The sequence below is a fragment of the Misgurnus anguillicaudatus genome, chromosome 4, assembly GCF_027580225.2.
Source record: "Misgurnus anguillicaudatus chromosome 4, ASM2758022v2, whole genome shotgun sequence".
Classification (NCBI taxonomy): Eukaryota; Metazoa; Chordata; class Actinopteri; order Cypriniformes; family Cobitidae; genus Misgurnus; species Misgurnus anguillicaudatus.
This window is the reverse complement of record NC_073340.2, coordinates 3,003,689-3,239,611: the sequence shown is the minus strand read 5'-3', so window position 1 is coordinate 3,239,611 and position 235,923 is coordinate 3,003,689. Positions and strand designations below refer to the sequence as shown.

General features: G+C 39.1%; 5 protein-coding genes and 1 long non-coding RNA gene across 7 annotated transcripts; 3 read left to right on the top strand and 3 right to left on the bottom strand.

Annotated features, from left to right (window-relative positions):
• The first annotated feature begins 21,304 nt into the window (after positions 1-21,304).
• Positions 21,305-37,544, top strand: LOC129421093 (chymotrypsin-like protease CTRL-1). The gene is made up of 5 exons (XM_073866545.1): positions 21,305-22,056; positions 27,615-27,777; positions 28,227-28,507; positions 34,430-34,581; positions 36,542-37,544. Exons 1-5 carry the CDS (start codon positions 22,002-22,004, stop codon positions 36,887-36,889), a joined length of 999 nt encoding a protein of 332 aa, XP_073722646.1. The 5' UTR covers positions 21,305-22,001; the 3' UTR covers positions 36,890-37,544.
• aldoab (aldolase a, fructose-bisphosphate, b) lies at positions 37,541-43,736 on the bottom strand. Its single transcript, XM_055176390.2, has 7 exons — positions 43,581-43,736; positions 41,918-42,034; positions 40,850-41,116; positions 40,578-40,738; positions 40,231-40,489; positions 38,624-38,823; positions 37,541-38,018 (listed from the first exon to the last, which is right to left on the bottom strand). The coding sequence occupies exons 2-7, from the start codon at positions 42,027-42,029 to the stop codon at positions 37,923-37,925; spliced, it is 1,095 nt and encodes a 364-aa protein (XP_055032365.1). The 5' UTR covers positions 42,030-42,034; positions 43,581-43,736; the 3' UTR covers positions 37,541-37,922.
• A 41,244-nt stretch (positions 43,737-84,980) lies between these two features.
• Positions 84,981-91,299, bottom strand: LOC129421508 (uncharacterized). Its single transcript, XR_012369178.1, has 5 exons — positions 89,197-91,299; positions 88,937-89,109; positions 88,479-88,846; positions 88,342-88,382; positions 84,981-87,633 (listed from the first exon to the last, which is right to left on the bottom strand). It is a non-coding gene; the product is annotated as an uncharacterized lncRNA (long non-coding RNA).
• Positions 91,300-116,225: 24,926 nt separating this feature from the next.
• LOC129421507 (integrin alpha-X) lies at positions 116,226-198,075 on the top strand. Its single transcript, XM_073866544.1, has 30 exons — positions 116,226-116,368; positions 120,982-121,096; positions 135,759-135,868; positions 135,967-136,037; positions 136,860-136,986; positions 137,115-137,242; positions 137,343-137,494; positions 137,988-138,138; positions 147,984-148,131; positions 148,268-148,341; positions 148,445-148,553; positions 155,044-155,180; positions 156,342-156,482; positions 156,590-156,793; positions 157,610-157,734; positions 157,851-157,996; positions 158,177-158,328; positions 173,122-173,259; positions 174,500-174,573; positions 174,697-174,838; positions 187,627-187,725; positions 187,907-187,986; positions 188,355-188,441; positions 188,528-188,606; positions 188,730-188,830; positions 189,015-189,099; positions 189,204-189,314; positions 189,440-189,553; positions 196,575-196,685; positions 197,195-198,075. Exons 1-30 carry the CDS (start codon positions 116,329-116,331, stop codon positions 197,270-197,272), a joined length of 3,429 nt encoding a protein of 1,142 aa, XP_073722645.1. The 5' UTR covers positions 116,226-116,328; the 3' UTR covers positions 197,273-198,075.
• Positions 198,076-201,620: 3,545 nt separating this feature from the next.
• On the top strand, positions 201,621-218,416 carry mapk7 (mitogen-activated protein kinase 7). Of its 2 annotated transcripts, XM_055175724.2 has the most exons (8): positions 201,621-201,766; positions 202,042-202,328; positions 205,948-206,113; positions 206,224-207,617; positions 212,329-213,548; positions 216,763-216,896; positions 217,167-217,345; positions 217,398-218,416. In XM_055175724.2, the coding sequence occupies exons 2-7, from the start codon at positions 202,043-202,045 to the stop codon at positions 217,318-217,320; spliced, it is 3,354 nt and encodes a 1,117-aa protein (XP_055031699.1). In that variant the 5' UTR covers positions 201,621-201,766; position 202,042; the 3' UTR covers positions 217,321-217,345; positions 217,398-218,416. The 2 variants fall into 2 exon arrangements, with proteins under 2 accessions (XP_055031699.1, XP_055031698.1); XM_055175723.2 differs by having other exon boundaries at positions 217,167-218,416.
• A 104-nt stretch (positions 218,417-218,520) lies between these two features.
• LOC129420706 (serine protease 33) lies at positions 218,521-224,221 on the bottom strand. Its single transcript, XM_055175726.2, has 7 exons — positions 223,982-224,221; positions 223,821-223,844; positions 223,590-223,675; positions 223,292-223,371; positions 221,389-221,660; positions 219,491-219,651; positions 218,521-219,310 (listed from the first exon to the last, which is right to left on the bottom strand). Exons 1-7 carry the CDS (start codon positions 224,025-224,027, stop codon positions 219,053-219,055), a joined length of 927 nt encoding a protein of 308 aa, XP_055031701.2. The 5' UTR covers positions 224,028-224,221; the 3' UTR covers positions 218,521-219,052.
• Between the last annotated feature and the right edge of the window lie 11,702 nt (positions 224,222-235,923).

Genomic DNA, 235,923 nt, shown 5'->3' with positions numbered 1-235,923 from the left:
AAATATGAGGTCAGCAGCTAGGAAATACAATTACTATATAGTTAGGTTATAATTTATGTACGTTACACTGCAAAAAATGACTTTCTCACTTAGTATTTTTGTCTTGTTTTCAGTAGAAATATCTAAAAATTCTTAAATTAAGATGCTTTTTCTTGATGAGCAAAATGACCTAAGTAAATAAGTCTAGTTTTAAGACAAATAATATACAATTTAAGTGAAATTGTCCTTAAAACAAGCAAAATTATCTGCCAATGGGGTGAGAAAAAAAATTGTGAAATAAGATTTATTTTTACTTAAACACTTAATTCAAGTAAAATTTTCTCACCCTATTGGCAGTAGTTTTTGCTCGTTTTAAGCACAAATTCACTTAAATTGTATATTTTTGTCTAAAAACTAGACTTATTTACTAAGGTCATTTTGCTCATCAAGAAAATACATCTTGATTTGAGAATTTTTGGATATTTCTACTGAAAACAGGACAAAAATGCTAAGTGAGAAAGTCATTTTTTGCAGTGTATATAGCCTTTATCACCTTGTATTTTTTACTCAGTAACGGATAGGATTTAAGTTGTAACTAAGAACAATATTTCAAACAAAACATACTTAAGTAAAAGTAAAAAATATTTTAAAAACTAATAAAATGTAGAAGTAGGGGAGAGCAGGGGCGAAAGTACAATTTTTCAGGAAAACCTAATCTTAAAGGTAATGTTGTTGTAACGGGGTGTCCCTTTGTTTATTTGTACTGGTGTTTTGGGTTTTACTCATATGTCTCTGTGTATCTTGTGTTTGACTTGTGTTCATGTATACCCTTGTTTCTAGTTGTATCTCCCTGTGTTGATTAGTGTCTCCGCCCCCTTGTTTGTTACCATGTTTACTCATTGTTCTCATGCTCTTCAATCCGAAACCGCCTCCACAGTGACACCTAGCGGTCGTTTGCAGGTCTTTACATAAAGCAGCCTTGACAAGATTTTAGACGAGCGCTGACAAATTGTATCCCACATGTTGTTTGATTGACACACAAGTGATAGAATGGGATAGTGTATAGTGCTCTCGACTGTCATGCGTAGATCTTAGGATCGAACCCGGGAAATGCATGCGCTATGTCATCATAATAAAATGCTTGTTGTTGTTGTTGTTTTAACATCTGTTTGATGCGGTGGCCTGGGGGTGCAAAAATAAATTACAATAATAAATTACTTATTTACAAGATTAAAAACAAATGTACAATTTTTTTAAACAAATTTACAATTTTTTTAAACAAATTTACAATTTTTTTAAACAAATTTACAATTTTTTTAAACAAATTTACATTTTTTTTAAACAAATTTACAAGTATTTTAACAAATTTACAATAAGTGAATAAATGTACAAGTTTTCTTAACCAATTTAGAATGAGTGAACAAATTTACAAGTTTTTTAAACAAAGTTTACATGTTTTTTAACAAATTTACAATGACTGAACAAACTTACAAGTTTTTAAACAAATTTACAATGAGTGAACAAATTTACAAGTTTTTAAACAAATTTACAATGAGCGAACAAAATTACAAGTTTTAAAACAAATTTACGTTTATTACGGAAAGGGTATATGCTGACGTCACGCATCCGAGCCTCCGGTGAGAAACCCTGAAGTATCGCCGTGAATCACATGAGAGTTGTGAATGCGATGTTGTGTATTAGGCTGTGCATAATATTAACGGAAAGAGAGTGATAATATATAACCTTTCATCGCTTCCGAAGTGACTAAAAGGGATATTGGACCTTATTTTCAGGTAAGTGAAATAGTTTTAGTTTGCTAATGCTAGCTTTCCAAGTTGCACACGTTTTGGATGGCAGTTATCAAAATAATTCACTGACTTTCTCATTAGATTACAGACAACACGAGAGGGTGCTTCAAACTTTTTAATCAGGACTGCATTGATCGTTCGCTCCCGGGGTTACATAGACTGAAACGAGGAAGTATGACGAGTTTGTTTACATGGTGCTGTAAACTCCAACCCAGGAGGACACTTCAGAGGAATCAAGGGTGCGTTAACTTGTTCGATGATATAATCTGAATAATCTTTAAAAGATTAGGATTTTATGTAATGAGACGATTTGTTAAAATTACCTAAATTTATACTATAAATTATATTTTCATTTAATCCTCTCTGAGTGTGACAGTACTGTAATGTTTTATCATAATGTTGCCTAAGCAAACTGACATTTATGTCAGATAGATAGATAGATTTCTGGTTCTGGGGCATTGTAAGACTATGATTACCTGGAAACATCTCCTATTATGGAAGATTATCGCAACATTTGTGTCTTGGATCAGTTTTTCTTGTTTCTCTGCCGTATGAGGCAGGGGCTTCTTTCCGCAGATTTAGCTGTAAGGTTTAAAGGTCCCGTTTATCCTGATCCCATATTTTAAACTTTAGTTGGTGTGTAATGTTGCTGTTAGAGCATTAATAATATCTGTAAAATTATAAAGCTCAAAATTCTATACCAAGCGATATATTTTCTTTAAAAGAATTTCCCTTTCAAAGCCTATAGCAAACGGCCAGTTTGGACTACAGCCCTCTACTTCCCGATTGAATGACATCCAAAGAAGAGGTTTTTTTTTCTTACCTCCGCCCACTGGAATACGTCAGTCACCAGCTAAGCTCAAGTGGCTCTACTAAGCTAAGCTGCTGTTGAATCACTGCACACTAAACAAACTACACAATCAGAACTCTATAGGTATTTCTGAAGGAGGGACTTTATAGAACAAGGAAGACATCAGCTCGTTTTTAGGAAAGTGAAAACAATGCTATAGAGAGAAATTATGTGAAAAATATTGTCTTTTTTTACATACAAAACATTAACACACGCTATATTGCACACCATAAACACAATCATAGTTTGTGTTAAATACTCTCATTCTCACGGCACCCATTCACTGCAGAGGATCCCATTGTACGCAATGTAATGCTTAATTTCTCCAAATCTGTTCCAATGAAAAAACAAACCATCTATATCTTGGGTGAAAAATTCCTTTAATCCCAAAAACGAAAGTTTTTCATTTAAATGTTTTTACTTTGCTTTATTGTTACAATTTGTACAGTAGAGAGAAAATATACATTGGAACAAATTTATATACAGTGGTGTGAAAAAGTGTTAGCCCCCATCCAGATTTCCCATGTTATTATTGCATATTTGTCACACTTTAATGTTTTAGATCATCAAACAAATTAAAATATTGGTCAAAGAAAAAAACCCAAGTGAACAGAACATGCAGTTTTTAAATGAAGGTTTTTATTATTAAGGGGAAAAAAATCAAAACTACATGGCCCTGTGTAAAAAAGTGTGTTAGTACCCACTGGCTTTTAATGTAAATATGATTGGTTCTAAAAATGTACATATATATTTTTTCATACTTGAGACAATATACATTGAAGTTCATTTATAAATAAAACTATATTTTGAACAATGAGTGAAATTAAGTTTCTTTAATGTATAAATGAGTTGTTCTAAAACTGTACAGTTATTTACTTAACACGTATCTAATGTGTGGATTGCATGTCTGTTAGAAGTGTGTGTGTGTGTGCTATTCCTGGGTTTATAAGCATGTGTTAGGCAGCCAGTAGTTAAAAAGAACGAGTCCAACTTAATTTTTACTGACTTCCATTTCTCTAAATATACTATTTGGAGGGTTTAGCCTCCGCCCACATTTCCATCAAAGTAAATGCGTTCCAGGTGGATTCGGAAGTCAGTTCTGGTTTTGACAAAAAAAAAATCACACCATGTTATCCCTGTGATTCCTCTGAAGTGTCCTCCTGGGTTGGAGTTTACAGCACCATGTAAACAAACTCGTCACGCTTCCCCGTTTCAGTCTGTGTAACCCCGAACGATGCAGTCCTGATTAAAAAGTTTGAAGCACCCTCTCGTGTTGTCTGTAATCTAATGAGAAAGTCAGTGAATTATTTTGATAACTGCCATCCAGAACGTGTGCGGCTTGGTTTTAGTTTGCTAACGCTGGCTTTCCATTTCACTTACCTGAAAATAAGGTCCAATATCCCTTTTAGTCACTTCGGAAGCGATGAAAGGTTATATATTATCACTCTCTTTCCGTTAATATTATGCACAGCCTAATACACAACATCGCATTCACAACTCTCATGTGATTCACGGCGATACTTCCGGGTTTCTCACCGGAGGCTCGGATGCGTGACGTCAGCGTATTGTACCTACCCTTTCCGTAATAAACGTAAATTTGTTTTAAAACTTGTACTTTTGTTCGCTCATTGTAAATTTGTTTAAACACTTGTAAATTTGTTTAAGAACTTGTAGATTTGTTCATTCATTGTAAGTTTGTTAAAAACTTGTACTTTTGTTCGCTCATTGTAAATTTGTTTAAACACTTGTAAATTTGTTAAAAAAATGTACATTTATTCACTCATTGTGAATGTATTCACTCATTGTAAATTTGTTAAAAAACTTGTAAATTTGTTTAAAAACTTGTAAAGTTGTTAAAAAAACGTGTAAATTTGTTAAAAAACTTGTAAATTTGTTTTTAATATTGTAAATAAGTAATTTACCATTGTAATTTATTTTTGCACCCCCAGGCCACGGTTGACAACTACATGAGCTTTTAGGCTCACAATTGTCGATAACTATAGGCTATTCGGGTCTATTTAATAAAAAAAATGGAATAGAGATATATCAAATAAATAATAAGAGATTTATAAAATATATCAAGCCATAATATGTCACATTGTTTACATATAAAGATCTTTATTCAAATATATAAATTGTTCTGTGTTGATAAACTCAACCAGCTTCTTTTTTACATATAATTTCTCCAGCCTTTGAAAACATTCTCACACAAGGGACACTTGTTGCTGACATGCATTTTTTGTAAGTAGCCTAATACCTAGGAAAAATTACTTCTTTTCAGTAATTTATAGTATTTGATCTTGCCAAAAACGCATCTATGAGGTATTGTCAGATTTGTTTCCTACCCTGTCAGTTTAAGATTCGACGCAGATTCGACAGGTATGCCACCTTTCGAAACACTTGTGAAATGCACCGCTTGGTGTTTGAATCACTTAATCACTTGACATGGGTGTTTCGAATCACATTTCGGAGCAGTGTTTCGAAACATTTACGCTTTGGGATCTCGACACAGTGTCGAAATGTCAGTTTCGCGGGAGCCATCCCTAGTGTTCCCTAGTTCATGTTTTTACATTTTTACTTTGGAATAAACTGCACTTGGATCCGCCTCTTGCTTCATCGTGTCTTACCTGGTTTTACCCGTGACAGTTGTAGACAGAGATATAGTTTTGCTAAAGAAAAATAAGAATAAGAAAAAAAATGACCGCTTTAGGAATTTTCAAAACAGCTTTGCGGACCTAGACGAGCAAAACGGTGAGGAGATAATGTGATATTTTGACAGCTCGGTTAAGGGTTGCATGCTAAAGATGCTGTCATAGTTTGGGATGCAAATGTAGTCAGAGCTCTGAGAAAATCACTTTGTTACTTTCGTCCCGCTTTACTTTCGCCCGGTTCTCCCCTACACAAAAAAACGACTCAATTACAGTAACACGAGTAAATGTAATTCCTTACTTTCCACCTCAATGCGTCTTCATCACACACTTTAAAAATTACACAGCATTTTTCTCAAATCACCATAGAGTTGCAAGAAAAAAGTAAACTGTAAAAAATAATATGCCCCATCTACATAATAAAATTGTGGCAACAGATTACAAGCAATATCATTAATTACATTCAACAAATCAAAATTGATTTAGATTTACTCTAAACTCTTTAATATTAACATATTCAAAAAGACAAACTGCAATTTGCGATTAAAAAATGTATTAAAATTTAAACAAAAATATTGGGTATACTAGACAAAGATCTAGCACTATAGTAAAAATATTATGCCATATCTACTCAATAAAAGTGTGGCAACAGATTACAAGCAATATCATTAATTAAATTCAACAAATAAAAATTGAGTTAGAATCACTCCATAAACTCCTTAATAGTAACCCATTCAAAAAGGTTAACTGCAATTTGCAATTAGAAATTAATTTAAATTTAAACAAAATATTGGGTATACAGGACAAAGACCTAGCACTATACAATAAATACTATTCAATTATACTATTTTAATTTAACATCATCCATTAATATTATTATTAGTAATGAGTATTATATCTGATTTCAGAATGACAGACAAAGATGAATCAATTCTTAATTTATTGCAGTCAAAAGAGCAGGAAAGCATCTCATTTTAATGGTGTATTTGTAACAGTGTAAACTTTAAAAAGTGTTTTACAGTCTTTAAAGAAAACCGTCCACATTCCTGACGAAAGGTTCCATGTTTGTGTTCTGTTACATTGATTCACACCCAGAAAATCAGACAGCAGTTTAGACTTACTGTACTGTAATCAGTTTATAAGTTTTGAAGAATCCTGCTCCAAGAAAAGTTTCTGAAACACCTGAAAAGATGCCTGGGATACTGGAGATTCAATGCATAGATCCAATCCAATCCAGTGAGGATAAAGCCTGCCCTGTGAACACCTTTAAGGCCTCGATAACAATTCCAGCATCCCTTGGGCTGCCACACCTAGAAGATCCATTCTTTACAATTACAGCCATCACAAGCTGCTCAAGTCCCGCCTCTTCATCATTATCCTGCAACATTAAACAGCAATTATGTCTTAAAAACTTTATACATTTTTACAGCTTGAATATTGAAATAATCCACACATTAAACTTCGAAAACTGATAATAAATTCTCATTGGAAATAATATAAAAAAATGTTTGAAAAGATATATTATCTATATTTATAATTAGGGCAAATCTTTTCCCTACATTTTTTCTGTCACGCGATAGGATACAGTCAAGTTACTCACATGTGTATATACAAACACATACACTATATACACAATATAATATGTACAATATATTTATTTAATAATATTCCTCCTCACCTTTTGTTGTGAATAAAGTTCTCCCTCAGCAATGTTTCACGTTGCCTGCAGGAAACTGCAGTACAGGCCTTCATTAACACACAATTTAAATAATAGGTCGCTAAATTAATAATAATAATAATAAATGTTCAATTTACATTATGTAGAAAGCTTAAACATTTTAAAAAGATAACGTATACATTTAATATCTTCCTCACCTTTTGTGGAATTAAATGAATAATGTTATATTTCCCCTCAGTAATGATTTAAGTTTCGGTGGGCAAACAAACTCTTTGTCAAACAGTTCAGTCAGCAATTGGTTCATGTTTCCATGGGAAAATTCAATACAGGGCGTCGCAATTGAGCACACAATTAATTTACAACCGAGAATAGTTTTACATTACCAATTTATTCGAATACTTTGTGGATATAATTAACACAAAACTAAATAAACCAAAAAAGACTGCAGTAAAGTCACACTGTTGCCAGTAGGCTACTGTAAATAAGATTTACAGTTCTAAACTGTATTTCCATTTTACAGTATTTAAATGCTACTGTAAATATATGTAATACAGTGTGCTACCGTAAAAAACCCAGGTTTACAGTATACTACTGTATACTATACTACTATTCTTTTTATTTTTTTATACATTCATTTTTATTATATTTAAATTAGCTATAATTTTTAGATAAAATTTATTTTTACATTTTAACCTACAGATACTGCTAACATTTAATTCAAAGAGACAATTTCAAATATTGAAGCCTTTATTTAAAACAATACAAATACTTTAAGAAGTTGCGTGAAATTACATTTAAAACATACAAATTTCAAATAATTTGCAGTAATACATTTAAAATAACACAAATTATAAACATACATACGTATAACACTGATTACAGGTTTAGTTAATCCAAAAATTATAATTTTAAAATTTAAACAATGATTTTCTTTGGTTTTCCAGTTACAATGGGAGTAGTTTGTGACCGCATTATAAAATGGCTCCACATTATACGCGCTATATATTTCAAGTGTCTCAAAGACATACAAAAAGGGGTGATGAAAATATAATCCATATAATCAATTTTGACCCGTCATTTCTCTAAATGAGTAATGCAAGTAAACAGCTATACCTGATGGATAGGATGCTCACAGTCAAGTTTACTGTCAGGTCTGCAACAACCAGGATATACAGTATTGTTCAAAATAATAGCAGTACAATGTGACTAACCAGAAAAATCAAGGTTTTTAGTATATTTTTTTATTGCTACGTGGCAAACAAGTTACCAGTAGGTTCAGTAGATTCTCAGAAAACAAATGAGACCCAGCATTCATGATATGCACGCTCTTAAGGCTGTGCAATTGGGCAATTAGTTGAATTAGTTGAAAGGGGTGTGTTCAAAAAACTAGCAGTGTGGCATTCAATCACTGAGGTCATCAATTTTGTGAAGAAACAGGTGTGAATCAGGTGGCCCCTATTTAAGGATGAAGCCAACACTTCTTGAACATGCATTTGAAAGCTGAGGAAAATGGGTTGTTCAAGACATTGTTCAGAAGAACAGCGTACTTTGATTAAAAAGTTGATTGGAGAGGGGAAAACCTATAAAGAGGTGCAAAAAATGATAGGCTGTTCAGCTAAAATGATCTCCAATGCCTTAAAATGGAGAGCAAAACCAGAGAGACGTGGAAGAAAACGAAAGACAACCATCAAAATGGATAGAAGAATAACCAGAATGGCAAAGGCTCAGCCAATGATCACCTCCAGGATGATCAAAGACAGTCTGGAGTTACCTGTAAGTACTGTGACAGTTAGAAGACGTCTGTGTGAAGCTAATCTATTTTCAAGAATCCCCCGCAAAGTCCCTCTGTTAAAAAAAAGGCATGTGCAGAAGAGGTTAAAATTTGCCAAAGAACACATCAACTGGCCTAAAGAGAAATGGAGGAACATTTTGTGGACTGATGAGAGTAAAATTGTTCTTTTTGGGTCCAAGGGCCACAGGCAGTTTGTGAGACGACCCCCAAACTCTGAATTCAAGCCACAGTACACAGTGAAGACAGTGAAGCATGGAGGTGCAAGCATCATGATATGGGCATGTTTCTCCTACTATGGTGTTGGGCCTATTTATCACATACCAGGGATCATGGATCAGTTTGCATATGTTAAAATACTTGAAGAGGTCATGTTGCCCTATGCTGAAGAGGACATGCCCTTGAAATGGTTGTTTCAACAAGACAATGACCCAAAACACACTAGTAAACGGGCAAAGTCTTGGTTCCAAACCAACAAAATTAATGTTATAGAGTGGCCAGCCCAATCTCCAGACCTTAATCCAATTGAAAACTTGTGGGGTGATATCAAAAATGCTGTTTCTGAAGCAAAACCAAGAAATGTGAATGAATTGTGGAATGTTGTTAAAGAATCATGGAGTGGAATAACAGCTGAGAGGTGCCACAAGGTGGTTGACTCCATGCCACACAGATGTCAAGCAGTTTTAAAAAACTGTGGTCATACAACTAAATATTAGTTTAGTGATTCACAGGATTGCTAAATCCCAGAAAAAAAATGTTTGTACAAAATAGTTTTGAGTTTGTACAGTCAAAGATAGACACTGCTATTTTTTTGAACACACCCCTTTCAACTAATTGCCCAATTGCACAGCCTTAATAGCGTGCATATCATGAATGCTGGGTCTCATTTGTTTTCTGAGAATCTACTGAACCTACTGGTAACTTGTTTGCCACGTAGCAATAAAAAATATACTAAAAACCTTGATTATTCTGGTTAATCACATTGTACTGCTATTATTTCGAACAATACTGTACCAACAAAAACACATCAGGAAGAATGTGTAGATGCAGTATTTGGAGAGTCTTTGGCATAGGACTTCACACGCAATCATGTCTGCCGTTAGACGACTTTAAATTATGTCAAGTCACATGGAGTTATGCTATAATGATTTGGTGTTATACATTTTGCATCCTACTTTTGAAGCTAGAGAGGTGATCATGATCCACTACCACTGTTACCAGAAAACCCATAACACCACTAAATCAGCATCATAATAGCAAAATTCAAATTTTTGTGACCCATTTTTTTAGTCTAGTTAAGATCTCTTAAAATAGAACTGGTTTAAAATGAAACAGGCAAATAACAAACATGTGCAATGCAAAGTATAATTTTTTTATCAGCATGTGCATTCCCTTGTTGGAACCCATGGCGTTTTATGATGCTAACCCAATGCTCAACCACAGAGAAAGGTTCTAAGAACGTTCCTTGAAAGTTCCCAATAACGTTATGAATGTTTTTGCTTGTAATGATAAAAAAACATTACATTCTATTATTTACAAACTGTTGTAATACATTATTTCTTAATGTTCTGTTAAAATATTGCATAAACATTCATAAAATATACTAAACATTAGTTTTAAACATTGTGAGTACATTTAAACATGACATTGTCTGAATTTTTTTTTTAACATTCCTCTAACATTTGCACAATCAAGAAACATTCCTAAAAAATATGGGTAACTATAGGACAGAACACATTTCTGGGTTAAAATAACCCAGCAGTTGGGATAAAACAACTCATTATTTGGGTCACTTTAACCCAGAAATGTGTTCTGTCCTATAGTTTACCCAACCCAGGGTTAAAAACAACCCAATATTTTTTAGAGTGTAAACAATTTAAAAACTGGACAATTTTATGTTGGCTTAACATTATTGGGACCTTTGGGAACGTTGTTAGAACTTAGAACTAGAACTTAGAACTAGAGGAGATATACTCTTTAGCCTTTACTTACAGTAAATACAGTAAATGTACTTACCAACTTACAGTTCTGAATGCACATCAAAATGAATTGTCATAAGAAATAATACAGTAGCTTAAAAAAAATACCAAACTTCTGGTATAAAATAATCAGTCTTGTTATAAAATAATCCTGTGGGTCCTGTAAGCAAAAGAAAGATGGTCATAATTATTTTGAACTACAGTTTTGTACAGTACTGTTTGTTACAGCTGTTAGTTAATTAGGGAGACCTAACTAACCCATACATGCAGCATACTGTATCTTATTGAGAAGTGTCTCACCTAATACAAGTTGTTTCACTCAAACTCTGTGAGGTGGTGAAGAAAGGATGGATATTCTGTTGTCCTCTTCATCCTCACTTGTCTCTCATTCCAGTTCTTGCAGTGTATTTTGTTACATCCTCATTAATTTATCCTCCCAAAGAATTTTAGACCGCAAAATAAATGCAGGGAAAAAAGGACATATTTAACACATTTAATACATGATGCTAAACACTCATATTTTTCAGTAAATACTGTTTTAAAAAAGAGATAACCAGAGTAGATGTACTCTACTCGAATCACTGCACCATGGCCACAGGTCTGTGTGTTATGACAGTGTGACGTGGTTTTCTGATCGAGGCTGAATATTTACTGTACAGCTACATTGGCCTCAAAAGCAATTGAATACAAAACAAAAATAAATTTTAAAACTTTATTTTATGCAAATTAGGTTTCAGTCTTTATGTTTAAACATATTCACATTTAAAATGTTTTTCCGATTGGCCACAACACACACATAACATACGCTCATACATGGAAGTCGTTTGTAAAACTAAATGTTAAGCAAACTCTTATTATGTTCACATGGGACTTTCTAAAATGCTTAACGTAGTTTAACGAATTTGAAAGATACAATTTAGTTATACACCTTATTAATAACGCATAATTTATGTAACAGGTAAAGCCAAGCGGATGAGAATATAAGCACAACGTGGTTACTTACACATTAAGGGGCGGTTTCCCGGGCCAGGATTAGCTTAATCCAGGACTAAGCCTTAGTTAAATTAGGAAATATAACTAGTTTTAACAAACATGCCTTACTAAAAACATTACCTGTGTGCATTTTGAGGTAAAACAAAGGGTACTGATGTATTTTAAGATATGTCAGTGCAAGTTGTTTTCAGTTTGGAGAGCTCTTAAAAGTGTTTAAGTCTAGGACTAGTCTAATCCCTGTCCGGGAAACCGCCCCTTATAAGAGTTTTCCTCCCAGCAAAATGTAATTTAGGGTACTTTTTTAAATATGCTTTTATATTAATAAATTATTCTCATAGGTAACGTTATATACTAAATCTGATCTTTTCATATCATTGACATATACATTAGGCTACGTTAAGCATTTCTTCATAATAGTTTTATAAAAGGAAAACACTAGCGTGTAATTTAACGCACCGCGCGTGCTCGTAGGCTTGCATACACATAGTTTGATTTATTAATTAGGTTTATACTGACTTTGGTAAACTAATATTACCGTTATACGTTAAGCAACGCGTCCAGTTAACGGTTTTAAAATGTCCCGTTCGGGTAAACAACAACCGCGGGTCTGATAATAAATAACTTATATAGATAACTTTTTCATTCTCTCCTGTATACTGAAAAGCGCCACTGTCCCAGTAAAAATCTTGTTTGAAAACTCTTCAGTTTATGTGCACACCTGAAATCGATCCTCTGAACACCTGTGCTGCTACATGGTTCCTTAGCTAAAATAAGTCAATGCCTGTGTGTATACAATTGTCAAAAATAATGATTTTGAGAAAAATAAAATAAGGATTTGTGTGAATAAGGAAAATACCGCCAAAAGACTTAGAAAATATACAGTAGCATACAGCAATTTTCAAAAATACAGTAAATTACTGTATATGATGTATGATGGCACAGAAAATTCCCAAAATGCAACGCGAATTACAGTTATGTACTGTATAAATAGTTTACAGTATAATACTGGGTGATATACAGTAAATAACTGTAAAAATTACAGAAATGTCTAACAGTTCACGTTTATCTTTAAAACACGAACCAGAGTGAGCGAGCGGAATTTGTCATGATAGATATATACATATCTATGAAAGTTAGTGATAAGAGAACCCACCCATTCAGAGGAACAGTATGATTGATCAGTTTTTCTGTCACTCAAAATGAGTTACAGCTGGACCACCAATCGCAGGCCGTTTCTGAATCCGAAGGGTGCAGACTGCGCCTGTGGAGGTCACATGCAGACTGCATACGCCATTAAGCCAGGTTTCTTTAGGTTAACTAAGTATTACATTCGCAAGTCCTACGCATATTACAACAATTTACGATTAACTAAGAATAAAAGTCAACTTGTTAATATTCTGAAATAAGACAGTCTTGATGACGAATGCATAGATATGCGACCTCCTAAAGCTGAAGTTACGTCCAAACCCAGTTCATATTAATCCTTATTTTAATTAATATTTACAAATTACAAACAAATTATACAAAGAAACACTGCTTATAGACTTATAAGACCACCACACACACACACACATAACATACGCTCATACGTTGAAGTCGTTTGTAAAACTAAATGTAAAGCAAACTCTTATTATGTTCACATGGGACTTTCTAAAATGCTTAACGTAGTTTAACGAATTTGAAAGATACAATTTAGTTATACACCTTATTAATAACGCATCATTTATGTAACAGGTAAAGCCAAGCGGATGAGAATATAAGCACAACGTGGTAACTTACACATTAAGAGTTTTCATCCCAGCAAAATTTCCTCCCAACAACAATTTACGATTAACTAAGAATAAAAGTCAACTTGTTAATATTCTGAAATAAGACAGTCTTGATGACGAATGCATAGATATGCGACCTCCTAAAGCTGAAGTTACGTCCAAACCCAGTTCGTATTAATCCTTATTTTAATTAATATTTACAAATTACAAACAAATTATACAAAGAAACACTGCTTATAGACTTATAAGACCTGTATTTACCAAAGATTGCCCGTTAAATTTACCCGAAATGAATTTTATCCACAGTTTAAACACTACATTGACGTCACAGCCAGCGGTGATTTTCAGCAAGACTGGCCGAGGTGAGGCGCTGTTGTCCGGTATAAATGAGCGGTGAGCGCCCGCTGATTATCTGGAGCTCCCATCGCCAAAAACTCGAAGGAAATGTTAAAATAGGCGATATCTTTATGAACCTACTGCAAATTCTTGATATAAAAAAAATACATTCTCGACTGAAATGCTTTCAAAACTTTGAATTTTGGCACAATAACAGAAATATTTCCTAAATCCGTCTGCTCAGCGCTCAAGACCTGCATATTAACCTGAAATGTTTTTTTAATTTAAAACAGCTGATTTGTATGACGTTGGATTTATTCAGTATTCGCTCCTTTGCAGATACACAATAAGAAAAGCTAAATCCTTCACAAAAACAATAAGTTGTTTTTATTCCAGTCATTTTTAAAGAATTTTAACACAAAAAAATTACCAAACTACATGAAATTAATTTTATTAAATACATTTACATATTCAATTTCATCAAATCTACAAGCCTGCAGAATGACTTTTTACAGTGTATGTAAACCTTTTGGAATTTCCTAGTTTTCGGAATAGATTTGTAATAAAATGTGAGCTAATCTTCGTTCTAAGTGTAAGATATTGACAAACATAATGTGTCTAAAAATAATTACACAAAACATTCGGACCTTTCATGTCTTTATTGAACACACTCATTGAACATTCAAAATGGCAGTGAATAAAGTAAGTGAACCCTTAGAATGAATAACTGTTGAACTCCCATTGGCAGCAATAACCTCAAGCAGGCACTTCATAGCTGTGGATCAGACCTGCACATCGTTGAGGAGGAATTTTATCCCATTATTCCTGGCAGAACTGCTTTAGCTCGGTCATATTGTTTGGACGTCTCATGTGTATGGACCTCTTCAAGTCAATCCATTGCATCTCTACTGGGTTAAGGTCTGGGCTCTGACTTGGCCACTCCAAAAGGTAGATTTTGTTTTTCTCACATTACCCTGAAGAATTGTCTTTTATATTTGGGAATTCATCTTCCCCTCAATGATTGCATTGGCCCTGATGCAGCAAAGCAGGCCCAAATCATGATGTTTCCTCCACCATACTTTACAGTTGGGATGATGTTTTCATGATGATATGCCGTGCCCTTTCTATACCAGATGTAGCTCTGTGTGTTTTTCCAAGTAGTTCAATCTTAGTTGAGTCCACAATCTTAGTTGAGTTAGTTAGTTCAGTCCACAAAACATTTAGCCAATACCACTGTGGAGTGTCAATGTGCTCTTCTGCAAGCTTCAGGTGTGCAGCAATGTTATTTTTAGTAAACAGTGGCTTCCTTCATGGTTTCCTGCCGTGGATACCCTGCTTGTTCAGTGTGTCATGTATTGTAGACTCATGAACAGAGATAATAGCAAGTTCCAATTATGACTTCAAATCTTTGGCTGTCATTCGGGGTTGCTTCTTTACCTCATTGATGAGTCTTCGTTGTGCTCTTGGTGTCATTTTGATGGGGCGCCCACTTCTTGGTAGAGTAGCCATTTGTAGATTGTTTGCTGTAGACTGGAGAATTTCTTAAGTCTTTGAAATAACTTTGCAACATTTCCAGCTTTATGTAAAGCAATAATTCTTGATCGTAGTTCCTCTACAAACTCTTTTGGCGAGCCATGGCTCACATAAGCGTGTTCTTCCTGTGCAGAATAAACACCAAGGGGTGGTTTCCCATACAGAATTAGCTTAAACCGGGAATAGGCCTTTGTTTAATTAGGAAATATAACTAGTTTTAACAAACATGCCTTACTATAAACATTACCTGTGTGCATTTTGAGGCATAACAAAGGGCACTGGTGTAATTTAAGATATGTCAGTGCAAGTTGTTTTCAGTTTGGGCAGCTCTTACATTTATTTTAGTCTAGGACTAGTCTAATCTCTGTCCGGGAAACTGCTCCCAAAAGTTTGAGGGTTTTTTATCAGTCGAAGCAGTGGCGGATGGTGACTGCTCTTCCAAGGGGGGCAAATTCAAAATATGTGTTTGGAGTTTCATGTGTGTTGCTCGTGTTTTCAAAATATGTGTTTGTTGCGTCATGTATAGCATATGCATCATGTGTTTTGTCAAAGTAAGTGCCTGCTGCATATGCGTCAAAACCATTTATGATAAAAGAGAGTGACGCTCACGTTCACAAAATACACGCAAGACACTTCCTTAACAGTAAACTCTGATTATGCATGATATTAAGCGAGTCTCTGGCAAATGCGAGCCAGATACATAAACCCTTTAGATGCGCCTGCAGCAGGCACTTATTTTGACAAGACACGTGACGCAAATAGCTGAACGCATATTTTGAAATGACGAACCACAACGACAGGCTACATACATACATGTTGTGACGAACTTCACATTGTGCGCCCTTGAAAAAAGAACAAAACGCCGCCGCAAGAGTGCCTACTCTATCTAAAAAGTATGACCACATAAGTCCAATTTTGGCATCTTTACACTGGCTGCCAGTTACATTTAGCATACAATTTAAAATATCACCTACAAAGCCTTAAATGGCCTAGCACCCTCGTATATTAAAGAACTACTATAAGAATACAATCCACCACGTAAACTGCGATCACAAAATTCTGGTCACTTAATTATCCCTAGAATATCAAAAGTGTCTAAAGGTGGTAGATCCTTTTCCTACTTGGCAAAAGAGCGCTCACGCTTCAATATTTGATTGACAAGACAGCTGACTCGGTGGTTGCCTAGCAATAGAAAGCTGCGTCGAGAGAGGCTTCTGATACTGTTGTCTTATTCTAGTTTGTTTCACTAAACTGCATCTCCGCTATTTTAAGCATTACTTGACATGTACTTAATGACTTTTTTAACGCCTCAAAAAGAATGGAGTAGCCTAATGGGGACAGCCTTAAATTCAATGTAGAGATAGGCAGTATACTGTAGTCCTAATACGCTTTTAAATTGTCATTAAAAAATGTAACTGTGTTTTTTAGCAGGTAGACCTTGTCGGCTTTATCATTTTAAAAGTAGATCACCACACAAAAAAGTCTGGACACTAGGGCTGTCAAAATTGCTCAAAAATGACGTTCGAATATTCTCCCTAAAAAACCCACGAATATTCGAACTATTCGAATATCTGGTGGTTGCCCATTTTTTCAACGACGTTAACAACGTTTAATAACGCATTACGTCAATAACAGGACAAATTAATATAAAGAGACATAACTACTTCTATAGGTAGTCTATTTAAGTTTAAACATATTTGACAACGTATATTACATACACAAAACAAGTAAATCAAGAGACATCAAAGTGATATGGTACCTCGGTTACTGTACATGGCTTGACAAAACTCCCTGAAGCCTGCTCCATCCACGACACTGATCGGTCTCATGTCCTTACAAATGAACGAAATTAATTTCTCCGTTATGACCTCTTGTCGTGTTGCAGACAAATAGCTTGTGGGGGCGATGCAAAGTAGGTGTTAAGACGTGACTGTTTAGCTGGAGTTCCACACATTGTGGTTTCGTACACACTGCAAACTTTCAGGAGTGACAACCGCATTTAAATGTGAAAATGTGATGATTGACACGGAGATAACCATAGCAACGGCCTGCCGTCTCACGTGCTTATCACTCACAGCTTTGATGGAAATAATTTAACAGCATTATGTTTTGCAATAAACCTCTGTCGTGTCGTTGTGTCCCAGATAGCAATGAGTCGGCGGACCACCGGCGGAGGCAGTAAGCGTCATAAGGTGGCATCTCGCAACAAATGGGAGTGACGTATTCGGCGGCAAAAGTTTCATCCCCGCCAGCGGGATGCACCTATAGCCGACTGCTTGGGGATGGTGGGATAAAGATATTTTTTGCTATCTGGGGTATTGTACGCATTTGTGAGGCTGCGCGCGCTCTTGGAGTGTTGCCAGGTCCTCGTCTTTTTTGTACTCGCATACCATTTAAGCGCTTAACCATTTATGGCTTTTGGTGTCACGATCGGTTTTAACCGAAAAGTGGAAAACAAAAGGAGAACCCAAACGCAAGAGATGTAAGAAAATATAACTATGAATTTATTTACAAAAATAACTGAAACACCCACGTAGGGGTAAAACAGAAGATAAACTTAAACACTGTGATGAAACACAAACTAAACACGGGAAAACAGGAACAGATCTCAAAACACACGAAGCACATGAACACTGAGATCTTCACAAAACTAAACTACGACAACGCACGCACACCACACAGAGAACACGAGGGCATTAAATAGACAGCACATCAATGGGGAACAGGTGAACATAATTAATCACTTAAGACACGAGTACATAAGGGAGTAGGGTTAAAGTGACGAGACACTGGGAACACGTGTCACACATACATGATGTGAAAACACACGTGTTCCCACATAAACACAATGCTGCCACGATCTTGCCCTCTTACATCCAACCTGGAACTACCCAAGGTCAGGCAAGACCATGACAGCCACAAAACACTGGAAACATGTGGAAGCCACACACTATATGCCTCCCCATGCTCCCACACAGAACAGAGTACTGTCATGGTCTTGCCAGATACACTCAAACCTGAGTCTAGTGCAAAACTATCTGGCAAGCCCATGACAGTACCCCCATCTTCAAAGACGGATACAAGACGTCACAACAAAAACAAACAAAAACATTAAACACGAGGAACGAAAGACTGCACAACAGAAGACAACCACGACAACATTACCACAAACAACAAAGGTAAACAGACATACGTAACAAACGGATTGGGGTGATTTAACAAAAACAATATATGATGAAGGGGAGGTGGGGCAAAAACAGGGGGAACAAAACGTCCATGGTGACCATGAGTCTTAAAGTCCCGCGGCTGAAAAGCCGACTGGTGACGTGTCTCCGGCTGTGCCGGCGGGTGACGGGTCCCCGGCTGCGCCGGCGGGTGACGTGTCCCCGGCTGCGTCGGCGGGTGACGTGTCCCCGGCTGCGTCGGCGGGTGACGTGTCTCCGGCTGCGTCGGTGGGTGACGTGTCTCCGGGTCTACCGGCGGCTGACGTGTCTCCGGCTGTGCCGGTGGGTAACGAGTCTCCGGCTGCGCCGGTTCTGAGGCCCTCTTCGTCCTTCTCCTCCTCCCTCTCGACGCAGGGAGCGCAGGTCCGAGACTGGCCCCGGGAGTAGTCTCCAGCACCGGGGAGACGGGATTCGACCTCCCCATCCTGATGGCCCCGGTCATAATCCCCCTTACGCTGGACTGAGTCTGGCGGGGTCCAGCAAGCCCAGTTGGTTGCCGCCTGGCATTCACCTCGGGTCCGCATACGAGTGGGGCATAAAACTCGAAACCCGACTCGTATGCAGGACGGGATCCTCTTCCCCGTATCGCCAGGCGGCTGCCAGCAAACATCCTCGCTGGGTTTAGTTTTGGTGCGTGCGTTCTGTCACGATCGGTTTTAACCGAAAAGTGGAAAACAAAAGGAGAACCCAAACGCAAGAGATGTAAGAAAATATAACTATGAATTTATTTACAAAAATAACAGAAACACCCACGTAGGGGTAAAACAGAAGATAAACTTAAACACTGTGATGAAACACAAACTAAACACGGGAAAACAGGAACAGATCTCAAAACACACGAAGCACATGAACACTGAGATCTTCACAACACTAAACTACGACAACGCACGCACACCACACAGAGAACACGAGGGCATTAAATAGACAGCACATCAATGGGGAACAGGTGAACATAATTAATCACTTAAGGCACGAGTACATAAGGGAGTAGGGTAAAAGTGACGAGACACTGGGAACACGTGTCACACATAGATGATGTGAAAACACACGTGTTCCCACATAAACACAATGCTGCCACGATCCTGCCCTCTTACATCCAACCTGGAACTACCCAAGGTCAGGCAAGACCATGACAGCCACAAAACACTGGGAACATGTGGAAGCCACACACTATATGCCTCCCCATGCTCCCACACAGAACATAGTACTGTCATGGTCTTGCCAGATACACTCAAACCTGAGTCTAGTGCAAAACTATCTGGCAAGCCCATGACATTTGGCTCATGAAGCGATCAAGTTTTTGGTGTTGTTAAAATGTGAAGGTGCCAGTCCCAATATTTTGATCTTTGAGGTAAAGCGTTTGGATTTATTTCGGTTTATTATTGGATTTTTCTTGTTCGCTGTTTTTTTAGTGCAAGATCTGGCAACACTGAGCAGCAAACGCTTGTGCCTGTGTCATTCTCTGTACCGCACATACAGAAGACTTTTCCCCCTTGTAATAATATATTTCTTCAGAAGAGAGACCTGTCATGTCCATGATGCACGTTTAAACACTTTATTAACTACTAGTTGTTCAGTTCGGTTATGTAGGCTACACACTATGCAAAGTTTCTGTAAACGCGGTTGTCACTGCAGTTTGCGGGAGTTAATGCGGTTGTAGAATGCGATTGTCAGTCCCGTAAATTACTGAAGTGTGTGTGTATAGAACAGGATTAAGCATTAAAAGTTGAAGTGACAAACAAATTAATATGCAGTGTGTACAAGATGCCATGCTCATTTGGATGCACATTTTCGAGATGTGACATATGTTGCTACTAGTAGTCGAATGGTATGCTAACAACTTTATCTCGCGGCTCAACAATTTTACATCCTACCGACCAAAATCCAAAGTACTTCCAGACATAGCTTTTTAGATTTTTGGGGGTTAAAATCGCTTTTTCTGCTGCGGTCGACTTTCTGCCATCTTCCATGCAAGACGCCAACTTTTAACAGTGACAGACAGTGTGACTACTGTGACCTGTCCCTGAACCAGGCACACTAGTGCGCCCATTCACAAAGCAGACAGCCACGCCTCTACTACCGCGGGCTTTAAAAAAAATAAATAATTTATTCGAATATTAATTTTCATATTCGAAATTCGTTTTTTTAACTATTCGAATATATATTCGAATTTAGACTATTCGTTGACAGCCCTAGTGGACACCCCTGCGTTACATTATTAATACGCTCGCTTGTACGGTTTAACCTTAGCCGCTATATTCTACTTCTTATATTATCTATTGATTTTCTGTGTTCTCCTCTACATCAACTCATGTAAAGCTGCTTTGCAACAATTAACAATTGTGAAAAGCGCTATATAAATAAAATTGAATTGAATTGAACATGAGGTTTTTGGTTGTTCTCTATAAAGACATGAATGATCTGAATGTTTTGTGTAATTATTTTTAGACACATTATGTTTGTCAATACCCTTGACTTAGATGAAGATTAGATAACATTTTATGACAAACTATTCAGAAAACTATGAAGTTCCAAAAGGTTCACATACTTTTTCTTGCCACTGTATATTTTTGCGTTATTTTAACTTAAAAAATGAAGTGGTGAGAGTTTTAAATTTTAGTTGTTGTGTTAGTTAAGTTTTTATGTACAGTTATTAATTTTACTGACTCAACCTAAATCTTAAACCTCAGTTTATGCCAAATGCAAAAATTTTCTTTCATTTAGTTTATCAAATAATATTTAGAGCTATATTTTATTTAATTTCAGTTAAGAAAAATATTACATTATAATAACCCTGCTAAGGTAAAGAAGTGAATGAAAATAAACAAAGCAGCCGGGCAAATCAAAACAGACAGTTTCAGGCTTATAATGCCCAATGTTTGCTTTTGTGCCCTTCAGAGGTTACGCATGATGAAAATCTATCAGTACACACACTAGACAAGTTCAGTGGAGACCATAGACATTAATGGTGTTGAACAATATAATGCAAAACTGTGCAAACATGATCATGTGTACAGAAAGGAAAAATGACATAATAATACTGCAGTTAAAGTCCAGTCAAAGCAGTTATTGTCTGGATAGACAAAGAATATATTGATGCACAAGGATGCACACAATCGATGTGTGATAAAAAACCTGTCTGTCTGTAGTACCTGCAAGAATGTAGTGCTGTGAAAAGACTGCATGAGGAATCCCTTACGATTCTTACTGCCCTTTTCCTGAAGTGCAATGTGTACACATGTACTGTAGTCTACTTTTATTTGGGTAAACGAAAGACAAACATATGTTCAGTTGTTTATTTGTGTAACCAGAAAGACGAGTCAATCAAGTATGCCAAGTCAAGGTTTCCATGGTGATTTAATAAAATGGAAATGTTTGACGCACTTTCATTTAAAGTGTGTATCTCAGTTGAGCCATGAGGTTGTATGTGATCTTGCTCTGCTTTATTGTCAGGATGCACTGCACGCAAGGTAAGTTTGCTCATGAATGGGAATATGTTTACCAATACAAAATCAAATGTACATTTCAAACAGTTTTATTTTTTATATTTGCTCTTTCAATTTTTCTCGATTAGTTTAACAGCTGAATACTTGAAAAGTGTGAAGTCACAGTGAGATTTTGTAATGCAGTGATACGCAAACAGGTGTACATGACCCTGACGGTCCTTCAGCAGGTTCTAGGAAGTACTCATAATGACTGTTAAACCTAGAAAACAGAAAGTTAATGATGATTAATAATGATTTATTTTAGGTAAGTCTATTTGTGGGCAGTAGATGTGCAAACCTGATTTGGTTGGATGACAATTAGGGCAAGAATATTGTACTGAATGGGTCTGTTAACACCCACAGTGGAGTGACCGCTAGTAAAACAATTGTCTAACTTTATAGCAATGCGCCAGTAAGAAATGTACCTATTCTCAATCATGGATCTTCTGGACCAGTGGTTATACTGTTATTAACTTTATTTAAAGTCACTGTAAACATTTATTATTGCACTTAAATGTTTAAGTTTAAATTAACAAGTCATTTCAACCGTTTTGTCTGTGAGGAGTTGGTATGAATTATTATTAATAAAAATAAGTTAAATGGGCTTAAGTTACGTATTTACAAATTACATTTTTATAATTTATAGTAACTACTGCTAACTAGTCAAAAAAGTTGAGATGACTTATTAATTCAAGTTGTTTAAGTGCAACAAGACATGTTTACACTGTAGGGTTTCACATACTCTTTTTTTAAAACTCTTGTAAATATTTAAATGATATATTAATTTCAAATATAATAATGTGCGTTATTCATCATACCAGATTGTGATTGTTGATTAATGTAACTTAAATCAACATCAATACAGATTTCAAGATAAATGTTACACTACAATGCAGTCATTTCAAAGGGATTACCACTTTACTGTAAAACAAAAGATTTTAAAACATAGACACTCCTACCTAAGGCTCTAAATTCTTCTTCTTCCTTTATTTCTTTACGTCATTCCAGCATGTACGGCTACTGTATATTCATGGCGAGAACCAGTTAATCCATAGGCTAGGGGAGGGACAATTTGGAGGCTCTAAATGATTAAAGGGAAAAAGTTCATACAAAGAACTGTTAAAATAGCTTCTAAGTTTGAGTTGCACTTTATTTTACAGTATGTACTGCTTACATATTTTTTACTCATAAAAAACTGGTTAATCCATGAACTTAATGTGGGTTAGGGTTAGTTTCAGGGCTGGAACTAAGTAATTACATAGTTACACAACAAGTACGTAGTATACATGTGGAACTAGGCCTGTATTAACAAAATATCTTAAGGCTAAGATTCTAGCTTACTGTTTAGGAGAAATTCTTAATGGGTGTGTCAGGCCTGGGACTTAGGAATTTTTGCTCTAAGAGTGTTTTTTACAAAGTGTTTTAGCGCTAACACTAGCTCCTAAATCTGTGAAAAGCTAGGGATAGTCAAGAGTCACTTAAAGGGATAGTTCGGCCAAAAACGATATTAAACCCATGATTTACTCACCCCCAAGCTGTCCGAGTTGCATATGTCCATCGTTTTTCAGACAAACACATTTTCGGATATTTTAGAAAATATTTTAGATATTTCTGTTCATTAAATGTAATGTTGCGGGGTCCAGCAATAGTCCACGACCTTCAAGTCCAAAAAAGTGCGTCCATCCTTCACAAATTAAATCCAAACCTTCCGGTAGCGCCGCCATCTTAGACTCAGGAGAGAGGATTAGCGTAGTGTACGCACTTTTCTTAGTGACGTATGACAAATTCGGAGGGCGGGGGCACAGAGCAGCAGCAGAGAAACTCTGTACGCTGCGTAAGCTCTCATCCTGAATGCGCATCACTCCAAAATGGCGGCGCTACCGGAAGGTAGTTTATAATGTTAATAACATTTTAAATATGGATATTTCTACAACAACACCGCACGGATTACCCACAGAAGACCTTTGTTTATCATCCTGGAGCCGTTTGGATTTAATTTGTGAAGGATGGATGCACTTTTTTGGACTTGAAGGTCGTGGACTATTGCTGGACCCCGCAACATTACATTTAATGAACAGAAAGATCTAAAATATTTTCTAAAATATCCGAAAATGTGTTTGTCTGAAAAACGATGGACATATGCAACTCGGACAGCTTGGGGGTGAGTAAATCATGGGTTTAATGTCGTTTTTGGCCGAACTATCCCTTTAAGGGGAGGTTTCCCAGACAGGGATTAGCTTAAGCCAGGACTAGGCCTTAGTTTAATTAAAGGGGCAGTGAATCTGTAGATTTTATTGTTTTATACTGTTGTCTGAGGTCTACTTATGATGTTGGCGTGGTTTTTACATAACGGAATAAGTAATAGGCTATTTTGTAACATGGATAAGTGGAGAAATGGTTCGTTTGAAGGGGCGGGCCGTATTGAAGACCTGGACGTAAACGCCCACTGCTATGATTGGACAGCTTCATTCCCCATCATTACATGTGGGGAAATGTTTTAAAAACATTAATATGTAAAAAAAGCAGCCGAACACATATATGTTTGAGCCACAAAAGATTCTGGGTGCTAAAGATGATACACATAAATGACAATACGTATAGTAAAGTAGAAACAAATCTTTAAACTCGACGTGACTAAATTACCATAAACAACACAGTAAGCGTGCATACGAATCTAAACTGCGGCTGATGAGTCCTTATCAATAACTTTGTATATTTCTATTGTGCTTGTGAGGTTGCTCTTAAGTACACGTAGTTATATGATTAAAAAGGTTTGTTGAGTGTTTGACCTTTCAAACGCAACTTGCTTAAATGACCTTATACAACACAGTAAGCGGGCATCAGAATCTACATTACGGCTGGTAAGTCCTTCCTTATCACTAACTTTGTATATTTCTACTGTTATATTACAGTCGTATTAAGTGTTGCACCTTTATTATTCGTTTAATGTTTTTAGTAAATTAAAAAAGTCAAACACACGTGTTTAGACATGGATCTTACAACAGGACAGCTCTTACAAAGCAATAGTGAAACGCAGTAACGTTATCTTAAATAAAGTCAACCAGACCAGATATTGAAAGCCTCTACCCCGGCGGCGCACATCTAGAAGAGACTTAACAGTATAAGCCAGGGTACCATCGATAAGCTGAGGGGCGGGAGGGACGGGAGCAGAAGGAATCGGATTAAGGGGAGAGAAAATACCGTTTTTAACTTAGAAACAAGGAAAAACGTATCGACCAGACCGAGAGTACGTGGCAATCTGAGCTTAACTGTCAAAGGATTGATTAACTAAATAATACTAAATGGCCCAAGGAAACGGGGTGGGGTGCCAGCTTACGAGAAGGCTCCCGGAGAGGCAGATCCTTGGAAGAAAGCCATACTTTCTGCCCACAAACAAAGCGAGGGGCGGGTCTGCGGTGACGGTCAGCCGCGGCCTTGTTTCATCTGGATGCTTGGAGAAGGAAATTTCAAGCCCTCCTCCAGGTGCGTTTGCAACGTTGGACGAAGGCTAGCGCAGACGGAACCGCCGCATCGAATTCTTGAGACGGGAAAGAGGAGGCTGGAACCCCATGGACGCCTCGAAAAGGGACATATTAAGGGAAGCCGTCGTGAGGGAGTTGTGTGCGTAGTCTACCCAGGGTAACTGTTGGCACCAGGAATTCGGATATTGGGATGTCAGACAGCGGAGCGCTTTACCTAGATCCTGATTAGCCCGTTCACACTGCCCATTAGTCTGAGGGTGATAACCTGAAGACAAGCTGGCCGTGCAACCGATCTGTCTACATAACTCCTGCCAGAATCGAGAAATAAACTGGGGACCTCTATCTGAAACAACGTCTGTAGGCAGACCATGTAAGCCAACGTTCTCCTAATTCCCGGATGGCAAACTAACTTGGACTCATGACACCACTGGATAACCTCAGAGCGTAACGCATCCGGAACCCACAATCGGACCCGTTGGACACTCAACTGGCAGTTCACTCTCTCGGCCGGCCCGCTTAACTCTTTGTTTGATGTCCCAACGCAGGGAAACCCACCACCCGCCCCTCCGGGAGGATGGTTTCGTCTCTGGTGAGCTGAGGACCTTCGAACACACGGGAAAGGGCATCGGGCTTGGTATTCTTAGAGCCAGGCTGGTACGAGAGAGTGAAGTTAAACCGATAAGTCCATCCACAAAGCGCGCCCGGAGGGCCTCCTCATTCCACCAGCAGGTGGCAGCAAGAGTCTTGAATTCAATAGCGTAGTCTGTCACAGACAACCCAGATTGGGTGAAACGGGTCAGGTGGGCGGCAGCAGCATTGCCGTGGACAGAACGGTCAAATAATTTCTCCATCTCACCTCGGAATTCATTGAAAGAACGGCAACAGGGGTCATGGGAAAGCCCGGCAAGCGGCTGGATCTCCGTCGTAAGGTGGAGGATCTGTTACATGGGGCTCCCTTTCGGATGGAGATGAAGATGGAGAATGCTCGCGTCGAACCTGATCTAGACAGGCGGTGAGGTCGGCGACTCGGGCAGCGAGATCGTGTATCTCTCTATTGGTGGAGGATAACTGGGCTGTGTGCTTGCCCCACCAAGAGCCCTGCTGAGCGATCGCCGTTCTCATCGAATCGACCTCTGCGGGATCCATAAATGGCGAGTCCATTCTGTAAGGAACGACAGAGTCTGGATCCCAATTTTCCATATATTCTTACCCCCTAATTACCCCAAACTTAAAATATTGTTCCCTTATACCTACAAGTACATACTGTAGAGGTACGCTGTAAATTCGGTTTAATTACGAAGCCGCCGAAGCTTCCGTGTCATCATCGTACAGTCTATGTGCCTGTTGTACCAGAGTTTAAACGATCCATGTCGCACAGTGTGATACGGTAATCTTCTTATAGAAGTGCAAAAATCCTGCAGTGTATTCCGGGTCTTAAAACATAAAGGTGCTACACAATGCCATAAAATGAACACTTTTTGGCTGTATGGTTTCATAAAGAACCTTTAACATCTGAAGAAACTTTCTGTTTCACAAAAGGTTATTTAAAAAAAAACACATTATTTTTTTTAGTATAACAAGGTAATAAATTTTTTTTTCTTTTAAGAACCTTTGACTGAATAGTTCTTTGGGGAACCAAAAATGAGTTTAAGAGTTTAATATTCATTAATTGTTTATGAAATGCAGACAAGGCTGTAAATTAGATCAACATCTATGTGTGCAATTATTAATACTTAGCATACATTTTACAATCTTTTTTTATAAATGATAACATCAAGATCAACCCTGCCCTTCTCTTAGCTTAGGATTTCTACCCATTCCTTATTAAAAGTTGGTCTGAGCAGCTTTGTGAATAGGTTTTGAGAGGAAAGCTCTTGGGGGTTAAATGTTTTGTGAATACGAGCCCTGGACTGTAAAATTAAAGCGCTACCATTCTTTTTACTGCACTGCTCTTTCTCAGCAGACTTGAATGCACACATAGATTACATAATAAGAGCAGCAGTCACACTAATAGACTCCTACTGAAGTGTGGTCTTTAATTTGTTTTATATCATTTATCAGATTGTGGAATAGCTCCTCTAAACACACGTGTTGTGGGAGGCACAAATGCCTTACCTGGCAGCTGGCCCTGGCAAGTCAGCATACATTTCAATGGCAGACCAACCTGTGGCGGTACTCTGATTCACAGCCAATGGGTGATGACAGCTGCTCACTGCATTGCTTCGTAAGAGACCTCTATTATTTTACTCAAAGGGATTTTAAATGATATTGTACAACAGTGACAAGTGTATTGTTATTATTTGGAATTCAGAATATGCTGTTTCATGAGAATGGCGTCATTCATTTTATTTAAAGGCACCTTTCAAAACACTTAAGGACACTGTACAGTAAAAATAAAGGTCATAAAACAAATCAAGACAATACAACAAAGCAACAGCTACTGTATATAATCAAAAAACAAATTCAGATTAGTATAATCAGTATTAGTGTTAGTATAATCAGATTTACTGTACAATCCAAGCACACAAACATTGAGTACTTTATCTTGAACAAATGCAGGTTATGTCATAGATACCGAAATGCTGTTGGATATGTGACTACACCTCTGCATGCCTTACTGTTTGTAGAAACAAAAAGTAAGTTCTTATTTCCTTTACCTTCCCATTTCACCAGCACTGACATCAACCAATGGACTCTGTACCTAGGAAGAGAAACACAGATCACATCTACTGCCAACCCAAATGCCAATGAAGTGAGTGTTGGTGTTCAATCCATCACTGTCCATCCAAAATACAACAACACACTTTACGATTATGACATCTGCCTGATGAAACTGAATGAACCTGTGATCTTCACTAACTACATCCGTCCAGTCTGTCTGGCATCCAATGCAAGTGTTTTTCACAATGCCACGACCTGCTGGGCTACAGGTTGGGGAAAGATTGGAAAAGATGGTGAGTGTCCCAAAACCAGCAATTCGTAGCTTTAAATGTGCATTTGTGCAAATTATGTCAAATTAACACCACTAATACATTCTGCTGTACAAAGCCAAAGCGCAGTAACTATGCAATTGGTCAAAATTGAGTTAAGGGTTGAAATGGGCTTTGTGAGATCTGTTGTGTCTTGTGATAAAGTCTCCTGGTTCAATTTTGTCCCATTTCAGAGAAACATGTGTGCCAAAATTGCAGTAACATGTTTGACTGCCTGGTGTAAAAACTTTAAGGGCATTTTTCTCGGTTTCAGTGTTTGCGCAGTGTTCAGCCTTTGGAGGGCAGCATTGTCTAAGGACCTTTTAGACTTGCCATTTACTGTAGGGCTTGCTATATGGATTGCAAAAAAAAATTAGGCAAATGTAACAAAATCTTCTTCCAATCGTATGCAAACATCAAAATGTGCTTTTGCTGCCGGGTCTTGAATGCAAAAATCACATATTTTATACAAAACTTACATGACCAAATCAAATGGAAAACAATCGTAACTGAATTTTTGTGGTAGAGAAGCAAGGAACAGTCAAGAGATGCAAATCCAAGTGCAGTTAAGATTTATTGAAATAATCCACAATGAGAGAGAGAGAGAGAGAGAGAGAGAGAGAGAGAGAGAGAGAGAGAGAGAGAGAGAGAGAGAGAGAGAGAGAGAGATGCAACAACAGAAGTTGAAAATACTTGAGCGTCATGTAGAGTATGTAGAGTTCAGAAGTTCAAGTTCATGAGCTATTGGAATACATTAATTTAAAGGACAGCGATTTCTTTTCATACTTAAAAGTCAAGATTTACAATATTTATATATTTTATATTTATGTATTTGTATGTAGTTACAAAGTAAATCAACTATTATAGTAAGATAAATTCAGTCAGCTGCTGGTACTGTACATGCCTTGTTAACATATTTTACACTGTATCCAGCAACTAATACATTTTTTACTTTAATATTGTGTGGTAACCATTTAATAAAAGCAATAAGGTACTTGAGGCATGTGCTGTGTATTGTGAATATGTACTTATTCACGATACAGCACAGCTTCTCGTACCTTATTGCTTGCTTATAATGTATAGACTGTGTGCTATCTCATGTAAATACAATACAAAGAACAAGACTCATAAGGCACTTCATGTATTGTAAATTGTAATAAGACTCTCAGTGTACATAGTGTACTTTTTGTTTCGTTTTCCTTTTGTTGTTATAGTTGTCTGTTGGAATGACAATATGCCTTTCAATTTTTTTCATCTCTGAAATGATATGGATTGTACTAATACAACTTATTAAAGGTAATCACCTCAAGATGATTTAATACATACCTATCTTTTTTCAATTTGTGCGCTTTTGGTCTTTGTGCAGTGCTTCGTGAGTGTGTTGGCATTTGGCCTGGCCCCATTCATTCCTTAGGATCCAAACAAAAGTTTTATTTTGTACCACCATACTTACTTGTGTAACTACACTCTTAGAACGGATGTGTTAAAAACAACACATTAGTGTTGATACTGGGACAACACACTAAATGCATTGTAGCAGAATCCAGAATCCACTCATCTCTGTGTTATTATTGAAACAACATATTTTGTGTTACTTTTAACACAACTTGTGTTTTATTTTAACACAAAATCAACAGAAAATGACACATTATGTGTTAAAATACACATAATGTGTTAAAAGCTTAACACTAAAAAATGTGTAAAAAATGTACACATCCTTTCTAAGTCTTTAAATGAATAGGAATGAGTGGGGCTAGGCTAGATGCCGGCACATTCACGGGGCGCTGTACAAAGATTAAAAGTGCACGCATTTAAAAAAGATAGGTATGTATTCATTCGTCTAAGTCGAGATAAGAACATAGTAAAATATTGAGAATATTGTGTTTACTATCATTTCTCAAAATATCTTATTTTGTGTTCATCAGAAAAAAAGAAAATCATACAGGTTTAGAACAACACGAGGATGAGTAAATGTTGACAGATTTTTTTTATTTTAAAGTGAACTATCCCTTTAACTGAAAATACAGACTGATTAAATTTAGATTTTTGAGAAGGATAATACAGTCCCTTCTTTCCCCAACCCTTGTAGATTGGTGAGCAGTTGTTCTAATATTAACAAACTGTTTTAATGGTGAGGTAAGACTACACAACAGACAAATATGTACGTACATAATTAATCAAATTATCCCAACTTAGCAAATTGAACAGTGATGATACTGAAATTATTTCTTTTCAAGAATTTTTAGTGATTGTTTATACAAAGATTCCAGTGGTTTCTAGTAGTTAAGCTAGCTTGTGACCAGGTCGTTAAACAATACGTAATATAAGAAATAGTCATGGAATTGCACATACATTAAAGAGGATTCAGATGACATATAATCACGAATAAATCGAATATTTAATAGATTAAATCTGACGCCGGTTACAGACCTTTTTGACCTGAGCAATAAATGACAGTTTGGAATTGATCAAGACATTGAGATACTTATATTCAGATACAACTTGTAATCTTTCCCCTGATACAAAAACATCTGGCACCACATTTAAACTATTGGTTTTGGTAAAGAACATACTTACTGTTTTAGAGATGTTTAACTGTAAACAGCATTTTATAGCCAAGTTGTGACATTAAAGGAATAGTCTACTCATTTTCAATATTAAAATATGTTATTACCTTAACTAAGAACTGTTGAATCATCCCTCTATCACCTGTGTTTGTGCACGTAAGCGCTGGAGCGCGCTGCGACGCTACGATAGCATTTAGCTTAGCCCCATTCATTCAATGGTACCATTTAGAGATAAAGTTAGAAGTGACCAAACACATCAACATTTTTCCTATTTAAGACGAGTAGTTATACGAGCAAGTTTGGTGGTACAAAATAAAACATAGCGCTTTTCTAAGCGGATTTAAAAGAGTAACTATATTTTATGGCGTAATAGCACTTTTGGGAGTACTTCGACTCGCCTGAAAAGTCCGCTCCCCTTCTCACTCTCATAATGGGAGAGGAAGGGTGTTACTGCGCCGAGTCGAAGCACTCCCAAAAGTGCTACCACGCCACAAAATATAGTTACTCTTTTAAATCCGCTTAGAAAAGCGCTATGTTTTATTTTGTACCACCAAACTTGCTCGTATAACTACTCGTCTTAAATAGGAAAAACGTTGATGTGTTTGGTCACTTCTAACTTTATCTCTAAATGGCACCATTGAATGAATGGGGCCAAGCCAAACGCCACCGCAGCGTCGCAGCGCGCCCCAGCGCCCACGCGCACACACACAGACGACAGAGGGATGACTCAACAGTTCTTAGTTAAGGTAATAACATATTTTAATATTGAAAATGAGTAGACTATTCCTTTAACCAGGAAATCTGTAAGTTCATTTGCACTACTTCCGTGTATATAAATAACAGTGTCATCTGCATACATTTGAATGTTAGTGTTAGGACAGATCGATGGAAGTTCATTAATATAAAACGTAAAAAGTAGAGGACCCAAAATAGATCCTTGTGGAACACCAGTCTCTATACCTAGAGCGGCTGACTTATGTTGATAATGTTTTAAAATATTGATAATGTTTGTGATAGGATTACCTAAGGACAATCTAAGCTCTATAAGCATTAACACATCCATTCCAAATATATTCTTTGCTCTAAATTGTTTAAGAGATGCAATTGTTCTTCTAACTTCTGATTCAAAGACTGCCCTTAAAATAAGGGCTTGTTCCATTGTATTAGCTAGATAAACTTCTGTATACTTAGGAGAGAACCATTGTGCAATTGTGATTACAGAGTCCACAAATTGATAATTAAGTGCTTCATCTACTTCAGCTTGATTGTTAGTCAGCTTCCCATTTACCATTAATTCAATTGATGACCTATCTTTCATTTTGTCTCATTTTAAGTAGTTTAACTGATTCCAGATTGTTTTAGAATCACCTCTTGCTTCTTCAATTTTTCTTAAAAAAAGAATATGTTAATTTTTTATACATTGTTTTGTGTCATTTTATTTTATTTAACACACAATGACATTATTATGGACAACACTTTTAACTAGGAACAAATGTGTTGTTTTAACACAAGCGTTTTAAGAGTTTAATAATCAACAGAATCACGGTGCCTAAAACACTTCACCCGTATGTTTTGCAAATGCACTATGCATCTCCATCGTGTTTAATATTCTTTAATTACACAACAGTGGATGAATCTGCATTAGCAGAATGAAATTTACAATTAAAAGGCTGCTTATGGTTGAGTGTTGGTTATTCATTCAATTTCAATCCAATCCGTTTTCTGACAGCATCCCCAAAACCTACTAATTTAATGAGACAAAAATCCACTACAAAGCATTGATGCATAAAGTGATTTGATTCACAAAGTGATAATATACAACCTTATTCTTTAAACATTAAAAAATATATTTAAAAGTTCATTACAATTGTATGTTCGGCTTCAGCATATGGGGCTGACAGTAACTTCTGAGAACTTTTGAGTCTTCGTCATTACTGTCAAAACATATAGTTGACATGACTCTCTCTTTCAATGGCTCTAATCCAGGGCACAGATCTAGGCACACATTACAATTTCAATGACTGACAAAAAAGATACAAGCAGGACTATAAATTATGAATGTCTGTGACAACAAACAAGGAAACATAACAACTGGAAAAATATCTAAATATTCTGTGCTTTGAAGTCTGTCGATAATATGATTTAAAGGCTCTTCCATCTTACAAAAACCTAAAATGTACCCTAACCCACAAGGAAATTGTAAAGTTTGAGGGCTTAACATAAACTCGAAAACAGATGCAAAACACCAAGTATTTAGAAAAAACTGAGAAACAATGGAAAACAATGACCTACACAAACTACAAAAGTTCAAAGCACACAGTGGAGACACAGACAGAGCTCATAACCATATTATTATGTTTTATATCATTTTGAAAGTCCACTGAAAACATGCATTTTTACTTTTTTGGCAAAGACAACGCATTTAAAATGCAACATATTGAGCAAACTAATTTCTAAGGATTTTTTATGTCTCTTGTGCAGGCACTGCCACCTATGTGATAAAGAGTGTAGTACTTATATATCTGTCTAAAGAAGTCACCACTCACCGATGTGCATACAGTACATTAAAAACATTCAGAGTGTAAAATGTGCCAGTATATTTACATTGTTTGCACTCCTAATGTCTAATTTAGCACATTAAAAAATAAAACATGTAAGTGCTTATTGTCTCATGCCATTAACTGTGAGAAAATGATTATATTCAGTACAGTATACAGGGTTTTGACTCAGTACCTTAGCAGTGGGGAACATGCTTTTCTGCTAAGTATTTGTACAGTACAGTTAAAAAGCAAATGAACTGCTGCTAAAATATGTGTAGTGATGTTGACAAGCAGTCTCTTCTGTAATCAGAGCCATGCTGTATACTGGTCAGCACTACTTTTATTATTTATCTTTATGCGTATTGTCGTACAGGGGTCTCTAACATTTTTGTGAGCAAGGCCAATGGAAAACAATCTGCTCTATCAAGTCTACTCAAAACTTTTTTTCTTTTACTTGTTGATTTTATTTTGACCATGCTGTAGTGTATTGTATTGTTGTTGCACTGTCTTCTATCTTTTGCACTCTTTTGTCTTTCACTGTTTGTGCTGGGTTGCACGCATGTGCTTTATATGGCTAGGCTAAAACTTCCTTTTTTAGTCATAAGTCCATCTAACAGTTGACTTGTGTGCATGTGTGCAGGCGGAGTAAGTCTTGCGCATGTGGTTACATGTTTCCTGATATGGCAAAACTCAGCAGTTGCACACATATTGGCAAATTTATTTTTATTCCCCTTTACTTCCTTCCAAAATATACCCAAGTCTGTACGTGCACACACAAACACTGTTTATCTTTGTGACAGAGGTTTTGCCGGCTCCCAAAACTCTTCAGGAAGTAGAAGTCCCAATCGTGAGCAACAGGCAATGTGCCTGCCAGTACAAGCCAACAGATGGTGATATAATCACATCACAGATGATCTGTGCAGGGAGAGCGGGCAAAGGAGTTTGTCAGGGAGTGCAATGAAAAAAATTTCAAATAACATACGTATGTCCATTTCTTAAAAATTAAACACCTCATCTTATTTTAATCAGAGGTTCTCAAATGGTTTTGGATCAGGACTTGAATGTGAACAACATGAACAGAAGTTACATTAAAGTGTTAAAGTCAGTGGCAGGATGTGTATTTTACACCTTCAGTAGTGTCCTACCTGATTTAATCCTCCATAAATAAGACAACAAATCTATAGAAACCATCGTTATACAGTATAACAGCTTGTTACGAGAAAGATATATATATACACACACTGTTATAGATGGCTTCAGCTGCAACATTTGATACTTTTCGCTATGTTTTAGTGTTAATTAGGTTAACTTTAGCAGTACCCTTTTTGACCATCCAATCAAAAGACGTGAAAATATCAACTACTATAGATGGCCCTGAAGTCGCCAACTTGAAATCTGATTGGTTAAAGGTTTCATTGTCATTCATTTTAAGCTTACAGGGGCCAGCACTACTCATTCTGAAGGTCTCAAAGCAGAGTTTCTCATCCCTGCCTGGCAACGCATGATGGCTAAAATATAATTGGATAAAAGCTCCACCATAAAAATACCCTACTGGAAGCAGCGCAACCTTGAGAAAATGTATGAAATTAAGAGAATATTGGGAATACAATGCACATTTATGGAAAATATATTATGTCAGTGATTCTGATAGTATTTAGGCCAGAAAAGAAGGCCTTGCATGTCCTGACCGTCCACCAATGGTTAAAATGTATTTACAACAAGTTACCATTTCAAGTGGATCAAAGCCTTTCATAAAAGTCGTCTAAAATTGTACTTTTTTGATCAACTTCAAATGTTGACGACTAGTATAGCATGAACAAAAATAGTAACACTTGTAACCATGTAAACTGAACAGGAACAATATCATAATACTTTTTTGACTCATATTTGGATTACTCAACTATCATAAAAACAATAATTTACTCACCCCCATGTCATCCAAGATGTTTATGCCTTTCCTTCTCCAGTTGAAAAGAAATTGAGGCATAAAGGTCTTATCTAGCAGGACAATCATAGTTTTCACCAGAAAAAAAGTAATATAAGTACATTTTAACCACAACTAGACGACGACGCATCTAGTGCAAACGAGAAGTTGTGATTAAAAAGTACTTATTTTAATTTTTGGGCGAAAATGGTGATCGTTTCACTAGATAAGACCCTTATGCCTTGGTTGAGATCGTTTACAGTCCTTTAAAGCTGAATTGAAACTGTAAACTGTTGAGGTCCACTAAAGTCCACTATATGGAGGAAAATCCTGAAATGTTTTCCTCAAAAAACTTAAAAAGCACCTATTTAATTGCTGAAAAACAACGTTATTTTGTGTATTTAATATAATACAATGTGCTTTCACTCTCTCCCTAAAACGCACAGATTCCAGTCAGCTGGAAATGTGACGCTTATTACCATGTTTGAAAGATTCTGTTGCTAACAGGAATTAACTTACAGGCTGTGAGGCTGAAGCGGGAGGAATTATGATAATGTCGGTCTTGTCTACATCACCAATCCCAGGAAGTTAACTGTTGCCTACAATCCGTGTGTTTGTTGTAGTCCAAGAAAAGAGATTTACGTTGGAGATGATAACTCTCCAACTTTAACTCATTGTTTACTTTGGGGTTTATACCTTTTGCATATCGTTAACATGACGATGAATCGTTAACAAGGACGATAGGTGCTCTTTAATCTTTTCTCGACTGAACAAAGAGAAAATTATCAGAATTTGCTTTTTATGAAAGTGTGGAATATTCCTTTAATCATTGTTCATTTTCTTTAACACACACTGATATATCTAATGTTTACCATATCTACAAAATAAATAAATGTATTCACATTTAAAATAAAGGCCGGTTACTCTTAACCTGTCTTGCTATCGCTATTTAAACACCCGCCTGTTTCTCTGTCTGTTTTTTCTGCAGGGAGATTCTGGGGGTCCATTGCAATGCAAACAGGGTTCTGTATGGGTTCAGGCTGGGATCACGAGTTTTGGCGTACCCTGTGCCACAGAGGGCTTCCCAGAGGTCTATTCGCGTGTTTCTGAGTTCCAATCTTGGGTCAGTGAGAATGTAAATGAAACTGACATTGGCTTTGTGACTTATTTGTCCAGAGGAACAGACAGAAGCAGTAACTTTAATTGTACCACAGCTGTCTCAAATGGGGCCATTTCGCTTAAGTTCACATGCAGTTCTAATTTTATCATTATCTTTACCACACTTACCACACTTAACTTCCTTATTGCTCATACACACATTGAACTGACTCACTGAGCTCTCTGCATATTGTAATGGAAACTATGAGGAACTATTACAGTGAAAACTTAAATTGTAAGACAGGACAGAAAAAGTAAATTATTTAAAGGGGACATATCATGGAAATCTGTTTTTTATGTTTAAGTGCTATAATTGGGTCCCCAGTGCTTCTATTAACCTAGAAAATGTGAAAAAGATCAACCCAGTAACTTAGTTTTGGTAAAAAAAATCTTTGCTGCCTTACATTTTTTTAGCGGAATCAACTCATATTTACAAGTCATTTTAACTTACTATTATTATTATACTGACTAGAGATAATAATAATAATAAGTTGACATGACTTGTAAATCTGAGTTGATTCAACTATAAAACGTTTTTACACTGCATTCTCTTCAAGCATTGAAATTTGGCTCCCCTTGTGATGTCAGAAAGGGGATAATACAGCCCTTTAATCTGCACTATCCAACCACGGCACCTACACATTTTAAAGTGTTATAATAACTGATCTGTCATAATGTTTATTTAAACACAAATTAACCTGCTGTTGGAAAGCAACCCTGTGATGTATGAGACTTTATTTCTATTTTACCGTAACTGTGGCCATGCAAACATTGTATCTCGTGTATGTACACATAAACCACACCTGAGATCAAATAAATAAACTGGAAATCTTTTTTTATACTGTTTATTTCATCCAAACTTCATGTTGCACTGAAGCAAGGACATACATTTACTTCCGTTCTACGCTTGTTGATGTACTTGTTCCCTATCCCATTGCATTACCTTTTTAACCAGACATATACTGTATGCGGTAAGAAATTAAAGTCTCAATGAAAATGGTTGAATACCTGTGAAGTCCACTTTACAAGGCAGTATTAGGTGATTTAAATGTACTGTTAGTTTCATGTAAATAATTATATTGTAAATATTGTAGATTCACATCGTGATTCATGAAATTCTGCTTTAAGGCAAACAAATGCTGTGTATTGTCACGTTGGTATTATCAGTGTTTCTGGTGGAGGTCTATAGGCACACTTAATGTGTTGTTTATTTAATAAGCATGATTGGCCACAAACAGAGACTCTCCGACCGCAGCTCCTGCATCTCCGGAAGAGACATATTTACCAACGCATGCTGCGCTGTTGTTCTGCAGAGGAAAACAATAAAACAGCATGAATAGGATGTTAAAACAATTGTAAAGATCTAGTAGAGGAAATAAAAACATATAATTTATCTTCGTCATACAAAACCTTCTGATGGTATCTGTGTTCATACCTGACATAGCAGTTGGAAGGCCTACAAGTGTTGATTATTAACATGCTTTTATTAATATCAGGGCTGCCAGGGTTAAGATGTTAACTGTATTGGGCGTTTCCCGGACAGGGCTTATCCGAGTTCCAGACTAAAATGCGTGTTTGAGCTGCCTTCATTTTATTTTATTTTTTTTAATTCATTTAATATATCAGTGTCACTGTTTTGTCTCAAGACTCACACAAGTATCGATTTTTGTAGGTATGTTTGTAAAAACTACTTAAATGTCCTTATATACAGTAAGTAAGGCCTAAACCGTTCCAAATGTTTAATGCCTTTGAATGGCATAGAAAAGAATTTGAATTGAATTGAATGACTTCGAGACCAACAAAAGGGTTTGTATGCAGAAAGTGGTTAGGACACAGTGGTTTTAGAAACTAAACAAAAGGTCTGAATTCCTTTGAAGCTTTAAACTCAAAGGTGTTGAATAGTGTTACATACTATGGCTCTTTTAACAAATTCCTCCTGGCAGGCTTTGCCATTCTCCTTCTTGCCTCCCCAGGCTTTCAGTGCCGAAGCTTGTAGGGCGCGACCATATGAGAATGTAAGAGCCCAGGGCTTTTGTAGAGGACATTGGTTGATGGCGTTCAGGTTGATTGTGGCCTCTGCCTCACTTTGACCACCAGACAGGAAAGTGACACCTTTGAGAGAGAAGATGGTAGGGGTTGGAGTTGTGTATTCTATTTTGCAACATTAAATATCATTTTTATTTCTAAATTAGAATACAGAATTCAAATCACATGGCATAACATTCATATCCAATTGGTGTAGAAATTATTTTATGAAAAATGTATTCTGCTTATCCAATAAAAGTCTTCATGGTTTTTGGCTATAATATAAATGAAAGATTACATCTTATCTATTAAAGGATAAACAATTAATGTGTCCTTGCCAAATGACCGATAGGAAACAACAGGAATCACATAAACAAAAAGTATAAGATGTACACATTTGGCATGTAGGCTACTTTAATCCACAGCAACAGTCCATTAAAACTATACATTTAATGAGTAGGCCTACATCCAAAGTCCAGATAAACTTCTTCTCTTTACACACAAAAAATGCCGGGTTATTTTTTATCCATGGTTGGATCAACAAGAGACAAACTTAACCGTTGGGTTAAATGAACCTAGAAAATGTCCATATCTGACTCGACCATAGGTTGAAACAACCCAGTATTTTGGGCTTAAACAACCCAGCACAAGTTTATTTCATCCCAGTCTCACGAAATTTCGTTATATAGTCACGTATTTTTTATTATTTTTTCGTGATATTATCATGAATTTCCGCGTTTTTCGTGATCGTGTAACGAAATCCTGTCCTCGAGTGACCATCACGTATTGGTTACTCAACTGCTCTGTCCCACTTTCTTACCAGTGTCGCTACGGTTTAGGGTTAGATTTACAAAAAATGACATCCCTACCCAAAACCAACTCTTAACCCTAACTGTGGGTTTACACCAAACGCGAAGCGTGCAATCACATCGCGTTGCTCGCTCTAGATTACTCGCGGGATTTAAGTTAGTGTCCTGCAAATTTTTCGCTCGAGTTAAATATTTTCAACTTGGGCGAATACGCATTTGAGGCGAATAGCGCGTGTTTTCACGCCAAACACCCCGCCCATATCACGTCATTCGCATCGCCCCACGCGAGGTCGCATTTGATTGCGTCTTTGTATTAACTTTGTATGTAATCTACTCGGGCAAATCGTTGAACTCGCATGTGGTGTAAACCCACAGTAACGCCATGCGACATATTAAAAAAATAAATAGTGTAAACCAATGTATAAAGTGAAATTATAATGAAAGCACTAAATCTAACCCTAAACCGAATCGACAATGGTTTAAAAATTGGAAAAAGCAGTTGAGCAACCAACACCTAATAATCACACGAAAACAGGAATTCATTATACGATCACGAAAAAATCATTTATAACTCAAATATTGGATTTGTCCTATTTGACCCAACTATGGGTTTGAAAACAACCCAGTCTAATAAACGCCAACAAACATTAGCCTTAAGGTTTCGGATTAAGTGGATTCCATTTACCAGGAACAGCGGGGGGAACAGTGCGGCGCAGAGCAGTGACAGTTGCCATTGCAATTTCCTGAGGGGAGTACTTGTGGGAGCAAGAGTGACCTGCAGTCACCATATTGGGTTTTAGAAGGGTTCCCTCCAGGTATACATGGTGATCTGAAAGAGCCTTGTACACAGCTGCCAAAACCTTCTCAGTCACATACTGGCATCTCTTCAGGTCATGGTCACCATCAGGCAGGATCTCAGGCTCCACAATGGGCACAATACCATGCTGTCAGAGAACACAGCAATGAAGATCTACGTCTTACTGAGGTGAAACGAAAACGGCATGTGCAAGATCAACATATAGATAATCTCACCATCTGGCAGATGCTGGCATAGCGAGCGAGCACATTGGCATTCTCAATAATTGCAAGATGAGACGGGGTTGTGGGGGTGATCTTCAACACACAGCGCCACTTGGCAAAGTCAGCGCCATCTTTTTTATACTGGGCACAGCGCTCATATAGCCCATCAAGACCTGAGACAAAAAGAGAGATATTATTAATGTGCCAACAGGTGAGGTATATGAATACAGAATTAAATCAGGGGATAGAGAGTCAGATGGGTCATTCCTAATCCCAGCACATACCCTGTGTAGTTGTCTCTCCGTTGGTGCCTGCCAGTGGTACTACACCCTTATCCACCTTGATTCCTACCACCATGCCTCTATCCTTAATCAGCTGAGAGAAAAGCTTGCCATCATCACTTTTCTGATAGAGGGTTTCATGGAAAAGGATTACGCCACCGATGCATGGCTTGATGCTGTCATCGGCAGTAAAAAGTAACTGGCGGTACAGCCTTCTGTTCTCCTCTGTGTTTTCAGCATTGATGCTTTGGAAGCGCTTTGCCACACTCCCTAAACAGACCAGAGGAATTAAATCTGGAAATTTTTGGATTTATGTTTTCTTTCTTTCTTTCTTTCGTTTGTTCGTTCATCTTGTAATATGTAAAGCACTGAACATTTTATAAATTATCTTCTCACAGCTCTTTAATAGCTGCAATTGCACTGCCAAGCCAAAAGCGCTAATCAGTGGACTTCAACATGGTGCCCGCCACCAAAGCACATTCTATTAAAGGCGGAGTCCACGATGTTTGAAAAACGCTTTGGCTTTTGTAGCCAATCAGCAGTAAGGAGCCTGTCTACTAACCGACATCCTTGCCGGGTTGCGTATGTGTGGGGCGGGTCTATCAACAGAAGGTCCAGATTCTATTGGGGTAGGGGCGTGTTTGTTTAGGTGATTTCAAATATCAACATTGGCTTTCGAACATCATGGACTCCGCCTTTAATAGCCTCAATTTAAATATTTATGTATTACATATTTTTAATATTAGCTTGGCTTCTTTTATGTATTTTAACATTTTAGACAGTGATTAAACATATCAACAAGTAAAATCAAATAAAATCAAGTAAAAGAATAGAGTTTTGAGTAGGCTATATCAAAACAGTAGCCATCCAGATGCATGCCAGGGACAGAAAACCGGGCACTATTTAATCCATTGCTAATCTATGAAGACCCAGGATATTATTTAATATAACTCTGACTGTGACAGGTTAAGAATGGCATGACATAATTATTCTTGTTGATAAAGTATTGTTTTAACTTTGGAAGGTAATTGAGAATGAATGTGTTATTTCTGTTCATGTATGCGTTTATACCTGTCGACTCATCAGCTGCAAGAATTCCCTTGCCAGGAGCAACAATTTTCTGAGCAATATCACTCAGCTCCTTCTTCTGCTCCGGGGTCAGGAATGGATATGCATGAGGCATTGTGACTGAAAGCGGGAAGGATATGTTAAAGAAAAATTGGCACTTTGTGCCAGTTTAATTCTTCATAAGTGTCTGGGTGGACATTCAGTCTTTTTATGTAAAAGACATGATCTTCTTTATGAACTACACAACATCTGGTTTTAAAACAATTTTTTTATTACTGACAGACATTTATTCTTGCATAATACATGTTTAACATGCAATAGACAATAATTTAATTTAATGAGATGTTTTGCTCACTTCTTTTTTTTGGAAGACTTTTACCAAAAAAGGATAATAGACAATATTTCATCTTGTCTGCTCCCTTTAGGTCATTGCTAGGTTTTTTTCTAGCTCAAATGATAGAGCATTACGTTAGAGGCACAGAGGTCATAGGTTAAATGTAATGTTAATGCTAGAGAAGATCTTGCTAATTATTGTCCTTTAGCTAGAAATTTAAACCCAATGTCTTAACACATGTCCTAAACAGACACATCACAATAATGTGACAACAATAAAAGGTATCTTTTCGATGCTCTATAACTGGTTGTGACTCAAAGTGAGGTTGTGAAAAAAAAAACTTTCTGAACACAGGAAGGGCTTTTTTTGTTTCCACAAGATTCTCTTGCAAAATATATCTGTGATCAGACTTCCTTGTCTAAAAAGCCAATATCTTTATTCGTACAAAGAACTTCTGCTTTCTTTTGGTGTATAAAAAACTATTACTATTACATGCACGTCTGTATCTCCCCATAATGAGTTAACATGCTCTCTCCTTTGCAATTGAAATGCTTGTGTGGTTTTTTGAGTATTCTATATTATTGACCTTTATCTAAAGTATGTGGGTCATGCTCTTTTCCTCCCCCCAACGCTCAGTCTACATCTCTCTTTTTTTGACAACTGCCTCTCAGTTCAGTCTATATATAATCTAACAACCTTCGGTATTGACTTGTGGCTCCTGCACAAGAATAATTACATTAGATACAAGGATGCCTACAAATATAACAATCTGTCTTTTCTTCTTTATGAATTATAGTTAGCTTAAAGATTTCCTGGCTAAAATGGGTTAATGTCGCATTGTCTACAAATGTAGCAATTCAGATCTGCTTTTACTAAAAATGTTTGGTTACTTTTAAAGAGTGTTGTTACCTGTTTCCTCTTTCTTTTTGCAAAGCTATATATAATTTGCATTAATAGGCTGCCAAAAGGCTTACTGCTGGGTTATTGCATTTGTTCTTATATTGTTCATACTGCTTCCTAAACTACCTTATGGGCTTTTTTAACACTCACATGTTAATTTACCTCCTTCCAATAGGTGTGAACTGTCATAATTTATGCTTGAAATATGCCTACAGTTTCATATTTTCAAAGAATGTTCTTTGCTTAGGATTTTATTTGGTAAAAAGTAAATTGTTAGAAAATGACTTTAGCTGGGGTATACAGACTGGATCATACGTTCATGAAAACATAAGCTTTAAAATAAAGTTAAGGATCTTCTGACCACTAGGAAACAATTGCAAGTTAAAATAGCATGTCAGATAAATTATACTGTTTAAATTTTGATTTTCTTACCTCTTTTGCTGAAAGAAAGAACAAAGAGGAACCCTTGAAGCGACAGAAGAAGGACACAGACCGTGACAACTGCCTGAACTGGTCACTGTATCCACTTTATCTATCATTATGACCCCTCGCATTCAGCTGTCCTGCTAAAATTAGCCTTATCCTGACACAGGAGAAGAGTGGCCCATCCGTGATAAACAGACCAGAGAGAATAATTTACTAATTTAAGTGGTTTAAAGTCTGTAATATGGTTTCTGATATGTTGACATAGTAATCAAATTTGAATACTATAAGTGCTTTTGAGACTTTTTAATGTACTTAAACACATGAAAGTTGCCAGCCATTAGCAAAAGTTAAACATGGGTGTCAAGGCCGGGCTCTGTAGCACCCTCTTTTGACTTTTTGAGTGTTGGGGTTAGTTTTACAGTACCTACTGTATAATCACTACACTTATCCTGCTACGTTACATATATTGTTCTTACTAAATTGGACAATGTTTAAAAATAAGATTTATTCATTCTGCCCAGTCGGAAAGAATGACATTGACGTGGCTATTGTGGGGAACAGTTAGTGTCAAGGGTTAAGTGTTAACAACTGGCAGGAAATGTGTTACAGCATACTTTAAAATAGTCCACTGGTATTTACTCACTTAAAGCATATGTCACCATGCACACAGTCTTTTCTAAGAGCCACCAGCTATGGAACCAAGTGCTTGAGCCCATCATCACTTATGCAGCTACATTTCTGATCAAAAATATTGCTTTTTGTATTATCCTCTGCTGTTGAGTCCCTTTGTACAGGAACATATGAAGAGTTGGGTTCCAAAACGCAATAAATCCATTTTGACAAATTTCGGTAAAAAACATGTTTTCTATACCAAGAAAGTGACAAGATGAAAACCACTATTTTCTGTTACAAACTTTCACATAGCATCTTTAGGTTATAAAAACATAAAAAATTCAAATCCATAACTTGATTTTCAAAGATTTATTATAAAAACGAATTTTTTCCACAAAATGCAATAAATCCATGACAGTTTTTGTTTCAAAATGCTAGAAATCTATTAATTCAATGTACAAATGTGCATTCATCTTTGCCATTTTATTTTCATTTAGTTGAACAGTTGTACACACTGACTAAAAAAAAATAAACATTAATGTCATTAATCAAACCACTTACTTTGTCATTTTGTTATACTTGACGTAGTTGCTTAGCATTTTTCACAGCGATCAGCTGTATAATGTTTTGGTCCTGCTCGATTTTCGTTGACTTTGAGTAAAATAATGTAAAGTTTTTTCATAAGATCCCCTGGGGAGAAACTTGATGCTGTCGGGAGATAAGCACCAGTCTCCCGAGTGCTTCGCGTAAATTATTAGATGTTGATGGCGTTTCTTTCCCGTCACAGAAAACCATCACAGGTTTATCAATGCAATTAAAGTATTATTTTGTTTTGTTTGTTGATCAAGAAGTACAAAGTAGACGAGGAAAACTAGGACTCCGTGTACTCAACGCGCCACGCCATTGTTTGTTTACGTTGCATGGATGGTGGGCTGTAATTTCTGGAATGGATTTATTGCGTTCTGTAAAAAAGGAGGAGTGGCGTTTATTGCATTTTGGGAAAAAAGGGAGAAAAGATGACAGAATAACACTGCGGATATTGGATTTTGTGTAAAATTAAGAATTTACTTTTAAAAACTAACCTGATATAATACTGATTTTGGCAGTAACTTGTTTTTTTCAAAAATGGCGTTTATCGCGTTTTGGAACCAAACTCTTCAGATATTAATAGTATCTTACTTGATTGTATTACTTATGCAACATGAAAAATATTATAGCAATATACTAATGTACACTCTAAAATACCCAATGTTGGGTATAAAAGGGATGATTGGCCGAGTTCATCCCTATTTGGACCAACACTGTATTGAAAAAAAAACAGCATTTTAAAGTGTAACTCAGTAAGGTAAATTTTACATTTTATTATTTTATATGAGAATCAGTTTAAATTACCTTTGTGTATGAAATCCAGTATAAGTAAACTTGCCTTGCCGTCACTTTAAAAAAGACATTAGTCCCTTTCACACATACAGTCTTTACTGGTAATTTACTGGTAAATTGCCGTTAACATGTCATGTGTGAACAGAACCTTTCCGGTAAATCAGTGCTCCCAATTTACCAGTAAGACAGGTTGTAAGATTATCAGTAATTTACCGGTAAGCGCTGTGTGTGAACGAAAATTATAGGATTACCGGCATTTAGAATGGACGATGTCAGACCGTGCTGACAGCTTCGGGCCAATCATAGTGTTTTAATACAGATGACGCGTTTACCCCCGCACTGTTTACTGACGTTTCCACACACATGCTGCTTGAAAGTTGAGCACACCTGAAGTTTACGTCCACATTTCTTAACCAAAGTTGTTTAAAACAGCTTACCGCCGAATTGCCGACGTCCTCAGCACGCCCTCTGTGAAGCCTAAAGTGCAAACAGTACTGTTGTTAAAAACGCATTTTCGGTTTGACGTCGTCTCATTCAATGTTGTTTGGTCATGAGCAACTTCGCGACTGTTTACCACAGACGTGAAAACAACAAAATACGGACCGTGGTTATGAACGACGTGGATTGTTTACAAATACAACACTGAGCTCGCCGCGTGCTACAGGTACTTCCGCTTTCTCAATGAATTTACCAGTATTTTGATACTGATGTGTGAATGATGTCTTACTGGTAAAATAACGGAACGCCACTGCGTGTGTGAACAGCACATTTTTGTATTTACTGGTAAATTCATTCTGGTAAATTCATGGTAATTTACCAGAATTACTGTGTGAAAGAGGCTAATATTATGAGTTATTTTCATTTTTTTGAGTGTTATTTTGCCCTTCGTGACACCTGTGAGGGGGTACATTTTTTTTAAAACTGAACTGCTTAAATTATATTAAGCGTTAAAATTCTGCATATAAGGGCATGGCCACTTGAGTGACGGGTGAACTGCCACTGCTGTCACTAAAGTCGAGCTAGGCAATCGTTTTAGCAACCAGCCACTCCAGTCCCACCTCTTTACGCATTTTCGGTTATCCATGAGTGATGCGCGTTGACCTGGTGCCAAGAGTGGCACAGACACTACGTCCATATTTTATATTTATTATATAATAGCTCTGATGGTTTCTTAAAATCTTGTGGGGTCAGTTCAGATGACTTAGGATGTTTTCACATATACACTGTTTAGGTTGGCCCAAATGACGTTTCGCTCCGAGTACGGTTCGTTTAGGTCAGTGTGAACACAACAGCCGCACTCGAGTGCGCACTAAACAGGTGGTCTCAGAGCAGCTGTTGCCGAACTCTGGTGTGTCCCACCTGTGGTGTGAACACTGCTGGACCTCGGGCCGAACCAAATACAGGAAGTTCTCTACATGTTTGAGCCACTGGGCTTCCGTTGTGACGTGAGCCGGGTTTTATATTGTGGGTTAACAACAAACAAGCCAATCCTGGTCCGTTGCAGAGATTCGCTGTCTCCTTTACGTTTGAGCCGATGATTTTATGAATGCATAGCTATCCTACACACACAAATAGTGACATTACTGGCTTTAGAAAGGCTTTAATAGAACAGCTACGCAATTTCGCATTAAAGCAAAGAAACTTCGCAAAGACGTGCATCGTTTATCTCCACATCTTGATAGCTTCGCTCTCCCTGTCAGGTTGGTTGTCGTGGAAACGTGGGGGTGGTCATGAGACGGTAAGAGCTGTCAGAGACCAATGACAGCGCTGACCGTTGTCACGCGGGGTACGGTGCGGCATTTCGAGTACAGTAAAAAAATGTGAACACGGATCGCACTAACTGAAAAATGATACAATGTATTTTGGTGCGCTCCGAGGCCGCATCACGGTGCGCACTAACATATGTCAAAATGTGCATTTTTAAAGGATTTTTACCCGTTATGCTTGAAGACAGAGTGCTGGATCTCCTGCAGATGAAGTCTGGTGATTAACATTACACCTAAAAGACATTGATTAATTAATTTTTTGCTCAAAAATGTTTAGGTTGCTTATTATGTTCATATTCAAGAATTCCAGAAAAGCAGCCTTTCAAGCTAAATCTGACACTAACATCAACTGATTAGGGGCACGTTTTAGAAAAGAAGGTTAAGCGAAAACGGAGTATCTTTACCCTGAAATTAGGGAAATTCTGAGTTTTCCGTTTTAAAATGTGAGGTATGTTAAAAGCGGGGTAAGTCAGGCCTGTTTCAGAAGGAGAGGTAACTTATTTTGAACTAATAGCCGTGTTTCTCGTTAGCTCATTTATTCATTAATTGTGCACATTTGTATTACGTATACTGTAATACATTTTTAGCTGTCTTTAAGTTGTAATCAAATTGCCAGTAGAAGTCATTTTAACTTACTACTTAACAGTAAAATGAATTTACTTTTAAAGCTAATTTGATAAACTTAGAGACTGTCTAAGGGACTAGTATGGTAGCCTTTCTATGTTAATGCTTTCATGTTCCTTTTGTCCATGGGATTGCATCATGAAAATAAATACTGTTCAATAATGTACAGCATTGACTCAAGTAGCAATTTCCCACAAGTATTTTCTTTAAAATACATGCTCGTACTTGCAAGTCAACTCAGAGTTCAAGTTTAAACGAAGAGTTGGTTAAACCTTCTTAATGAAAAGGGCCCCTGGTCAGAAGCTGGTTTTATTCTGCAAACTCAGAATTTCTTTAGGTCTCCACCCCTCTTTTAAAGTGGAAGCGGTATTTCTCACATTAGCCAAAATCATTGCCCACATTTCCGTCACACTGAGACAATACAAGTTACTAAATCGCTTTGTGCAAGCGCTACATGCAATTTTCTAACAAAGTTTGTGTCTGGAGCAGAAAAGACAGAAAAAGCGCATGCCTGCATGATCATATCGCTGTATTATTTACTGCCGAATTAAATCAATCATCTGCACCACCACCACCACAATAAAAAATAATAAACATAAATCACAACAATTTATTTGGTCTTAATTTTCTACAAATTCAAAAGCAACCATTAGATATCAATGTTCTATCAATACTTCCTACAATTCACCCATCACCATACACTCACCTCTAGCTTGTGTTTTATGATTTCAATTTCCAGATCTGATTTTATGATCTGACGATCATAATAAAAACAAACACCATATGAAGACACCATTAGACCCATGTAAAGCATGGTGCAGCACTGATAGACACTGGATACTAAATATTAAACATGTCAAATGTTTATAAAGTAAGAAAGCCTAACCCATAATATGATCAAGCCTTACCTGATTGAATTATGTTTCAATATTTCATTTTCAGCTGATGCCACATTCTTTTAATGCCTGCAGGATTGCACCTACAGGCAAATGGTCATTAGATTCAATAAATACGTTTTTCAGTTTCACTTCTGATATTACCACAAATCAGTGACTTTCAACAGTGCAATTAGAAAATACGCTTTTAAAGTTACTTTCTAAATGTTACATTCTTTTAAAAACACAACTGCATAAATTAATCTTAAACAATATGTAATATGATTTGCGTTACACCCTTTCTCAACTGTGTTTTGTTCCCCAAGTCTTGCAACTTAAAAAACAAAGGGTTCTGTAGAAATGACATCTGTAAAGATGACACAGGGGAGCATTGTGAACTTTTGCTCAGAAAAGTGTGAATAGTGAGGGGTTCATTTGCTGTTCACACCAAACTTTCATTTTGAGTATCTGTCAGAAAAAAAACAGGGTGGTGTCTTAACACTGAGCATTTGCCTGATGCAAGGATGTAGTATAGTTTCAATTCAATTCAATTTTATTTTATTTATATAGCGCTTTTCACAATTGTTTATTGTTCTAAAGCAGCTTTACATAAAATAGAAACAAAGAAAATACAGAAAAGCAAAGAACAACAAAAGCATGGCAGCTTTTTAAATGAAGTTTAGGATGGAGTATTTGAAGGTTTTTTAACATGTATTTACATGTAGTTATTCAAATGCATTTCTACCAGAAAGACTAAATAGGCAATGTAACGTTTTGATAAATTTATTTAGCAATTTGTAATTAAAAGATGCAGCTATGTTATAGTTCTTTGGCATAGACCCCGTCCATAGACCGTTTCATCGGACGCTTTACTCCTGGTTTCAGTTTTTTAATTGTCTGACTAGTTGCTAAACTGAACTCTTGAACAAATACCTTGTCAAAAATAACAAATGTTCTGGCCTTCTAGGTAATCTACGTGTTGTTTATTTTGCTTGTTATATAAATAAAGTACTTTAAAAGGACTTTGTTGTTATTTCTGTTATTTTACCAGATGTTACGTGTTGACCACGAAAGCCGTTTTTTTATGTTGTTACTGCTGAAACCGTCTATAGCTCAAAGCCAGACGAAGGCAACCCCCAAAAAGATGAAGAAAGAAAAATAAACCCACCAATTAAAGTGTTTCTTGAAAGATTCTAAGACATTCAGCCAAGACAAGAATATTTAATAAAGGCATTTTAATCACTGACAGATAATGAAGCCTTGATTTAGTCTGTCAGTCTTATAATGCAAGTGGATGGTAACAAAAACCGAACAGGGTTCCTACACATTTTTCACTCCAAAATTCCATACTTTTCCAGACTCAAGCAGTGGTTTTAAAAATCAAACCGTTCACATGTATATACTAATATTTTGCCAGATAATCAGTGGATTATTATAGCTATTCCTTCTTCAAATGAATTAACATCAAACCAAGACATGTTCAATGCACATATTATTGGAATTTTATTGGAATGTAATTCTATTGGTGGTGTAATGGATGGATCGAAGTTTATCCAAGATCCGTATGGGTCATGACCAATGGTTCATCTCGCATGTGATTTGTGCGTTAATATGCAAATTTTAAAAGGGAAAATTTATCATTTGCATCTGTTTCCAGTCCAGCTACAATCAGACAATCAGCTGGTAATCTGGCAAACGCCTAGTGGGCCGACACACTTGGGGGCCGGTCGATATAATATGATTTTTTTATTAGCCAACGACCGGCCCAGTGGCGGAGTGGCAATCGGGAGAGTCGGGACTTTTCCCGGTGGGCCGGTAGTGTTTTAGGGCCGGTCTGATAATAGCCGTGCTTTCAGTCTTTAGTCATGCACTCCGGCCACACTTAAACCTATTTATCATATATTTAATATGCTTCAGCGCTCAAAATGTATCTGGCCGCACCGCTCTCTCTATCAAGCCCGTCTCCCCTGGAGTTCCATCAGCCAATCAAAAAATAAAGAAAGAGGCTACACAATGGCCAATCAGAAAATAGGACTGTTGTATCTGGGTAAGATTTAACGCAACAACCAATAAAAAAAGTATAGCCTCGCACACCCACAGAGGAATGGAGCTCCGAGCTTCACTTTGAGCAGCACAGAGTAAGTCTGATCTCCTGTTTTAATGTTACAACAAATGCACAACTTTGACACAAACAATGATAACTTGACTGCTGTTAGAGAATGTTTCCCAGATAATCAGCATCAGTTTTTCACGAGTGTTTGTAACTTAGCCAACAGTTTACAGCCTGTTCACTGACAACATCTGCTCAGAACACGTAAGTTAGTTTAAGCCTCGTTATATTTTCGTTATCACACAATGACTGACATTTTGTCACATAAAATATCTCTCTCCAAACAGGCTTAATAATTTTATAAGCAACCAAAGTAAGCTAGCTTACCTAAAACTAGGGAACTGTTGACTTTAAGATCTTTTAAATAAAATGATTACACTTGGTATTTCATGTTGTTTTGCAGTCATTTTATTGTAATTTTAGAGTTCAGCATTTGCTTATTTACAGCGAACCATTTTCTTTTTTCTTTTATTTTTGACCACAGAGGGCTGGTGGTCTATGAAATTTCCCGGTAGATTTTTGGTTTCCCGGTAGATTTTTGGGTCCCACTCCGCCCCTGGACCGGCCCATAAAGCACGGACAGCGGCCCATTGGTTCATTTTCCATAGACCTTTTGCAAGTAGATGTCACAGTTATGTCACTGCAAGCTGCGCGCACAGTGTGGTGGCAGAAAAACAATGGAAATGAATTATATACGAGTAAAATGATCAAGATAACTCACTAGAAAATGTCTTGTTGTGCTGTTGAGTTTCAGAATAGGAATGCCAAAAAAGACGGCCTTCAGTTTTATAGAATACCGTCGTCAAACACACAATTTGAAGATAAACGTAGGTGTTTATGGTTGCAATAAGCCCTTAAACGGACAGACTGGAGTGCTGAAATAATCTGGACATCTATTAATAATTAGAATAGAAAATAATTAGAGAAGATGTCCGGTCTTCTGTCGAAGTCTGTTCCCTATGTGTTTTTTTTCTTTTGTTTTCATCACGTTACATTCATAATTTATTTAGAAAGATTACAGATTTGAATGGGTTATACTAAAAAAGCAATAATATCACTGTTTATGAAATATTTCATAATTTTTCTGTTTTCTATTATTTCTTATTACCTTATAGCTTAGCCTATGTCTTATGTCCTATTTGTTCTAAAAATTATTATATTCACACACACACACACACACACACACACACACACACACACACAGGTTTCCATGTTTTGTGGGGACATTCCATAGACGTAATGCATTTTATACCGTACAAACTGTATATTCTATTCCCCTTACCTACCCCATTCCCTAACCCCAACCATCACAGAAACCCTTCTCCTACTTCACATTTTCAAGAAACATCATTTTGTTTGATTTATAAGCTTGTTCCCTCATGGGGACATCAAAATGTCCCCACAAGGTCACAAAAACACTGGTATTCCTACACTGGTATGTGATAATTACCAAGTACAGGTACACACACACACACACACGATGTAAAGGGTTATTAATATATAAACAGGCTTATGCATATTTGTATGTAAACAGTTTTGAACAAACAAGTAGGCTATAAATATAAGTAAGAAATAATAGAAAACAGGAAAATTATGAAATATTTAATAAATATTTTAAATGGTATTATATAGAATACATGATATGCAATTGTGACTGCGGTGAAGGCCACTGAGTGGCAAAAGACAGAGCGTCAGCATTTGTGTACAGTGTGAAATCAACCAAAATACGGGTCGTAATTGGAAAATGCTGTGTGCGAAAGTTGTGCGATAGACAACAGAAGATGTGCGATAGACTGTACTAACAGATTAACAAGAATTCTGAGCTATCGATTTACAGACTGCCAAGAAACACCAAAAGGAGAAGTAAATGGATTGTCCATGTCAACGTCCACAGACCACAGGTGGGTTGACAAGTTGCTAGAGTTACTATCAAGTGCAACTAAATTACATTTTTGCTGATAATTGTCAGTTATACTGACATTTTTGTAGCCACCGTTGTGGCCACCGCTATAACAGCCAGCCACTTTGTTGAATGTTTTGCCACTTAAAGGAGAAGTAAATCAGTAGCAATCCTATACAAATACATGAAATACTTAAGCAATATCGCTCGAGTAGGAGTGTGATATAGCTCTATATCATCACAACTGTGATTAGGCCAGAGGCACGAGGCCGTAGGCCTAATCACAGCCTCTGGCCTAATCACAGCCGTGATGATATAGAGCTATATCACACGACTCCGAGAGCGATATTGCTTTTATACAACAGTTCGACGGCACACGTTTGAAAAACGAAAACTAGAAAACAACAACGTTATTTTAAAAGCCTCTTTGTTTGAGAACTTGTTTGAGAAGACATTTTTGCCAATCTTATGTAAATCTTGCTTACCTATAGAGTAGCATTTCATCATTCATATGTCCAAAGAGTCTTTTGTGTTGTCAGATTTATAAAAGAAAGAACAGCCTTTCAGATTTTTGGCGGAAAAGGTAGAACACTTAAAAGCGTGCGGTGGCCGGAGCTGAAAAGTTATGAGTACGCACAGCTTTGGATACTTCTTTTGGATTCACAGCCAACATAGATGGAAATCAAACTTTAAAACTTTAAATAACCAGCCTTACATTATACGTATGATCCAGAAACGGATACTGAGTCAGTAATGGACGAACAGGAACAACAGCGGCAACGATTACAGCAGGACGTCTATCTGGTATTTAATCCTTGTTTGTTTATCCACTATTTTAATAAAAAAGCAATGTAATCCAGTTTTTTACTGCATTTGCCCGTGTTAAAAGGTGTAAATGTTGTAAATGCAGTAAAATGCCAACTGAGGCGAACTCCACCGCCAATTTCAGAGTGTGCTTGTAGCAGCTAGGAGGCTGCTCAGGTTGCAGCAACAGTACAATTTGTCCAATTAAAAGTTGTTCTATCACTGAAATAATTTAGAGACATTATTTAAAGGTAAAAAAAACTACATAGTGTTGCTTTAAGACAGAGAAAGCTTAATAAGATTTTCTTCTACTCACATCGAAAAACACAATTCTTTTGTTGAACTATCTTGCTAAAACAAAGTTGTCGCGTGCTATGCATTGATAGCCTACCGGTGACTTCTACTCGACGGAGCAATGCTAATGCACTTGACGTGCAGGGCAGGTGTGCTTTTCTGGGGCTAAAGGCCCATAAAAGGAATACGGGGTCAATCAGTCGTAACGGATACCCCCATTCGAAAAAAACTTTCCAAAACTTGTAGGAAAAAGGAGGCGTGAGTTTGGCTCAGAAATACTCTGTCACACACTTTGCTTATGTTTAGCATGAGTGTTATGACTCTTAAACTGTGTTATTAAGTCAGAATGCATGAAATAGCATTAAACCACCCCTTTAACAGGTTCCACCTCTCCCCATCTGGGGGAGTATCATAAACACTATTTATGTGATATATCACACAGATTTTTGGGTCAAAGAATTAGTTTCAACCAAGGGGCAACTTTCCGATCTCTCTGATGAAGCCAATAGACCCCTTCACAGTTCACTTCACAGGCGGTTCCCACTGCGCATGTCATGGTCTGTAGTCATTACAGTAGATTGAGTTGCGTATTATTCGGTATCGTCAAAAATGCCTACTTGCGTCGTGGGCTTTGAAAATCGCACCAGGTCTGCCGTTAAGTTTTTTGGGGATTCCTGCAGAATCTCAAAAACAAAAAATACAACATCTGTGGCTGCAAGCAATTAAACGTGCAGACTGGGACAATGCAAAGATCAAAGAGGATTGTGTTTGTAGTGCTCACTTCATTTCAGGCAAGGCTGGTGATGGAATTAAGGGACTCCACCGACAGGAAAATGGCTGATGCAAATGCCAGAGTTGAGACTGGAAGGAAATGGAGGGTGAAGGAGGAGGTGCAGAAGGTGATTGGAAGATTGCAACATCAACAAATTGTGGGCATGGTCCAGACAGGGCGGGCAGGCCTTGGATGGAGCTAGCAACCAATTCTATGGTCCAAGGCAAGTAGGAAGAAGAGGAAGGACCTAGTGGTAGCAGAGGTCACCAGCATTGAGCAGGAGGAGCTCTGAGTAAGGTCTGTGACACAGGGGCAGCAGGGGCGGTGGACAACATGGGAGGGCGTCAAGAGCCGAGCAATCAGCTGGGCAGAGTTCTGGAAACTGCCACAGGCTCGCCTCAGTTTCCTCATCAGGGTAACATATGACACCCTCCTGTGCCCAAAAAACCTCCACCAATGGCTTGGAACAGAACAATCCTGTGATCTCTGTGGGACCATCAACGCCTCACTCTAGCATGTTCTATCAGGCTGCAAAACAGCACTGATACAAGGTCGGCTTAGATGGCGGCATGACCAAGTGCTCAGGAAGTTGTCAGAGGTCCTGGAGAAATGTCGGCAGGAGGCAAACCAGCAAAGTCCAACACAGAGCCGATTCAGGATCCACTTCCTCGGGCAGGGAGAATCCGCAAGGAAGTAGATCTGAGAAGGCAACTCCATTTCCCACAGGAGATATGAAGCACCACATTAAGACCAGATGTGGTGCTGTGGTCTGTAGCCGTAAAGTCAGTGATACTGATCGAGCTGACAGTGCCATGGGAGGAGGGACTGGAAGCTGCATATGAGAGAAAAAGGCGAAGTACACAGACTTGGTCGCGAAGTGTAAAGAAAGCGGATGGAGTGTGAGGTTTTACCCGGTGGAAGTGGGAGCCAGAGGCTTTGGGGGCAGATCAATAACATGCCTGTTCAGGGATCTGGGACAACGGGGAGCCATACTGAGTAGATCCACCAAAGAGCTCTCTGAGGAAGCAGAGAAAGCAAGCCACTGGCTCTGGCTGAAACGACGAGACAAGGCTTGGGAAGTTAATTAGGCTTTGCTGCAGGGGGTGTCAGGGAGACGTCCCTGGTCACCGCCCTGCCACCAGGAGACGTACTGGGTCAAGGGGCGAAACGTTAATGAGTGGTGGTCCCCAGCTGAAGACCCTGCAGCAAAGCCATGTGGTATGCGGCCAGGTTTAGGCCTGCCTCAGGGAAGAGGACTCCCCTGCCATGCATAGTCCTCCAGGCACCATAGGAGGTGCGACAGGCCTAAGGCCCAGCAGAAAGACCATCTCGCTGTAATGAATAAGGTAAGTCATCATTTTTCAGCCCTGTTAGATTAAACTAGAAAGTCTAAATGGTATGAACAGATTGACCCCATGCTGCCTACGCACCCGATAGTCAATTAATGTTTACAAACCTTGAAGGGGTCTATATGGAAGTGACTTAAACTGCAGTTGATCACCTGGCCGCTAGAGCCTGGCACTAAAAGGGAGTCAATTCCAATAGACATCCATGTTAAAATGCCCAACTTTACAGAAGAAAATAATTTGTTTACAGCCTGGTACAAAAAGTGTTTTTGGTCTGTATAGCTTAGGTTGCCCTTCATGACAGCTGTGAGGGCGTGAATTTTTTAGAAAATTCTTTTTAAATGATATTAAGCCTTAAAGTTCTGCTTAATTAAGGACGTGGCCACTTGAGTGACGGTTGAAAAGCTACTGCTGTCCCTAGAGTTGAGCTAGGCAGGCGTGGTTTCAGCAACGAGTCACCTCAGCTTCACCCATGTCCCGCCTTTTTACCCTTTTCGGATATCCGTGAGTGATGCGCGTGATGCGCGGCCAAGATAGCGGCGGCAGGCACCGCCTACTTTAAGCTTAAAAACAATCTTCAGAAACCTATGGGTGACGTCACTGACACTACGTCCATCTTTTTTTACAGTCGTGTAGTACAGTGTGAACTCCTCCCTTCCGTTGGCTGATTGGTCTGATTGCTCTTTCACAAGGACTTCTGGGTTGGTAAAGTGCGCAAAGCCTGCATCAAGGGTTTAAAGGGGGCGCTGATGAGCAACACAAAGGGGACACCCTACGGACTCTAGACTAAGTGAGAACATGCAATTTAAGGCCACGAGACGAAAAGTCCACATGAAGTGAGCCATTTGGGACAGGGCCTATGGTTTCAACCCGTGTGTTACTTTAAAATGTGGTGTCTTGCAATATCCACTTCTCGCAGCATGGTTGTAGTATTTTTTTACCAAATACTACAATAAATACACGAAGAAGAACCACTGGAAGCGTTTGATATTTTATGCTGAGGTGTTTATATTTTTACTGTTTGAAAATTTGTGTGAAAATTTAAATGAAGATTAATGAATTACGGTGAAATGCCGCCACATCCAAAAGCCAGGGGGTGCTCTCGTGCAGAAACACCCTTTGTGCCACAGTAGAAGTAGCATTACAAACACTATTCCAGGAAATGTCTACAGGAATATTTATATCGCTGTTCTTCAAATTGTTTTAGGTATTTTTATGATAATAAAGAATATTTTGAAAGATTTTATTTAACGAGTGTTGCTTTTTTAAATGCACGTTATAAACGAGTCCGACTCATAATGATTTTAGATTGATAAAGACTTCCTACTGACCAAATACACACACAAGCTGTGCATGAAACAAAGAATCGCAGCCTTGCGATTCAGAATCGATTTCAGACAGGCATTTTTAGTCACGTTTGTGGTGTAAGATTATTGAACGTCCTGTCAGAACATCAGAACTGCAGGCATCGTTCTAAAAACCATGGGTCTGAGTCTGAATATGACAAACTAATTCCAACTAAATGTCCCATTCCACAAAATTCTACTGTCTGTTAAATTTTCATGCAAATATTTGATGAAATGAGAAAGTTACAAGCAAAAAAGCAGCATTTTCAGTCACACACCTTCCATTAACATCCACATCTAACCTTTTCCTCTGATTTCTAATATTAAAAAAATCATAACATTCTCAATCCTCAACGGAGGTTACAATCCAGGTATCTTTGTAAATGGGAATGTCTGCTCTCTCTAGTCGTGATAAATGTTGAGCCTTAGGGTTTTTGAAAATGTTGTCATTATACCTACATCAAACTTTTAATCACAGTTTTTATCAAACATATTTAACTAATTCCAAACCAAATTAATCAGTAACTACCATCAATTTTGTAAATAAAGCATTTATATTCTGATTCTGATTATAAGTAATACGTTATTTTTAATGATTGCTGGCTGGAGAAAAAAAACACCTTATATTCAGGTGTGCAGAATTATTAGGCAAATTCTTTTTACATTTAAAATGGACCAAAAAAGGTCTCAGTGTTATCATAAGGTGGTAAGAATGGTTAGTTTAAACATTGTGCACACTCACTGGCTAAGACAATTAGCAGATTTTTAAAACCTGCAAAGCCTTTTACAGCGCTTACATTTTTGTAATGTCACATGTCAGCTCTTTTTCTACTTTTCTACTTAATCATTATAAGGAGTTGGTAGTCAAGATTGCACAAAGATTTGTGATCCTATGTAGTGGGTAGGGATGGGACGATTACCGGTTGTACAATTAACCATGATAAAATGTCCTGACGATTAGAGTTATCGTTTAAAATTTAATTATCATTACAACCGCGTTTGATTACCATGATTTTGAAAACTTGCGGTAAATCATGTCCAGCCAGAATTGGAGCATTTAAGGGATAATCTATTCTAATCATTCACAGTAAACTTATTAGACATATTTATTTATTTATTTTACTTAAGAAATAATTTCAGGGACATGAAATATTAAATTGTGGATTGTAGTAAAATTAAAAAAAATGTTTTCAGTGTGTGTATCAGTTCTTTTTGAACATTTCCATCTTATTTAAAAAAAAAACATGATAATATTGATAACCGTGATAACTTTGGTCACTATAATCATGATATGAAATTTTCATACCATCCCATCCCTAGTAGTGGGCCGGTTTGGCCCAAAATGCCAGGGCCCATTTTTTTCCCAGTCCAGCCCTTATCAGACTTGATTGTCCCTGTGCCCTTCAAAGATCAGAACTCTTGATGTGTAAACTTGAGAGAGAGTTGCGCTACTGTGTCTCATACTGTAGTCCATTAAAATACATTTGACGAATAAAGCACTGAAAACCAATGTAATTTTCACTTTATGTGGAGCGACTGTTTATGCTGCATCTTCTTAAAGCTCACGTAACACACGCTGTTTCTGCATTTCTGATGTTAATCTGGAGTACCTATAGAGTAGTATGACATCCTTTATATCTCTGAAGAGTCTTTAGTTTAATCAGATTTATAAAAGAAAGATTAGCTTTACCGAATCTTTCCGATAACGTACGAAAAAATGAAGAAGGAGGGGTTACTACCGCAGGAGGAGCGAGTACGAGTCATGCAACACTATACAACACTGTTTTAACTTATGATTTACTACATGTTCGTGTCATTTATATAATATACACACGCCTATTTCCAACATAAGACAGAAGTCTTACTTACCACGTGTAACTCGTCATGACCCGGTTTTGAAAATCCACAGCATCAAACACACACGCAAAACTCCGCTGCTAATCCGGATAATAAACTATATCCATTGTTTCCATAAGGCTGGATGTCTTCTCCTTACATCCAAAAACACACTTCTTGTTGTGCCATTGTTGACTTTTGAAATTAAACAAAGCTTAGTGGCGTGATAAGCTGTTAGCAAGCTCTAGCGTCTCCCGCTGACTGACGGCTGGGCGGGGTTTTCCGGGGGAAGTTTGCCGGCGGAAGCCCATATAAAGAAGTGATACGTATCGAAAACCCCTGAAACGTCAGTTAGAACCGTAATCGAAAAAAACTAGCCGAAACTTGTACGAACCCTGGCGAAGTGCATTTGGCACAGAAATACTCTGAAACACGCCCAACTGCTGTTTTGACACTTTGCCTACGTTTAGCATGAGGAAACAACTCTATAACTGTGTTAATAAGTCAGAATGTTTGAAATACCATTAAACCCCCCCTTTAAAGGTATTGCGGATGATTTTCTTTTTCCGGGTGGATCATCAAGACTATTGGTCCTCCAAGTTGTCAATCAGGAGTGTTGCGCAATTGCATTTTTTAAAATAGTGGAGAAGGCAGTTCTTTTCTAAAATTCGAGAAAATCCTCCGCTACACCTTTAAAAAAGCACCGTTTAGAATTCGCCCTCCATCTGTGTGTGTGCGTGCATGTGTACCACATTATTCTTTTTCTAATAAAAACATTTGTTTATGTCTTGTGTGTATAAATTAGAGGCAGAAACCAGTCTGTGCTTTCTTGGTCTTAAAGAGACAGTAACCTCAATTAACCTACTTATGTCTGTGTCATTAATGTTATTCAAAAAACCCAAGACAAAGAGAAAATCACTTTTGTAGCTCTAAAAAATAATTATTATTTTTAATTTATATTATAAATGTCATGATCTCGGGTGGGATTGTTTACCTTTTTGCTGTCATCCCTCACATGTGCACATCCTTGTCTCCTCCTTCCTCGTTATCCTTTATTGTTTTCCACGGCTGTCTTGTCTGCTTTTCTCTATTTAACGCTCCTGTGTGAATGTTTCCGGGTGATCGCTGCCATGTTCTGTCTGGCTCCTGTCATGATTATTATCTACTTTTGTTTGTTTGTTTTATGTTTTTCACTGTGGTTTCTCTCAGGATTCAGCCCGGCTTCATGTCAAAGTTCAAGTTCATTTCCGGTCTCCAGTCTATTGTGGATTTTTTATTTTTGGGACTCCTCTCGCTGTGGATATATTCATCTTCAGACTGTTTGCCTTCTGTGGACTTCATCTATGGTTTCCCTCGTATTTAGGGAGTACACCAGCGTGTATGTAAGCTGTGGGTTTCGGATTTGTCAGTGTAATCTTTTCTAAGACATTTCTCTCTCTCATCTCCAGTTCTCTCCTCGGTGTTGCTTGTCATTAGGCTGGAACCATTGAACTATCTGTGCATTCTGGAAATCACTGTGAAGTGTGGCTTTTCCTGTCCTCCATCCTGTGTTTAAGTTCGCCTGGAATTCTGCTGTGAAGTGTGGACTTTCTCTCCTGTCTGTGATTTAATAAATCTTTTACTTGCATCAGATTTCAGCCTCTGTGTTATTATTCAGTGTTATTATTCATTTAGTTAAATTTCTGTACCTAATGCTACTTTTAGACCTTAATTTATGTGCAACTTTGTTCTTTTTTGTAAATATTTGTAATTTTCCTTATTTTGTTCTTATTAGATTTTCCCACAGCTATTTGCAGATCAAAAAATGATTCAAAAACCACAATGTGACCCATCACACCCCTACCCAAAACGCACTACAAAAAGGGTTTTAATAGAAACAGCTAATGGTTCATAATGAACAGAAATTATTAGAATTTTTGTGATGGCTTCTACAGTTCTGTTCAAAATTATTCAACCCCCAATGCTGTAAATGTCACGGTAGGAAATCCATTGTTTCCTCCGTGTCATGTTTTGTGTTTGTACTCACGTAGTCTCCATGTGCTCGTTTGGTTGATTGTTGTCACCTGTGTGTTGATTGTCTCGCTCCAGCTGATCCTCATCTCCACACAGCTACAAATACTCACTCATCTCTCTGTCTGTTGTCAGATCCTTATTCATGTTCGCAGCTCCACAAGTTGGATTACCGTCGTTCGTGGTCTTGATCAGTGTTCCGGTCTGTTCCTGGTTTCATCCATTGACCATTTTCACATTCACCACCGACTTCACCATCCAGCACTCCTCACGCCACCTTCTATCACCATTTCCAACATACTGGACTCTGTTATTTCATTCATTGTTGTGTTTTCCCATCATCTTCAAATAAACATCTCTGATTGCCTGCATTTGCTTCCTCCTCTTTACGAGTCGTTACAGTAAAGGGTTTTAGGGAATTTAGTGTACATTTGTATATGTTGTAATTGTAATTCTTAAAGAACCATATGCAACTAAAATGACATCAATTGGTTTTGTAATATAGTAGTAAATGTTTCTTTTGTGAATTCTTCATTTACACAATTATTCAACCCCTTAAAGAACTACCACTCTGAAGAACAGAGATTCATTGAAGTGTTTTCAATCAGGTATTGAAAATGTCAGGGAGCAGCAATAAAGCCTAATAAGCACCAATTAGGCAGCTTTAAAATGACTGTGATACTCAGCTCCTTCTAAACATTTACTGGTGTGGTTACAAACATGGTGAAGCCAAGAGAATGGTCCAGGAAGATAAGAGAAGAGGTGATTACTCTTCACAGGAAGGGCAATGGCTATAAGAAGATTGCAAAGATGATAAACATACCAAGAGACACCACAGGAAGCATCATTCACAAATTCAAGGCAAAGGGCACTGTTGAAAATGCTACCTGGTCGTGGCAGAAATAAGATGCTGACTTTGACTGCTGTGTGCTACCTGAAGCGTAGAGTGGAGAAAAGTCCCGTGTGACTGCTGAGGAACTGAGAAAAGATTTGTCAGATGTGGGTACTGAAGTTTCTGCTCAGACAATACCTGCACCCTGCGTACTGAAGGCCTTCATGCCAGAACTACCAGGCGCACACCCTTGCTGTCTCCAAAGAATAAGAAGAGTCGACTGCAGTATGCCAAAAGTCATGTGGACAAACCACAGAAGTTTTGGGATAGTGTTCTGTGGACTGATGAAACAAAATTAGAACTGTTTGGGCCCAGGGATCAACGCTATGTTTGGAGGAGGAAGAACAAGGCCTATGAAGAAAAGAACACCTTGCCTACTGTGAAGCATGGCGGGGGGTCAATCATGCTTTGGGGCTGTTTTGCTTCTGCAGGTACAGGGAAACTTCAGCGTGTGCAAGGTACCATGAATTCTCTTCAGTACCAGGAGATATTGGATGACAATGTGATGCAGTCTGTCACAAACCTGAGGCTTGGGAGACGTTGGACCTTTCAACAGGACAATGATCCCAAGCATACCTCCAAGTCCACTAGAGCAGTGATTCCCAAACTTTTTCAGCGTGCGGCCCCCCCTTGTGTATGGTGCATTCCTTCGCGACCCCCCAAAGAAAATTTTTGACAAAAAACTGTTCTAAAACACAACATTTTTATAAAAAAAAACATTAAATTATACAAAAAAGTAGCTCTTTTTTGCTTAGTAGCCTTATTTTTTTAGGTTTAATTACACAAAATTCATGATAAATTAATGTATTTCATAAAATGTCATAAAACTGGGGCCCCCCTGGCACCATCTCGCGGCCCCCAGTTTGAAAACCACTGCACTAGAGCCTGGTTGCAGATTAAAGGCTGGAACATTTTGAAGTGGCCACCGCAGTCACCAGACTTAAAGGAATAGTCTTGCCATATTAAACTATGCTATTACCTCAACTTAGACGAATTAATACATATCTATCTTTTTTCAATGCGTGCACCGTACAGCGCGTTGTGAATGTGTTAGCATTTAGCCTAGCCCCATTCATTCCTATGGTACCAAACAGGGAAGCCACCAAACACTTCCGTGTTTTCCCTATTTAAAGACTGTTACATGAGGAGTTATACCAGTAAGTATGGTGCCACAAAATAAAACTTTTTTTTGGTACCATAGGAATAAATGGGGCTAGGCTAAATGCTAACACATTTACAACGCGGTGTACAGTGCACGCATTGAAAAAAGATAGGTATGTATTAATTCGTCTAGGTTGAGGTAATAACATAGTTTAATATGGCAAAAGGGTAGACTATTCCTTTAAATCCGATTGAGAACCTCTGGTGGGACTTAAAGAAAGCACTTGCAGTGCACAAGCCTAAGAATGTGACTGAACTGGAGGCTTTTGCCCATGATGAATGGGCGAAGATACCCATAGATCGCTGCAAGACACTTTTGTCAAGTTATACTTCAAGTTTAAAAGCTGTTTTATCTGTAAAAGGATGTTGTACTAAGTACTAAGATTGAATGTCACTTGGGGGTTGAATAAAACTGATAATGATGTGAGCACAGAAAAGACATTTGTGGTTATTTCATTATAAATGTTATGTTATATTTGTCTGACCTACACGTGCCTCTTTGATTTAATTGTAAGCAGGATGACTGAATGATCAAAATCAATGTCAAACCGGCCAAAACAATCAATTTCAGTTGGGGTTGAATAATTTTGAACACAACTGTATTTCCATTTTGTCAAGGCGGTACAGAAATACAAATTTGCTTCTTTAAATTTTTGAAACACACAGAAAGTGTTTAAGAAGTGTGTGTGTGTGTGTACCTGGTAATTATCACTTTGTGGGGACCAATTGTATTAGAAATACCAGTATGTGTGTGTGTGTGTGTGTGTGTGTGTGTGTGTGTGTGTGTGTGTGTGTGTGTGTGTGTGTGTGTGTGTGTGACCATTCGCTCTGGTGGCAGCTTTTTCCAGTCAGAGATGAACGCATGTCTCAAGTGTTTAAAGAAGTAAATTGTACTAATTATAAAATGACCAGTAGGTGGCGGAATGATACAAAAGGTGAAGTGGTTACTGTGATGATATTAGTAGAATATCACATGGCTGAAAAGGGCTCTTAGCCAATCAGATTCAAGAAGCAGAAAGAGCTATTGTATATTATGGTATAGTCTCACAGAATCTTGTCTGACTGTAATAAAAGCGTGTTTCTTTTTAAGGTGCACTTTCCATGGGCGTGACGTCTGAGGCTGAGACTAACTGTGGGTTTACACCAGATGCGAGTTCAACGATTTGCGCGAGTAGATTACATACAAAGTCAATGCAAAGATGCGATCAAACGCGTCCTCGCGTGGGGCGATGAGCAATGACGCGATATGGGCGGTGCTTTTGCTGTAAAAACATGCGCTATTCGCCTCAAACGCGTCTTCGTCCAAGTTGAAAATATTCAACTCGAGTGAAAAATTTGCATGACACAAAGTTAAATCCCGCAATTAATCTAGAGCGAGCAACGCGATGCGATTGCACGCTTCACGTTTGGTGTAAACCCACATAAAGGGCAGTTCACATTATAAAGATAACGTAAACTATACCGATAACTATATTAGCGTCCACATCACGGCACGATAACGATACATATATAGTCATTCACTCACGCGCACGAATCTCGTGAAAATCACTTGCCTTTAATGACATTAACTAATATTGCATTTTCTTGTAATATAAACTTTTGTAATTGTTTACATGTCACTGAATGTGTAAATATGCTGTTCTTGATGCATTTACACAGCAGGTAACCAGCAGATGTGCTCAACACACTGCGTTTTGCATAACTCTAAACAGTGAATCTAGTTTGTGGGTAACACTTTATTTCGATAGTCCATTTTAGACATTTTACCAACTTTGCAACTACTTATCAACTACCAATCTTTAGAGATTTAGTAAACTGTCTGCTTAATATCTACTTACACATTATTGGGTTGATATCTCAACAGACATTCAACTGTCTATAAGTATCATTGCAGGTGCATGTCAACTTATTCCACTAACCCAAACATTTTCCCTAACCCTAACCCTTACAGTCTACTAATACTCTAATGACAGTTAGTTGACGTATAGTTGCAAATGATTGAAAGTTAGTTGACATGTAGTTGCAAAGTTATTTATAGTTAGTAGAATGTCTAAAGTGGACCATCGAAATAAAGTGTAACCAGTTTGTGTAATTTAACATCTTTTGGCGTAGTCAATATAGTAGGGAAAAAGCATTAGGTAGTAAATTTTACAGCAAATTGATCAGCGCGGGACAATAGTATCCAACTGCAGCCCCGCAGCGCCCACAATTCAGACCCTTCATCTCAGGCCATAAATAAGGGGCGGCGTGCAGCAGACGCTGTATGAGACATGCAGAAATGCGTGAAATTACAAAACATAACTGACAACACGATGAGTTGCTTAGAATTTTTCTCAGCTCATTCTTCAGCTGGATATCTCACGCTGTTTACCAGAGGTGATTTTATGTTATAGACCTCAGCAATAAGCTTCTCTACTGTCATTTGCACTTGAAGTTCAAAAGATTTGATTGGCTGTCAATGGTTTATTATTCATCAGGTGGGAAAGAATTGCTCAGAAAGTAATACCAACAAAATTGTTTGTTGTATCTTTGTTTTATGGTGTATATAAAACGATTTTTAAAACTATATTTTTATAGTTATCATTATAATCTAACTATAAAACGTACCTTAAGAGCAGGGTTACCCTGGCAACCAGAACATGTACTTAACTGAAGAGGACAGCAACTTCTTTGTCTGACAAAACCTTGCACGCCTGCACAATTCAGAAATTATATCCTCGTTTAAGATAAGGAGAAGCCAATTAAATGTTTATTTTTACATATGTTCATTTAAATGCTTGGTAACAAAAAGTTTTAAACACATGTATAGTGAAATAAAATATTCCAACTTTGAGTCTGTCATTCTTATGTTATTAAAAATCGTTAAAATATGGTAAATAAGGACACGTTACAAGATGGCCGCCATGACTGCACCTGTTCACAAGATGGCTGCCGCCATGTCTGAGCCACTTCACAAAATGGCTGCCACTCCCGAGCCACTTCACAAGATGGTAGCCTCAACTACCTCTCCAGTTCATGCCAGGACCCAGCAGTTAATGTCTAGTCCAGTTGTTTCAAGTTCTGTGGTCTCTATGGCATTTGAGGTATGTCCTTTGACTTCTGTGTTCTCTGTATTTGCCATGGCTCTGTGGTATGTGTGGTCTGCTTTCTGTTCATCTGTTCCACAAGAGGTCTCTCAAGTCAATGAATCTGAATCATCTGAGCCCTCTGAGCCATCAGAGTCAAGTGAATCGCCAGAGTCCTCTGTACTTCTTGTTTTGGCTGAAAGGTTGGAATTCTAGTCCCCTGCTTCGTGTCTCGACCAAGTTTGCTGAGCCTGAGTTTCCTGAATTGCCTGTCCTGACCATAAGGCCTGTTTCCGGGTCCTCTGAGTTTCCTTTAAAGGCCGAGATGGTTAATCCTGAGTTTCCTGTGTGCTGTAGGTCGGCCAACATGGTCGCTCCCAAGCTTCATAGACTCTCTACCCTTGGATTTCGTTTATGATTGTTTGCTGCCTGCCTTTGACCCTTGCCTGGATTATTTGACACTGTACTCGGACTACCCTTGATGTACATGTTCAGAGCCGGATTAACCCAAAGGCAAACTAGGCACGTGCCTAGGGCCCGATTGGTGGGATGGGGCCCAGACAGAGGGGGAATTTTTTTATTTTTTTTTTACAAATGTCCCATCTACAATTTCGCCGCTGTCGGGCGGGATCCCCGTATCTCCAAAACCATTATTTTTCAGGAAATTAAAAAAACGCCATATTTTTTAAGTTATTAAACATTATTTCAATTAAAGACGAGCTTTATGGCTCGGGAGCAGAGAGATACGAACTTATGCTCTCATTGATAAAATGGTACGGACACAGACGTCGCCGCTGCCAGCAGTGTTCAACAAATACTGCGGTCACATTGAGCCTTAAAGACGATGCTTCAATAGTTAACCAAAGCTGATTGTAGTATACATCTTACTAAACTCGATTTTAAAGGTTTAGGATCTTTAAGTGATGCAATACAAAACACGATGAGCGGACTGCTGTCTAATAAGTGGAAATGAATCTGCTCGCAAACTTACCTTCGTGGCTCACGGGCTTCCTTCTGCACAGAAGCATTACAGCTATCGAGTTTTAATAAATGTACTTAAACCTGACTATTTTCACTTGTTAGTGCCTAACAAACAGAAGTATTATATTAATTAAACAGCCATTTTATCTCCAATAAATAAAACATTTACTTGTGTTTAACATTCACAAAATAATTTAATGGTGGTATGCAAAACATTCAATTTATTCAAAATTGAATTCAATAAAAACATTGCTACTTGTGTTTTACATGCACAAAATAATTTAATGGTGGTATCCAAAACATTCAATTTAATTACAGTATTATATTAGATACATTTTAAAACTTCAATGCATGTATGATAAGCCTAGTAATACGTAAATATTTAAAATACATCAATAACTGATATCATAGGTTAACACAGATAAAATCATAGTTAAGTCTTTCTTTATTAAGCGCATTACTGAGTGTATTTGTGTTTGTGAGTTTATGACTGTTGTTGTCTGAGGTGGTGATTCGGATGGGGACGACAGTCATCAGAATGGTTGATTTTCAAGTTCATAGTTCAAATCTGTACCTGACAGAGTTCCTTTAAGGACAGACATGGTTGCTGCAAAAAATAAATAAATAAAGGACAAACGATCATTTCCCTACGTTATATAAGGCATGTTTACGAGGCAAAAAAAAAAAAAACAGTTCCTTGCATAATAATTCATGACTGCAATGCAGGCGCGGAGCTATGGGCGGGCCTGGCCCGCCCAATCAGAAATGTAAAAAATACTACTCTGTATAGTTAGACATGTATATATACTACTTTATGTGGTGTAATTTATCTATTGCATGTTATGTTAAAAACAGTAAAATTATAAGTAAGCCTGATAACTATTTAAAAACTATTAAAGCAGTTGAATGTTGCGTTATAATGAAATATTCCCGAGCAGCTTTCAGCCATGATCACTTTGAGAACTTTTTTTGCAAGCAAGTAGAAAACGTATTTTGAATAACAACACGTTATTAATATGTGCTGCGCGCTTTCCTCTCAATAACATAAACACACAACAAATATGACAGCCGGGTAAAAAATAGAAAGAAAACATCTGATCATAGTGATGTTGTTTGATATAGCAGCACTATAAGTCACGCCACGTTTATTGCTACACTTTATACAATATAGCCTACTGCTTTTAAGCAACAAATAGCCTATCATAACAACCTATAAGCCTACTGTGTAATTGAGACATTAATTTAAGAAATGCATTAAAGCAGAAAGACGTAGGCTGCGGAAATATAGTGGGTTCACTTCAATCCACACCACAGACGTTCTTGGTTTGCTTCTTATTTATTAAATCGAGGCAATTGTTTGATCAAACATTGATTAATATTAAGATACAATTTATACAAAACGACATTCACTTTAAAGAAAGTCTTTCTACAAAACAAACCTCGCAAAATCGCTTGCCCGACGTCCATTACGGGCTATGGAGAAAAAAAATGATGCGCCTTGGCCGTCGGGGGGAGGAAAAAATATTGTAATGTGTTTGCATTCTCTCAGATTTAGTTAGGTAATTATGTTGTATGTAATTCGGCGTCATCTTGTTAGCCATTACTATCCTCACTAACAAGTGAAACTGTCAGGAAATGAAGTGAAAGCATTAAATCCATTATTCCTTTCGTTCACGTCTGATATGCGCACTCCTCGGCTCCGCTCTTCACGAGTAGGCTTGCTCTTGTGCTCATCAAAAAGTATATTAAATGTTTATTTATTTGTCATTTCGTTTAACCCCAGAGTCTAACATTATTCTAGCAATTCCCTTTTTCTTTCTTTATTTAGTAAGTTAACTTAAATATGTGAGAACGAAAATATATTTTTAGTGATTTGCATGAAGAGAATATGATGTTAGAAGCTTCATTTTAAGCATTTAGTAGCCGTATTTATTTAAACACTTTAATAGGTTATTTAAAAAAGTATAAGGTTTTTTGGGGTTCATTTATATTTCCTGTCACTGTGTGCAGGTTCTTTTTTGTAGGCTATGAGAGCCCAATAATTTTTTTACCAAAAATGCTTAATAAATGTCACGTTGCATTACAATTCAAAGTATCAATAGTGTCAAAAATGTGACGTGCAGTTCGGGTGTGTGTGTATGCTGTTCAAATTAGTGTTCTGAAGTTTTGACGAATTTTATAGACTTGTTATAGTTTCTTATTCAAAAGTGACACCCATAGATTCAGGCCCACCCGGACTTAATCCATGCCCACCCATATGTCACGTTCTGCATCCGCCACTGCTGCAATGGCAGAACTAGCGGGGTCAAGATTTTTTTTCTTTAAGCCCCACAAAAATCACGTTAGATACCAAACATGATAACAAAACCAATGGATAGTGGCTAACTAAGTCAAATGCAAGCAATTTGTGCTTTATATTCACTTCACAAACGTGAATAGCGTAAAGAAAAATCTAGCAGCCTCAGAAACGATACATTAGAGTTTAGCACTACCATTACTTTGAGATAAAAACATAATATAAAAACTGTTATTATATAATTCATATAACTGAAACATAAATAACCAGTGTTTTGAGGACATTTACCTCAGTGGACGTGTTCCTCGACGAGGATTTCGTTGCGATTCTCAATCTTGAAGAGAAATATGCAGCGAAGCTCTCCCGCGGATTACTGACACCTATTGGTTATTTACTTGTACTACTGCCTTAACAACGACACTCCCAATGGATAAGGTGAGGATAATTTAATATCATTTAATAGAGCCGTGTAATGACGTATAAATAATACATTTAGCAAAAAATTTTCTGATAGACTGGTTAATATACAACACATGACTTAATTTGGTATACAAACAACCAATTTGTAAGCAAAGACTAGGCTATGTAAAATGTGAATTCACTTTTATTAGTAACTTTGGTAAGTTTCAGATTTCAATTCATAAATAACCTCGATGGGGGGGGCCCAAAAAATGCAGCCTGCCTAGTGTAGTCCATTTATTTAATCCGGCTCTGTACATGTTTACCTGGTGTGTGACCCTTGCCTGTTTTTGGATGTCCCTTAATAAAGCTGCATTTGGATCTGAACAGCTTCTCACGTATATGACAGGTAACATGTTAAAGTAGCTTTCCTCTCTGGCCAACTTTAACTCACTCTCCGCCAGGCATTTTTTGAAAAGTTGCCCACCAGCATTCTTTGTGATTTTCAAAAACGTTTCACAAAATGCATTAAAGAAAAATTTTCTTCTAAAAATATATAAACATACAAATATATCAAATGAAAGAACAGACCCTCTGCTTTCAAACAAACAATAAACAAACAAACAAAACGGGAAAAATGTTTAATCCTATCTTTATTTTTTCTCTGCTTATAATCTCCTAAGTATGGGTATTTTTCCTCAAATATTTTTAGTAAAAAGCTTTTTTGTGAAGAAATTTTGTTAAAGATCAGATTCAGAACGATTATCAAAACATACACAGAGTTTAAAATGAGTAAATAATTATTTTGCTTCAGTTTTTTTATAAATTTGGGCAAGTGCGCCATCTAATGGATAATCGCGGTATTACAGATTAACATAAAACCTCATCAGGAACACATTTATTTTAATGCAATTTTTTTCTTAATTGAAGAGTTCGTCAATGGTGGGGAAAGAGTTAAGGTGGCAGCGCCCCCTATTGACCAGCCGCCACTGGTCCAGATGCATAACCGCGACAATGAGCATGTGTCCGATAATACCGTTTATATACACCTTATTTTTCACGACAACAGGGCGGTGCCATTGCGCTTATTTTGTCAACGTACTTCCGGTGGGAGTCAGATTTCCATACAACACCTGCTGCATAGATGATGAGCAGCTGAGGCAGTGAAGCTGAAGGCGTTAAAGAGCTCACTCAAGCGCCTTTATGTTTGTTTTTTACAAATTTTAATGGACGGGGAGCCGACTGAGGAACACCCTTATCCCGAGTAATAGTTCAGCTACCATGTTTTGGTAACTTGAAACCACGCCGGGTGTTGAAAAGGTGGTCCGTTTCAGGTAAGCTAACTTAGCTAAATGTGCTTGTTTGCCTAACGTTAGATTTGTGAAGTCCGTTCTACGAATGCACTTAAGATCAGTAAAGTTAGTTAATAAAATGCAACTATTTTGAATGATTTTCATTGCCCACCTATATTTTTATATTTACAATAGTACAACGAGATATTAAAGTACATTACATTCTTACAGTAGCTCACGTGATTCCTACAAGTTACCGAGATTTCAGATGCTAGGAGGTCAGTTCATTTCTCATTCAGATATTGATAATGACCTATAAATGACGTATTATTTAACAGACACTGAAGTTAGAGGTTGTGTGTATAACGTTACTGTCTCTTTTTAATGCATCTCTCTCACACACTGTTCTGTTTAAGTATGAGTGCCATGTATATATTAAAGGTTCTCTAAGCGAATAATGTGCGACGTCACTTCCTGTTGATGTTTGAACTGTTTTCAAACAAACAGAGCGTAGCTAACGCCTCCCCCTCCCGTCCATGCTTTCATGAATGTGTCACAGGTGACGTTTATTTGAACGACGGGCGGAACCCGGCTTCCACATTTTATTGGGACGACGGGCGGAATCCGGCTTCCACACTTCATTTCCGGGGTTTCCCCAAAGGCAAAATTAAGCCTGATTACGCTCAGGTGGGGCAAATTAATACAGCGGTTGCCAATAGGCTAACGAGGAGAAGAGTCAGGGTATAAAGACACCTTTGCAGACATTAAACAGGGTGTCGTTGGCATACGTTGTGTACGTTGTGTTGCTGCTTTGCAGACGGATCACGCTGGTCGGATCGCTCTCCTGGGGAAGAGAGTGAGAGGCAGTCAGCGACCGTAGGGGTATTGTGGAGTTTATGTAAGGAGGAGTGGACACAGAGCCGTCGAGAGCACCGTGAACAGAGGTTATTGGCAACCAAGCGTGAGTAGCCGCTGTGATACTTCTCTGCAAATGTCTTGTTTGAAAGATTACCCTGGTGTGTGTTCTTGTGTTTCGTGAGGTCCCTGGCCCCACTGGAGAGGAGAGCGTGGGTGAGCCGTGGTTGACCAGAAGCGTGGACGAAACACCGGCCGCCAGTAAACCAGTGGCCCTGTGGGAAAGAGGAAGTGCAGGTGAGCCAGGGAAGTGAGAACCGACACGCCGGGCTGGTGAATACCATACATCTCTCCCTCCCTTGGGATCCAGTTGTTGCCCAACCGATCTCTCGAGGTCGTCGTGGTCAGGTGGCAAGGACGATTTAAAGAATTCACGTGACGTGGTATAAGAGTGCTGTGGGTGAGTTTCACTGATTGATGGTGTTTACGCTTGACTTGCTGTGCGTATGCTGTGCGTATGCTGTGCTTATAGCAACAACCTACCTGAACCAGTGGAGCTCCGTGTGGGAACGAGGATCCCCCGGCACTGTGAGTAACGCAGCCTGTGCAATAATCAGTTCTGTGCTTATAGCAACAACCTACCTGAACCAGTGGAGCTCCGTGTGGGAACGAGGATCCCCCGGCACTGTGAGTAACACAACCTGTGGAATAATCTGTTCTGTGCTTATAGCAACAACCTACCTGAACCAGTGGAGCTCCGTGTGGGAACGAGGATCCCCCGGCACTGTGAGTAACGCAGCCTGTGCAATAATCCGTTCTGTGCTTATAGCAACAACCTACCTGAACCAGTGGAGTTCCGTGTGGGAACGAGGATCCCCCGGCACTGTGAGTAACGCAGCCTGTGCAATAATCCGTTCTGTGCTTATAGCAACAACCTACCTGAACCAGTGGAGCTCCGTGTGGGAACGAGGATCCCCCGGCACTGTGAGTAACACAACCTGTGGACTAATCTGTTCTGTGCTTATAGCAACAACCTACCTGAACCAGTGGAGCTCCGTGTGGGAACGAGGATCCCCCGGCACTGTGAGTAACGCAGCCTGTGTAATAACCTGTTCTGTGCTTATATCAACTACCTACCTGAACCAGTGGAGTTCCGTGTGGGAACGAGGATCCCCCGGCACTGTGAGTAACGCAACCTGTGGACTAATCTGTTCTATGCTTGCAGCAACTACCTACCTGAACCAGTGAGGCCCTGTGTGGGAACGAGGATCCCCCAGGGCTGCGGACATCAGTGGAGTGTGTGCCCTGGTCTGGCTGTGTTCGATTCTGCCTCCAGGAGAAGCGGAGCGCGCCACGGGTTGTTGAGTCAGAGCCCCGGCCCCCAGTCTTTTCCCCAAGTGGCCCTGGAGGCAAAGAAGAGCCATTAGTTTTAAAGTTCCCTTTTTCCCTTCCCCCCTTTCCCCTTTTAAATATTTAATAAAGTTTGTTTTAATTATAGTATACTCGTCTGTCTGGTCATTGGGGTGGTCTTGGGAAACTCCTCGAGGTGGAAGAGTTAAGAGGGGTGTGGCCCAGTAGCATATTCGGGTCCGCCCCCGGGGTGTGACAGATTTGGCGTAGTCAGCAGGATTTCCACCTCGAGTTGAGCGACCAAGGTCCTCCAATGGCCGACGACGAGTTGCCCGAAGCCCCGCCCCGTGTTGTGCCCGAAAGGCCAGAAACCCCACCCCGTGTTGTGCCGGAAAGGCCGGAAACACCACCCCGTGTCATGCCCGTATTCCTGGGAAACCCCTGGGTGCAGAAGTATACTGGGGTCGAGTCCGAGGTTCATTTGACGGAGTGGAGAGCCCAAATCGAGTATCTGGCCGGCCTTCAAGGGCTGAGCGCCAGCCAACAACAGCAGTTTGTATTAAACTCACTAGGAGGAGAGGCCCGGCGAGAAGTACAGGCCGCCCCCGAAGCCGTTCGAGTCACCGCCCAGACCATCTTCCACTTCCTCACTGAGCAGTATGGTGACACCACCCCTGTGGCCGTCCTGAGGGCGCAGTTCTTTAATTGTAAGCAGGGCCCCCACCAGTCCATTCGAGCCTTCGCCCTGAAGCTGCGTGAGCAGTATACACGCCTACAGCGACGACGAGATCATGGGATTGGAGATGAGGAGACCCTGTTAAGGGACCAGTTCCTGTTAGGGCTACGAGAGGGCCCCCTACGACAAAATCTCCGAGTGCAGTTTAGACGAGACCCTGAGCTCACGTTTGAGGACCTGAAAAAGGAGGCCGTGGCCTTGGAAGGCGACCAAGCGGAAGCCAAGGAGGCCCCCGTATGTGCAGCAGTGAGTGGCCTGGCGGCAGCCTCGGAGGTATCAGACTGGAAACAAACGTTGAAGATGGAGCTCTTAAAAGACGTGCGAGATCAGATGGCCGAGCTAACCAAGGCCCTGGTAGGGGAACTGCGCCTAGGGCCGGGAAGGAGAGAAGAAGGGCCCGCCCCCCGAGAACGGACGTACTCTGAGCGAGGTCGGGATGGGATGAGGCGGCCCTGGCAGGCGAGTCGCCCTAGGTTTGAGTGGGACGAGCAAGGGAGGCCCATTTGTAATCGGTGTGGGACCGCCGGGCATGTGAGTAGGCAGTGCGGACCACGAAGAGCCTCCGAGGGGGGTTTTTAAGACGACCGGCCACAGTGGGTCATGTGGTCGGCGCCCCCCAAAGTGACCCCCATAGAAGAATGGAACCCAAGGACGGGATGGTTGGGCTTAGCCCAATAGTAGAGGCCCAGGTATGTGGCACCACGGTGCGCTGTCTCGTCGACACTGGTTCTCAAGTGACTTTGTTTTCAGAAAGCTTGTCCCATGAATTATTTGGAGCCCACCCCGCACACAAGGTTGAAGCGCCCTGGCTTACCCTGAAGGGGGCGAACGGCTTAGAGATCCCCTACATCGGCTATCGACTTACCGACTTTGAACTGTATGGAGTACGAGTCCCGCAGAAGGGGGTCATCATTGTACAGGACCATTGCCTTGGCCGGCATCGAGCCCTCTTGGGTATGAATGTCCTCTCGGAGTGTTGGGAGGAGCTATTTCGGGCTAGGCCCGTTCAGACAATACCGAGGGCCGAGCGGCCAGGCTGGGAACGAGTAGTGGCCGACTGCAGGCGAGTGCAGCTGGCTAAGAACCAAGATGGCCGAGAAGAGGTTGGTCGAGTAGCATGTCGATTCGCATTGTCGGTGCCAGCAGAAAGTGAAGCCATAGTGTGGGCCAGGGTGCCACAACAGCGTCGAGGCTCTGAGAGCTGGGTGTTGGTGGAACCTCATGAAGACTGCACACAGGTGAGGGTGGCCCGAGGACTGACGGTAGTACGACGAGGCCGAGTGCCAGTGAAGGTCTGCAATGAAAATCCCTACCCAATACACTTGCACAAGCACCAGCGGCTGGTGACGGTGACGTCGGTCGAGGGACATCAGGTGCGGGACAAGGAAGATGTGAGTTTCCGGCAAGTGCACCCTGCAGTAGTTGAGGTAGCACTAACGCAAACCGTAGGAGCATCTAGGACGAGGGAGAACAAGGTACCGGCCCACTTGACAGGGGACTCCTTACGAGGAGAGGACCTGGAGCAGGAACAAGTGGAAGAGCTACAGAAGCTACTGAAGAAATGGCAACACGTGTTTGCCACCCACGATGAAGACTATGGTTGCACGACGGTAATACGACATAGTATCCCTACGGGAGAAGCTGCACCAAGTCGGGAGCGGTACCGACCAATACCCCCCACCCTATATACTGAAGTGAGGACCCTTTTACAAGGTATGTTGGAGCAGGGGATCGTGAGAGAGAGTAGTAGCCCATGGGCGGCACCGATAGTGCTTGTCCAGAAGAAGACCGGGGCCTGGAGGTTCTGTGTGGACTATAGGAAGTTGAACAGCTTGACCAAGAAAGACGCAGTTCCCTTACCTCGTATTGAGGACTCCCTGACAAGTTTGACCAAGTCGGCCTGGTATTCCACCTTGGATTTGGCCAGCGGGTACTGGCAGGTACCGGTTGAGGAACGGGACCGAGAGAAGACCGCCTTTACTACGCCATTTGGTCTTTTTGAGTGGGACCGGATGCCCTTCGGTCTTTGCAACGCCCCCGCCACCTTCCAGAGACTGATGCAACGATGTTTGGGAGGTCAGTTATTAGAATCTGTGCTGGTATACCTTGATGACGTGATTGTGTATTCCCCAGACTTCGAGACTCACTTGCAGCACCTGGAAAAGGTATTCCGAGAGATGGAGAGGTATGGGTTAAAGTTGCAACCGGAGAAGTGCCACCTGCTGCGCCGTAAGGTGCAGTTCCTGGGACACGTGGTGAGCGCAGCTGGTGTGGCCGTTGATCCCGGGAAGGTATCGGCAGTTCGGGACTGGGAGGTCCCCAGGACTGTAAGGCAAGTGAGATCATTCTTAGGCTTTGTCGGCTACTACCGACGATTTATTAAAGGGTTCTCTAAGATCGCCAAACCCTTGAACCAGCTACTGGTCGGGACGGGACGACCAAGGGGACGAGGATCCCCCACGGTGGGATGGACCCCAGAATGTGAGACGGCCTTTAGGGTCCTGAAACAAGAACTTTTACAAGCCCCGATTTTGGCGTATGCTGACTTCTCTCAACCCTTCCTTCTCTATACAGATGCCAGTAATCTGGGCCTGGGAGCGGTGCTTGCACAGAAACAAGATGGAGTGGAACGGGTGATCGCCTATGCCAGCCGGAGCCTCCATCCCGCTGAACGAAACGATGCAAATTACAGTTCTTTCAAGCTCGAACTGCTGGCGCTGAAGTGGGCCTTGAGCGAGAAATTCAAGGATTACCTCTGGGGAGCCAAGGTAACCGTGGTCACCGATAACAACCCTCTGGTACATTTGCAGACAGCCCGGTTGGGAGCAGTAGAGCAGCGATGGGTGGCCCCGCTAGCCAATTACAACTACCAGCTGCAGTACCGCCCGGGGCGGGAGCACACCAACGCCGACGCCCTCTCCCGGTTGCCAGCTGGGGCCGATTCGAGGGGCCCGGCCCCATTTGAGGGAGAACGAGGAGAGGAAGGACTGATGGTCGGCGTAGTGGAGGCACCTGGGAGCCAACGGGAGGCAGCACCTGTAAGTTGGGGATGGGACCCCCAGCGTTGGAAGGCTAGACAGCAGGAGGATCGTGAGCTGCGGAATCTGGGCGAGTGGCTTCGGCAGGCCCGGCGACCGACCCCCGCCGAGAGACAAGCCCAGACAGAGGTGGGTCGAAAAATACTGGGACAATGGGAGAAATTGACGGTGCGTGAAGGTGTCTTGTGGAGGGCCATACGGGACCCGGGGACCGACGAGGAGGTTAGCCAGATTGTGGGACCGGCCAGCCAAGTTCGGGCACTGTTAGAGGCCTACCATGACCAGATGGGACACCAGGGGCAGGAACGCACCATGTCGTTGCTACGCCGACACTTCTATTGGCCAGGAATGGAGATTTCCGTGAGTACGTTCATTCAAGCATGTCCCCGATGTACTCTGTTTAAACCCCGGCAGGAACCCCGAGCACCGATGGTTCCAATCCTCGCAAAGGCCCCCCTCCATATTGTGGCGATGGACTATCTGACCCTGAGTCGTCCCAAGGACCGGTACCAGAACATCTTAGTGGTGACGGACTTGTTCACCAAATACGCCTGGGCTATTCCCACCCTCGACCAGACAGCAAGTACCACCGCCACAGCATTATGGAGGGCAGTGTTCCAGCCATTTGGGTGCCCTGAGATCCTGCACTCAGATCAGGGCCCGAACTTCGAGTCCCGCATCATCCGAGAGCTATGCCAACTGTACGGTTGTGTAAAGACCCATACGACCTCGTACCATCCCCAAGGAAACGGAGGATGTGAGCGCTTCAATCAGACCCTGTTGAGTCTGCTGGGCACTCTGGACCAGAGACGCCAGGATGATTGGGTGAGTGCTTTGCCGAATCTATTACAAGCCTATAATAACAGCGTGCACAGTACAACGGGGTATGCCCCCACGTACTTAATGTTTGGAAGACACATCCGCTTGCCCACAGATCTCCTATTGGGAGCAGCGGGAGGTGAGAAAGAAGGGAACGTGACCGAGTGGGTGGGACGGCACCACCATCGTCTCCACTTTGCCTACGAGCAGGTCAATAAGAAGATCCAGGCAGCCGGGGAGAAGAACAAGAGGTTGTATGATAGAACGGCGCGGGATGCTCCCCTGCTCCCTGGAGAAAGGGTACTAGTCCGGGACAATCGGCGACTAGGTGGAGGCAAGCTGAGTGATCGGTGGGAGGCGAGGCCGTACATTGTGCAACGGCAGCAGAGACCGGGACAGCCGGTCTACACGATCCGGCCCGAAGGGAAGCCTGGGCCGGATCGGGTGGTCCATCGGAATATGATCCGCCCTTGTCCAAATTATCCCCCACTAGCTACAGAGGTGGCTCCTAAGGAGCCGGAGGCTGTTACCCCCTGGTATGGAGGGTGGGTCATCTTTCCAAGAGGCCCGGCGGAGGGGCTGGCCCAAGTGGCCCCAAGGGAGCCTGAGAACTTACCTGTCGTAGTGGGTCCAGTGAACGATGTAGCCCCAGAGGCTCCAGGAGAGCCGGATAACTTACCTGCTGAAGGAGCCCCAGAGGCTCCAGGAGAGCTGGATGACTTACCTGCCGAAGAAGCCCCAGAGCCCCCACCACAGCGCCCCCAGCGTGAGACCCGGGGGCGGCCGCCCATCCGGTATGGAGAGTGGGTTACAGGAAGCGGTTCTAGGGACTAGAACCATTTCGGCGGGGGAGGATGTCACAGGTGACGTTTATTTGAACGACGGGCGGAACCCGGCTTCCACATTTTATTGGGACGACGGGCGGAATCCGGCTTCCACACTTCATTTCCGGGGTTTCCCCAAAGGCAAAATTAAGCCTGATTACGCTCAGGTGGGGCAAATTAATACAGCGGTTGCCAATAGGCTAACGAGGAGAAGAGTCAGGGTATAAAGACACCTTTGCAGACATTAAACAGGGTGTCGTTGGCATACGTTGTGTACGTTGTGTTGCTGCTTTGCAGACGGATCACGCTGGTCGGATCGCTCTCCTGGGGAAGAGAGTGAGAGGCAGTCAGCGAACGTAGGGGTATTGTGGAGTTTATGTAAGGAGGAGTGGACACAGAGCCGTCGAGAGCACCGTGAACAGAGGTTATTGGCAACCAAGCGTGAGTAGCCGCTGTGATACTTCTCTGCAAATGTCTCGTTTGAAAGATTACCCTGGTGTGTGTTCTTGTGTTTCGTGAGGTCCCTGGCCCCACTGGAGAGGAAAGCGTGGGTGAGCCGTGGTTGACCAGAAGCGTGGACGAAACACCGGCCGCCAGTAAACCAGTGGCCCTGTGGGAAAGAGGAAGTGCAGGTGAGCCAGGGAAGTGAGAACCGACACGCCGGGCTGGTGAATACCATACATCTCTCCCTCCCTTGGGATCCAGTTGTTGCCCAACCGATCTCTCGAGGTCGTCGTGGTCAGGTGGCAAGGACGATTTAAAGAATTCACGTGACGTGGTATAAGAGTGCTGTGGGTGAGTTTCACTGATTGATGGTGTTTACGCTTGACTTGCTGTGCGTATGCTGTGCGTATGCTGTGCTTATAGCAACAACCTACCTGAACCAGTGGAGCTCCGTGTGGGAACGAGGATCCCCCGGCACTGTGAGTAACGCAGCCTGTGCAATAATCCGTTCTGTGCTTATAGCAACAACCTACCTGAACCAGTGGAGCTCCGTGTGGGAACGAGGATCCCCCGGCACTGTGAGTAACACAACCTGTGGAATAATCTGTTCTGTGCTTATAGCAACAACCTACCTGAACCAGTGGAGCTCCGTGTGGGAACGAGGATCCCCCGGCACTGTGAGTAACGCAGCCTGTGCAATAATCCGTTCTGTGCTTATAGCAACAACCTACCTGAACCAGTGGAGCTCCGTGTGGGAACGAGGATCCCCCGGCACTGTGAGTAACGCAGCCTGTGCAATAATCCGTTCTGTGCTTATAGCAACAACCTACCTGAACCAGTGGAGCTCCGTGTGGGAACGAGGATCCCCCGGCACTGTGAGTAACACAACCTGTGGAATAATCTGTTCTGTGCTTATAGCAACAACCTACCTGAACCAGTGGAGCTCCGTGTGGGAACGAGGATCCCCCGGCACTGTGAGTAACGCAGCCTGTGTAATAACCTGTTCTGTGCTTATAGCAACAACCTACCTGAACCAGTGGAGTTCCGTGTGGGAACGAGGATCCCCCGGCACTGTGAGTAACGCAACCTGTGGACTAATCTGTTCTATGCTTGCAGCAACTACCTACCTGAACCAGTGAGGCCCTGTGTGGGAACGAGGATCCCCCAGGGCTGCGGACATCAGTGGAGGGTGTGCCCTGGTCTGTCTGTGTTCGATTCTGCCTCCAGGAGAAGCGGAGCGCGCCACGGGTTGTTGAGTCAGAGCCCCGGCCCCCAGTCTTTTCCCCAAGTGGCCCTGGAGGCAAAGAAGAGCCATTAGTTTTAAAGTTCCCCTTTTCCCTTCCCCCCTTTCCCCTTTTAAATATTTAATAAAGTTTGTTTTAATTATAGTATACTCGTCTGTCTGGTCATTGGGGTGGTCTTGGGAAACTCCTCGAGGTGGAAGAGTTAAGAGGGGCGTGGCCCAGTAGCATATTCGGGTCCGCCCCCGGTGTGACAAATGCGCCCAACCCCCACCCCCAAATCCTTCTTGTCGTTTATTGGCTGGAACACTTTGTTATGTTTTGTTGTGCTAGGTTTGGCAACTATGTTGATATTGCCGTTTGTCGAGCCTGAGCTGTCTACAGAGATCACGTTTTTTACAGTTTGATCAGCGGACAGGCAGCAAGCAGATAGTGAGGAGATGTTTGCTGTATGTAACAAAAAATGTTTTATGGTCTAAAATGCGTGAATTCGCTTAGAGCGCCTTTAAATCTCATGATGCAAGTTTATTTTATGCTAACATAAATGTTTATGGTTATATTATTTTCACAGATGCATTGAAGTTTAGTGATGCAGTGGACAACTGTGAGGATGATACAATCAACTAGGATGGCCATTCGTGCCAGTTCCGCCGGACACGTCCCGAACATGTTTTCGGGTTCGTTCTCCGGAAGTCGCGTTGCCCGGCCGCATACGTCATTGAGGTTCTCACATTTCAGTTAAAATACATTAAAAAATTAAGATTTATTTCTTTTAAGACATACAATCATTGTAGTTTCATTCTTACCTTGAAATGTAACGGTTGCTTTTTTAAAATTAAACCCGAAATATTAAACCTTTATGACGTCATAAATTAAACCTTTATGACGACTTCCGGAGAACGAACTCGAAAAAAAATGTTCGGGACGTGTCCGGCGGAACTGGCACGAATGGCCCCCCTACAATCAACATGTTCCTATACTGTGATGCAGAAACACAATGGGAGGATCCATCCATCTCTGACCACAACTACACTTTAAAATCACAACTCAACCTGAAGCAACCTACATCTGATATGGGAAAACAATGGTGCGGTTTCCCAGACAGGGCTTATCCTGGTCCAGGGCTAAAATATAGGCGCTCACAGGCTCTTTCCTGTTGCTGCTGCATTTTGCTATCTGAGGAATTTTAACGTGTAAGAAACGCTCACAACATTTCCAAACCCCAGTACGGTAATGTGCAGTAAAAATATTTAAGCTACAATAATTTAAAAACACCTTGTACTGACATACCTCAACACAGGGCCATTGTTTTGTCACAAGATAGTAGGGTTTGTTTATAAAAACTAAAATGTCCTAATATAATTAAGGCCTAGTCCTGTAAACCCTGTCCGAGAAACTGCTCCAATGTGTTAAGCTAGCACAAATGTACATATATCTGCTGAGAAACAACCATCAGCTTTACACAGGGTTGATATTGCACCCATTACACAGTCGCCAAGCACTTTACCAGTAAATACACCAACAGCTTCCACTCTGATAAGGCTGCATCTTAATTTATTGCAGGGTGGTCTTGCTGAAAAGTTAGCTGTTTCTTAGTCCATAGTTATTTTTATAAACCTTTACAATGTGACCTGATGTAAAGTTACATTAAACCTTCATATGTGATCAGATGTTATCTGTCATGCATTTATATTAAACCTTTACAGTGTGATCAGATGTTGTGCAGTTATATTAAACCTTTACAATAAGAACAGATGTTATCTGTCAGGAATTTCTTAAAGCATATGTGAGCTTTGTAGATTCCACTTAAAAGGATTTACGTCTCCTGATTTGAAGGAATAAGTGTTGCCAAGTTTGCAAATAATTTAAATCTTGGTACATTACAAATGAAAATGAATGTGTGAGTTATTGGACTGGCTGGGGTGCACATTTGCTTTAAAAAAGACGAAATCACTGTGTAACAGTACACGACACACTGTGTAAATATTGGTAGGCATAAGTACTTTAATAATTTTTAATGCAGCTCCATAGTTAATCGGTTACCTGCTGCGGCCACAGCCACTTCATATCCTCTACCTACGTAACGACTGAAGAGACATTATGAGACTATCCAAGCGTTGTATGTACGTTTTCTCCGTTCTCCCAACTTAAATTACAGCATTAGTGTTATTTGTAATTTTGCTAAAGTTAGAGTGAACTACAAACAATCTTCTAACCACCAAACTAGCTATCGAATGCGCTGTGCTTTGTTAGCGGAAGTCGGTTGACAAAATGCGGAAGAGCGAAGAATTAAAAATGGGCGTGGCGGAATAAGATGAATAGGTACGCGAGTGTTGTGGCTGTCAGTTTGGTTCCCCTCGATGCAACTTCGGATTTCCTCAGGTGACGTGCAGAGTGAAAACATTCTTGAAATTGTAATAGACATTTAGTTTAATTGCTAAACTACAAGTAAACGAAATTTAAATTAATTTGAACGACGCGCACGGGGAGTTTTTATCATCTGCAAAATGAAAAACAATGGGACAAAATAAAGTGATGACTTTCGAGTTTCAAATGGCCAGTATTTTGTTATTCTTGAACCCATTGACATTTTTCTGTATTTTTTATATATTGTACTTTTTAAATATAACACAGATCTTAACTTTTAAAAGACAATATGTAGGTTACTAAGTAACCTATATAATAAATATTTAGCATATGAATGATTTTAATACATTTACCTTTAAACGTAACTTAAATTAAAAAAAATTATTTGGGGGCAACTTGAGTGGACAAAAAAGTAACAGGTGAAAATAAAACAAAAATATATTGTTCATAAGAAGTGTATTTGATTTAAGCATAATCATATGCTAGAAGTGTCTAATCTCATAATGTTAGCTGCCAAAGATGTTGAGTGGCAGTGAGGAGAGCTTTACTTCTGCTGATGAACTGTTCTTGAAAGAAAAAAATGGGGTCACTGAGAGCATGGTGGGTGGACAGCATCTGCATTTCTGAATTTACAGTAGTACAAGAAATGATTGTGTAAAATGATATATGTTACACATATTCTTGACCAATCATTATTACTCAAAACATTTTTGATGGCAAATAACGTGTGCGTTATAGAGCCACAAGTCTATCATGTTAAACCCTGGCTGGGAGTATGAGAGATTTTAAACCACTAGTTTATTATGACACTGTTAAAAAATTAGCTGTAGTTATGCAGCTGTTTGCCAGAAACTTATGTAGATTTAAATGAATGTTATTTACTGGCAACAGTTTTTTAAAGTTAAATGAACATTAAACATTAACAAGTATTGTATTTTTATTTACAGAATAAAACTATAAAATAACAGCCTCATGCAAAGCATTTTGGGAACCAGAAATCCTGATCAACCTTTTTCTGTTGTTTCCTTCATATTTTGGTTTCCAGAATGCTTTGCATGAGGCTGTTATTTTATAGTTTTATTCTGTAAATAAATAGACATGTTAATGTTTAATGTTCATTTAACTTTGAACAAACTGTTGCCAGTAAATAACATACATTTAAATCTATAGTAAGTTACTTGCAAACAGCTGACAGTAATACTGTTATTCATTTCTACAGATTTTTTTAACAGTGTGTTAAATAAACAGAGTTTCATGAATGGTTCAGGGTGAGGATCAGTTGAAGAGAAGCCTGAGGTATAAGCACATTTACTTGTGTGGTGAAAAATTATTGTCTGCAGAACACTAACAATCGTCTCTGCCTGGGATCACAGGCAAAAAAGAGTTGTAACTCATTACAACAAAATGCCAAGAGCATACCATAACATAATTATATTGTGTTCCTTCAGACATGCAGACACTATAAATATTTTTTTTTAAATTTCAAGAAAATGTAATGTGCATTTTTAAGAACACCAGTCATAAAAAATTCAATGACTGTACTTGAGATATATATATATATATATATATTTCATCAACACATTGCAATTATATGGATTTAGATACATCTTAAATTTACATTACTAATAGTCAAAACTAAACTTCAAGTTTATATTTTTACAGAATGTTCTTTACAAAACCTTGCCTAGGGCACTGTTTGTATCACCATAGACCCTAAATGTATGTAAATGCATGAAATGGGATTCTTAAAAACAATACACCATTTTGTGTCCCCCTCAACTCAAACTAAAGTTACACCCTTAACGTTACGTAACATTCACGTATTGTTGGCTGGGAATATGCCTTACTGTCAGTGTTGAGCAGCATTGCATGTCGTACTTAGATTTGCGGAGATCGACTTCGAGCATTCCCATATCTTTTTGTTAAGTCTGCAATTACGGACAGGTATGTAAAATATTTTATATTTTCCTTTGATCAGAACAAATATGATATGAGTAGCTAAAACAATGCGGGAATGTTGCATAGCAGGCTGGGATCAGACATTTTCAGGAAAACTGTTACGTTAAACAACTGAACCATGGTTCTTAGGTAAACACAGAAAGGGACAGACAAAACTCTTTTGTCGTTTACTCCGTTACTTTATACATTTGTTTCCAATGTAAACACGCACAGACGAATAGACAATTGCGTTCGCGTCTTTGCAGCATCTCACGCGTAATAAACGTCGTGCTTTTGAGACGCGATCAACTTTCACAAACAATGACGCGGTTTAAAAATGTGTCAGTATCTGCACGAGCTGTTACTAAAAAATCGTTTCAGTATCTGCACGAGACGCTCGCGTACTACCAATTGTAAGTGGTCCAAATATGCGGGGAGAGATAGCCAACGTGTAGTTTGGGAGTCGGCCAACTTATGTGCAGGCAATCAATCATTATCAGTGACACCTGCGGGCATTCAGATTGTTGCTACAGTCAATTACTTTACATTTAGCAGAATTACTTTAATAATAATTATATGGAGTGGTTTCCCAAACAGGGTTTATCCTAGTCCCAGACTAAAATGCATGGTTGAGTTGCCTTAATTTAAAAACACTTTGTACTGACATATCTTAACACATCAGTGTTTTTGTTTTGTGTCAAGATGCACACCCGGGGCCTATTGCACAAAACTAGGATAAGGGATTAAGCCGGGATATCTTGGTGATCCTGGCTCAATTGATCCGTGATCCGGTTGCACTAAAGCTGGATAGGGGGCAGGAGGATATGTTATAGTACAATTTACCATGGAGATCTATTCTGTGGAGCTAGCCTGCTCCAGACCAGGCTAAATTCCAGGATCTATTTAATTTCATCCCTTATGTCAGTCAGCAGTCACCACAAACGGAAACCAATAGTTATATCACTGCCCAATATACATTGTTATCACATATAACTAGACCCACTGTCATTTTTAAATGTTTGTGATCATTAATTTCAATAATTTTGAATAAATTATGATTTTTAGATGATGTTGCTATCATTAGAAAATTTACAGTTTCCAATAGGCTATATATCTATATAAAATGATAGAACATTAGGGCCAAAGAGGAAAAAAACAGACAGAGAATGAAGTCGTAATATTGTAACTTATAAAACGGTTAGTTCCAATCCTTGATTCTGATTGGTCAATAGGTGTGCTTTATTCACGATAAAACACTGCTATGACCACTTCACCCAACGGTTCTATTTAATATCACTGCGCCCTTAGCAACACCCTTAGCAACACATAAACATATAATGAGACAAAGTCTGAGAACAGTTTGTTGTTTTTATTTGAGCTTTCATGTTGTTGTTTGCAGTCAGGGACTATTTTTTCTAGCGGAAGGAATGCTTTTCTGATTTAACTTCATGAAAGTTGCACTAATATTTTTTTTACTTTCATATTGTGTGGTAACCGTTTTATAAAAGCAATAAGGTACTCGAGGCAAGTGCTGTATCGTGAATAAGGAACGGCTGAAGGGGTTGCAGGCACTCCGCTTCGCGTCTGTTTCCTGACCTGGGCCCTGGATAGTCAGACAATATCAAAAGTAAGACTATTGGTCAGATTTCTAGAGAGTATAGCACTTCCTTCCGGAGACGGATGGAGGCCATCTCTCTTTAGCAGGTCAGGTCTTCCCCGGAAATGCTTCCAATTGTCTATAAACCCTACGTTATGCTGAGGGCACCACTTTGACATCCAGCCATGAAGAGATACTAATCTACTTTAAGTTTCATCCCCCCGGTAGGCGGGGAGGGGACCAGAGCAAATTACATTGTCTGACATTGTTTTTGCAATTTCACACACCTCTTTAATAGTATCTTTGGTGATCTCCGACTGGCGGAGTCTGATGTCATTCGTGCCGGCGTGAATAACAATCTTAGAAAACTTACATTTAGCATTAGCCAGCACTTTAAGTTTGGATCTAATGTCAGATGCTCTGGCTCCCGGTATACAATCGACTATGGTGGCTGGTGCCTCAATGCCAACGTCCCTGAGTATAGAATCTCCAATAACCAGGGCACCTTTAACAGACGTCTCAGCCGGTGTATTGCTGAGTGGAGAAAATCTGTTTGATATTAAAACAGGAACGTGATTTGGGTGCCGAATGTGACTATGCCGCCTGACAGTCACCCAGTTAGTCAGCCGCCTTGACTCTGAAGTCGGAACCGAGCCATGTGTATTACGCTTAACACTAGGCGCACCCGAAACAGTGTTTGTAACATTAACATTAGCGGTCTTACTGTCCTCAACTAGCGTTCGGATGCGCGCTTCTAGTTCTGCAACCTTCTCCGTCAGCCTTACTACTTCAATACACTTAGCACATGTAAACCCCTCTATGCTGACGGAAGAAGCTAAAACTGTACATGTGGCAAGTAGTGCAGGTTACAATGACAAGTGGAGTCTTACCGTTTTCATCGTGGGCGATGGCGTCTCCGTTCGCCCGAAACGCGGTCCGTGAAGCTGCATCAAGATGGGTACTCGCTCGTTGCATGCCTTGGTCGTCTCCGGGTGTCTGGAGCCAGGGTGATGTGAGGCACGCTGTACCACCTGGTGCGAATGCCGGGCCACAACTCCTCCACAGCTTCCCGCTCTGATGAGGAAAGGTCTGAAAAACATACATCGGATGAGTCCGCCATTAGATCGAAAAGGAAGGCAGATTTACAGTAAACAGACAGTGAGCAAGTGCTAACTTCAGCCGGCACGTTTGTTGATGCTAGCGGGCTATATGTTAACCCTAGGTGTTTACTAGTGATGGATCGTTTTACTTATTAATACTGTTCAATAATCGTCACGGTAAAGTATTCCTAAGATAAACTAGTACGTTATATTATATAGATAGGAACGAGATAGTAAGAAAATAGGATTTAGATGATGAACTCGACGGAGCTTCAATGCACGGAGCAGCGTTGCCCCGTTTGTTGATGCTAGCGGGCTATATGCTAATACTGGGTGTTTACCAGTGATAAATCATTTCAGTTATTGATACTGTTGAATAATCGTCACGGTAAAGTATTCCTAAGATGAACTAGTAAGTTATATTATATAGATAGGAACAAGATAGTAAGAAAATAGGATTTAGATGATGAACTCGACGGAGCTCCAATAACAGTGTTGCCACTCTCTTGCGTCTCTCTCTTGCGTCTCTCTCATTGCGTTCTTTCATTTCGTATATTGTATGTTTATATATTTAAAGAAGAACATTTTCTGGAAGGCATTAAACTTTGGTGAAAATCATGAAAAACGCTGGCGCTGGCTGGCAACTTTTTTTTAAAACACTGGTGGTGAAAGAGTTAATAGGGGTTGTGTGTCTCACCTTGTGATAGGCGCTGATAGATTTCAGAGGTCCAAAGGATTCTGGAGTGTTCAATGGAAAAGATCAAAAAGTTATGTTCACCTGAACATTAATGCTGTAAAAAGATTTCATATTTACAAAATCTGCCTCATGGGCACCTGGGGGGCTTTTATCCTTATGTGTGTGCAGTCCAGTACACCAATGACACTGGGTCCTGTAAAAGAAATGAGATTTTGTGATGGCTCCAAATGATGATTCCTCACCATTGTAGACTGAATAGTACTTTCACAAGTTTGACATGATACCTTATGCCTTTTGGTTCCAGAAAGATGGTCTCCTCATCATCATTGCCGTTATGTGCTGATGAAATGGGCCCTTCACCCTATCACATTTAATCGGATTCATATTGAAGCTAGTAGACAAGACATGCCAGGCCTACAGTATACCTTTGATGGAGTACTCACTGGATCAGCATCGTCTGGTGCTCGTGCTTGTGGCTCTAACAGTAACACACTGCTGCCAGACACTGCAAGGCAATAGGCAAACCAAAGTCAGACAGTCCAAATAGATTCAATATGAATGTGATTGTGTCCCATGTAGAGATGGAAGAACATACCTTGTATGAAGCGGGTGGCATCTTGGGATGGACCTATGCTTGTCTCTTTTCTTCCAGGGATCCCCTCCAACAGGCCTGCCTTTATTTAACTCCAAAGCTGGCCTCTGCTGGGGTGAGGTCAGCTTTTGGTGACCCACCACCCGTGCCTTGTCTCTGGGTATTCTTTTTCACTGCTAAGACAGTACAGACAATGTGTAAGCAGGCACCTTCTGGGTACAATCTATGCTTGTGCATTATTAAGTATTAGTCAGGGCCCTTACCATTCTGCAGAATGTTCTTGTATTTTTTTTTTGACCTGCTGCCATATCCGTTTTGGCCCGGTCATATTTAATCTACATCACACACACACAAAAAGAGAGACTTTCTTTATCACACAAGAACATTCAATGGAGTCACACTGCAAAAATGACTTACTTTGTATTTTTGTCTTATTTTCAGTAAAAATATAAAAAAATTCTTGAATTAAGATGCTGTTTCTTGATGGGCAAAATGACCTAGGAAAATAAGCAAAAAAAATCAGCCAATGGAATATGAAAATTTGTTTTAAATTAAGTGTTTATGAAAAAGTATTTTAAGAAAACTTTTAATACATCTTAATTGAAGAATTTTTTGATATTTTTACTGACAGCAAGACAAACACACGAAGAAAATCATTTTGTTGCAGTGCAATGAGCAAGTGACCTTGGGTCCTTTGAAATGCGCTTTATAAATTAAAATGATTATTATTAATAGATCATCTATTTATTCAATTCAATTTTATTTATAAAGCGCTTTTCACAATTGTTTCATTGTTTCAAAGCAGCTTTACATTAATAAAAGCAGAAAAAAAGTCAACGGTGGACAACATAAGAAGCAGAGTACATAATGAGGGTAGTAATAATGTAAGGCTTTCATTATAATTTATTGAAGCCTTATCCAGTCATCCAGCGTGATGGAGTTACTTTACACAATTTCACTCATATTTGCAGTCCATTTCAATAAAAAATTAACTGTTTTATAATCAGAGTACAATTGCGGTTTTGGAGATGTGAATTAAATATTTTAATTGATATAGTGATGTTTCAGCGGAGTGGGAGTGTGTAATTGTGCACTACTTACGCATTCAGGCGGTCTGCAATACTTTGCCACGCTTTTTCTCTTTGCTTTATCACTGTGGTTGTGTTGCCTTTCTTCTTAATTATGTATTTACCTCCTCGTATGGATTTGCGCCTCTGACGGGAAAAAGAACGCCGCTAGTTGCCATGGTGAATCGGTGAATCTGTGATCGTTGGCGGGGTCTATTTGACTGATCCGTGAGCGCGCACCTATCCAGGATTGGTTTCACCTGGCTTAATGAATCCGTGTCTGATCATCCTGGCTTGGTCTTTGTGCAACCAATTAAGCCTGGACGCACTTGTTTTGGCTTCATTGAGCTCAGGTCAGTCATTTATCCTGGCTGTCTTAATTCTACTTTTGTGCAACAGGCCCCAGGGGCCTATACCATGAAGGTAGCTGAACAAACTCGGGGTTACAGGATTGGTTTTGAGTTGACAAAACCAATCCGATGCAATCAGGCTTTATTGGTCCCATATGAAGCGGCTTATCAACTTTCTCTGTCAACTCAGGCTTTGATCTTTAGGTTATGATTACTCCACCCGCGCGTGCACATAAAAGAGTGACGTCGGCACGAACAACCAATCGGAATAGAAAACGGAGAGAGCACATACAAGCAGTGTATTTTTTTTTAGCGGAGGAGCATAAGCTAATTATACAAAAGTATGAAGATTATAAAAATGTATTTCAAGAGCGAAATACTGCCTCTGTTATTTTTAATAAATATAACATGTACATGAACATACTTCATTGTATGATATATTTAGGTAGGCTACCCAAAGTGAAATATGCTTTTATTGAGTTAATGTAGTGGAGACCGGGGTTGGTTGTCACAATTTTTAATCATGCATGAATTGCTCATCTTCAAAAAATCTTTCAGCAGTAATTCCTACATGAAATGAAACTTTGGAGTCTTGGCTTTAAATGCGTATACTTTTTACTTTTCGAATGTATTGTAACAGGAAGTAATTAACCATCAAAGACACTCTGACACAATGTGACAACCAACCCCATCACGGGGTTGGTTGTCACAGGGTATGGGGTTGGTTGTCCCTATAGTGGTTCAATAGGATTTCAGTGATAAATTGGGATCTGAAAAGATAATGTGTAATTTTTTAGTTTTTTAAGCTAGAAACTGCAAATAAGTTTTAATATGAATTCACCCCTATGATAGTTGTTATTAATGCCCCTTATGTTTAAACAATGGGATTAAAGTGGGTGATCAGTAACTTGAATAGGCTTTATGCCCAGCTGCACTATGAACTTTAGCCAGCTCCTTGTTTCCTGTCTGCCATTATTGGACAAACTGATTAATCCAGGTGTGTCTGATTATTGTTGTTGTGACTACTGAGGTCAGGCACACCTGGATTAATCAGTTTGTCCAATAATGGCAGACAGGAAATAAGAAGCTGGCTGAAGTTCAGGAAGTAGTGCAGCTGGGCATAAAGCCTATTGTCTACTGTGTTGAGAAACAAAATGAAATAATTTTTAGTGTTAAAACTTCTTTATTTAATGCTTTATTTATTTTATTTTAACAGCAAACAAAAACAAACAAACAGACAAACAGTCTTAAAAGGTCTACATGTCCAATATTCTTATGTGACAACCATTCCCAACTGACTTCTTGACATACATGCTAAGCTAGCTGCCACACGGCTTTAACTTGATCGCTAAAAGATGACTCAAAATAAAGCTACTACTTTTAGCTTTTTAATGAGTGTTTTGTTTTTGAATGACTAATATCCTACAAGATCTGAACACAAAAACAACACCAACATAAAAATTTACTCTGACCCATAAAAATAAAAAATTGTCTCCTAACCTCATTGTTTTGTGTCTGCTCGGCAAAATTTCAAGTGTAAATGAGTAAGCTATTAAAGGCTAACAAATTGATATCAAAATTGTACCACAGTGCCATGTAGTATGTCTGGAATAAGCAGTGGGACAACCAACCCGTGAGACAACCAGCCCCGGTCTCCCCTACACTGTTAAATTTGTTAATGATCTTACAGGGAATTTAAAAAAGCCCTCTTTTAAAAGACATGGTCGGGAAATGTCCGGGAAACACTATGAAGCTGTTAATGTAGCCTACGGACAAACCGTGTTTCCCTCACCGACCGCATACAAGTATGTACCACTTGCAAAAAAGCGCAACGCAATACACATCATTTGCGGTACAGTAAGGGTATGGATTCAACGTGATACATTTCTTATGTGAGGCTAGACGTTTGCAAAGATAAGATTCCTTCTGTGGAAAATCTAGATATTTCATAAATAAGTGGGCAAGAGAAAACTTAAAACTCTCTCTACGAAGTGCTCTAGTGTGTTGTCCTTAATTTAACACATCTCTGTGTTATTTTTAGAACAACACACTTTGTGTTGTTTTAACACATCTTGTGTTGTCCCTTTTATTTATATGAACTCTAAATCAACACGAAATGACACATAATGTGTTAAAATGAACACATAATGTGTTAAAAAGTTTAACACAAAGCAATGTGTTAAAATTAACACACCCTGGATGTGTTAATTTTAACACATTGCTTTGTGTTAAACTATTTAACACATTATGTGTTGTTTTTGACACATTAGGTGTCATTTAAGTTCATAAAAAATAAAAGGGACAACACAAGATGTGTTAAAACAAAAGTGTGTTTTTCCAAAAATAACACAGAGATGTGTTAAATTAAGGACAACACACTAGATGTGTTGTCCTTAACTAGACACAATATGTGTTAATTTAACACATTCATTTTAAGAGTGTACCTAAAACCCAGGGTTGGCGCAAACTAATCTTAAACTGACCTGGCTATCCACTTAAACCGGCTTCATGGTATAGGCCCCAGCAGAGGTGTCTTGCCAATTCAAACTGAGGGGAGCATGTGCCCCCTTTTTTTTTTTTTTTTTGCCAAATGGATTTGGCATGCAACCTCAAAATCAAATAGCACAATATTATCAATTCTGTTCTGCATTCTTTTCACTTTCTGAGATTTTCGCCGTTTTGATCGTGTTACATTACTTTATTATGGCGGCAGACAGCGCAGTCGGAGACGTCATTAGCGTCTGAGCGCGCTCACAGGCTCTTTCCTGTTGCTGCTGCATTTTGCTATCTGAGGAATTTAAACGTGTAAGAAACGCTCACAACATTTCTAAACTCTAGTACGCTAATGTGCAGTTAACCTCCTCTGTGTAGAAAATGTATGGTTTTAAATGTGACCCTCTCAGTTATATTAGTAGATTTCTAGATTCATCTTCTTGGTACAACGCCAAAGTTCGCCAGAGTTCACGGGGCGCGGAATCACACATGCTGCACATATGAGGTAAAATTTGATGCAATAATGCGTTCCTCTAAGGGACGTGCACAGGAAATTTTGAGGGGCAGTTGCTCTGACCTAAAAAAAGGGCAACCCCCAAAATAAAAACGCATGGCCTATATGAAGGACTACGAATAACAGAATGTCACATTTTATTAATCTTTGTTTATGTTTCAACACATACATGCTTTACCAACAAAGAACAACAGCATTAAATGCTGACTTATGTGTTGTACCCAAATGCACACAAGTGAATCAAACTGATCCTACACATTTTATGCTTTTATGTGTGAACAATTAATGCATCAGGACACAGCTCATCACATCAACACTTCTGAGCCAATGGTCTCAATATGCCCACATTAGACAGGAGTAAAATACAAATGTGTTGTTCATTTGAGGTGGAATATTGTCTATGTTACAACAGGTAAAACATAAATGTGACAGATTCTGTACTTTTGTATCATGTTAATCTTTTAATGTTTAGATATTTCTTGACTCCTCTGCAAACAGTGGAATTTTGCCTCTATTTTCCCAATACTTATGAAGGGCAATTATACAGTATGTATGTGTACAACTGCAACATACACAAACAGTACAGAAAAAAAATAATACAAACACAGAATAGACATGCATTACAAATAAACTCTAGTCTCAATGTTGATGTAGCTTTTAGCTGAAATATCAGACAAGTAAACTGACAAGAGAGTTTTGCATGCACTAAGTTAGAGAATCTCTTAAGATGGTCTGAGGACATCGACAGTTTACAGTATACATAATACAAACTGATTTTAGACAAAACTTTTTTCCTGTGAATCTCATGTCACGTGTGTTTTCTGAGAAGCACTTACATCATACAGTACAGTATACAGCGAATCAGATGTCAATCATATTAGGTGTCCCTAATAACATACTAAAAGTTCACCAAAGTTTGACCACTAGAAAGGTGTTATTTTCAAGATGGTGTCCAAGACAGGCAGGAAGTCCTTAAAATATCCTAATTCCTTCATTATTTGACCTAGCAAAGTAATCTTGATGTCTAACCCCATGATTTATGGGTATATGAATCCATTAGACTTGTCTAAAATGCACTGACAAGATTACATACTTATGGAATACATGATTTTGTGAGTTTACTGTAAGGTTTTGCCTTTTTGGGGTGAACCAGAGATGTAAACGATAGCCTATGCCATGTAGCTCCTACTCAATATGTGTTTTAGACACATACCCTTTTCTTGCTAAAACACTGACTTGACATTCAATGTAAAATGTTTTGCACCAAAAAAATAACTTAAATTGGAGTTGTGTAACTTTGATCATAACCAACTCTGAATTAGCCTGAACAGAGGCCTGTGTGAGCCCTCTAAAATGGATATTCATTTTAATTTGAATAAGGTATTACATATGTAATGCATCCTCTATAGATGTTTTTGAGTATAAAAGTGGCATTATACTAAACCTAACAAAACTAAATTCACAATTGTTAGCAATTAAGACGATGGTGGAAGAGAATACTGACATTTGATATTGCTTGTCTCATTGAAATGTTGTTGGCAGTAGTGTTGTAGTTCTCGAGACCGGTCTTGGTCTCAAGACCACTTTTTAAAGGTCTTGGTCTCGTCTTTGAATCAACCGCATTTTTACTCTGTCTCGTCTCGGGCTCAGACAAAGAGGACTCTGAATTTTATTTAAGACCGGTCAAGACCACAACTGATGGCACATCACACATTTATTTTTTAAGCTGGCAGAACCATGACAATTATAATACAGCAATTCTACAAATGGTGCAAACTCTGCTAGATTATAGATAAAAGATTCCACTGCCATTCTGTGATCGGCACTGATCGGCACTGATCGGCAGATCATGATCTTGGTGATCGGTAATCGGTGATCGACCCCAAAAATGCTGATCGGAGCATCTCTATGACATCTGCTATCATGACGACCGTAACATGAGGCGTTAACCGCTTGCATTGTGATAAGTAAACCCCGACTTCCAAATTAATGTTGTTTCCCATCATATTTATATCTTTATATTAATATCCCTTTATGTCATTTAAATGCTCCTTAACGAGAGGTGGTCCTTTTGTGTCCAAAATAGCCTATATCAAAAACATCCTGTGACAAGGTTTTCAAACGGACAACTCCCATTGTAAAACCGCAAGCAATCATTTCTTTGTCCAGATTCAATGTGGTAACTAAGGGGGAAGGGGGGGGGGTGAAGGTTAGCGATAGGTCAGTTGATTTGTTCTTCAACCGGTGGAAAATCTCTTTGTGTTGTTCAGGGAGTAGGTGGGACAGCTAGTGTCTTACTCTCCATCAGATAATCTTGTACATCTGTGTATTTACAGGTTATGCAGGATAGCTGTTTTCATGTTAGCCACAGTTGTGGATTCTTTCTCGTCCAGGGTCATGCTCTGCTCGATCATGGATTTAAAAGGCGCAGTGAGTGACAGGGTGGCATTCTTTTCATCAGACAGGACAGTGGTGGCTTGTTTTAATGGTTTAAGAAGTTTTACTATTTCTTCAGCATCACTGATGTCGACGCTGTCGAGAGTATCAAATTGATGGGCATTTTTGTGCACTTCTGTGCTCAGGAGAGCTGCTGTTATAGCTGCTTGTTGCTCAAGATAACGTTCCAGTACATTTGATGGCAGCACAGTCAATCAACTACATAGGCCTATTAGTGTTGGGCGATATGCCCCATTTTGAGATCGTCCTATCGTCAGCCTGTGAGATCGCCGATACACGATAGTATCGGGGAGCAGGGCAGTAGTTTACTATATTTTTTTTCTTTTTTACTTATTATGACAAGTCACTTGATTGGTGGACAAAAAAGAACAAGAGCAACACCATCATGACCGCAACCTTCTTAAAACTGATGCTATATCCGAGCGTGTCATCAGGCGCTTAAAATGTCCTGCGTGCCAGGGAACGAGACTCGCTGGTTTTAACCCTCTGCGTGCTAACAGCCTCTCTGGTGCAAGGAAATGTCAAAGCTAGGGTTGCTCAATTATGGAAAAAATCATAATCCTGATTATTTAACATGATTACTTAATGACTGTAAAAACATGCACCTGCGCACACAGACGCGCACACACATACAAACAATTCAATGCATTTGTTTAGTGCTGTTGCAGAAGGCTACATATGTCAAGCAGTGGTGCTTTCAGAGGTGCCTTTTTAAACACATCAGTCCAGCGAAACGCGATCATGTTTTAAACACAATCATATTTTAAACACGAGGGATGTATTGCTTCAACTCCTTGGAATGCATATCATACTACATACTAGTGATCTGACTTTAAACAGAGCGCAGCTCTCTGCACGTCCGGGAGAGTGAGAGAGGTGCCAATATGCAGCCGGTCATATATTTGAAACAAAAGGGTTAGTTTGCCTCAGCTCGCATGAAACGCATTAAACTGAATAAATACATAAGGATTACTACTTTAGTTTACGTTTATTTTTCGGACAGATGCGAGAGCTCGTGCACGTGAGACAGAGCGAAGCGCAGCTGCTTATCACGTGCTAGAAGGAGTCCAAGACGCGCGCATTAAGTGCAGGTACGTGCAAGAAGGAATTCTCTCTTTACAAGCTCTCCGCGTAAAGTGAAGCCCACAAACCCTCACGTGAGAAAAAGCATGCAATGTGCATGTTAATGTAAAACTATGATGATAATAATAATAACCATGCGCCAACTATCGTCTTGACTATCGCCATGACAGCCTGCCGTTGGCGATATGTCTGAAGATCATCGATACACGATACTATCGTCTATCGGCACAACCCTACTACATATATGTGATGAAATATAGTGTTGGAGCATAATGTTGTTTTAGGGGGGAGTTCCACTTTAATGTGAAATAGTGGTGTTACGTACTACATGTGTTTTTGAATTAATCTTTCAAGTGAACAACTTCGCGTTTTTAATATCCCTCATTGGAGCTTTAATGATTTGAATAAACTAATACTACCATTCATAGGCCAGTGTTCCCTGTCTGTATGTTGGGCATGTAGGGTAAATGTAGGGTAAATTCAGGCACTGAGATGAATTTTAGAAGTGTCCCAATCAACCTAAATACAACCTACTGGACTCTTATTACTAGACTTTTTTGAAATATTAAGGTTATAACTTGTTTTTTGGGGATATTTAGAATATTTATATCCCAACAGATACATATTTTAAACCCATTTTATTTTAGTTGACGAAATCTACATTACATTTACTAAATCTCATGGCATTTAGTCAACAAAAACTAGACTAAAATTAAAAACAATTCAAATGACTAAATATGACTAAAACTAAATGGCATTTTAGTCAAAAGACTATGACTAAGACTAATTCAAAATCTGATGTGAAAATTAACACTGCGTCCATCCAGTGACAGGAAAACCAAAATGCCACCAGAGGTGGGACTTAAAAGACGACAGGGCATCCTCTATTTTAATTTCTGTTTCTTCTGAAGTCATGTTGCTGATCTTTAGATCAAGCTGCAAGTGATTCAAGCGATGTCTGTGTGACTGCAATGAAGCACACGTGACTCCGGCGCAGAGTAGGTCATGCATGGATTAAAGGAATAGTCTACTCATTTTCAATATTAAACTATGTTATTACCTTAAAGGTATAGCGGAAAATTTCCGTTTTCCGGGTGGATCATCAAGACTATTGGTCATCCCAGATGTCAATCATTCTGATTATATGTTGACGTTTAACCATCGTACGTGCTCGCCTCTAGGTTCGCTTGCTGCACATGCGCACTTTCACGTGTATGTGTGTTGTACTACGGTTTCAACCATTCATTGAAGCTCGCGTTCTCGCTGTGTTTTTTTTCAAAATGTCTGAGGGTCGCAAGAGAAAAAGTGTCTACGAATTGTATGACAAGAAGAGAAAGGACTATAAAGAAAGAAACAAGACCAGAATGTTTATGGGAGACTATTTCACACGCTGGCGTGAGCTAAAAGGACAGGTTGGGCTTCCCACGCGAAGTTTCTACTGGAAAGGTACATTTTGTCATGCTATTTGGAGAATTTATTTAAAATCACTGCAAGTAAAAATTGATGTAAGCTATGATTAGCGATGCTAGCCCTGGCACAAGTCACATACCGCACAGACACGGTAAACATGCCGACAAAAACTTGTAAACAGAGCGAAGAGAAGAACTGAGCTCCTGCATGCTCTCTCTCTGTCTCTGTCTCGTGCACGCATTTAACAGGCGTTCCCTCTGGGAGAGTGTTGCGTGTGCATTTTTAAAAAAATATTGAGGGGCGGTTCTTTTAAATAATTCATGAAAATCTTCCGCTATACCTTTAACTAAGAATTGTTGATACATCCCTCTATCATCTGTGTGCGTGCACGTAAGCGCTGGAGCGCGCTGCGACGCTTCGATAGCATTTAGCTTAGCCCCATTCATTCAATGGTACCAATCAGAGATAAAGTTAGAAGTGACCAAACACATCAACGTTTTTCCTATTTAAGACGAGTAGTTATACGAGCAAGTTTGGTGGTACAAAATAAAACATAGCGCTTTTCTAAGCGGATTTAAAAGAGGAACTATATTGTATGGCGTAATAGCACTTATGGGAGTACTTCGACTCGGCGCAGTAACACCCTCCCTCTCCAATTATAAGAGGGAGAAGGGGAGCTGATTTTTCAGGCGAGTCGAAGTACTCCCAAAAGTGCTATTACGCCATAAAGCTAAATGCTATCGAAGTGTCGCAGCGCGCTCCAGCGCTTACGTGCACGCACACAGATGATAGAGGGATGTATCAACAATTCTTAGTTAAGGTAATAACATAGTTTAATATTGAAAATGAGTAGACTATTCCTTTAAAGTTCTCAGTTCTCAGAATTTCCGTTAATTGCAGCAAGTCTATGACGGATTTCCGTTAATTGCAAAATTCTTAAATTCACTTTTCATAAAGTTGTGTATTCACCTTGCTAAGTGGGATGTGATCAAGCCCTGGAGTGAAGCCAGGGGCGGCGCCAGACGATTTTGCCAGGGTTCAATTTCTGTCCTCTCTCATTTCCATACTCACCTGTGTTGGCTTCCTCCGATTTCCCCGGGAGGTGTAAGGTGGTGCCAAACCCTGATAAAAGATATTTGTAAGACCAAAACCAAATGGTTGAATCCACAGGGAACTGTTTTCTAATTACTGTTGAATTAACATCTGAAAACGCTCTCAAAGAATTCACATCTACCCCCTAGAAAACCACTCCATGGTGTGAGGTCACACCCTATTTTACTTCCTCTCCATCTCCCCCTCTTCTCATTCTCTCAGGACAAACTGTATATGGAAAGTACATACACAAAGTATCTGAAAATGGTCTTGTTTGGTGTCATATAAAGTGTTTCAATGTAAGCGGTACAATTTGGTTTATTAATATAACAACATAATTAAATGTACATAAAGCAAACTTCACTCAGTGTTGATAGACACCTCCCCTCTTAGGCATAAACCAGTCACCCACTGTATGCAAATTAAGGACAGCTCTGTGTTCACAGCAACCAATCAGTACCAAATTCCTTTATGCTTTGTTCTCTCTGGATATTTAAGGAAAAGTTTTTAAATGGTTCGGAAGGATTTTATATATTCAGTAAGGAACACCTACGATGCTGTCCTGGTGCAGCATCATGTACTTTCACTTTGTTTTGAGGAATCTGTAACCAGATCTTCATCCTTACCAGGTATGCAATTGTTTTTCGTTTGATTTGTTTCGTTTTTTAATTGGATTTGTAAATTAGCTTCTGAATTATGTTTTTCTTATCTGGTTAATAAATTGTTATGTTTGCATTCATTCTAACTTGCTCTGTATTATTGACTCTTCTAAGTTACTATAAGGTATTACGATATCCTTTGTCACCATAAATCAACGACCGTGGTATAAATTAATGCTAATTGTCTATACCACTGAACTAAGATGTCCAGCAATTACATTACTATAAGTGGGCTATTAGATGATAAGTCAGGACCTCTGATCATTATCTCTACGATAATTATGGTATCATAATATAGTCTTATGATTTACTATATCAGGTTGGACGGTGCCAACTTGGACCTCTGGTTATAGTTTGAGTTCTGTATCAAGTTGTATATAGGTAGTTGGCTGGGGTTGCATAAGTATTTTTAATAAGGGCATGCCCGCATGGGGCAGTTGCTTCAACCATTTCCTTGTGGTTACACGGATAAACTAATTATTTAACCCTAACTAAGTCGTATGTAATCGTGATTACTATACGTGGGCTATAAGGTGGTAAGCCAGGGCCTCTGGTCATTGTCCCTAATTTAATCAAGTTGTTGTATAGTATATGATTTGCTATACCAAACTAGACTGCGCTAGTATGGACCTCTTATCATCGTATGGGCTTTGCATTAAGTTGTGTATAGATGGTTACTGTGGCCGGTGTTGCCAGACCGCCAGTGTGGGCCGATATGACATTGGTAATCGAATGAATGAGTTCAATGTAAACATGAGTAAATAGAATCATTAAACGTTTATCCAAATTCCAATATCCAAATTTATTGTATCTATTTGATTCATCATTATGAACAACGAGATTTTATCTTTTGGAGCCTAAAATAAGTAACGTTAAATCGTCATCTGCAAGCGCTGGAAAAGACTGAACGCGTGACGACCCTTCTGCCATGACGCTTGCCAAATGGATGGATATATAATTAATATTTTCCCCTTACAGAGGCGGTGGCATCAGAGGAAATGCAGCAAGCGAGGTGGCACTGCTGTTCGGCTGAAATTTCTTGCACCGATTTTGCCTATTTCGTCTATTTGTCCCATGCCAGCCTACAAACGCACCATCTAGTGTCCTGCAGAGGCATCTCATTGGTGGCTTCAACCTGTTGTTCCATCCTTTTTGTTGGTGCCGTATTGTAATTTTTTCCCCTACGTTCAACGTCGTGGAGTGAATCTTTTCAACCTCTGGTCCCTTAACCGGTCTACACAGCACAGTCAGTGTTTAATAGGACATTTTTATTAAAGGATTTCTTTACATCACACGCACTGGAAATTTTATTCATTACTTAAACTTGGATTAAACTTGGTGAGTTAAGTCCTTTTACTGAACTGGTTCCACAGGACTGTATTTTTTATTCACAGAGGCTATCAGACCTCGGTGGGGGACTAGCAGCGGTGTTTACAAACTCATATTCCTGTGGCTGTTTATCATCTAGCCCTCGTTGCACCTTTGAAGTGCTGTCACTTCAGCCCGTAGTAAATGTTCCTGTGTTATTTGTTTTGATTTATCGCCCCCCTCAACCAAACAAGGATTTTTTTAATGAATTTGCTGAGTTTGTGGGGGATCTTGTTACCAGATATGACAGAATTTTAATCTTGGGTGATTTTAATATCCACATGTGCTGTGACTCTAAGCCCTTCTCTAAGAAGTTTCGAAGTCTCATTGACTCGTTTGATCTTGATCAGTGGGTGTATGCCCCAACTAATATTCAGAGTCATACTTTGGACCTAATTCTATCTCGTGGTTTACCTGTATTGGACACAGGCTTGTCGGATCACTTGACAGTCTCGTTTTCTCTACCTTTCCCTGGAACTACACCTATACAACAACCCCCTCCACGATTGACTTGTGTCTTTATTTACAGCTTCATATCTGAACTATGTGCCATTCAGGACACGGATTCATGTTTAAGTTATCTGGGTGTTGATGATCATTTAAACTTTTTTATTCTACCTGCACTACAATTTTAAATGTTATTGCTCCTCTTAAATAAAAATAAAAAAACATTAACATAACTATAAGCCTTGGTTAAATGACACTACTCGTTTACCCAGACAGACCTGTAGAATGGCTGAATGCAAGTGGAATAAGGATAGATTACAACCCACACAGCAGGAGACTCCTATGCGGATCCACGTTCAAGTCGCCAAACCCGCGTGACTGTCACATTCTTTTTGGAGCCGCGCAGAGGATCAGCTCCGCCTCCGGCAGCGCGGTAAATTCTACTGTCAAACAGCGGATCCTGAACGGACCCATGTCGGATCCTCGGACGCGCCTTTACTGAACGGTTAACCTGTCAACCTAAAATGCACACCTGTCAATCAAGACTTTCTTGCTGGGACACGGTTCAGCTGAACCCTCTGTTGAGTAAGTATTGATTTATTGATATAATTGTGCCAGTAAACATTGTTTTTTAATCATCCTGTATATTAATGATTGGAATGATGTTGATATTAGGAAAACTTTAGCATGTTCACTCGTGGATAATGGTTTAGCCCTAGCTGTGCATTATTAAGTTTACATGTTGGCAATTTTGGTGTAGTGTATCTGCCATCTTCTTTATAATGAAAATTAATCTTTGGTAATTTACTCAGACTCACGGTCACACTGCAAGATGCCATGTGACCTAAACAGTGACTAATTAGGTCAATAAATGAATGCAGGTGTCAGTCAGAGCGACTGTGTGGTTGGTAAAGACAATCTTCTCGTCTGTTATTTTGAGCGTCTGTTAACAGGGTGATTTAACCAGAGGTGTGTAACGAATTCCATTTACAGTTTTGGGTAACTAGTACTTTTAAATTGATTTTTAAGGATACATTTACTCAAGTACATTTCTAGTGAAAAAACTGTAGGCTACTTCATTCGGTGAATCGGTGGCGTTACTATGATAAGCATACTTGCTACATACCATAAACATCTGTCGGTTTGATTACAGGTGCTGTGTTCAACCTGGCAACAGATCGGGCAACGAGGAGACGTGTAATGGGAGAAATTATTAAATAATAAAAAAAAAACATTTTTGTTGAACAACTTGTCTTTCTCCAGTTATTCATTGTCAGATGTTTTAGCTGTGCATAGTGCAGCATTTCATTGAAGTTGTAGCCTAATAGATCAAGTATTTTATGTTTGCATTGACCTGGGCCTATAAAGCACTAAATTAGGTTTTGACCACTAAAAGAATATTTTTTAACAAAAACAGAATATGCTATAACTGTCCATAAATGTAAATGGCAATTTTATATTTCCATTGAGTAGTAATTACTTTTGTACATTAAATTGATATCTTTTAGTGAAACTTTTCTGTTAGGCCTATTTACAGTACAATATTGTTAGGTTAAAAATACAAGGCAATGCAGATTTAAGGTTCTATATTGCTGCAGTGGCCAGGCCTAGTGATAGTTTTGGTTTTATCCTTTAGTTTAGTTTATCCTATTTTATCCTACAGTAAGAACAGAAGGAATTTTGAATTTGAAAGTCAGATAAACGGGTCCAAAATGGACCCGGTCATGATAGCAATAAGCTCCGGGCGGATCCGTAACGGAACCGATCCGAACCCTCAATTTCCACTGACTGCGGAACGGCTGCGGATCCGTTGCGGAACGGCGGCGGAGTCAGTCGGTTTCCATTCAAGTCAATGTGTGTATTTCCACTGACTGCATTCCGAATCCGTCACAGCTCCAGCCATACGCAGAGCTTCTATTTTTGACGGATGCCGGACAGCTCCGCAGGGCGGAGCCATGACTTTATCGCGTGAGCATACCTGAATTCGGGAGATCTCGTGTTGGGATCTGGGCTGGTTTGTAATAACGTCATAATTCAACGCCATAATGGGCGGAGACAGAACTAGATATCGCGCGATCTTCATGTGAATTTGCAAGAACTCACGGGTCCAAATACGGATCCGGTGGGTATTGGCGGACGGCGGAGTGCGGAGCCGTAACGCAGCGGAGCCGATCTGCAGCCGCTCCGCAGTCGGTGGAAATTGAGGGGAAGTCAGTAGCTCCGGTCTGCATCCGTTGCGGATTCGTCCCGGAGTCCTTTTGCTGTGTGGGAAGTTTCTTATGAAACCTTAAATGATGCTCTATCTGCATTTCAACAAGCTGCTAAAGCTGCTAAGCGTACTTATTTCTCAGAACTAATTTCGTGTAAAACTGGTTGGCCTGAAGCCCTTTTTACAATAATTTATTCTGTTCTCAATCCCACTGTTAATCATTTTCCTGTAACATCTGTTTCTCTTTGTGCGGACTGTTTTAATGACAAAATCTATCAGATAAAATCTCTATTACCTTTGTCAGCCTTGTTCCTCTCTGTTATTCTACATGGTCTGTCTTTGAGCCTATTACCTTGGATTTTCTCGAAGAGATTGTTGCTGGATTAAAATCTACTAGCTGTCCTCAGTACAGTGGCGGAGTGGCAATCGGGAGAGTCGGGACTTTTCCCGGTAGTGTTTTAAGGCTGCAAGGGCTGGTCTGATAATAGCCGTGCTTTCAGTCTTTAGTCATGCACTCAGTGCTTTAAGTGGGCCGGAACACGCCGGTACTCAGTACCGCCACTTCTAAAAATAGCTCTTGAGCGTACCACCACCTCTCCGTGCGCCCAGAACGTGCTTTTAGCGTACCGGAACGCTCATTTGCACATCTGTTTAAAAATCAGAGGTTTAATTTAATCCTTTGGCTGCGCTGCTGCTTTTCAGAGCGCCCTTAATGTACGCTTCCTAATTCGTCCCACCGAGAGCAGAGACTACATTACCCATACACCCTTGCGTTTACAAGTTAAAAGCGCATGCGTCCGTCAGTCAGTGTCAACGTGCTCCAATAGCATCCAGCTGCAGCCCCGCAGACTCACCTCCGGCTAGACACCAGTGGCCATAGATATGTATAAAGGCTAGATGGCTCAAGGCGGAGTCCCTAACGGCATCACCTGGCGGCCATCTTATGACAGGGCGCTCGCTCACTCGTAGCATTGAGTTTAATGGTGCAGGTACTTTTAAATGACCATAACTTGCTCAATTTTCTACCGATTTTCAAACGGTTTGGGTTTTTACAAACGTTATTAACGTGGCTATAATTCTGGATGCTTTAACATGTTTCATGAATTTATTTGTTATTTTTAGTATAGGTATGCAGTGTCATAGGTACATCTTTGAAGTTTATAACAAACCAAACCGTTTGAAAATCGGCAAACAATTAAGCAAGTTATGGTCATCCAAAAGCACCCGCATCACTAAAACTCAATGCTACGAGCGAGCGAGCGCCCCGTCCCAAGATGGCCGCCAAAATGCGGACGCTGCACTCAATTGGCCAGCAGCGCGGACGAGCCATCTAGCCTTGATATACATATCTATGCCAGTGGCTGGACACCAGTGGATAGACAGCCTACGTCATTTCCGTTTCACCGCTAATTTTTGTTTTCACCGCTGGATGAACAGCAATTTTATTTAATATTTTCACCTCTGGATAGACAGCATATTTATTTAATATTTTCACCTCTGGATAGACAGCATATTTATTTTATATTTTCACCTCTGGATAGACAGCATATTTATTTTATATTTTCACCTATGGATAGACAGCATATTTATTTTCGGTTTTCACCAGTGGAAAGACATTCTTTGCAGGCTTAATTGCACACGTCTTTTCCGTATTGTCATTTTACTTTAATGACTTAAAATATATAATATAAAATCTGTGTGCAAATTTAAATATGATCTTTATCATATCTCTTTGCATAAAACAATTCTCAATAATATGCTTAATATTATAACATCAATAATTAATGCAAACTGCATTCACAAGAACCACCTTGAAAATATATATTGTTCAGATCATTTCACTATTTTTTTGTGACTTAAATTCAGCCTAGATCAATGGACTATAACGTTTTGTCATTACAACAGACTTGCACATGTTAATTGACCACAGTTGTTTTTTTTGTAAATGTAACCACGTCTGTTTTTAAAATATACGTAGATTCACATGATCAGACAATTTACCAAACAATCCAGATCAAATTAACACTTCGTGGTTTTGCAATATTTATTGGAAATTACAAACATCTTAGTAAAATTAGACAAATCTGACCATCAGAATGAAGATGCAACAGTCAGGCCCGTGTGGGGGAAGTCCCGATTTCAAGAGAAAATAAAAACAGTTCCAAATAAACTATATGGCACACTGTGCACACCACACATCATTCCTGCCCCCTTAAACTGGCTAGCTAGTTTGTGCATTTGAATTCTGACATGACCTATAAATCATCGACAGTTTATTATTTTTTTCTTACCGCTGACATGTGCATGGCGCGTCAAATTTGAAAAGTGAATGACGATACGGAAATGACGTCAGCTGTCCATCCACTGGTGTCCAGCCACTGGTGTCTAGCAAGAGGTGAGTCTGCGGGGCTGCAGCTGGATGCCTCTCACGTGCTCTGGAGAGGTGTGTGTTTGTGTGTGAAACGCGCAACCATAGCTGCTCGGTTAAAATGAAAATACAATGAACACGTAATATGCCCTCCTTTTTTTAGACTCTGAGTAGTAAAAGAACACCTTCAGAATTAGAGGACTCGCTGACATCCCACCAAGCCAGAATGATAGCTGCAGGTCAGACGCAAGCCTTGTAGGTAGGCTACGTGATAATCTCCGCTGTCGCGGCTGTCAGTTTGGTTCCCCTCGACGCAACTTCGGATTTCCTCAGGCGATGTGCAGAAAACATTCTTGAAATTATAATATACATTTAGTTTAATTGCTAAACTACAAGTAAACGAAATTTCAATGAATTTGAACGACGTGCACAGTAGTTTTACCATCCGCAAAATGTAAAACAATGGGACAAAATAAATTACTTTAGAGTTTCAAATGGCCAGTATTTTGTTATTATTGACCCCATAGACATGGTTTTGGTGTCATTTTAAAGTTTTTTTTTTCAAGCTCTTTCTATCTGAACAACTAGTTTTAGCATTTAACCATGCTGAATTTTACTCACATATCTACCTTTTGCACATTTTATTTATGTTCAAAAGCTCTTTCTACAGTAGCTCTTTCTAATGGTATTTTTTCAAAATCCTTTTGCACATTTTATTTATGTTCAGTAGCTATTTCTAGCTCAAGCAAATACACAAATTTAAAAAAGGATTTATTATTTTTTACATGGTCGTCTGTTGACTGCTGAATATAAAACCCCTTCAATATAGGAGTCGAGTCAGCAAAAAAACAAAAAAATTAGAGTACCGGCACCTCTTTTGGGCCACTTAAAGCACTGCATGCACTCCAGCCACACTAAAACCTATTTATCATATATTTAATATGCTTCAGCGCTCAAAATGTATCTGGCCGCACCGCTTTCTCTATCAAGCCTGTCTCCCCTGGAGTTCTATCAGCCAATCAAAAAATAAAGAAAGAGGCTACACAATAGCCTATCAGAAAATAGGACTGTTGTATCTGGTTAAGATTTAACGCAACAACCAATAAAAAAGCATAGCCTCGCATACCCACAGAGGAATGGAGCTCCGAGCATCACTTTGAGCAGCACAGAGTAAGACTGATCTCCTGTTTTAATGTTACAACAAATGCAAAACTTTGACACAAACAATGACAACTTAACTGCTGTTAGAAAATGTTTCCCAGATAATCAGCATCAGTTTTTCACGAGTGTCTGTAGCTTAGCCAACAGTTTACAGCCTGTTCACTGACAACACCTGCTCAGAACACGCAAGTTAGTTTAAGCCTCGTCATATTTTCGTTATCACACGATGACTGACATTTTGTCACATAAAATATCTCTCCAAACAGGCTTAAAAATTTTATAAGCAACTGCTTTGCAACCAAAGTAAGCTTTAGCTTACCTAAAACTAGGGAAATGTTGACTTTAAGATCTTTTAAATAATAATTATTACACTTGGTATTTCATGTTGTTTTGCAGTCATTTTATTGTAATTTTCGATTTCAGCATTTTGATTATTTACAGCGAACCATTTTCTTTTTTCTTTTTTTTTACCACAGAGGGCTGGTGGTCTATGAAATTTCCTGGTAGATTTTTGGGTCCCACTCCGCCCCTGCCTCAGTATGTGATTCCCACATTTTCTTAAACTAGTTATTAAGGCTAATGCCCTGGATTTGTTGTCTGTCATTAATAAATGTCTTTCCACTGAAACCATACCTAACTGTCTTAATATGCCACTGTTTTTCATCTTCTTAAAAAACTAATTTGAATCCTACACTTTTGAGTAATTTTTATCCAATTTCTAATTTACCTTTCATTTAAATTTTTTTATAAAAAGTGGTTTTGAGCCAACATTTGCCTTTTTTGAACGATAACAATATACACAAGAAATTTCAATCTGGTTTTAAATCCCACCTCAGCACAGAATTGACCCTCTTAAGAGTAGTCTGCAGTTAGACTGCAGTTACCTTAGCTCCGCATTAGACCTGGTCGATCACAACATTCTATTATCACGTCTTGAAGCATGCGTGGGTTTTCGGGGTGGTACTCCACAAATAGGAGTTACTCTGTCTGCCTTGGGCACCATTCTTCCTCTAATAAAAAGTTAAGTTCTGTGTCCCTCAGGGATCTATCCTTGGCCTAGTACTGTTCAGAATATTTATATCGCCATTCTTCAGATTGTTTCAGCTATTTTCATGATAATGTCACAAGCCAGGGGCTGGCTGCTAATTTTTAAGCCACGCCCCTTCTCAACTTCCACCTCGAGGAGGTCCCCAAAACCAACCCAATGACCAGACAACAACGAGGACAGGTAAGTATAAAAATATTCTTTATTTATTTAAATATTTAAAATGTACTGGGACTTGGGGAAAGGGAAATTAAAACTAATGTCAGGCTCTGCCCTCTAGGGGGGCCACGGCCGTGTGAGTGACAGTGGGTGGGGGGGGGTCACGTCGAGGAACAGGCTCCCGCCTCTGGTTCCTTCTACCTGTGGCGCACTCCTCTTCCTTCCTGGAGGCAGAACAAATTACAATCAATGTTGGTATTGGCTTTTTCCTGTCCGTGTACCTGTATGTTGCTCACGGCACTTCACCGCTTATCTCACACAGCTCCTTGTTGTCGACTCACTCTCCTTTCTTCACCTCTCTCTCTCCACAGACCGCAGCTGGGACACAAGGACACAGTGGATCGATCTCAACGGGTTCTCTCACCTCTTCGCCGACTACAGCTTCTTGGTAAGTATGGGTTTCCTTCACAGCTCGTTTCCTTAGCGCTCACGCTTGTTCTCTCTCTTCCTCCACAGACGACAGCTGGGACATAAAGACACAGTGAATCGATTTCCAATGGTTCTCTCACCTCTTCGCTGACTACAGCTTCTTGGTAAGTATGGCTTTCCTTCACAGCTCGTTTCCTAAGCGCTCACGCTTGTTCTCTCTCTTCCTCCACAGACGACATCTGGGACACAAAAACACAGTGAATCGATTTCAAATGGTTCTCTCACCTCTTCGCTGACTACAGCTTCTTGGTAAGTGTGGTTCTCTTCACAGCTCGTTTCCTTAGCGCTCACGCTTGTTCTCTCTCTTCCTCCACAGACGACAGCTGGGACATAAAGACACAGTGAATCGATTTCCAATGGTTCTCTCACCTCTTCGCTGACTACAGCTTCTTGGTAAGTATGGCTTTCCTTCACAGCTCGTTTCCTTACCGCTCATGCTTGTTCTCTCTATTCCTCCACAGACGACAGCTGGGATACAAAGACACAGTGAATCGATCTCAAATGGTTCTCTCACCTCTTCGCTGGCTACAGCTTCTTGGTAAGTGTGATTCTCTTCACAGCTCGGTATCTTAGCGCTCACGTTGGCTCTCTCTCTCTTCACGGACGGCAACTGGGCCACAAGTATACTTTGGATCGCTCTCAAATGGTGCTCTCACCTCTTCGCCGGCTGCGGCTCTTGTTAAGTGTGGTTTTCCCTTCACAGCTTGATTTACACAACACACTCCTCGTCTCTGTTGATCGGCAGACTTAGCAGGTTATTATGCACTTTACAGGGTGGCGGGCTTACGATAGCTGGCTTACGCAGTGTGTCAACTGGACAGTGGTTTCTATATGACGCCGGGGACCAAACCCTCTCTGCGAGCTCGTTGGTCTGCAGAGGGGCGAGAACGTCACGCCGTTGCACCGGGTCGAGCGCTGCCCTTTCCTCGGTACCCGTTGGGCGATCGAAACTGGACCGGGGCGCCCCTTCGTAGAGACCTCGGGGCGGCGGATCTCCTTCGCCTCTAGCTCTGCGACGAGGAAATTACACAGGTAAGGTAGCAATATTATTTGTAATACTCACACACCGCCGATTGCACAGTTCTTCACCGCCACTCCCAAACACAAGTCCGCCAAGCGTTCGGCTGCGAAAACACTCCAGGATGCCACTCCGTTATTCAAGACTGAAACACACTCACAGCATAATCAAGTACAAGTTGGCTCTAGAACCGCTTTCCTCTTCGTCGTCCCGGGACGAGTGAACGGAGGCGGGGGTATGTCTGACAAGACACAGCAATCTCACTGCAATACACGGCATTAAACAGCACCACTTCAAAGTGAAAATTTCTACATCCAAAGACTCACCCACCACGCTCAGTGCACACAACAGATGCCCGTCTTCCTTCACTTCGCTCTGGGCGAGAATACGGTGATGATAACACGGCTTAGTGCTTGTTTTCGTCACTGTAGCTGTTTCATACAAGGATCCTTCGGCTCACCCACCACACTGACTCAGGGGAAGGGAACTTAAAAATATGGGCCTCTTCTGGCCTGGACAAACGTTGCAACAAGGGAAGGGAAGGGGGGCTTAAAATAAGGGCCTCTTTTGGCCTGGACAGGCGTTGCAGCAAGGGAAGGGAAGGGGGACTAACAAAATAAGGGCCTCTTCTGGCCTAGACGGACGCTACAGCAAGGGAAGGGGGACTCTTAGGGTCTCTTCCTTGATCCCGTGGCGCCCTCCGCTTTCCGGGAGGCAGACTTTCGAAGGGAGTCACCTGCCACTGTAGTTGGTGCTCCTCGATGGCCTTTTCTCTTCTACAACACAGTATAGTTACTCTTTGAATGACCAAGATGTCTCTTACTTGCAGGTGGTGGCAGCAGTGGGTCTAGCGAGTACTTTTTGCAGGTGACTGGTTCGAATTTCCTCCTTCAGGGGCTCAGAGCTGTAACATAGGATCACACTTCACCTTTTTACAATTCCACACTTCACCTTTAACTGCAGTCACTTCCTCTTTCCTTCAGGTTTCTGGTTCGTGGTTTTCTCCTCCTTTAGAGGTTCGGGGCTATAACACAGAATCAACGCTTTCACAACTCACTGTGGATTCCTCTCTCTTTCTTACAGGTGGACTGGCTTCAGCAGATACGGTAGGTATTCCTCTGGTATTGGACTCGTGTTCTCCTTCTCTAGAAGGTTCGTGGCTGCAACACAGAATCAACACTTTTACAACTCACAGTAGGTTTCTCTCTTTCTTACAGGTGGACTGGCATTAGCAGATACGGTAGGTATTTCTCTGATATGGGATTCGTGCTCTCCTTCTTTAGAAGGTTCGTGGCTGCAACACAGAATCAACACTTTCACAACTCACAATAGATTTCTCTCTTTCTCACAGGTGGACTGGCATCAGCAGATACGGTAGGTATTTCTCTGATATGGGATTCGTGTTAGCATAGACTTTTCGATATCCTACGGGGTGTGCAGTGGATGGGTGTAACTCACAGACCTTTCGCGATGAGATGGTTAATTGTGATCTTTGCTCCCTGGGCCTCTTCACCGCCCTGGGGATGGAGTACTGTCACCGCCAAGCCGAACGCTGCCCTCTCCTCTCCGTATGTGTAGCTCCAGAGATCTGGACAGGGGCGCACCTTTGAAGAGGCTCCGTGACAGACAGGTTACTACGCGCTAGACTTCCATAACACACTGTGCCTTTGTTTACAGGTACATCAGCATTAAATCTCTACTCACACCTAGGTCTGGATCTTCTGTACAACCCACCACCGACTTCACCGTCTACACAACAGGGGCTCTGGACACCACACCCGTCTCCCTTCGGTTTCCACTTCACAGCGTATGATTTTATAAGCGCTCCACCCACCGCACGGCGTCTTCTCTTACGGCCGACTCACTGTAATGGCTCCTGACAACAGATACACAGCACGACACTGCACGACATCAAGTGTACACACTCAAAAAAAGTCAAGACTCACCCACGACACACTTCTAGTGACAATTATTAAGGTCAGGCCAAGATCTTCCCGCTCACCTACCACTCTGCTCCGTGACAGGGCCGCTATCTTCATTCACCTGGGGCTTACACACACATGAAACAATGCACTTCCAAATAATACATCCAGCTGTAAATTCCTTGTACTCACAATACGTTGTCACTCTCTCGTTCAAGCCTCCGTGATATCCACACGGGCTAGTTTCGTTCTTGGTGTGCGTGTTCAGATCACATTCATCCGACTACTATATCGCAGACATGCATTTCAAACTTCTCACAGCATCAATAAACTTCCAATGTACTCAGCCACCGATTTCCTCTTCTTCTGTTTCCAACTCGTTTTCTCTGTTAATCCTCCATTTACACACCACCACAACACGGCATCTGCTTCACTACCGTGAACCAGGAACCCAGTCAACACCACGAACCCGATGGGCAAAAAGAACACCAACCTTTAGTTTTCTCCTCCTCTTTATACTCCTTCGTTTCCTTACATCCTCCAATCCCTGATCGCTGCGTTTGTTTTTCGCACCTGTGTCTCATTCGCTTGATTTTCGCTGCGGCATTTTCCTGGAAGTATGGTGTTTCCGCATATGCCGCCGGGTGGAACTCAAATCTTCCAGAATTTTGGTTCCGCCCATGCATTCGTCACCGTGTGACAGGTGCTGTGATTAAGTCTTGTTTCTATCGCCTTATAGCAAAGGTTAAGTTTTTAAGGTTCATTTTTGTCTGCTAAGAATCTAGAAACTATCATGCATGTGTAGCATAGCGGTGCTACAGAAAGAAACACAAGAATAATTGCACAGAATAATTTCATCCCGTGGAAATCTGTTCACCTTCACCTCAAGCTGGTGGATATTCTTGGGCGGAAAACTGACACCACTGCAACCAGTGAGATCAATATCTGGGTGCAGTTCGCTGGGTGTGAGCATGACTCCTGTGCTCTCCAGTTTGCATTCAGCCTCCTTGTTTATGGTACACGCCATGGACCAGCTATAGTAGTGCGTGTAGAACTACCAGGGCCTCGACAATGACAACATCAGTGTAAAACAAGGAGTCAGCTCTTCCTAGCTTCATTAAATTTTGATATATAATGTCTTTATCAGGGATTGCCTTGTAACTTTCGATGACATCAGAAGATCACTTTTGTCGCTGAGGGTTTTACTTCTCACGCTCACATCGTGACCTCCCCGATGCAAGCAAGCTAGTTTTCCTGCAACATTCGTTTGGAAAGGAGAATAGAAAACATTCGGACATTCTCTTTGCTGATATCCTTTTCTTATGCAGATAGGGCACTGTTTTTCTCACATGCAGTGTGAACGAGTGGAGTGCGTAGCATCTCTGCAGACACGACAAAGACCGATTAAGGGCTCCATATGTTTGAAAAGGCCCCATGGAGTTTAGTGTTGCCAGACTGGTCCGTTCCAGCACTCTCTCTAACATGCTAAGGAAACGCTCTAATGCATTAGAATTGGCCGAAGTTTAGGGGGGGTAATGCTATTTCATGCATTCTGACTTATTAACAAAGTTTAAGAGTTGTAACCTTCAGTTTCATTCTCCAAACGGTACGCTGGCTGGCTGCTGCACTCGCGTAGTTTTTTTTTTTTGTGCATCTTAGTTTGCCCAGTTAAGTTTTTTTATCCACTGATAAATAAAAAGGAACAACCGATTTTTCAAAATGTAGTAGAGTAAAAAGTAAAATATTGGACTTTAAAACGTAGTAAAGTAAAAGTAAAAGTCTTCCACAATAAAAGTACTTGAGTAAAGTACAGATACGCGAAAAAACGACTTAAGTACAGTAACGAATTACATTTACTTTGTTACTGTCCACCACTGTTTCTACATTGCATTGCAATTTTAAGTACTACCAGTTTAAGATAAATATAAAATACTGAAATCATAATTGTATTACATTACATTGTTTTAAACCCCAAATCATTTTATTAAAACATTTTTCATTAAAATTATATATTTGTAATTTAGCGTCATTGTAAAAAATCTAAGTAGTTTAAAATTAGCTAGCTTTGTTTTATAGTAACTTGAAGTGTAGCTAACTACTTTTGCAGATGCATATGGCTGTAGTAAGTTTGTAGCTTATTTAACTACAGTTTCAAAGTAGCTTTCCCAACACTGTGGAAAAGTATGCAACAATCGACATAACTGATTGCATTGTTTTCAAAGCAGATGCATAAGTCACACCTCAGACGAGTAACAATCGCTTTTGTGACACGTTTGGTTTGCACTAAACATCGAGCGAGTGAACTTCAGCGTCAGTATGTGCACATGCAAAAGAGGTTTGAGTAGGCGACTTATATACTTCAAGAGTCAAGTAATGATTAGCTAGATCAAAATGTAATGAATGAAGTAGCATTTAGTCTTACTGGTAGAACTTGAAAAAAAATGAAAGTTATAGCCTACATTTAAATCCACTTTAAAATACATTGAACAAAATTATAAATGCAACATTTTTGTTTTTGCCAACATTTTCATGAGCTGAACTAAAATATCTAAGGTTATGTACACAAAAGGCCTATTTCACTCAAATAATGTTCACAAATCTGTCTAAATCTGTGTTAGTGAGCACTTCTCCTTTGCCGAGATAATCCATCCACCTCACAGGTGTGGCATATTAGGATGCTGATTAGAGATCATGATTATTGCATAGGTGTGCCTTAGACTGGCCACAAAAAAGGCCACTCTAAGGCCCCTTTTACACGTACATGGTTATTTTGAAAAACTGAGACATTTCCCTTCATTTGCGCCCTTTGTTTACACGCAAACGAAAAAATTGCCTCTGAAACTGGTTCTTTCTAAAAACTCAGAGTGGAGATTTTGAACGTTTGTATGTAAACTGAGACAAACGTTGTTTAGGCAGCCAACCTCACAGTATGCGCCAGAGCTCGCACCTATATCAAAAGTGCGACCTTGTTCGAAAGAGGAAGAAGTTCGTTGCTGTTGTTGCTATTTTCGGTATTCTGATTGCCTTACGTGGGCTTGAGCTTCTCGTTACACCACCACCTAGTGGTTTGGCATGCTCTTGATGGCATATACACTTATGGCAAATTAACACTTTTCTGGAAACAGACATGTGTGCACGATGTAAACATAGCCTAAAATAATGCAGTTTTACTGTAATGGGGTGGATCAGCAAACCATTCAGGATCAGTAGGCGGTCTTTTGTGGCAGCGCGAACACATTTAAATGCATTCAAATTACCTCTGAATGTTCTCAATGAGCTCAAAACGTTTTACACCTGTTTACACCTCTATTTATCATCATCCAGTTGGGATCTGATTGACCAAAACACATTTTGATACCAGATGTAAACAGGATCTATCTCCCTGTACTAGTGTCACCCAAATAACTGTGCAAAATGACCAAAGCATGCATAAAAGAGATGCCGTTTACATAAGAGGAAGTTATGTCAAGTGTAATTTCAACTTGAGACAGTAAGCACAAACTTAGCACTTAGGAATGCCTACAAGCACTTACCACAATTACTAATACATACAGACAGAATAAAAGTGTGATTTATACTGAATGATGTTTCTACATATTATAAAAACAACTAGTATTGGTTTGTCTAGTACAGTTAAAGTAACAACAGCATTTGTGTATCTGTGTACTTATCAATTTATCTTTTATTAGCACAGTATACACAATATGGTCTATTTTGTAAGGCTTTCATTAACAAATGAAACTTAAGGGCCAAACAATACTACACAACCTGAATACTTTTTCTGGAGAACCATAATCTATTTACTGTTCAAAGAGTTCATTATACAAACAAATGTGTAGGTTTAACATAATAAATAAATAAATACAATACATTTTCTATGTTTCATTATTTTGAGCAAAAATTTTGTTGCACTTAATTCCTGTTTAATGTGTGTTCATTTCCTCTTTATGACATGTTGTTCCTCTTTACATAAATAATCCCACCCCATTTCTACACACATGAACTACATGCAAGACTCATCTTCACTTCACCGATTGTCTGACTGTCTTTCTCATGCATCATCCTTATCTATGTTTTTCAAGTTATGGAACAGAACATCTTTATCACCTTGTGTATCTTCTGTGGTAAGAATTTTTTAAATTCCTTTTTTACCAATTCTCTCTTTAAGATTTGTGTAATAATAAATGAATAAAGTGTGAGCAAGTCGTGACACAATGTAAAAGTTTTTAGCTTTAAAAAGCTTCCTTTTTCTCAATCTAAATGTTACATTTTAAAGCTTGTGAAATGTATTGCAACTGACAGGTGTTAAATGGTGTGAATTAATAAAATTAAAATTAAAATGAAAAAGTATGGCATTATAGCAATTACATTGAAGACTCTGTGGCAGTTTCCAAAAAAGAGATTATCCTAGTCCCAGATTAAAATGCATGTTTAAGATGCCTTAATTTAAAAACATCTTGAACTGACACATCTTATTGGTTCCATTGTGTCAAGATGCACACCAGTATCGTTTTATTTTTGTTGTAAGGTTTGTTTGTAAGAACTATTTAAATGTCCTAAATAACTAGGCCTAGTCCTACATTTAATCTAAAACCTGTCTAGAAAACCTCCACTTATAGTTTTAATATATAAAACATTATGCAGCACAGCTCATATACAAGTTAGAGGTTACCAAAACTGAAATTAAAGTCATAAACTACTTTATAGTCTCCAATAAGAGCAAACTTCCTTTAAAAAAATGGTGCTCTCGCTCTTTATCTCTCATGTCAGTGCATGAGATCTGTTAGATGTTACTTCGTGGTTATTTTACACTTCTGTGGCTGGTGATAAAGTGCAAAAATAAAAACAACTGACTTATCTACAACAATAAGCCGTACTATAGCACCACTTGTGGTTCTACATATAGCACTTAAAGTGATTCCCTTACAATTACGAGACAGTGAACCACTTTTAGTATTAACCATTATTTTTTACATTTTTTACCGCTTTTACATTTTTTTTACACAACTTTAAAGCAGCTTTACAACAAAGACGAAGAAAAAAACGCAGATTATTATATATATGGTGTATATTATAGAAAATATAGTATTATTTCAAATTGTATTGTCCTTTTAAATAGATTATAATCAGGGTTTGAAACAGTGTCGGTGCCACGAGCGGGCCCTAGGGGGCATGGCCCGGCCACTTAAGTCACTGTGCCCCTTACTTCTCAAAATAATAATGAACTTGATCATTTAAAAAAGTGTGTGGCAAATTAATTTGGTTATACAATGAATACTCGTTAAAAGTAAGTATATATTAAGTATAATTAAAAATTAAAGACTAACCCATAATGCAATGCTAACATAGTCAACTACATACACGCAGCCAGCCACTACTTGAACAACACAAAGTTCTTAAAGCTATTCTCAGTGTTTTGTCAGCACTGAAAGTTGCTGTCACGTTCGGGTCTTCCATCACCATGCATGAGAACTCATTATCTGTCTAAATAATGTACACTTGTAAGTCTTGGAATTTGGGCAAGACGAAGAAATTTCGCGACAAATAAAAGGACCTTCTTAAAAAGTTTTAAAAAGTCCTCTTGTCGCCTGCAGCTCTTCTGAAGGTAAAACGCATAGCTCATTCTGGTGTTAGATATGTCAGTAACATTGTTTTCTTTTGCTGTTATTTGGTTATGTACTGGTCTTTATGATTTGCGTGAGTTATCCAGTCTTGCACTTTAACGTCATTATAAGTTATGGTTTTACTCTAGTGAGGGATTTATTTGCGACAACAACTTGGCTGGCTGTAACAATCCCGCTAATTTCACGGCTAGTTGCTATATGAGTAAATATATAGACATAACATTTTGATTTGATGTCTTTTATTAGCTTATTTTAAGAAATACAAACCTTCTGGGAAAACGTTTCCAGATGCGTTAAAACAAGTTAAAAGTCAAAAGACGAACATTTGGTTTAATCATTGTAAATACAATCTCATATACGTTATTAATTATGCATATTTATTCTGTATTAATTCGTAGGTATTCAACTGTCCCTGTTAACGTGACTCGCTCGCAGTACCCGGGTGAGGCTGTGTTTCAGGGGGTTGCTCAAGGAATAAAATACCTTTGAATGTTGCAACTGGCCAATCAGTACCAAGCATTTTACAGTGCCATGTAGTAATAATAATAAAAAATAATAAGATGAACCAGGTGCCCCCCCAGTAAAACAGGAGGCCCCCTCATTCTGTATTCTCTGGCGCCGACACTGGTTTGAAATTAACTTTTTTCCACTCACCAGCCAATTTGGCTACTACATTTTTAAGTTATCGGACATTCAGAAAGAAAATAACCAGATTTACTATCTTACTATCGTTACTACTATTACATCACATTTGAGCCTGAGGGGCCAGACTGGTCTATCATATTATCTACACAGGAACATCTGCTATGATTTTTCGACCACAAACTAGAAACATTTTTATAGCCTGAATGTTAGATAAAAACATGATAATGAATTTCTTTTTTTAACTGTAACACAGTTAAAAGTAAAGAATGAGGACAATTATTTGTATGTTTTTATTAATAATATTAATACTTTAATAAGTGAATTTACTCCCACTGTATTTAAAAATTCAGTTTTTATTATAAACGGTGATAAAATATTGAAGCATCCTAAATGATGATTTGGAGTTTATTAAAGTTAAGAATATCGGCTTACCCACTATATACATATAGTACTCTCCCAAACCTTTCCCAAATGAAACATGTAGCAGATAACCATAAAGATTTAGATGCTGTAATAGAAACCTTGAACAACATTAGTTTTAGCACGTTGGAAGCTGTTGTTCCCATTAGATCAAAAAGAATCAAAGAAAAAATGGCAGCACCATGGTATGACCATCATACCGCAGCTCTTAAAGAAAAATGGAGCGTAATTAGAAGAGCGCAAATTAAGAGTGCTTAATGGAAAGAGAATGTTCAACACTAAAGACTTGCTATAAAAACGCTTTTCAGATTGATGAGTTTTTAACAAAATCAGTGTGTTTCAGGAAGAGAGTGCTCCCTGTTGTTTCCTATTGCTCCCTGTTGTTCCTGGTCCTTGTGTACCCCCTCCAGTGTTGGGGTAGTTACTCAAAAAATGTAATTAGTTACTAGTTACTAGTTACTTCTTTAAATTGTAATGAGATTACTTTACTAGTTACTGCATTTGAAAAGTAACTTCACTACTTATTACTTTACTTTCCTTTTTCTTAATTTACCACATAGATACATGGATATGGTTTAGGCGGGGTCGGCTGATGATGAGTGACTCCTTTAAATCAGGGGTCCCCACCCTTTTTGTCACAACGGACCGGTTTCAGCTGTACGTTTTAAATGGAAGTAAAGATAACAACCATGCATTAGGAAAATTAATAATTGCTTTATTTAGGCTATAGTATATTTTCTATAGACGTGTAAAACCATATTTTGGCGGATTGTTTTTTACTTTCATTGTTTTTACTAGTTTGCCTGCCCATTTAGTCTTAATAATTAATAATAATTTAGAAGTACTGTATGCTCAAACTCTAATGACAGCAATGTGATCGCTGATGTGCTGGTAGAGAGAGAGAGAGGTGGAGAAAAAGAGAGAGAGCGCGGCTTTGTACAAAAGTGGAAATGATCGATGTTATTTGAAGTCTGCTTTTAAAGTACAAAATACCCGATTAAGCTATTACGTGACTATTATACACATTTTTTTTCGGGACGTTCTTGCGACCCGGTGGTTGGGGACCTCTGCTTTAAATGACCGGTAAGCAGGATCTTTCGCCACAAGTGTTGTATTGCCATGCTGGGCTTACAAATGCTCAGACAGGTTGCTCATCGCGTTGTCAGCAGTTGAAAGACACTTGTCGTGTGGGCATAGTGTGCATTTCACACGAAATATTTTTGTCCTTTCGAGCAATAAGCTGAAAGTAATGTGAATATCGCCCCAGTGGCCGAAACCCTCCGTCTTCATTTCCCGCTCCCCTTTGCACCAGCAGCTACGTCAAAATCAATCTCTATGGCAACGGCACACGTATGCACGCACCACTTAAACAGACAGAACTTTACACCCAGGCAAACACTGCTTGGGTAACGCAGGAAAGCGCGTTCCTATAGTCTAGTAAAGTAGTGTAGATACCAATATTATTAGTGTAATGCGTTACTTTACTTCATTACCCAAAAAAGTAATATAGTTACTGTAATCCGTTACTTTGTAACTCGTTACCCCCAACACTGACCCCCTCCCATAAAGTTTTAGACGCCTTTTTATTTGAAACATCTGATTGAACTCATGAGCCTCCTTCCAAAATGGCTAACTAACAAGACATCTAACACATTCTAGGAGGGGATATGCGAGGACCAGGATTGGGAAACACTGCCTCATAAAAATCCATGTGACCTTTTCTAAAGTTCTCCATCCGAAAATGCACGAGTCAACTCAACAGACATAATAGCCATTTCTTAAAATTAGATTTAAATTAGTTAAAGATTAGTTTACGAGAGAATATAGATGTATAATCTTTAATTCTGCAGTCTATTAGTAAAGATAATGCCTATTTAAAAATTTGCTCCAATGTTTGAGTTCCAGGTGATCAAAGGACTGTCAGCACTCATGTGTCCCTCCAAGCACAGCCTTATCTTGGTCACTATGGAGCTATGAAACTGATTAAGACACACATATGTCTCCAGATGTGTTTTCAGCTAATAATTTCTAATTTCTGAACTCTTTAGTTTTTCAGTCAGTGATGGCTTTCAACATTGATCCTATTACGTGGAGAGATTTCCCTGATCCCTCAAAGAGCCAAAATTTTGCTTTTGGCTACAAGATAATACAAAGCGAATCAAGGTAAGAGCAATAAACTAAAGAAAACTCTAATGTTTGTTTTGAACCTTTCAAACAATGAGTCCTGTATTTAAACTCATGAAAATATGAAATAAAAAATACAACTTTGGGAATTATGTTTCAACAAGTTTCTTGAGGTTTCACCATATATATTCTGGTTGGTTTTTCTTTATTATTTTGTCCAATACATCAATTTCAAAAACATTTTAAACAGAATTACTTTATTAATATCTTGGCACAGTTTTTCTCAGCATAACTCATTTCAGACATTTACATATAAGCTCCAGTTATTTATCTTGATGGATAGACCTGAAAAAGTATTCATTGTCACAAGAAATTGTGAGACCTCATGCTTGTCAAGCAGTTAACTTTAATAACTTTAATATCCCCTCCTAGAATATATATATTAAGAATTTCGTTGCAAAACGAGATAAATCCGTTTTTAAAATTTTTGTCAAAAAATGTTTATTATTATGTTATCATGTAATATTTTGTTTTATGCTGCTACTTAAGTTATGAAGGTTTAAATCAAAAGAAACCAACTGCAGTTGAATTGATATTAATTGGAATGCACAACCAAAAAACAAGATTTCTGAAAAATAAAAAAACTGAGTTATCTCGTTTTGCAACGAAACTCTTCATATGTACCTAGGTACTAGTATGCGCCTTTAAGGTACAAAAGTGTATTTTTTTAAAAGGTACCGCCACATTGACAACTTTTGTACCTTCATGTACCTTTTTTCTGAGTGTGAATTTAGTACTGAATTGTATTAAACCGTTTTTCCACATTTCTGTGTTTAAGATTATTTAGGCGGGGCTAAAACTGTGGCTTGATAGCGCACTGGAGCCACCGAGCATGGCCCTTCCACTAACACACTCACAAGCATCCAATTGCTGATAGTTTGATGTTTGTGAATTTAGGGACCATCATGTTTAATAATGTACACGTTTTTTTCTTCAATAGTATTTAAAGGCACACCGCGGAAGTTTTTGGCCACTAGGGGGGCGCTAAGCATGTATTTTTCACGTCTTGCGCGCCTAAAGGCCACAAGTGCCACAGCACTGTCGCAAAGGAAAAGAAGACAACTCTTTAGGTCACAAAGTCCATGGTGTGCCTTCCAGCATGTCATATGAATATAATTTCATGGGTTTTATTTTTTCAAACACCAAAAGATTGCGTAGCTCATGTTTACAAGCCAGTAGTAACGGTGGTCGCTTGGTTAAATTTTATATAAAAAAATGTTGCCTTAAAGGGGAATTAAACCCAGGTTGCGCGTCTCGTAGGTCATTGTCACTACCACAGCACCACAGAGAAATGTGACAGAAGTCATTTTCTACACTACCCAAGTATCCTCCAGCACAATTCTATTGAGTACATGTAAGCGTTAATCACATCACAAGAATACAACTTTTGTTATCTCGAGGTAACGAGAATTTAAGAAAACAAGCAAGCAAAAATAAATATAGTACACAACCTCTACCGGCTTCTGTAGAAACCAGTACGGCATTAGAAACAATACACTGCCACCATCTGGACAGTAATTACATTTAATCACTCCGTTTGACTCCGTTGGCCGATCTGGTCCAAGCTTCTTAATCCTTTATTTATTTTTTAACTAAATGCCTTGTAAAGTGTGATTTTGAAAGGATAAAATAATATTTTCCTTCATTTCAAGTAGGGATGTGCATGTATGTTTTTTTTGTGGGATGTGCATGTATGTAATTTTTTCATTTCGATTAATCCATAGATCTGAAAAACGAATACTCGATTAACTGGGGCGGGGAAATCAAAGGGTATATGAGTATGAACAATACTTAAATCTTTGTTCATACACAATGCGTCCACGGCAAAAATGACTTAAACACGGAGTGGGTGGTCTTGTGCGTTGAGTGTGCGAGACCGCATTTTGCCTAAAGGTGTGCACGGCTACGCATCAGAAAATGACCAAACTGGAGGCGATTCTGTCCGAGCAGGCAAGCCTGTGACGTATCTCCTTGATAAATCCATACAAAACAATGCATATACTATTTATCTGACACTCAAGTAAAGTATGGCAACTTTGCAGCTTAAAACATGAATTATTTAACATATGATTTTGAATTTTTGGCTTGTATATGTATTGAATGATAAATGAATAAAATACAAACCTTAAGATGTCTGTACTGTGTGTTTAGTAAAACCGTTAATGAAATGATGATGTTTAATAAAGACATATTTATGGGGTCAGATTTGTTTCGTATTTCTGAATAAATATACTATGATCCACAAATAAATATAGAGAGTTTCGTAAATATTTTTTAAATCCACAAATGCACAATAAGCAAACCATAAATATATGTTAGACGTTTCATAAAAAGTAAGGAAATTCAAAAATAAATAAAATGGGATTTGCAAATGAAAAAATATTTATAAACATATATTTTTATTTTATTTATATGTGAATGGCTTCCCGCGCATTGGTGGATCGCTTTCTGTGCATTTGTGAATCGCTTTCTGTGCATTTGTGAATTGCTGCACACATTTGTGGATCTGAAACATTTCTAACGTCTCAGAGGCTGTTTACACTTGGCATTAACATGTGTTTTCGTCGATCGGATCACAAGTGGACGACGTTAATGCCAGGTGTAAACGGTGTTCAAAACATTTTGAGCTCATCCACTTTCGACCACTTTCAACCACATCCAGAGGTGGTTGAAACCACTTTCGATCGGATCGCTTTGGAGTTGCGGAACGCACATGTGGTTGAATGCGTACGAACAGCCACACGCGACCGCCTTCTCTCCGCCTATTTGTCTAATCTGAGGTATTAAACACAAGTTTTATGTCTTTTTTGACTTCTGGCGTGAACACTCGGTGAACAGCGCTATTTTTAGCCTTTCATTGATAAAACTAAGCGGCTGATCTCCGTAGTTTCGTTTTGAAAGCGTGTGAAAGTTGCGAGATCCTATTTCATCAATTGCGCTGAAAATTCAAAGAAAGCTCTTACATACTCATGTACAAAACACTGTGCAGCATGTTTACTTGCTAAACAAGCAGTGCACTCCGACATAATATTAGTTTGCGTCCATATAAACTCATAATTACTCCCGCTCGGGTTTGAATGACAGCAGAGAGACTCGCCCACACCGTCTCACCAACCCATCCTCACCCCATGTCGTCAATATTTGACGACACTTGACCATTCGTCAATATTTGACGGGGAAGGGTATACCTTTCGCGTCATTTTTTGACGAACTGGGGACTTCAATACTATTACGTCCGTTGCATTCTCTTTCCTATTTTCTTACCATTTTCGCTTCGGTTTAGGGTTAGATTTACATAATGACATCCCTACCCAAACCTAACTCTAACCCCAACGCCAGGTGACAACTGTCGTACCTAACTGTAACCCCAACGCCAGGTGACAACTGTTTAATTTCGCGTACACTGTTTAATTTTGCGTAATCTAACCCTAAACCGACGCGAAAATGGTAAGAAAATAGGAAAGAGAATGCAACGGACGTAATAGTATTGAAGTCCCCAGTTCGTCAAAAAATGACGAATCACATATTGACGAATGGTCAAGTGTCGTCAAATATTGACGACATGGGGTGAGGATGTGTTGGTCTCACAGACCACCCCCTCATAGTATTCAGCACAGAAGCGGTCGAAAGTGGACAAAAGAGACGGATTTAAATACCAGGTGTAAACGTAATGTGTCTCTCTCGTCCACTTGTGATATGATCAATAAAAACACATCTTAATACCAAGTGTAAACAGCCCCAAAACGTGCACAAGAATCCACAAACAGGTGGACTCCGCCCACTGCTACTCCAGCCAATCAGACAACAAGCACACTGTGCTGACCAATCGTGGCAAGATTTCCCTCCAACCAATCACATTTTGTTTTACTGTTAGGTCGGGAACACAGTTGAATTTCATCAGGCAATCTTTTGTAGGCTGCATACATCATCAAGACTGTCTTATTTTAGAAAATTAACTATTATAAAGTTGACTAATATTCTTAGTTAGTCGTTAATTGTTGTAAAATGCTTATGATTTGCGGATGTAATGCTCAGTTAACTTAAATTAAAACTGAATATTGGTAGTAGTCTTTTAATGAAGCTCTGCACAGGATGAGGGTATGCCCCTTTAAGAGAGATAGGCCAGAGCTGTATTTATGAGCTTGGTTGCATGGCATGTGAATGGAGATGCATGAGTGCCTGGCTATATTTGAGAGCTTAGCCAGATCATAGGCAGGTGTAGATGTGGTTTCCTGCAACGGATTACAACAGGATTCCCAAAGTAACACTAATGCAAATAAACATACATAACATTGACAAATTAGCTACAGCTTCTACCCCCATACGTTATCAAAATAACATAAACAGACGTGTCTCAAATGACACATTTTACACCATTAGCAGTGTTTACACAACGTATGTAATATAACTGACATTATTACAGGATAAACACATTGATGAACAGCAAAAGAAAGTGATTTATATTAGTGATAGACCGATATATCGGCCGGCCGATATATCGGGCCGATATTTGCGAGTTTTATGTGTATCGGCATCGGCCGATACATGGCTGCCGTGTTTGCCGATTTTTCTGGCATAATTTACAGACAGAGTGCTGGAACCCGCAAGCGATTGCAGGTCATGTGACTAAAAACAACCAACCTTTTCACGACAACATTGAAAGCTCGGCTTAACAGCTGATCATAGCTGAACAAAGTGGTGTTTTTTTCATCTCTATGGGTCGGTTTCCTGGACAGGGATTAGACTAGTCCTAGACTACAATAAATGTAAGAACTGTGCAAACTAATAACATCTCTTTTTAACAACATGCCATTTTTTATATAATTTTTATGATGTAAATTGAGTGAGCAAAACCAGTATCGGCTCCAAATATCGGCTCAAGAAAATCGATTTCACGAGTCACCATGGAAACGTAAGAGAACTTAAAAGTTTTTAAATGAGAAATAACATTATAAACCAATACTTTCTGTCAAAATCAACGTTTTATAACGTTATATAAGTGCGTGATTACAAAACAGATAAAATTTATTAATTAATACGAACCTATTTTACCCCATTTAAGTCCAATATTATATGTGTCTCAATGAAAATACACATAATATTATTTAAATATTACTTAAAAGCCTGTAAAAATAATCATAGATTTTATATATGATTTTAAATATATTAATTATATCTAATTACATATAATTTGACATAATTAAGATTATCTTTTCTCTTACAAAAATTAACAATGGTTTTACTACAGTTAAAACAAAAAAACATGGTTACAGTAAAACCATGGTAACCACAAAATAACCATGGTTTTGACAACCATGGTTTTCAAAAACCATAGTTAAACCATGGTAAGTGTAGTAAAACGTCTCGGTTACGGATGTAACCCTCGTTCCCTGAAGGAGGGAACGGAGACGTCACGTCCCAATTCGTCGGTCACGACGTGACGTCGTAGTGACCGACTGAAAGGGAACCATAGTTTTGCTGAATCAATGCACAAAAAACATGGTTACCACAACTTTACACCAATAAAACCATGGTTAATTTTCGTAAGGGCTGTGGACATAAAGTACATAAATCTGTCATAAGGCTTATTTACAGGGTTTTTTTTTAAGATATGATTGTATTGTGTATGCATAAAATGCACTATGATTATATTCACTACTTGTACTTATTTCAATGACCCTGTTTAGTTTTTGGACTTTCCATTGTATGACACTGTATCGCCATCTTTTTTAACATTTACTTATCTGATAAATGCACCCTCTTTTAATTGTAAAGCTTCCTTACAGTCCTTACAGATTTTCAATATTTTTGTGTAATGCTTTTCAGTACACTACACTAAAAGTTATCATTCATTTGCATTGGACGATTAGGATCTGCTGTGACAGAAGTGGAGAATAGAAATGTTACATTAGTGTCAATAGTAACATGTTGTAATATGTCCTGTATCATCTAATATAACCAAATATCTCAATTTCCCTTTGGCTCAAAAATGATAGCTCAGGAAAGCACAAAAAGCCAATTTTAAAGAAAAAAATGTGATTTAGAAAAATAGTGCATGTTTAAGAAATAAATATGATACTATGGAATATATATTTATAATTTTATTTCATTGTGTACATGATCTAACTGATAATAGAAAATCTCTGACCACTATGCCATATCTGTGATTAAATGGTGTTTCACCAAATGAAGGCTGTGCTTCACATGTGGGTCAGTGTTAAATCATGCCTGTGCTTCATGGGTGTCATTCTGTGGGTCAGTGTCTGTGCTTCATGGGTGTCATTCTGTGGGCCAGGTTAGATGCACATGCCTACCAGAAACTGCAGGCAGGGGTAACTTCTGTCCCTCAGTAATTATTATTTTGATAGGCATCATGTGTTTCTATTTGTTATACCCATTTACTGTAGCATTGGCACATTGTCACTTAAGTAAAATATGTTAAGATTTCTGGATCAATATTGACAATGTATTTGCACACACAATTTATTAGAACTTTACATTCATCTCAAATTATCCAGTAAGTGAAAGATGAGGTTATTTATGAATTGACCAAATTTAAATAGAAATGTACTTGTTAACATTACTTAACTGATGGAAATGTGTTTCATACATCCACTGATATTTGGAGATATATTAATGATGAACATAATTAAATGTATAGTATTTAGTCCGAACACAAATATGAATAATTTTGTATTAATGGACATAATTAAATGTACAGTAATTAGTCCAATTACAAATATCAATCCATGTTATTAAAAAAATTGTTTCTTTAAAGAAAATATCATAAATGTTTTAAGACAGCAAAAAATATTTGCGACTGTAAATGTAATAAAATAAATGCTTTAATATTGTAATATTATGCAAAATATATGCTTCCACGCACGCTGCACGCTCATTATAAGTACACGCATGCGCAGACATCCTCCGGAGCCTCGTTTTATTAACTAAAATGAACTTACCCTGCAACATAACCTGCTCCGGAGTAGGTTATCTTCAGAGAGTCAGTTGCTATGGTTACTTACATAACCCGAAAGTTACCTACGTTTTTGGAACCGAAAGCAGAGGTTATCCACTTACTTACTCCTAAACATACCCGGGTAAGTCACATAACTAGCTTTCTGGAATACACCCCTGGTGCTATTGTCTCCACAACAACACGATTCATGCCTCACACAGCGAGACACTTGTACAAAACTAGCGCTCTTCCGCCATTGCTTTGAGTGAGCGATACTCGCTGTCATAATAAAAGTCCTCCTCCGTCTGGGTCTTTTGCACAATAGGCGTTTCTCAATATGCGTTCTTGTCTGTACTTGCGTTCTTGTGGACTTGTGAAACGTCATCAGTCGCGGCCCAAGTACTGTTCCAATTCAAAGTTCGCATCAAGCCCAAGTTCACATAAAATCCCCGGATGTGTTCTTGATCCGCCCATTTTATCGAGGATGCATCAGAGGAGACTTGTGTGGACTTATGACAGCGAAGTTTCCCAGAATGCATTTCGCGTCAGGAGTTCGTTCTTCCGAGTCTGAACTTGCAAGTTCGAACTACGAAGGACACAAGTCCGAGTTTGGTGTACTTGGTATTGAGAAATGGCTAATGTTTCTAGAAAAGACTCTGTGATTGGTTGAAGGGAGATCGTGCCACGATTGGTCAGCACAGTGTGCTTGTTGTCTGATTGGCAGGAGTAGACGGTGGGCAGAGTCCACCTATTTGTGAATTCTTGTGCACGTCTTGACGTTAGAAATGTTTCAAATCCACAAATGCACAGAACGCGATCCACAAATGAGTGCAGCAATTCACAAATGCACAGAAAGCGATCCACAAATGTGTGCAGCGATTCACAAATGCACAGAAAGCGATTCACAAATGCACAGAAAGCAATCCACAAATGCGCAGGAAGCCATTCACATATAAATAAAAAAAAAATATATTTATAAATATTTTTTCATTTGCAAATCCCATTTTATTTATTTGTGAATTTCCTTCCTTTTAATGAAATGTCTAACATATATTTATGGTTCGCTTATTGTGCATTTGTGGATTTAAAAAATATTTACGAAACTCTCTATATTTATTTGTGGATCGTTGTATATTTATTCAGAAATACGAAACAAATCTGACCCCATACATATTTAAGGGATTGTTGTTTTATTCATGTTCTCATATTTATATATCAAGCTCTGATGTTACAAGCACCAGGGTTGTTCCAGTGGATGGCAACTTCTATCCTCTTCTTTGTGTTAGTTTTTGACTCGTTTGCTCGCGTCGCCCCCTGACGGTTCAAAGAATATGTAACGACACAATAAAGTGGAGGAAGCAAGCGCAGGCGATCAACACAGATATATTGTAAATGATGGTAAGAACAGAGAAACAACAGAACATGTGACAGAGTCCAGGATGTTGGCGATGATGATCGAAGGTCTACGGTGGCTGAAGAGTGATGAAATGTGAAGTCGGTGATGAGTGTGATAATGGCCAATGGACGAAACCAGGAACGGACCCAACACTCACACGGAGACGACAAACACGAACACTGATCCAATGCACACGAAGACGAGAGACGATCATCCAAGTGGTACTGCTGGAACATGAAATGAGGATCTGACAACAGGAAGAGAACTGAGTGAGTATATGTAGCAGATGGGTAATGAGGACCAGCTGGAGCGAGGCAATCATACACAGGTGACAACACTTAATAAAACGAGCACATGGCAGAGGTGAGTGAACAAACAAACACACACACACATGACACGGAGGAAACAGAGGATTTCCTACCGTGACAGTACCCCTCCCCTAGGAACGCCCCTTGGCGTTCCCAGCCTGCTTTACCTGAAGATTGTAATCATCAATAAGGCGGTGATCCAGTATGTCCCGAGCAGGAACCCACCTTCTCTCCTCCGGACCGTAACCTTCCCAATCCACCAAGTACTGAAAACCGCGTCCCCTCCGTCTAGAGTCCAGAATACGATTAACCGAATATGTGGTCTCCCCATTAACGATACGAGGCGGTGGGGGAACCGGGGCAGGCGGATTAAGACGGGAAAAAATCACCGGTTTAATTTTGGACACATGAAAGACGGGATAAACCCTCCTGTACGCCGGTGGAAGGCTAAGACGCACTGTTACCGGATTAATGATTTTGGTAACAGAAAACGGGCCAATAAATTTGGGAGCAAGCTTATTCGAAACGGAACGCATCGGAATGTTCTGGGTTGAAAGCCACACTCTTTGACCAACGACGTATCGGGGAGGCTTCGACCGGTGGCGATCGGCCTTAGCCTTGGTGCGCGACCTTGCCTAGAGCAGAGCTCTACGAGCTCTGGTCCAGGTGTGGTGACACCTCTGGACTAGTGCGTTTGCGGAGGGGACCGACACCTCGGATTCAGTACTGACAAAATTAGGTGGTTGGTACCCTAAACTACACTTAAATGGAGACATGCCCGTAGATGACACCGGCAGAGAATTGTGTGCGTACTCCACAATTGAGAGTTGTTGACACCAGGACGAAGGATTGTTGGAAACCAAACACCGCAATGCCCTTTCGACATCCTGATTGGCTCGCTCGGTTTGACCATTGCTCTGGGGATGGACCCGGATGAAAGACTAACAGTCGCCCCTAACGATTTACAAAATTCTCGCCAAAATTTGGACACAAATTGGGGACCCCTGTCAGAAACCACGTCTGTCGGAAGGCCATGTATACGGAAGACGTGGTCAATGACAGTTACCGCTGTTTCCTTGGCTGATGGCAATTTGGGCAAGGGAATGAAATGAGCCGCCTTCGAGAACCGGTCCACTACGGTTAAAATCACCGTATTACCCTTAGAGGGTGGGAGTGCGGTAATGAAATCTAGCGAGATGTGGGACCAGGGTCTCGAAGGGACAGACAGCGGTAAGAGTAACCCATCTGGAGGTCGATTGGAAGTCTTACCAACAGCACAAACCGAGCAAGCCAAGACGAAATCGTGGACATCACGAGCCATACCAGGCCACCAAAATCGGTGCTTGACTAGAAATTTAGTTCTACTAACCCCTGGGTGACAAGCAACACTGGAACAATGACCCCACTGGAGAACGTCTGACCGTAACCCCTCCGGCACAAATAAACGGTTCAGTGGGCAACGAGCCGGGGGCGTTACCCCTTCTAAGGCAGTCAAAACCTTCGATTCGACCTCCCATCTGAGCGCGGAGATAATGATGGTCTCCGGTAAAATGGGCTCGGGAGTAGCAGTACGATCGGAACGCTCAAAAAGACGGGATAAAGCATTGGGTTTGATGTTTTTGGAACCCGGCCGGTAAGAAAGTGTAAAATCGAAACGACCGAAAAACAATGCCCACCGAGCCTGCCTGGAGTTAAGTCTTTTAGCAGTTCTAATGTATTCGAGATTCTTATGGTCCGTCCATACAATGAAAGGTACACCCGACCCTTCAAGCCAGTGACGCCACTCTTCCAGTGCCAATTTGACGGCCAACAACTCCCGATTGCCAATGTCATAGTTAACCTCCGCAGGGGATAAACGATGAGAATAATATGCGCAAGGATGAACCTTTCCGTCTGAGGATGTGCGCTGGGATAACACTGCTCCTACCCCCACCTCTGACGCGTCGACCTCCACTATGAATTGACGTGAGCGATCAGGGGTGACAAGAATTGGAGCTGAAACAAAGCAGCTTTTCAGTTTGGCAAACGCAGCCTCAGCTGCGTCTGACCACCTGAACGTCAAACTAGGGGAGGTCAAAGCGGTCAGAGGTGCGGCTAGCTGGCTGAAATTGCGAATGAAACGCCGATAAAAATTGGCGAACCCCAGAAATCTCTGCAGGGCCTTGCGAGACTCTGGGGATGGCCAATCTACCACAGCCTTAACCTTCTCAGGATCCATGCGAACACCCTCAGTCGAAATGATGTGTCCTAGAAAAGAAACAGACTGTGCATGAAAAACGCATTTCTCCGCCTTGACAAACAATCCATTCTCTAGCAACCGCAGAAGCACTCGTCGTACGTGTTGCACGTGTTCCTGGAGAGACAAAGAAAAAATCAATATGTCATCCAGGTAAACATATATGAACTGATCGACCATGTCTCGCAACACGTCATTAACGAGTGCTTGGAAGACTGCCGGCGAGTTAGATAGCCCGAAAGGCATCACGCAGTACTCAAAATGGCCACGAGGGGTGTTAAACGCAGTCTTCCATTCGTCCCCCTCCCTGATGCGGACCAAATGATAAGCGTTACGTAAGTCCAATTTAGTGAAAACGGCCGCTCCCTGCAACCTCTCAAAAGCTGAAGACATAAGCGGCAAAGGATAAGTATTCTTTACCGTTATGTTGTTCAGCCCTCGGTAATCAATACAAGGTCGCAAGGATCCGTCCTTCTTTCCCACAAAAAAGAACCCCGCCCCTGCTGGAGAAGAGGAAGGGCGAATGAACCCCGTTGCTAGAGAACTGGATATATATTTCTCCATGGCCGCCGTCTCTGGAATAGACAAGGAATATAACTTGCCCTTAGGCGGAGAGGTACCTGGCAATAACTCTATCGCACAGTCATAGGGACGATGAGGAGGAAGAGAATCAGCCCGCGACTTACTGAACACCTCCTTCAGGTCGTGGTACTCCGCGGGCACGTTAGTCATATCCACTGCTTCCCCCTGAAACACAGACTCAGAAACATTAACACCAGCAGACAAAAGACAAGACAAATGACACTCCTCGCTCCAGCTAACCACAGATCCGAGACGCCAATCAATCCTGGGGTTGTGTTGATGGAGCCAAGTGTGACCGAGAACAATGGGACTCTGAGGTGAGTCTGTGATGAGGAATGAAATGTTCTCCGTATGATTACCAGATGTGATGAGTGAAACAGGAACGGTGGTCTGAGTGATGACTGGAAGCTTGTGTCCATCAAGTGCAAAAGGTGCAATGGGGTGTTTGAGGGAGGTGAGAGGAATGTTGATCTTACGTGCGAAGTTGAAATCCATGAAACTCCCCTCGGCCCCAGAATCCACCAAAGCATGCTGATCCAGTGTATGTGTGGACCACCGTAGTCTCACCGGAAGGAGTGTTGATGTTGATGGGTCTTCCTGGCAGAGATCCCACCCGATAGTAGCCTCAGATTTACGATCGGGCTTGATCTTTTACTGGGCAGCGCTGGATGTGATGTTGCGAGCTGCCACAGTATAAACACAGTCCAAGGGATCTCCGCCTGATCCTCTCCTCCCGGGAGAGCCGAGCTCGCCCCACCTGCATGGGTTCCAGATCTCCAGGTGGGCTGACCGCAACCTCTGGCCGCCGATGCTGAACCTCTGGACTGGTGGTGCGAGTGGTCCTCCCCCTCCGTCTGGCTGCTTGATCTAGCCGGTTGTCAATCCGGATAGTGAGATCTATTAAACCGTTGAGTGAGGAGGGAAGTTCCACGGCTCGAATCTCCTGTTGGATGCGGTCAGCCAACCCATGCAGGAAATGATCCCACTGCGCCTCTTCGTTCCACTTACACTCCGCCACCAGGGTGCGGAACTCGATGGAATAATCTGATACGGACCTATCCTCCTGCCGTAGGTCCGCTAGAAGTCTGGCCGCCTCTCTCCCGGCGACGGAGCGGTCGAAGACCCGTCTCATCTCCTCCGAAAGGGTGTGGAATGAAGCACAGCAGCGATCTTGGTTCTCCCACACCGCCGTCCCCCAGAGGGCAGCCCTCCCCGTGAGAAGGGAGAGAACGAACGCCACCTTCATCTCCTCGGTGGTGAACGTACGGGGCTGCAAGGCGAAGTGCAGAGAACAATGAGAAAGAAATGATCGACAAAATTTAGGCTCACCCGCATACTTCTCAGGAATGGGGAGGCGTGGCTCAGACTGGGGAGAACCCCCAGTGGTGATCGGCGGTGTGGGTGGCGTGGGGGGCGCAGTGGGCGGCGATGGATGATGTTGTTGAGCCTGGAGAGCGAGCTCGGAAACCTTCGTCACCATCGCTTGGAAAGCTCGACCCATCTCATCTATCGCTTTCTCTTGACGATCCATACGACCCACAGTGCGTTGTAAAAATTCCTCCAGATGAGATGGGGAGCGATCGCCTGCTGCTTCCATGATGGTCAGATCCTACTGTAACGACACAATAAAGTGGAGGAAGCAAGCGCAGGCGATCAACACAGATTTATTGTAAATGATGGTAAGAACAGAGAAACAACAGAACATGTGACAGAGTCCAGGATGTTGGCGATGGTGATCGAAGGTCTACGGTGGCTGAAGAGTGATGAAACGTGAAGTCGGTGATGAGTGTGATAATGGCCAATGGACGAAACCAGGAACGGACCCAACACTCACACGGAGACGACAAACACGAACACTGATCCAATGCACACGAAGACGAGAGACGATAATCCAAGTGGTACTGCTGGAACATGAAATGAGGATCTGACAACAGGAAGAGAACTGAGTGAGTATATGTAGCAGATGGGTAATGAGGACCAGCTGGAGCGAGGCAATCATACACAGGTGTATGAACAAACAAACACACACACACATGACACGAAGGATTTCCTACCGTGACAGAATAGTTCCACAGCCGTTTGTTGAGGCGCGGAGGCTTGCGTTGCGGACCAAAGCACGAGTATAAACAAAGCTTAAGCTTTTGAATCATGCATGGTACTGACATAGGCCAGTCTGCACAGCTTACTTTGACATCAATCACACCCTTGTAATGATAACCAGATAACTACACAAAAAAAATAAACCCACACGGTCATTGTTTTCGTGATAAATCATCAATGCAACGTTCGAGTACTCGATCAATCGATTACTAGTGCCCATCCCTAATCTCAAGATATTTCACTTGCTTCCACTGATCAGTACTATAACTATCAGTTAAACAAAATCATCTGCGTCGTGGTTATGAGACCCTTGAGAATGATTTAATCACATGAGGTCAAAACATAAAAAACAATATTGATTTGCTTATAACATAGGGCGAAGGACTGTGCACCCAATCCCTCACACTAAGGCGGATCAGAAACCAGTCAATTAGAGCTCAGCCTCAAGTAACATGTTTTTACCCCATTTACTGACCTATATAGACACTTGTTTGGGGTGCAACCCAGACACACAAACATGACACACATACACAGCAAACTCAGTTTTTTTTAAATAAATGATAACATGACTAACAGTGAAATAGTACAGTTAAATGATTTTATTTTGTATTAATTTGCACTAAATATTTATCTTTTTGGTAACATTTTAAAGTAGCTTTCCTCTCTGGCCAACTTTAAGGGGGCGGTACTGACCAGCCGCCACTGGTCCCAAATGACATACTATGCACTTAAACTATGCACTATGTACTGAACTGTCTAGTGTATTAATTTTTAAAGAGTAGTATCATACCAAATAACACTTGGGAACTTAAAGTGCACTTCTTTTTTTGGACTTTTCTGTGTAAATGCACTACTCGCACTATTTATACTATAAAAAACATTGAATAGCGCATAAGTGCACAGTTAGGGACGCACCTTGAGAACACATTTAATATCGGACTTTAAGAGTATGATTAATAGCAGATATGATGCACTTCACATTGTTATAAATGGAGGCATTGCAATTGTGAATTATCCTTCATATGTTTGTTCTAACACATAATTTTCCTTGTATTTCATAGTGTTATTGTGAGTGATCCATTAATTCAAATCACACCAAATGAAAGAGGGCGGATTTACAGCTGTTCGGTCATACAAGACTCGCAGTCCTGCTCATCACTTAACATTATTGGTATTTAGGTTTTATTTGCTTTTCAGTTACATGTGAAAACTTATTTAAATATTAAAATATTATTGTTTTATTAACAAACTGTTCATGTGTTAACATAGTTCCCTCTGAAGCAGTCAACATGTCTCTTGGACTTACAATGACTAAAGATCCATCCTCTTCAAAATTGGCAGTAAGTTTGGGCACAACATCACAAAGGATGTGTTTAATATTGACATTTTATTGTTTAATTCATTAGGATAACAAGAAAAATATTATTTGTGGGAAAATATAGGCCTAGTCCATGCTGTTTTTATTATAAACACAAAATTGATTTGATTAAGATGTGGAAAACAGTGGAACAATGTGTAGTAGAAAGCACTATACAAATATAACCCATTAGTTAGTCATTATTAGTCTTTTTTATCTGTGAACACACTGGGCTTAAAATGAACATTCTGTCATCATTTACTCACCTTGATGACGTTTCAAATTTGTTTTGCGCTGTACAGTAAGTCGCTTTGGATAATAGCATCTGCCAAATGTCTAAATGTAAGAATCTTACATTTGTGAAACTTAAAGATATGAATTTTCAAATGTTAATGTTGGTGAGTGTCATGTCATTCTGAAATTCTCCTTCCACTTATCATCTGCCATTGTGCAGGAAAGTGTTATCCCACCACACTTAGCTTCAGACTCTTGTCCACAGATGCCTTGTTATTGGCTCAGGAAGGGGCATTTTTACTGCTTGATAAATAAAATCAGCAGGGCATCCAAAGTGATAAATATTAAATGTGCCTTTAAAACATAGAAAAGAAGGAATGGTATGAAGACTGCTATATGCACATTTTGAAACATCGGCCACTCTGTACATTCATGCAATGCACTTCATTTTGTTTGGTTTTATCTGTCAAAATGGATTCATTCAGATTGAAACAAAACATGTAAATGTAGCATTTGTTGAGGCAACTATTTGATGAATAATTTTTTTTTTTACATTTTCTGTCCTTCTCAGATTTGTGGTCCAACCATTCCAAAAAAATGTAAAAGTGTTACCACCTACAATGGCATGTGCTTTATTCTTAAAAACATAATGACCACCTTACCAAGCATTGAACAGACCATACCAAGTTCTTTGAGAGGTAAATGTGCTGACTGCCAAAGGGATATGTTGTTTTTATATGTTTATTGTTTTCTGTTCTGTTAAGTAAAAGATGTTTGGTTTATTATATGCATAACACTTTTGCTTCTCTCTATCTCTATTTTACAGACTGTGCTGGTCCGATTGATATAGCCTTTTTACTGGATGGCTCTGGGAGTGTAGGCTCTGAAAATTTTAAAAAAATGAAACGTTTTGTGGCAAACATGATTATGCGTTTTATTGAGCGGGATGTACAGGTCAGAAACGTCTTTATTGTCTGTTCAATTTTTATTCTGTTTGACTTTTCATGTGAAAATGTCTGTGTTACACAACACAACATGAATCTTTGTTTTGCAGTTTGCCATTGCACAGTACTCCAGTTATTGTAAGAGTCACTTCAACTTTAATGAACTCACAACTCAAGACAGTACGTGGGAAAGTAAGGTGTTAAATATATATTACCAATATGGAAGTTCTACTTATACTGCAACGGCTATCGAAAAAGTTGTGTAAGTATATATACTTGTGGCAACTGTATAAGAACAAAATGACACAAAATATTTAAATCTTGTTTTATATGTTGTTATATTGTGTTTATTCTTATTATTTATATTATTAATATGAATATTTCTTTCACTTTTTCTTCAAAAAATACTGTTCTAAACTCATATTCTTTTTCGCTGTGGTTTCCCAGACAGGGATTATCTAGGAGTAGGCCTTAGTTTAATTATGAAATATAACTAGTTTAGTTACATGCCTTACAAAAAAAAAAAAAAATTACTTGTGTGCTTTTTGAGGCAAAACAAATGGCACTGATGTATTTTAAAATATGTCAGTGCAAGTTGTTTTCAGTTTGGACAGCTCTTACTTTTATTTTAGTCTAGGACTAGTCTAATCCCTGTCCGGGAAACCTCCCCCAGATGTTTAAATCTTCATATTATAATATAAACTTATTATCCTTTTCTTTAACTATCTTTTACTGTCCATTCTTCAAATGTACAGGAGAGAGATGTTTACAGAAAGTGCAGGGGCAAGACCATCAGCAAAAAAAATCTTAGTAGTTATTACTGATGGAGAGTCACATGACAGACAAAGACTGCCATATGTAACTTCACAGGCACAGAAAAAGAACATCATACGGATTGCGATTGGGGTAGGAATTTTTTTACTGTACCATGTCATTCATATATTTCTTACATATTTCACTTCAGTGCTTTAAATATTTTGGAATTTCCAGTGTAATTTATCCAATAAGCCAGTGTGAGAAATGCACACTGTTAACTACTTCCCTGTATTTTTAAGTTACTGGCAGCACGGCTGCAAGCAAGTTACTGTATTTTGATGGTACTGTGATGCATTTACAGTAAACACAGCAGTACTGTACAACTGAAAATAGTATTGTATTGTGCTTTTACATTTTTGTGCACTGTATTATTTATATTTTATACATTTAATTTACATTACAAATTATATATTATAACTTTATTAAAATGTATTGATATTGTATTTCAATAATATTATACATAAATCACATATTATCATATATTAAAAATGTATAGGTAACAGCTGTGAGGTGTGTGTGGAAAAGGAACAGGCAGTAGACTCTGAGATAAATCAAAATAATAAATGATAAACTTATATTATAATTATAACCAAAATTAACAGGCAAAATGTAAAAAAAACCACACAAACATTGTAGAATGGACCACTAAATGGTAAACGGGGAACTTAAATGAAGTGTAGATGACGAGGATGATGGCTGGCAGGTGAGGATAATGACAAACACAAAATAGGTGGTGAGGGAACAAGGAGGATGATGGGATATGTGAGGGAGAGTCTGGAGGGAGATGAACGAAGAAATGGGGAAACAGGCAGGATAGCAGACTGGAAGTGCAACAGTACTCCCCCTCCAAACAAACAAACTTAAATTCAAACTTTTATTGTAGTAATGCAGTAATTTATCAGGTAATAAATATCATAATATAGGTTTATTATCAGTAATGAACTAATCAAGGTAATCATTCACACAAACACACACAGACCAGAGGTTGCGTTAGGTTTTTTTACTTGTAAAAATTCTGCCATCAATTATTATCCATTTTTTCATGTTTTAATGATAATAATTGTTTTCGTTCACATGTTCATTTCTATATGAACTTATACAAAACGAGAACACAAGTTAAAAAATGTTCGTGAAGAGAACAGATGAACAGAGACTGTGCATCATTTTAGATGTTTAACAACACATGAAGCAGATAAATGAATGATCTGGCAGTGAAAGACAGCTGAGGTGATAAAATACAACAGACGCGTAAAAATCTGAATTTAATTAAACTCATGAAACTGTATTTGAAGCCATCTTGTGTAATAAACGCATGTAGACTAATGCAGAGTCGTACCATTAGATTACCTCAGATAGACGATGTCTTGTTACAGTTTTTGTTCTGGAGATTGATCTCACGCTCTTCCATTACGCTTCAGTTAACCCAATCTGTCACACGTGCACGCAAGCACACACACACACACACACACACACACACACACACACACACACACACACACACACACACACACACACACACACACACACACACACACACACACACACACACACACACACACACACACACAGAGTAAAGTTGCCTAATCACAGACCAGTACTTTGCAACAAAGTTGACAAAGCCATGGAAAATACCGGATTATCTAAGCATCATGTCCATGCAAAGGCATCTCAAATGCGCTCTATCACGCAAACTTTGAAACAGCATAGGCCTACAGGGAAAACAATAAATATCATGAAGTCTTACATACTGTAGCATCGTGCTAACATTAGCCAACTCCGTTTGCTGTAAGTCCTGGAAAAGCACACAGTGTAAACTCGACCATGATCGTTTTCCTGCTAATCAGTCTGGTCCAAGCTCCTTAATCCTTTATTTATTTTTCAACTGAATGCCTTGTAAAGGGTGATTTTGTAAGCATAAAATCATATTTTCTTTATCTCAGGATATTTCACTTGTTTTACTGATCAGGGCTGCGTTCTCCGAAACTACCTTAACGCTACGTCGTTCTTAAGTTGTACCGTAAGCTGTACCTTATCGCTAATACGTGTTTTCCGAAACGTTCTTAGTTACGTATCACTTCTGTAAGTTGTTCGTTCGGAAGGTTAGTCTGGAGCACTCTTAGCTATACCTTATCCCACATGACTCCACTAGGGGCCATCACTTTCATAAAAGCTTACATTGCAGTCTATATAACTAAACATTTGTAAAAAAAGCAATACACTCCGTGTTTAATTAGGCAAATATTTTTATATTTAAAGAATAAAACATTTACATAATTAGACATCATTACATTGATGGTTGTTAGATTTTTAATTATGTTTTCCAAAGGGACATCAACTGCGAACTATTAAATGCTACAGGATTAAGAAACTATTTAAAAAATATATTTTGGGTGATGGAGTTGGTGAAACTGGCCGCTATACAGCGAATCCTACTATTTCATTTGTGCATTTCATATCCGTTAAATCTTAGTCTACCGGCTAGTATTTTAGCTGCATAAATAAATCGGGTAAAATTACAAAAAATAATTATGATTATTAATGTTAATTCGACTTTGCATCGAAGTTTTTTAATGTTTTATAACTTTGAGGCAACTGCATATCATATTCTTTATAAACATTCAAAATAAACTGTGCACTTGATTACTGCTTGTATAGTCTCCTAAGGTCAACAAAATTTCCACATTAAAACTAATCAAAGCTAAAATCTAAAGCAATCATACTATATATTTATAGGCTATTATATAATATTTGATATGTTATATAGACTGACAGGCTCCAGAAATGCGTCCATTAAGCTTTATCCGCATTGTTAACGCGCTGCTTGTGCATAGGGTTGGTGCATACAGTGTCCAAGCACAATAAACGCGTGAACTAATGAACAACAGCAGTTTGTTTTTATATACTTTAAGTGTAATGCACAGCCAAGTACTTGCACAACCCACTTTATTTCCCTGTGCAACGCACTTATTGGGAAACCCTAATATAAATGATCCTTTCAAGGCATAGCGGATGAATTGGAGCAGTTTAATGATACGTTTGGAAATAAAGTTGCGGGTTTTGCACGGGTTTGATATAAAATATAGAAGGTTGAATTTAGTTGTTTGCAAGTTGAAATATTTTTTACCAGATATTCCTAATAAATTGAATTTGAACTACTCTAAAATGTTTATTTAATAAAGAACACCGCTATCTCATAACGCAGCGAAACCTATTACATGAAGTGAATAATTGATTGTCGAGCAATCGATATCAACCTATTCAGCACCTCCACCATGGACAGCACCCGCTAAGGTTAAACTTAAGAAGGTTTACATTAAGCAACATCCTAAGGTATAGTTCGGAGAACACACGTAGGAAAGGTATACCTGTAGTTAAGGTTTAACTTAATAGTCTTCCTAGCGTGCTAAGAGACAACGTTATCGGAGAACGCACCCCAGTACTATATAAAGCAGTTACATGGCATCCTGAAACGTGGTTATGATATTCTGAGAACCATCCAATCACATAAGGTCAGACATAATAAACTATACTGATTTGCTTACAACATATGTGGGAGGGTTTGGGGTGCACAGTCCTGCGCCCCAAGGCAGATCCGAAACCAGCCAATTAGAGCTCAGCCTCAGGACACATGTTTTTACCCTTTTTACTGACCTACATACTCGTTTGGGGTGTGCCCCAGACACACAAACATGACGCACAAGGGGCAGTTCTAGGGTCAGTGGATATCCGGGGCTTAGTCCAAAGACATCCACGCATGTGTCAAATAACATTTTTAATAAAACATGATAAACATTTTCTATGTGGTATTTTTTGCCAGAATATATTTTTAATCATGCTTATTAAAATAACAATGTTCCACTAAGTTAAACTAAGAACACTTTACACTGATATCAAAGAAGTTGTTCATCCCAAAATGAAAATTCTGTCATCTGTTACTCACCTTCTTGTTTTTTTAAACCTGTATGACTTCTGCAGAACATAAAAAATATATTTTGAAAAATATTGTTAAGCCTAACATTACTTCCACATGACTTTGATTAATGCAAGTCAAAGGGGGCCAACAAGTTTTTTTTAAACATATTGGCTCTACTTTTACTCTCCACTTAATTCATTGTTCCTTTATTTTATACACAACTGTTCTATCTTTAATATAAATCTTTATTTTTCTTGTTGGACTTCTTTTTAATGTCATATTTCTCCCCCTTTCACACTCATCTCTTAATTTATCCAGGATAAATAAACATTTCATCCAGAATATGTTCCTGGATCTCAAACTCAAACCGGCTTGGGACCATTTTTAAGATTGACATCTCATTGGAGGGCCGCAAAGCTATTTTACCATAAAATACACAATATTTCAATACTTCAATATTCACAAATATACATATATTTTTCAATGATTTATCACAGAAAGCACTGTTTATATTTTTATAAGTATATATTAAAAGTATAAATATTTTCTTAACCTTATGCTAAATACTATTTTCTTAAATAACTTTATATTAAAACATGGCCCTAAACTAACAAATTTAATTCCCGAAAATGTATTTATTAATGATTATACATTTTCTGCAATCAGGTTGTGTTACTGTTTTGATTTATTTTGGTTACAAACTTGACTTGGTTATGTTCAATCTCTGTAAAAATGAATATAAGGCTACTGCTATATAATGATATATACTTATACAATTCTTATATTGAGATTAGTGAGCTCCATAGCATACAGTCTTTTATTTTTTGCACGTTTCTCGTGCCACCTCTCACATGCTTTGGAAGGAAAAAGAAAGCTCTTAACAAGCATTTTTAGACGCGACATGTGAACGGCCCCTTAAACGTTTACATCAATAATCAAACGAATATGAAACTACGTAAATACTGAATTATGTTATATTTTTAAGAGCAGACATGGTTGGTTTTCAGTTGGTTTACACGAGTAATTTCTGGAATCTTCAGTGGGCGCTTCTTGTCAGACGTGAAGTTGACACTTGTTGACGAGATTTACGGTTCGGCTGTATAAAATATTTCAACGCGCATTTAAATTAGTGACGCGTGTATCAGGTATACTTTTATAACAATCAGGGCTTTACTAAATAGGTCAGGGGCTGAAGCCCTGCTAGCCCACCTCTAGTGCCGCCCATGACACACACAACAAACTCAGTTTTGATTTTTTTAAATAAATGATAACATGACTAACAGTTAAATAGTTCAACTAAATGATTTTATTTTGTATGAATTTGCACTATTTATTTAACTTTTTGGTAACATGTTAAAGTAGCTTTTTTCTCTGGCCAACTTTGGGGGCGGCGCCCCAGTGCCCCCATTGACCAGCCACCACTGAGTGTGCATCTCGCAGAGATCAAGAGAGGGAGTGTACACCCCGCAAAATTCAGGAAGGACAGCAAGTCCGAGGATGAGTTGGGAAAAGAGAGGTGGTTCATGGCTGAGTTTGGGAAGAGGACATGCTTGTGGCTGAGTTTGGGAAGGAGAGTGAGCTTGTGGCTATGTTGGCAGCTGAACGGAAGATGATTGGATTCAGGAGCGGACTTTATGATGAACTCTGGAGCATACTCTGTGGCGAACTCAAGAGCCTACTCTGTGGCGAACTCTGGAATGATACTAGGAATGAGTTCTGTGGTTAGGATGGCATTGGTGGACTGGTGACTGGGGATTGAAGTGTGAGATGGAGTCTGCGTTATCATTAGCCTCGAACACTGTGAGGGGTGAGCCACACAACTCAAACTGAGGGTCCAGATGTTTTTGCAAGGGAACATGTGGTAGCACTTGTCATCCAGTCCACTGCAGAAAATTGTGGAATTTATCAAATTGCACTTATACGTAGAAATGTGTGTAAATTTACGCACACCTCGGAGCACGCGTACGCAGAGCATCTAGTGTTAGAATAGCGATACTACACAGGACCGTCCATCACCAATGTTAAAAGAACACTTTGTGGATTTACTATCCCAGGTGTTAAAAATTATTACTGTTAATAAAGTAACAGCAAATCAGTGTTGAATTTGGATGAACGAATTTGGTGTCTGACCCTATAAAAAAAAGCTGCGACAAATGCTTGACACATTGCAATGGCTTATCTTGCATTTTTGGAAGACTTTGCAAACCGTGGCTCAGCAATGTGCTTGGCGAGAGAACAGAGTGGCTTCTAAGCATGTACCGCTTTCTCAGAAATGTACTGCTTGATTTGTGTTGTGATTTAGGACCAATGTTGGGGTGAGAAACAAAACGCATGAAAGCTATTCCTGTGCACATCCAACTCATATCCACCCTTGGATTTTTATCAACCGGCACATTTAAGCATGAGGTTGGAGACATATCCGTCATTTCCCAGCTATCATTGAGTCAAATAATGCTGGCGGTGTTCGATGCGATTATTTTGTTGGCCCCAAATTGCATCCAGTTCCCTTACAGAAATCCACATCAAGCCGAAGTGAAATGGGCTTTTCATGCCATCGCCCGCTTTCCAAACATAATTGGAGCCATAGATTGCACCCACAGTGCCATAAAAGTACCATCCACCAACGAGTTTAGTTACGTCAACAGAAAGGGGTTTCATTCCGTTAACATGCAAATTATTTGTGATGCAAACCTCTCATTGTTAAATGTTGTTGCGTGCTGGCCTGGGGGAATACACAACTCCTTTATTATGCAGAACAGCTCTGTGGGTCTGCATCTCTAAGAAGGCGCAATTGAGGATGGCTGGCTAATTGGTGAGTTTACACTACAACATTTAAATTGCTACTACTGGGCTATGTACAATCGTTTAAAAAAATTACCCTATTAGTTGATCAAGGTTACCCGCTGAAGCCGTGGTTAATGACCCCCCTAACCAACCGACGACCCAGCAGGAACAGAATTACAACCATGCCCATGTGCGCTCAAAGGGCACAGTTGAGCGTGCAATAGGTTTATTAAAAAGGCAATGGCTGTGTCTGTCAAGCACGGGGGGACACTGCAGTCAGCCTCAGTCAGCACTCATGGCGGACGGCGCATCATGGAAGGGGCAATGGACGGTCCCGGCTCTTCCAGCTCCTCCGGAACTGTGGGTCTTACTAATAAGGACACATGTTCATAATTATTTAAATGCATTCATAAAAATTGTATTACACTTAAAATAAAATATTTACAAACACAGCCTATTGGTTTGTCTTACCTTGAGTTTGGGTGTTAGATGGACTGTCTTGTTCTGCTGCAAAAGCATCAGTGTTCCAATTGCGAATAATCCCAGACAGAGGTGTGTCGCCAATGATGCTGGCTACGTGGCTGTCCAAGGGAGAAATTTCAGTTGAGGTCTGTCCTCCTCAAGTTGCACTGATTTCACTTTAGTGTGCTGTGACGCATTTTTTGGCTGATAATTTAATCTCAAACCACTTCTTTTTTATTTCTGGAACTGTCCTGTCCTCAGACCCCACGGAATTAACTGCACTGTTCCCATGCTGAATGATTTCTTTTGTTTGTAATTGCTCCCGCACTAAGTGAACCAAACAGTATCTGTTTATTGGATTCAACCTCATCCATCATTACTTCCATTTCTGTGTCTGTAAAGTTTCTTTTTTAACTCTCTTTGCCATTATTTTTGTTGAGGAAACCGCACAACCACTTGACTTATGAAAGGGAGGTGTTGTCACCGTATATGGTTAATTGGAGGCGTTTCGGAATGCAAATGACCATGAGCGTGAACAAGCTTGGTGCTTAAGAACACATGGGATTTATCAACAATGATTACTTACTGATGTGCGTACGAACCACGTGCGCACATTTAATAAATCCCAATTTCTTTGTACTTATGCACATACAAAATTTCATTTGTGGGTCAAAATTTCATTTCATTTAAATGAGGCCCCAGGAAAGTGAACGTGCCGCTCACAGGGTTCAGAAGAGCGAGCTTGCCACTGACAGTGTTCAGAAGAGCGAGCGTGCCACTCGCTACGATTAGGAGAACCAGCTTGTACCTCGCGGGAGTCAGGAGAACGAGTATGCACCTGTCAGAGAATAGGAGAACAAGTGTGCACCTTGCAAAGATCAGGAAGGAGAGCAAGTCCGAGGCTGAGTTTGGCAGAGAAAGTGATCTCCTGACAGAGTTTGGGCAGGAGAGCAGGCTCGTTGCTGTGCCCGGGGAGATGACCGGATTCAAGAGTGGACTCTGTGGTGAACTCTGGAGTGGACTCTGTGATTAACTCTAGGGGAAGACTCTGTGATGACCTGTGGAGCGAACTTTATGATAAAGTCTGTAGCACACTCAGTGATAAACTCTGGAGCGGACTCTTTGATGAACTGTGGAGCGGACTCTGTGATGAACTCTGGAGTGGACTCAGTGATGAACTCTGGAGCGGACTCTAAACAGAGGATAAACAGAGAATACATTGTAAAACAGGGCAGGAAGACAGACAGTGAGTGTAACACTGTAAATACCCACTCTACTTGTACCTAAGAGAAGGAATTTTCTTTCAATGCCTTATTCTACAGCAGATAATTTTTTTTAATTGAAGAATGATACTGTGTCTTATTTCCCAAATTATTACACAATTGGACACAATTATTATTATTATTATTATTATTATTTTTAACATTTTTTTCTTTTATTTATTAATGATTCAAATTACATAAGATCAAGGCAGACAAACAAAATAACACAACAATACAATGAACAGTAAACATATATAAAGCCAGGGGGAGGTAAATAAGGAATTACACAAAAATATTAAAAGATTCACATATTGCATATGTTTTAATTGCTTTCTTATTTCTTTTTATATACATTTCAATTTATTTTTCAAGAACTAAAAATAAAGGTTTATCTTTACAGTATTTGCATTTATGAATATAAAACTTTGAATAAATTAAAATAAAGTTAATGATAAAATATTCTATCCTTTATTGGAGGGAATCTTCGTAATACCAAATAAAACATTTTCTAAGTATAGAGAAAAGGTGGGGTCGATATGTTTAATTATAAATCTAATTGGACACATTTATTATCCACTGCTTGGCCAAAAGGCATAAAACAATACATTTAAAAGTGAATTTGGGGTACAATAGCATGACCTACAGTATGCTAAATGTTTCATTTTTGCTAGATTCACCATAATCAAAAGTGTTGGTGAGAGATGAGGCTGTAATGGCTCAAAAAAGCTGGGAGTGACATTCATAGCAATGTTTTGTTTTAGTTGTGATTCACAGGGCCCTTAAATATGAACACAGCCGAAGCCCTGCATTTACAGTAGTACAACTTGCCAACTGATAAGCACTTCATCAGTTCCTGGTTAAAGCCTTTATTTAGGCTGTAGTATATGATTATTTCTGCTTTCTTTGGTTACTATTACTAATATACCAAATTCATGTATAGTAATTAATTTTTAATATACACTGCAAAAATGAATTCTTAGTATTTTTGTCTTGTTTTCAGTACAAATATCTAAACTCAAGATGCATTTTCTTGATGAAAATAACTAGACGTTCCTAGACAAAACTAATCAAATTTAAGTGAATTTGTGCTTAAAACAAGCAAAATCGCCAATGCAAATCTTTCTTGAATTTGTCTTGAATTAAGTGTTTAAGAAAAAAAACATGATTTTTTTACACCATTTGCATATTAATTTGCCTATTTTAAACACAAATTCAATTACATTTTATGTTTTTTTGTCTGAAAAACATAAAATACTAAGTAAGAGAGATTTCTTTGCTGTGTATCTATATCAATCTTTTTACTTGGAGCTGATTTTAAAATAATAACCATCAAACCATTTGTGGCTGATATCAGTGCATCCATTCCCTATCTGTTTTTTACTCTGCTCTGAAGGCTGACTTGTTACCACCAGGAGAAGTGACTGTCATTCATAAAATATGTTCTGATTGATGTGAATCTCTGCATTTATAATTGAATACAATGCTTTAAAACTTTTTGTCTTGTTGTATGCTAGGTTGGCAGTGCTTTCAACAGTCATAGTGCAAAAAATGAGTTGAAGACAATTGCTACTGATCCAGATACTGGTGTGTTTAAAGTGGACGACTTTAATGCATTAAATGGCATTCTTAAAAGCCTGGAAGAGAATATTATTGCCATTGAAGGTACGTCAGCACCTCAGGAGACAGAAATAAAGAAAATACCTGTGAAAGTATCAGTTTATATATAGGCCTATTTCGTAAAACTTTGAATTTGCAGTTATTTGTTTCAAGTTTAGTAACTCATATTCCTCTACTGCAGGAACCCAAACATCTGGTGATTCCTCCAGAATGGAGTTTGCACAGGATGGATTCAGCACAGCTTTCACATCATATGTAAATATTATTATTACATGATAAATACATGAATACAAAAAAGAAATGTAATGTTACATTTAGTCTACAGTATTTCATCTAAATTCAGTTTGTTTTTGTTTAGCAAAGTGTTTTATTAAGTGCTGTAGGAGCTTATCAGTGGAAAGGTGGCTATGAACAATATAATCCAAATACTGGCTTTCAAGTAGGCAGTGAGCATGAAAGCTATCTAGGTGAGGCTAATCCAGACACACACATATACGCACAGTCATAACAATTATACTATATTATACCACAGGGCTGTTGAATGCTGTATTCTGATTGGTTGAGAAATGTTCCATGGGTGTTGATTATTTTTTAATAAATGCACACTTAAACTGTCAAATTTCTTAAAAATAGCCATCAGAGCATTGTTTGTGGTAACCATGGTATAAGCAAATAATTGTCCTTTGAATTATTTGAAAATAATGCACATCCGCTTTGCGTCGTGCCGCATTACCACCTTGGGTGTGCTTGTCGTCACTTATTCCTTACTTAACCTACAATTACTGTACTAATAGTATCACTGTGTAGCACCCATACTGATCATTATTTTTTGTAGATAGACTACTAAGTTTATGGTGACTTACTCATTCTTCATTATTTTTTTTTTACATTTGAGAATAAAAGTACACAGAATTTTGCAACTTCTAGGCAAACCTTTGTGTTATTCCAGGTGTAGTGATATTACGCACTACCCGAAAATAGTAGCCTGGTGCAACCAGACTCTCGTACATTAATTTCATTTGTACAGAGTCTGGCCACGCTCCATTGCAAAGCTTTACTTCCGTTAAGGAGGGTCCTCTGTTGAAGTTTAAAACTATTGGATCTGCCCAGAGTCACTCTGAATCTGCCATAACCAATCGCCAACGAATCAAACTTTTCCCGAATCCCATGGGAAGGAGGGCCATAACATGTCTGGAGCATGACCTCAACGTTATCGTTCTTAGCCACCCCCATCTGTTCGCTGATTGGACCTGCAGATTTTTGCAGGAGAAAACAAAACTCTACACAGCAGTCCCAGACGTAGTACTGAAGCGAAATGAAAATTAAGCGGAAGCACGTTGGAGGGCGGAGCCAGGCTAAGAAAATAGTCCCCTGCCATTTAAAGTTACTAAAGGCTCTGTGTTATATCATTGTGCCTCCTGCAGCCATGTTACAGCAGCAAAGTCCTTGATTATTATGCCAGAATGAGAGCCATATCTGCCTAGAAAATTACAATTTGGTTATTTTTAGCGCGATGCTAAATGGTCTAATCAGATTCAATGGATTATGCTAAGCTATGCTAAAAGTTGTAGCTTTACCCGGAGATCAGCTAAATGGTGAAAATCGAATGTTTAACTCTAGGGGAGCTGGAAAATGAGCATATTTTCAAAAAAGTGGAGTGTCTCTTTAAGCCTTAAAATCCTGCATAATTAAGGGCATGGCCACATGAGTGAAGGGTGAACTGCCACTGCTGTCACTAGAATCAAGCTATGTGGGTGTGGTTTCAGCAACCAGCCACCTCAGCTTAACCCATGTCCCACCTCTTTATCCATTTTCGGTTATCCGTGAGTAATGCGCAGCCAAGATGGCGACAGCAGGCAAGGCCTACTTTAAGCTTTAAAAAAGCTCTTCACAAACCTATGGATGACGTCATGGACACTACATCCATAATTTTTACAGTCTAAAGTCAAAAGTAACACAACAGAACAAGATAGATTTTTGTGTTACACTTGTTTTTAGTAAATATACATGACTATGACCTTGTTAATATGTAACTACATATTTTGTCATTTATCTTTACAAAAAATTATTAAATGACATTTTCATTTTAAAATTCTGTTTTATCAAATGTTTTAAAAGCAACCCGACAGTACAAATTTGAGAATAAAACATTATTATTAATATTCAACAGTTTGAACACTATGAAAATTTAATTAAATCAAATAAAAAATAATATAAATGTTCAACATAATGCAACAGTATTAGCAGCAGGACAAAAGTAACAAGTATTACTTTCGTCCCAATAGTAACTCCTGACATTTAAACCTGTCTCACTCGTTGTGGATGCGCTGGCACACAGCCGGCCGCGGGGTCTCCGCAAATATGCTTTTCCCCCAGTGAGCCTTCTCGTGCAGAGTCAGGGAGGATGAGGAGAACATTTTACTGGTTGCTCCTTATTGGCCCACCAGGAACTGGTTCCCCGAACTCATGCTCCTCGTGACAGCTCCCCCCTGGCAGATTCCCCTGAGGAAGGACCTTCTTTCTCAAGTAGGGGGCACATTATGGCACCCGCGCCCGGCCTGTGGAATCTCCATGTTTGGTCTCTGAATGGAGCACCAAGGTTCTGAGAGATTTACCGCAAGCGGTATCTAACACTATTGCTGCAGCGAGAGTACTGTCTACGAGACACATTTACGCTCTAAAATGGAATGTGTTCGTCGTATGGCGTTCTTCTCAATGAGAGAACCCCCGAGAATGCCCCATCAGCGTCGTGCTTTCATACCTTCAGCATCGGTTGGACGGTAGGCCTCCGCCATTAAAATATACGCTCATCATACCCCAATAAACGGTAGATCAGTGGGTCAGCACGACCTGATTATTAGGTTTTGAAGAGGTGCCCGAAGGCTGAATCCTTTGCGCCCTCCCTCTATTCTTCCTTGGGACCTGTCCATGGTGCTGAAAGTCCTGCAGGCTGCCCCTTTTGAGCCTCTGCAGTCTGTGAGTCTGAAGTTTCTCACAATGAAAACTCTGACCCTGCTCGCATTGGCCTCCGTTAAGAGGGTAGGGAACTTCCATGCATTTCTGGTCGATGATTCGTGCCTTCAGTTTGGAGCTGCAGTCTCCAGTGTAACGCTGAGACCCAGGCCAGGCTACATGCCCAAAGTTCTCACCACTCCTTTCAGAGACCAGGTGGTGAACTTGCAAGGCCTGCCTTTGGAGGAGGCAGACCCAACCATGTCTTTGTTATGTCCCATACACGCATTGCGCCTCTACGTTGACAGAACGCAACGTTTTAGAACCTCAGACTAGCTCTTTGTCTGTTATGGTGGTCAGCAGAGAGGGAAAGCTGTCACCAAGCAGAGGATGTCTCACTGGATTGTGGACACTATTGCCCTAGCTTATAAATTGCAGGGCACGAGAAGTGTTGCTTTATTTTGGGCACTCGCTCGTGTTTCCTCGCTAACAGACATCTGCAGAGCTGCTAGTTTGGCGACACCAAACATGTTCACTAGATTCTATAGTGTTTGTGTCGAGCCGGCCTCCTCTCGTGTTCTCTCCTCATCTGGGGGAACACTGAGCAACGCCTTGCATGTCGACTTGCAGCCCCTTATTGGCGCTACACCATAGTACCAGTATGGAAGGCTGTTTGGTCAAAAAGGCGTGAATATTCTTTTTGACCTTTCTCCACTGCCTTGACAGCTGATGTTGCGAAGCATCGGCTGTCGGCCTCTGACTAGCTGCATCCTTCGTGGGTTAAGGAACAAGTAGTGACCGGCCTTCTGCTTTAAATCCTATTCTCCGTCTCCTTAGTGTATTCGGAGGGTTTTACTGAGGCACTGGAAGGGTCGGCTTCAGTTGAGCTTTGGTAGGGATTCCTTATTCGTGGGTCACGACGTGACGTCGTAGTGACCGACTGAAAGGGAACATCTCGGTTACGTATGTAACCCTCGTTTCCTGAAGGAAGGGAACGGAGATGTCACGTCCCGTTGCCACAGTTTGCTGTTCTACTGCTGATTACCGGCCGGGCACTGATGCTCGACTTTCTCAGCAAAAATAGCTAATTTGGTATCATGCACCTGCTGCTTATACACGCACCTGGCGGGGCGGCACCAGCATTATGCAAATACCTGCATGCCAAGTTCATTGGCATTTTAGCATTTCTCAAATTAAATTGGTCTCTCTAGCGAGTTCCCAATTCGTCGGTCATGAGGTGACGTCTCCGTTCCCTTCCTTGAGGGATTGAGTGTTAAATACGTAACCGAGACGTTTCATGTTCAGGTTCTTTATTTTGAAATCTTATCTTGCCTTGTCTCCCTATTCGCTGATGTGTCATGTTCTCATTGATTCCTTGTCTGTATATATTGCCCTCATGTTCCCATTGTCTTTGTCAAGCTTTGTTAATCTGTATGTCTTTCTAGTTAGTTCTGGTTAGTTCATGCCATGCCATTGTTTTGTTCATGTTCTAGTCAAGTCTAGTTTTATGTTTATATGTCCGATTTAAATAAATACTGCACTTGGGTTCTACAACCCTCGCCTCTCAGTGGACTTGATTACATAAAGGGTTTTATTAGCACAATAAGAAGCACCCTTAACTCTTTCACCGCCAGCGTTTTTTAAAAAAGTTGCCAGCCAGCGCCAGCGTTTTTCATGATTTTCACAAAAGTTTAATGCCTTCCAGAAAATGTTCTTCTTCAAATATATAAACATACAATATACCAAATGAAAGAACAGACCCTCTGCTTTCAAACAAAAAAAAACTGTTTCATCCTACCTTCAGCAGTTCTTTTGTAATCAGCTTTTGAATATGTGACCCGTCACGGAAACCAGGGACACAAGTCGGCAGCACAAGTTTCGAGAAAATGAGAAACAAAGTTTTTTTTTTCAAAATTTGTGATTTTCGTTTTATTGCAGAATCTGTTAGTTGAGATCACAAAGAAGCCTCTCCATGTTTGAGATAGCAGTTTATGTATATTTAAAAGCGTACATTTTGCGGTTAAAATATGCTTGTTTTCCGGAGATTCTAGCGTGCAGCGGGGGGCGTCATTGTCTGTGTGTATATTTACATACTGGATAAGCTTGTGTTTTCGCCTCTGCCCCCAAAGGGAACAGCGTGACTACTGAATAAGGATAGTTCGCCCAAAACTGAAAATAATGTCATTAATGACTTACCCTTATGTCGTTCTAAACTCGGAAGACCTCCGTTCATCTTCGGAACACAGTTTAAGATGTTTTAACATTAGATTTCGTCCGAGAGCTTTCTGTCTCCTCCATTGAAAATCTATGTACGGTTTCCATGTCCAGAAAGGTAATAAAAACATTATCAAAGTAGTCCATGTGACATCAGTGGGTCAGTAAAATTGTGTTGATGCATCGAAAATACAGTTTGGTCCAAAAATAGCAAGAATTACGACTTTATTCAGCATTGTCTTCTCTTCCGGCTCGAGCGTGAAGTCACGTGACTGTAGTGACGTGGCTGCTCTGTCCCTTAGACATGTTTGCTGAGTTTTATTTTTTTTTTTTCAAACTTATAGCGTGCGTCTCCCCAGACTGTAAATGAAGCTCGAGCGCACAAAACAAAAGAAATATAAAAGAAGCTGGGGCGGACCAAATAACAGTCAACCGCATATACGTCAGCCGCGTCACTGACTTTATGGGGCGCCGCAGTCGGATGACGTCAAAGTACCGCGAGAGCTCTTTAAGAAATCTTACGGAGTAGTTTAATTTCGACTCGCTCTCGCGGTACTCTGACGTCATCCGACTGCGGCGCCCCATAAAGTCAGTGATGCGGCTGACTGTTATTTATCCAAACACACAGAAGTTACACAGAGATCGTTGTATTCTTTATATAATTGGCTACATGCTTTGTCTATCAATATTTACCATGAAGTCATTGGCTGATGGAGGAACGAGCGAGCGATTGGTAACATCTCTTAAGGACTTCATGTTTTCGACGGTGCTGTTTTTGGATTATCTATTATTTTAAATACAAACTTTGAAGGCGGGTTCATGTGTTTAACGGAACATAAATACCGGAGTGTAATCTGATATACCCTTACATGTTACGATGTAAATAGTCCTCCGATTGTATATTATATTGTATTACCAGAAGTTCATGCGAAATAGACTATATATCTATATTTCACGGATTATACGCATTTGTGGACAAAAATCATTGGATGATTCACACATCTGAAACAGACTGGATTCGACTTGTGATCCCCGCAAAGGTAACGTTAAAAGTCCTGTTTATTTTTGCATTCTGTCATTCGGACTTCTGTAATAAAATACTACATATGATGGTAGAACCTCTGTATCTCAAAACGGCTTTACAGGGGGTATGGCTTAGCTAAATGAGATGTAAATGAGCCCTATTGTCTCTCCAGCCAGGGAAAAGGGAAAGTGTTAACTTTTTTCTTTCTCAAATTTCTCAGCATTCTCTTTCTTGAATGTGTTACATTCAAATGGCCACAACTTCTCCAAATCTTATCAGATTTCCATGTGTTACACATCGTTGGAAAGCTTAGAATCTGCACTTTCAGAATCTATGAATAACTCAAAATGCCCCAGATCCGACTTGTGTCCCTACTTTCCGTGACTGGTCACATATGGGTAGGTTTCTGCAAAAACACCACATTTTGAGCAAAAAGCAGAGATAATTCCATTTTTGTGATGGACTTTTCATAGAGATCCCATTCAGAGCGATCTTTAAAACAGACACGGACATACAGCAGCTTGCCATAGGGCAATACTTCCGGTTTTAAAAAGTTGTGGAAGGGCGCCACCTTGTGGATAATAGCGGTATTGCGGAAAGACGCAAATACTCGTCATTGGCGGGGAAGCGTTTTCTCTTAATTGACGAGACATCTCGTCAATGGCGGGGAAAGAGTTAAATGTATTCATAAGCCCCTTGTACCTTATTGCTCAAATAACAGATATTTCTAGAAAAAAGCTGACTTTATTTTCACATTTGTCTTAAAGGTTATTCAATGGCTGTAGCAACAGTGTTCAGAACCAACTACGCAATTCTGGGAGCCCCAAGACACCAGCATAAAGGACAAGTTGTTGTTTTAAACGTAAAAAGCATTCAAGATAAACTGACGCTGGATTCTCCCAAGGTTGTTCATCATACAGTATATTTCAGACACACAATAGATGTCAAAATCATACATACCTTAAAACACAATCATTTTTGTACTAAAGAGAGATAATTGTTAAAATTAATTATAATTAAAATAGGATTGTCTCTCTATAGCACAAAAATACACTTCAGACTGCAGTGGTTCTCAATCCTGGTCTTGAAGCCCCACTGCTCTGCTTTGGGAAAAAAATCACTATCACGTTCCTTCTTTGGATCTGTCCCACATCTGTGGAATAATCTGCCTGTTGTGACAACATCTGCAGGTTTTTGCATTCTTCTTTAAGCCATATTTATGAGTCTGCCAACACCTGGCTCACTAATACAGAGTTCAATATCAATAATCTTCTTTTCTGTTCTTAAATAAATAAATAAAACTTAGCTCCATATACTGTGTTAGGCTTGATGAGACTAGTTTTATTGCCCTTATGTATTGCTGTTCTTGTGTTGTCCTAATGACTTCTAATGTTTACCTCATTTGTAAGTCGCTTTGGATAAAAGCATCTGCTAAATGACTAAATGCAGTGGTTTATCATAGGTATATGGAGTATACCCACTTCTTTATTAGATGGCATGGGGTATACTATCCACTTCTACTTAATAAATTAAGAGTTTATCCAGGCACCACTACACCACTGACTAAATATAAATGTATGTCTCTCCTACTTAACACAACTAATAAAAAAATGAACCTTTGAAATGATTGAATTTTTATAGTAAGAATGAGCAATCCTCCTATTGAAAACTGAATTGTTGGCATAAATACATAGCATAAATGTATGCATATGTTGTGTTTGTATGCTGCACTCAAATATGGGATGCTGGTGTTCTCACCAGACGTCCCAGCTTAGGAATGTCTTTAATTTTATGTGGATCCACAAAATTATTTCAAATCCAGAAAGAGGCAGCATATGTAAACTTTGTTGGGAGATGTTTTAGTGTACACATATTTGCATAAATCACTGTTGCAATCCTTTTGGCAAAGTGTGTGGGGTGGCAGGTTATGCAATTATGTAAATATTTATGGCTTACAAAAACCTACCTATAGTATTCTAATTCAATAAAAACAACTAAACAAACAAAAAACTCACATACAATAGATAAAATATACTAACACCAGTCAAAATGTCCCTGTGCTTAGCCTCAGATTGGGTCATATTTTGGAGCTGAAGTGTGTGTGGTGGATCTGGACAGAAATACAGTTCTTCTGTTGGTATCAGCACCAACATACACAGAGGGTGACAGAGAAGGCAACGTGTTTGTATACTTTTATACACGTTTGGTAAGGCAAAATATAAACAACAGTATTGATTTTTCTGTAAATATTATCTTTATATTTTAAGTTTTAAAAATTATTACATTTATGCTACTCTCTCACTGTTTTTGAAGCCACTCTTTACTCCTTTGGATACGGTGCTTGTGGGCATGGCAGGGCAGAGGGGGAGATTTGGAGCGTCCCTGGCCAGTCCAGCAGATTTGAATGGTGATGGCCTTCGTGATGTAGTGATTGGAGCTCCTTTAGAAGATGATGGACAAGGCAGCATCTACATCTTTAATGGAAAGCCAGGAGGAATCATTTCAACATACTCACAGGTGAGAGAATGAGAGAAATGGGCTGCTGATGTGACAGTGGTGGTTGTTTTTTGTATCTCTCTGTTTTTTCACTCTACTGGGAATAAAATAAGATAAAAAAATTAATAGATAAAATACAAATTAACAGTAGTTAACTTTAAATAAGACTGTAATACGTGTCAAGATACATGTCAAATGATGTTTTGCTTTATATAGTGATATCTACAGCTCTGTGTAAGGGTTGGGCATCCCAGACTCTACAGTAATGTTCAACTTCAGGTGCACAAAAATGTAGTATATGCAGTGCATAAGGGTGCCAAGTCGTGGTATGTTTGTAAGTAGGAGTTTGAAATTCAGGAAAGTTATAAATTGGTAACCAAGCCTCCCACCATCAACACTCTAAAAATGTCTGGGTTCTTTTTGACCCATAATGGGTAAATATTGGATAGAACACACTGCTAGGTTAAAATTGACAGAATGCTGGGTTGTTTTAACCCAACAACTGGGTTATTATACCCCATGGTATCATAAAAATAACCCAACATTGGGTAATTTTTAACCCAGCATGTGTTCCGTCCAATATTTACCCACCATGGGTCAATAACAACCCAGACATTTTTAGAATGAAGTACCAACATATTGAGTTCTTTAACCTCATTCATCCTCTGACAAGACAAGCAGCATGCATCAGAAAGCATTGATGTGAGGGATGTGAACAAATACAAACTTTGTGTAAAGTGTTATGATCTCCTTTAGATATCGTTTAATGAGTCATAAGTCATGATTCTTCATTGCTTTTATTTTTCCCCTCTTCTTCCCTCCATTGTGTAATGACAGAGGATTAGTGGATCATCAGGTCGGAAGTTATTTGGGATTTCACTAAGCCAGTCCTCTCTAGACCAAAGTAAAGATGACCTAGTTGACATTGCTGTTGGATCAATGGGAGCAGTGCAGCTTCTCAGGTCTGTTTTTGCTCTTAGACAGAATATCACTAATAAGATGTCAAAGCAAAAGCACACAAACACATTCAGCCAACACATATGTGTATGTTTATCTGTGGTGTATATGAACGATTCAGGTCCAGACCCATCATGATCTTGAAACCCAAAGTAACTTACAATCCATCCAAAATCCCAACCAGTGACACTGCAGATTGCACGAAGCCATTGACAAATACGCTGACATTGTGCCTCACCATGAGTGGATATATACATCAAATAAAAGGTATATTAAAAACTGATAACATATATTACAATAGTGTTCTGTAAGTTATTTTGCTTTCAAAGAAAGGCACACCTTTTTTTAAGCTTTTTTGTCTGATATTAAAATGTGGTATGTCTAATATTTGTTTTAATTTATTCCTTATGTTTTTTCCTTTTTCGGATGAAAATCTTTTTTTTTTAGATTTTTCTGCAACTATTAAATACACAATAACGTTGGATGCCAAACGACTTAAATATCGAGCATCCTTCTCAAGCAAAAACCGTACCCTTGTAGATGAGCAGACCATTAAATCCGATGTAGAAAGTTGCAAGAAGTATTCTTTCCTTATAGAGGTAAGCTTCATGTCATAAAAACAATTGTAATATTTCTTGACTATGTGATTAGATGTTCAGTGAAGTTAGTGAGTGAATATACTGTAAGTACCTCGTGGTTCTGATTGATTCCAAACTCTGTAACCGGGAAATTAGGTTAAGTATCTTCTACATATAATGGAGACTTTAAAGAGCCCCTTTCATGGATTTCAACTTTTTAACTCTAGTTACAGTATAATGTAGCAGTTTTGAGCATAAAAGGGATGTGCAGAGTTATAAAGCTCAAATCCAATTTAAAGGAAGATATTCCCTTTAACTGAAGGCATTTTTAATGTACTACAGTAAACGCCTGAGATGTAGTTCTACAGTTATTTCCGTGACCTGATGACGTAGACGTGTGCATTTGAATAATGCCCGCCCACTAGCTGCTTATACCCGCCCACTTGCTGTTGTCAGAGAGAACTGATTTGTTAACTAGCCCAAGTCTGTTTGCTAACGGTATTGCAGAGTTATTGATTTCAGTATGTCTAGAAGACGCTGTTTTTTTATGTGAGGGTAAATAATGTTGTACAGTATGAAGAGTAAGTGAAATAGTGGTTACAGTTTATGCAATAAACAGTTGCAATGCAATTCATTCGCACTGTAACCAGAAACTATATTTCTACTCTCGTCATTTTTGTGATCACTGCTTCCTTAAACATGTAGAGGTCAAGGCTGGATTTGTGCAACATTTGCCCCTAAAGGATTAATCTGTTCCTAATTTGTAGTGCTTTAGGATCACATTCACAACCAGTATACATTATTATGTGTATATTTAATAGTTGTGTACGATCGCAGTGCTGTGAAAAATATAACAGAAATAATTAAATAAACTGACATCCTATATGTGAATTTTTCACGCGTATTTGCGCCATGTTGTGTGGATAATTCAGTAAATCATACAAAACGATACAATGTTACAATGTAATCGTTTTAAATCATGCAGTGTAGTGTTACATTTTAAACTTGTAACTTCAGAGGACTGTAAAATAGATCGTCTCTTGTGCGTGCACGTTAATTTAAGCATTTTAACGTACTGTAGCCTGCTGTATGTCTAAACTCAACCGCTGTTTAAACCTGTATAGCTCTAAATCGACAAGCAAATGCATAAACAATTCGTTTTATTCGGTCTATAAAACGAATGAAGCAGTTCTCGCTTATACAAACTCATTTGACAAGAGCCGCGTGCCGCGGTAAAAGTGTGAGTAGTAAGTAAGAGAGACGGAGCTTCTATAAACCTCATAACCAACACAGTCTCACACTGCCATAACACCTGATACATTTATACTCAGTGCTGTGTTTCTCAATAACGTTGTTTTTAATTAAACATAGCATGCTATGAAGACTTTAAAACGTTTATTACTTACGATGTTAGCGGCTGCTGTCCATGGGAATGGTGCTGAATTGGTAGACAGCGATCTTTCTGGATCCATATGTCAAACAGGCATGTTTATACATATATTCATACTTATTTATAGATATACTGTCTATTTAAAGAGAGTAAAAAATATTTTGTATTCACTGCGCCTTTTTTGCAAGAAACTTTCATAATAAACTTGAGGTTGTACAACAACAGTAGGCGCAAAACTATCTGCATGTTGTGTTAAATCCCATGCGCAACACTCAGATAAATGTAGTGTGTTTAGACGAGAGAGTTTGTTCTGCACTGCGGAGAACGCGTGTATGATATTTTATTTTAGCTGTTTAGATGTTTGGTGTCTGGACATCGACTGTGTTTATTATTATAAAGCAATTCTGCACCAAGGTTTGCCGTCATGCTTTTACACAGTGAACGAAAGTAACAGGTTATTATGTGACAGACAACTAGTCCAGTTCTCTTCAATACACATCAGAGCTTCACCAAAAATGACAAGAAGTGGCCACGATCAGACTGCTGCACCTGTGCTGTGCTCTCATTCTGTCTAAAAAGCCCCGCTGTGACATAAAGCGGTTTTACATTACAGACACTAAATATCTATGCAGACACTTAAATGAAGAATTGTAATACACTGATCATTTATTCAGGGGGTTTACCTTTATTTCTGAATATGGAAAAATTACAGAGGTCTGAATTTTCGTGACCCTGTTGTTGCAGCCACAATACATCCGAAGTGTAAAGTGGTTACAAATTTAGCATTGTGAAGCATCTTGCTCGATTCGTCCTTGGGAAGGAGTTTCTGTTAGATTTGTTTCTTTCTGCAAACATTTTTTAAATCTGATTCAGGCTCAAACTGCAAGGCAATACCGATGCAATAGCCTACCAGAGGCAGTTTACAGAGAAAATTGTGTTTGATTATCTGTACACGCATGAGAAGCCTAAACCCGATATGGTGAGACATTTCGAACACTACAAGGATTGACCAATCACAATCGTTTAGAATCCCTGACCAATCAGAGTATACTTGGCGTTTGTGGGGGTGGGGCTTTGAAGAGACGCCCTGCAATCAAGCGTTTTAGAGAGAGATGTTGCAAATATCTATATTATGAGAAAAATAATGCGTTTTTTGAACTTTAATTCAAACAACAGTATTGTGGTAGACCACAACAATAAATATATAAACTTTTTTGTGGTCATTTTAGTGGCTCTTTAAGTCAGGTCAGATTGATTTTCTCTTATATTATGACTTGCAGACACATATTGTGCTGTTAACACACAGCAGTCTTTGTGTTTTCCTAACAGAAGAACAGTTTATCATTGTTTGATAAGCTTTCAAATGTCTTGTTTTTGCAGTTTATTTTTTGGTAGAAGATTGTTTGTATATCTGTGGACTTTGTGCATTCTATTAGAAAGTGCATCTCTGTTTCAATTTGGTTTTGGTCACAATGTGGACACAACCTCTCTTCCTGTGGCAGCCATGTTTTTCTGTGTCTGCCCGTCTCTAGAGTGAGCGGTATACAGATAAGTAAATTGCGTGAAAAATACTGCGTTTTTTACATGTCAAACATGAACACATGTTGCGCACTGTAAACACAAAGCTTCAAAAACACAGAAAGAATGGGACCTTTAAGCCAAATTCTAACAGGGATCTCTATTGGACATGAATAGTTTATGACATAAAAGTCCCTGCATGCTTTATCTCTTAGTTCATTCACTGCAGGGTTAAAGTTTCCTGTAGATGTGATTTTTAAGCCCAGGTAATTGTAGTGTAATGTGTGAGTTATGTGGTTAGAGCCTAATGTAAATAAGTGTTGAGTTCCTTGGGATCTGGATCTCTTCTGGAAGGTGATAATTTTAGTTTATAAAGGTTGACTGTCAGGGCCCAGGTCTGACAGTATTGTTCAAGCAGGTTCAGATTATGCTGTGTTACATTTTCCCCCTTTTAGTCTAGGGGTCAGGAGGGGAAAATGACAAAAAAAAAGGTTTTTGTAAAGGAAATCAGAAAAAAATTGACACACTTCCAATCACTGTCCCAGAGTGAAAACCACTACCTCACATAGGCCTAAGCAGAAAGCAAAGTTTATTTAAGAGTTTCTTTCAAATGAGCTTTTCTGCTAATTAGCATTCAAAAGAGAGGGAGAAAGACCTAAAAACAACAAACAAAAGGAATACAGGCTAAAGTTTAGGGGAACCTAAACTTACCTGGGGCCCGTTTCAATAAGGAGGTTCAACCAACTCTGAGTTTAAACTTGAACTCTGAGTTGACTTACTCTGAGATAGTAAACTCTTGAGTTTTCGGTTACAGAACAGCTCATTTGAGTTAGTTCAATCGACTCTGAGTAGGTTGACTCTGAGTTAAGCGTGTGCACAGCCACAATGAAAAGCCATCATCAATGGAGCTCAGATATTACGATTTATCATGGCAACAGCATGTGACAAAGAGGTCTTAATCATTTTTACTACTAAAATTGAAGGTGTTACTGCAGTGTAATGCAACTATGAACATATATTTTAAAGAAAAGAGTTGTTTTTGTAAATTGCTACTCTAGTAAATGCGTACATTTAATTTTTCATCACAGTTAAAATATCAGAAGTAAATAAACTGAGGACTGTACGTTATTATATTAATTTACATGCAGATGCAATCCCATGGACAAAAAGATGACAACAACTCAGCTAAAAATGAAATTAAGCATAATACTTTGTCATATAAGGCTACGAACTTTACAAATGTTTGTCATGAATAAAACAAAAATTCGCCCAGCCGGGATTCGAACTCCGATCGCCGACGGTACGTCCGGCCCAACTACTACGCACAGCAATACCCACTAGACCAGCGATAATGACGAGTGGACACGTAAGAAATGTCAAGGCAACTGTATAAATGTAAGAGCACCACAAAGACTGATATTAGTCATATAATGATATTTATATATCTAAAATGACTGCAAAAAATAATAATTTCGCTCACATAAATGTAAGCGGATATGATAAAAAACCACTCGGGGTCTCAAAATCCACGAGCGACATACATTTAACTTCCTACAAAAGAAAGCAACATCATCATCCACAGCATACTCTATAAAATAACAAGACATTTTAGACACTAAAACGAACTATCCACCAAAGTATCATCAAAGCTTTACAACTCATTTCAAATTACTGTTTTAATTATTTTTAGTTGAAAGTTTAGTGTAATAAATAAAAATATAAAGTCTTAAGTTAAAATGGTTTGCACTGGCAATTTAATTATAACTTTAAGACAGCTAAAAATTATTTTACAGTGAACATGATAAAAATGTTCACAATGAATGAATGTACTAATGCAACTAACAAGATTAAACACCGGTACTCCTTTAAAAATGGGGAGGAGACCACAAGAAACTCAGAGTTAACAGGATAAAACCTGCTCCCGACCAGGTTAGGTTTAGAGAGCATGTTATTCCGGAAACAGACTCTGAGTATAAGTTACCTCTCATTCTGAAACAGGCTTGACTTACCCCGCTGTCTCAGGTTTAACCTACCTCCCTTTTTGAAACGGAAAACTCAGAGTTTCCCTTATTTCAGGGTTAATAAATTCAGAGTTTTCACTTAACTTTCTGAAACGGGCCCCAGGACACACAATATATGTTAAAAGATGTGTTACAATTAACAAAATAAAAATTACTTAACCTGGGCCGTAACACCCCCACCATCAAGTTTGCAACATCCGGTTTGCAAAATAAACAACTAACTACATCAGTAGTTCAATTAGGTAGAATAACACAAATCAGCTATTCTTCGGTCTCAGTAGCCCTAGAGAGTGCATCAGCGATTACGTTGTCTCTACCACGAATGTGTTGGATGTTAATATTATACTCTTGGGCAATCAGAGCCCAGCGCATCAAACGCTGGTTGGAATTAGCCATGCGAGAGAGAAAGACCAGAGGGTTATGGTCAGTAAAAACATCAATTGGCATAACACTACTTCCCAAATAGACTTCAAAATGTTGGAGTGCTAAAAACAATGCAAGGGTTTCTTTTTCGATCGTGCTGTAGCGTTGTTGGCACTTTGAGAACTTTTTTGAAAAATAGCAAATGGGGTGGTCAATACCATGACAGTCTTCTTGTAACAAGACTGCCTCAGCTCCGGTAGCACTGGCATCAACCTGTAACTTAAACGGCAGGTCAAAATTAGGGGCAGACAGTACTGGTGCATGACAAAGCAGATCTTTGGCGGCCCTAAATGCATGCTCACATGCTGAGGTCCACTTAAAGCTCTTGGAGGTACTTAAAGTGGAATTCCACCCTAAAACAACATTATGCTCCAACACTATATTTCATCACATATATGTAGTTGATTGTGCTGCCATCAAATGTAATAACTCCATATCAAAAATTAAAGCTTTTAACTGCTACAGTAACGGTGATTTGACGCGTCGACAAATCACCGCAACCAAAATGCACGACTACATAATTCTGAACGTTCTGAATGTGGGCGGGTCTTGAGGCCAGATGATTGACAGTAGATGATAACATTCTTTGATTGACAGCTGCACAGGATGAGCTAACTTTGCTCGTGTTCATAATAACAACAACATGATAATATCTTTCTACGTAGTATTTTAACCGTAGTTACACAAAACAACTAAGCCAAATGATGTTTTGGATATTTTTACCATTTTACATTACCTGAGTCCGCAGAAAAACGGTGCTGAAAACAGTACTCGAAATCTTCCTGACGAAAGTGCTGGCTGCATATTCAAATTTTCCAGTAATCTGTTAGTTCTGTGTCAGCTGAGGGTCGCGTTGATGTAAAAACTCTCGGTGGCCTGAATTTGTTGTCCTTACATCCACATACTGCACAGATTCTAGTCCTCTTTTATCGAGGGTTTTTGTGATTTCTTGTTTGGTTGGGTTCTTCTGCCGGCTAACTTCAAGTTGACTTGAGTTGATTTGAGAGCAGGTTGAGCGGTTAAAGAAGTTATTAGGCTTGTTCAACTTCATGCGGCGCCGCAAGAATAGACAGCCGGATGACATCAAAGTAACGCGAGAGTGATTCGCGAAATCATACGGAGGAGTTTGCTTTTAAATCGCTCTCGCGGAACCTTGATGTCATCCGGCTGTCGGTTCTTGCGATGCTGCATGAAGTCAAACAAACCTAAAGGCTGCATCGGTCATTAGTGGGTGGAGCTAATGACTCAGTTTCGCGCAGTGCATTCTGGTTAATTGAGTCCATCAAAGACCGTTACGAAAATTCCGCTTCAACACACTATCAATCTAATAATCTAAAACGTGAAAATTTCTTTGTTTTTTCGCATGTAAAATGCAAAATGGAAATAAATTACTTGTGATAACAAGCTAAAATGTCTAAAGTTGAATTCCACTTTAAGAGGTCAGTAAGTGGTGATACAACAGTTGAAAAATTACAGCAAAACCCACGATAATATCCACTCATGCCTAAAAATCGGCACAACTCACGTTTGTTTCGTGGTGTGGGGAACTCAAGTATAGCAAAATTTTAGCCTCCACTGGCTTGACACAACCCTGGCCAACTTGTTTCCCTAAATATGTCACCACCACTTTGCCAATCTCACATTTGGCAAGGTTCACAGTTAAGGAGGCATTAGCTAGGCGACTAAACACTGCTTCCAGAGTTTTTACATGGTCTTCCCAGGTTTTTGAGTAGATGACAATATCATCGATGTAAGCATCACAATTTGGTACCCCTGACAAGACGAGCTGCATGAGACGTTGGAAGGTAGTGGGGGCATTTCTCATGCCGAAGGCTAAAACCTCATATTGCATAAAATGTTCAGGAGTGACAAATGCTGAGATTTTTACAAGCACGTGGGGTAGGGGGCACCTGCCAATATCCCTTTAGGAGATCTATTTTGGTCACATACTTGGCAGAGCCTACTCTATCGACACAGTCCTCTAAACGAGGCAGTGGAAAGGAGTCAGGTTTTGTTAAAGAGTTAACTTTACGATAGTCTGTGCAAAAGCAATATGAGCCATCAGATTTGGGCACTAATACACAGGGTGAGCTCCAAGGGCTCTGGGTGGGCACTGCTATTCCATGCTGCAACATGTATTCAACTTCAACTCTGTCACGTTTCCTGGGATTTATCCTATAAGGATGTTGCTTGACTGGAGAAGAATCACCAATATCAATATCATGTTTCAGCACTGTTGTTCTGCCAGGTACATCAGAAAAAAGTGAGGGGTAGTCATGTATCAAGCTAATAATCTGCTCACTCTGTTCTTTCAACAAGTGTGCAAGAAAGCCCTGTAGATCACTTAATATGGCAGAATTCTGTAACCGTTTAGCAGAGAGTTGTGCATTCTTTTCAACTAGCATAGCACTAGCAGCACACACAATAGGTGGAGCAGATGAAACAGAGGAGAGAGCAGGTTCATAAACTGCTTAATAAACTGCTTAAGCATATTAACGTGGCAAATGCGGGTCTTGCGGCGCCGATCAGGGGTGTGAATGACATAATCAGTGTCACTGAGCTTTTCCTTGACTGCATATGGCCCCGAAAACTTAGCTCTGAGGACAGAACCAGGGTCAGGCAGAAAAACAAGAACCGAATCACCAGGTTGAAAGCTTCGTTCTACACATTTCTTATCATAGTGGGACTTCATTTTTGACTGAGCCACAACCAAATGCTCCCTAGCAAGTTCTCTGGCTTTATGCAGGCGTTCACGGACCAAGCTGACATAGTCAAGAACGGTAACGGGTGAAGAATCCTTAGCTAACAACTGCTCACTCAGTAACTTTAGGGGTCCACGCACAGTGTGGCCAAAAACAAGGTCGGCTGGACTACATCCGAGACTCTCCTGTTCCGCCTCTCGAACAGCAAACATAAGGAATGATAGACCTTCTGCCCAGTCTCTTCCACTAGCAACACAGTAGGACCGCAACATTGATTTAAGGGTCTGGTGAAATCTTTCAAGTGCACCCTGCGACTCAGGATGGTATGCACTAGAAAGTTGGTGTTTAACTCCTAGCTCTGCAAGAGTTTGTTTGAAAACCTTGGACGTAAAGTTTGAGCCTTGGTCAGTTTGTATGACACGGGGCAAACCAAAGGTTGTACAGAACTTTATCAGCTCCCTAATTATCACCTGGGCTTTAATGGAACACAAGGGAATCGCTTCAGGGAAACAGGTTGCTGTACACATGATAGTAAGGATATATTCATACCCTGACATGGACTTGGGTACCGGACCTACACAATCAACAAGAATACGTTCAAAGGGTTCCTTCATGACTAGTATGGGCTTGAGAGGGGCAACGGGTATCTTTTTGTTGGGTTTCCCTGCTAGTTGACAAACAGGGCATGACCTACAGAAGTTAGACACATCAGACTTCAGGCCAGCCCAATAAAAGTAACGGGAGACTCTCCGAAAGGTCTTTGTTACACTCAAATGTCCAGAGAGCACATGCTCATGGGCGAGTTTTAACACTTGGTCCCTGTACCCAATTGGCATTACAATTTGAAGTAATCCCTGCGACTCTACAGGAGCTTTACCTTTCCACTTACGCATGAGTACAGCATTTTCTCAAAAATAGGCTACTTTGCACGGTGTATTTCATTAAGAGGTATAACTGCTTCAATACATCTGGCCAGGGAAGGGTCAGATTTCTGGGCAGTACCTAATTGTTCCCTCCCAACTTTTAAAGGAATCTCCTCAACAGCTAAGGTCTGGTTGTCAGGACAATTCTCCAGTATAACTGATACTTCAGTTTCCTCCCCAGACTTATCACGTGACAAAAAAGATTCAGAGAGGTCCACAACATCTCTGAACTTAGACGACTGTGCACGCGTCACTGCACATGCGGGAAAAGGTATAGAATGACTTGCAAGGTTAGGCTGTTCACTATCAATAGGGTTCTGCACCACAATTGGTCGAGGAAAGACATTACCTCCTGCAAGGTCGTTTCCGAGAATAATTCCCACCCCCTCGACAGGTAATTGAGACCGTACACCGAGTTTTACAGCGCCAGTTACAAGGTCCGATTTCAGGTAGACATTATGAAGGGGGACATTTATACACTGCATTCCAATTCCACGTACAAGTACATCTGTACCTGAATAGGTTTTGGTAGTTAGGGGCAACAATTCCTCCAAAATAAATGACTGCGCTGACCCAGTGTCCCTCAAAATTGTAACAGGTACGTACTTGGAGCTAGCTGAAAGAGATACTAAGCCAGTCAGAAGAAAAGGCTTATACGACAAAACTGCGGTACATCTGGCACGCTTTATCAGGGATTATACTGAAGTAAGACGACAATAAAATGCCATCGAGTCATTTCTTAAGGCATTTCCATTCAGAAGCACATTTATATTACAGCTCTGTGTCTATAACACAGACCGGCTAAAAAAATATTTGGACCAAAAAACAGCCGGTTGTATCCCTTACAAAAGTTAAAAAACGATTTTTACTACACTTTAAAAAAACATTGTCTGTTACAGAAACCATGGTTAAAGCAATATGGCAATCAATACGCCATGAAACTAACGTTATACTACTAAAAGAAGAAATGATTCATTTTCGTGAGGGATCATGCTGTTGGTGCTGTTTAGTATTAAAATAAATTGCGATGTCTCTCTACGTTTATGATGGCTTAAAAACGCGTTTTGACATCGGTAAGTTAATCAATGGAGCAGGTGTAACGGACAAAAACTAGACAACAGCGTTTTTGTACACTTATTTAAACGTGACTGATAGTTTACTGTGTGTTAGAGCTTAAAGACACTTTTTAGCAAAATAAAACATTACACAGAGATATATATTTTAAAACGTACCTCTCGTGTCTGTCCGCACTCAGCAGTGGCACCGGTCAACTTCATTGGAAATTCAAAATGCGTGACGTGAGCCCGATTTTAACCCAACTCTCTGGGTTGTTATGGAAATAACCCAATACAAGCTAGGAATAACCCAACAGAACAACCCAATATGTTTAACCCACCTATTGGGTAAAACAAATAACCCAACTGTTTTTGGAGTGTACCATTGTCGCTTCGGTTTAGGGTTAGATTTACATAAAATGACATCCTTACCTAAACAAACTCTAACCCCTACGTCAGGTGACAATTGGTTAAAGTTTAGAAAATATAAAAGAATAAGTCTTGTATCTTTTTTTTATAAACCAATACTTAAAGTGACAAATACTTAAAGGATAATTCCGGTATTTAACACTTTAAATCTCATTTCTGGTTTGTTTTGGATGAACTACAGTGATGGACACAGAAATTCTGACAATGGGTCGTGTCTTGACTTTTTGACTCGTTTAGAAGCGTCTCTTGACTGCTTCAGAATGGAAGTCAATGGCCATGCACAAAACGTCATTAAAACGACACTTAACGTTCATTTTCAAAACTGTACTACACACCAAGTGATTTGTGGTGTTCGTTGATGATTAAAAACAAATATATTGGCGCAATATATGATTTCAATCCGTGTTATTTGCTATAGTGGAACTATTTTTTCAGATACCTCACAACCGCGTATATACTTCCGCTCTATATTTGAGTCTGAAGCATGAATGAACGTAGTCCAACAAACTGTAATAAAACGGTAGCATACTTTCAAAATCAAGTTTATTTATTACACTTACACCATCCAATATGTTTTTTTCATCGGTAGAACAATAAGGAAGATATTTTGCAGAAACCCCAGTGCTCCGTCATGCAAGTCAACAGATCCGCACACTTTAAGAGCTAAAGCATAAACAGATCCGCACACTTTAAGAGCTAAAGCATATATATCCAATACAACAGTAATCCCCCATAACTCCGTGTGACATATTGACGTCTTGTGAAGCAAATCAATCAGTTTTTGCAAGAAACTGAACGTTATTTACAACATTATTAGCGTGAATGCCAAAGCAGGAAGCGCGTTTTCCGTTTGAGGCGATCTCTTCTACTGGGGCCGTTTGGTGGCTGTTGGCTGTGGATGTTGGTCTCTCTGCGCCACCTATAGAGCGGGAGCGTGAAGCGCACTTCCTGCTTGGCAAAAGCCCTGCATTAACGCTGTAAAATATTTATATATATATATTCAAATCTCAAAACTTAAAAAATCGAATGTCAACCCACGGAACGAATATTCGAATATTCTGGTCCAGCCCTACAAATATGGGAAAAATTTATTATGAGAGATACCAAGAGAAAAAACAACAACCACATGTAAACAACAGTCCCTTTTCTGTTTCCCGGCGGCGGAGTGATATATCAGCGAGCAATAAGTCTTCCAGAGAAGTCAACGGAATTTTACAAAATGCCAAATAAAACACGACAGAAACTGTATTTCGCTACACAACTTGTTTTTAATCATCAACGAACACCACGAACCACTCGGTGAGTAACACAGTTTTGAAAATGAACGTTAAGTGTTGTTTTAATGACATGTTTGTGCATGCCCATTGACTTCCATTCTGAAGCAGTCAAGAGATGCTTCTAAACGAGTCAAAAACTCAAGACACGACCCATTGTCAAAATTTCTGTGTCCATCACTGTAGTTCATCCAAAACAAACCAGAAATGAGACTCAAAGTGTTAAATACCGGAATTATCCTTTAAAGTGACATATAACACAAGCACCAAATCTAACCCTAAACCGAAGCAACAATGGTTTGAAAATAGGACAAAAAAGTTGAGTAACCAATACGTGACAGTGACAGAAAAGCGTGACATGCTCACGCTCAAACGTGGCAAAGCGTGACATTTTCACGCTGGTCCATATGTGCAATAGTCACGTAATTTCGTGATACTGGGTTGCTCTATGAGTTGTTTTTCTGTGTTTTAGTTTATCTTGTTGTCTGCTCTTCTCAGACTGGATATCTGGGGGGTAGTCAAAGGTGAGCTCCCTCTCCCATTGCTGATGTTGACATAATGGTGCAGTTTGCAGGTCTTTCGTTTTCAAAGTAATGGGTCAGCTAATCGAATGCCAACTGTCCTCTGTTACTGTTATTTTGATTGCTGAAAACCTCTTAGGACTTAAAAATGCTGAAAGAGCTTTTGTCCATGTTACTATAGTTTATGAACGTTTTTTCCCGTTGATAGGAGCTCTTACTGGCTTATCTCAAACAAACAGAAAATTGAAGTCCTTCAAATCTTGTGGTCCTCTCTGTTTGTTTGTAAAGTTCTTTAGGTAAATCTAGTTTTGTTTTTAAGTTATTCCTTATTTCCCAGTTTTTGTTGTTTTATTTTCTCTGATGTCCTGTGGTAGGGTCCAATCCAGTGTGTAAGGTTTCCTTTGTGTACTTGTCCACCAAGTTTTCTTGTTTTCTCAGGTAGTTTGCCTAATTTCTGTTCAAATTTGTATCTATTTCGAGTGTACAGTCTGATTTATTTAAGTTTTAAGCTAGGTTTATGTTTAAATGTGCCGTTTTGAGTGTGTGGTCAACAGGGCCGCATTAACCATAGGGCTAGGCGGGGCTAAAGCCCCGGGGCCCGAACAAGTAGGGGGCCCGTGATTGGCTGTGAAGCAGATTGACTGCTACTAGACATCTGATTGCCAAAGCCTTACCACGCCCCCTACAAAGTAGGTTTTTGCCGCCAGCCGCAGCACGCGCTTTTGAAGAAGCGCTGAGAGCGGAGAAGCGCCCGACGTCATTCGCGTCGGGCGCATTGTCCAATCGAATGAGGGGAGAGGCGGGCCTTACGTTGTGGAAAGGGAAGTTTACAAGGGCTTTGAAGAACCGGACTCCACTCGCTCACTTTCTCCTGCGTCTTTGTGCACCTCTCACCCTCAAACAAGGTCAGAGCAAGCGTCCTATTGTTAAAGTTTCTGCTAATATGACAGTTAACAGTAAAAGAGCGCTCACGCGTCAATATTTGATTGACAAGACAGCTTACTCGGTGGTTGCTTAGCAATATAAAAAGCCGCGCCGCACTGTATAGACTGTATAGTCGCAAAACGTAGAACAACATTTGGTCAGACATCACTTTAAAATGGCATAAAATGGTGGAATGCTTTACCATCAGAAATTAAAACACTGAAAGGACTCAAGGTTTTTAATACACATTTAAAGCAATGGCTAAAACTGAAACAACTTTGTGAACGCTGATTATACAGGCTACAACTTAATGTATACATTTGTTTAGATTCTGTGTTATAGTGACTACTACATCTATTTAAGCCCACATCTTATTTGATGTATTTGATGTATTTATTGTATATATTTTAATAGCTATAAATTTGTGCTTCAATACTCTGTAATCTCTGTTTTAACCTTACAAGCCTAACCAGGGATAGGGGTTGCAAATTAGTCTTGGCTATAAACCTGTATGCATGGAATCTACTTTGTATTTTTTATAAAGCAATGTTTTATCCATTTGTCCCTGTCAAATAAACATTAAATAAATATAAATAAATAAATAAATAAATAAATAAATCAAACATCAGAAATAAAGTAATTTACTGCCATTGACTGAATCACTTTTGTAAAATAAATAAGAATGAATGTTGAATTTATAGTGAAAGATAGGTACTGTATATTTGATTACTTTACACAATATAATATTATTCAGTGCTTTAAGTTTTTCAAATAGGTCGATTTCTTGTGTGCCTTTGTTCTTTTGTTATTAATTGTAACTCTTGTCATCAGTAAGCTTGAGATTGTTTTCTTAAGTGACTATTATTTTTTTGTGATATGGAAATTGGTCAAAAGAATTCTGAAATGTTAGTGGCATTAAATTTCCATATGATAAAATTCTTATTAAAAGTAATATAACTTGACTGTGAAGTATATCATTATTGTTAGATAAAATGACTCGTATAATTATAAAACATTTAGCTCATCGCCCACCCCTATATTCGCTATTAGCAAGTCATGTTTACAGGTTAGTGTTAATCTAACAGCTTTTTTCGTGCAACTGTTATTCTGAATTATTCTAGATTATATTTATGTAAAACAACTTCAGCAGTGTTTTAGAAAAATGTATTCTCTCTGTAGTTGGTGACCTAAAGTGGTGTTGGAGGGGGGGGGGGGGGGCTGCAGTAATTCATAGCCCCGGGGCCCAGTGAGCTCTTAATGCGGCCCTGGTGGTCAATAAATAATTGAATTAATAGATTTTCTCCCATTTGTCACGCCCCACTTGTAATGTTCCTATTCCCCACCAGTGGGGCCCGCCCCACACTTTGAGAAACACTGAACTAAATTAAACTAAACTTTTTACACACTTGAAAGTCACTTCAGGAAGGGAACACTGCATAAACAGTTGTTTCAGATAAAGAGAAAATCACACTGAGAAACAATTGCACAAATCCCTTCAGAGTTTACAAATCAAAGGCTTTGATCTTCGATGGGAATAGGGCATAGGATATGATCACTTCCGATTGGAATTCGCTAATGTAAATAATCATATTCTTAATGAATAACATTCCTTATTACTTCTTGTTTTAACACAGCGTTGTTCAGAAGATGCTCTGAACCCACTGTCCAATCAGTTAATTTTCACATTTGAGGGGCTTCCATCTACCAGTGGTGCTACAAAAGACTTGAGACCAGTTCTTCAGCCTGACACAAAGAACACCATAGATTCCAATGTAAGAGTTAAGATGTTTTTTATTTCATGTTAAACAACTGTTATTAATGGTAGTTATATTCTGCATTTGATTAGTTACATTACAGTATTTTCATTACAGTATGAATTATGGGTGACCTGTACTGTAAGCCCTCAACATACAGCAAAACTTTTTCCTGCGGCCGGTGTATGTTTTTAATTGTTTGCAATAGAAGTGCTATTTTCCGATTCACGATTTTATATTTTCCTTTGGTGCGTATTAGTACGTGTAAACGATATGCAAAAGGTACAAATCCCAAAGTGAATGTCACTTGGGTGACGTCAGAGGTATTTAGGCCAATCACAACACACTGGTAAGCTGGCCAGCCGGAGGACGCTGCGCTTTTCAGAACAATGAGCTTTGTACAAAATCAAAGCGGTTCAGGGAGGCAGGGAATAGAGGAGCATAATGTACGATATAGGGAAAATAGTTTTTTTAAAACATAAACCACGCAAACACAGTGTATTACACTACACACACAAAATAATGTTGTTTTTAGCAATGTAATAGGTGCTCTTTAAAAAAAACGCCAACAGCTATTTTTTGTCTGCACTGAGCACTGACGCTTGCCATTTTTTTGTGCCCTCAGCGCTGAGCGCCTAAAGTTGAAAAATGTTAAACTTTGAGTGAAAGGCTAAGCTCGTAAATGTCACTTTTCACTCAGCATCCAATCACAGTGAAAGAGGGGCGGGAGAAATACCACACCAACCAATCAGCGCATCGTCCATTGACCGATAATATATATATAAAAAAAAAACGAAATAGCAACTAAAGGGCTCACCCAAAGAAAAGCTGCCACACTCACAGACTTCACACTTTCAGCAGAGTTTAAATGCTTTGGTGTACACAGGGGCTTACAACTAATTTTTTAACATCTGTAACTATTTTTATTAAAGTTGTTTTTATGTTATCAATTATTTTGTAGCAGAAAGATATGGGAATATTATATCAAAGTAGTTTGGAAATTCTGTTTTTTATATTTCCAAACTGTCAAAAAATAATAACAATTTCAGTAACACTTGCCAGAAAGCCTATATTTTGAATGCATTATAAGTGTATTCTTTACACATTATAATGCAATGTCAAGAAGTGTAACTTATAATACATTATAACTTGTACCTTAACAATTATTTTTTATAATTAAGATTATAATTATTATTCTTATCGCACATTATAATGCTTTAAGAATGCCCTTATAATGCATTATTTCTCATTATTACAGCTAGACTTTGAAATAGACTGTGGAAAAGATAACACGTGTACTGATGACCTCAGAATGGATTTTAATTTCACTGGGTGAGTTTATAAATGTTTTATGACAAAAGATACCTTATTGTATTTTATTAAGATATGAATTATTCCAAACCAACACTGAAGATAATTTATTCTAAGTCTGTGTTTTATGTTTATGTGAACCAGATCCACAAACATTGAGGTTGGTATAATGCAGGAGATTAATGTGACAGTGTCCGTAGAGAACAAAGAGGAGAATTCATATAACACGGACTTTTTCCTTAAGTACCCTTATGGACTTTCTTACAGGAAAATCACCTCTAAACAGGTAAGACCACATGTTGAAACATAAACTTGGGGGAAAAGAATGATGAAATCAACTTCATAAAATAATGTCTAATAGCATACCTTTAATTCAATTCAATTCAATTTTATTTATATAGTGCTTTTCACAATAGTTAATTGTTTCAATGCAGCTTTACATTAATAGATGTATGATAAGCATAGAAAAACGAGCATAGTAATAATGTAATGTATACAGTAAAGTAGTAAGTTAAGCCAAAGGTGGGGGACTCTAGCCTGGGTGCCAGCCGATCTTAGCCCCGCCCACAAGAATGTGAAAACGGGAAGATCGGTCTGGCGTTTCTCCGTTGAGGAGCTACTATGCTCAGACAAATGCTGGTCGAACCAATCAAATTGTCAGGGCGGGCTTTATACGATGATGGACAGATAATCAACAGTAACGTAATGAACCACGTCACCAAAGAGCGCGTGTGTTGAATGGCTGCCGCTGTAGAGTTCAGATGTGTGGATTCTGACATTGAGTCTGTTCTAAAAGATATCGACAGAGCATTAATTTTAAAAGAGGAACAGAGAAACGCGAGCAGGGCATTTGTTGATGTTTTTGCCGTCCTTCCTATTCGGCAAAAGTTGGTCGCAACTGAAATGGCTAACGTTATCACGGCAATGCAACTCAGCGTGCACGACGAGATGGATATAATTAGCGGTCGTTGCCAGCTTCTTTTCGGAAGCCCGGAATCGTGGTTGCTGAATAAGTGGAGGGACATGCTAGGCTCCAATATTTTCAAGCCAACGTAATGGGTATTGTCGTGGATGAAGTTCACCTAACGTACAAATGGTAAGAGATAGTCTTACTCTATGACTTAGTAAATACTTCATGTTGTGATAAACGAAATGTTGTAAACATAATAGGTGTTGATGTACATTCGCTAACTCAGTATAATCACAATGTTAGTGTCATTGTAGCGAAATAACTAGCAGTTCGGTCAGGCTGTAAAAGACGTAACGTACGTCACACACTCCGTTGCTCTGATTGGTCATAGGTCTATCCAATTGAGTGCAGAGGCATTTTTCGGTTGAGACACGCCTCATAATTATAGCTCAATGGAGCGGTATCAGACTCAAATTCTGACTAGAATTGAGTATGACAACGTCAGGCTAGGGGGACTCTCCAGGGGATGAAAAAACCCCTAGGAGAAAAACCCTCCTGGCTAGTCCAGGGGGAAAACTCCTAGGTGGGAAAAAACACTTGAGAGAGATACACACACACACACATATATATATATATATATATATATATATATATATATATATATATATATATATATATATATATATATATATATATATATATATATATAAATACTATCGGGGTATGTGAACAGGTAAGCAAATTAAACTGGTTCCACCGGTGGTCGCTGGTCAGGCATCAGCTGGGCATCTCGTAGAAGGACGGTCAGTAGATCAACGGTGTGATGACTATGGGGGTAATATGATGCCAACACTATTGAAAATGGACAGACCAAAAGTCACAAATAGACACCACAACCTGCAAACACAAAACGCAATCCACAAATAGACCAAAAATCCACACACACGTCCCCCGCGATCCACAAATGCAAAACAAGATCCACGAATCGTCTTTGTGATCCACAAATATGAAGCATGATTTACAAAAAGAAATCAGTGACTTGTACTTGAAAACCAGAATTTGAATGAATGTAAAGTGACTTCTTTGCAGATTAATATCATTTTCTATTTGTAGATTGTGTCACATTTGTTTTCAGAATTCTGACACTATTGTTTCGCTTTTGTGACAAAACAATGCCACAATCATTGAAAATGAAGAGACCACAACTTGCAAACACGAAACAAATCTGCAAATAGGTTCTAAATCTGCAAACAAACTCCTCATGATCTGCAAATGTAAATGAGATCTACAAATATATAAAAATCCACGAACAGACTCTTCATGACATGCAAGTATGGAGTGCGATTTGCAAATGGATTTGAAATCCGCGGGCCAACTCTTTGTGGTTCACAGGTGGAAATCATTGACTTGTACTTGACGACCAGAATTTAAATGAATGCAAAGTGATTTGTCTGCGCATGAGGGTCATTATTTGTTTGTGGATTGTGTTGCGTTTGTTTTCAGAATTTTGGCACAACTGTTTCGCTGTTTTCCATTAAAAAAATCTATTTTTTTTTAGTGCACATCGGCTGACGATCATTAGCCTAAACAAGCTTCTGCTACAATTACGAGTCATTCAATAAGTGACATTTCAGCACTTGACGAACGGATAGCGACTCGTTAGTAGCACTTAAAACCCAGCTGCGAGCGATCGTTTTAAGTAGCTCGTAGAATGCGCTCTTAAGACCTAAGTTCAATCGTTTTCGGGAAACGCAGCCCAGGACCATTTCCGACAATAAAATGCGCTGCAAAGTTAACTAAAACAACTACAAAATTTACCTGTAGCCTACAACGGACTCGAAAGCTACAGAGAGTAATAGCTTTGAGCTGTTAAAAGCAGAACAGACCTGAAAGGAAGGATTGTAAATGGTGGATATAATATTAACATGTCATTTGCAGTCAGGATTAGGGTGGAATGGCACAGGCAGACTGGCGGTCTAAAAACCGAGACCGTTTTGACTTCATTCCATACACGCTAAGGCAGCTGCTTTTATAAACGGTCTTGTGCTTGTTTGTGTCCATGCTCAGTCTGGAACAGTTATGTTTCTAATAACAGCGCGATTTGTGAGTGCATTCCGGTCACGGTCTGTATATCAAATGCATATGGTCAAATAGTTCAATTTGTGCTGCTGTCAAATAAGGCTCATGTTTTTGTTAATTACTGCAAGTTACATCCAATATTAACGGTGCACACGCTTGCTTTATTTTAGCTGCGTCACCTTAGCAGCTCCACTCCATCCAGCTCGCTGACGCTCGGCAAATGTTCGTTGAAGAGACACAGATGTTTTAAGTATAAAACCGTGTCATGCAGTGTTTTTAACGATTTAATGGCCAGGTCCGTATGTTTTGGACATGACCTCGGTGTTAATTCGTCTCCCAGTAGAAACCTCCTGAACTAAAAACACTGAGCACCAACCGGAGGTAACGCTTAGTTGTAAACACACACTACATTAGCTGCACGCCACTTGCTAGCTATGTTATTATTTCCAACACGGATTTGTTTTTCACAAAAGCAATTTCATGAAAAAATAATAGACTTGCATACAGTCAACCAGCTGAATTGTCAGGCACTGATAATAACTTAAACGAGGGGTTGTTCTAGTTTACGTTACTGCTACATATTTGCCATGCTATACATAAATGCTTTAATATCATTAATATAATATCAATAACCCGGTCTGGCCGCCTTTCAGCGGTAAATGGCAGTGAGCCCAGCGTTTATTTTGAAAAGAACTTATTGAGGTGGCGTGGCATCACTTTGAAGCAATACTCCTGATTGGCTGACTACACGCGTGGATCGTAGTGACAAACTCTGCTGAAAGATAGTGCCAAAAAGATCTGTAGACGTGTGCAAAAGGATCCGTGAATGCCTTGTGATCTGCAAACACAGATTCAACACTTGCATGCTGAACTTTGCACAGAATGTGTAAGAATGTCTTTTTACAATGGTTGGAAAATACAAGTTAGACTGTGTTTGTTTGCAAATTGTGAGGAGGGCATTTGTATAATTTTTTGATGGAGAACAGCGAGGCAGTTGTGCCAAAATTCTGAAAACAAATACAACACAATCTACAAACAAATAATGACCCTCATGCGCAGACAGATCACTTTGCTTTCGTTTGGGTTCTGGTTGTCGGGTGCAGGTCGATGGTTTCTGTTTGTGAGTCATGGAGAGTTGGTTTGCGGATTTTAAATCTGATTTTACATCTGTTCGTGGATTTTTATATATTTGTTGATCTCGTTTTGCATTTGCGGATCGTGGGGAGTTTGTTTGCAGATTTGGAGCCTATTTGCAGATTTGTTTCGTGTTTGCAGATTGTGGTCTCTTCATTTTCGGCGATTGTGGCATTGTTTTGTCACAAACGCGAAACAATAGTGTCAGAATTCTGAAAACAAATGTGACACAATCTACAAATAGAAAATGATATTCATCTGCAAAGAAGTCACTTTACATTCATTCAAATTCTGGTTTTCAAGTACAAGTCACTGATTTCTTTTTGTAAATCATGCTTTATATTTGTGGTTCACAAAGACGATTCATAGATCTTGTTTTGCAGTTGCGGATCGCGAGGACTGTGTTTGTGGATTTTTGATCTGTTTGTGGATTGCGTTTTGTGTTTGCGGGTTGTGATATCTATTTGTGGCTCTTGGTCTGTCCATTTTCAGTGGTATTGGCATCATATTACCCCCACAGAGTACCTTCACGGTTGCAGGAACTGGGTCTGTTTGTCTCATTGTCCTCGGGGTCGAGGACGAGACTGGGAGAGAGAAACAGAATCCTATTAGCGTAGGGGCCATTCACATGTAATGCAAGTGTCATACAGTATAGTGGTTTAAGTCAGCTCGGTTCCAGACAGGCTAACTATTGCGGCATAAGTATATTACCCAATATGAGGTATGTGAGTGCTTTGTTCTAGACAAACTAACTATTGCGGGATAAGTATATTTACTGGACATTTTATGTGAATGCTTTGTTAAAGAAGAATGTCTTAAGTTTAGTTTTAAATTGATCGACTGTGTCTGATACTCGAACATTATTTGGTAAATCATTCTAGAGCTTAGGGGCTAAGTAGGAGAAGGATCTACCACCTTTAGACACTTTTGATATTCTAGGGATAATTAAGTGGCCAGAATTTTGTGATCGCAGTGTACGTGATGGATTGTATTCTGACAGTAATTGTATTCTTTAATATACTAGGGTGCTAGGCCATTTAAGGCTTTGTAGGTGATTAGTAATATTTTAAATTGTATGCGATATGTAACTGGCAGTCAGTGTAAAGATGTCAGAATTGGACTTATGTGGTCATACTTTTTTGATCGAGTAAGCACTCTTGCGGCGCCGTTTTGAACCAGCTGTAACTTGTTTACCTGATTTGCGTGACATCCCCCGAGTAACGAATTACAATAGTCTATTCAGACATTGGAGATATGGCTATCGAAAGATAGATTGCTGTCGAACATTACGCCTAAGTTCTTAACAGTGGAAGATGGCACCATCTTGCAGCCATCTATGGGCAACTTGTAATCTGACATATTATGTTTGGAGCGATTTGGTTCAATAATAAGTATCTCTGTCTTATTGGAGTTTAGCATAAGAAAGTTATGTGCCATCCAGTCCCTAATATCACTAATGCAGTCTGTTAGCTTAGAAAACTGGTGGGTTTCGCTAGGATGTGACGAGATGTAAAGCTGGGTATCATCCACATAGAGGTGAAAACTTATGTTATGTTTCCTGATAATGTCTTCAAGAGGTAACATCTATAAAGAGACTAGTATAGGGGCTAAAACTGATCCATGTGGTACGCCGTATTTAACCGGGAAGCAATATGACTCTTCCTCATTTACATAAACAAAGTGATATCGATTGGTTAGATACGATGATCTAAACCAAGCTAATGCCTGACCACTGATGCCAACATAGTTTTCTAGTCTATTAAGTAAGATTCTGTGATCTATTGTGTCAAATGCTGCACTAAGGTCTAGTAATATAAGATTTCACCACGATCGGATGTTAAAAGGAGGTCATTTGTAACTCTAAGCAGCGCTGTCTCTGTGCTATGGTGGGGCCTGAATCCTGATTGGAACTTTTCATATGTACTATTATTCACTATGAATGTGCGTAGCTGGCTTGCCACTACTTTTTCTTTGGTCAAGGTTTGTTTTTTTTAATGAGCGGTCTAATAACTCAGTGATTCTTGGGAATTTGGATAAAACAGGTTTAACAGGTTTTGAAAAAAAAGTTAGTTAAATTACAAAATCTGAAGTTATATCATTATAGACCAAGGTCTTGTTCAGCAATTTACTGGTGCAACCTCCTCTGTTCGTGTTTTTTTTTTTTCATAAAATAGGTGTTTTTCCAGTTATTACTCATACAAAATTTACTTTAAGCCTAAATAAAAAAAGTAATGATTTTTATTTAATAAACATATTTTTGTATTAATAGAGACTATTCATTTAATAACTCAACAGCACTGAAGAAACATATTGTAAGCATATTCATTTAAAACAAGTAAAACTACGTCTGACGGTGGTGACATTGGCCTCATTATTCCAAAATGTATACCACTCAAGTCAATGGCTTCTCGCTTTAACTTTATGTAAATATTTGGCCCAAAAAATAACAATCCTGAGCACTTTGATGAACAAATATCAAATCATAACTTCCTAAAATACAGAAAACCTGACAGAAAAGACAGAAAACCTGACGATGGTGACATCTGATGGTGGTGACAAAAACCTAATATAGACGGTTTCATCGGACGCACGTGATACACGTCTGGATCAGAAACTTACTTCCGGTTTCGTTTTTTTAATGGTCTGACTAATTGCTAAACTGAAACTGTCGAAAATAACAAATGTTTTGGTTTCCTATGTAATCTATGTGTTGTTTTTTTTGCTTTTTATATAAATAAACTACGTTTCAAGAACTTTGTTGTTATTTTTTCTTAGCAGAGTTTACCGGAAGTTACGTGTGGACCGCGACAGCTGCTTGTTTATGTTGTTACTGCTGAAACGGTCTATAGATAAAAAAATAGATGAGTTGTTCACACATTAGCCATTTTGTTTCCCCTCTGTTGCTAGCTACTTCAGACCTCTTCTTAAAAATGATACATTTATTTCATAATCTAATCTAATATTTTTTTACAAAGATGACGATGTTGACACGTTATGGTTGTCACAGTAGCAGTGTCCAAAAATCTGAACAAGTTTAAGAGAAAATAGCAAACATACAGGAGCTTGATTGATCTTGAAGCATGCAGTAGAGCTGAAGGTTTGAAAATGGGGTCCTCAGGAATGCAGTTGACCCTGTAGTTACCTGATTTTATTGCTTTCTATAAATATCTGACGGTGGTGACGAATATGTGGGACACATTTTGAGCAATCAAAAAATAATAGTAAATATTGTTCAAAACTCACTGTTTGTAGTTTTTAATACATATTACAATGTACTCTTTCATGCGGTAAATATATTATTCAATTCAATTATTACAATTATTACAGAGGCAATGAGCCAGCATATAATCATTAAATTAATAAAAAATAAACCTATAAAAGAACCTTACATATGTGCAAAGGACCCCCTGATTATAACATTGATTCTTTTTCTTCATGAAAATGTTATTAATTTCCAACAGAATTAGCACTTTTCTTCGTGGGACATGTTTTTGCCAAAGTTTCAAGAATCAGTGAACTGCTAGTTTGAAAGCTGTTGGAACGCATCCTAATTCTAGCCATGAGTTAAAGATATTTAGTACTGGGTCTGACACTACAGGAAATACCTCTTTAAGTAATTTTGTGTGAATGGGGTCTAATATACAGGATGATGATTTAGATGATGTTACTAATTTAGAGAGCTCTTCTATTGTAGTAGGTTTAAATGAGTCAAGATGTTTATATGGTTGGTTATCTAGTGTTAAATGTACTATTGGGTAGAGTGGTGGCTGCTTGTGTAGCTTCTATGTTTTCCCTAATAACCGTAATTTTGTTAGTAAAGAAGTTCATGAAGTCATTACTATTGTGTTGGAGTTTACTGTTGGTTTCTGTTTGTTCTTTGTTTCTAGTCAGTTTCGCAACTGTGCTATAGAGGAAACGAGGGTTGTTATGATTTTCTTTAATAAGCGTACTGAGATAGGTAGATCTGGCGATTTTTAAAGCCTTTCTGTAGTGTTGAACGCTCTCTTTCCATGCTGCACGCCATACCTCTACCTTTGTGCTTCGGTAGTTTTGTTTCATTTTTCTAGCTACTTTTTTGAGGGCTGCAGTATGATGGTCATACCATGGGGCTGGCTTTTTTTCTTTAATTCTCTTTTTTCGAATGGGAGCAACGGCATCCAGCGTGCAAGTTTTCTACAACCCGAATTCTGGAAAAGTTGGGACGTTTTTTAATGAATGGAATGAAGACTGGGGGAATTTCAGATCACATGAGCCAATGTTTTGTTCACTGTGGAACATGGATAGCGTAGCAAGTTTTTAAACTGAGAAACGTTACACTTTTATCCACTTAATTAGCTCATTTAGAATTTTGTGCTTGCTACAGGTCTCAAAAAAGTTGGCACGGGGGCAACAAATGGCTAAAAAAGCAAGCAGTTTTGAAAAGATTCAGCTGGGAGAACATCAAGTTAATTGATATTAAGTCTGTAACATGATTAGCAGTAGCGGAGTGGCCATCGGGAGAGTCGGGACATTTCCCGGTGGGCCGGTAGTGTTTTGAGGCTGCGAGGGCCGGTCTGATAATAGTTACACATTGCAAGTTATATAGCAACCCCGTCTGGCGGCCTGATGTGCGGCCGCTTCCCTCTGGTCAAACGGTGCAGCCTCTTTGCTCAACACAGTAGGCTATATAAAAGTGCTTAACCTGTTCGGCAGGTCCAACCATGTTTTTAAAAAATATAGGGGGATTATTGAACGGCTCCTCTCCAAATTGCATAGCCTGTCGGCCTTTGATGTGAAAAGCCGCGTTGCCGAATGCTTGTTTTTTTCAGTACATATTCGGTCGGATTGATCCATCAAGCGGAGACTATTTGATAGAAAGTGTGGATTAAGGATGTTTAAATATCTAGCCTGGTGGTCAGTACTTGAATGGATAAAATCAGCACATTTGCAAAGGTTTATCTCCATACGGCTATATATAATAAATAAAATTTAGAAGGGTAACTTTGCAGTATCACATTTCATATTTCCTACTATTAGATTTCTGTAAGATTTCCATATTAGTAGACGAGAGTATTCAACTGAAATATATAAATATCCTCACAACATTATTATTTCTCCAAACTTTGACAAAAATAATTTTCAAATGAACTGTATTCTTACAGTTATTCAAAGATGCACACATTATTCCGGATATGATTTGAAAATTAGACGAGATAATATAACGGCAATGAACGTCTCATATGCCATTAAATATCCACATATAAATTAACATTACAGCATAATGAAATTAATAAAAAGACAAGGAAGCAGGATTGGCATGTAAATTGTATTATTATTAGCGGGAAAAAAGCAATATTACTGAAATAAACTCTGAGGTAATGCGCCAAACACGTTAAAATAAGCAATAACCGTGGAAAAAACATTATTATCTCTCAAAACTTTATATGACAAAAATTATATTTAAAGGAAATATTCTTACAGTTATTCAAAGATGCACAAATTATTCCATATTACTCCCGTTTATGAGCACATTAATCTCTGGTCAGTGGTCTCGCTCTGTTATGTAATAGCTGATTGAGGTGCACATCTCCGTCTTTCAGCAGGTATCATTTTGTATAGTTACTCATTTAGGAAATTTAGCCATGATTTAATGATTTCATTAATATTATGAAAATGTTTTTTTTGGGGGGCAAATTGATTACGATTTGTATTACCCTAGTTTTACTACAAATAGGCTACGAGACATTTTTTTTACCACGGAGGGCCGGTGGTATACGAAATTTCCCGATAGATTTTTTGGTCCCACTCCACCCCTGATGATTAGCTATAAAAGGTATGTCTTAGAGAAGCAGAATCTCTCAGAAGTAAAGATGGGCAGAGGCTCTCCAATCTGTGAAAGACTGCGTAAAAAGATTGTGGAATACTTTAAAAACAATGTTCCTCAACGTCAAATTGCAAAGTCTTTACAAATCTCATCATCTACAGTGCATAACATCATCAAAAGATTCAGAGAAACTGGAGAAATCTCTGTGCGTAAGGGACAAGGCCGGAGACCTTTATTGGATGCCCGTGGTCTTCGGGCCCTCAGACGACACTGCATCACTCATCTGCATGATTGTATCAATGACATTACTAAATGGGCCCTGGAATACTTCCAGAAACCACTGTCGATAAACACAATCCGCCGTGCCATCAGCAGATGCCAACTAAAGCTCTATCATGCAAAAAGGAAGCCATATGTGAACATGGTTCCTAAGGGCCTTCGTGTCCTGTGGGCCAAGGCTCATTTAAAATTGACTATTTCAAAGTGGAATAGTGTTCTATGGTCAGACGAGTCCAAATTTGACATTCTTGTTGGAAATCACGGACGCCGTGTCCTCCGGGCTAAAGAGAAGGGAGACCTTCCAGTATGTTATCAGCGTACAGTTCAAAAGCCAGCATCTCTGATGGTATAGGGGTGCATAAGTGCATACAGTATGGGCAGCTTGCATGTTTTGGAAGGCTGTGTGAATGCTGAAAGGTATATAAAGGTTTTAGAGCAACATATGCTGCCCTCCAAATGATGTCTATTTCAGGGAAGGCCTTGTATATTTCAGCAGGACAATGCAAAACCACATACTGCAGCTATTACAACAGCATGGCTTCGTCGTAGAAGAGTCCGGGTGCTGAACTGGCCTGCCTGCTTCCCCCCATAGAGAACATTTGGCGCATCATTAAACGAAAAATACGTCAAAGACGACCACAAACTCTTCAGCAGCTGGAAATCTAAATAAGGCAAGAATGGGACCAAATTCCAACACCAAAACTCCAGCAACTCATAGCCTCAATGCCCAGGTGTCTTCAAACTGTTTTGAAAAGAAAAGGAGATGCTACACCATGGTAAACATGCCCTTTCACAACTACACTCTAAAAACAAACGATGCTATATAGCACCAAAAGTGGTTCTTTGCTCGTAATCATAGAAGAACCGTTTTTAGTGCCGTATAGCACCGGTGAAGCACCAGTGAAGCACCTGTGTAGAACCATATAGTGCTATGTAGAACCATATTTGGTGCTAAAGTGGTTCTATATGGCCCCTACATGGTTCTACACAGGTGCTTCACTGGTGCTTCACCGGTGCTATATGGCATTAAAAACGGTTCTTCTATGATTACGATCCAAAGCAACAGTTTTGGTTCTATATAGCACCGTTTGTTTTTTTAGAGTGTATTTTGAGACCTGTAGCAGAAATAAAATTTGAAATTAGCTTGTAAAATGTCTCAGTTTAAACATTTGCTATGTTTTCTATGTTCTATTGTGAATAAAATATTGGCTCATGTGATTTGAAAGTCCTTTAGTTATCATTTTTATTAAAGTTTAAAAAACGTACCAACTTTTCTGGAATTCGGGTTGTATTAATATCCAGATCTTTACGGTTATCTGCTACATGTTTCATTTGAGACAGGTCAGGAAGTGTGCTAATAAAGCTATATTTAGTGGTGGAAATTATTGTTCTAGCTAATCTGTAGCATGTTGTAGACTGAGCGGTCCTATCTAGAAGTATTGTGTATGACACAAGGAAATGGTCTGAAACTGCATCGCTCTGGGGTGATATTTCGATGTCATTAATATTGAATCCGAGTGACAGAATTAAGTCTAATGTGTGCTTACGAGTATGCGTGGGCCCTGACACGTTTTGTCTAATAATAGTAATTAGGGAAAGGTTACTATACAACATATCCTACAAGTTATTAATAGGTCATTTATCAATTTCCTGTAATACAAACCATAAGAGTTTTTATTAAATTAGCGCCTCTACCGGAAGCAGGCGATGCCACGGAAACTTTAGCTTTAATGCTTTGTGAGGGTTCATCTGCATGATAACCCGGAAAATCCCGTAGCTTAGTTGGTAGATCATTGCGTTAGCAGCATAAAGATCAAGTGTTGAATCCCATAACACTCAAGTATACATGCAGTCTCATGCTGCATTATTTTATAGCTCACATTAATTTAACTAATGTCCATTTGTAGGTGCAAACCCTAGTCACAGTGTCAAATATGCTGCTGTGATTATGGTAATGATTATAATAATGATACTGGGATAGGCAAAAAATACCATGTCTGGTAGAGATATCAAATTGCCCATCTCCCAACATGTATATAGATCAATTTTTGTGGATTAACTTGTCTGTGGATTAACTGTTTCTCGGCATGAACTTAGCCATAGATGCTGGGATGGCGTTAAGAATAATAAAAAAAAATGCAACACTCAGTATGCCCGCTTTTGTGACAGAAGTTCCGCATTCTAGTAAAAAGAACCAATCAACAATCAATAAAAGTCACCATGAGGCGCCTGCCTATATATTTATTTGCATATTAGTGTGCACCCTAACTAATTTCAGAAGCATCCTCAGGGGTTTGGTTTTGGAACTGGGCCTACATTTAGGATTTCCTGCTACATCAGCACGTCCTGCTGCATGTCACTTTATAAGTGTAATCTCTGCTGTACAACTGAGCTAAATTAATGTTATTTCTTTAAAAATACAAAATGACTGTGGGCGAAGACTTGTGTAAAACCGACTACTGGCACAATCCTACTAACCAAATATTTCACATTACTAGGATAAATATATTTATTTATTTTATATTTTTAAAATTAACTCAAGCTTGACAAACATTAAAAAATGACACTTTGTTGTTTATAGTTCAACAAGGAAAAAACAAGGCCCTCAACTAGCCCTAATTTGAACTGAAACAATAAGAATACTGAATAGTAAAAATTAAAGGTAGTTCGATAATTAAAAAAATTGATACGTTTAGTTTTACTTCCTACAAAAAGTCTGGGAACCATGGCTGCTTTGAATGGCCAAAGTGGGAATGTGCAAAGTAAGTGACATCACTGTCTGTATAGTTGTTGCTGATTGAAGTGAATCAGCTGACTCTGCTCTCTAATATTAGTAGGTTTATTAATATAAAACTTTCTGTATGAATAGGGAAGAGTGGAGTGTGCTTCTCTTGATGGTGAGCAAGGACTTACTCAGGGAGAAACAATCTGCCACATCAGTCAACCCATCTTTAAGGGCAATGCTCAGGTGAATAAACACACAGACATTATTGTATGTACGCATTTGTATTTACATGCTTATGTACTTGTTTACATTGTAATTTTAGGAAGTTGAATTTAAAGTGACAAAGGAGCATTAAAGTGTTTGTGACTGTCATGGTTAACATGTGGCTTGATTTGTGTACTTTTTTTAATTTTCCAAATTCTAGGCAGTGTTTGAGATTACATACGGTATTAATAAAGAAAGCACATTTGGCCACGAAGTGAAGTTTAGTGCTGAGGTCAAAAGGTAAGTGTGTAAACCTATCCCCCATATTTTGCTACAGTTTTTAGTAGTTAAGTGCACTTAAAGCTACAATCCATAACATTTTGGTTAAAAATAAAAAAATCTGATATTGTGCAAGTATATAAAAATCTATGTTAAGCTTATGATGAATGAGCTGTTGGATGCCATTTTGCAGGGAACATTTTGATGCCATTTAAAGTAAATGTAAAGATAAGCACGTAAATTAACCTGTAATGTAATGTTCCAAACAAAGATAGGAAAAGTTTAAAAGTTTACCACATTTACCATGAGCTCTGAATAGTTACTTATATACATACATTCAACTGATATTTGTCACTTTACCACTAACCAAAAGCCTCCATCACTCACAGTGGGAATGTCAAACATTCTTCAAGCAGCATATTATCGCAAAATAAAACCATTGGTGTTAAATATGCAATATTTATTGGGTTGATAAGGTAAGTGCTCTGCTCATTTATTATGTTTTCATACTAAATATAAAAAAATTATGTATGCTGAAATTCCCATTTTTTTAACTTTTAAGGCATGAAAATTCCAGCATCTACATTAATTTTACTGCAGGAAAAAATGATCTCAAGAAACCTATAAAGCATATATTAAAGGTACTGCTTTTATGTTGTTGTCTTATCTGAAGAGAACAATTTGATGTTAATATTACCGTAGCTAAGTTAGTAAAGTGTTTGCCAAATGCATAACTGTAAATATACATATATTTTCTCTTTCAGGTTGAAAATGACATGAGGGAATTAAATTTTACAGTTTCCATAATGGTACCAGTAAAACTGGGTGATTCGGACATCTGGACTGATTCAGACCTACAAATATCAAATTTACTAATAATTGACGAAATAACCCGCATAGTGATATAACTCATCAATGGTGGAGTTAGTTTGCTTTACATTGTGTAACTTGCTAACCTACTTCTTTTCAACAGCATTTAATTATACATTTGCTACACATGTGTTAAATAAAAATGCAATAACAGCTAATGGAATTTTCTTACAGATATCTGGCTGCGAGAAGAACCTGACGGAGAGGAAGCCCATCTTTAGCAAACAAGACATGATCGAAGTTATAAAAAAGCATCGTATGCTGGTACGCTTTTTTAATGCAGTACAGAACATTTCATTTTTATAATTTATTAACAGTATGCGCTAAACATACAGTATTAAACTCTATGTGTCACTTTTCTGTGTCAGAACTGCTCTGTTGCTGTTTGTGTAGAGTTCACATGTCATGTGAATCTGATAAGAAATGAAAAGATACTCTATAATATATCAAGCAATGTGAGCTCTGGATGGATTGAGCAGGTAACAAAAAAGCTTGTTTTTCACTCTTAAAGTAAATGTGCTATACAATGCTATAGAAGAAGATTCACAGTAATTTGTTACTGTTATAGTAATAACCTCATAATCTCACGATCTCTTCCTCTTAGACTGGTCTCAAAGCTGCTATTTTTCAGTTGGTCAGTACAGCATCTCTGAAGTATGATAAGAGTAAATATGTTTTCTTTTCCACCGAGTCCGGAGGCTCAACACCAACTGCCCAGGTACTGTAGCTTGACATGTGCATTAATATGCATAATAAATGTTGCTGATAAATTTACCTTTCTCTAACTTGCTACAGGCAGCCATAAGGGTAAGGCCATTTGCAGACGTCTTGTTAGGCTTATGAAGTATAAATGTAGTGTTTTAAATGTAAAGTGGGCACTGTTACATACAGTACTAAAATAGATTAGTTTCAGTATCACATTTGTAGACAGCTATAAAATATTCATAGACTGACTTCCCAAAGCAGTAGCTTTGCTAAATGTTTCAAAAGAAATCATGTAATCGTATTATATGACCCCCTTTAACATAAACTAATTGTGCTTGAGGGGGTCTGTGGTTGGAAGACAAGATGTCCTGTGTCTGATTATTTTCCAATGTCGTGATCAGCACTGCTGCTGTTGCTATTTGTTTGACTTTATGCGGTGCCGCAAGAACCGACACATGGATGACATTAAAGTACCACGAGAGTATTTTATTAGCAGTCTCCTCTCTTTGATTTCTGAAATCGCTCTTGCGTGATTTTAATGTAATCTCCCTCTCGGTTCTTGTGGCGCAACATGAAGTCAAACAAGTCAAAATATGGGACTGGGGACATTGGAGGTCCCATATTGCATTCTAAAGGTGGGTCAAAAGAAGCTACATGTTACTTCTCAATACTCAAATTGATGCTTCCTCATTTCCTCACTCCTCAGTCCCCCAGCCTGTGACCCTTAAACCTTTTGAACTCAGCCATCTTGTCTCAGTTCTCTAAATTCAAATCTTTGGGATGTCCAATTCTTCACTTCCTGTTTTCTGAGATACCTTTATTTTATTACATTTTTTTCGGATTATTCACACATAGCCCAATGCAGAGCACACATGATGAACTCACATACATGGTCCAGTGTTTTACTTACGTTAAATGACAAACACGTTGTTATGGATGTATTTCATTATCCAGTGCCGTGATGAAGATATAAATATGACAGTGCCTTTAAAGGGCGTTCACATTAAAACGATATAAAAATATAGTTTTAAAAATCGTTTTATATTAAAGATAATAGCAGAGTTCACACAACAACTATAACGATAGCGATTTTGGCACATGATGAACGATAAACCATTGACAGCCAATCAAATCTATTTTAACTTGAAGTGCAAGCGCACTTAAATGCAGTAAAGCTCATTCATTGCTGAGGTCTATAACACAAAATTACCTCAGGTAGCCAGTGCTGATGAAGTTGCTGTGAAATTCACTACTTAAAGGTGACATAGAATGGTTGAACGGAGTATTTATCCTTGTTCTGTGATGTGACATGTAGACAAAAAAGTTTTTGTTTGGGTCTGTAATGCCTTAGAAGCTTCCTAAAAACCTCTCTCAGATAGCTCTATTAGGGTGGGGGATTTCAAACAAGTGGTTTTGCACCTATTTGGCTCCCCCTACTGGCTTAACTTGCAATCTCAGTACTGATTGGCTGACTTTATGATGTGGTCACTAATATATTTATCGTTATAATTATTGTCCCTTGTATATGTATAATATATATAATTTATAAAACGGTTAGTTCCAATCCTTGATTCTGATTGGTCAATAGGTGTGCTTTATTCACAATAAAACACTGCTATGACCGCTTCACCCACTGGTTCTATTTAATATCACTGCCCCCTTAGCAACACCCTTAGCAACACATGAACATATAATGAGACAAAGTCTGAGAACAGTTTGTTGTTTTTATTTGAGCTTCCATGTTGTTGTTCGCAGTCAGGGACTATTTTTTCTAGCGGAAGGAATGCTTTTATTGATTTAACTTCATGAAAGTTGCACTAATATTTTTTTACTTTAATATTGTGTGGTAAACGTTTTATAAAAGCAATAAGGTACTCGAGGCAAGTGCTGTATCGTGAATAAGTAACGGCTGAAGGGGTTGCAGGCACTCCGCTTCGCGTCGTGCCTAACAACGCCCTTCAGCCGTTACTTATTCACGATACAGCACAGCCTCTCATACCTTATTGCTTAAATATGTCCCTTAATGGTTTAATACACTGATGTCGTGTTATTTGAGCTATTTCTGAATGAAGACAGACTGCTGACAGCGAGTCGTGTTGGCAGAGTTCACGTAAAACTTCCTAATGTCAAGTTTAAAATGAATTTGTGCTTAAGGTGCGTGACTAACACACGTGCACTTCAGTTAGTGCGGTATAAATGCGATTAAAGCGTTTACATGGACGCATACTGCGATTATAAATGGCGTACGCCACCTATTTTAATGCGATTATACTAACTGCGATTATGAGCTTAATCGCATTATTTTTATCTAATTATTGCGTTTACATGAGGTAAAGTATAATCGCAGTATTGACAAAATCCCATTATAATCGCATTATTGGTGTGCATGTAAACAAACTCATTGTCAGCTTTCAGACATCTTGTATAAAACCATAAGAAACATACTATAAGAAAAAAGAAAATGTGGCGATACACATGCCAAAGGGCGAGTGTATAATTCGTACGGAATTATTCTAGAGCAACGACTACGCCACCTGGGATTTATTCCCTCCCAGGAAGGACCCAAAAGGCCCACAGGTTCACTCTCTCTAAAATAGGACTCAGAGACGTGGATAATTAGTACAAAATGATTCAAAGCTTTATAAAAGGTAATATTAAAAAGATCTTGCCTAAAAGGGCACTCATAAAAATCACGGACTAACATGAAGTAATAAAGAATAATAATCAAAAAGAAAATGAACAACCCTGAAACTGGGGTATAACAACCAGGAGGCAGACTGGAAACAGAGCTTTAATAGTAACTGTAATACACACGTGCACAAAATCACCCCTTTGCCCTAAACAGATTCACTGCAAACCAAACAGTCACTGCAAATTCACACCACGTTAGGGGAGGCTATTTCTGCTCAGTCATAGCCAGTCTGCCTTCCTCAGGACCCCAATTTACAGACAAAATAAACAAACACTTCAAAAGAAAAACAAACTCAACATTTACCCAAATCAAAAGAATTAACCAAAAGAAGACAAATAATAAATTGCAATGAATGAGCAAAAGACAAATAATAAATTGCAATGAATAAGCAAAAGAAGACAAATAATAAATTGCAATGAATAAGCAAAAGAAGACAAATAAATTGCAATGAATAAGCAAAAAACGACAAAAGTTATTAAATATCACACAAAAAAGAACAAAAATAAGCCAAGACACAATTTACTAACCTTAACGAAATAAACTACACAAAAAATCCAAAATAAACAAACCAAAGCAAAACAGCAGTGTTAGGACCTTAAGCCATGATGCCGGGTAACTCAAACACCTGAAACACAAACAACATTAGCACCACAGTAACATGCCTTAAGGAAGGCTGAATGGACAGGAGTGAGTTAAACATACCAGCCTGTATGGGTCACCGCATATACTCCGCAGCCGAATCCATAGCCCCCCTCAATCACTTGTGACAGAAGCCGCAGATTAAAAGCACATGACTCAATTAAACAGCGATTCCCTAATATAGAATGCCTCAACTAAGAACCAATCGTTCATAATACTCGGATGCAGAGCACGCCACGGTAACAAATGCCAGCCTCAGAGAGCTACAATGGGCAGAGAGCATAACTATTAAAAGCAAAACCAGACAACAGAAAGTATGACAAACGCCAGTACATACCTTTTATGTGGGAACACGATATCGGAAATGCAGAACAGCTGAGCCTGCAATCTCCCGATGCAAGGAATGCCATGTAAATTTACAGTGACTAATAATTCGCAATCCTCTAATAGAGAATGCTGCGGCAACAAATGCCATCTTCACAAGAGGGTTATACTAAACAGAAAACAAAAATGATTAAAACCCAATAATAGGACTGAGCATAACGACCGCCAGTACATACCTCTCGTGTGACAGCAATGCAATACTGAAAAATGCAAACAGCTGAGCATAACATCCGGTTGCCTTACCTCCAACCTTTATATTTATGTTCATCCTAACCAGAACGCAAGTGAAAGTGATTACCTAAGGTGGCGTGGTCAGGCCGGCACCCATAACTGCCTTCCACCACATAAATATACACTTCCCCTTTAAAGTCCAGACTTCTGCAAAATAAAAATCATGTTGCCACATTTTCAGTTTCAGTTAGATGATGAGGTATTTATAGATAATATATGTTATGAAAGAAGGGTTCATGAACAGTACTGTGCAAAAGTCTTAGGCCACCATGCCAGAATTAGATTTGTTGATTTGCAATGTTATAGTGATCATATATAATTGTTTCTCAGTTTCTTTAATAGAATACATCCAGAAAATACAGGAAATGTGTATATAGTATTAAAAACTATATTAAAATGTAAACTGATGTGTCAAGTATTTAGGGTAAACTCCCCCTCCCCTTGAGCAATAGCAGGAAACGTCTCGGTTATGTATGTAACCCACGTTCCCTGAAGGAAGGAAACGGAGACGTCACGTCGTGACCGACGAATTGGGAACTCGCTTAGAGAGACCAATCTGCTTCGTATACTACTAAAACGCCAATGAACTTGGCATTAAGATATTTGCATAATGCTGGCGCTGCCCCGCCAGGTGTGTATATAAGCAGCAGGTGCAAATATGGAAATTTGCTTCATTTCGCTGAGAAAGCCGGAAAGTGTGACCGGCCGATAAACAGCAGGGAGCAGCCCTGTGGCGACGTGACGTGACGTCTCCGTTCCCTTCCTTCAGGGAAGGTGGGTTACATACGTAACCGATGCGCGCGATGGAGTCTAGTTCCACACCGAGAAAAAAGGTCCTCTGCATGGGGCAAAGTTTGCTCTTTTCCCAGTTGACCTGAAGACTTTTAAAAATGAGCGGGATGCCGAAGCATTAAGTCTCTGTGTTCGCGCAGCGTCTGCCGAGAATGAGCTATTATAACCCGACGTAAATATAAGCAGACTGCAAACACCGCTCTCTCTCGGGGGCTTTAATGCCGTCTCTAACACTTTCATGGAGACGCGGGGAGAGAGAGAGACAGCTCAAAAGGTGGTACTTTGTATTGATATGCCCTCCCCACGAACGCAGAGCGAAGAAACGGCCTGTGGCGAGGGGAAATGGACACATGAAGTACACGTCTATAGGTCTAAGGCTGCAAACCGATCTGAACATTGAAATACGTGCTTTGGCATTATCCTCCTGAAGGATCTCATTTGGAGAGCCAGTGCGTAAATCAAATCATTTGTAATCCGCTGCGTATTTTGGGTACTATGATATAAAGGCTAGAAAAACCCTATCATCATCACGGTAAGAGGGACCGGCTCGATACGTCCTTCGCCAGCAGTCCTTCTCTTCCACCAGGGCAGGACCTAGGAGATCGCCTCAGTTGCGCGCGCAGGAGCTGAATAACGCCCCGGACTCGCCGAAGAGGCCGGTCTGTGAGACAGGAGCATTCAGGAAGTTGTTCTTGTCTGCATCCGTCGTGTCAGCCAGACACAGCCAAGGTGGCGTTCTTGGACCACTGTGGTGGACATGGCACCACAGAGGGTCGCGGTCTCCCTCGTGCAGATCTCTAAAGCCTTAGCTTGGACCTGCAATGGAGCCATGGCAGCAAGGGAGGTGAGGGGTGAAGGCTAAATTCAATGTTTGAGTCAGCTCTTCGTGCCGTCGGGAAAGAAAGGCACAGGAGATGAGGACCGAGAGGCCCGAGCAGCTCCGATATACCAATCATGCAGACGGGCTGGTTCGGGAGGAGGGGGGTTTAACCCCTCCAACCCTACTGGTTCCGCCGCTCAAGCGGGCACAGCCGCCATCTCCGGGTCAAAGTCCGCCTCGGAGGGAAAAGGGGGGCACCCCTCTGATGCTGCTGAAGTGGCGGGACCAGAAGGAGGTCCAATGGATTCAACACGACTCTGCGGTCTCCACCGGAGCCTCAACCGGCTGAGAACGAGAAGGCTGGGACCTACTCAGCATAGTGATGCGCAAAGCGTCCTGCGAGCGCTTGGCAGCCGCACCATGGCGGCGTTCAGCACTGCAAAGCCGCGGACATCGTTCCCGTAGAAACGACAGTCGTCTCCGCAATCCAAGAGGGTTATGCTCTCACAGAGAGAACAAAAACTCTCCACGAACGCAGCCTCGGAGTGCTCGATGCCCAAGCACAAAGACAGCGTTCGTGACCATCTCTGGAGCCCTTATATTTCTCGCATCCACGATCGCACAGACGAAAAGGTATCCTGAAAAGGACACTGATCTCCGAATATACAAGAGAGTGGCTGTCTTTAACAAGACACAGAGCTCTCACGTATCACTCTTTTAGGGAAATCACTCTTTAGGTGCTCAGCTGATGATGCGCACAGGGAGAGGCAACGCACACACTAAACTAAAACAAAAAAGATGCAGAGCAGTGGAATACTTCGAGCGTCCGCTGTGTTAGTACTGCTTGTCAATCAACTTCAGCAACCGTTCCCAGAAGAGCAAGTAGCTTCTCAGTAGCAGATAATGCCAGATTTCGAAGCAAAAAAGCTAATTTCCATATTTGCACCTGCTGCTTATACACGCACCTGGCGGGACGGCGCCAGCATTATGCAAATATCTCAGTGCCAAGTTCATTGGCGTTTTAGTAGTATACGAAGCAGATTGGTCTCTCTAAGCGAGATCCCAATTCGTCGGTCACAACGTGACGTCGTAGTGACCGACTGAAAGGGAACTGGAGGATCTCTTAAACCTAAATAAAATTAAATCCTAATAAATCCTTACTTCATTCTGCTAAAAAAAAACCTTAAAATGTGTTTACTGCCAAGAGAGGTCACACTAAACACAGACGATGCCTAACGGAGACATTTAGTCCTGGAGTTTTTTTTTTGACATGTTGCCTGTATTTTCTGTTTGTATCTTAATAAAATAGATTGACAAATAAATATGGATGGACATTAAAACTTCTAAAACAACAAGTCTGGTGGTGGTGGCCTAAGACTTTTGCACAGTACAGTATGTTGATTATAATGATTTAGGTTACTACCTTTTTAATTATTTATAGTGGTTGAGGACTCATCAAGTCTTTTACTTGTTTAGATTATTACCCAAGTGGAGGTGTATGAGGTGGCCAACCTCACTAAAGAGATCATCGGAGGGGTCATAGGAGGACTGCTGCTACTGGCTCTCATCACAGCGGCTCTCTATAAAGTGTGTATATCACCGTCAATTAAATTAATACTTTTTTTTAAGAAATAGTTCACCCAAAAATAAAAATGATTTTATTTATTTACCCTTATGTCATCCATCCCAGACTTTTATCAGCTGGACATAAACATATTGTCGCTTTGTATTCCTACAAGGGACTGAGTCAAATATAACCGCACGTCAAAAACGTGAACTTACATTAATTCTATGACAATTTGTCATATAATATTTAGTCACATACATTTCGTCATTGATTATTTTTATGATGGGTTAGGGTTAGACATAGAGAGACAGCATTTTTTAAATACTATATGGTTGTTTGGATTCAGCTGAAGGTAATATACATTTGGGGTTGGCATAATGGTAAGAAAATGATTTTAAATTTTTATATTAACCATTTCTTTGTGTTCAGTGTTTAATATTTACATCATTTGTACATAATCTATGTACATTGTGTCTAAAGTGTACATCATGTGTATATTCTCATCTGATATTTGTTCTCCCTGTGCAAGGCTGGGTTCTTCAAAAGCCAATACAAGCAGATGCTGGAGGAAGCCCAGGGGGATGCAGGAGGCGAGGCGGCAAATTAATTTGCATTTGATCTCTTACAAATATATGTAGTTTGAGTTATCAATTATATGATGAGGTATATCCCTACATACATTTTGTAAACAGTATGCTAGAATGCATAGTATTGCTTGTTTTGTGTGTGTGAAATACAAACTAATATCTAACCACTAAGTGTAACAATATAGTTTGGCTGTGCAAGAATTTGTAAAATTCACTAATACAAATATTGTGCTTTTTAACATAACAGTTTTGCATAAACTACTGTTGAGATGACTTTCTTTTATATCCAAATATATCCATTATTAGTATAAAAAGTCCACTGATTGTTTTTAATTACATCATAATTGTCCTATATTCTATTGTGTAGTCAGCATGTGTGCAGCTCAATTTCTTTTTAATTGCTGTAATGTATACAATCATCTGCATGCTGTGACTGAAATTTTGATAATGGGTATGTGTGTGTTGTTTCTTCTTCTTAAAAAAAATCTTAATGTTTATTACTGATACTATATGTATGAAAAAATACTGTACGATTTTAATCAGAATTTTATAATCATGGCTCTATTAAGTATGTGTTTTAAAATTTTTGTACATTTTATATAATTGATGCAGCAGTTACTGTTCAAATAATTGTCCCATAATATGATCATATAAGGAATGCTAAACGGACATATCGATGCATGCCAAGTGTCAAGTATTTAAGACAATGTTTGGAAGATACTGTAATTGTAAGACATTTAGGAAACCTTCAAGTGTCTATAAGATTCTAGTTGGACAGTTTTATATAAAAAAATATTAATAAAGTATACAACTTCAAAGTTAATGTCAGCAGTCTGTCTTATAGTGAACAAGCCAAGGATTACAGTTGCAAGGAATCAAAGTCTTGGTTATGTAATCTGGTTACCTGAACTACTAGGGAAAGAGACACCGAGTATTGTTTTAGAGGCTCTGGGGAGTGTCTTGGGTGTGTGTGGGGGGGGGGCGTGTAAGCATGTGAGGGTGTAACGGTTCTGCTCACAGTCAGCTACCAGAGGCCGATGTCGTTTTTATCTGTTTGTACATGCATGATTTCAATAGTTATATGCGACTTATAGATTTCACATTTGAAAGAGAGGCATACGCAAATTTTCCTGTGCGCCTAACATGATTTTTTTCTATGAATCACATGTACGCACTTTGAGAAATACTTGTATGAAAAAGTGTTGGTCCCCTTCGTGATTTTTTATTTTGTGCGTGCATGTCACACTTTAATGTTTCAAATAATGAAACAAATTTAAATATTAATCAAAGATAACACAAATAAACACAACATGCAGTTTTTAAGTGTGGGTTTGGATTTTGTTTTCCCTTCATAATAAAAACCTTCACTTAAGGATGGCATGTTCTGTTGGCTTGTGTTGTCTTTGATTAATGTTTGAATTTGTTTCATGATCTTAAACATTAAAGTGTGTAAAGCCCAGTTGTAACCCAAATGTCATCAGTTCAATTCCCATGGACAGCAGGAAGTGACTGAGGTGCATGGGAAAACGCTTTACTCCAAATTAGCAAACGCTCTCTGAGCATCATCTTGCTGATGAAACTTTGTATATTGGGTCAACGTAACTCAGAAGTATGTGTGCTGTATGGGACAGTAGTGGCAAAGTTATTTTTGTCACTAAATAAACATCTGAACTTTCCCTATCAGAAGTAGCCTACATGCATTATTATTTCACAGACATAAACATGTGTGGCTGGGGTGGCTTGGTGTGAGGGGCCCCTTAGCCAGAGGAGCAGTGGCTCTAGTGACTGGCCACCCCCTGTCCACGGATCTGCCTGGAGGACCTGAGACCCCAGAGTCAGGTACATGTCCATCACTGTAAAAAAAACTAATACATTTGTACAGAGATGGTTAGTTTGCTGCAGCACAGACAGATGCAACTGCAGACAGTGCTATAGAAGTAATTGTACCCAGATGCACTAAGGTCAGTTGACATGTACCAGTTGACTTCCATAGTAGGATAAACAAATACTTTGGAAGTCAATGGGTACAGTCAACTTTGTGCTTACCATCGTCATCTATCAAAATACCTTGTTCTGTATTTAACAGAATAGAGAAAATTACAGGTTTAGTATAACATGACAATGAGAAAATTATGACAGAATCTTGACAAAATTTTGGGTAAACTATCCCTTCCTTTAAGTCATAGAACCAAACCAAAATTCTTCCTCGGTTTACTCCATCTGCCATTTTTATTATTCTATGAAAATTCTTTTTACTTTATAAAATGCTGGGACTTTCTATTGTGTATCAACATAGACATCTGTGTCATTCTATGAAAATGGTGGCTTTCCTGTCCCGGCCCCAACAACCAGGAAAAACACTTAAATTTGTCAGATAATGACACAAAATATGTTTTTTGTTTTAATTGAAGTGTTTTTTATTAATAAAACATATGTAAGACAGTTATATTGCAAACCATTTTTTATATATATTGTAGAACACGGTCAGTACCATGAAATTGGCTTGTCCCTCGGGTCGGGAGTTGTGGTTTAGTGACATACTGTATTTTGAGTTAAAAATATATTATTCTCCCCCTTTAAATGTCATAATACAAAGAGAAGTAGTACAGTTATTTAGTGGACTACTTAAAAAACTAAAATATCAACTAAATTTTATAAATAATTTACAGGGAATAGCTGTCCCTCAATTTCATGTCACTGGTGTTACAATTTATAAAAAACACCACTTTGAAAAAAATCAACATCCTTGCCAACTTCTTCCTGGGTCAAACATTCATTGTAGGCATGGCTGTTTTGAAAAGCACATAGTGAGTGTGCACTCTTTCCTCATCTTTTAGCAATTTGATAAATAATTTGATAATTTCATGCGAGGACTTAAGATGTGTCACTGGTGTTCTACAGTTTATAGTAAAGGCAAAGGAAGTCTTATTAATATAATTTTTTTAATTGCATGATTAAGTGATTTATTTACAATTTAAGAAGTGTGGTTTGAGCTACTGTGGCCGCAATCTTATAGATATGCCATTGTGTCTGCAGATTTGTCACTGGTGTTATCGTCACTGGTGTTACTGTTGCTGCTTTCATAAGTAAGCATTTTAAGGATATCATCATTCAATTTTGATCACTCAACCTCAATTATTTCTAATGTTACAACAAAAAAACACAATGGTTGAAATAGAAAAAGGTCACACAATAGAAATTTACGCATGCCTGTTTAAAGTAAATTATTACTAATCAAGACAATTTCTTATTACATTAGCTTTTTCTGTCTTTGATTATGTATGCAAATTAAATAGTCAAAATACAGTCTGGGAAGCCTGAATTGTCATCAAAAAAATATAGGTAACTCCAGTGACAAAAAGCAGCATTTTTTAATGTAATGTAGTAAAAATATAAAAATACATTTAGCTGTCATTTAAGTTGATTTATAATGTTAAGAGGTTAACTATTATCTGACTATAAGTTTTGGTATAAAAAAGAATTACATTTTTAAAAAGTTGTCTGTTCAAAAAGCCACCATTTTCATAGAATGACCCATCTAATAAAAAAACAACAACATTTTAATGTTCTTTTACATTTTAATACACAATGAATATTTACACTAATTTACTAATTGCCCATGATGACTTTTCAGGTTTGTAACTAAAAAAAACTTTTGTAGAGTTATGTTAGAGAGGGAGACCAGCAAACATAGCAATTTTTATTTTTAATTTGCACATAAAGAAATAATTTAAATTATTTGTTTTAATATAATATTTTGAATTTAAAAATAATTGAATAAAGTCTCAACACGGGCAAGCAGGATTTTATTTCAGTTTTTATAGTAAATTATTTGGTGAACTCAACAGTTTTAAGACTGAATCTCCTATAAATATTAAGACCTTAAAGTTAATCATTATCCCTTGAAAGTTTTAGCCTAGTTTTTACTTTATATAATCATTTTACTTGCCCTATATAATATAAATAAATAAAAAATAGAATAAGACAATTCTAGTCCAAAAGTTAAAGTAATGCCTAAAAAGGCGCTCCTAGCTTCTTTGTGCTGATTTAAAAATATGTTATCACTAAATGCAAGCACAAAAACATGAAATGTTTAGAAAGGTAAAAAAGGATCTAACTGTTAATGATTGAAACATGTAAGCGGTTTGGGTGATTCATTCCACGCGTTTGTTAAAACTTACAATACCGAATGTAGTTTTTTTATGAATGGTTATGTGTAGTCCGTAATATTATATGATTTAGTGTAGCAAGTGCGCGTTATTTGTATTTACACGCGTTTGGTGTCGACGACAACACCCTAAAAAAAACCTACACCCAGGGGCCTGCCTCTCTATGACGTTTTCGAATCCAATTGGTTATTCCACATTCAAACAAACAAACGATTGGTCGCTTTTGCCGCTATTCAAACACAATAAGGAAGAGCACAAGGAAGTAAAACACTGGATGCTATATGGAAGAATAGACATGTTTGAAGGGAACCGCTAAGAATTTATACTGCTTTTGTTCATTACCAGGTAGTGTATACCATTAAGTAGCATTAAATGACATTTATTATTTAACGAAAACGGAGACAAAAGTAAAGCTGTTTAAGCTGCTTTGTGCAAGCTGGCTCTATACGGCGTTTAAAGCGAATTGTTGTGACATGTAAGGCAGCTGGTACCCGGACCTGTCCCATTGTTAGCATCGCTAATAACGTCAGATCATCAGAATCACATCATTATTTGTTTCAGTTATTAACGGTTTCATTTAATGGCCTATGTGTGAAAGTAAATATGATGTTTTGTTTTAGGATGTCATCCAGTGAGAGGGACGAGACCAATGATACCCAAGCAGTGCCTTCCCAAACAGCAGCTGAGCCTAACAGCAGGACAGAGTGCAACAATGACAAGTACCAGAACAAAGGCATCACAGAAGATCCACCTCAGCCTAGTGATGACACCAGAGCTAAAAACCTGGCTCTGCTCAAGGCCTACTCCATGGATGTGAAGTTTGAGGTTGGGGAAGAGTATGATATTATCGAGACCATCGGCACAGGTGCTTATGGGGTGGTCTCATCTGCACGGAGACGAGACAATGGTGAGAGCCCCAAGATGAATGTAAGAGGGAAGGTGTTACAATTATTCTACCGACCCTGCATTCAGCATACACTGTGACAGTATCTGCATTAGATAAGGCTGGATTTACACTGCAGATATTGGTGCCAAATTTTGATTTGTTGACTATTTGGACAACCTCACTCGTATCCGATATCAGTATTTACACTAAACACTTGGTGAAAACAATTCATGGTAGGCATACTGACCCGGAACAGCTTAAACCACAGAGGAAGTAAAACGTTGCAATATGCAAGGGCCACAGACAAATTGATTATACAAGATTAAAGAGCTTTATTTCTACAAGACCCAAAACTTCAACAGTATTCCACTAAGTGGAGCCATCATGCCAATGAAAAGTCATATAATGACGGGCGGTATCCTGAGTTGAAGTAATGTGTCAGCGTCGCGTTTTCAATGACGCACAACATGTCTTGACTTGGTAATATTCAATCTGTCCACTTCCATTGCAGGCGTGAATGCATGTATCCGATTCATATCCGATTTATTTTCACACATGAATGAGGCCTGAAACCGATTGGAGAATCTCAAAATGCATGCACAAAATGTTTTTCCTGCTTACACGTCCGTGGGTCATATCCGAATTGTGCCACCTGAGGGGAAAAAATCTGAATTGAGTCACTTCTAAACAGGCAGTGTAAATGTAGCATAGTGACTGGCTGAATCCCAAACCGCCTACTTCCATACTATATAGTACGCAAAGTAGCGCTTTTTACATACTATATGGAAGTAGGCGGTTTGGGATTCAGCCACTGTGTTTTCTAATAGTATAATAAAAGTATGAATGGGAGCATCATACATACATTGCAGACAATGCAGGCATGTTTTATTATGATGTGATCCATATGTTGATAGACCTATTATGTAGGGGAGACCGGGGCTGGTTGTCTCACGGGTTGGTTGTCACACTGCTTATTACAGACACACTATATGGCGCTGTGGTACAATTTTGATATCAATCTGTTAGCCTTTAATAGCTTACTCATTTGCACTTGTAATTTTGATGAGCAGACACAAAACATTGAGTTTAGGAGACAATTTTTTATTTTCACATGTCAGAGTAAATTTTCATGTTGGTGATGTTTTTGTGTTGAGATCTTGTAGGATATTAGTCATTCAAAAACAAAACACTCATAAAAAAGCTAAAAGTAGTAGCTTTATTTTGAGTCATCTTTTAGCGATCAAGTTAAAGCCGTGTTGCAGCTAGCTTAGCATGTTTGTCAAGAAGTCGGTTAGGGATGTTTGTCACATAGCTTGCGGGGTTGGTTGTCACATAAGAATATTGGACATGAAGACCTTTTAAGACTGTTTGTCTGTTTGTTTGTTTTTGTTTGCTGGTAAAATAAAATAAAGCATTAAATAAAGAGGTTTTAACACACAAAAAAAATTCATTTTATTTCTCAACACAGTAGACAATAGGCTTTATGCCCAGCTGCACTACTTCCTGAACTTCAGCCAGCTTCTTGTTTCCTGTCAGCCATTATTGGACAAACTGATTAATCCAGGTGTGCCTGACCTCAGTAGTCACACCAACAATAATCAGACACACCTGGATTAATCAGTTTGTCCAATAATGGCAGACAGGAAACAATGAGCTGGCTGAAGTTCGTAGTGCAGCTGGGCATAAAACCTATTCAAGTAACTGATCACCCACTTTAATCCTATTGTTTAAACATAAGGGGCATTAATAACAACTATCATAGGGGTGGATTCATATTAAAACTTATTTGGAGTTTCTAGCTTAAAAAACTAAAAAGTTACACATTATCTTTTCAGATCCCAATTTATCACTGAAATCCTATTGAACCACTATAGGGACAACCAACCCCATACCCTGTGACAACCAACCCCGTGATGGGGTTGGTTGTCACATTGTGTCAGAGTGTCTTTGATGGTTAATTACTTCCTGTTACAATACATTCTAAAAATAAAAAGTATATACATTTAAAGCCAAGACTCCAAAGTTTCATTTCATGTAGGAATTACTGCTGAAAGATTTTTTGAAGATGAGCAATTCATGCATGAGTAAAAATTGTGACAACCAACCCCGGTCTCCCCTACTAGCAACAGCATACTACTACTTATTTTATTTTATTTTGCAGCAGGGAAAATCTTTGATAAGAAAACTTTTAGTTAGATGTGATGGGTTGTACTTGTGCTCCACCTTGTTGCTTGAATAGGATTAATAACTAAAGCAGTGTTTTTCACAATTTTAAAAGACAGTGACCTTGGATGACGCAACATGCTATTAGCATATTTGTCACGTGATACCGGCTTCGTCCGAAAGCTTTAAAATGCTGCCTTTGGAGGCACATCTAAATCCTGTTTGGTTTACTTCCTGTCTGCTGAGATACCTTCGCATGAGAAATGTGTTTGGTCAAACCTGGTTGAGTTTGAAAAAATAAAATGGAGGCCAAGAAAGTGACAAATTTAGTGTAAATAAAGTTATATTTTCACTTTTTTTAAGCGAAAAATTAGATTTGTAGTTTTCAAATATGGTATAAGTTATCAAAAAAGTGCTCTCAGAATTCCGTTATACTGCATATGAAGGCTATCCAAATGCTATTCCCGGAGCTCCGTTTATGCCTCCAAAGTCATTGCTTTTTGAGGTATCAAGGCGAAAAAAGTCAGCTGCCTAAGCTTTCGGACACAGCCACCGTTGGCACTTTATATCTGATTAACTTTCAATCACTGAACTGTCACGTACTGCATTTTAATGCAGTAAAATGCAAAGTAGCATTTTAAAATGTACACCGTTTTACACACATTACTATATTTGTTGTGAAATCACGAAACAAGGATGAAATACTGACTAAACTCCTCTCATTAATAATGCATGTTAACCAGCAGTCACTTAAACTTAAGGTCCTGTTTTATAACTGTGACATTGTGTCATAAAATAATCTGGCTATATTACTTGCTTCATTCTTTGTACAGTACTCAGCTTCCTTCTGGGTAAAAACTATTTTCATATTTACAGATGAACTATGTTAATAATCAAAATTTAATGCAAATGAAGAACAAACGATATAGAGAGCAATCCATTGCAGGACAGTCATACTGCGTGCACACAGGGCAGTCCTGGTGACATTTTTCTACTAAATGAAAGCTAGGTTTATCAAAACATTTGCTACAATAGAGACAAAGAGGCAAAACATAGCCATTTCACAGGTAAAAGGCACTCATTGTTTGTGATAGTGTTGTTTGCTGTGTGATTTTAGCAATCATTAACTTTAGGCGAATTCCAATGGGTAGTGATTATCACTGTGCCCTGTGTCCTTCAAAGATCAGATCTCTTGATGTGTAAGCTCTAGAGAAAGTTGCACAATTGTGTCTCATCGAAAACAATGTAGTTTTATCTTTTTGCCCTTTGTAGTAGTAATGATCAAATGGATCAAAATTATACAATTATACAAAATTATATCTTTTTTTTTATAAAGATGGTAATATATTATTGGGCCACCATACAGCAGGCATGAGAAAAAAAGAGCTTATCAATATTTCAGTAATAAAGTGACATAGTCATAAAAAACAAGTTTACCATCTTATAAACCAAACTGATTCTCTATTCTTGCATTCAGGCCAGCAGGTTGCAATAAAGAAGATCCCCAATGCCTTCGAGGTTGTGACGAATGCCAAACGTACACTCCGAGAGCTGAAGATACTGAAGCACTTCAAACATGACAACATCATCGCCATTAAAGATATTCTTCAGCCTGCGATTCCCCACTCTGCTTTCAAATCAGTGTAAGAGTTTAAGTAGAACAGATATATAGATTAATACGGTGTGTCACGTAATCTCTTTCTCTTTAGTCTAACACATCTGAAGTGACCCTTGTGTCTTTTTCTCTCTTTAGTTATGTGGTTCTGGATCTTATGGAGAGTGACCTGCATCAAATTATTCACTCCCGCCAACCCTTGACCCCTGAACACACACGCTATTTCCTATATCAGTTGTTAAGGGGCCTGAAATACATTCATTCAGCCAATGTTATTCACCGCGATCTTAAGCCATCCAATCTTCTGGTCAATGAAAACTGCGAGCTGAAGATTGGAGACTTTGGCATGGCTCGTGGATTAAGCGCATCCCACCCGGAAGAGTCACGTTCGTTTATGACCGAGTACGTGGCCACACGCTGGTATCGTGCTCCTGAACTCATGCTGTCTCTTCACCACTACAGTTCGGCCATCGACCTCTGGTCTGTAGGCTGCATTTTTGGCGAGATGCTTGGCAGGAGACACATGTTTCCAGGTAAAAACTATGTGCATCAACTGCAGTTGATTCTTTCTGTTTTGGGAACGCCTCCGGAGAGTATAATAGGGACGATAGGATCTGACCGGGTACGGTCATATGTGCGCAGCCTCCCTTCAAAAACACCAGAATCCTTTGCTGTACTGTACCCACAGGCCGAGCCTTCTGCATTGGACTTGGTGTGTGCCATGCTTCGCTTTGACCCTCGTGAGAGGATCAGCGCATGTCAGGCCCTAGAACACCCCTACCTCGCCAAGTACCATGACTCGGATGATGAACCTGTGTGTGTGCCTGCTTTTGACTTTGAGTTTGACCGGCAGACTATGAGCAGAGAACAAATTAAAGAGGCTATACTGGCAGAAATCCAAGACTATCATAAGAAAAAACAGGGAGTCAGAAAGAAGATTCAATTCAAGCCATTGCATAATTCCGTTCCAGCAGTGGGTGGCATCTCCAATAACATTCAACAGTCGCAGCATTTGGCAGATACAGCACAGACTCAACCCAAGTCAAATCTCAACTTCAAGTCTACAGCAGTTCCTTCATTTTGTAATCGAGTAAGATCCCAAGCCCCACACCATCTCGCTCAGATGTTGCCATCCTTAACCCAGTCAATAAACTGTTTGGATGTGGACATGCTCAGTGCAAACTCTGACGGACAACCGGAAACTATTGATCTGACAACACCCACCTCCAATCAGGGCACACCTTTTACCGAACCAGTGACAGGCTGCTCGGAGAAAGAGCTTGTCTCTTCAAACCATACTTCTCCAAAACAAATACCTCAGTCCCAACTCATCTCTACATCTCAGTCTGGTCCTTCGCTTTCACTAACACCTTCCCAGGCTCAGTCACTCTCTCAAACTCTCTCTCGTGCCCTTGAGAAAGGAGAAAAAGCAACAACTGAAGTTACAAAAAAGGAGGGAGCAATTTCTGAAGACACAAAGGCAGCTCTCAAGGCCGTCTTGCTCAAATCGGCTCTTAGGCAAAAGGCACGAGGTAAGTTGTTTCTATACATGTATTTAAAATGTAAATATATGGTAAAGATTTGAGCCATTAACATTTTCACTTGTTACCTTTGTTCTAAATTTTCTCTTAACCAATGCGTTTAGAGATCATATAAACACAATGCTTATTTACAGTGGTTAAATTGGGATTTGTTATGTGGGGGGGCTCTACAGGGAGGGTACTTTAAGGGGTAACATGTTTAATACTGATGACAGCAAAGCCACTGGTGTGTTTTAATGACATTCTGGACCTCTGATAGGATTTGATAAGTTTCAACTTTAAATCTGTGCCAGAGATTGACCACAAATATTTAATAAAGAGTGTCTGAATTTTAAATTATGCAAATCTATGAGTTTGACACCCTATATCCATTTGTTGCACATGTCATTATGCACAATTGATCAAACTTTAAATGAAGTAAAAGGAATCAACCTCCTTGAATAATTCTATAAGATAGTCTACCCAAAAAGATTAAATTAACAAGAAAAGGTACAACACACAGTACTGTATCATCAACATGTCTAATAAATTAGCAATAGAGATTCCCTATGCTGGTCAGCAGCTAAAACAATCGTAAGGTTTGATTTGTGTAATCAAAATACATAAATGTATTCACTCTCTCACGCTCTCTCTCTCTCTCTTGTCTCTACAATGTCAAATGATCCTGTGTGAAAGCACGTTCTTGAAGTTCCTGAGTTTTTTCGCTCGAGTTGCATAACTTGCGCGAAGACGCGTTTAAAAGGAAAAGCACGTGTGGCAATTGCGCCGCCCAATTCGCGTCATTTGCATCGCCCCGTGCAAGGACGCGTCTGATTGCGTCTTTGCATTGACTTTGTATGTTATCTACTCACTCAAATCGTTGAACTTGCGTTGGTGAGTATGCCCCATAATGGAAACACATTATTCCCTTCGCGTCAGTGCCCACGCACCAGCGCAGCGAGTACACACGCACAAGCGCAGCGGGTACACTGGCACGAGCAGAGCGAGACCTTCAGCCTATGTGCCGGAGCTTAGCCCCGGACGGCCCCGGCCCAATTTAAACCCTGCTTGTTTATGTCTTCAAATAGGCCACATACACACTTGTCTAAATTTGTTATTCACTCTTCTGAGTGTTTAAAGGATTACTTCACCCCCTTAATGAAATTTGACTGATTATTTACTCACCCTCGTTATTTGAGATGCTTATGTCTTTCTTTAGCTAAACAGAATCAGAGTTCTGTCTCTTCCTTGCTTTATAATGGCATATAATATATTCGTTACAAAATTAAAAATGGTCATATTTTGAACTTTTAGCAATACTTACAACACATAGGGGCTGTTTACACTTGGTATTAAGATGTGTTTTCATCGATCGGATCACAAGTGGACGAGAGAGACACATGACGTTTACACCTGGTATTTAAATCCGTCTCTTTTGTCCACTTTCGACCGCTTCTGTGCTGAATACTATGAGGGGGTGGTCTGTGAGACGGTGGGTGAGTCTCTCTGCTGTCATTCAAACCCGAGCGGGAGTAATTATGAGTTTATATGGACGCAAATTAATATTATGTCGGAGTGCACTGCTTGTTTAGCAAGTAAACATGCTGCACAGTGTTTTGTACATGAGTATGTAAGAGCTTTCTTTGAATTTTCAGCGCAATTGATGAAATAGGATCGCGCGGCTTTCGCACGCTTTCGAAACGAGGCTGCGGAGATCAGCCGCTCAGTTTTATCAATGGAGGGCTGGAAGTGGCGCTGTTCGCCGAGTGTTCACGCCAGAAGTCAAAAAAGACGTAAAACTTGTGTTTAATACCTCAGATTAGAGAAGAGAAGGCGAGAAGGCGGTCGCGTGTGGCTGTTCGAACGCATTCAACCACATGTGCGTTCCGCAGCTCCAAAGCGATCCGATCGAAAGTGGTTTCGACCACCTCCGGATGTGGTTGAAAGTGGTCGAAAGTGGACGAGCTCAAAACTTTTTGAACACTGTTTACACCTGGCATTAACGTCGTCCACTTGTGATCCGATCGACGAAAACACATGTTAATGCCAAGTGTAAACAGCCTCATACAGTGCCTTAATAAATATTGGTACAACAAAGACAAAATTGCCCTGTTTGCTGTGGAGACAGATTTTAACAATAAGCTTGTTATAGTGTATAAGAAAATATTGATACACGTGTGTCTCAAAAACGCAGATTCATGGTAGTTGTTTCGTTTTCAGTTTACATCCCGACCGTTAGATAGCAGTTGTCTTAACTCTAAACTTCAAGAGTGACAGGAAATAAGGCTCTCGACATCATTTGCCTGGTTCTTGCAGTGCTGCATGAAGTCGAACACGTGTAAAATTGCTGACCTCCAAGCACTCGTCTCTGCTCCTCGACATAATGGAGACATAATGTATTTGCAAATACAAACACACAAAACGAGTTTGCACAACATAAATTTTATCATGGAAGCGTTCAGAGTAGCAGTCACATTTAAACTTGGGTCGCACTTTTGACGTAGGTGCGAGCTCTGGCGCATACTGTGACGTTGGCCGCCTAAACATCCGTTTGTCTCAGTTTACATGCAAGCGTCCAAAAGAAGGTTTTCAAAATATCCACTTTGGCCAGAGTTTTTAGAAAGAATCGGTTTCAGAGGCAAAATCTACGTTTAGTGTAAACGAGGGGTGCAAATAAAGGTAAATGTCTCTGTTTTTCAAAATAACCATGTAGATGTAAACGTAGATGTAAGGTCTTCACGGAGGACCTGTTTTAAATGGTCAGCTCCTAGTTTAATTACTTCGGGTCCCGGGTCTGATTAACACACTGTGTAAAACCCGAGTCAGTCGGAGAACACCTGGTTTGTGATCAGAGTCAGTTAGCGCTAACACCAGGGAGCTACACTGCGACCAAAATGGTCGCATATGCGACATTTTGAACTGCCGTTGCGACCCTAATTTTTAATGGGTCGCAAATGTGCTACCTAATGTTTTAGACAATATGCTATGATTACTATGAGCATTTTTTTAAACAGAAATGTGGATTTTAAGAATACGTTTTTTATAACGTGCTCTGAGCCATCAACACGTTGGCTTCATTTTGGGTGAAAGCACGTCGTGTCTCTCCCTATCAGTGTGCGTTTGCGTGCTCAGCTGTTTCTCAATGAATAAGGTGCGACGCGACGCAAGCGCAGTGTCTTCCATGTTTCTGAACTTGAGCAAAGGTCTTTCTTCACTGAGGACGCGGGACCCGTATGGTTCCAAGTTTATATTTTAAATGGTCTGTCGGGTCCGGTTAGGTCCTAGTTTAATTACTTTGGGTCCCAAGTCTGATTAATGTTGTGTTTATAACCCGAGTCGATCGGAAAACGGCCATGAGCGCTACCGCGCTAAAGCTCGAGTGAAGTTTCAGCGGGTCTTCGGTTTCTATGGCGATGGTTCTTGTTACGACCACGCGCTGCATTTGCTTTCTCACATTTTTTTAATAATCTTATTATTAATAAACCATATCTTTTCTTAAACCATATCCATATTAAGTTTGGACAGAGATTGTAGCAAAGAGCAATGCTAATGTCAAGCCAATTGCACTGAACGAGCAAAGCAATGTAAAGTCTGTCACCGGGACAGCACGTAGACTTTTAAATCTGAAAAAATGAGTGGATTAAGCTTTTTAAATCGGCAAGAGAGAAATAGAAAGATAGAGCAGAAGCAGTAAAAGTGCCTATCTAATAGTAATTATTACCATTATAACATCAGTCATAACATCAGTCACATTTATAATCTATAGACCTGCAATATCTATTAATATACTATACATCGCATTGTACTATATTGAGTTTGATAAAAGGGGTCTAATTGCTTCATATATCAGTGCAAAAACAGTAAGTGTTTTCGTGGTGCTTTGACAAACAGTGTCAGCTTTGTTAATGGCAAAGAAAGTTTGGGGTGGTTAGATGAATGAAATATAATGTGAAATTAATATTAATTTTCAATAAATCAAAGTATTGTGTTGTGTCACACATTATTAGTTCTACGTCACATGTATTGTAGACCATTATTTGTCAGTGGGTAATAATTGCCCTTTTCACCGGCTACCACCACCAAGTAAATTTCAGATCTGTGGGAAACACGACTGCAACGTTTAAGAAAACAAGAAGGCATGTGGTTTAAAAGATGGCAAGTAATATAAAAAGCATATCTGTATGCAATACAGTTTCATTAGTGTTGATTATTATGCAGAGCGCCTTAATATAACTTGAAAAAAATATGTGCGACCAAATCATATTTTGCGCCAGTAACTGAAAAAGTTGGTAGCGCAAGTGCCACCAGTGGAAAAGGTTAGTGTAGTTCCCTGGCTAACACACTATAGGGCTGTGCAATTCATCATTTTTCAATTTAGATTTTACATTTCAATTGCAAAAACAAGATAATCGAGGTAATTCGATTAGTGTGCCGCATTTCATTTTGTGTTATAAATCCATCGGGTCATAAGCAGCTTCACTGTTGCACCTCACTCTCTAATCCTTATGTAAGTCACCGAGCATCACTGTGCAAATTACTTTAGTATGGCTACGTTTGTACTAGACATGTAATGATTACCATTTTAATGTATAACATTCTTTTGTGTTCAGCTAAAGAAAGCATGTCATATACATCTTGGATTTCATATGATGAAATTTTCATTTTCTATTTATTGAAGTTGTTTAGAGTGAATAAATGTGTATGGTATTACTTTTGTCCCCAGATGGAGTGTCTGCAGTGGTTGGTGTAGATCTAGTTAGAGGAGCTGTTGGAGGTTCATCTTCCTCCTTTCCTTCCACCTGCAACTCTTGTCCAGAGCAGAAAAAGCCAATCACTGCCCAGGAGAGACAAAGAGAGCGGGAAGAAAAGCGAAGGAGGAGACAGGAGCGTGCAATGGAGAAAAAGAGGAAGCTGAAAGAGAAGGAGAAAAAAGAGGGAAAACAGGGCGAATCTTTGGGTGGGGTTGTACTCAGTGACAATGACAAAAAGTTATTAGAGCGCTGGGGACGAATGATGGACCACCGAGTAGAAAAATCACAAATCTCTGAAACCAGTAGTGCCAACATCAGTCAGAATAAGACCGCCTCCTGCGAAATCCAGCCAGCGACGGGGAAAAACCTCCCAACAGTAAACTCAGACGGGGGAGAATCGGTACCTCGGATACAACCGAATAAAGAGCAGATTTTCAAGCAACCCCAAATACTGCCTCAGATGGGACAGTGTGTGAAAGCTGGAGTGTTCCAACAACCTGCTATCAATAATGCGGTCTCTTTAGGCCCAGATCACAGTAGTGACTTAAGAATTGCTGCTGGTGTGGTTGGGGTTGGAGTAAATGTTGTTAGTGGAGGGGGCTTAGGTGTGGTAACCACTCCCTGTGCCTTTCCCAAAAATGACATGCTAAAAACTCACACGCAGTTTCTGAGTGTTGGAACAATGTTTGCTGGACTGAACTGGACAGGAACCCAGCCAAGTATGGGCACATCTCAGAACCTGCAACAAATACCACATCAATCCCAGGAAACTCACCAACCTCCTCTAGAACTCAATAACATCACTCGCACAAGCTTTGCACCGCAAACACAGACACATTCTCAAACACAGTCTCAACCCGCCACACATATCCAATCACAGTCGAGCCCTCACCTCCAGTTGTTCCAGATGGAATCCTTCCTTGCTAAACATTTAAACTCTAACGGTGCTGCTGGCATTGGGGTCTCAGACACCAGCAAATCTCTCCCCAATCCAGACACTATCTGTAGAACTCAAGCCCTTGACAAACTTTGCAGTATAGGGGAACAGCAAAATGGCACTCATTTACAGGGCCCTTTGAAGCTCCCTCCAGGAGCTGCAGCTCAACCCTGCCTTAGCCTCACTGACACTGGACAGCCAACAAACAGTATCCCTGACATCCATACTGTTACACAGCAGCTCTCAAAATCACAGGTAAAGCGTTTCAGAGAAGTGTGGCAAGAAAATGTGCATATAAAAATAGATTTAAAAAACAAGTTGGCATGAAAGCTTCCCCAGTACCTGCTAAGGTATACTGAGTGTTTGCCAGGTCATTACTACAAGGTTGCTTACAGGCCCAGTCAAAAGAACCCATCTCCAATTATTTGTGATGTTCGGGGCCCTAGTTCGGTTCATTTTCACCTCTGAAGGAGGAGGGTGTGAATTAGTTGTTAAAATTCATCTACAATACTATAACAGTCAACTGATGACTGGTTCTCTAATCTGCTAATAAAGCCAGATTTACCATGAAGGATGGGTTAGTGCTTAGTCTATTTGGACCAGATTGCTTCTCTGGGTCACAGCCTATAAGTACATTTGAAGTTGTTGTTTTTAGGTTCTGTAGACCATGCTAAATATTTAGTTTTGTACGTTGTGTTGTGTGCACTCAAGCTATTGTAATAGGCTAGCTCACGTTTATAGTTCTGCTAATCTGCAATCGGCTGTCTACAGAACCTAAAAACAGCAATTTTGAATGTACTTGCAGGTTGTGATTCAGAGATTCAGCTTTTGTCTACAAATAATAATATAATATAGAAGTAATATAAGAGTATATAATAATAATAATATAGAATATCTGGCATTCTAATTACTTGAAGTCACAATCGTTTATATGTGACCAATATGTTGGTTTACAAACGGCAGTGCTTTATCACTACTATGTGTCTGTTCAGTTAACGCATATAACGTTATTGTTTGGGTGTTTACTACCAAGCTGTGGGTCTGGTTCACCAACGTAAGTGTTAAATAACTTTTTTTCTTTTGAGGCTTTAATTATATAACAGTGTGGAACAGTATCATTATTATAAAGAATGAGAAAGATGCCAGCATCATACAACGTAGACCAGTGGCAGCCGGTGACTTCTTTTTCGAGGGCACTCGATGCGAAGCTTGTCACAACATGTGGCTCATCATTTTAAAATATGTGTTCAGCACGTCATGTGAACCATGTGCATCATGCATCTTGTCAAAATGAGTGCCTGCTGCAGATGCAACTAAAGGGTTTATGATAAGAGACGCTCGCGTTTGCCTTTTTTTTTTTGATGGAGGAATTAAAAGAGGAGTCACTAGAAGTGTGTTTTAAAACAACTTGTAAACCTTCATTTTTTCCTTCAGTTCTTTTCAGTGTTCTATGGCTTCATTAGCTGGGATTTCACACCTCAAATGTTCCCCTGCGATGTCCATGGTGCTGACCTTGTAGATCACCAGCACCTCATCAGCTCTGTTTATTTGCGACCCTGAACTAATTTGCGCTGCTCTAGGTAGATTGCGTGGTCATTATGGAAATCAGCTGTTGCACCTGTGTTATATAATTTGCACCTTTTTAGTAAATAACCCGCAGGGACGAAAGTAATACACAGGTGGGTCAAAAGTAACACAACAGAACAAGATAGTCATGTTTACAAAGTAACACAAAAATCTATGACATTGTTAATATGTAACTGCAAACATATTTTGGCATTTATCTTTGCAAAAAAATAAGGAAATTACATTTTCATTTTAAATTTCAGTTTTATCAAATGTTTTAAAAGCAACCCGACAGTACAAACTTGAATTGTTGAGATTAAAACATTTTTTTAACAGTTTGAACACTATAGAATTAAATTAAATCAAATTATAATAATATACATTTTCAACAGTGTTAGCAGCGGGACAAAAGTAACAAGTGTTACTTTCGTCCCGACAGGATCTCCTCACATTTAAACCCAATTTACTTTTATTCTGAAAAACTCTGAGAAGCTAAACTTCAGGATGTATAAGATTACTAAATAGAGTGTATGCAACAACCTCACCACGCGGGAGCTCGCCCTATTGAGTGGCAAAACATTCAACAAAATGGCTGTTTTGTTATAACGGCTGCTGCGAAAACGCTAGTAAAACTGACTATTATCAGCTTAAATTGAATTTAGTTGGCCTTAACAGTGACCCTAACAACTTGCCAAACAACCAATAGTCTATGGACACTGGCATATGGCCAACATTGCTTTTCCTGAAATATATGTTTGTCCTGACTAACACTATTAAACCATCCCACCTTTGTAGAACACAAGGCTCATCATAATGGATGTTTTTTAATGAAGGCTCACTGAAAAACTTGGCAATTATTACACCGAATAGGAGTATTCATTGGTGTGTTTTTATAGGATTTTTATCAAAAAATTTTACATGGCTACTGCTACTGATTTACTTCTCCTTTGAGGTTTTTTTTTTGCAGTCTGGAAAAAGACCGCTCCAAATGATTGTTAAATCTGTTAGCACAGTTGATCACACAACTACTTTTCCAACTTTAGATTATGCTGTTGCTCGGACTTTTTATCCACTCGGTGGGCGTAACCGCAGTCACTTTCGCTCTATTACCTGTAGGTTGATCAGTACCTTAACACATGAAATCAGAAACAGCTTTAAGAATTTACTTTTAATGGTTGAAAACAGCTTTGTGAACATACACGCACAAAACAAAATAAAGGAATATTTGTCAGCTCTGTCAAGGGTTGCATGCTAAAGATGCTGTCTTTTAGGAATGCAAATGTAGTCAGAGCTCTGAGAAAATCACTTTGTTACTTTCGTCTCGCATTACTTTCACCCCGGTTCTCCCCTTCTACTTCTATTGCACTTAGGAATTGCGCTCTCGCCCTTGGCCCGTTTAGTAAATATAAATAAATTTCTGTTTTGCTTGTTTTTTTCCACACATTTTGTTGTAGCCCCTATGGGCTGCTATAGACCACAGTTTTTTATGGACCAGTGTTGTTCACATCTTGCAAAATGGTCTATATGGCTGGAGTGATAAATGGCTTTAGTAACAGAAATAACACGCCTCACAATAAGTCACCCTATATTATTTGAGATCAGCTGAACAGTTTCCCGTACAGGGTTTATCCTAGTCCCAGACTAAAATGAGTGTTTGAGCCTGCCTTAATGTACAAACACCTTGCACTGACATATCTTAACATATATCAGTGTTCTTGTTTTGTCTCAAGATGCACACTAGGATTGTTTTTGTAAGGTTTGTTTGTAAAAACTACTTAAATGTACTCATATAACTAAGGCCTAGTCTTGGACTAATCTAAACCCTGTCCGGGAAACAGTTGCTCGCAGTTTTTATTCTCCCTTTCCTGTGTCTAATCTTGTTTTAATGCCTTTTCTCTGACAGGTTGAGGATATTTTGCCCCCAATTTTTTCAGTAACCCCTAAAGGCAGTGGAGCAGGATATGGTGTTGGCTTTGACCTTGATGACCTCCTCACCCAGTCTCTTACTGAGCTGCAGCACTCTGACCTCAGAGAAAGGTCTGTCTGAATAAGTGCATAATCATTTTATTTTGTTCCAGTGTATGTCCTACGCTAAACTAGTAGAGTATGGCTTTTGAAACGGCAAGCGTCATGGATTTGAATACCATTGAACCCACAATCTGATAAAATTGATTGCTTGAATTTACTTTAAAGGCTCATTAATGTAAATGTCACTGCCAGACTTTATTCACCAAATGAATAGTACAAATCCCATCCTGTTTATTTAGTTATGTTCAAATTTAACTCTCTTATTTCTGTTTTCATAAGTCACAATGATATGACACCCCTCTCTGCGTCCCTGCTTTCTGATTGGCTGGAGGTACACAGCATGACACCTGCTGACATGGAGTCACTTCAGCAAGAACTCCAGCTTGGATCTCCCATGATCCTCTCAGACAATTCAACACTTCCTGATACCTGATCATTTTTTTAATGTGTGTTCTATATAGAAACTGTGAAGGAAAGTTAACAAAGGTTTATATCAATGTAACAGGCATAGCAGTAACTCTCCAAAATTAAGGCACCTAGAATCTAACCTATAAAAGTGCCTTTAATAAAGTCACATACACTATTTGTGCCAACACAGTATCGTGCATATACTGCACAATGCACTTTGAGGTAATTCTGTTTTAAAAAATGTAGTGCCATCGCAAAGCAATTAAACCAGTAAGGAGTGTTAACTTGAATAACACTGGCAAGCTTTATAATTCCATGACATGCTCTATTCAACTGATTAAAAAACATCCTAGTTGGAAACAATGAAGTGGCATCCCTTTGGTGTGTATCCTTGTGTGGATTCTTAATAAACTGCACTACAGTAGGAGTAATCACCAAGCCAGGGGCCTGTACCATCAATCCAGTTTAGTGGGAAAGCCAAGTAAGTTTAGGATTAGTTTGTGCCAACCCCGGTTTTCAAGTACCACTGAAAGTAGCTCATTTTAAGCAGTATTCATCACCATAGTAACTTGCGGTACATGACTAATCTACAGGTTATGTTCTGGATCAGAGTTTACACAAGGAAATTTAACTGTTGTGTAATCAGCCGTGTTGTATGAGTGACGCCACTAAATCACAATGTTCTTTCTTAATCCGGTGTACTATTGTAAAATGGTACATTTGTGGTTATTATGAATGCATAAAAACTCGCTCTATCCATGTTGAAAACAATTCTCCGGTGCCAACGTCACTCCTTTATGGGCAGCCGCTATTGAATTATTCATAGGTTTCAGATCAAAGCTCGGGTTGAGGAAGAAACTTGATAATCAGCTTCATGATAGCAACAAAGGCTGATTGCTTTGGCTTGGTTTCGGAAACTAGTCCTGTAACCCCAATGTTTAACTACATTCATGGTACTGGCCCCAGCAGTATTGGACATAATATACAACTACAGCAGCTTAGCACAGTGGCATTATTACTGAAGATGCCTGACTGTAGAGTAGAAATACGTGTTATTTGATCTTGCATGAATGCCTTGTAAAAAAGTGAAATTTGCATCAGCAATAAAGAGTTGAACTGTGTATAGCTGTCAGAGAGATGTTTCTGTATTTTCTGACGGTCTGTTTAACACCATACACGCAACACCCAGTGTTTGGTTTTCATAAACATGAATCCACACTATAAATTATAAAAAGAATTTGGTTACATTTATTTACATAGAAAAACTGACAAAGAAAAACACAGTTGATGAATTATGTATTATCATAAATTAGTTTTTGGATAAAACACGTAAGGTTTGATATGTCCTTACATAAAGAGTATACAGCATTCCTAATTTTTGTACAAAGAGTGTTCATGTCTTTAGTATGAATTATTGCTATTTATCATATTTGCATAGTTTACTTGATTATTCCTATGATGTTAGTAATCATTACAGGCTTGACAGATTTCAGATAATAAATGCATCACCATAAGACATCAACCTAGATTACAAAAAAATGTATGTTTAAAATAATTCAAAATCATTTAAAAATAATTCAAATGTGTTTAGTTTCATTGTTAGATTATACTAACAGTTCACATACATTAAGTTTAATAATGATAATGATTAAAAGCTTCTCTGAAGACTATAAATCCTAGATGTTATGGCAGTGTCTAAATATGTTCAAGTTGGATGGCATTTTGATTTGTTTTGGGTGTTTTTTGTTATAGAGTGTCTATCTCAGCAGCTGTACCAGTACCAGTAGAATTAAAGTTCTTATAAGCACCATGACCCGGTCAGCCCAATTGTGACTCGATGCGCTCTTGAGCTGGACTCCACCAACATTGGACCGGATGTAGTTCGTAAAGCTGGATACTTTGGCATAGACTCCCGGTCGGTTTGGTTTAGCACAGCCAAGACCAAAGCTCACAATACCAGCTTGTACCCAGCTACCATCACTTATCTGGCACACCAGTGGGCCACCAGAATCACCCTAAAACACAAGAGCAGATGTCTGAGGCATTTCCTTGGCAACTGAAGTTTCTCATACAAGTAATGCATTATGGGATTGTAGGTCAAGTGATCAGAAGTTCAAAAATGCATAAATTCAATATATTTCAGGTTTTACGTGAACACACTGGCACAACACACAAATATGAAATGCTGCCCTTACCTGGCAAGAGTCCTTGCCCCCTTCTGCGAAGCCAGCACACATCATGTCACTGCGAATGTCAATGTTCTCTGTGGGGTTTATTAAAAACATATCCTGGCAAGAACTGGAGTCGATGATTGGCACCTGCACTTCTTGCAAAGGCCCGACCCCCTGTAGAGCAACTGAACAGAAGATCAAGGTTTGAATAAATAAAATTAAAACAATACATTTTTGAACTAAGCAACCTACAGCATGTTTCAGTCAGATTTATTAGTTTAACAAAAGAATATGAGTCACATGAAAATAAAAAACAAATGTCCGGAATGTATGCATACTACTGCACCCATACGTACTACATAGAACTATTACAGTATGTGTATAGTAACACGATTATGTACAGTGTGTGTGTGTGTGTATAAGGGAAACATTCCATGAATTGTACTGGTTGTACAAAATGCATTAAATGTGTAACGTTTAAAGGCTGCATTAAAAATTTTTTATTTCCTTTTAAATTTGTATTATGCATTACTGTAAATGTGCATACTAGTTAATCGATTATTCTTTTATGATCTCTTTATAGTGTATAAATGCCATTCTGTTGATTTAAGTCAAAAACAATGAAAAAATCTATTAAAGTCAACATGAAACACAGACTCTGCAAGTAAAGATGTTTCTTTGTTCAATGGTATTTCAAGCATTCCGACCTATTAACACAGTTATAGAGTTGTTTCCTCATGCTTAAAGGAACAGTATGTAAGAAATTTATATCAATTAATCATAAAATGGCCCTGATATGTCACCAGACATTAAGAAATCATTTTCATTTCAAATACTTATAACACTGACTACAATGGTCTGGCCAGGATATTGTCATTTAAAAAGTGGAGTTGCAGCCCTAAACTGATGTTTATGTTGTCATGTTGTGTATTGGCCACGAGTTGTGTGATTGCAGTACCAGTTTTAGCCACAAGTTCAGTTATTGCAGTACCAGTTTTGGCCACAATCCTACATACTGTTCCTTTAACGTAGGCAAATTGTCAAAAAAGCAGTTGGGCGTGTTACAGAGTATTTCTGTGCCGAATGCACTTCGCCAGGGTTCGTACAAGTTTCAGAAAGTTTTTTTCGATTACATGTCCAGCTGACGTTTCAGGGGTTTTCTATACGCATCACTTCTTTATATGGGCACTTCCCCCGGAAAACCCCGCCCACCCGTCAATCAGCGGGAGATGCTAGAACTTGCAAACATCATATCACGCGACACTGCTTTGTTTAATTTCAAAAGTCAACAATGGCACGAAAGAAGAAGTGTGTTTTTGGATTTAAGCAGAAGAAAGTCAGCCGTATGAAAACAATGGATATAGTTTATTATCCGGGGTAGCAGCGGAGTTTTGCTTGTGTGTTTGATGCGCTGGATTTTCCCAACCGGGTCATGAGTTGCATGCAGTAAGACTTCTGTCTTTTATGTTGGAAATAGGTGCGTGCATATTATATAGATGACACGAACATGTAGTGAATCATAAGTTAAACAGTGTTGTATGTTGCATGACACGTACTTGCTCCTCCCACGGTAGTAACTCCTCCTCCTTCAGTTTTTCGTACGTTTTCGGAAAGATTCAGTAAAGCTAATCTTTCTTTTATAAATCTGATTAAACTAAAGACTCTTCAGAGATATAAAGGATGTCATAGTACTCTATAGGAACTCCAGATTAACACCAGAAATGCAGAAGTGTGTTATGTGAACTTTAAATTATGTGCAAAGATAATTTCTGCAAAAATAATTTCTTATATGAACAGAGTGATTTAAATGGTAAATAGTGTCAATTTTCATTAAATCAACTTTTAAAAATTATTTTTTTAAATGAAAACAACATAAAAAAAATAAAACACTTTTTACAATGGGTTTTAACCTTCACTCTCACCTCCATCTCTGATGTCACCCCATCCTGTGATCATACACTTCATATCACTATTGAACTCCACATTGGCATAAGGCAAGCAGACAGGTTGAACACGATCCGACCAAACAACAGGTGTAGCTAGCTCCACAAGAGCAATATCCTGGCCCAGCTGGGGATCAGTGTAACCATAGGGAACCACTACACGATTGATTTTATGGTTGGTCTCATCCGGGTTCCAACCATTCAGCTGCTGCCGTCCCACATAAATATTGTAGGAGGTGACGTCATTAGGGCTGGACAGAGAGGAAACATTTAAAATAATTCAAATGTATATTAAAGAATTTAATATACATTAAATGTATATTAAAGAATTTAATATACATTAAATATGAATTGCCAGAGGCATTCATATGCTGGCCAAGAAGTGCAAAACAAAACAACAAATTGAAAACACAAAGGCCTACGTTAAAAAAAGCCAAAAAGAAAAAAAACACAACAACAAATCCAGTGACAAGAAAACATGTCAGAAAACAAAATTCCCAACAATCTACAAACCAGAAAAGGAAGGTATATTGTGCGAACGGAATGGTTACTGCTAAATGAACGACACCTCTGTCAATCAAGATACACCAAAAGTCCAGTAGAGCTGGTAGCAGAGTGCGCACATGTACACTATGTTTTGCTCTTACTGTGGGTTCAAATTTGGCCATCATTCAGCAGTTCATGTGCAAAAATAACCACGTTTTAAAAGAGACACGACTGTCTTTTGACTGTTTTTAGCAGTGACAGAAACATTTAAAAGCCATACGTCATTCATTTTTACATCACACTGAGGGTGATTATTGTAACATGTAAACGTAATGCCCACCCATGTCCAGTTGGTGACAAATGCACATTCATTCATCTGCTTCACGTGGTATTGAACATATAAAGTGAGACATGATAAAGTCTAACAGGTATTAGAGCTAGTGATAGTGGTTAGCTATTGTACTGTATTTGTAATTACCCGAAATAAAATTAGCTTATAGTATTAACGAAGCAAGAGAACCGAGCCCTTATTACATTTGCATTCCAAACTATGAAAGTATGTTCAGCACACAACGCTTGACAGAGCTGCCAGTTATTGCGATATTTTGCAATCGTTTCATGTGGGTAGTAAATTACTAAAAAGTAAAGTAAATTACTAAAGCAGTAATGTTTTTTTTAATACAAGTGTTTCTAGTTTGATGTTTTACAATACTGGTCAACCTAGAGGTTATTTCTGTAATACATTCTGAAATTTGCTTTTTTTAGAATCAAAGTAAATCAGGTTTAAATGTCAGGAGGTCCTGTCGGGATGACAGTAACATTTGTTAATTTTGTCCCGCTGCTAATGCTGTTGCACTATTTTGAGATTATGCTCAAATTAAATTTAATTTATTTTTCATATTGTTCTTGCTGTTGAAAAAAAATGTTTTTGAAACAAGTTAAATTTAAAATGCAATTGAATAATTTCTTTTGCAAAGATAAAAGGACAAAATGGTTGCAGTTGCATACTAACAAGGTCAGTCAGGTGTATTTAATACAAACTTTTACTGTTGTATTATCGTCCCGGCTGACAATGTTATGTTCAAAGTAAAATTAAACCGAAGTTGTTCTACATTTATAAAAAAATTCCAACTGATATTGCACACATTTGTGATTTATTGACAGATGTGTCGTCCAATCAGCAGCAAGAATTCCATTCACGCAATGTACCTACCTTTTCCGGTTTGTAGATTTGTCGTTGTATTTTCTAACTTATGTTGTGACTTGATTGGTCATTGTGTTTTTGATTTGCCATTTTGTTTATAGATTTGCATTTGTGTTTTTAATATGTTGTTTTGATTTTGGATTTGTTGTTTTGCACCTCTCCGCCACGGTACGTTAAGAAATCCAAACTCACTTGGGGAAGCAATGTGCAGCCGACAAAACCCAGTTCTCTGTAATGAGCGTTCCTCCACAAACATGACCTTGGGTCGGAATCTGAAACATTAGTTAGCAATTAGATTAGAAAAGATATAACATCTAAATAATCTAACAAGATTTGAAAAAGCGATTTTATGTGAAATGTTATTGAATTGAAATTGACAGAACTCCGAATGCACAATAAACAATCCGGATCTGCGGCTAGTTAAGTATCAACGGGTTTTCACAACTTTAATTTACTTTTGAAATACTTTAGTAATGGCTCACATCATTACCTGAATATCCACCTGCCAAGGCCAAGCACCGTCTGACGCAGAAACACCTCCAACAATCCTGTTCAGTATTGGTGTCCTACCACATTCTTGAGGCAAAGAAAATATTAGTCGTGTAAAGTAGGCTAAAGTATAGCGAAACATATATAAACACTTAACGTTAAATGTTGATTTTATTCACTAGATTACCACCTAAGAGGGTTAAAACGAGTTTAAATTAGGTCAGTCGTTTACCTTGAGCCTCGCCCATCCACAATCCTGAAGGCGTCCAAAATTAAAATAAATAAAAAACACACACAAAATGAGGTTAAATCCAATATTAGTGGTCGATTCATTATTAGTCATTATCATATTAGATAAAACGACACAAAGGTGCGTAGCTTAACTTTACATACCAAACAACACCAGGAAGACTTTCCAACAACATGAGACGTACGGCATCCTATAATACAAAACTTTCTTCCGGAATCCTCAGAAACGTTAAACTTTGTCGAACTAAACAACTGAAAAGAGGCAAATCCTTTTGCTTTTGATAATCCTATGAGTTGATATTCCTAGTACGAAAACTACGCTTGTCAACAGGTCCGGACATCCGAAAAACATAAGCCTACCTGCGATTTTTTTAAAGAAGTATCTACCTGACATACAACAGCCAATCAAGAGCCTCGATTCTGCTGACCATGTTCAAAGTCCCCGCCCCGCTGTTCACGTGCAGCGGTTTTGGTTTCCCTATTTGGTTTCGGGAATGTGTCCAAGTATGCGGCCGGGCAAGGTGACTCTGTTAAAAAAGTTATATATAAACATATATTACTTAATAAATGAACAAGGCCTGCTATTTTTGTGTCTTTTAAAACGTATGTCTCTTTATTTAAAATAATTTACTAGAGATTAAATGTTTAAATAAACTGACCATTGTCTTTTAATACTACTGTGAGGGTTACAGGGACTTTACAAAACAGACGCCAACTATTCAATCAGTTTGCATGGGAGTTCAGCTTTCAGAGAACAGGTTTAACTGGTTTTGAATATTTTTCCAGTGCTTCTGCAGACACAGCCAGATAAACAAACAACAATGTAGAATGTATACTCTCAAAGTAGAATGTTATTTGCATAATGAAGGTAAATGTATCTGTATTTTTGCGGTGAGCACAAAGTGAAGTTTAAAACAACATGTGTAGCCTACCCGCGCGTAATTGTCTGCAAACCATAATCTCATACATTGATTTTTTTGTGTAACATAATAGCCTATAAAGCGTTGTGTTTTACCTGGGTTTGTTTATGTCTATCCTTTAGATATGGCAATTTGTCAGTCTAGTGCAGTGAACACATACAGGAATTAAAGCAAATGCAGGGTGGCAGATGGGCAATATAATGCCTATAATGCACTTTAAAGATAATGTACACAGTAAAAACAATTAACTGCCTTAAATTATTATTTTTCATTAATATAATAATTAAAAAAAAGTTTATTAATGAACCTCACTCTCAGCTGGGGTCCCAGTTAAGGGGGTGGGGGGTATGCTAGGTTCGGGCTATAATTCATGGTTTTCTGAAATAGTTGATGGTCAGCAGTGACATGACATGCTTGCTGAAATGAAAAGTGCTCAGTTGACTAATCCATTGAGAATGCTACAGGAAGTCACTAATGCTTTTACCGCCTTACCTTTAATTTTAACATTAACCCCAGCTATTTGACAGTTTTAACACCCACTATACAATACAATTAAATATATTTTACTCTGCCTCTTCAAACATATAATATGTACAATAATTACTAGTTTTTGACAGGATATAGTGTTTTATTATTTTTATGCCTTTTATTCAGTAAAGTGTTTCGGTATAGTAAACTTTTTTGGTAATTTGTCACTTGTCTGTCTATGTGTCTGTCTGTCTTTCTGTATCTCCAATAATCAAAAAGTGTTGGAAATAATCAGTAAAGCCAGTGACAGTTTTTTCTATGTTATCAATAATTCTTAGACATTGATTAAAAACCATAAACATAGAAGTTAAGGTTAATAATAGTATAAAACAAAAAAGTCACATTTAAATCACAGTACACATTTATAAATGAAGAATTTTCATTTTATTGTATACCACTGGCATTTAGCATAAAAGGATCATTTTTATATAAGTAAAAAGCTAATTATTGTAAAGCTCCATTCATGCAATGTAAAGTTTTCCACTAGATGGCACAGTGTGACCAGGTAGAATTAGAGCAAGAGAAAAATAAGATGGTTATATGTTGGTAAAGAAGCATACAGTTATTTGAAGATGTTAGTTTTTCTTGATGTTCTTATGTTTTCTATGATGTTATGACAATAATTGAAAATTGGGCTGCACTTTTTCTGTATGGCATATACATTTTAACAGCACAAACTTACACATTACTTAATATGAAATATTAACTGCAAGTAAATTCTTGTTTAAACTTCCATTGGCGTCTTGGACTGCTCATCCGCGGCAAATTCAAAATAGTGTCATGTGTGTTGCTTGTGTTTTCAAAATATGTGTTTGTTGCATGTGAACCATGTGCATCACGTGTTTTGTCAAAATAAGTGCCTGCTGCACACACGTCAAAACCGTTTATGTTAAAGAGACGCTTACGTCACAAAATACACGCAAGACACTCCCTTAACAGTAAACTTTGATTATGCATGAGATTATGCGAGTATCTGGCAAATGCGAGCCTCTCTCTTATCATAAACCCTTTAGCCTAGTCTGCAGCAGGCACTTATTTTGACAAGACACATAAGAACACATAATTTGAAATTACGAACCACACAAATGACAGGCTACATACATGTTGTGACGATGACGAACTTCGCATCAAGCACCCTCGAAAAAAGAAGTCACCGGCCATCACTGCTTCTGTCAACAAATTACAGTACAATATCATTGTGATACAGAAAAAAAAAACAAGAACAATTGGGGAAATTAAAAATTAGACAGGTGAACATAAAAACACTGCTTAGGCAGAAATAAGGAAGAGCAGGGCATGTTGCTGATGTTTTAAAACTGTTATAAGTTTTAGTTAGCAAGACAGTGATTAAGACAAATACTAACAAATACTAGGTTAGTGTAGTAGACTGAGTATGATCCTTGCAGTTCAAGTGGTTGCCACTAAGGGGTATACATATGCTTATTTTATGTGAGAATATACCTGTTTGGCCTTTGAGTTAGTCAGGTCATGTTTGCTCGATCCTGTAAAGATATGTGAGCAATCTTTAGTAAACCGATTTGGAGTAACTCAAGACATCTTGTTACAGTTTCATAGGGAACACTTTATAATAAGCTTCCTTTTGTGGACATTTGTTAACTGACATTAGTTGACATCAATTCAATTCATCAGTACAGTTGTTCTTAGTTGGTTTGGTGCATTTCTCAGATCACAAATAAAATTTATAATTTAACCTCCATCCTCTTTTTACTTTATAAATGCACATTAATAAAAACAATATTTTTTAATAGCCAATGGCGTTCGAGCGCACAAATATTATGGTTGGCTCCTGCATTATATAAGAAGCATTGCCTTTTAAACTCAAAATCTTTCAACTGAATGCACGCATGCATGGATAAAGAATGTTTTACACATCAGATGAGAAAATGTCTTGTTTCCTCCTCTCATGGAACCAAGGGTCATTGAGTAACTTGAGATGTTCCCTTTTGACTCAGCCTCTCTGCATTGCGTCAGTAGCTGACGCTTTGGGGGACTGCAAAAATCCCTGTTGTGTAAAACATAACTGGAGCCTAAACAGAAACAAATATGCATGCCATAGCAGGTGTTCACAGAATACAATTTAGGGTTTATCTAAAGGCTGGGTACCTGACCTAATTAAAACATCAAGCATAAAGTTGGCGCAAGCTGCTCTTTCACCATAGCAAGGAGACAGGTCCCTTAGGCATGGGCTGAATAAGGGGAGTGTCATGACTGGGAAGAATGGTGGAGACATTTGGGGGAATGCGGTTCTGAGGTAAGATGCCATATCACAGCGGAGTGTCTAAAACAGCAAGGCAATGTGCTAGACAACCCACTGGGTGAAGTCACGCAAATGTTCATTTGGAACTGTCCAAACTCAGATTTAACTCTGACTTTTCATTCAAAAACTATAGACAAATGGACAGCTTATGAGTCACAGGAGATCCCGATCGAGTACCATTCAGAGTAGTATCAGATTCAGAGAAAATTCTCAATTTGAGAGGAAAGTAATTGCAAATGAAATGCATGTAAATTCTAGTCCATGTCCAGTAAAAGTCGAACAAGATTCACTCAACTCAAAACAGTCAGACAGTATGGCTCTGGAAAAGGTGATTGATATGCTGGAGAGAGTTCTAATGAATCATAGAGGTAATACACACTTCTAGAAAGTAATCCAGATATAAGAAATCATTCAGCACAAGATATTGTTATTGTTGGTTGTGGTGGTCATCAAGTGTCACCTACTGCAGTCTATGACCTTAAGGCCACAGTATATGGCTGCTCTATGTGCCTGGCCAGACTGAAGAGTTGATTTAGGCACAAATGTCATAAAGAGACGTTTGGTGCAACTGAGAGAAACTAATGAATACTGGAGCCTCATGTTTAAACCATGTAATGATGTGAGTGATGCGTGCTATACTGTATGTTCCTATCTCTTTTCTTTAATGTAGCGAGATGGCGAGAAAAATATAAAACTGTGAAAGTTGGCACAGTAAAGTTACAGAAAAGAGTAACACTGGAACCACAAACTGAACATCTAGTTTGGGTTAAGCTACCTCCATCTTCTGTCCTGTCCGTAGGCAGCACTGTCAATGTGGAATTGACAGTTCGAGGCCAAAGCAAATATTCATTGGAAAGGTCATAACAACATTATACCAACGTCTTGAAATGGTTGTTGCTTGGTTGTAGTCAAACACTGTCACGCTTGAATGCATGATCAGAACCCTACCTCCCAAAGTAAAAATCAAAATGGCCGCAGATGCTGAAGCAACTTCACAGAGCATGAGACTGTTGGTTTTGCATCGTTCTTTCTTATGTTTGGCATAGTTCCTCGTCTCCCAATTGACATCCTGTTTCAAAACGTACTTCTAAATGAGGATGTGGTGGACTATCAGGATTTGTGTCCAAGCTGAGAAAAGATTTGTGTGAAGCAGAAAATATAGGAAGGATGCACACTCTGAAAGAACAAGGACGACATGAAAGACAGAAAGGTGAAGGGCTGTCCACTGGCTGTTGGATACAGAGTGTTGTTGGAAAATAGGGGTGAAAAAGGTAGAAAGAAAGTTTCTTATAAATGGGACTCATCCCCATATGAAGTTGTGGCTGTGAATCCTAATATCAATGTCTACAGCATCTGGGAAATAAACTCTGACAAAGTAAGAGTGGTTCAAATATTTTGTTAACTTCTTACCAATCAATGAACCTTAGGACCAAGCACATGGGTCAGTGACATTGACAAGTTGACCATGAAGACAGAACTGCAAACTGGATATTAAGTAATCGTAATGGTTTTGTTGAGGAAAATGGTCAAACCAACCATACAGACTTGTCATACTATGTGTCAGAGCTGCTGGATTTCGCAAGTGCAAATGCTGGGAGCCTGATTGAGAGAAGTGATGTCAATGTCTAAGCTGATGTTGACAGAAGTGATGTCAATGTGACAAGGAATGTGGAGTTCTTTTGTTTACTTTGTTAAAAGTATTTTCTCTAGTTATATTTGATTTCATGCAAAGTCAAGACAACATTGAAAGCAGATTGAAATAGTGCTTTGAAATCAAATTAGTAGTTAGTGCATCATGTGATTTTTGAGGTGTAACAGGCAGCTCTTTTGTCTACTGTGAGATTGGGGATAGGTGCCTCCCTGATCTTTAAGTACTCTTTGTTGGAGAATTAATTTATTGGCAGCTTATCATACTCCACTTTTATTTTATTATTCTCTTCTTTATTTATTGAAAACATGAAGTGGTAGTTCCATATCCAGTTTCTCTTCCTATTTTTTCCTTCTTCCTTGTTAAGATTCATGTTTTTTTTTTTTTTTGCTGGTTGTCCCCATTAAGCAGGATTTAGCAGGGGTTTATGTGATGAGATAGAAGATAGCCGGTCTGTATATGTGTTATATATTAGGAAATTCTGCATGTGATTCCCAGATTACAGTTTTTTACGATTGCTATGACAGATTTTTCAATACTTTTAACAAGTTTTCAAAACTCTTAACACAGTTAGCACTACATCCACCTATGTAAGCTATACTATTAACACATTTCTTGTTGGTTTAACACAAAATGCATACAATTAACACAAATTTAAAATGCTTTAATTTCTTTTACAGACAAGCTCAAACAAGACCAAAACAATAGATTTTTAATGTCAAATTTACAAATGCTTTCACACAGCATGTCAAAACAGATAACATCATGTGCTAAACCTCACTTATAGTCAAAGTAAACAGCTGTTTATATGATGAATTGAAACATAAACATATCCCCTGTATTTTATTCCATTGGGATTGAAAAACAACTTATTGTACCAATGCAAATATATAAATCACAGCTAATTCCCACCTAGGAAACACACTCAGGTTCTTTCAATTGGATGACTATATGGTATACAATAGAGTAAAGGAGGGGCTCTTTAGGTCGATCTTGTGCGGAAAAGGAACAATATGAGCAACACAAAAATATGTCTGCACGAGTCAGCGGAAGACCACCAGGACAAGGGAGAGGTTTTCCTCCAGTCCCACCTGGATGTAATAGATGGTGCATTCCCAGACATCACACCTGAACACTGTCAGAGGTGGAAAAGACATGGCAAAAGATTCTTCACAAGATGCCTTGCAAGAGAAAAATCAGGTGTAATGTGAATGGGAACATGTGGCCAAATAGAAACGCAATAGATTAGATTATGAGATTTTCTTTTTTGCTTTATTCTTCAGTGGCCTTTTCTGTTTGTATTTGTTTATTTTTACCTTTTTACTGTAAATGGAAGTAATATTGAATATGTTTGTTATCTTGCAGTAGTGTCCTGTTGTAAATACTGTAAAGTCTTTACTGCAACAATTCTACTTTTTTCATAAACTGTACTCTAAGATGAATGATTCATTTTTGTCTTGCAGCAAAACAAACATAATACATGCATTTACTAAACCCAACTAAACAAAAATATAACCAAGTTTTCAAAAGAAACTGCAGTGCAAAACTCAGTCTATAATCAATACAAACAACTGTTTATTGTATAAGGACAGACTTACACATAAACGTATGCAGTTTTTGTTTTTCCATCTTATGTTTGTGTTTTTCATGACATTGTGTTATGATTGACTAAATGTTTCTGTTGGAAGAGAACATGTGTTGGTGATCTGAAACATTTTTACAGTGTTTTTGTAAAGAGTGTGAGAGTTTAGTTTACAATGTGTGTTTTTGAGGATAAAATTAACTGTTTTGCCAGTTGTGTGCTTTAGGTGTGTTGGTGCGTTAAGAGTTTAGAAAATTTGTTAAAAGTATTGAAAAAAGTGTCATAGCAATCGTAAAAAACTGTAATACGCAAATTTAAATATGAAAAGTTTATCATTTGCACGTGTTTCAAAGGCTTGCAAATGTTAACACTCAAGTGATTTAAAACAATTTAACCACAAAAAGGCGCTAAAGTAAGCAGCTTTCTGTACACACATGTGGTTTTATGTGTCCGGTCCAGCTTCAGTCAGGCGTGATCAATCATCCCTATATGCCCTTCAATGATCAGAACTCTGGATGTGTAAACTTTAGAGAGTTGCGTCGGTAACGCTTTAGATTACAGCCCGGAAAGTACTGCGTAAGTACAGCGAATTTACAGAGTATGTTTCTGTAATTATAGTTTACTTATGAAGTACATACGGGTAATTATAAGGAACCAATTTATAATATTTGGGGAATAAAGGGGTAACAACCAGGAAAAATACAAATAATATATGCAGTAAAGTACTGTGTAAGTACAGGGAATTTACAGCATATGTTTCTGTAATTGTAGTATACTTATGAAGTATGTACGTGTAATTAATTATAAGAGAACAATTTGTAATATTTGGGGAATAAAGGGGTAACAACCAGGAAAAATACAAATAATATATGCAGTAATGTAACGGGTGCTTTAATGAAAGCGATGAAAACGTGAATCCATGTGCAAAAGGTGTTTATTGTAAAATCCCAATAAGGGCCAGCAAACAAATCTAAAGGTAAATACAGTAATCGTAATCCAAAGACAGGCAAAATATAACAGGGCAGGCGGCAAACAGGCAATAAATCCAAATAAACAGGCACAGGTCAAAAACACAGGCAGATTCAGGTAACAGATAAAACAGATTAAACAGATACAGAATACAGGCAGATACAAACAGGATGTGGCGATGTAATAATCAGCCAGGAACAGGTGTACAGGAAGTGACTTATATACAGACAGACAGGAAGTGTGAAGTAAAACATGGCAGGATGTATTTCAAAATAAAAGCCAGAACAGAACAGGATGTCAAAATAAAAGTCCAAAATACAAAAATACACAGAATACAAGAAAACACAGAACAAAACCTTACAGAACCCCCCCTCTAAAGGGCGACTCCCGGAGCCCAACATACACATAATAAAGTCCAATAGAGGGTGGGCGGGCGGGCCAGGACCTCTTGGCAATGGCAGGGCAGTTCAGGAAAGGTCCTGGGTCATATGGGCAGGATGGTCCAGGAACATGGGGCAGATGCGGGCCTGGGTCATGGGGCAGGCTTGGACCTGGGTCATGGGGCAGGCTTGGACCTGGGTCATGGGGCAGGCTAGGACCTGGGTCATGGGGCAGGCTAGGACCTGGGTCATGGGGCAGGCTAGGACCTGGGTCATGGGGCAGGCTGGGACCTGGGTCATGGGGCAGGCTTGGACCTGGGTCATGGGGCAGGCTTGGACCTGGGTCATGGGGCAGGCTAGGACCTGGGTCATGGGGCAGGCTAGGACCTGGGTCATGGGGCAGGCTAGGACCTGGGTCATGGGGCAGGCTAGGAGCTAGGTCATGGGGCAGGCTTGGACCTGGGTCATGGGGCAGGCTTGGACCTGGAACACAAGGAGAGGAAGGGTCCGAGCACACTTCGGCCTCCGCCTTGGTATCTTCTGCCTCCTCCCTGTGTCCGGGTACTACCCCCCCCCAAAAAAAACTTGGGAAAGCTTCCACTGTCCAAGGTGGGGATATTTCAGATGGTGCACCAGACGAATCAAGTGAGCCAGGTGAATCAGATGAGCCAGGTGAGTCAGATAAGACAGGGGAGCCAGGTGAGCCAGACGAATCATGTGAATCAGGTGAGACAGACGAATCAGATGGGACAGGTGAATCAGGCAGGACAGACGAATCAGATGAATCAGAAGAATCAGAGGAGTCGGGCGGATTAGGTGAATCAGGCAGATCAGGCGAATCAGGCGAATCAGGCAGATCAGGTGAATCGAGCAGATCAGATGAGTCGAGCAGATCAGATGAGTCGAGCAGATCAGATGAGTCGAGCAGATCAGATGAGTCGAGCAGATCAGATGAGTCGAGCAGATCAGATGAGTTAGACGGGACAGATGAATCGGATGGTTCAGATTCAGGGCTTTGAGGAACCTCGGGAACAACAGAGCAGAAGGCAGACAAAACGCACCACAGGGCTATGGCAAATTCAATAAGTTCAGAGTCAATGAGACATACCTCTGTGGTAGTCGGTTCAGGCAAGACGGCCATCTTGACGGCAGGTGCAGGGTGTACAATAGCTCTCATTAGTGCAGGTGTGGTTGTGACGATGGCCCTCTGAAGCTCAGGTGCAGGAATGGTGGTGGTTTTCTCAAAAACAGGTACAGGTGCAGAAACAGGGAGGATGGCGGCCATTTTGGGAACAGGCAGGGTGGCGGCCATTTTAGGGACAGGCAGGATGGCGGCCATTTTGTGAACTGGCATGGTGGCGGCCATTTTAGGGACAGGCAGGGTGGCGGCCATTTTGGGAGCAGGCATGGTGGCGGCCATTTTGTGAACAGGCATGGACAGAACAGGCATGACTTGGCTTTGTGTGTTGTGAATAGCTTCTGAAGGTGTATCCGCAACACCCACAGTGAAGGGGGAACCACACAACAGCAACGCAAAGTCAATATATTGCTCCAGAGACCAGACAGACATATCACGTGGCATACACAAGCGCAACCATTCATCTAAAGCATTATAAAAAATCGGTTTTAAAGTGTCCTCATCATAATGTACCTGATTTGATAATTCCAGAAAGTCTTGAACATAATCCTCAATGGGCCGGTGGTTCTGACGGAGTGCAAGCAGTGCAAAAACAGGTTTCATGGTGCTGGTGGGAGATTACTGACCTTCGCTGGATTCCGGTTTATGGCTGATTATTCTGTAACGGGTGGCTTTAAATAAAGCGGAGAAGAGGTGAATCCATGTGCAAAAGGTGTTTATTAGTAAAATCCCAATATGGGCCAGCAAACAAATCTAAAGGTAAATACAGTAATCGTAATCCAAAGACAGGCAAAATATAACAGGGCAGGCGGCAAACAGGCAATAAATCCAAATAAACAGGCACAGGTCAAAAACACAGGCAGATTCAGGTAACAGATAAAACAGATTAAACAGATACAGAATACAGGCAGATACAAACAGGATGTGGCGATGTAATAATCAGCCAGGAACTGGTGTACAGGAAGTGACTTATATACAGACAGACAGGAAGTGTGAAGTAAAACATGGCAGGATGTATTTCAAAATAAAAGCCAGAACAGAACAGGATGTCAAAATAAAAGTCCAAAATACAAAAATACACAGAATACAAGAAAACACAGAACAAAACCTTACAAGTAAATATTTTATAACTAAGGGCTAACTATTTTAATATTACATGGTATGTATGACTTATATGCTAAAACGTGGGAAATTACAAATTATTAATACAGTAAGTAATTCATAACTTTGGACTAATGATTCAAATATTATCATTTCTTATATTATTAGACCTTAGTGCAGCCTTTGACACAATAGATCATACAATCTTACTCAATAGACTAGAAAACTATGTTGGTATCAGTGGTCAGGCGCTAGCCTGGTTTAGGTCGTATCTAACCAATCGCTATCACTTTGTTTATGTAAACGAGGAAGAGTCATATCACTCCCTGGTTAAATACGGTGTACCGCAGGGATCGGTTTTAGGTCCTATCCTGTTCTCATTATACATGTTACCTCTAGGAGACATTATCAGGAAACATAACATAAGTTTTCACTGCTATGCGGATGATACCCAGCTTTACATCTCCTCACATCCCAGCGAAACACACACGTTTTCTAAGCTAACAGACTGCCTTAGCGATGTTAGTGACTGGATGGCACATAACTTTCTTAAGCTGAACTCCAATAAGACAGAGATACTTATTATTGAACCGAATCGCTACAAACATAATATGTCAGATTACAAGTTGCACATAGATGGCTGCACTGTGGTGCCATCTTCCACGGTTAGGAACTTAGGTGTGATGTTCGACAGCAACTTATCCTTCGATAGTCATATCGCCAACGTCTGCCGCACAGCATTCTTCCATCTTAGAAATATCTCGAAAATACGCCATATACTGTCTACATCTGACGCAGAGAAGCTTATCCATGCTTTTATGACCTCTAGAATAGACTATTGTTACTCGCTACTCGGGGGATGCCATGCAAATCAAGTAAACAAGCTTCAGCTAGTTCAAAACGCTTCCGCAAGGGTACTTACTCGATCTAAAAAGTATGACCACATAAGCCCAATTCTGGCATCTTTACACTGGCTACCAGTTAAATATCGCATACAATTTAAAATATCACTAATCACCTACAAAGCTTTAAATGGCCTAGCACCCTCATATCTTAGAGAATTACTATCAGAATACAATCCATCACGCACACTACGGTCGCAAAATTCTGGTCTCTTGATTATCCCTAGACTATCAAAAGTGTCTAAAAGTGGAAGGTCATTTTCCTACTTAGCCCCTAAGCTCTGGAATGATTTACCAACCGATGTCCGAGAATCAGACACAGTCGATAATTTTAAATCTAGACTTAAAACTTTTCTCTTCAACAAAGCATTCGCATAATTTGTCTAGTAAAAGTACTTAACTCGAAATAGTTATCTGTACGGAACAAAGCACTCGCGGTCATAACACAGATCAACCAAATAAATAAATAAAAATCTTATCTTAACCCATAGTCGGATTGCGATTTTCGAACTTTCGTGTTCTTGTAAATAGTATGCCATACAAACCCGTTTGCCACTGAACCTGCATTAACGACGACAGTGGGGCCTCCAGCCTTAGTCAAACGGGTTGGCACGTATGGTTGGGGTGTGATTTTGGCGCT

What these genes read in the sequence shown, in the direction of transcription:
- LOC129421093 (XM_073866545.1), top strand. Translation starts at nt 22,002, where the DNA reads ATGAGGTTGTATGTGATCTTGCTCTGCTTTATTGTCAGGATGCACTGC. An exon ending in GCTGCTCACTGCATTGCTTC is followed by an intron (nt 27,778 to 28,226) that starts GTAAGAGACCTC and finishes CCATTTCACCAG; the next exon opens with CACTGACATCAACCAATGGA. An exon ending in GCAAAGGAGTTTGTCAGGGA is followed by an intron (nt 34,582 to 36,541) that starts GTGCAATGAAAA and finishes TTTTTTCTGCAG; the next exon opens with GGAGATTCTGGGGGTCCATT.
- aldoab (XM_055176390.2), bottom strand. Translation starts at nt 42,029, where the DNA reads ATGCCTCATGCATATCCATTCCTGACCCCGGAGCAGAAGAAGGAGCTG. An exon ending in TGCAGCTGATGAGTCGACAG is followed by an intron (nt 41,117 to 41,917) that starts GTATAAACGCAT and finishes TGGTCTGTTTAG; the next exon opens with GGAGTGTGGCAAAGCGCTTC. An exon ending in CGGAGAGACAACTACACAGG is followed by an intron (nt 40,739 to 40,849) that starts GTATGTGCTGGG and finishes TTTTTGTCTCAG; the next exon opens with GTCTTGATGGGCTATATGAG.
- LOC129421507 (XM_073866544.1), top strand. Translation starts at nt 116,329, where the DNA reads ATGGAACAGAACATCTTTATCACCTTGTGTATCTTCTGTG. An exon ending in AGTATTCTTTCCTTATAGAG is followed by an intron (nt 158,329 to 173,121) that starts GTAAGCTTCATG and finishes GTTTTAACACAG; the next exon opens with CGTTGTTCAGAAGATGCTCT. An exon ending in TCTTTAAGGGCAATGCTCAG is followed by an intron (nt 187,726 to 187,906) that starts GTGAATAAACAC and finishes TCCAAATTCTAG; the next exon opens with GCAGTGTTTGAGATTACATA.
- mapk7 (XM_055175724.2), top strand. Translation starts at nt 202,043, where the DNA reads ATGTCATCCAGTGAGAGGGACGAGACCAATGATACCCAAGCAGTGCCT. An exon ending in CACTCTGCTTTCAAATCAGT is followed by an intron (nt 206,114 to 206,223) that starts GTAAGAGTTTAA and finishes TTCTCTCTTTAG; the next exon opens with TTATGTGGTTCTGGATCTTA. An exon ending in CACTCTGACCTCAGAGAAAG is followed by an intron (nt 216,897 to 217,166) that starts GTCTGTCTGAAT and finishes TGTTTTCATAAG; the next exon opens with TCACAATGATATGACACCCC.
- LOC129420706 (XM_055175726.2), bottom strand. Translation starts at nt 224,027, where the DNA reads ATGCCGTACGTCTCATGTTGTTGGAAAGTCTTCCTGGTGTTGTTTG. An exon ending in CTTGGCAGGTGGATATTCAG is followed by an intron (nt 223,372 to 223,589) that starts GTAATGATGTGA and finishes CTAATGTTTCAG; the next exon opens with ATTCCGACCCAAGGTCATGT. An exon ending in GCTGCACATTGCTTCCCCAA is followed by an intron (nt 221,661 to 223,291) that starts GTGAGTTTGGAT and finishes CTCTCTGTCCAG; the next exon opens with CCCTAATGACGTCACCTCCT.